The sequence below is a fragment of the Stegostoma tigrinum genome, chromosome 3 (assembly GCF_030684315.1).
Source record: "Stegostoma tigrinum isolate sSteTig4 chromosome 3, sSteTig4.hap1, whole genome shotgun sequence".
NCBI lineage: Eukaryota > Metazoa > Chordata > Chondrichthyes > Orectolobiformes > Stegostomatidae > Stegostoma > Stegostoma tigrinum.
Genome location: NC_081356.1, coordinates 73,876,552 through 74,164,909, shown reverse-complemented (window position 1 = coordinate 74,164,909; position 288,358 = coordinate 73,876,552). Strand labels below are relative to the sequence as shown.

Sequence of the window (288,358 nt, the reverse complement as noted above, 5' to 3'; positions counted from 1 at the left end):
CAAAGAGCTGTCTTTTGATCCCTTGAAGCCCACCTCCTGTGGGTTGACCCACAATGCCATTAGGGAGAGACATCTAGGATTCAGGCCCCAGCGACAGTGAAGGAACAGTGATATATTTCCAAGTCAGGACAGTGAGTGGCTTCAAGGGCAACTTTCAGGTGGTGGTATTCCCATGTATCTGTTGCCCTTTGTTTTCTAGATGGTTGTGTGTTTGGAAGGTGCTGTCTGAGGACCTTTGGTAAATTTCTGCAGCACATCTTATTAACAGTACACACTGCTGCTACTGAGCGTCAGTGGTAGAGGGGATGGATGCTTGTGGATGTAATGCCTATCAAGTTGGCTGCTTTGTACTGGATGGCGTGAAGCTTCTCAAGTGCTGTTTGAGCTGCATTCTTCCAGGCAAGTGGGGACCATTTCAAAGGGCATTTAAGAGTGACCTACTTTACTGTGCATCACATTGGACCAGACCTGGTAAAAAGACAGATTTCCATAGCAAAGGGGATTAATGAACCAAGTGGGTTATTAGACACTTGCTAATGGTTCCATCACACTCCTGACTTGTGCATTGTCGATGGTGGACAGACTTTGGGAGTCAGAAAGTGAGTTATTCAGTGCAGTCTGGAAGAACAAGAGCAGCAGAAACGTGGGAATATCACCACATTTTCCTCTAAGCCATCAGCATTCTGATATATTTCTCAATAGGTCAATATCCTGATACTCTCTAATGGGTCTGCCACACCAAATAGACTGCAGTGGTTCAAACAGGCAGCTCAGCACCACCTTCTCAAAGGGAACTAAGGGATATGCAAAGCCAGTAATGCCCACATGCAATGAATGAATTTTCGAAACATGTTAGAGGGGATGACTTTGCATGGTTGACAACTCTGGATTAGCCTTTGTGATTTCTAACACCTAGGCTGATGCCAAGTAGCCCATTCTATTTCATTTATTTAGTTTTGATTTATACTCTTTAGATACAACTAAGTAGTTTGCTAGACCATTTCAAAGGGCATTTAAGAGTGACCTACATTACTGCACATCACATTGGACCAGACCTGGTAAAAAGACAGATTTCCATAGCAAAGGGGATTAATGAACCAAGTGGGTTATTAGACACTTGCTAATGGTTTCATGGTCACAATTAAACTGACATCTTTGTTCGAGATTTTTTAAATTCAATTTCTACCATCTGCTGTGATGGGATTCAAAACCATGTCCTCTGAGCATTAGTCATTAGTCTAGTGACAATACCGCTAAGCTACTGTCTCCCTTAATTTTGTTTAGCAATCTGTTCCATGACACTTTAATTAATGTGTTTTGAAAATATCAGTACATTAATCTGTTGGTCTCCCACCTCCACATCCCATTAAGCTTTCTCACTGTATCCTCAAAAGACTCAAATTGTTATTTTTTTCTGCAAATATTTCTCTTTCATAAATCAATGTTAACTCTCCCAAATGATATTAGTTTTTAAGTATCCTGTTACCGCATCTCTCATAACAAATAGCACCATTTTCCCAATGAGTAATGGCAGGATAATTGATTCCCTGTTTTCTCTTCAAAAATCCATTCTTGAATGGTGGAATTATATCTTGTACTTTCCAATCTGTTGTGATCTTTCTAAAATCTAGGTTATCCTGGTAACTTAAAGTCAATACTCCAATATCACTGCAACCATCTCACATCATATTAGTTCCATTTATTTGGCTTCTACCTTTTTTTTAACTTTGAGGATATTAATTACTTTATGTTCATCACTCCTATTAAATCTTTGGCTTTTCACTATTTCTAGCGTTTCATTTGACTCCTACCATGAAGAAAGATGAAAAATATTTGCATAGTATCATTGTAATTTCTTATTTCCCATGAATTTTTTTTATCTTTGCCTCTAAATGATGCATGTTTATTCTTGTTAATTTCTCAATTTCTCATTTTGTTTGAGTTGTCCAAAAGTCTGCAATATTTAGTTTCCAACCTCAGCCATCCTGTTACCATATCTTAGTTTGGCTATTGGATCAAACACATTTACTTTTATTTGTGCCATTAATATGTGAATAAAGCATAATTACACAGTTTAATTCATATTACCTTACTAAAAATGTTTTGAACATTGAAATATAGTGCTGTTAATTTGAACATTTTACAATATTTTTTTGAAGAGACTTCAATTACTAAGCTAACATCAGCTTTGTTATGCATTGATCCTTGCTGGTACACTCTGCTTGATTTTACACAGAATTATTTCCTTATGGTGAAAAATTAGGTCCTATGTAACTGCAAACACTTCTAACTTGGAAAGCTGCCAAGTTTTTGCACCATAGTTTGCATGTGGCAATATGACTGACAATGACAAGTCAAAGGCTGTTTACTGGGTGACAGAAACTATCACTTTGTGACATGCTTGCTGAGCCCCTCCTGGAACCCACAAGCATGTGCATAGCACAGCTACAATGAGAATCATGCTGCCTCAAGCAGATGTAGCCAGGACAAACATTTTCAAATGTCAGAAAACCACGATATCATGCTCCCTTAACCATTCACAGTGAAACATATATTCAACAGTACAAATTACACCTCACTAGCACTACCTGAAGGGATGACCACTAACTAAGTGGTAGGTGATGAATTATTTATTCAGGCAATTGGTGCAATTCTATTTACTTTGGGGGTATTTTTGTTTTTGCCCTAATGTCAAGCACTTCACACCAGATGGTCTGGCTGCTGCTGAAGTGCAGATTGGATTCTTTAAAGGCTTGTGCTGAACAAAATTGGTCCCAAACGATGATAGTCTGGTTGGTCATCCACTTGGAATTGGGTTAGACAAGAAGAATGAAGAGATACTACACATGCAAGTAGAAGTGTCCTGAAACAGAAGGAGAAAAGGCTGGAAAAAGAGAGCTTGGTTCAGCGCTACATTTTTCCATAACCTTTATGGAAGAAGTAACATATCCCAAACTCAGTGAAACTAAATCATAAAAATCCTTTGTTTCACTGAAGAGATTGTATTCACGGAATCCCTAGTGTGGGAACAGGCCATTCAGCCCAACAAGTCCACACCGACTCTGAGGAGCATCCCACCCAGATTCACCCTATCTCTTGCAACCTTGTATCCACCTAACCTAAACATCCCTGGACATTATGGGCAATTTAGCATAGCCAATCCACCTAACCTGCACATCTTTGGTCTGTGGTAGGAAACTGGAGTACCTGGAGGAAACCCGCCAGTGGCCATCAGCATGACTATGGATGTTTTATACATCTGCTCCTCTTCAGCTACCATTGGAGATAGAATTGATATCTCGAGTTTGTAATGCATTGCCATATAAGGGAGGTCAATAAGGCTCTCTGTGCACAAAATGAATACTTAATTCCATTCCCTGTTTTGAAACAAACAGCAAGAATGAGCCAAAATGTTTGTTTTGATAATAGGCTTTTCTATAGCCCAGAGTTCAATTGGCTGCTTGTACTTTGCTTTGGAAGCAGCTTATGAGAAGCTGCCACTTTCGTAAACCAAAGCGGGTGCCACTGCCTCAATGCCTAGCTGATGCATGGCTATTTGTAATGTATCATGCAGGTCACTCTATGGTATCCTGACAGTATTCATTCTGTGATAGCCCTCATTGCCAGTTGCATTATGGCAAGTCAAAGGTTGGTTACTGGATGACAAAAACTGTTATTTGGTAATATGCTCCCTGAGCATCTTTTGGAACTCACAAACAAGTGCATAGCCCATCTACGATGAGAGTCATGCTGCCTCAACCAATATTATCAATTATTACCACTGGTGTCCTCAGGCAACCTTTCAGCTGCAAGAGGACTCCTAGAGTACTCAGCTGAGCAGATGCCAAATTTGCCAAAGTATGCTGCACACTACACAATCTGATCATGACCTGACCATCGTCTCAACCTATTAAGTGACGGCAGCTTGTCAGGAGGAAGGTAAATGATGAAAAATGAAGAGTTGGAACAGAAATTACAAGAGGAAAGGGAGAAACAGGAAGAATAAGATTTCTTGCAATATTGGCGCACCCTTCTTACCATGGCTAGATATGATCAAATAATTCATTAGTTAGATCAGTAACCTCAACCACAAGGTCCCATTCACCAATGTTCTCATGCTCCTGATCTTCTTTGGATCATTAGTCATCTTTTCAGCAACACAAAAAATAAAAGCCATCGATAAATGAACGCGCCAAAGCAAATATAGATATAAAAATAAATTGTATGCAAATACATGCAAAAATCAACAACACACACATGCATTTTCTTAGTACCTTTCTCATTACCTTTTATCTGTTCCAGTGTTCCTGTGAGATGCTTCTTTAGTAACTAATGCTTGAAAAGTGGGAAGCATCCCTAAGGATTAGCTGGAGCAGCTCCAGGTCTACAAAGCCGAACTCCAGATTACGTTATCACAGAATAGAAGCATCCATCTGGCTAGCTGGCTGAAAGGCCAAAACAAGAGTGTTGGTTGAGTCATGGTAGTGAAACTCGTAGTTTTGATTAGTAGAACTAATGTTAACCTCATCAATCAGTGATCTCTTGCTAGTGTTATCTCCTGCTTCAGCTCACGTACACTTGTGCTTTGTGTTTCAATGCAAGCAACTGAAGGAAGGTCATGCTTACATCCTCTGTACAGTCTCATTCAGTATTGCTGGGATCACTGACCTTTCCTGAGTACAATAATGTTCTAAACCTTCACTATTCAACATAAAAAAAAATAGTTTGGAAAGGGGGATGTGATCTCCTACAAGATCTGCCCAGTGGCAGGCTTAAGTTGACGATCCTTATGGGACAGGGGTCTAGGCATTAACCTATTAAAAGTAAGGAGTAAGTTATAATGGACATAGAGGAGGAAACAATTGGCCTTGCTATTCCAAGACTCAGCAACCTTCGGGATCTGTTAGACAGAGAGATTTCGGGAAGGAGACCCTCAACAGGTGTTGCCATGCCAAAAGGAAATAGCCAAATTTGGACCTAAATACCTAATAAGCTATTGGTGAAGATGATGAGGTAACAAGATTTGTGGAGAGTTTAATCACTAAGCATTTGTCAGAGGACATTGTTACTCCTGCTCAGTCCTTGACAGTTAACAGGCTATACAGCTTTCAAACCACCCTCCCTACTTACTCCCACTAGAATGGCCACTTACCCGAGACTGCCATGATCAATTTGTCCATTATCAAGTAGTCTTTGTGAAGTATCCAAACTTGGTCCCAATTTCCTTGAGGCTGCTGTACAAGGGCAAAGGCTGAAAGTCTTCCAACACTGAAACCGTGGTCAACTTGTCTTCCTGACTAACAACCATATTCTCAAGTTCTAACCATTAATCAAATCAAAATCATATAGTGTTTAACCTGGCCAGTGTGATTGCATCCAGGGACAAAATGTTCATATCCAAGGGTCAAAGAGGTCTGCTGCAGAGAAAAAGGCCTTCCAGCCCACCGCGTCTGCACTGATTAAAAACAGCCAACCAACTATTCTTATACTTTTTTTCCAGCACTTGACTCATAATCTTTCATACCATGGTATTGCAAGTGCATATCTGAATACTTCTTAAATGTTAGAAGTCACACAACACCATGTTATAGTACAATGGGTCTATTTGAAATCACAAACTTTCTGAGTGCTGCTCATTCGTCAGGTGAAGTGACTGCAAAAGCTTGTGATTTCAAATAAACTTTTTGGACTATAACCTAGTGTCATTTGACTTCTGACTTTGACCCCAGTCCAACACCTGCACCTCTGCACCAATCTTAAATGTTATAAGGGCTTCAGCCGCTCTCATCCTTACAGGCAGTGAGTTCCAGATTTCCATCACCCTCTGGGTGAAAGTTTGTTTCCTCACATCTGCTTGAAACCTACTATCCTTTAAATCTGTGCCCCCTGATTGATCACTCCATAAAAGGGTAATGTTTCTTCCTGTCTACCCTAACTGTGGCCCTCATTATCTTATACATCTGAATCATGTCCCCTCTCAATCTCCTCTGCTCTAAGGAAAACAACCCAATCTGTCTAATCTTTCTTCTTAACTGAAACTCACCATCCCAGGAAACATCATCCCCTCTAAAAGCACACCCTGCTTTAGCTCAGAGATAGTAAGAACTGCCAATGCTGGAGTCAGAGGTAGCACAATGTGGAGCTGGAGCAATACAGCAGACAAGTCAGCATCAGAGGAGCAAGAAAGCTGCCGTTTCGGGTCAGGACCCTTCACCAGAACTGGGGCCCCATTTCCGAAGAAGAGTCCTGACCTGAAACATCAGCTTTCCTGACCCTCTGATGCTGGCTGGTCTGCTGTGTCCTCCAGGTTTACACTGTGTTACCTCTGACTTTAGCTCAACAGGTCTTAGCCAAGATTCCTCAAGTTTCAGAAAATTACACCAGTTGTGATGTATGGGATTTTACAGTGTCTGCTGGTTGCTAAGGTGGCTCAATTGACATCCTAGTGGACATCCAAGCCATTGGCAGTCCTGGCACTGGTAAAACTGAGATGGTGAGGACACTTTCCCTTCGCTGCCCCCTAACCTACCTGCATCATTTTGCCAGCCTTCCTGCCTTACACTGGAAAATTTTGTCCGTACATTCTAAGTTTCAACTTCAGCCTACTTCCAATCTTCTGTTCATTTAAATTTACCAAAAAGCCTATATGTGTCTATCCTTTAAAATAGGTGTGTGCAATCTTTTTATGTGGCAGGGCAACAATTTAAATTTTTATCACTTACGGGGAACCATTTGGCAGAATCAGGAAAACTAAGGCATTAGATGTTTAACTTATTATTAATTGCAACAACAAAAAATTGTAAAATTTGTCAAAAAGCTTCAAATGAGTAGTCTAATTTTTTTTAGAATCAATCATAGAATCCCTACAGTGTGGAAACAGGCCCTATGGCCTGACTAATCCTTGGAGCATCCCATCCAGACCCATCCACATATAACCCACCTAATCTACACATCCCTGAACACTATGGAGAATTTCACATGACCAATCCACCTAACCTGCACATCGTTGGACTGTGGGTGGAAACTCGAGCCTCCGGAGGAAACCCACACCAACACAAGGAGAACATGTAAACTTCATAAAGATAGTCACCTGAAGGTGGAATCAAACCTCAGTCCCAGGCACTATACGGCAGCAGTGCTAACCACTGAGCCACTGTGCCGCCCTAGGTTACTTTCTAATTGCCATATATTGAATACAGGTTTAGTGAGATGTCTGGCAATTTGGCACAGATTATGAAAGGTTGACAGGCCAGAGAAAAACATTTAGTGTGCCAGACTGAGCTTTGGGCTCTATGTTGGACATTAGTGTGCAATACACACAGTTGTTAAAACAACCCTGCGAAAATAGAGATAGTATGATGTGCCAATGCTGGAGAATCTGAGATAACAAGATGTAGACCTGGATGAACACAGCAGGTCAAGCAGCATCAGAGGAGCAGGAAAGCTGACGTTTCCGGTCTCGACCCCTCTTCAGACCCTTTCTTCAGAAAAAGAAAGAGTGGGTGAGATTATCCCATAAGACCTCTGTACATTGTAACAATTCCTGTTTAGCAAGACAACCAATGTAGTAGCTTTTCCCAACTCTTTGCACACAGCTCAATTTCAAATCGTTATCCTAGCACGTATGTGAAAATTTGCTGAACCATTCTTCTGTTTTGCAGCACACCATCTCTAGTCAGTAGTCATCTGCCAAACTCCAGAAATATAATTCTGCAACAAACATAATCCTAGAAACTACAGATAAATGTTGACAGCCCATGGTATAATGCCTGCAAAAATAAGTCAAACAGCAGCAGATCAGGAATTTAATTAAATATATAGCAATTTGGGTTTGAGTAATGAATTTATAATTTCTAAAATATTATTGATAGTGACTTTCTTGTCATATAATGTTGGAGCTTGATTCGTGCGGATATCAACAGGGAATATAGTCTTCTCCTGTGACACATGATTGCTCAGGTTAATGAAAGGTAATTACGTATACCTTCTAAGTCATGCCTGAAGCTGCCTCTATTGGATCTCCAGAAATCCTCAGTTGGGCAACAATAAATTTTAATCCGTGGAAGCAATAAAACAAAATTAATGTGTGTGCTTTAACTTACCCTCATGTGCCCTTTTCTGATCTCTAAAATAAAAATAATCTCTCCAATAAGACTCTATTAGATATGTGCATTTCTTGTGAACTAATAAAACAGTTCAGTAAAAATTATTCACCGCAATAAATTTTCAGTCTCTAAATGTAATTCAGCATTTGCCACAAAATCGGCACGTAATGGGCATTACTTCAGTACCAAAGCCTCCTTGCATGGTTTCAATATTTTTCATATGTAAGAGAGTAAAAAAAAATACAAGTTTCTCTTCCCAAAGGCAATATTTATCATGAAATCTTTAAAACAGTTCAACTTACTATTTCTATACATTCGGACAGATTTTGCCTTCAAAAGAATAATGAGGCAAATGGCACACACTGTTAGCTATGTGGAAATGATATCAGGGGAGTTGAAAAAATGCAGCTAAGCATGAATATTTGAGTTTCTTGCGTAACTCTGCTATTAATATTTTGAAAATGGCATCTTGCTGGTTGCCTGACCATTGAAATGTATTGAATAGTGTTTGCTCTTTAGATATGAACTAATCTTGCCACAAAAAGCTACACCAAGCAATTCTAAGTCTATATATTCCTTTAACAATGTGATAAGTATTAATTACTGCCAGGCAACATCTCTGTTACTGAAGATTAATTCACTCCTTTAGATTTTGATTGTTGTTGGAAATTCCAAGAAAATGCAATATTTTAAACTTTTAAAAAATTTTTCCAATCTGTTTATTGTTTTCACTTAAACTAATCTTTAGTTTGGCTTCTTTAATTTACACCACCTCAATCTAATAACGAAGGAGATACACACTTGTCTGCCCTGTTTACAGAAGTCCCAGATTTTTACTTTCTCTTCAACTCACACTTCCAGCAATTTGGCTTTAGAAGGTTTAATCAAAATCAAAGCAAAGAACAGGTCTAACAAAAAGCATTTGCCATTGAAAGCAACAAGACAGGCTTGTGATCTACTAGTATTGTAGTATCATGTAATATCATGACATTACTTGACTCCCCTCAATTGCATTCACCCGGCCCATACTGCTATGTTGCTTATCCTTCATGCTTGCTGTGCTGCCTACTTGGGACACTTGGCCCTTACCTACACCAGCACTAACAATATGCAGGAACTTTCATTTTTCTCAAACCCTCCAACTGTCTCATTCCAGGTAAAAAATAGCCCAGAATAGTATTGAAAAAGCCAAGACAGGTGGTAAGGATTCTGAGATTTGACTTCTCATTATTTATGATCAGAAGGTCATTACCTTAGTGGGACAGGACCATGATGTGATGGTGCTGCAATCTTTGTACACAGGCGGAAGGCTATTCATTGCCCATTGCGATACTGCTCTCCAACTACTGTGTATGAATCGTTAACATTCCTGATATTATAACCCTATTTTGCAACTCATTCAAAATTTGTCTCCTGTAGTTACCAGTGTTATCTGCACAGTCTCCACCTCCAAGGAGTTAGCTCTGCAAGACATCTCCTCCACCTTCAAGAAAGAACACACAGATCACTCAGAGGATGCCTTAGGAAGACTGTCTTCTGCACTCTCCACTACATCAGACCCTCACACCTTGGTGGATTTTCTTGCTAGGTTAGAGTTGGTCACACATGATGGTAAGCACTTCACTGCCATGTTCAAGCAAGTGGGCAAGGAAGAAATCTCGAACTTCTGGATGTACGTGTTCCTTATTTATTCATATAGCAGCCCCTAGCACAAGCTGTCAAAGGATGACCACAGCTTCTGTGTTCTGAGGAAGGGTCAATGGACTCAAAACGTTTCACTTTCTCTCCACAAATGCTACCAGATTAGTAATTTCTGTTTTTGTTTCAGACCTCCACAGTTCTTTGCTATGTTTTTTCCCAGCTTCTCTGCTTTGATCCATTGGGAACAGTTCCAATGAGTCCATGTGGGCAATATCAGAAACATAGCAAATCCCTAGCAACATGACCGTTTGACCCAGATGTAGACATTAAGCACCTGCTTAGCCCCAGGTAAAAGGGGATCCCATGGAGCTGACTACTGCAAATTTCCAGGCACACAGCAGTGGGCAGATTTGATGGAAGCACTGGGCTAACTGACTCAAAGGTTGGGGCGGTCCAACAATGCTACTTGAACAGTGCTGCCTCTGGCATGCAAGGTCCGGCTGCCTCCATGGACAGGTTGGTAGTTGCCATGAAGACCCAACTCCAACACCCTCAGTGTTCTCTGGAGATATGAATTGGCCTGCACTCTATCACTCCAGCCATTGGTGATCAGAACCAAGGGTAAGGCAACAGGGGAACAGGGACCTTGAACTCAATCTAGGCACCTCTTCCTCACAGGGTGACAGGATTATGCCAATAGTGATCCGACTGGTTCCCAGCTCTCCTCTCAAGACACTCCAAAGCCTTCCATGTCTATGCTTGACTGCTACTCTCAACCCTTGGGGAGTTATCAAAGAGGTTGCATCTGTTTCTGGGGAGAATATCATCAGCGTATATGGGCCGTCCACTCACAAATGTCCCAGGGTTGCACAATTTAGGTTCCAAGACCAACTGGCTCCACTGTAAGGCAGGCTCCCTCCATCCCAGCTCTGCAGCATGGAGACTGCACCTAAATGTCATAGGAGGGAAAGAGAAGAAAATCTTCCTAGAGGAGGTAGGTGGCATGGGTAACAATGAATTGTAAATGCCTTATCACATTTTTCAAGATGTGTTCACTTTTCACATGACCAGTTCCATAAGTTAATAGCATTTTAACTGCACCTACAGGTAGTTCTGCTCGAATGCATGTTTCGTTAATGCAAATTGGCTGCAACGCGATTGGTGAATAGTGGATGCTGTTTGGATAATACAAAATTTCTACTGTATACAGTAGAGGGATTTTCTACAGCAATTTCCCTGCCATGTGATTTTCTATGGTGATTTTCTATAGCGTGAGGTCATGCAAGAACACAATTATTGTGTTGTAGAAGAAGTACCTGTACAAAATTGAAGGTTGCGAGACTAGTCATTCCTACATAATGTACTAATCCTGTCTGAGTGTTAGTCTTCCTTTCCATCGCACCTGTACTGGCATGAAACTTTGTCGTGATTAAATGAAGGGGTATCAGATGTCACGAAGGTTTCCATTGATTTGTAATTTTAAATAAAGAGCATGTATCACATAGAAAGATCAAAGAACAGAGCTGCATTTGTAGTCAGGATTATACAGGGTCCTCAGCAGCATAAAAACATTTTTAGTCAGTGAAAGATAACTTCCCACCACCTAGCTCCATTGAGCAGTGTTTACAAAGAAGTCTTTGTAAACACTGTTGCTTTGCCTAATGCTGCTGTGCTGTGGGATACTGAACGTCATGTTCCTTCTGAAAAACGCCCTTAACATCACAATGCTGCGATCCCCATCATCCATCCCATTGCCTCAAAGCAGCCTCCAGCTGTTTGGAGCAGAGATTCTGAGGATCAAATGGTGCCCTTTGTCTGAATGAAATGAGCACAAAGCCCCAGCCATCTCTTGCATTGAACCCGAATGTTAAGTTTTTCTGAGTCCCTCATTGATCCTATGAAAGAAGGTGCTGCATTGAAAATACAGTGGACAGCGCGTGTTGCTCTGACTCTACCTCAGAATGGCATTAGCGCTCCTCTCTCATCTGCACAGCATCCCATGGAAGACAAGCACCTTCATCATATCATGAGGGGACCTATGGCTGCAAGTTCCAGTTTGGCTCCACATCTGCTGGAAGTTGGTGCTACTCTTGAGCTTGTGGATATATATGTTCCTTATCCAGTCATGTAGTGGCCCTTATCATAGCAGTTATAGGAAAGACCAAAGCAGTTGTGCCTTCATCCACTGGGGGCAGTGTCAATGAGCCCATGTGGGTATTATGGGTGCATCAGAAACAAAGCAAATCCTCAGTAGCGTGGTCATTCATCAGTAATGTAATGTCTTTTCATGGACACCAGACATGTTTGTCCTCATTCCGATATCTATCTTTCAAGCCTTTGGGCGCAGTAAAGATATTGTATATATGAGAGCAGTCTTGAGGCATTTCACCCCACTCCCAACTCTCACATTACTCAAGAAAGGCAGCAAAAAGGTGGATAGTTTTATGGTCTAAGGTATGAAGGAGAAGTTACTGCACCCCTAACAGGTTATGGACCTGTTGCTACTTTGGCAACTAGACAGAACCTTTCTAGACCTCAAAGTACTGCTTGTGCCTCATGGTCATTAATAAGATTGATTGACAATATTGCAAGATGTGGTCAAAAGCATTTGAGGCCAGGAATTTTTGCTGACACAGTAGGTCAAGGCATAAGGTTCACATACAGCATTTTGTGACAGCAAATGTCCTTCAACAGTATTTTGTGGGTGTCTACTTAATGCTGTTGCCATTTGAAGGCCTGTTCATCACATGAAAATGGATTGCCCTCCCTCACAGAATGAAACACTTACTCCTTCCACTCTGGTTATGGTGGCAGCCATCTTAATCTTGACTGCGCACTTGTGATTTTAATAATGATAGAAGGTAACTGAGATCATGCTTCACAGAGTATGTGAAAACACTCAGCATCTCAGTTTAAATCTTCACGTTGCCTTCTTGGTTGCCCTCCCTGTCAATTCATCAGCTTTACTTTTCTCCACGTTGCCACCCAACACATTTATTGACCTGAGATAATGGGAACTGCAGATGCTGGAGAATTCCAAGATAATAAAATGTGAGGCTGGATGAACACAGCAGGCCAAGCAGCATCTCAGGAGCACAAAAGCTGACGTTTCGGGCCTAGACGCTTCATCAGATTGACCTGTCTATCTCCCACTTTACCCTCCAAACCCCAAGTATACCACACCATCATGCCAAACATTGTAGTGTACTGTCCTGCAATTGACTCAAGCTGGTGCTGACTGTCAAGGACTGTGCCACACCTCCCACTTCACCCCCTGCCCTCTTATTCTATAGCATCATCCTTAATTATATGTTGAAAAGTCCCAATTTTCATAATTATTATTCTTTCTTTGCAACCCAGTGTGTTGTCTCCAATTCCCACAACAGAATTCCCCGTCTTCCCTCCCACAATAGTGACAACTGGTTATATCCCTTGACTTTAAGTGGACAGACCCACAGGACTGAAGGTGGCCCATTCCCCTGACTGCCTTTGAGAGGCATCTCTGACTGATGAATGAATAGACCTCAACTGTTGTCTGTATAGCTCCCCGATTGCCTTATAATGACACCCAGATTGATGCACTGGATCCACAGAATTGGCAATGGGCCATTCCCTGGACTGTAGAGACATGGACCCCTAAACCTGACTGCTCCAAGCAGTGGACTGACAATGTACTGGCATCTGGATTGATATCAACAAACATTGCCCTTGACGTATAGTTCTGGGATTCCCTGACAAAAAGCTGTTTACCTTGACTTGACTGAACACTAGTCCCATTCGACTTGGAGACATGGCAATTTGGTCGCAACACATCTAGCTGTGCAAGCTCCTGGCACATGATGTAGCTGTGACATTGATGTATCATGATGCCACACATCTATATATCTACTGTCCTAACTGATAATGGCTAACAAACAAGACAACCTGCCTGGATTTGGCTCTGTGCTAAACAGCAAATCAAGTTAGATATACTTTGAACCTTTAAATTCTGGCTGAGGGGAGAAAGTTCAATGAAAGATCCCAGTGCACTCAAAGGTGCAGCATTGAGATGCAAGCCTGTATTGTTAGTGGGTTGCAGATATGACATGATGACATGGCGAAGTTGGTATGTGCCCAGTGTCAACCCTCATGGACAGAGGGGTGGTGAGAAGTTGTTCATTGTGGGTTTGCCCCAAGATATTGGGCACTACAGTCCAAGACGGAAGTCTGGAAGGGCAAGCAGTGAGCTGGAGTGGCCAGGCACCCTGTGACTTTCATGTCAGGAATTATCGCCTGCTGATTTCTCTCTAGCATGTGGGAGAATAGGAAAATGTACATCAACGAGGCAACCTTCTGCACTAATGAAATGTTAATATAGGCAAATGAGCCTTTCACTACTCACTCATGAGATTATCATTTATCTGTTCAAAACTTGGTTGCAACTTGGACATCTTGAAATCAAGAACCTCATTAGTGCCAACTTCATGGTACTTTCCCAGCTGGATTGCCAACGGTCACATTGTTCAATCAATTTGAAGGTTCTGTCCATTATTTTCATTTCATTCTTCACAAATCCTGAATATTTCCAACATTGCTTGCTTTATTCAGATTTCCAGCATCCATATTATTTGGCTTTTGTTTCATATTGCACATAGCTCTACTAATTTTGCTATTTTCTGGTGACAACAGCTCGTCCTATGTCAGCGCAGTATGTGGTCTTATTTGGAAAAGGTTTCCTTTGTGTGAATCTTTCTGACAGAATACTGATCTACTTTTAAACAATCACATTAATTGTTCTAGGACAAATTTTTGGTATAAATTATGCAGATTATGTGAGAATTAATACAGTCATATAGATAATTAGCATCCATTCTAATCTCTTCAAGTACAATACGTTTAAGTAAGCATTTTGTACACAGTAGTTCAGTGGGTTCATAGTCTAAGAAGTAATCTGACTAATGGATACTGCAGAATGTGCAGTAGAAAGATAAAAAAAGTTCATGAAGCAACACTTTTCTGAGTGCTGTCAATATAACTTTTGGTTTAAACATTTGCTTCGTAATAAAGTTACATTCAACTGTCAACAAATCGTTTCTGTCTTGCTTTGCATAACACTATTTCTAATTGTACGTTCTCAGTTTATGTTGTGCAGAAAGAGATGCAGTGGAGGATGTGTTGAGTCACCCACATTTGCTTCTATTTTGTGTAAGCTAAATCATAAATGAGGAAGAAAATAAAAAGTACACTTTCAGATCCTGACCAGTCACTCTGTGTAAATCAGATTGTATGTAATTTTCCTGTGGCTGAAGGAGCACTGCTGTAAATCCTTGTACAGCTAATTTGCCAGGGGCAACCAACTGTCATGTATGAATCATGTCTCCCTTTGTAACCTGTCCATTAAGAGTACAAATTTGTGTAGTGCTGTGTGTGCTAAAGACCTGTAGCATCTTAAAGGCATAACTACATTTTTAAAAAAATTCTTGTTGATATAAGTGCAGGAACCAAAAATGTCAAAGAAATTTTGATGTAGCAAGTGCAGGAAAATATTTTGATTGATGCATTTGTTACTTTAACACCTCAAACTATCAACACATTCCTGGCCCTTTTCCATTTCCTAATTTCTTTAAACTTGACATGATCAAAATCCCTGGTATATAATCCCCCTCACCTCAGTGCTCACTGATCTGCACGGATTCTAAGTTAAGCAACGTAACAGTAACCATGTCCCTGCTGGTTGCACTGTGCAAAGGATTGGAATTCAGTGTTGAAGGAAGTCAATAATTTGACAAGGATAAATAAAGACAAAAACAAAGTTGCTGGAACAGCCCAGAAGGTCTGGCAGGATCTGTGAAGGGAAAAAACAGAGTTAACGTTTCAGGAATGGTGGTCCTCCCTCAGAACTGTGTGTAAGTGAGGACAAACATGGGTGAAATGGTGGTGTAGTGGCAATGCCAATAGCCTAGTAAGCCAAAGACCCAGGTTATTGTGCTGGAGACATGGATTCAAATCCTGAAATGGCAGCTGCTGTATTTTTTAAATTAATAAAACCTAGAATGATAGGCTAGTCTCAGTAATGGTGACCATGAAACACTCATTGTTTCTGTAAAAACTCACCTGGTTCACTAATGTTCTTGAAGGATTGAGTCTGCCATTCTTATCTGGTCTGGTCTGCATGTGACTGCATTCCTCCAATGCCGTTTACTCTGAACAGCCACTCAATTCAAGGGCAATTACAAATAGGCAACAAATACATGCCTAGCTGGTGATGCCCACATGAAAAAAATTGTCAATTGCAAAATGCTGTAACTTCATTGTAATACCATTCAGGAACATTTATAGCCTGAAACATTCCTTCCTTATTAAATGTTGCCTAGTTTCAAATGGTGATCTGCCTGACAGCTCGATACATTTCCCATTGTTCCCTATAAATTTACAAATCCTTTCATGTATAGTACCTACATAATGCATGGTTCAGTCTTTTGGCCATTTATGGAGAACGGCTGAGGGCATGATTGTAATACAAACTTCTCAGTGCCTACAAAGAGGAAAAACACACAATAAGATAAAGCCCAGGAATAAAAGAAAGATCATGAAATCTGCCTCACTCTCTACCTTTGAGCAGCAGGTTCTCCATATACAGAGATAGGATTTTGAACAAGATCAGCAACCCACGTACAGCTCAACATAAGTATCCTATGGCTGGCTTGTGGAGTAGAATTGATTTGTTTGAATCTAAGCTGACTTTCCACAAAAATTACATTAACTTCACAGAATTTTGGAAACTTGCAGTAGAGAAGGATTCCTTCTAATTTTTTATGCCTGTGCAAGCCGTTGACAGAGCATTCATGTTTAGTTTCACACCACGTACCCCTGTTTCCTGTTAGTTTCTAAATTCCTCATCCTCCAGTGCCTGTTTAATTCCCCTTGCATTTTAAGGTATTAGTTTCCATTATTTTATCAAGTAGAATATTCCTCATTCCAACAACTCATTAATAAAAAATAGTCCTTCGACTAGATTTTTTCCCCAATAGTTTTATGTAGGTCGCCTCTGGTTATTTGCCCACATTTTATCTTTACCTACTCCTTCAAAATCTAAGTCATTTTGAAAACACCTATTCAATTACACCTTAATTTTTTTTCTTCCAAGGAGAGGAATCCCAGCCTTCTTGGGATTTGTAGCAATTAATTGTTCAATCAGCCAATGTTCGATCATTTGTCTGTTAATAATGAACTGTTCATGGTGTGTTATTAGTCAAACATGCTTACAAACAGAAGTGGGAACTAAATTGAAAAAGGAACCGGAAGCATAAGAGTGCAGAGAGTTTAGAAGTAATGAAAATAAAAATCCTGTTTACAGAAGTAAACTAGCATATTCTTTGCACATGTCGACACCATAATACATAACTGACATTTGTCATCTTTGACAACATCTGATAAAGCTTCTTAGTACCTTTTATAGGATCTGCACATCCTTCCTGTAGTGAGGTGTTTGGAATAGCTCACAATATTCCAATGAGGATTAGCAAATAACTAATAAAGTTAAAGCAAGGCCCTTTGTTTCTCTATCCTGTGTCTCTACTCATAAACTCAAACAACTATCTTATTACTTTACTCTGATACCTTTCAGGATTAATACAGAAGAACACAAAGTTTTCTCTTCTCATCTATTCTTTCAAAATGTATTAGTCCTCCCTAAGTGCACCATTTTGCAACATTACTGTATCAGTTGTCATTCATTTGGTAACACTTAACGCCTGATTCAAAAGCTTGTGTGAATTTATGTCCCACTCAAGGACTTGAGCACAAAACTCTATGTGAATAAAATAATGTAATGCTTCTGAGTTTCCTACATTGTCAGAAATGCTGCCTTTCATTTGAGATGCTGAATGACATGCTGTCTGCTTTCTCAGGTAAATAACCATAAGGCACTTTTTCGCTGGAGAACACTGGAGTTAGCCCTGATGATGTAACAAATATTATTCCTTAATCTCTTAAACATCGCAACAAACAGGTGCTTAGTAATTATCACAACACTGTTTGTGGTACCTTGCTGTGTGAAAATAGCCATCCTATTTCCAATAGTACAGTGGCCACATTTCAAATGATAGTATAAAGTCGGGGTGGAGATTAGATAGACCTTAGGTTTAGGGTAAAAGTTCTGCACAACACTGTGGGCCGAAAAACCTGTTCTGGGCTGTACTGTTCTATGTTCTGTGTTCTAAATGTACTTCATTAACTATAAGGTGCTTTGGGATGGTTGTTTGTCCTCAAAGATGCTATTTGAATAGTTTTTTTTATTGTTTCTCCACATTGAGCCATAAGTGTCATATTTATATCAACTCCCTTATCTGGTGATCTCTACAATTGTGTTTTTTCCTTATTCACTACATTGCTAACTTTATAACTTTGCTTATGCCACTGGTGATTCAGTTATGGTGGAAAAGTGAAAAATGTAACCAATCCAACACTGACCTATGAGAACACCATTGCAACTCATTCCCAAAGAATATTCAGGTACCGCCAGACATTGCTTCCTGTCACTAAGCTGATTCCTTATTTTTTAAACACTGGTGAGATGTGGGCATCATTGGCTGGCAAGCATTTATTGCCCATCCCTGGATGCCCTTGAGAAAGTGGTACTGAACATAGAGCATAGAACAAAGAACAGTAGAGTACAGTACAGGCCCTTTGGCACTGGATGTTGTGCCTACCTATTGTCTTGTTAAGATCAAACTACCCTGCATACCCTACATTATACTAGCATTCGTGTGCCTATCCAAGAGTCGCTGGAAGTGTCTAAACACACCCACAAGTCTCTGCGTAAAGAACCTAGCTCTGACATCTCCCTTATACCTTCTTCTAATCACCTTAAAATTAGGCCCCTCAAAACAGCCATTTTCTGCCCTTGGAAAAAGTCTTTGACTGTCCACTCTATCTGTGCCCCTCATCATCTTGTACAACTCTATCAAGTCAGGTCTCATCCGTCTTTGCTCCAATGAGAAAAGCCCTATCTCCTTCAACCTTTCCTCAAAAGACCTGCCCTCCAGTCCAGGCAGCATCCTGGTAAATCTCCTCTGCACCCTCTCTGCAGCTTCCACATAATGAGGTGACCAGAACAGATCACAATATTTCAAGTGAGGCCTAACCAGAGTTTTATAGAGCTGCAACAGAACTCTGCGTCCCTTAATCTCAATTCCTCTGCCAATGCAAGCGGTCCCAGAACAGATCCCTACGTAACACCACTGGTCACCGAGCTCCAGGCTAAATACTTCCCATCCACTACCACCCCCGTCTTCCATTGGACAGCCAGTTTTGTATCCAGACAGTCAAATTTCTTTGAATCCCATGCCTCCTTATGTTCTGAGTGAGCCTACCATGGGGAACCTTATCAAATGCCTTGCTAAAATCCATATACACCACATCCACTGCTCTGCCTTCATCAATGTGTTTTGTCACAACCTCAAATAATTCAATAAGGCTTGTGAGGCATGACCCGCCCCTCACAAAGCCATGCTGACTATTTCTAATCAAACTGTGCTTTTCCAAATAATCATAAATACTATCTCTCAGCATCCTCTCCAATAATTTGCCCACCACAGAAGTAAGACAGACCAGTTTGTAATTCCCAGGATTATCCCTGTTCCCTTTCTTGAACAAGGGAATAACATTTGCCACTCTCCAATCATCTGGTGCTACTCCAGAAAAATATAAAAGAGACTGCAATCAACCAGCTGCAGAGACAGAAACGTACATTTCAAAAACCACAATCGTATTTGAAGATCTAAATCTGAGATTCAAGTCTGCCATTACAATTAGAAATCATTCAGTAGTATTCAATTTTACATTGCAGTTTAGTATAAGTTGATTCTACCTTTATATTCATTACCATTTTAAGTTTGTTTATAAAGTACTGAAATGATGTAATCTGAAAGTGATTTGGCTGGAGTCTTATACATTACAGTCTGGTGTAGGTGTGCTTCCAGTTCAAAATAGCATGTGGCGGTGCTTCATTAACAACAAGTGCAAAACCATTCCTGTCATCTTCTAGCACTCCTGTGTACAGCATGGTACCTTTTTCCTTTGAAATCCTTGTTAATCATGCCCTGGTCAATGGCATTAACAAAATGTCCAACATTTTAATTGAATGATCAGTCATCCTGTTGATAAATGGAATATGGTAAACTGGCAACAGTTACCAAACTCAGTCTTTTTGTAAACTTTGAGTGGGCAGTTCTCTAGATAATCCGAGAACACGGCGTCTGGAGTTTCAGATTCTATATAAAGTCAAGTTTGACACTGCAGCATTTCTAGCTCTTTGCACTCTTCTTTATTCCTTCATGTAGCTATGAACCAGCAGGCTATAGTTAGCATTAAAGGTGGGACTGTAGATGATACCAGTATCTCTGATCAATAAGATCAGGTCGCTTCCTAAAAGTTCAGGTTGTACAGAAAATACCTGGATTTTTTTTTATGTGGCACGCACTTCAAAGTTAAGGGCTCATCAACGAATAAAGCATGTTCAATGGGAAATGTTTAATACTCAACAGAATTGGCAGAAACAGTCCAAAGATGTGCAGGCTAGGTGGATCGGCCATGATAAATTGCCTGTAGTGTTCAGGGGTGTGTGGGTTATAGGGGGATAGGTCTGGGTGGGATGCTTCAAGGGGCCGTGTGGACTTGTTGGGCCGAAGGGCCTGTTTCCACACTGTAGGGAATCTAATCTAATCTAACCTAATTTAACTTTAGTGCATTGAGGCTAACTGGAGGAGGTTGATTCTGGGTATGGGTAACTCTTGTGAGGGTTCTTACAGGGCTTGACAAGATAGGCATGGTAAGGTGTTGCCCATTTAAGATAGAGATGTTTTCTCTCTTACATGGTAGTGAATCGATGGAATTCTTTACTGCAGTAACCAGTAAGGCTATCAAGGGTTACAGGGAGAAAGGAGGAAAGTGGAGTTAAGGATAATCAAATCAGCCACGATTTTTATCGAATAGCACTGCAGACTCAATGCCTACTTCTGCATTGTATGGCCTAAAGTTGTCACACTGCTATTGAACCTCCCACCTGTTCCAGCACTACAGGCCCTTCATTTTGCACCTCCTAGCAGTGCTGAAACTCCTATGGTCTAGCCAGTACTACTTCTACTTCCCAAATTGCCCTGAGCTGTCTTCTTAAACCACTATAGTCCTTGCATTCTCGGTTTACCCACAATGTCCTTAGGGATAGAATTTCAGGATTTTGACCTAGGGACAGTGAAGAAATGACAATATTTTTTCCAAGGCAGATATGAACATCAACTAGCCACAAAACGACATGACCCACTATCACTCGTATCCTTACATACAGATAAGGAAGGACACCACTTTGATTGGGACAACACATCCATCCTAGGACAAGCCAAACAGAGACATGCACGAGAATTCCGAGAAGCATGGCATTCCAACCGGAACTCCATCAACAAACACATTGATTTGGAGCCAATCTACCATCCCCTGAGAAAAAGAACAGGAAATGACATCACCAACCCAAGGAAACCTAACCAGATAAATAGAAAGCGGGACATAACACCAGCGCTTCGTCGGAGGCTCACTGATGATGTTACCTAGATTAGTAGCTTGATATATTTATTCTATTGAATCAGATATCCCGAAGTTTATTTACAACTCTAAATACCTACAAAGCTGCTGTATCATAGAATTACACAAATAGCCTGGTTTCTAGGCTTATTGATGTTTCAGTACAATAAATACGCAAACCCTACTGACTATGCTGATTCTAATGTGAACAGAAAATGATTGAAAGCAGCATGGGTATCTTTCTATAGGAACATTATATATCATGATGTCAACTGACTGATTTTCTCAGGAACATTTTTCTGATAAAATGCCCAAGGATAGCTATAGATATATCTTCTCCATTTATTCAGACAGGCTTTAGTAAATGCATGGTACAATCAGTTCTGTCCCTTATATAGTTATCAATGATTTGGCCTGTAAATTCATTCTGTGGTGTGTTTTCTGTCATTGTGGATGGATGCATATCATTTGTCATAAATGTGTGTTTGTTGTCAGTCATAGAGTTGTGCAGCATGGAAACAAACTCTTCCAGAGTTGACCAGATATCCTAAAATATTCCAGTTCCATTTGCCAGCAATTCGACATTATCCTTCTAAATGCTTCCTATTCATGTACCCATCCGGTTACCTTTTAAATGTTATAATTGTACCAGCCTCCACCACTTCCCCTAGCAGCTCATTCCACATGTGCGTCGCCCTCTGTGTGAAAAAGTTGTTGCTTAGGTCTCTTTTAAATCTTTTCCCTCTCACCTTAAACCTATGCCCTCTAGTTTTGGCATACCCTAAGGACACTGATTGACTCAGCCTCCCAATGCACATCTCCCCTGTTTCTCCCTTTAAGCTAACATGAAATATTGTTGCATCCCAAGCTCAATCTGATAATTAGTTTTTAATTTTCCCCAAGGAGTCCATAGAACCCCTAAAATGTGTGGCAACAGGCCCTTCAGCCCAATAAGTCCAAACTGACCCTCAGAGCATCCCAGCTGGATGCATTCCCCAAACCCACATATCCCTGAACACTATGGGCAATTTGGCATGGCCAATCCACCGAGCCTGCACATCTTTGGACTGTAGGAGGAAACCAGAACATCCAGAGGAAACCCACGCAGACACAGGGAGAATGTACAAACTCCACACAGACCGTTGTCCAAGGGGGAAATTGAACCTGGGCCCCTGGCACTATGCGGCAGCAGTGCTAATCACTGAGCCACCAAGCCACCATGTCACCCAGTTTTCTCTGAACAGTCCAGTGAATACAGTCCATAGTATGCCTGAGTTGAGTATTTTCTGACAAATAAATGCACAAAATGCCACAGTAACATAATTTGACAATACTCACATGTAGAATGTTTTCTGAAAACTGGTAGTGGGAAAGGCAAACAGGTAATGGCAAAGTTCATTTGAGTTCAATATTTGCATTCAGCAGTTTATTCAGCTCAGAAAATATTTTAGTTAACTGCTAATTACTTTGAACAAACTTATGTTTGTAACATTTCAAAGCATTTGTTTAGTCAGGTTATTGTGTGAAATTGTGGTAAATTTTGCATGAATTTATAAGAACAGATTAAGAGTCTCTAAAAAACAGGATGCAGAGGAAACTAAATGTTTGCAATTCATAGAAAATACGAAAATTTGAGAATTGTTATGGCTATTCCTTATTTCCTCATCTTGCCAAAATAGCAAGTCTGAATTTCTGTGCACAAAACAAAGTCTTCTACAGATAATCATTACAATGAGCAACATAACTTGCAGGAGGACAACTTCAGATGTTAATACTTGGTGAGTCACAGGTTAGAAGAGAAACAAAAGTGATCACACTGGAATAGAAACCAGAATATGCTGTGAAGACAAAAGAAACCAAATATTTCCTGGCAAAGAACAAGAAAACCAAATGTATGGTAGCTCAGTGGTTAGCACTGCCACCTCACAATGCCATGGGCCTGGGTTCAATTCCACCCTTGGGGACCTATTTGTGTGGCATTTGCACATTCTCCCTGTGTCTGTGTGGGTTTCCTCCAGTACTCTGGTTTCCCCCACAGCCCAAAGATGTGTAGGTTAGGTGGATCGGCCATAGCGTTTAGGGATGTGTAGCTTAGGTAGGTTATAAGGGGATGGATCTGGGTGGGATGCTCCAAGAGTCAATGTGGACTTGTTGGGCCAAAGTGCTGTTTCCACACTGTAGGGATTCTATGATCAATGATAGTATTATCACTTCAAGTGGGCACCTCCCTGTGAGACCAGGAACATTTACAATTTTCACATTTGTTTTGCAATCTGCGATGAGATGTGCCATGAGCTGATATACAGATGGAGAAGCAGCAGAATAAAGGCCATCACATTGAATGAGTGCTCCTATGTGAAACATGATCTACAGGTTTAGGAGCTGCTATCTGTAAATGTGTGATAAAAATTGCAGAAGATGCTCAAGGGTGCTCAGAGCCATTGTAGGCCAAATGCACGAGGACTGAGTATCAATTCCTTCCCGATACTCCTAAAGATAACAGCTACCTTTGCTTCCTTTCAGAGCAGCTCATTTCCGGAGCTACAAGGAACTCTATGGTTTCGCAGTCCTTATGATGTAAATATACCCAGGATGTCCCCAATGTTCTCTGTTCTGTTCTGGAATAGCCATTTCAATAGTTGAAATGTATGCGATATTATACCTCTGCTTGATGGCGGTTGAAGATTCCTTAGAATTCCTGACAATTCATCTCTTTCCCTCTCAATATAGTGAGTCAGAAGGCAAAGAGATTGGGATTGTCATTCACTATTGGTTTCCCCAATTCAGGTTATAATCAATTACATTCACAAAGCAATCAACGTACCTTATTAGGAACCAACAGAAATGTACACCAGTCCTTTAATGTTCAAACAACTTGTGAACTCAACAAATTGTATAAGCCATTCAGAAAACTTCCATGACTTATACATCCTGGAGCACTTACTGATACCAGCCTCTTTCAAAGACTTCTACCCAGACAAGGATAATATTTGGTGCATATGGCAGGTTGTAACTGAAAGGGTCAACTGTAGTCAAACAATAAATTCTGTCCATCAGGATACAAAGGACGGTTTCTGGGATTAGTCTTTCTCATAGCATGGGGAAGTCCAAAACTAGAGGGCATAAGTTTAAGGTGAGAGGGGAAAGATTTAAAAGGGATTGAAGGGGTAATTAGGTCTTATACTAATCCCCCTCCCTTTTCCCTGTTGCCTGACACAGGGTTTCACACCCTCCCACCCCCCCACCCCGCCCCGGTCACCGGGGGAAATCTATCCTCCCGAATTTTAAAAATTACCAGTTATCTGACCTGCAGACTATAACCCTGGCCACCAGGGGACTTGAACCTCCCGGATTTCTTTACTTAGTTTATCTGACCTGCGGACTCTAACCCCGGCCTCCAGGGGACTCGAACCTCCCAGATTTCTTTACTCACCTGGGGACTCGAACCTCCAGGCGTTAGGGTTTTGCAGTGTTCAAGACCTGAGTTGTCTCGGGTTCCGTCAATACAGAGCCACGCAGGGACGAGGGGTCACACGGGTGGCAGGTTAGTGAGAGAGGCCAAGGTGAATCGTACCTTGCAGGCCCATCCGTCTCACTCCACCGACACTCGAACGATCACTTATTCAGCCCTCCACGTCAGACTGCCGTACATGTTGGAACGCTGCTTGCAGCGCCAAATGTCAAGTTCGTTTTCGGACACCCTCACGGACTTGCTGCAATAACAAGCTACTGACCTGTTTAGAAAAACACAAATCCTTTTATTACCAAGCAAGTACAAGCTGTGGAGAATCACTGTACTCAACCCAGCACAGAGTGCAGAGTCTCGCAAGTAATTCTCTCCCAGCAGCGGTCACTCCCTGCTTTTTATACTTTACAGAAGACATGGTACAGAAAACAATTTCACAATTTACAAAAGACATGATTCATGAAACAACTACTACAGCAGACAAAGACAGGATACCAAACAAGTATTGCAGCAAGAACATAAAAGACCAGGATATAGTATCGATTGCTAGTGAAGTAGCTGCTAATGGCGGGAGTCGATTTCGAGTTGTTGTCTGGGATGGATTGTGATTTCAAGTTGTCAGTGTATCTGGCTAGAACAAAGTCAGTGCCCTGGCCCCTTTGCCAGCGACAGAAGTTACATGCTTTAGAGGTTTCACACCTTTACAAATTTTCCCCACCTAACCCTATTTGAAACAATTGTAATTTTAGATTCTAATTTTAATTCAGTCAGGAAGCTTAAGACAGTGTCTGCATACCGATGTGTGAGAAGAAAAGGAGTTACAACAGCTTTACACTGAATTCCTAGCTGGGCAGGAAGCTTCAGGGCAGCGTCTGCAAGCCTATGTTAGGTAGATAAGAGTTTACTTCTAAAAATTAAAGTCTCTGTATAGGAATCAAATGCAGATAAACGACTTTACTTTATAGAAGCATAGAAATCAATGGTATGTTATCACATTAACATCTCATCGCAATACCAGTTGCCAGTGAAAAGATCAATGTGACTAACAGTAATCTGTACTTCCCCTTAAATTGAGCCTGCAGACCATCATGTAACTGAGATATAATGTAACTGAATAATAAGTATTATGTAGTAAACTATTCAGCTAACTACAATCGAGCCCATCCTCCGCCAAAGACTTAGATTGGGTATCCTCCTCACTTGCTTTCGTTAACTTAGACTAATTCCAAAAAAGAAGGATTAGTGGCAGAGAATCAGTTGAAGGCATCCCAGCTGGTTCTGGTGAACATGACCACTACATGTATAATTCTGGCTGAGGGCTGCATTTTGCCATACACACCTGTTGCTGTGCAACAAAGGATATATCTTCTGCACATGGCTGACAACTCTAAGGAATCTTCAAATTGTCATCAAGGGGAGGTATGATGCTGCATACATTTCAACTGTTCAAATGGCTATTGCAGAACAGATCAGTGGTTGCTTGAAAATGAAGCTCCTATGCCTGGACTGGTTAGGAAGTGCACTGCAGCATACCCCAGTCAACTTGCCCTGTGATTTTATTCGTACAATTTGCTGTCAGCTCTCTGCTTGCTGCATGCTATATTCCTCGAGGATTGATTTACTTTTGTATTGATTTGGCTATACAGAAAAAATGTTAACTTTTCCTTTCAGATGTGCTTCTGATGACCTTACTTCTGCAAAAACCAAAGTCCACCATTACCTGGACTAATATTGACAATAAAGCAGCAGTGAGAGTGAGCATTTCCAATATTTCATACTTGCAGATATTTGCTGAAATGACTTCATATTAGGACATAAAGTAATGAGGCTTGAGGCCATTTGGAGCCATTCCCTGCTTAATTCTGTTGAGTAGTTCCATATCCTGAAACTGCTCTTTATGATCGTTAGACCTTCACTTTCCATGCAGTGCTGTAGAATGCAATACACCTTCACTCTAACTTTGCAAAGCTTGAGGATCCTTGCTGACACTTTGAAAACACAAAAAACAGGAACAGCAGTAGGCTATTTAGCCCATTGATCCCACCCTGTCATTCAATGCGGTTATGGCTGGTCCTCTGTCTCAATGCCATACTCTCACTCTCCCTCTGTACCCATCTTTTAAACTCCATTGGGTGCAAATGCAGTCAACCCAATCTCTCCTTAAATGCCAATGCTGCCATCCTGGGAATCAGTTTCTGAACCCACTCCATACTCAAGGATAAATTTCTGGAACATGTTAGGAATGTTTTTTCCAGAAAGGTACATTAAGGATCCAACTAAAGAACAAGTTAATTTTGATCTATAATTATATAAGGAGAAAAAACTAATTAATAATCTTTTTAATTAATAAACTTTTAGGGACAAATGTCCACATTATGATAGAATTTTACATTCTGTTTGAAAATGAGGGATTTCAATCTAAAGCAAGGATATTAAATTTGAAGAAAGAGAATTATGAAGGCATGTTGCCCAGTTTGCTGAGCTGGATTGGGAAAATACATTAAAAGGCATGACTGTACATAGTACTACGTAATGAATAGTCTTTAAATAACTATTCCATGGCTTATAATAACTCATGTATTCCTCTAAGGCCCAACAACTCAAAAAAGGCCAGTCAATTGTGGTTGACAAAGAATGTTAAGAATTGTATGAAATTAAAATAAAAGGCCAAGAAAGTTGCCAGAATGAGTTGTAACTCTATGGATTGGAAAGTTGTTGGAATGCAGTAAAGAAGAACCAAGAACTTACGGACAAAGGGGTGAATAGAATGTGAATATGAATCTAGCAAAACATAAAAATAGGCTGTTACAGCTTCCATAATATTTGACAAAGATGAATGAGAGTCATTTTGAGACAGAGTCAGGAGAACTTATAATGGTGAAATTAAATGGGGAGATGATGGTATTATCACTGGGCCATTAATCCAGAGACCCAAGGAATTCAGAGACATAGGTTCCAATCCTGCCATGGCAAATGGCAGAATTTGAATAAAATAAAAGTCTGGAATTCAGAGCCTAATGATGACATTGTTGATTGTCAGGAAACACCCATCTGGTTCACTGATGCCCTTTAGGGAAAGAAACTGCCATCCTATCTTGTCTGACATACATGTGACTCCAGGCCCACAGCAATGTAAATGACTTTTAACTAGCCTCTGGGGAAATTAGAGATGGGCAATAAATGCTGGCCTGACCAGTGACATCCACATCCCAAGAATGAATTCAAAAGAATTATTATTTTGTGTCTGTTTTCACTGAAGAAAATATAAGAAATATCTTCGAACTAAGGATACAAGTGACTTAGGAGAATGAAATGTTGAAGGAAATTTGTATCAGTAATAAGATTCAACCAGAGAAAACAATGAGTGTGAAAGCTGATACCTCCCTGGGACCTAATATTCGATCTTCAACCTCAGAGTATTGTAGGAGGTGCTATAGAAATAATTAGTGCTTTGGTTATTACCTACTAAAATTCTACAGATTCTGCAATGATTCTTGTGGTATGGAAAGGAACAAATGCCAACCAATATTTAAGAAGGGAAGAACAAAATCAGGGTGCTACAGAACTGTTGGCCTTACATCTGTAGTAGGTAAAATGCTAGAATCTATTGTAAAAGATGTGACAAATGGACACTGGGACAATAATTACAGTACCTACTTGTACACAGCAAGGATCTGCAAATGGAAAATCATGTTTGACATACTTGTTGAGAGCTTTTGAAGATGTTACATTGATAAAAGATTAACACAGTATACTTATGTTGTCTGAAGGCTTTGTGGGTAGCCAAGGTCATGGGAAATGAAATATAGCTCAGAAAAATGTGAGGTTATCCACTTTGGCAACAGGAAAGCAGAGTATTTCTTAAATGGTAAGAGGTTGGAAATTGTAGATGTACAAAACCACTTCGTTGTCTTTGGCTAGGCATCACTGATGCCAAAATGTATGCGTAATTAGCTATTAGGCAGAACAACAGGACGCTAGTCTTTTTGACAAGAGGATTTGAGTATCGGAGTCATGCGTCTTGCTTTAATTGTAGAAGCCTGATTGAGCTGTACCTAGATTATCGTGTTCAGCTTTGGGCTCTTTATCTCAGCAAGGATATTATTACCATAGAGGGAGTGCAATGAAAGTTTACCAAACTACTTCCCAGGATGGTGGGTCGATCCTGAAATAGAAACAAAGCAAACTAGGCCTGCATTCTTTAGAGTTTCAAAGAATGAGAAGTAATTTTTTTGAACCTGAGAAAATATACAAAGGAACAGACTGGTGAAGCAAGCAAGATATTTCATTACTGCTTAATTAAAAGCAATGGTATTTTCAAAATACTCAAACTTTTAATATGCAACACGTCCATATAGACAAGCATGAATATTATAGCATATGAACATACGCTGATTCTAAGCAAAAGGCTCAAGCTTCAAGCATGTATTGGAAAATCACAGGCAGTACAACTCATGATTTGCTGATATGCACTGGCAGCAAATTACATTGAAAATTGTAACATTTCTTCTCTTAGGCAATCCCTCAGGATTGAAGATGACTTCTTTCCACACCATTTCCATCGGAGCTGGGATAGCTGATAAGTCCAATGCATGATCTAAGATACATTTATGTCGCTTTTTTAACATTCCAAGGAAAACAATTAAAAATATCTCAGTCATAACTGAAACTGAGCAAACACTAAATGAAAAATATGTTATGCCATGCAGAAACCTTAGTTCCACATTAACCAAGTTTTACAAATTTGCCTTGCTGGGGGTGCATATTAGATATTCAAGTGTTGAGGGCAATAGAAATTGCAAGACTTTTTGTCCCATCAAGATTAAAGATGTGAAACAAGACCTTCATGTTTAGTGGCTCATTTGATGTTTCGTAGAAGAGCTCCATTGTTTGGAAAAGCAGGCTCTGAGCTTTGCACATATTTCCACCTGGTGAGCTTAATGCCAGTCATATAATAGGGGTGTTAATCTTGAGTTGACTTCTCGTGGCATTGAGAAATTTCCTGCGTTCTGCCTGCAAGTTGTCAGTTAAAATTAATAAAATTTGTTTGTGCACAATCAGTAAAACATTAACGTTTACAATTTCAATGGGATACCACTCTGACAGGATGAAGATCCAGTCTTCATCTAAATGCTCCTCTCACATGAGTGAAACTTCTGGCTCTCTGGTATGGACATGCTTAATTAGTGACAGGATCTTCAAGTGAATTCTAATGGATAACTTATTGCAGCAGGTTATGGGGGATGAATATAGCCTCTAAAATGCCTAAATATTATATTAAGAAGAGAATTCTGCTGCTCCTCATGTGATCAGCGTCCATCCTTTTCTGAGAGTGATTTCACCGACCCCACAATAACTCTAGCCTTCACTTTGAAAGCTGGATGTTAAGGTCTAAACAAGACATCCCTGGGAGTGAGCCCCAAAACACTGCAATTGCCAAGAAAAATGGCAAAGGCTAGAGATCCAATTTTAATCTAATCTGCTGTCAGGGAATTGACAAGATGTGTCAAAAGTATTCTCATGTTTCAATTTTTTTTTTGTTTACTGCATCAATGGGTCTAGCATTATAAGATGGGAAACACAGTGAGGAAGCAAGTAAATTTTTACTCTTGCCTTCACATTCTCTGTTTCAATTCTGCCAAACATATCAATGACAACTACAAATCATAGGCTGCAATGCAGGAACTACCAATGATTGTAATGCCCAGTTTGCTGGGCCTGATTAGTCCAAAGTTCACAAGCTTCTAGCTTTTTGATGCTGGTCACATCAGAGCAAAAATCTGTATACAATCCATAATTAGAATGCATTGATCCATATTTTGCTAGCGAGCTTGCAGCTTTTTGTCTTTCATTTTGGGGCTTGAAAGAACTTCTGTCGTAGACATTGGCTGCAAGTGTAAGCTGGGAATCGAATAGTGAGAGGGACAAGCCACCTGGAACCTTGCCGAGCAAGCTTTATAAGATGGGAAACACAGTGAGGAATTTAGCAGATTTATTGGCTGAGGAAACAAACAGAAAGGAACAGGGATAATTACGATGTAATCAGATGTAAACAAAAATAAAAACAAACCGAAAGAGTGGATTACAAGAGAGCGAGAAAAAAGACATAAAGTAAAATTAAGAATTGTTAAAACAATGAAGTTTTACTTTGAAAAATCTCAGTTTATTATCTCTAAGACTGAGGCTTCACAATGATGATTCGCAGAGAAATTGAATGGCAAAGGAGCACCTTAAATCCCGGTAATTAAAAGGTACCTGCAAAACAAAGCATCAACCTTAACTTTTGGCAGTGGTCTTGATAGATATTTAACATGCAAATGCAACCATTCCTTGAAATTCTAGGGAAGGTTAAAGACATGTTGCCCTTTATCCAATGCTTATGGCCTCAGATTAAGGTTAGACTAATATATTTAGTGACCTTGTGTAAAATCTGCAGCATTAAATAATATTTGTGTATTTGACTCCTTTTGGGAGGAAAGGTACTAAATCTTTGGGTTCTAAGCCCGAAACGACAGCTTTCCTGCTCCTCTGATGCTGCTTGGCCTGTTGTGTTCTTCCAGCTCTATACTTTGTTATCTCTAATCTTTTATACCATCTGTTTCACTTGGCATGCAAAAGTGTTCAGGCCACATATCACAGACAGTCCATTTGATTTAAACATACCACCCATTATTTTGCTTCCAACCCACGGGTTTGCCTGTTTGCAGGGATTATGGAGAAAATGCTTTATTCTCGTATCTGAGCAACATGTCCACTGAAGGGAAGAGCATATTGCTAGGTCTAGGCCTGCTGATGTGAGTGAAAGCCAAAGATCAACAAGCTTTAACATAATTTCTGAAGAAGAAAACACAACATCATCAATCTTCCAAGAGAACTGTCTCTCCTCAATTTCCCATTTCCACGCTCACACACTAGGTTGATTTATATGCAATTATTTCAATACAAATTGAGTGTGCTTAGAGATAATCAGGACCAAAATTATGCAGAGAAAAATATTTGAATATTAAAACATTAAATTAGAAACAAACCTACAAGCCTCCTAGTTAGAAACAACCCTCCTATTTCTTGCTTACTTTGGATTCCAAAAATCTTTCCACCTCAACATTGACAATATTCAATGAATAAGTATTCATAGCAGAGAAATCAATCAATTCACAATCCTCTGAGTGAAGAAATTTTTCCTTGTCCAAAGATTATGCTCACTAATTGCTGGATCTCCAACCAGGGAAAACTGCCTTTCAACAGCTTCTCTGCTAAAACTTCTCAGAATTTTTTATCGTCACATTCTTCTAAAGTCTAAACTTCAGAGAAATTAGGCCATGCTAAAAGATTCTTAGAACCTTCATCACATGCCTTGTATTTTCTATTTCTTTTGACTGTTTCTTTCTTCTCTCTTCCCCAGCACCATTGTGATCCTCCACTCATATTCTTTCTCTGCATTTTCTGGCTGTTTCTTAGTTCTGTTTCTCTTTCACCCTTTCCACTTTGATTACAATAGCTCACATTTCCTGTAACAGCAAGATTATCAACATATACTGTAATTTCTAGAAAACAGAACGTAGAACAATACAAGATAATAAAATGTGAGGCTGGATGAACACAGCAGGCCAAGCAGCATCTCAGGAGCACAAAAGCTGACGTTTCGGGCCTAGACCCTTCATCAGAGAGGGGGATGGGGGGAGGGAACTGGAATAAATAGGGAGAGAGGGGGAGGCGGACCGAAGATGGAGAGCAAAGAAGATAGGTGGAGAGGGTGTAGGTGGGGAGGTAGGGAGGGGATAGGTCAGTCCAGGGAAGACGGACAGGTCAAGGAGGTGGGATGAGGTTAGTAGGTAGCTGGGGGTGCGGCTGGGGGTGGGAGGAAGGGATGGGTGAGAGGAAGAACCGGTTAGGGAGGCAGAGACAGGTTGGACTGGTTTTGGGATGCAGTGGGTGGGGGGGAAGAGCTGGGCTGGTTGTGTGGTGCAGTGGGGGGAGGGGATGAACTGGGCTGGTTTAGGGATGCAGTGGGGGAAGGGGAGATTTTGAAACTGGTGAAGTCCACATTGATACCATATGGCTGCAGGGTTCCCAGGCGGAATATGAGTTGCTGTTCCTGCAACCTTCGGGTGGCATCATTGTGGCAGTGCAGGAGGCCCATGATGGACATGTCATCAAGAGAATGGGAGGGGGAGTGGAAATGGTTTGCGACTGGGAGGTGCAGTTGTTTGTTGCGAACTGAGCGGAGGTGTTCTGCAAAGCGGTCCCCAAGCCTCCGCTTGGTTTCCCCAATGTAGAGAAAGCCGCACCGGGTACAGTGGATGCAGTATACCACATTGGCAGATGTGCAGGTGAACCTCTGCTTAATGTGGAATGTCATCTTGGGGCCTGGGATGGGGGTGAGGGAGGAGGTGTGGGGACAAGTGTAGCATTTCCTGCGGTTGCAGGGGAAGGTGCCGGGTGTGGTGGGGTTGGAGGGCAGTGTGGAGCGAACAAGGGAGTCACGGAGAGAGTGGTCTCTCCGGAAAGCAGACAGGGGTGGGGATGGAAAAATGTCTTGGGTGGTGGGGTCGGATTGTAAATGGCGGAAGTGTCGGAGGATAATGCGTTGTATCCGGAGGTTGGTAGGGTGGTGTGTGAGAACGAGGGGGATCCTCTTGGGGCGGTTGTGGCGGGGGCGGGGTGTGAGGGATGTGTCGCGGGAAATGCGGGAGACGCGGTCAAGGGCGTTCTCAATCACCGTGGGGGGGAAGTTGCGGTCCTTAAAGAACTTGGACATCTGGGATGTGCGGGAGTGGAATGTCTTATCGTGGGAGCAGATGCGGCGGAGGCGGAGGAATTGGGAATAGGGGATGGAGTTTTTGCAGGAGGGTGGGTGGGAGGAGGTGTATTCTAGGTAGCTGTGGGAGTCGGTGGGCTTGAAATGGACATCAGTTACAAGCTGGTTGCCTGAGATGGAGACTGAGAGGTCCAGGAAGGTGAGGGATGTGCTGGAGATGGCCCAGGTGAACTGAAGGTTGGGGTGGAAGGTGTTGGTGAAGTGGATGAACTGTTCGAGCTCCTCTGGGGAGCAAGAGGCGGCGCCGATACAGTCATCAATGTACCGGAGGAAGAGGTGGGGTTTGGGGCCTGTGTAGGTGCGGAAGATGGACTGTTCCACGTAACCTACAAAGAGGCAGGCATAGCTGGGGCCCATGCGGGTGCCCATGGCCACCCCCTTAGTCTGTAGGAAGTGGGAGGAGTCAAAAGAGAAGTTGTTGAGTGTGAGGACGAGTTCCGCTAGGCGGATGAGAGTGTCGGTGGAGGGGGCCTGGTCGGGCCTGCGGGACAGGAAGAAGCGGAGGGCCTTGAGGCCATCTCCATGCGGAATGCAGGTGTACAGGGACTGGACGTCCATGGTGAATATGAGGTGTTGGGGGCCAGGGAATTGGAAGTCCTGGAGGAGGTGGAGGGCGCGGGTGGTGTCACGGACATAGGTGGGGAGTTCCTGGACCAAAGGGGAGAAAATGGAGGCCAGATAGGTGGAGATGAGTTCGGTGGGGCAGGAGCAGGCTGAGACGATGGGTCGACCAGGGCAGGCAGGTTTGTGGATTTTGGGAAGGAGATAGAAACGGGCTGTGCGGGGTTGGGGAACAATGAGGTTGGAGGCTGTGGGTGGGAGGTCCCCTGAGGTGATGAGGTCATGAATGGTGTTGGAGATGATGGTTTGGTGCTCGGGTGTGGGGTCATGATCGAGGAGGCGGTAGGAGGTGGTGTCGGAGAGTTGGCGTCTGGCCTCGGCGATGTAGAGGTCAGTACGCCATACTACCACTGCGCCACCCTTGTCTGCGGGTTTGATGGTGAGGTTGGGGTTGGAGCGGAGGGAGCGGAGGGCTGCCCGTTCTGCGGGGGAGAGGTTGGAGTGGGTGAGAGGGGTGGAGAGGTTGAGGCGGTTAATGTCTCGACGGCAGTTGGAGATGAAGAGGTCGAGGGAGGGTAGGAGGCCTGGGGGTGGTGTCCAGGAGGAGGACTTGTGTTGGAAGCGGGTGAAGGGGTCAGTGGAAGGAGGGTTGGGTTCCCGGTTGAAGAAGTAGGCATGCAGGCGAAGACGGCGGAAAAACTGCTCTATGTCCGACCGTGACTGGTAAACGTCAGCTCCGCTCAGTTCGCAACAAACAACTGCACCTCCCAGTCGCAAACCATTTCCACTCCCCCTCCCATTCTCTTGATGACATGTCCATCATGGGCCTCCTGCACTGCCACAATGATGCCACCCGAAGGTTGCAGGAACAGCAACTCATATTCCGCCTGGGAACCCTGCAGCCATATGGTATCAATGTGGACTTCACCAGTTTCAAAATCTCCCCTTCCCCCACTGCATCCCTAAACCAGCCCAGTTCATCCCCTCCCCCCACTGCACCACACAACCAGCCCAGCTCTTCCCCCCCACCCACTGCATCCCAAAACCAGTCCAACCTGTCTCTGCCTCCCTAACCGGTTCTTCCTCTCACCCATCCCTTCCTCCCACCCCCAGCCGCACCCCCAGCTACCTACTAACCTCATCCCACCTCCTTGACCTGTCCGTCTTCCCTGGACTGACCTATCCCCTCCCTACCTCCCCACCTACACCCTCTCCACCTATCTTCTTTGCTCTCCATCTTCGGTCCGCCTCCCCCTCTCTCCCTATTTATTCCAGTTCCCTCCCCCCATCCCCCTCTCTGATGAAGGGTCTAGGCCCGAAACGTCAGCTTTTGTGCTCCTGAGATGCTGCTTGGCCTGCTGTGTTCATCTAGCCTCACATTTTATTATCTTGGAATCTCCAGCATCTGCAGTTCCCATTATCTCTGATACTAGTAGAACAATACAACATGCCTGTGCCCACCATTCTGGCACCATAATGCCAGACTAATCCCAGCCGTCTACACATTGTCCATTTCCATTTATCCCTTGCCTGTTTATGTGTCTATCTAAATGCCTTTTAAACATTGCAAACATATCTGCTTCAATTACCTCCCCTGCCGTGCATTCCTATTCTCCAGCTACTACCCTCTGTGTAAAAAATTAACTTGCACATTTCCTTTAAACTTTCCCCCCTCACCTAGTACTTGACATTTCCACTCTAGGAAAAAGACTCCGACTATTTACCCTACCCAAGTTTCTTACAATTTTATATACTCCTATCAGGTTGTCCGAAGCTCTAGCAAAAACAAACCAAGCTTGTCCAAGCTTTCCTTCTAGCTAATACACTCTACACCAGGCAGCACCTTGGTAAACATTTTTTGCACCTTCTCCAAAACATCCACATCCTTCCTACAGTGTAGCGACCAGACCTGCACACAATACTTCAAATGTGGTTGAACTAAAGCTTCATACCGTTGCAACATAACGTGCAAACTTTTATACTCAATGCCCTGACCAATGAAGGCAAGCATGTTGTATGCCTTCTTTAACATGTTTTTCACTTGCATTGCCACTTTCAGGGAGCTATGGACTTGCAAAAAATCCCTTTGTACGTCAATACTCCTGAAAGTGATCCATTTACTCTATACTTCCCTCTTACGTTTGACCTCCCAAACCACATTACCTCACTCTTGCCCAGATTAAACTCCATCTGTCATTTCTCTGTCCAACTTTCCAACTGAAATATGTTCTGCTATATCCTTTGACAGCCAGGGTGTTGTACGGACCGTTCAAGTAAGGAGGGAGGTTTTGGAGTAAGGGGGGTGTAGTTGAGGAGGGCCAGGTCCAGGGGAAATGGTGGGGTCTGGTGGAGGAAGGTGTTAGGGAGGAGTGATTGGTTAGGATGTATATGTGTTTTAGGCTCAGGCGTGTTCCAGTCATGGGATGTCAGGTCCAGAGGGAGATGTATCAGAGGGAGATGCGAGGCAATGATGTCAATTGTGAAGTTGGTGCTGGGTGTCTGAGGAAAGTTGGTGTTGGGAATTTGTGTGTTAGGTGGGATGTAAGGTCCAGGTCAATTGTGGATCAGTTCAGGGAGGGTGTCAGTTCCGGGGGGAGATCAGTATGTACTCAAATGTTGGGTATGTAGGGAGCTGAAATGAGGGCCATCATGGATTAGCCTCCCAAACCAGACCCAATCTGGGTACCTTATCTACCCAATAAGGTAAATCAGGAACAAATACAAAGTTGCTAGAAAAGCTCAGCAGGTCTGGTAGCATCTGTGAAGGGAAAAACAAAGTTAATGTTTCATGTCTGATGACCCGAAATGTTAACTCTATTTTTACTTTCACAGATGTTGCCAGATCTGTTGAGCTTTTCCAGCAACTTTGTATTTGTTCCTGATTTACCTTATCTGCAGTTCTTTTGGTTTTTATTAGGTGATGATTGGGTCTGGTTTGGAAGGGTTTCCAGCTGTCTTACGGGGTTGTGTCAGCCTTGAGTGGAAGTTAGCCAGGGGTTAGTGCATGCTTTAATTCCTCTGCCACTTCCTGGCCAACTATTTAAGTTAGTAATTCAGAACTATTAAATGTGTCCGATTCAAATGCAGGGCTTGGGGAGTTTCTCAGAGAGTCCCAGTCGCTGGATAATTACCCATCAGAAGTTTCAATTATCTGGACAATTCATGCATCAGGATATTCAAATTGTCCCAACATATAGCTCCTGTCTACACTGCTGCAATGACAGTCTTCCTATTGGAAGATACAGCGATTGGCTACAAAGGCAGCAGGTCCACATCAGCTACCAGGTAGGCAGAGACAAGGTTGCTCTTCACTAACAAAACTTCAATCGAAAAATTATAATATTTATTTCAATGCAACAGGCCTAAAAAGTAAAGCAGATGATCAGAGGTCATGGTTAGGAACATGAGACTGGGATATCACAGCAATTACAATGATGTGGCTCAGGGATGGACAGGACCAGCAGCTCAATATTCCAGAGTATAGATGTGATAGGAAGGGTAGGAAGGGGTGCAAGAGAGGGTGGGGAGTGGCATTTTTGATTAAAGATAACATTACTGCTGTACTTAGGATATTCCTGGGAATACTTTCAGGGAAGTTGTTTGGATGGAACTGAGGGATAAGAATGGGATGATCACCTTATTGGGATTTTACTATCGGCCCTCCAGCAGTCAGCAGGAAATTGAGAAACAAATTTGGAGGGCGTTCTCAGTTGTCTGTGAGAATAATAGGGTAGTAATGGTAGGGGATTTTCATTTTCCAAACATAGGCAGGGATTGCCATAACATTAAGGGTTTGGGCAGAGAGGAATCTGTCAAGAATGCACCAGAAAATTTTCTGACTCAGTATGCGCACGTACCCACTAGAGAAGGCGCAGAACTTGACCTACTCTTGGGAAATGAGGCAGGGCAGGTGCCTGAGATGTCAGTGGGGGAGCACTTTGGGCCAATGACCGTAATTTTACTAATTTTAAAATTGTGGTGGAAAAAGGATAGATCATATCTAAAAGTTAAAGTTCCAAATTGGAAGAAGGCCAATGTTGATAGTATTAAGTGAAAAGTTTCAAAAGTTGCTTGGAGGCAAATGTTTGCAGGTAAAGGGACAGCTAGAAAATGAGAAGCCATCAAAAAGGAGATAACAAGAGTCCAGAGACAGTATGTTTCTGTTAGGGTGAAGCACGAGGCTGGCAGATGTAGGGAATGCTGGATGACTAGAGAAATTGAAGTTTTGGTCAAGAAAGAGAAGAAAGCAAATGTCATGTACAGACTGCAGGGATTGAGTGAATCCCTAAAAGATTATGAAGGCAGTTGGGGTAAAAATTAAGAGGGAAATCAGGAGGGCTAAAAGGGGACATGAGACAGCTTTGGCAATTAGGATGAAGGAGAATCCAAAGGGATTCTACAAATACGTTGGGAAATTAGGGAGAGATTAGGGCCCCTTGAAGATCAGCAAGGCTGCCTACATGTGGAACCATGGGAAATGGGGGAGATACTGAATAAGTATTTTGCATCAGTGTTTACTGTGAAAGACATAGAACGTGGAAATATAAATAAATAGCAACATCTTGACAATTGTCCATATTATAGAGGAGGAGGCTTCAGATGCATAAAAGTGAATAGATCCCCAGGATCTGATCAGGTGTACTCTAAAACTCTGTGGGAAATGAGGAAAGAGATTGTTGGGCCCCTTGCTGAGATATTTGTATCATCGATAGCCACAGGTTAGGTGATGGAAGACTGGACATTGGCTAATATTGTGTCACTATTTTAAAAAGGTGGTAAGGAAAATCCAGGTGTGCCTGTCATCGGTGATGGGCCAACTGTTGGAGGGAATCCTGAGTGACAGGATTTACATGTATTTGGAATGGCAAGGACTGACTAGGGATAGTCAACATGGCTTTGTGTGTGGGAAATGCTGTCTCACTAACTTGATTGAGGTTTTTGAACAAGTAACAAAGAGGATTGATGAGACCAGAGTAGTGCTTGTGTTCCGTACGCATTTCAGTAAGGCATTCAACAAGGTTTCTCCTGGTAGACTGGTTGGAAAAGTTAGATCATATAGAATACAGGGAGAATTAGCCGTTTGGATACAGAACTAGCACAAAGGCAGAAGACAGACAGTGGTGGTGAAGGGTTGTTTTTGGACTAGAGGCCTGTGACCAGCGGTGTGCCATAAGGATCAGGTCTGGATGCACTGTTTTTCATCATAAATGATTTGTGTGTGAACATAGGAGGTATGGTTAGTAAGTTTGCAGGTGACACTAAAATCGGAGGTGTGGAGGACAGCAAAGAAGGTTACCTCAAAGTACAACAGCATGTTGATCAGATGGGCCAATTATCTAAGAAGTGGCAGATGGAGTTTAATTTAGAGAAATGTAGGGTGCTGAACTTTGGAAAGGCACATCACTTACACACTTAATGGTAAAGTCGTGGGGAGTGTTGCTGAACAAAGAGACCTTGGAGGGCAGGTTTATAGTTTCTTTAAAGTTGTCACAGGCTGATAGCATAGTGAAGAAGACATTTGATGCTTGCCTTTATTGGTCAATGGATTGAGTAGAAGAGTTGGGAGATCATGTTGCAGCTGTGCAGGACATTGGTTCAGCCACTTTTGGAGGACTGTACGCAATTCTGGCCTCCCTCTGATAGGAAGGATGTTGTGAAAGGGTTCAGAAAAGATTTACGAGGAAGTTGCCAAGGTTGGAGGGTTTGAGCTATAATATTGAGCTGAATAGGCTGGCGCTACCTTCCCTGGAGCATTGGAGGCCGAGAGGTGACCTTATAGAGGTTTGCAAAATTACGAGGGTCATGGATAGGGTAAATTGGCAAGTTTTATTCCCTGGGCTGAGCAAGTCCAAAACTATAGGGCATAGATTTAAGGTGAGAGGGGAAAGATTTAAAAGGGAGCTAAGGGGCAACTTTTTCACGCCATGGGTTCCATTCACATATGGAATGAGCTGCCAGAGGAAGTGATGGAGGCTGGTACAATTACAGCATCTCAAAGGCATCTGGATGGGTATGTAAATAGGAATGGTTTGGAAGGATAAGACAAATGCTGCCAAATGGAACTAGATTTATATCAGATATCTGGTCAGTATGGACGAGTTGGGCCGAAGTGTCTGTTCCCATGCTGTATATCTCTATGACTCTATGAAAGAAAGTCGCGGTGAGCAGAATCTTCCCCATCCCTGAATGATGAGAATCAGGGCGAGAAAATTCCTTGAAATATCTTCCATGATCAGAGCGAAAAGTCACATTTTCCAATCAGTTGATGAACTGCAAGATGAGATTCTCGCCAGTGAGTGGTGAGAGGCCTATTTGCATGCATTATCTCATATTAACATCTCATTATTAGTTAATCATGCCTCATTGATCTGCAGCTTAATATTTTTTCCACCTGTTAGATAGAAATAAACCTTGACAATTCCCAACTTGAAAATTCAAGAACTTACTGATGATTCCAGCTGGCCAACTGCTCACTGGCGCTCCATCCCAGACCCGAGGCACCATCATCTCAGAGCACACTCCATGGGCAATGATTACATACAGTATATGAAACAGACCTTGGAATCTGACACATACCAGCCCCATCTCATGTTCATGGCACATCCCTGATCTACTTCCAATTTGGTCTGCATGTCAACGCTTCACACTGAAGTGCAATGGTACCTTTCATTGGAATGCTGCTGCCAGGGCACATTGCACATAGGCACCCAACTCGCCATTGGGTCCTCGTGTGAGGAACCCTGATATGCACAATCTCTTAGCATGTACTGGCTTTGCAGGTACTTAGGTGCTCACAGCTTCACTGCTTTGCCTTCTCAAACATGCATGAATCATTGCATTTTACCTCAGCCAGAACATAAAGGCTGACATGGAGCAGACAGAAAGCCAGCCAGCTTGTCATGGAAATCGGCAGTAAACAGTAAAGGGATGGGCATGTTTCTGTAAATTACATGCTACGTCATTTTACACTTGTTACGTGTGCCAACTGCATCAACCAAATAGCCATTTGGCAAGGTCGAAGAGGAATATTCCGCAGTTCGGTCAAGAAAGGGACCTACAATTTGAAGTGTAGTAAGTCAAGGGCAGCCTCTGATATCAGTCCAAAGATTTGTGCACAATCAGTCTGCTGTTGGGCCATTCAGACTTTTTCAGTTTGGGGAGCAGGCAATGGTCAGCCCTGTGGCCTGGTACAACCGATTCAGGGAGTCACAGCTTGTCAGTCAGGGAACAGCAGCGAGACCTGTCAGGGTTTTGGTCAATCATCATTCAGAACTCTCTGTCTCTTTTACGAAAGGGGGATGCTCATGGTTGGTGCTAAGGTTCTGTCCATAAAAAGTCAAAGAGGAGTAAATCAGGACCTCTACTGCGAGAGGGTGGCTGAAAAACTCAACTTTGGGCAGTAGTAGCAGCGTGCTGGAATATAGGCAGGATAAAAGTTGTGAACGATGAGCCACTCAACATATAGAGCAGAGAGATGATAGGTCATCAAAAAGACAGGGGTAATGCAATAGTCTGTACCACTCTATTGGGACAGTAAACTACTACACCTGGCATATTGACTCAACATGACTTGGCTCTGGAGGTAATGTGGGGGATGAAGAGTTAGAGGTGTTGATGTCAACGTGGGCAAGTTCAAAGTCAAATGGAATGACAGGATAGGCTACCAAGAAGAGAGTATGAATATTTTGGGTCTCAACAAGGGAAAGAGGCTAAGCCTGAGACTCATTGTTTGAGAAATTACCACTTTCTCCTTTGATAATGCTGTTGGTTAAATACCTGTACAATGGACCTGGAAGAGGCTGCAATCTGACCCAGAGAGGGCGGGTCCAATGTTTTGTTGGGTGAGGAAGGGAGCTTCATATTCAAGCACCTCTACATAGGCAATAGCATCACACAGATGCCCATACAATACAGTGAAAGATACCTGTGTGCACAACATGCTGTATGTGAAACTTTGGAAATAGCCTACAGTGTGGAATCCAAATCCTGCTCCTCAAGCACTCTCTTTATTACACAATGCCACAACAGAAATCAATCTTTCTAATGGCTGTGATCAAAAATAATGTATCAAGGTCGAGTTACCAAAGTAGGAAGCACCTTTCATGTTCCCATTGCCTGCACATGGTGCAGGAGCTGCTCAACTCCCACCTCAAGGCTTTGAAGACATCCTTAAAACACTTCCATAGTCTACCTCTGAATCTCCTGTTGTGAGCAATGGACAGAGCAATGCTTCTGGAGTCTGTTGTCAGGCAGGCAATCTACATGTCCCACCTGGTGGAGATGTTTTGCATGATTAAGTCCTTGATGATGCATAAGTTGCTTTTGGAGGGTATCCAGCTTTTTGAACCAGTTCTTGTCACAGGGTTTGGAGGATCTTGCTGGTGGTCATTCTCCAGCTTGCTATGGTGGCACAAGTCTGCAAAACGTAACAGAGGATGGGGATCACTGCTGCCCAATAAACCATAACCTTGGTTGTGAGATGGAGACCTTGGTTGTTAAATCTCTTTCCTCAGTCGGCTGAAAACCAAGGTGGAACATGTCCTGTGCTGGAGTATCTTAGGAATCCTATATTCTGGAGGAGAGCCAAGTCTGATTGTGATAACTACAGAAGAGTCTTTCTCCTGTTATCAGTGTTAACATTATTCACATCCGCTTACTTAGCTTGGAGATAGTAGGGACTGCCGATGCTGGAATCTGAGAAAACAAGTGTGGATCTGAATGAACACAGCAGGCCAGGCAGCATCAGAGGAGTGGGAAAGCTGATGTTTCGGGTCTGAAGAAGGGTCCAGACCCGAAACGTCAGCTTTCTTGCTCTTCTGATGCTGCCTGGCCTGCTGTGTTCATCCAGTTCCCCAACTTGTTATCACCCACTTAGCTTTACTTTTATTCAATGTAAGGTTTTAAAAATTTACTAAATATTTAATAGTTTGAATTTACAAATTGTTTCCTGTCAATTTACTATGATAAACGATTACAATACAGTGCTCCTGTCTCAAAAGACTGATGAATAATTTTAGATCACTCTGGATCCGGGGAGTTAGTCAATTGGACACAAAATTGGCTCAAAGGTAGGAGACAGAAGAATGATGGTAGAGGGTTGATTTTTGGACTGGAGGCCTGTGATCAGCGGTGTGTCACAAGGATCAGTGTTGAGTCTTCTGCTTTTCATCACTTATATAAATGCTTTGGATGTGAATATAGGAGGGCTGGAGGGTTAGTAAGTTTGCAGATGTTTCCAAAATAGATAATGCAGTGGACAGTGAAGATAATTATTTCACAGTACCGTGGGACCTTGACCAGATGGGCCAATGGACCCAGGAGTGGTAGATAGGGTTTAATTTAAACAAATATGAGGTGCTGAACTTTGGAAAGGCAAATCTGGGCAGGACTTATACACTTAATGGTTAGGAAGGGGGAGTCTTACTGAACGAAGAGACCTTGCAATGCAGTTGCATAGTTCCTTGAAAGTGGAGTCACAGTAAACAGGGCAGAAAAGGAGGGTTTTAGCACACTTGCCTTCATTGCTCAAAACATTGTGTATTGCAGTTGAGGCTGTACAGGGCATTGGTGGGGCCACTTTTAGAATATTGCATACATTTCTGGCCACCCTTCACGAGGAAGGATGTTGTTAAAAGTGAGAGAATGCAGAAAAGATTTCCAAGGATGTTGCCAGAGCTGAAGGGTTTGAATTATAGGAAGAGGCTGAATAGCTTGGGGCTTTTTCCTCTGGAGTGTCGGAGGCTGAGGTGTGACCTTACAGAGGTTTATAAGATCATGATAGGCATGGATAGAAGTGAATTTCCAATGTCTTTTTCTGAGGGTCCGGGAGTCCAAAGATAGGTTTAATGTTTGAGGTGAAAGATTTAAAAAGGGGTAACTTTTTCATGCAAAGGGTGGTGTGTGTATGGAATAAGCTGCCAAAGAAAGTGGTGGAAGCTGATATGATTACATCATTTAAAAGGCATCTGGATGGGTATTTGAATAGGAAGGATTGAGATGGGTACGGGCCAAATGCTAGCAAATAGGATTAGGTCAGATTGAGATGTCTAGTCAATGCGGACAAGTTGGGCTGAAGGGTCTGCTTCCACGCTGTATGACTCTACAATTCCATTTGTTAAGTAAATTGAAATTTCAATGATTTTGCATTTTTGCATTGCTCACAGCTGCCCTCTGGTGGTGCATTAAAGTGGAACACAGTTATTTCAAAAAATTTCAAAGCTTATCTAAAATAAGGTGATTGCTTAATTTTTCTACCTAAAGATTTAGGATATTTATCAATAGGATCCTTACCCTTAGGATCAATTATGATCTTAAACTGCACATGGTGAGTTGAACAGATAGTTGCTGAAAGGAAGTAGTAACGATTTGTCTCAAAATATTAATATCCTTTCCAGGAACAAACTGTTTCTGAGATGAAACAAAGATACAACCAATGCAGGTGAACAAAAGGTCACTGGACTTGAAACATTAACTCTTTCTTTCTTTCCTCAGGTGCTGCCTGATCTGCTGAGTTTCTCCAGAATTTCCTGTTTTTGTAAAAGCCAATCAGATTTGTATTTTAGAAAACTATACATGGTTAAAAAATGTGTAAGAAGCCATAATGAGGTTCATTCTGCTACAAGCTTCTAGGTCTCACATTTGTTACTGAAGACAGTAGCATGAACGGTGCTTACAGGGATGCACAAATTTTACAGAAACTTCAGACACTGGCATATGGAAAATTAAGTACAGAAGTCCAAAATTATGTTGAAGTGCTGTGATTTGGAATTTGCTTATTGAAAGCAACTTCTTATCATGTGGTTGACTGTGATGTCATTGCATTTCTGCGGTAAATCTGAACTAAACTTGCCAATGAAATCTAAGTCTTATCCATTTCAGTCTACATATCATTAACGTGTGTACCATATTGTCCCAGCCCCTGCAAATTAACTGCTACAACTGTCAAGCCCCATTACTTCAGGATTTAAGTGTTGATGTAGATGTTTTAAAAAATGTAATGTTTCATAAAAAGTATTTTTTATTATTTTCCCTTATTTTCCTCTAACTTAATCCAAATGTTTTCTCACTATTTATCTTTCTGTACCTGACACACAATTCAACCACTTTAATTTACTTGTATTTTTCAGTCCTGGTGCTGTTCAGTTACTTATCCTTTACCCTGTCTAAAGAGACAGATTACTGCCTTCGAGCTATTTGAATAATCTCAGTGGGCTCCCCAACTCATGTGTTTTTCAGCCTTCTTGACTTGTTATACATGGCAAAGCAGATCCCAAGAACTAGTCAATGTCTTACACATGCTGCACTGCAAATAGCTGATACACCTCTGTCACATTAATATCATTACAATATGCCTATTACTGCATAAAAACATGCATTATGGCTCATGTGTGATTTTCAGCAGGAAATTACACAACCAGAAAGACTGGACAGACCTAAGATAACATTTCCTATCAAATGTTCTTCACCAATGACTAATTCACTGAAACTTCAGGGGAGGGAGGAATCATAGATCATAGGATCTCTAAAGGCTGAACGTTTTGGCTTATGTTTCAGTTGGACGTAATCTCATCTGAAAAGTAAGGTTGTTGCGAGAAAAGGGCTCATGCTCCTTCCTGCTTTCACCCGTCCCTCACTCCAATTCCAAGAAAACAGAAAGACTTTCATTTCAACAAGTCCTTTACAGAAAGATGATTCTACATTCTTGTGCAACATAGTAAATAAGGGATAAAAATCAAAGCACTGAAAAAGCCCAGTAAGTCAGGAAGCATCTGTGAAGAGAAAAAAGATAAACGTGTCCGGAGTTCATTCTTAACACTGTTTCTCTCTCCAAATGCTGCCTGACTTGCTAAATGCTTTCTGTTTTATCTTGTAACGCTGTCATCTGCATTTTGTACAAAGTAAATGCAGAGTTGTCTGGATGACCTATTTAACCAGTCCCAAAATTAAATGAAAACATTCATTTGTATCAAGATATAATTTTGGAAATAATAAGTTCCTTGAAAGTAGAGGTGCAGATGGACAGGATGGTGAAGAAGGTGCTTGGCACAATTGCCTTCATTGATCATAACACTGAGTGTAGAAGCTGGGACATCATGTTGCAGTTGTGCAGGACATTGGTGGGGCCACTTTTAGAATCCTGTGTACAATTCTGGTTGCCCTTCAGTAGGATGGATGTTGTTAAACTTGAGAGGGTGCAGAAAAGAATTACAAAGGTTTTGCCAAGACTGGAGGCTTTGGGTTATACTTAAGGCTGAATAGGCTGGGGCTTCGTTGGAAGCTGAAGGGTGACCTTATAGAGGTTTACAAATCATAAGGGGCATGCATAGGATGAATAGCTAAGATCCTTTTCCTACTATAGGGAAGTCCAAAACTAGAGGACATAGGTTTAAGGTGAGAGGGGCACGATGTAAAGAGGACCCAATGAGAAAATTTATCACACAGAGGGTGGTGCTGTCTCAAATGAACTGCCAGAGGAGGTGGTGAAGACTGGTACACTACAACATTTAAAAGTCATCTGGATGCGTGCATGAATATGAAAGGTATAGAGGGATATGAACTGAATACTGGCAAATGGAAATAAGTCAGATTGGGATATCTGTTTGATGTGGATGAATTTGATTGAAACATATGTTTCTGTGCTGTAAGGCTCTGTGACTCTATAACTCATTGCATCTTGCAACATTGTCCAAAATCAGATTTTATGAAACGTACCTACTTCTAGCACAATAAGAAGACTTAATTTCATGTTTTATTTTTCATTGGAATAAGAAATAAGCAATGGCCAAGGTTGTCATTAGCCTGAAATATAAATGGTCCTTTAGTATTTTATTCACTTCTAACATCTTTCAGAATTAAGATTTTGATAAAGAAAAGGACACCAACTCATGCTGAAAAATGAAAATACTGATTTTATCCATAAAATGAGTAAAGTCTACAATAACATTACGCACAGTTTACTTTTATTTGTCCTGAATGCACTGCATTTCAGTCACATACAGTGGTAAATTGGAGTTCCAGTCAAAGGCATTGATTATGTAACAAACAGCTTTTGAGCAGACACTGTGTTGGCTCCCAAATAATATGCCTAATCATAATGATGACTCAGCCCTTGATGGCAAATGCTATAATCATATTCTAAGACTAGTCTGATCTGCAGTCCACCAGGATGCCATTGATAGTTAGCAATGCAATTTGGCTTATTTGTGGGAACTGAAGAGGCAACTGGTCACTGGCAGTGGGAATTCAATTGAAACAGCTTCAGGCATATTCAGTCAACATAGAAAGCTTTAACTGGGCAGGAGGACAATTGGAATGCACAGTAGTAAGAACTTTTAAATTATTTTTGTTTATGGGGAGGTGATGACCCAGTGGTATTATCACTGGACTGGCAAACCAGAGACCCAAGTAATGTTCTGGGGACCATGGCAAGTGGTGGAATTCATTAAGAGTATGGAATTAAGATCTACTATTTACAAAGAATCCATTGTGAATTGTTGGAAAACCCAATAGGTTCATTGATGTCCTTTAGACAAGGCAACTGCCGACTTTACTGATCTGGCCTACATGTTTTCCATACCTTTAGCAGTGTGTTTGACTGTTAATGCCTGCTGGGCAATTAGCAATGGCCAATTAATGCTGGTCTATCCTTCATCTTGTCCATGAATTTAAAGACAACGCACCACTGCCGAAATGGACACACAGTACACTTAGGGAGTGGTGTATATTTCGTATGATCATGAATGGATTTCCCAGGAGCTTATTTAGATTAGACTAGGCTGGTGAGTTCCTCAATGTGACAAAATGTTCATTTGACCAAAAAAAATGCCACTGTGTTTCAGAAAGCTTTTTTTTTATGATATCAAACCTCGTAGGCAACATCAATCTGGATGCAACCGAGAGTTATCACTCAAACAGGAGAAAATGCCAGCATGGCTTGAAAGGAGCAAAGAAAATTGTAGTCTTTTAGAAGGTAGTTGTCAGGTCTAAGTCTGTCAAGACAATTAGCTTCAAGTGACTTGGTGCAAACCAATTTTCCTATTTGTTACCAATTTGATTAAAGAAGGTTAAATACACTGTCGCCTTTTAAGCAGCATTGCTGATCTAAAGTCCCACTGTTCAGATTGCAGCGCCCGTTAAGAATTTGAGACTGGCTTTACTGTCCTCCATTGCTGCAATATTATTGAGGGATGTGGCCTGAGTACTGCCCAACACTCTTGAAGGATCCACTTCACCGCCGGAGTACCCTTCAGAACTGGGTTGGTGCCCACTGCTGCGGCACTCTTTGAGGACCCAGGTTTGAGGTGTTTTTGCATTGCTGCGGCGACGTTCGGCTTCTCAATAGTCTGGCCCGTGCATCAGCATCAATGCAGTATATCTCCACGGCCCCGTGGGAGTGTAGTATCAGATACTGAACAAATGCCAGGTTTCTGGCTTCGTATCTACGTTTAACAAATCTTTGTATTGGGACGGAGCTGACAGCATGCGGCTGTTTGTTTTTGTCTATACCGTGACAGTGTCATCGCAGGGTCATACAAACAACAATTCCTGGCATTTCCTGCAACCTGGGATTACAGTGAATCGATGGGAGACTTTAAAAATCCCAGGCAAATCTTTTTACCATCTGTTAGTGATTATCACGTTCAGTTCCCTTTACTAACGCCTTTACTCGGTGAAATACGAGTAAAATATCACTTCCTGAAAACTGAACAACTCCAATTTCCAATTTTAACCTTTATAATGGGCACCCTGATCAAAATGCAGGTTCCGAATTCTCCTTCTTATGTTTGACAACCTGGTCAACAAAACGAGACCATCGTGGGTGTAAGATAATAAAATGTGAGGCTGGATGAACACAGCAGGCCAAGCAGCATCTCAGGAGCACAAAAGCTGACGTTTCGGGCCTAGACCCTTCATCAGATCTGATGAAGGGTCTAGGCCCGAAACGTCAGCTTTTGTGCTCCTGAGATGCTGCTTGGCCTGCTGTGTTCATCCAGCCTCACATTTTATTATCTTGGAATCTCCAGCATCTGCAGTTCCCATTATCTCTGATACCATCGTGGGTGTGTCTCTTTTTAAACTAACAGAATTGTCTTTTCCAGACGATCAACAATCCCAGTGTTTGTACGAATGTATTTCTTTGTTGTTCCAGATCTTGTCTGTCAACATAACGAACGCTTCAGTGTCACATTTTCTGCTCAACCAATTAGAAGCCGCGCAGCAGCCTGTCTCAAATCGTTTCGATTAACCGGCGCGGGGTTTACAATCTGAATAACCCGAACGACACAGCCTTACCTGGTTCAAAATCTCTTAAGAGCGACATCAAGTGAGCAGGGCTGTAGACTCTACAGATTTACTCCACACGAGGAATACAGTACACCAATTGGTTAGTGGATTATAAACGCACTATCTGTGTATACTCCTACAACTGGAAATGCTTGGCATTGCTGCATTAATTATAAATGAATTTACAAAGAGGTAATGGATGCAAAACAGGGGTGAGATACAGAATTAAAGGCAGGTGTTTGGGTGCGTGGGGTATGGGCTTTAAATGGGCCTGTGGGGTGTAAGGTTAGATGCAGGTGTGAGGGTTTACATGTTGAAGGGGTGGTGTAAATTGGATTATGAATGGGGTGTGGAGGTATTGCGATGCAGTGGTGGTGTTGAGTACAGCATTAGTGACAGAGGGTGTGTAGGATACAGGGTTAGTGATGTAGTGTGTGGGGTATAGTGATAGTGGTGGAGGTATGTGAGCTATAGGGCATGACATTGAGATTGAGTGTGGTGGATAGTAGGGTTGGGGGGTTTCATGTGCAGGGTATATACAGGCAGGAAAATGAATGAAATGATTTATGCAGGTGGTGTGGGATCTCTGTGGTGAATAGGTTTGAGCCAGGAGTCAATAGGTATAGAGTTGGTGAGTAGATTTAGATATGGGCCTGTGGGATTCTACAGGCCCTGCGGGGTTGTATGGAGTCGTACAAATGAGAACGGTTAAGCGTCAACCACATTACTGCGGGTCTGAAGTCACAAGTAAACCAGATCAAATAAGGATGGCAGATACTCCTGAAAGACATCAGTGAGCCAGATGAGCTTTGGCAACAATTTGACAATGGTTATATGTTTCATCAGGCTAGTTTTATTTTGAATTCCAATGTTTAATTGAATTTAACTTACCCAATCTGCCATGGTGGGATTCAAACCCATGTTGCTAGAACACAAGTCTATGAATAATACAGTAATAATCCACTGCACCCGGGGTATGAGGTTAGGGAAGGTGATAGCTGGGGTTGGGGATGTATGGGTTGCAGGGACAGTGGCTGCGTGGGGTGTAGTTAAGGGTGAATGTGTCTGGTGTATAGGATTAGGGACAGAGTTTGTAGATTTAGATGGAAGATGTGTCTGGGATGTAGGGGTAGGAGCAGGCATGAGGAGTGTTATGGTTAGATGTGTGGGTTAGAAGCTGGGTCGGAGTGCAGAGTTAGGGATATAGAGTTACTGTTGGGCAAACGGGGTTAGATGGAGGATATATCTAGGCACAGCATTGGGGTGAAGTATCGGGTTAGACGTGGGGAAGGGTGTGTGGGTGGAGGTGGCTGTGAGGTTCACTTCTTTTTTCATGGTGAGACGAACACTTTGCCTAGAGATTCAACTTTTGAACTGGGGTGGAGTTTCAAATCCCCACTCACCGTTAAAACGCCATTTGTTTCCGCACTTCGTCGACATTCGCTCACAGCATTAGCCTGTCACTGGGAGTTAACATCCACAAGATGGTGCTGCCAACAGTATAACTCAGTTTTCCTGTTGGGAACATCGCCGAAGAGTCTGCTATCTGGAACAGACTGATAACCTGGGCTAAAAATCCAGAGCATGGGCGCTGCAGTCACCTTCTGGGGCGGAACCGCTAGTAAACTATACACAGTGTGATGTTTGCTGTTTATTTGCTGTATAATTGCCTAGTCCCATAACAACAGCAACTCAGCTAAATTAAAGGCTGTTAATTCTGCAACAACTGGTCATTCATGTTTACATCACACACAGACTAGCTCCGTGATTCGTGGAGCAATCAAGGAACTCATGTTGGTACCGAACCCTCTTATTCAGTTGCCAGTAACGGACACGAATCTGTTCACACGCTCACATATCTTTCTTTACATTGGATCCTGTACACGGGCGCGATACGGGGTCATGTGAACCGCTAACTTGCTGGTCTTCAGTGAATAAATCACCCAATTCACATTCTGCTTTGTTTCCCAAGGTGGATGGGACACAATCTGTTGTGGCATACATGGGCTTGACTTGAAAATTAACAAGGAAATGTTAGTTTGTTTCTTGATGGCATTAATAGGGACCGGTTGAAAATTATACCCTACCAAATCTGAAATCATAGCCACAATCTTGGTCGAACTCTCCAACATTCATTACCCTGTTAAAAACCAAAAGAACTGCGGATGCTGTAAATCAGGAACAAAAACAAAGTCGCTGGAAAAGCTCAGCAGGTCTGGCAGCATCTGTGGAGGAGAAAACGGAGTTAACGTTTCTGCTCCGGTGACTCTTCCTCAGAACAGTTTTTTTCCCCATTAATATCTGGAGGGAGAAGTTCTCCTTAAGTCCAGAGATTTCGCCAGTTTTCAGGTTCGTAAGTGCGGATCCCTGCTGTTTCCAGCTATTTGCCCTTAAATAGCGGATGCGCTGTTTGGGAGATGGAATAGGGACGAACAGAACTGTTCAGAACTGTTCCTCAGAACTATTCTGAGGAAGGGTCACCGGACGCGAAGTGTTAACTCTGTTTTCTCCTTCACAGATGTTGCCAGGCCTGCTGAGCTTTTCCAGCAGCTTTGTTTTTGTTCCTCATTACCCCGTTCACTTCTACACTGCGCTCCGGATTTAGGGTTTTTCGCAGGATTTAGATCCCATATTCTCATCTTTAAAGTGCTGTACAAACTCAGCAGGTCTTGCAGTGGGGAGAAAACAGTTAACGATATGACTCAAGTGCTGCCGGACCTGCTGAGTTTCTCCAGCAGAGTTTGACTTTGTTTCAGGTCTCCTGCATCTGTAGTATTCTGCTTTTAGTTTTTGAATCTAATCCATCAGTCCTCAGCACAGACAAGCTTAATATGGACGTACAATGAGGCGGCAGTGAGGGTCAATCTCTGTTTCTCAATCTCTGCTCACCTCTGTCCTTATCCCTACAAGAGATCTCTATACCATTCAGGCTGAGTATGTCTGAGAAACTCCCCAGCACTTTGAAAGTTAAGCTAATCCGAATGTTATATATGAAAAAGAAAATTGCTGGAAAAAGTCAGCCGGTCTGGCAGCATCTGTGGAGAGAAAGCAGAGTTAAGGTTTCGGGGTCCAGTGACCCTCCAGAACCAGCACGAATGTTGCTGGCGACACTTTCTTTTTCATTAATATCTGGAGGGAGAAGTTCTCCTTAAGTCCGGAGATTTCGCCAGTTTTCGGGTTCGTAAGTGCGGATCCCTGCTGTTTCCAGCTATTTGCCCTTAAATAGCGGATGTGCTGTTTTTTTGGGGGGGGGGTTGGTGGTGGGGGGTGTGGAATAGGGACGAACCGAATAGCCGCCCGCGATCAGTGAAAGCACGAATCTCTCTTTCGTAAAACGCTTAAGCAGAGGCTGTTCCAAGATGCTGGAAGCGGATGGTGGAGTCGAGTGCGATTGAACGGGCGGTGAGCCGGCTTCTCTCTCTCTCTCTTTCTCACTCTGTGTCTCCAGTACTGATGGATTCGAGACTTGTCTCCAATCCTCTTTCCGTGCGCTCTTTTCAATAACTCTCTGCGTTATAAAACACGCGCGAAGTGACTCTCTCTGTGAACCTACTCCGAAGGAGAGGGCACTTTCTGAATGTAACGTGGAGAGTGAGAGGCGCCTGGTTTCCAGCACAAGAACTGTTTATCCGAAGAGGCAAGGGCGGTGTTAGCATGTGCGGGATGATTTTAATGGAAACCAGGCTGGGATAATATTTACTTACACATTTTTCTCTCTCTATATATATATGTTGTTGGTGTTTCCAATTTGCCATGCACACTGACGCAGGCGTGCTGGCGAGATTTCCGCAGTCCTTGGGAGCCCGCAGTTACACGGAGTTGATGGCAAACGGCGCGGAGACCGAGTCAGAGGCGGCCAGGAAGCAACAAGATCATGGGGAGGAGCGCCTCGGCTTTCACCTCCTGATCCTCCGCGCCCCTCTGCCCCAACTCAAATAATGTCAGCGAGTTCGAAACAGCCGGAGGGCGCAGCCTGCAAGGCAAAGGTAAAAGAGCAGATCAAGACTATAGTAGACGATTTGGAGTTAGTCCTGGGCGATTTAAAGGACGTGGCTAAAGAACTTAAAGAGGTAAGGAATGGTTCATGGGGGTGGGGGGAGTGTAAGGTGGCTGGGGGAGGAGGCCAAAAAAACCCAGCTTTCTATCGACATGCCAAAGGAACATCGAGCCATTGTCGGGGGAACACATTTTGTTAAGAGTGTGCGGAACCGGGCAAGGGAGGAACAAACTCCTGGAACATCTGCTCCCCTCGCTAGACGCTGCCCAACTGCACCAGATTCCAGACAAAAACAAAACTCCAGACATTTTACAACTCATAAAGGGCCCTTTTCTCCCCTCTTCGGGGAAACCTGACATGTCGCGCTGCAGACCATTACACAATTCCCAGCCCCTGGCATCCTTTCCTTCCCCGGGCTGGAGAACAGATAGGCGCCTGTTTCAATGACAAGTTTCCCCACCCTGTCAGACCGCCCGCGCACGCCTGGCAAAAGACACACACAAACACACACACACACACACTTCATAACAACTTGTCTTCCCAATGAGACGTTAGTGAACTGCCTTGTTAGCGCTCAAGAGTAATGGGATATTCACTTTTTGAAATGAAATATATGTCCACCAATCCCTCAATGTCACTCATTGATCTAGTAATAAATTTGTCGATTTCCACAATTTATTGCAGTGTCCACAGGGACTTAGCTGAATCGGGAATAACGATCAATTGTCAAAAATATGAATTATGTGTGATCCTATCTGTAACAGTTGTTAGTATTTAGGTCACGTAAATGCACATACAGTCTGATTTATAATTCTTTCCTTTAGAAGGCAGTATTCCAGCATAAATTAATTTCGTTTACAAATCTAAAACTCATTCTTCAGTGCGAAATACACTGGTCTTGCTGTGCTCCCAGCGTCTCGGCGCGCTCTGAAACAATCCTGATTAGTTATATAACATTCTCATTTTAAGCTGCCACAATAACGTTAGTATTCTCTTGCGGCGGGGGTGTGGGGTGTTGTGGTGGGAGCCGGGTGGGGAGGGGGGGGGTGTTATTTGCGCTTAGAAATGACAAGGTATATTCCTGTCGTCATTCCTTTATTCATTTTCACTACCAACTGAACATATATTAATTACTTGACTGCTTTTGCTTCACTTTACTACCACTCCTGTTTACAGCACAAAAGAGAATTTTTTAAAAATCCTGAAGGTAAAGTGCGTAAGTAGCAATGAATCAAAATGCTGTCCACTTGTATCTTTGGGAGATTACTATTGACAGTTATCTAAATCCTTTTGTGGTTCTTCAGATGATTCTTGTGTTAGTTCAATGCATTGTCCTTGGCGTTGGGAGCAACACATGTTGTGAATGTTAGCATATAGAATGGTTCGGAACGAAATAGTATGTGGTGTCTGGACTTAGCTTCGGGACCACGTGCAATTTCTTTATTTTAAATGAAAAGCCCGAATCGTCAACAGACCAAGATACATCTGTAGTTCGTTGCGGACCAGCTACTCTTTGGCAGGATGTACATTTGGTACGCTATTGGCCCAATTTTCTCCTGCTCTTTAAAACGGGCGTGAAAAGATGTTTACTGTGGGTCAGGGATGAACAGAACTCAAAACAATAGGCTGTGACAATTATAGCAGGAATATTGCAGCTGCTAGTCACCGCAGTGGCAATAACATGTAGTCGTTGTAAAAGGACATGCTATGAATTTAGTAAGTGCTTTGAATATTTGTGTGCATCACCATACTTTAAGCAATTGCTATGGAGTGGAATTGTGTTCCTCCTGTAAACAGTTGGTAAGCTGACAAAGCTTTGCAAATATATTTAATGCAATATAGTTAAAATTGGTATTAATTTATTGGTTAATATGAGTTACAATATCTTCTGTCATCCAGTAAATTAATTAAGGATGTTACAATTTGAGAATTTACTTTTATTAAGAGAATTTATTGATCATTGTTGTTTGCAGTGACCTTTCTACAGGCATAATAAAACAAAATAACAGTACAGTGAGAAAACATTTCTGATCACCAACTAAGATATTGCTAATGATTTGGGGGTGCTTGTTTTTGATGTATATGACTTTGCTTGAGGCCTGTGGAACTCTGAGAGATCAATGCTGTGCCAAACTCATCGTGTACGCCATGCACATGAAGTGTCCTGGGGCATTTTAGACTAAAAGATGTTCCCTCAACCTTTGTGGTTGTATATAGCCTGCTGACTTCTAAGTAAAAATATTTCCCATGGGCTTAGATTTATTTCATGATGCAGTCAAGAACTTTGAACTTCCTTTCAACATGGAGTATTTAAATTAAAATAGAAATTGTGCATAAAAATAGATGGCAAAATATCAGTATCAGGATGTCATTACAAAGTGTATGTCTTTAATTCCTTGAAACCGTTTACTTAGAATTTGCAATTTCTCCAATTTTCTGTGCTATGATTCTCAAGATTTGAAGCTATCACAGTGGAAAGGAGATAACAAGTATAACAAATTAGGCACTGGTTATTAACATGGTTATGTTCCTTCTGCCTTCTTCAATACTATTTACATTTAGTGTTGATCAATATCTGAAATCTAAAAATAAATACTAGAAGTGTTTCAGTGGCAATATATTTTACTGAGTCAAATTTTAGTTAATTGTTTCTCATAGATAATTTTAAAAATTCCTCTTTTTTTAATACTTTATTGGAACACTGGAATTTAAGCTCCAAAAGCTGTGTATTTTATGTAGCATGAAGAATCTCTGTATATTTATGACTGTTTCAATTCTAGGTGAAAACCATTGTGAATATCCATTAATCAAACTCATCTTTATGCTTCAATACATGGTAACTTAATTCTGTAATTAGAATGACAAAAATGATTCAATTTAAATATTTTCTGCTTAAAATATATCCTCGTTGACAGATATATTTAATTGCCAGTATTAACAGTCTTATTAAGAGTCATGCATTATTAAGTCATTTACCCTCAATCAAGAAAGGTTTTTCCATGGAAATAAGAAAAGACATAATATATGTCATCAATTGTAGTTTGAAATTCTTGATTTATTTTCACATTCATATTCTTTCACTACTGGGCCGAGTTTCATATAATTCCAATGCATCTCTGTTGCTGGACTATACCATTCTTCTATTTTGTCATTGGGATCTGCAGTAGTTTTGTTGAAACATTCACTATGTTCTCAACATAATATATGGTTTGAAAATCATTATTCCAGCTTCTAATGATAACATACAGTGACTAAAACATCACAGCATATATTCTTGGACAGTATGGGTCTAAGGAGTTATCAGATATGATTTAACATTTAAAGGTTCTCTCTTTTGATTTTATTTATTCACAATGCCTACAGATTTACTTATATTTATTATCGATGCAATCCAAACTCCAGGGGAAGTGATGACCTAGTGGTATTATCACAACTGTTAATCCAGAGACCCAGATAACCTTCTGGAGACCTGGGTTTGAATCCTGTCATAACAGATGGTGGAATTTGAATTCAATGAAATAACTGGGATTTAGAATGTAATGATGACCATGAATCCATTGCCAATTGTTCGAAAAACCCATCTGGTTCACGAATGTCCTTTCAGGAAGGAAACTGCCATCCTCACCTCCAGACCCACAGCAAGATGATTGATTTTGAACTGCCCTCCGGGCAATTGGAGATGGGCAATAAGTGCTGCCGAGCCAGTGACACTGTTATCCCGTTAATGGACAAAAATAGTTGCTTAGCTCCATCGCTTCACATTTGAAGTCTCTAGATTAAGCATCTTGCAGACTTTCTATTGACACCACTCTGCTTTGCATAGGTACTGTAGCAACCTGTATTGAAATTCCATTTGAGTAAATTAGAAATATAGGGCTGAATTCTATCAGAAATTGGCTAAGTGTTAATTTTGCTGAGTTTTATGGAGGGTTTCTCTCTATGAGCCTTCGTGCCATTCCACTTTGCCAATATGGCTCTGAAGTGCTTGCTGGACAGGTATGGATGTGAATGTGTTTGCTGCAAGGGAGCATGCCCTGAGATGTAGGTGACTGCTGGGGAGCTGGGGGAGGAAACAGTGAACGGGGATCATCGTGTTTCCACTCTATCTTTCATATTGTGATTTGTTGCCACTTAGTTTCGCTCTGGTGGACAGGAGTACAGGAAACTGCATATTAATGAGGTGAGATGATGTTATCATGAGGACGTTTGTGCACGCTATGTGTGCAAAATGGCCACCTGATGCTGTCTAGCAGGAATTTCACCTTGCCATTCAGCACTAGGTTGAAAAAGAGGAGATCTTTGCTTTCAATGACAAGAAGCTCTTTGCTGGCCATATCATATAATTCTCCCAACTTTCTTGCCCTTGTCCATGGTGTTCAGGGGCCAGAAAGATTCTGACTCTATCTGTAGATCTGATTAAAAGGTTGCCTTGTCAAATTGGTAGCTGAATGATTGAGGAAAATTTAGTGTTTTAAAGAAATCATGTCTCGTGGTTGGTTTGACTTCTCAACTACAGAAGATGGCTAGTAATGTTCTTTGATGGTTAAAAGAAATACAAAGGCAGAGTAACAAAAAAAAAACTCATCGTCTCAGCTTATGGACTGCTAATAGCTCATAAACCAATTCAAAAATATTTGTTCCATGAGAAAGCTATTGCTTAACTGAAACACATGAACATTAAATGAGGCAGTTCAACATGTGCTGCCAGCCCAAGGCAGAGAGAAGGCAGGAAGTTCTCACCATAGATACAAAAAAGATGACTGTTGACTTTGGAAATAAAATTGGAATGTTATTTGATGCATTCAAAATACTGAACAATGTTTGGAAGAAATTCAGTGTTAACCTCTTTTTTTAATATAAATATCATTATTAAATAATATGGAGCCAAAAATGTTTATGTTCTTTTGTTACCCTTGAGACTGATGAAATGGAAGATAAAGTTTAATCTTTTTCATTGTCAGTGTTGCATTAAATTTGATTGTGCCCACCAAAGTGCATATGACAAAACAGAATAACCCACATTTGACAGCTCCAAGGAAACCATTGATCAGGGCCTTGAAAAGTTGAAAAAAAGCTGATTTGGCTTGAGTTCCTAATAAATGACAAGATCTGAAAAGAACTTGTTACTTCAAAACCAGCTGGAAGCTTATAAAGAGAAATGATATTAGGAAAGATGAGCATGATGATGTTGTGTATTCAATATAGTTAAGTGGAATGGTTCTGAACTACCAATTATTTATTCAGCAGAAAGAAGCAATAAGTTGATTAACAGACACATCAGCGAGGTCAGGCATCTCAACAACTTTAGTATTTAAACTTTTAAGCATTGAGATACAATCCAGTCGTTCTTTTAAATCAAGGAAGCTGTAGAATATTTCTCTGCTGCCTCTGCTGCAGGGACCCGGACGACTGTCTGTGTGAAGTTTGCACATTCTCCCCATGTTCGCGTTTGTTTCTGCTGGGTGCTCTGGTTTCCTCCCACAGTCCAAAAATGTGCAAGGTGGGTGGATTGGCCATGCTAAATTACACATAGGGATGTGTGGGTTAGGTGCATCGGCCACAGGAAATGCAGGGTTACAGGGATTGGGTAGTGTGATGTGTCTGGGTGGGGTGCTCAGAGTGTTGGTGTGGACTTGTCAGGCTGAATGGCCTATTTCCAAACTGTGGGGTTTCTGTGAATCTATGATCCTCAAATTTTAAAAAAAATCACAAATATTTCAATTTTATATTGAATGTTAGCTTAAAGCTTAAAGTTAAGTCACTATTCAAGCAAGATTTACTGTCCTGTGGCATAATCCTCAGGCCCAGAACATCTGCATTTTCATCCACATGTCACGGAGATAAGTCATAACATCCCTGACCAGGTTAATTAAAAATACACTTTAAACCAAATATGGCTTTAGATGAAGCTATTTTAAGATGTACATTTCTTTTACAATGTTGAGATGTTGGCTGAAACATTAGTCAGAATTGACACACAGCTCCCTGACATAAGGAGAGTAGCATAATCATAGAGTTTGTTTTACATTTATTGATGGGGGCATCGTTGGCTGGCCCAGCTTTATTGCCTATCTCTAATTGCACTAGAAAAAGTGGTTTTGAGTTATCATCTTAAACCGCTACAAGATAGCTCTACTACTGAAAGGGCTGCTCTCTCATGAGATGGAAATGAGTAGTGGTGATCTAACTTGAGGATCCAGGACACTTTAAGCAAGGAGAGAGGCTGAGAAAGTAAGACCTTCATGGTAACCTTGGTGGCTGTGGAAATTGAATCTACACATTTGGCATTGCAAACCAACTGCCCAGCCTATTGAATTAACTAATGCTACTTATGCTTCTTAAAAATTCAGCCACCCGTTGGCAACCATTTGGCTGAGCTGCTAAGGATAATCAATGTCTGAAGAACCCTCCTCAAGAAAGAAGTTAACAAAGGTGATGGTAATGTCACTGGAATAGTTATCTAGCATCCGAGCCAATACTCTGGGGACCATGGGTTCAAATTCCACAAAAGTGGATAGAGAGGAAATCAGTATAACCATTGTCAACTGTCCATAAAGAAAATATAATTCATTAATGTCCCTTACAAAAGGATATTTGCCATCCTTATCTGGTCTGGCCAACACATGACTCTAGACCCAGACTCTTGGTTATCCTTTTGTGCAATGGGATGGGCAATAAATGCTGGTCTAGACAGCAATGCCCACATTCCATGATTCAATGGAAAAAAAAGGTCAGCAACATGAATCCAAGGTGGAGGATGGGAAAAAAAATTATCGCTGTAAAAGCAGCTCCTTTTTGACATATTTTCAGTGCTGGAGCTGATTTCCTCAAAGTCAAGGAGCTGGAATTGTTTTATAAGCAATTGCATTGTTTTTGAACTTTGGAAAGAAAGATCAAAACAACGACACTTTTAAAAAAAAGTAAGAGAGACAAAGGTAGTGACCTTCTGGAAAGTGAATAATTGCTTCACTTAAAACATATCTCACTAGGTATATTAATAGGAAGGCTTTAGAGGGATATGGGTCAAATGTTGGCAAATGGGACTAGATTTATTGCGGATATTTGGTTGGCACGGACAAGTCGGGCCGAAGGATCTGTTTCCATGCAATGCAGCTCTATGATTCTATGACTCAACGAAAGGGGTGGAGGAAAGGAAATTTGCCAGGGGAGAAAATAAATTAGACCAAGCATATGTAGCAAATGAAAGATGCACCAGACATGAAAGTGAAAATATGGTAATTGTGGATATATATCTTAGTTCATGCTGTTTGTCTGGAATATAAGAAAAAATGACTTTTTTCATTGTGGCAATTAACCTATATAAGCAAAACATGGACTCAATTTAAATGATCTTGTTGTTCCAGTCTGAAGCTGTGTAAAATTCATTTTTGATGCAGTCCCATGGTACTCTGTCACATTGACCAGTATGACGTGTTCTCTTATTATCCATTTCATTATTTCATTTGGTAATGTATCAATGAAAAATTGGGAAATATTTGATCATTCATTGAAAGAAGATCCTGTAGGAAGGTGAAAACATTTGTTTTCTGTTGGCTTCTGGCAATGCTGCTTCTATTTCTCATACCTAGTTGACCTGAAAAGAGGCAGGTGGGCCATCATGTAGAACAATTGCTTCAATTGCTGCTTCAATCCTTCTGTTGCTAGTTCTCCCACAACTGTGTCAGGTAGTGAATTCTAGAGTATTGACCCAGCCATAATAAAGAAATAAAATGTGTGTCTAGGTCTGTATGATTTGCAATTTGAGGGTAACTTAGCGTGCTCCTTAGTTTGTCTATACATATTGTTCAACCATATCCTCATCATATACCTCATCACCTCAGGGGACCTCCCACCCACAGCCTCCAACCTGATTGTTCCCCAACCCCGCACGGCCCGTTTCTATCTTCTTCCCAAAATCCACAAACCTGCCTGCCCTGGTCGACCCATCGTCTCAGCCTGTTCCTGCCCCACCAAACTCATCTCCACCTATCTGGACTCCATTTTCTCCCCTTTGGTCCAGGAACTCCCTACCGACGTCTGTGACACCACCCACGCCCTCCACCTCCTCCAGGACTTCCAATTCCCTGGCCCCCAACACCTCATTTTCACCATGGACGTCCAGTCCCTATACACCTGCATTCCGCATGCAGATGGCCTCGAGGACCTCCGCTTCTTCCTGTCCTGCAGGCCCGACCAGTCCCCCTCCACCGACACCCTCATCCGCCTAGCCGAACCTGTCCTCACCTTCAACAACTTCTCTTTCGACTCCTCCCACTTCCTACAGACTAAGGGGGTGGCCATGGGCACCCGCATGAGCCCCAGCTATGCCTGCCTCTTTGTAAGTTACATGGAACAGTCCCTCTTCCGCACGTACATAGGCCCCAAACCCCACCTCTTCCTCCGTTACATTGATGACTGTATCGGCGCCGCCTCTTGCTACCCAGAGGAGCTCGAACAGTTCATCCACTTCACCAACACCTTCCACCCCAACCTTCAGTTCACCTGGGCCATCTCCAGCACATCCCTAACCTTCCTGGATCTCTCAGTCTCCATCTCAGGCAACCAGCTTGTAACTGATGTCCATTTCAAGCCCACTGACTCCCACAGCTACCTAGAATACACCTCCTCCCACCCACCCCCCTGCAAAAATTCCATCCCCTATTCCCAATTCCTCCGCCTCCGCCGCATCTGCTCCCACGATAAGACATTCCACTCCCGCACATCCCAGATGTCCAAGTTCTTCAAGGACCACAACTTGCCCCCCACAGTGATCGAGAACGCCCTTGACTGCGTCTCCTACATTTCCCGCAACACATCCCTCACACCCTGCCCCCGCCACAACCGCCCCAAGAGGATCCCCCTCGTTCTCACACACCACCCCACCAACCTCCGGATACAACGCATCATCCTCCGACACTTCCGCCATCTACAATCCGACCCCACCACCCAAGACATTTTTCCATCCTCACCCCTGTCTGCTTTCCAGAGAGACCACTCTCTCTGTGACTCCCTTGTTCACTCCACACTGCCCTCCAACCCCACCACACCCGGCGCCTTCCCCTGCAACCGCAGGAAATGCTACACTTGCCCCCACACCTCCTCCCTCACTCCTATCCCAGGCCCCAAGATGACATTCCACATTAAGCAGAGGTTCACCTGCACATCTGCCAATGTGGTATACTGCATCCACTGTACCTGGTGTGGCATCCTCTACATTGGGGAAACCAAGCGGAGGCTTGGAGACCGCTTTGCAGAACGCCTCCGCTCAGTTCGCAACAAACTACTGCACCTCCCAGTCGCAAACCATTTCCACTCCCCCTCCCATTCTTTAGATGACATGTCCATCATGGGTCTCCTGCAGTGCCACAATGATGCCACCCGAAGGTTGCAGGAACAGCAACTCATATTTCGCTTGGGAACCCTACAGCCTAATGGTATCAATGTGGACTTCACCAGCTTCAAAATCTCCCCTTCCCCCGCCGCATCCCTAAACCAGCTGAGTTCGTCCCCTCCCCCCACTGCACCACACAACCAGCCCAGCTCTTCCCCTCCACCCACTGCACCCCAAACCAGTCCAACCTGTCTCTGCCTCCCTAACCTGTTCTTCCTCTCACCTATCCCCTCCTCCCACCTCAAGCCGCACCTCCATTTCCTACCTATTAACCTCATCCCGCCTCCTTGACCTGTCCGTCCTCCCCGGACTGACCTATCCCCTCCCCACCTCCCCACCTATACTCTCCTCTCCACCTATCTTCTCCTCTATCCATCTTCGGTCTGCCTCCCCCTGTCTCCCTATTTATTTCAGAACGCTCTCCCCATCCCCCTCTCTGATGAAGGGTCTAGGCCCGAAACGTCACCTTTTGTGCTCCTGAGATGCTGCTTGGCCTGCTGTGTTCATCCAGCTCCACACTTTGTTAACAAAATATCTATGTACCTATTTTTACTAAAGTACTTGAAAAATTTGGAAATATTGAACAAATTTGAAACTTTTAGAGGAACTTCAATTGCCTTTTCTTAGAATGGAATGTTTAAAAAATGTAGTTAACTGGTGATATAGTTCTGTTTACTCCATTGATCTCAGAGGGATAATTTATAACCCAAGCACTCATATTGGTTATTCCAAGCAAAGAATTTCAATTTTTGCTTGAATTTGGAGGGAGACTGCTATCCAATATAGTTGCCTGACCCAATATGGTTATTGTCCTTAATTAATTAAACATTGCTCATAACTTTAGATTTCTGTCAATTTCAATTTTTCTAATGGCACCCTTTATGTCATTCTTGACCATGTTGTTTTGAAATTGTTTTCCTTTCTCAGATGGAAAGAAAACTTAAATATGATGCACAAATAAAGGACTCAATCGGTTGTACTTGAAAACGAAGCTTTGGATATATTGTCCTGCTAATTGTCTGTTGGAATTCTTTTTGTCTCCTCTCACTCCTTCAATGAGCATATATCCTGATGTCATGCAGAATAAAGAAGTACATTTTCTCATGATTCCACCAGTCTGTTATAATAGTTGCTTCCATCCTGTTACTGGTAATAGCACCCACTTGTGGCTATATTATATATATAATAAATATATAAAAATAAATGTGTGTGTATACATATATATATATACACAGATAAAACTGGGTTGTTAGCTTGGTGTTAACTCTGTAGGTGCTCAACTTTATTTTAGCCTATCCTGCAAAGATATCACTTTTGAAGATGAGATGAGATTGATAATGTCCCTACCGAAACAAGTTTATGTTGGATAAAATTCTTACAAGGAGGAGGAATTGTAAATTGTTTTTGCTGTAAAAAGTTTTAAAAATCCAGTCTTCTTTAATGGTGTTTGAACATGTGTGAGGACTGTTTGTTGGAAGATGCTGCGTCAATAGGTACCATTAGGAGAGCGTAATCACAATTGAGAAAGCTCCAGAGTGTATGCAGATTGGTTTGAGATGATTTTCACTACTTGTCACATCTGGACGTTCATAGTAATCTGGCTGTTAATCAGGCAGGTTGGGGTGAAACAAAAAGAGTGATATTTTTGATTGGAACAGGCCCAGCAGAACATGAGATACTCAAGAATTTGATTATCCCTGCTAAACCGAAAGACATGCTGCTGTCAGACATTATGTTTCGGTTTCAGCAGCAGTACAGTTCCAAACCATTGGAGCTTGTTGGTAGTGATTGGTTTGAAACAAGGGATCAGTTTCCAGTGCGGATATTGGAGGATTTTTCATGGTTGTTACAACAACTATCCATCCATTGTCATTTTAAAGAATTAAACAAGAGCATTGTTGAACAGATTTGAGTATATGACATAAAAAACTGAGGAATTTGTCAGTAAATTGCTAACATTGCCAAAATTATGCTTTGACATAGCTTTCCAATCAGCATTCTCCAAGGAAATGGCAGAATGTGACTCACGAGAAGTCAGATTTAACCATCGTCAGATATCTGCTGAAATGAATAAACTGCCACTGAGTAAGAAAATGGCCCCAGTTAAGGCAGTTAGAAAGTCTTTTTCCTGATACTCAGGCCAACGTCAGGCACTGAATTTTCCATTTGGGAAGGCAGAGTGATAGAATTGCAAAAAGAAAGTATATCGGAGGAAGGTGCATGGAGATGGTTATTACTGCAAATAGCTGTCGATCAGGTCAGTGAGGGGGTCATTTGAAGATCGATGCACGTTCAAGGAAACTTCACAGGGCACAGTAGTCCAAGTAACATTGGATGGAGCTTCACTGGTTATTAAGGTTGACATGGAGACATCAGTCAACATAATTCCCGAATCGCTGCTGTGATGAGTGATGTGTGCTTTGCATATCTACTATTATCATTTTGCGAGTTTGGAGTCTTAAAATAATGGCATATGCGTGTTTGGAGCTTTTGCAAAGGGTTTTTGATCAGCCAGTCATTCTGGAACAGTGATTTAATTCAGGAAATGCCACCAAGCAGGTGTTGGCCAGGGCTGAAATGGGTTAAAGGAGCACACCAAGCCAAACAGCATCAGAGGAGTAGGAAAGTTGACATTTGGGGTCAGGACCCTTCTTCAGACTTCAGACTTCCTACTCCTCTGATGCTGCCTGGCCTGTTGCGTTCGTCCACACTGTGTTGTCTCTGACTCCAGCATCGGCAGTCCTTACTATCTCTACAAAGGGTTAAAACTTGAATGGAGAGACTGAATTGCTCAAGCCAAACGAGTGGATGTCCTAACAGTCACATACTCAATAGCAGCTACTCGGACCAATCAAAGAAAAGGGAAGCAGTACCTGATTGGAGGATTGACACGTCACAACATGAAACGGATGCTTCTGATTGAATGGAAGCCGATAAGAGATCAGGGATAAAACCTAGCATGGTCTAAGTCTCCTAGCATAACTCCTGGAGAGAAACAGCTCATGAGCAGCTCCTCACCAGGAGGTTAGATAAAAGGGAACAAAGAAACTGTGCAGCCTGACCAGCTGAGCATTCCTGGATTAACTCGGTGTTGAGCTGGAGGAACACAGCAGGCCAGGCAGCATTAGAGGAGCAGGAAAGCTGACATTTTGGGTCAGGACCCTTCTTCAGAATTTTCTGAGCATTCTTGAGTAACGAGTTTGGATTTAAGTGCAGTATTAAGTTGGCAGAAGGGTGACTAGTGTGGTTTATTTTAACAGTTTAGTTTTTATTTGGGAATATTTTGATATTTGAATATTTTTGATACTTTTGATATTTAATATTTTTGGTGAGACTTTGAGAACAAAAGAAGAGAACTGATTAAGTTAAAGAATACTCAGTGCCTTTTAAGCTAACTTTCTAAGGTTGACTGTTGTCTCAGACAGAGACAGTGAACATAGGGAACTGCTGGAGAGTTAATGGAAAATTGTATTTATTGGCATGGTTTATGACAGGTGGAGCAAACATTGAAGGCTGTTAGCTTTTCTTCAGTTTAGGATTATGAAGGATTGATGTTTGGCTTAGAAAACCCAGAGACTGAAACATGCTACAACGTTTTGGAGGAGCCTGACAGAGGTCAGAAGCGAGTAAAGTTTCTTTCCTGGGTAGGAGTGTTAATCCGAACAGTTGTGGGGACAAGAGAAGTTACATAATTTCAAACAAATAGTTTAATTTGAGCAGCTTCCAGACCATTAGTTTTTGTTGGAAATCTGTAGGTTATTCGAAGCTGAGAAAGTCCAAACTCTGTGTTTTGAAAGAAGATTCCACAGTTCACAGGACAAAAGTTGGAAAGATTCAATTAAATCAAACTTAAATATTTAATATAAGAATGCAATTTCTTTAGATTTGAACTGCTGTAAGAGATGATGATGGGAAATAGGCTGGAAATTTATTTTGATGTATGTTTTAGGATTTTTTTTCTCAATTGTCCTTTGTATCTCTGAGGTTGGATTTATATTTTGTTTTCATCAGTTGCGAAATGAATTTCTGTTTTCTTTAAAAAAAACCTGGAGCCTCATGTGACTCATCTGTAAATGTCCACTATATTTCATAAAATATAGAAAGAATCTTTCAAGCCAGATTACAATCCATTCCATGACTTGTCCAGTAGTAACATCAGTTGGGATCATAGCACACCTCTCAAATTGAGTCAGCATCAATTTAATAAAATTAAAGTTATTGAAGAAAGAAAATCATTTTACTAGGGAGGATGATAGTTTGATTTACCAATAAGGAGTAATGAGCAAAATTACCCATTATCATATTTGAAGTTCATAAACTAGGCCTTGCTTGGAAGGAACTAGTGAAAAACACTGAAGTCAAGATGGAACAAGATTTTTTTTGTATAATAACGAAACACAGCATAAAACACTGTTTTCACCAAGTATCATTGGATGTTTAGTGAACTTTATCACGGCTTCAAGTATTTAAAGCCAAGATACAGCTGAAGCATTCGCAGCAATCTTCAGCCAGGAGTGCCAAATGGATGATCCATCTCGGCCTCCTCCAGCAGTGCCCAGCATTACATATACCAGTCATCATCCAGTTTGATACCAAGAACTGTTGGAGACAACGGAAGTTGCAAATGCTATGGACCCTGACAACATTCTGGCAATAGTAGTGAGGACTTGTGTTACAGAACTTGATGCTCCCCTCGCCAAGCTATTCCAGTACATCTACAACACTGACATCTGTCCAACAATATGGAAAATTGCCTAGGTGTATACCAAAAGCAGGACAAATCTAATGCAGCCAAATTACTGCCCCGTCAGTCTATTCTCAATGATCAGTAACGTGATGGAAGGTGTCATCACTAGTGCTTCCAAGCATCACATGGTCAGCAACGACCTTCTCAGTGACGCCCAGTTTGGGTTCTGCCAAGGCCACTTGGCTCCTGACCCCATCACAACCTTGGTTCAAACATGGACAAAAGAACTGAATCCCATGGGGGAGGCAAGCGTGACAGCTGTTGACATCAAGGCTGCATTCAACCGAGTGTGGCATCAAGGAGCCTGAGCAAAACTGGAATCAATGGGTATTGGGGAGCAAACTCTCCTCTGGTTGGAGTCATGCCTGTCACATAGAAAAATAGTTGTGGAAGTTAGTCATCTCACCTCCAGGATGTGTCTGCAGGGGTTCCTTGGGGTTGTGTGTTAGGCCCAGCTATCTTCAGCTGCCTCATCAATGACCTTCCCTCCATCATCAGGTTAGAAGTGAGGTTAACAAGAACAGATATTGCTGGAAAAGCTGAGCAGGTCTGGCAACATCTGTGGAGAGAAACCAGAGTTAACATTTTGGATTAAGCGACCCTTCCTCAGAACGTGGGGATGTTCGCTGATAATTGCACAATGTTCAGCAGCACCTGCAATTCTCAGATACTGAAGCCATCCAAATGCATCATGATCTGGACAATATCCAGCTTGGGCTGATAAATGGCAAGTAACATTTACCTTGCACAAATGCCAGACTATCACCATCACCAATAAGAAACAATCCAATCATCATTCCTTGACATTTAATAGTGTTGCCATCACTAAATACCCCGCTATCAACATCCCTGAGATTACCATTGACCATAAGCTTAACTGGATTCCTCATTTAAATACAGAGGCTATAACAGCTGGTCAAAGGTTCAGAATACTACAGCAGAATACCTCCTGACTCCCCAGAGCCTGTCCACCATCAGGAAGGCACAAGTCAGGAGTGTGTTGGAATGCTCTCCAGTTGCCTATATGGGGTGCAGCTTCAACAGCATTCAAGAAGCTTGGCACCATCCAGGACAAAGCAGGCCATTTGATTAGCACGATATCTATATATGCATCCACTCCCTCCACCACCGATGCTCAGTGAATTTTTAAAAATGGATTCAGAAGAATGAGAGACTAATTTGCTGCAGACCTTGTCCAGTGACGTGTGCTATGAAGAGGAAAATAACAGTGAGCTAAAAGGGCTGGAGATGGACCACATAATCACAAAATAATTGGGCTCCAGCTGTAATACTAATAGTAGGAGTCATACCACGAAGATGAGAGGGGACGTTATGCTTCATTTATACGTGGCATTGGTGAAATTACATTTTGAATACTGTGCACAGTTTTGGTCTCCTTATTTAACGAAGAACGTAAGTAGGCTGGAGGTGGATCAGAGGAGGTTTATTAGATTGATAGCTAGAATTAGTGAGTTACCTGATGAGGACAGTTTGGACAGACTGGGCTGGTTTCCTGTGGAGTTTAGAAGAGTGAAGGGTGAGTTAATTAAGTGCATAAGATTGTTGGTGATCTTGAGAAGGTGGAAATGGATGTTTTCCTCTTATGGGTAAGTCTGGGACTAGAGTGAACTGTTTCAAGATTGGGATACCTTTTAGGACAGACATAAAAGAATTGTGTGAGTTTGGAACTCCCTGCCTCAAAAAGTGGTGGAGGTGGGGTAATTAAATACATTTTAAGACTAAAGTAGATGGATTGTTATGAGGCAAGGGAATCAAGGGTCCAGACTAGATGGAAATATGGATTTTGAAACACACTCAGCACATGAAGCTTTGTCTTTGTTTTTGCTCCAGAAAATATTACATATATATTTGTATGGCTGTAGTTTCACATTCAAAATTGATTGTACTCTAACAGCTATTTTGAATCCAACGGCTTTAGTAGCCCAGTGTGAATGCAGAGATAGTCTTAAATTTTATCTGCTTATAAGTATGACATGAAATACTGAGATTGGAGAAACTAAACACAGCTAAGTGGGACTAGAAAGCGTGGACGAGTTGAACAGAAAGATCTGTTCCCATGCTGTATGCCTGTATGTCTCTGTAAGTAAAGCTGAGGCAATATTTAGATTGCTGTCCCTGTCTGATGTACAAACCAGCAAGCAGGATGGATTTTTCTTTTCATGCGTAGATGAGTTGCCAGTCACAACAGATGATATTGGTAGAACAATTCATAAGGACCCATATCGTCAAGGCTGTATGACGGTATTTCTGAGCAGGTGATTCTATAATGGCTGCTTTTAATGTTATCTCTATGGAAGCGAGTGGGCTCTTTAATGCTTTGATGTTTATTTAATGAGTAATCAATTGAGGTGTTCTGGTGCTGCAGTTTTGGACCCTTGTTTATGTTTCATTCTTAATACTTGTTTATTATCAGGTTATCTCTGTGGGATTAATTTGTCATTTTGGGCTCGTTCATTAAAGTTAAGGGCGGTAAAGTGTTGGAACGGTCTCTTTCTTCACTTAATTACAGTGCTCAACTGTATCTCCCACCAGCATTCATTAATATGCCTGACGAATTAAACATTTCCCCCAAGGAAAGCACGAGAATAACATGCATTCAGTTAGCTTATTTGACATGGGAAATTGTAGAAAGTTGAAGGGGAATAAGTTGGAAAATAAAAGCATGCCTTTTTCGAAAGGGCAGATTGACAGATATGAAAATGTGATTTGTTAAATGCTTTTGACTATGTGGTTGTCCTTCAATTAATAAAGCTAAGATTCTATTATAACCTTTGTTGCTGTTACTGAATATTCAGCAACCTGAAACATACTTTACGTTTTTGCCAGAGAATCATATATTGTTAAAAGCAGAAAACACTGGAAATATCCAGCAGATCAAGAAGCATTTGGCAAGAGAGAATTTCAAGTCGATGAAGTTTTACCAGAATAGGGAAAAATAGATTAAAGCTGTAATGGCTCATCAGATCACACTGATACAGGGAATACAGGAGGAGAGAAATGAGCAAAAGGAATGGTCTGTGATATACTGGAGGGAAGGACAAATTAAATACAGGTAGTTCTGCTTTAACATGTGTTTCATTAATGCTAATTAGCTGTAATGAGATTGATGAACAGTGGATGGTGTTAGGATGCTGCAAACTTTGTGCGGTACCAATATAACAGTTTTTACACATCAGTTTCCCTATAACATGATTTTCTATAGCATGAGGTCACACAAGAACACAACTATTGCATTATAGGAGCGCCACCTGTAATGGAAAGGATGATGTGGTGGGGCAAAAGGCAATAACTGTGGGAAACAAAAGAGGAGTGTACCGGAGATGTAAATGAGATATCATTACCAACAGCTGCCGACTGAGCAAATGGATATGGTCTGAAACCATTGAGTTCACATGAAACCAGAAGGTTATAAAGTGCCTCATCAAAAGATAAGGTACCTTGAGCTGCTTTGAAATTGTGCAGGAGGTCAAAAACAAGCGTTTAATGATATATGACTGTCATGGTCGCAATCATGCTTGTGGATGGAACACAGGCTCTCCATGAACAGTTCACCCAATCTGCATTCAGTTCCACAATGTGGAATCTGCTTGATCAGCTGAGAGCTCTACATCTGCACCTAAGCCTGCTCCTCAATACAAAAGGGGTGGCACGGTGGCACAGTGGTTAGCACTGCTACCTCACAGCGCCAGGGACCCAGGTTCGATTCCACCCTCAGATGACTGTCTGTCTGGAGTTTGCATGTTCTCCCTGTGTCCACGTGTGTTTCGTTCCGGTGCTCCGGCTTCCTCCCACAGTCCAAAGATGTGCATGCTAAGTGGATTGGCCATGCTAAATTGCCCGCTGTGTTCAGGGAGGTGTAGATTAGGTGGGCTGTAGGGGGATGGGTCTGGGTGGGATGGTCTGAGATTCAGTGGGGACTTGTTGAGCCGAAGGGCCTGTTTCCACACTGTAGGGATTCTATGAAGGAGAGCATATCATGAATACTTGGTCAGCTGAGTGCCCTACGTCTGCTCCTACATTTTATGGTCTTACAATCAGTAAGGAATCAAGGGTTATGGGGGGAAAATCAGGGAAGTGAATTGTGGATTATTGGATCAGTCAGAATGTCATTGAATGGCGGAGCAAATTTCATGGGCTGAATGGCCTACTTCTATTCCTATGTTTTTTGGAATTTGAAATCAATGAAATAAATTACAAGAAGTACAAAAAATTAGGGTTATGCCTGGAGTCATATCTTGGTGGGGTCCTGGTATGGTATTCAGTTTGAAAGGTGGAAGTGTGGGTCCATGGCCGTGTTTTAAATCGAAATACATTTATCTTTGAAAATGGATTGAAGACAGGGCTGCCTAAGGTGAACTGGGAAGCTAGATTTGAAATGTAGGACAGCAGAGATGCAGCAACAGTCTTTTAAGAAGGTATTTAATATCATAATGAGAAAGGCAGGTTCTCTGAGAAAGGTGCATCATCCTTGGCTAATTAAGGAAGTTGGAGATAGTATTAAATTGAAGGAAATATTGCATGAATCTGTAAAGATTAGTGGCAGGTCAAAGAGTTGGACTGATGCTAATAATAACGCCAAAGAACAGCCAAAAAGATAATAAAGAAGCAGAACGCAGAGGCAAAGCTTGCTCATAGTGCATGACAATTCCAGTTTTTAATTTTATTTGAAAGGAAAAGGGTAGCTAAAGATAGTGTAATTCCTGCTGAGTGTGAGTTTGGGGAATTGGTAACAGAATGTTGAGAAACAGAAAAAGCTTTGAACAAGTAATTTGTATCTATCTTCACAGTAGAAGATTTAGAAAACTTCCCAAAGATAATTGAATATCAAAAGTTATTGGGAAGGGATGCAGTGAAAACATTCACCATTGCCAGGGAAAAAGGTATTGTGAGGACCAACACTTATACAGTTAATGTTAGGGCTGTGGGGAGTGTTGTCAAACAGAGACACCTAGGGGTGCAGGTACAGAGTTCTTTGAAAGTGGTGAGACAGGTAGACAGGATGGCAAAGAAGGCATTTGGCACACTTCCCCTCGACAGTCAGAACATTGAACACAGGAGTTGGGACATCATGTTACAGCTGTACAAGACCTTGGTAAGACCACGTTTGGAGTACTGCATACAGTTTTGGTATCCCTGCTACTGGAAGGATTTAGCAAACTGGAAAGCGTACAAAAACAATTTACAAGGGTGTTACCGAAACAAGAGGGTTTGAATTGTGAGGAGAGACTGGATAGGCTGAAGCTTGTTTTTTCTTGGATTGTCGGAGACTGAGGGCTGACCTTAGATTCTTATAAAATCACAAGGGTCATGGATAGAGTGAATAGCCAATTCTTTCCCCCAGGGTAACAAAATCCAAAATTAGAGGACATTGACTTAAGTTGAGAGAGGAAAGTTTAAAAGGAACCTGAGGGGATACGTTTTCACATAGAATTTGGGGTGTGTATAGAGCAAGGTGTCGGAGGAAATAGTAGGGGTGGGTTCAATTACAACATTTAAAAGATGTTTTGTCAGGTACATGGATAAGACCATAAGACATAGGAGTGGAAGGCAGGCCATTCGGCCCATCAAGTCCACTCCACCATTTAAATCATGGCTGATGGGCATTTCAACACCACTTCCTTGCACTCTGCCCGTAGCCCTTGATTCTTTCTGAGATCAAGAATTTGTCGATCTCTGCCTTGAAGGCATCTAACATTCCGGCCTCCACTGCACTCCGTGGAAATGAATTCCACAAGCCCACCACTCTCTGGCTGAAGAAATGTCGTCTCATTTCAGTTTTAAATTTAGCCCCTCTAATTTTAAGGCTGTGCCCACGGGTCCTAGTCTCCCCGCCTAACGGAAACAACTTCCTAGCATCCACCCCTTCTAAACCATACATTATCTTGCAAGTTTCTATTAGATCTTCCCTCAACCTTCTAAACTCTAATGAGTACAATCCCAGGATCCTTAGCCGTTCATCATACGTTAAACCTATCATTCCAGGGATCATCCGTGTGAATCTCCGCTGGATACGCTCCACCTCTCTGCTAAACTTGTTATCTTCCACCACCCTGACCTACCCAAATACTTACATCATCACTTAATTCATCCCATTGCCATTTGACACCCAGGACCCTGCTCACCTGGCACCCTGCCGTCCTGGCATACCGTTATCTTGTAATTTTACGTATTCACAGGAGCTGACAGGGTGGCTGTCTGTGATGCTGGATCTGCAAATCACAGAATGGAGCAATTGACTGCTGTGAAAAAATGGGTGTGGTCTACTTTCCCCTGGCTATGCTGCGTTATGAAGGAGCTGTCAGATTTCAGGTATGGTTCTGCATTTCTGAAGGAATGCTGATTGAAATTTCCTGTCAGAAATATGGAACGACGTGTGACATTAAATAGAAAGAGAGGAGTGGCACTCTGCCTGTGACTGCCACTGCACAGAAAATCCAAATGTGTGAATATTATTCCATAACCTCTGATTTTTTAATTCCTTTTGGACACTCCTGAACAAAGCACCAAAATATATTTGCCTATTTTACCCATTTAATCGTGCGCCCACTCAGTGTTTGGATAGTGAAGAGGAAAGGAATAGCAATCTTACTGTCCTGATCATCCAGAATATATTGTGTATAAACCATAAGATTTGGTTTTGAATCATTTTTGTGATCAAATAATCTGCTGACATTTACCATTCAGGCAGGTACAAAATGGACACGTTGCTGAGGTACTAGAGCTCAGCAAATGTTAGCATCCACCTACTTCAGCGCAACTATCAGGAAAGGCGAGCTTTCTAAAACAAAACACAACAGTTAAAATTACAGATCTGTGCTGCTTCTTCCGCCAAATCACACACTAATCGGGCAGTAGCAAGTCTACTAGCAGACCTTCCTCAATCAAGATCTCCAAGGCAGAGGTCCCATCTAATCGGAAACTGGGAGGTATTACACAACAGCAACTTCAAAGTCCCAGGTGAGCAGACGACCTGAGAAAGGTAATTGAGGTGATGAGTGTAATTTTTTCAGGATATCGGGAGACGCTGTTAGGCAGGTCAGAAACAAATGTTGGATGGGAGATGGCTGTAAGGGAACAGTCAGCTGATGATATTGAATCCATCAATCAAGGGCATATTGCCTTCGATCAAGAGAAGTATCCACCTTCTCTCCTATGATTTGCATTTATGAAAGTATGTGCACAATCTTGTGTTCAATGTTTGGTCCAAAATCTCCGTTCTAACAAGATTTCAACAGTTCATGCGGGGTCTAATGGTAGCTCCACCACTTAGGTTACAAATAGAACCATTTGACATTAGTACACTTGCCGTCTTAGAATCTGGACAGTGGGCAAGAGATGGGGATCTCTTTCTCGATCGATCGATCTATCTATCTATCTATCTATCTGTACCTCTATCTATCTATCTACATCTCTATCTCTATCTCTCTCCCTCTATCTCTATCGCTATCTCTATCTCTCTCCCTCTATCTCTATCTCTATCTCTCTTCACACCACTGAACTGGATGAAATATTACAGTTGTATTCTAAAATACGTGGCTTGGATGGGTGTATAGAGAATTCACATTGTTTGCTTCCCCTCTGTGTTTGTGGAAAATAGTGCCATTTGTTGTTTGCTTTTTAAACTTTCTCCAGCTGGATGATGAGAAAAGATTGCTATGTCACTTTGGTACATTTAGAATACATAGTGAATAATTGCTTTCTACCAAACAGGAAGAAATCTTTATCAAATTCCTGTGTACAAAAGATTCACAAGGTTTCTGCAATGTCTTTGGAAATTTTGGAATGTAGGCAGTGACAGAGAATTTGTGCGGGCTTTGTAGGTCATGGAGGTGCAAGCAGAGATGGTGTTTGCAGTGGGCAGCAGCAGTGAATGAAGACAAAATGGGTACAAATCAGATGGTATGATTGGGAATAGCCCATAATGATGGAGAGAGACTGCGTGAGGTAGAAAATGTCAGTATAGCAGCAAGGCAGAGTAAAGAACAGGCTAAGAAATGGAGAAAACCAGATGGAACTAACAAAACAAAAAAAGGCAAAAATTGTCAGTAGAACAAATTCCAATCGCAGAAGCATCTTTTTTATTATGAGGGCATATCAATTTTGTGATGTGTGGAACATTCACTTTATATGACTTTTTTTAATATGAATGCTCACACCCATAAGAAGTGCTATCAATATTATCAAATACTGAGGACTTTGGTAGTATTTAATCTGAACATTACAAGTATAGAAATTAATGGCTGGACATGCTGATTTATTTTCGGAGAAGTTGTCACTCCTACAAAGATATTCCACTCATATTGCAATATCATCCTGTCACCTAACAGCAATGAAAAACGTACATCAAAGCCATTGTTGATAGCTACTGTAAATGTAAAATGTTTTGCCAGTGCAACAAATGCTGTGATTTTAATTTATCAAGACTGGCTTAAAGAAACTCATTAAAGTTTTCTGTGAATTAGCAAGTTGAATGGTGTTACAGTAATCTGTATTTACTTTATTAGATATACATAAAATAATAAACGCAGAGCATAAGATTTTGTCACTGAGTGCAATTGGGATAAGTAATTGGACCTGCTGCAATTAGTGGAACACTTTACTGAAGAGTGTAAAATATTAATTTCTTGATCACAATGGGAAATTAAGATTGGAATCCGAAATTAACAACTTCTATTTGTTAACATAAGGTTCATTATTCCCTTGTGGGTTCGTGTTCTTAGAATACTCCATTTCAAACAATTGCAACCATTTATACTGCGGGAGAAGCAGCTGCTGATTGGTTGGCAATCTTGGCATTTAAGAATTTTGATCAGACTCTACCCCAGTCCAGTGAATTTTCTTTTTTCTTTCTTAATTTTATTTAAAAACTTCCATCGCTAACTATTCCCCATTCTGAGGAAAGGTCATTGTCCTGAACAATTGACTTCATTTTTCTCTCTCTAAACAAAATTGCGGATTACTCTCCCTAATGGCATTGTGGGTAAGCCCATAGAAAGTGGAGCGCAGCAGTTCAAGAAAGCAGCTTCTCAAGGGCTGCTAGGCATGGGCAACAAATGCTGGCCAGTCAGCAATGCCCACACCCCACAAATGAATATATTAAAAAAGAGATACTTGACCTACTGAGCTTCTAGCATTTCCTGTTCTTATTTTAGCTTTCCAGTGTTGACTGTGATCTGCTTTTTAAAAAAATTGATCCACGAGAGTTCCCAATGTGTGGGAGCTCCCCTGCATACTTCCAATTCCCATCAGCAGATGCAGTGGCTGATGGAAAGTCCATGCAGAATAGAGGCATGTCCCTTCTTTAATTTCGTTGGGATGTTAATTCTTTGCTAGAGGATAGAATCTCAAAGCTGGAGGGTAACTTTCAAGCTTTTTAGCTTAAAAGTAGCAGCAGGATTCTGTGGCTGGCCAGGGAGAGACCTCTTCAAAATAGAGTCACTTTTTCTAGCTTGATCCAACAAATAGCCTTTGCAGATGTTTCATCATTGTTTGGGGGAAGGAAGGCTATTTAGGAAGGAAATTCCTCTACAGGCTGGCCTGGAGCTGCTGATGCAAGTAAAGTGAGCTCTCTGGTTGCTTGCTGAGCTGGTTCCTCAGCTTGCCATTCATAAGATGCAGCTAAACTACCCCCAGCCACTTCCAGAAACCTGCAGGTTGGCCAGAAATTTCCTGTAAGCCTCTTTCAAGTGGTATCAAATGAGTTTTTCACCATCTCCAAATGTCTGCTAACCGCCATCATGCTTCAAAGAAAATTGGGGCTTGGGCTAGGATGGAAAATTGCTGGAAAACATCCATGCTGACTGACTCTGCTGTATCTAACATCCATTCACTTCTCTTCCTGCTCTAGGCTCAAAATCCAGCTCATGAATGTTGGTAGAGAATGTAAATTTCAGTGCCAGACACAACATCTCTGAGAAGATGAATTTTAGGTCAAGAATAATATATTTACCTAAAGAATCAATAGTTCCAGTAATATTTTATATCAATTGAATTCCAACTAATTAGATAGCAAAGAGGAATAACTAGTCGAATATGTATCTGATGTAAATTTCCACATCCCACATTTTGGAGTTATGTTTTACTCAATATGAACAATGGCAATAAAGTAAAACATTGATAAATTTTGCCATAAAAATCTGAATATGCAGTGATTGGTTTGTTTAATGGGTTAGAACATTTTCCCTTTATTAGCAGATTATGTTCAAATGAGTGGACTGAAAGCCTTCTTTCTAACAGCTATTAAGGAGCTTAAATGGAATTAGTCTGACTGATTTACACCTAATTCCCAGTGGACAATGGTTTTTCTGTTCATAACTTCCAGTAACACAATACTAATAGTACTAATCATAGGATATCACTCAGAAGCCATGGAGTCTTTTTGTTAGAAATAGAAATGTCAGGTTGATGCAATGATTTGAACTTGTGTTTAAGCAAGTTGTATCAAAACAGGCTGCTTTATAGCTTTTTTTTTATTTTTGGCACCTTCACTATGCCCTACCACAATGTAGAAAGGTATTGAAAATAACATTATCTAGACTTTTCTTGCCATGGTCCCCTCCCAAATGTGCTCATTTCTCCTCACGTAAACATCTACAGGCGCTGACATTCTCTGGTACATTAATTAGATAGGCAGGTCTCACAACTGAGCTTAGAAACAGAGACCACTCCACAGTGAGTGAATCACAGTCTTCCCTAATTCAGTCCTTGTCTGCCTCAAAATGTTTGCACTTTTCATTAAGTGTTGCTGCTAGTCGGGACTTTGGCTTTCTGTTTGGGTTACTGTAGCATGAGAATCTCTGAGTCTTAGTTTGGCTCAGAACCATAACCTTGATAACAGAATATGTCAAAAGAACAAGTTCATTAAATATAACGATAATATAACAATTATAAATGTTAATATTAATAATAATGTAATGTATATAAAGGAGTAATGATAAGAGAAGAAAATAACTGAATTGAAATGAGGTGCAGCAAGAAATACACATCAGAAATTTGTTAGCCCACTATCCAAATGGTAAAGGAACCTCAAATTAGTTAAGTTTCTAAAATGGTAAAAACTATCCTTGGCACAAACAAACCAAGGCTGTAAGTAGCTTGACACAGGGTTGGATCTCCAGCCACTCCACTGATATTCCTTTTCTTCATGGTCTTCAGTGGTTGATTATTGATCACTTGGCCACAGCAGGGAATTTTTGTAGCTCTCGGCCTTTGATCTAAATTTGGACTATTCTGCGCATGTCAAGTCTGCCATCCATTGCTTCCTAAAATGTCTGAACAAAGTCATATTGGACTGGAAACATTAACTTCATTTCTCTTCCACAGAGTCATACAGCACGGAAACAGACCCTTCAGACCAACTCGACCATGCTGACCAAGTTTCCCAAACTAAACGATACCCATTTGCCTGTGTTTGGCCAAAAGCCCTGTAAACCTTTCCTATTCATATACCTATCCAAATGTCTTTCAAATGTTGCAACTGTACATGCATGTACCATTTCATCTGGCAGTTCACTCCCCATATGAGCCGTGATGCTACCAGACATACTGAATTTTTCCATCACTATCACTTTCTGTTTTAATCTGAGTTTTTCTCTCTCAGATTTGGCAACATTTGTATACTTTGCAAAATTAAGCTTATTGATATGTCTTAAATTTCCATCAAACTCCATCTCATCCACCACCCTGTGTATGGCCATTTAGTGTCCTGGTGTGAAGTTTAAGGGTCATCGAAGAAAATACAGTGAGAACAATTCTTCCTTTTAGACAATAAGAAAACACCTTGCATGTAAAAATCCGTGGTCAAAACAATAGCCCATCAAAACACTGGGAACAGAGCAAAAATCCATGGCTTGAAAACTCTGCTGCAGATCACAAATGTTTTAATTTTCACTTAAAGCACAATAATTCTTAGGTTTAAGTCAAAGTAACAAGTCAGTTCAGGTTTCTTATAGATTGAAGGCAAGGCAGAAATGAGATATGAAAAGTAATATTTAAAAAAAAATTGGCATTTTCAGTTACAGGCCTACAATAAAATTTTGCCCTGGGAATGATATCAGAGAACCGCGTGAAGCAAAGGAACTAGTTGTGAACTGTGGACTGGATTTGCACCATCACCAGGCTCTCCCCTTCTGTCATTATGCTCACTCACTTGGAGCCTGCCCAGATGTTCATAACATCCCTGCCTTACACTGGCTTACCTTGCCTTTTTGCCCTTTGTTCTCTCGGCGAGTGATGCCAATCTCCTATTACTGCTGTCTTTGCTGCCCTGTTTCGTACAGACACAAAGGCAGGAAGCTTGCCATAGTTTTGGATTGGCCTCCATGTTCAGGGGATTCTAGAATCATAGAATCCCTAGTGTGGAAGACGCCATTCAGCCTATCAAATATGCGCTGACCCTCTGAAGAGCATCATCCAGACTCACTCACCCACCACCAGTACCTGTAACCCTCCATTTACCATGGCTAATTCATGTAGCCTGCACACCCTGGATACTAGACACAATTAGTAGGGCCAATCCACCTAACCTGCACAACTTTGGACTGTAGGAAGAAGCCAAAGGACCCAGAGGAACCCATGCAGACTTGGGGTTAATGTGCAAACTCCATGCAGACAGCCACTGAAGGCTAGCAACGAATCCCAGTCCCTAGTGTTGTGAGGCAGCAGTGCTGATCACTGTGCCACTATGCTGTCGAATTCTGGCATAATAATTCAATGGCAACCTCCAATACCAGTCGAGGCCCTGCTTAGTACATTAAGAGTCAGGACCCTCTCTTTGTAAGGGGTAAGAAGCCAAATGTTGATCAACTCGCTACTCATCTTGACTCTTTCTCCCTTATTGTGGGTTATCATCTTCATAGAATGAGAGGCAGGCTGTAATTATAGGCAATGAATGTGGATGGCACAGGGGTTCGGGAAGTGTTCCTAGCAAGTTAGTAGGGAGTACAGAGGGCATGCAAGGTTAATGGTGATAGAATTGAGGTGGGTGGAATGATGGTAGGGGTGAGGGTGAGATGTTGTACACAATAGGCAAAATGGTGGAGCATAAGCCTTGGTTGGAGGTTGGCACAAAAGCAGAGATCAAGTGAATTTTTAAAATTTACACATGGCATATGAATGCCAGCATTCATTTTCTGTCCCCAGTTGCCCTTGAGATGGTGGTCATGAACTGCTTTCTTGAATTGCTACAGTCTATGAGCTGTAGCTAAACCCACAATAGCATTAGGGAGAGAATTCCAGGATTTTGATTCAGCAAAAGTGAGGAAACAGTGACATATTTCTAAGTCAGATGGTGAGATGCTAGAAAGGTAACTTGCAGACGGTGGTATTCCCACGTATCTGCTGCACTTGTTCTTCTAAATGGCATTTAGCTTTGTGTTTGGAATCTGCTCTCTCACGATCTTTGGCAGATTTCTGCAGTGTATCTTGAAGGTACCCATTGATGATACTGAACATCGGTGGTGGAATGGCTGAGTATGGTACCAGTCAAGCCGGCTGCTTTGTCCTGAATGCTGTCAAGCTTCTTGAGTGTTGTTGGAGCTGCACCCATCCATGCAAATGGGGAGCATTCCATCTTACTCCTGACTTGTGCTTTGTGAATAGTAGACAGGCTCTGGGGAGGTGAGTTATGTGCCGCAATATTCCTGGCCTATGACATGCTCTTGTAGCCACAGTGTTTATGTGGTGAGTCCAGTTGAGATTTTGGTCAATGATAGCTCCCCCAGGATGCTGATAGTGGGGAATTCAGTGATGGTAATACCATTGAATTTCAAATGATGGTAGTTAAGTTGAATCACTGTTTGCTTTCCTTAAATAAGATAACATTTTTTCTGTTCGTTTGAAAGACGTGTTATTTGGCCAACGATGTTGAATGAAACAAGGATCTCTGAGAAGAACTAGAAGGCAATTGTGTCACTTTAATCACAACAATACATTGTACTGATTGATGCATCATGCTTATTCTTGCAAAGAACTTGAAGCAGTTTGGTAAGCATTCCACATGAAGACCCTTCTCCTTTAACCTTTATGAAACATGTATTCCATCAATATCAAAACAGAGTTACAGATAAAGGACAATAGCAACACTGAGAAAGGGTTAAAACTGTATAAACTAAATTTTTAATGCCTAAAAAATCCCACTGAATCAGTGAGCTGTTAAAACTTGCAAAATCTCAAGTGTGGTACGGAACTGTTCATTTCCAGTTTTAACTAGGGACAATAATGGAGTAACGGCCATCCCTATTCCAGGAAGTAGATTGACCAATTAACATCAAGAAAACAAAGAATAGTAGCAGAAGTAGATATTGCAGTCTTTGAGCCTGGTCAGCATTCCAGACAATCCTTGTTGACCTTCGGCTTCATCTCCACTTTCCTACCTCTTCCCCCACAGCCGCCCCCACCCTCCCTCCCCATCACACCAGCCATATCCCATGATTCAGCGCATTAGAGATTAAAATCTTACATTCCAGCCTCAGAAGCATTCAGCAGTGGGGTACTCATAAAATTCTGGATGGAGAAATCCAAAAATTTACCGTCCTTTGGAATAATTAATTTCTCCTCATCCTATTCCTAAATGACAATCCCCAATCATGAAACTGTGCCTCTCTGTTTTAGATTCCCTGATCTATGGAAGCAATTGTTGCGTCTACCCTCATAAGTTCCTTCAGAACCCTGTACGTGCCAGTGAGATTGCCTCTCATTTTTATAAATACTGAAGAATTGAGAATCATTTTGCACATCCTGTCATCATAGAACTCCTGCTTCAGTCCAGCGACCAATTCAGTATAAACCTTCTCCGACTTCTTAGCTGTCCTTTGATTTGAGGGTGCCACTGATTCAGGGGTCACAGATTTCTACCATTGGACTTTGTGTGGCTGATTGATGACCCTCTAACATTTTAGATTAGATTAGATTCCCTACAGTGTGGAAACAGGCTGTTCGGCCCAACAAGTCCACACCGCCCATTGAAACATCCCACCCAGACCCATCCCCCTATAACCCACACTCCCCTGAACACTACAGTCAATTTAGCATGGCCGATCCACCTAGCCTGCACATCTTTGGACAGTGGGAGGAATCCGGAGCACCCAGAAGAAATCCACACAAACACGAGGAGAATGTGCAAACTCCACACACAGTCGCCCAAGGCAGGAATTGAACCCGGGTCCCTGGCGCTGAGGCTGCAGTGCTAACCACTGAGCCACTGTGCCGCCCTTTGTTAAGACATTCTACGAGGTAATGGGATCTGGAACCCAAACTTGGCTTCATTTTCTTTTCTTTGTCACCAATCTACCTCATTCTTAAAAATATTTAACATGAAGCATGATGCAGCTCAATGGGACAAGTTGTCTTCATATCGAATGATTTATTGCAAGTTCTCCCCAGTCATTAACATCAGTACTTCCAAGCTTCAACAAGAGCTTCCAAATGTCATTGAAGCATTTTCTCTATCCTCTGCTGGAATGTTAACCATTTGAGAGTTGAGAAAATTGGATCTGCGTGGGGAGTTGGTGATTGTTTTGGGTTATCCATGCAGAAAGTCAGTCCACTCTAGTTGATTTTTCAGTTTTTATTGCATGCTCATGTAGCATTAAGAAGATCACACATAGTTGTTTGACAAACCTTCCACCAAATCCTGAAGACGTGGCAGAAGCATTGCTGCTGGAATTTTTCTAGTGATCTTCTGTGTTCCTGATATTTAGTCCAGGTCATAGCTAGTAGAAGAGATGGGAGAGAACCAGTGGAAGTGGTATATTTAGATTGTTAGGAGGCTTTTTATAAAGTTACACGCAAAAGGTTAGTGTGCAAAATCAAAGCACAGAGGATTGGAGTAAAATACTGGCATTAATTGAGAATTGGTTATCAGGCAGGAAATAAATGGTGTTTATGTATAAATGGCTCTTTTTCAGATCCGGAATCAGTGACAAGTATGGCACCACAGAGATCAGTGCTTAGACTCCAGCTATTCCCAATATCAAGCATAGTATTTCCAAGCTTTCTGATGACATAAGATGGGGTGGAATTGTAAGTGGTGAGAAGGATGTCCAGATCATTCAAGACAAGTTGGATACTGGCTGAGTGGACAAATACATGGCTGATACAGAACAATGTGGAAAAGGGTGAAATTGTCTACTTCTGTAGAGTAAATAAGATAAAACATGGCTATCTGAAAATATTAGTCAGTAACTTTACATTTAATGATCTTGGACTTCACCGTACAAACAGTTCACTCTGTGAGACTGAGAGATAATGGGAACTGCAGATGCTGGAGAATCCAAGATAATAAAATGTGAGGCTGGATGAACACAGCAGGCCAAGCAGCATCTCAGGAGCACAAAAGCTGACGTTTCGGGCCTAGACCCTTCATCAGAGAGGGGGATGGGGTGAGGGTTCTGGAATAAATAGGGAGAGAGGGGGAGGCGGACCGAAGATGGAGAGAAAAGAAGATAGGTGGAGAGAGTATAGGTGGGGAGGTAAGGAGGGGATAGGTCAGTCCAGGGAAGACGGACAGGTCAAGGAGGTGGGATGAGGTTAGTAGGTAGGAGATGGGGGTACGGCATGGGGTGGGAGGAAGGGATGGGTGAGAGGAAGAACAGGTTAGGGAGGCAGAGACAGGTTGGACTGGTTTTGGGATGCAGTGGGTGGAGGGGAAGAGCTGGGCTGGTTGTGTGGTGCAGTGGGGGGAAGGGAAGAACTCGGCTGGTTTAGGGATGCGGTGGGGGAAGGGGAGATTTTGAAGCTGGTGAAGTCCACATTGATACCACTAGTCTGTAGGGTTCCCAAGTGGAATATGAGTTGCTGTTCCTGCAACCTTCGGGTGGCATCATTGTGGCACTGCAGGAGGCCCATGATGGACATGTCATCTAAAGAATGGGAGGGGGAGTGGAAATGGTTTGCGACTGGGAGGTGCAGTTGTTTGTTGCGAACTGAGTGGAGGTGTTCTGCAAAGCGGTCCCCAAGCCTCTGCTTGGTTTCCCCAATTTAGAGGAAGCCACACCGGGTACAATGGATGCAGTATACCACATTGGCAGATGTGCAGGTGAACCTCTGGTTAATATGGAAAGTCACCTTGGGGCCTGGGATAGGGGTGAGGGAGGAGGTGTGGGAGCAAGTGTAGCATTTCCTGCGGTTGCAGGGGAAGGTGCCATCCTTTCCTGCCACCCCAAGCCGCACCTCCATCTCCTACCTACTAACCTCATCCCACCTCCTTGACCTGTCCGTCTTCCCTGGACTGACCTATCCCCTCCCTACCTCCCCACCTATACTCTCTCCACCTATCTTCTTTACTCTCCATCTTCGGTCTGCCTCCCCCTCTCTCCCTATTTATTCCAGAACCCTCACCCCATCCCCCTCTCTGATGAAGGGTCTAGGCCTGAAACGTCAGCTTTTGTGCTCCTGAGATGCTGCTTGGCCTGCTGTGTTCATCCAGCCTCACATTTTATTACACTCTGTGAGACTGTTAGGTTGAGAATAGTGCAGAAATGAGGTGCTACACATGTCCTGGAACTTTGGACTAGTGTACTGCTGTCTATGGTCAGACACAATTTACTGAAGAACACGAAATGTACTGAATATGGTTGTTAATTTGTCAACATTTGTTGCACCAATTGTATCTTTTATTTGCATCAAAAAAGGGAATTTGTTGAAAGAGTTAGTCACCAGAGTGAATGAATTTGATATGAACAACAGCTCACCAGCTTTGAAGACTCAGCTGGAACACTTTTCAGGCTACAGGCTTAGTTGTTTTTCATCTGTTTGATTGCTTGTTGCACGTTGGGGTGAGCATCAGCTGTCACTGTAGAGTGACAGTCCAGCAGTGATAGATTGGGTTGTCAGCTTTAAGAAGAAAAAACACCATCCTGTGAGCAAAGGGATTTTGTCCATTTGCTCTTAGTCTGTAGATAGACATGGCCCTTGTGATTTCAATGGAGCTTTGCATGCAATTACGATTCTTAGAGCTTTCTCTTCCCATCCACTTGTCGTTTATTTTTCAAATCTGCTCCTGGTTGTCAGGTCTGAGCTGTTAGAATACTGCCTCCTTGACTTGTGACCTTGCGTTGTGCTATTTTCTATCTAGCTTTGTATGGTCATCGAACTTCAATGCATTACATTCCAACTCTTCTTCAAAATTTCACATAGATTGTAAAGAACCGAGGCCCCAGTTCTGATCCATGTGGCATATTATTAGTCACTGCCTTTCAACTTGGAAATTTCATTTTTATGCACACTTTTTTTGTCTCCTCTACATTAACCAATCCTCTATCCATGCTAATATATTCCTCCAAATTCATGAACCTGTTGTCTCTTCCATTAATCTTTGGTATGGCCCCTTAGTGAGTGCCTGTTGGGAATCCAGATGTACTTCTGACATTTTTTGCTGGATTAACATTCTAAAGCTCACTTTCCAACAGCTTTGCAGGAATATCTACACCACACAGGCTTTAGTGAGGACAGAATATCCTTGACCACTGCTGCAAACCATTAAAGATACCTACTGCTCCATTCCCTGCCCGCACTTTGAAAAATCAGATCACAGTGCTTCCTGCTCCTCTGCTGCTGTTTGGCCTGCTGTGTTCATCCAGCTCTACACCTTGTTATCACAGCACTGTGTTCCTTCTCCCAGCTTACAGGCAGAAGCTGAAAGAGGAGAACACAAAAGGAAGTACAATGTTGGTCCAAGGCTGTGAAAAACAATCTCTGGGACTACTTGGAATTGGTGGACTGGACTGTGTTCAAGTACTCAGCAGAAAACCTGGAAGAGTACGCCAACACCATCGGGACTTCATTAGAAATTACACAAAAAACTGTGTACCAAAGAAGTCAATCTGAGTGTTCCCCAACTGTAAACCTTGGATGAAGCAGGAAATCCACACCCTACTGTAAGCCAGATGTGCAGCATTCAGGTTGGATGACCCAGACCAATACAGGAAATCCAGATGTGACCTCCATAAAGCCATATGGGATGTCAACAGGAAGTACCTGACCTCCTTAGAGGCCCAAAACTACCAAACAGACTGCCGCTGCTTATAGCAAGACCAACATTACAGGGTACAATATCAAACAAAGCAAGATAGCCGACAAAGACACAAGTTTGCTGATATTACCATTGTAGTAGGACAAATATCTAATGACAACAAGTCAAAATACAGAAGGGAGCTAGATGGCTTGTTGACGTGGGGCAATGAGAACAAGTTCTCTTTCAATGTTGACAAAACAAAAAAAACTGATCACTGATTTTGGAAATTAAGAAGAACACCCCCCCACCCCCGCCACCCCCAACCCACCATCTACATTAACGAACTGAGGTTGAGAGGGTGGAGTGTGTTAAGTGTCTTGGAATTATGCTAACTGGCAACCTGTGTGGACTTCCCACAAAGATACAACAGTCAATAAGGCACAACATCCCCTCTTCCTCAGGCGACTGAAGAAACCACTCCAGATGCACAATTGAAAGCATGCTGTGCAGGTGCATCACCGTCTGGTATGGCAACTGCTTTGCCCAAGACTGTAAAAAAAATTACAGAAGGTGGCATGCACAGCCCAAACCATCATGGCAGCCAACCTTCCATCCAGGGACTTCATTTACATGGCTTGCTACTGTCGAAAGACTGCCAACATCATTAAAGATTCATTGTATCCTGGTGATGATATCCTACAACCCCTACCGTCAGGCACAAGATACAGAAGCCAGAAAATTCATGACACCAGGTTCAAGAATAGTTTCTCCCTAGTTGTCATTGGACTGATTAGTGCACTGTCTATCCTCAATTAATGCTGATCTCACTGATGTTGATCTCACGTAGTGCATGCCCTGTGCAATGTAACCTGTATGCCTCTATCTAAGTCTTTCTGCTCTGTGCATCCTTGCTTACTGTGATCTGCCTGTACTGCTTGTAAACAAAGCTTTTCCCTTGACTTCAGTACACATGACAATGAATCAAATAATCAATCAATCAAGAAGGCAGCTCACCAGAACATACTCGAGAGAACTTGGCAATGAACAATAAGTGCTGGCCCAGCTAGCAATGCTCACATCATAGGAAAGGACAAATATTTAGAAGAAAAATTGGCTTTTCTTTTTCTTTTTCTAGAACCTCAAAAAGCTCTACTAAATTTGTCAAACGTGATTTCCCTTTTGTAAAACTATGTTGACTTATTTTATCTCCGTGAAGTTGAGCAATCTATGGTTTAACCCGCTTACAGCCAATACATCCTGTCCTCAACATGCAGTCCTGGAACAAGGCACAGATCTCATGCACATTGCCACGTGGCAATCAGGTAGGTAGAAATATAGAGGTGAGGTCACAGTTTGGTCAACCATGATATTATTAAATGGTGAAGCAGGCTCAAGGGGTCAACTAACCTACTCTTTCATCATAAAGTTTTATAATATGGGGATAAAAAGGCTCTTCAGCCCATCACATTCATGCTAGCCAGCAAGCATCCATCTATTCCCATTTTCCAGCACTTGGCCTGTAGCCTTCTAAACTATGGGCTAGTTCAAGTATTCATCTGAATACTTCTTTAAAAGGTAATATTGATGATTCTTGTCTCTACCCTCAGGTGGTGAGTTCCAGTTACCTCCGAGTGAAAAGCCTTTTCCTATAATCACCTCTGAACAGTTTGCTCCTTACTTTCAATCTGTGCCCCCTGGTTATTGACCCTTCCATTAAGTAAAATGTTTCTTCTCAATCTACCCTGTCAATGCCCCTTAGAAATTTCTACACTTCAGTCAGACTACCCCATCATCCTTCTCTGCTCGAAAGAAAACAGTGACAGTCTGACCAGTCTCCCTTCATAACTGAATTGCTCTGATGCAGGTACTATCCTGGTGAATCCGAGATAACAAAGTAAGGAGCTGGATGAACGCAGCAGGACAAGGTTCTGATGAAGGGTCTAGGCCTGAAACGTCAGCTTTTGTGCTCCTAAAATGCTGCTTGGCTTGCTGTATTCATCCAGCTCCACACTTTGTTATCTTGGATTCTCCAGCATCTGCAGTTCCCATTATCTCCGATGCACTAACCTGGTGAATCTATTTTGCACCCTATTTAGTGCAATCATGTCCTTCCTGTAGTATGGTGATCAGAGCAGCACACAATACGACATCTGTGGCCTAACTAAATTTATGTACAGCACCATCATGACCTCCTTACTTTTGTACTCAATGCCTTGACTAATATGCCCTCATAATCACCTTGTGTACTTGTCCTGCTGTCTTCAGGGAAGACATATATGCCAAAGCCCCTCGAAAGTTCCTCCAGTCCTGCCGGTCCATGGTTACTCCATTGCCTTGTTTATCCTCTCACAATACATCATGTCACATCTTTCAGGATTAAATTCCAGATGTGAGTTTGCTCGCTGAGCTGGAAGGTTAGTTTTCAGACGTTTCGTCACCATTCTTGGTAACATCATCAGTGAGCCTCCGATGAAGCGCTGGTGTTATGTCCCGCTTTCTATTTATTTGTTTAGGTTATTCAAATTATACTGCATCTGCCATTGATTTGCCCACTCACCCAACCTGCCAAAATCATGCTAAAGGATCTCTGTATCCTCGTCACAGTTTACCTTCCCAACCAACTTGCTATCATCTGCAAACTTTGAGATGTTACATTTTGTTCCCTCATCCAAATCGTGAATATATATTGAAAATAGCTGGGATCTCAGCTAACACTTTATTAATCATTCTAATGTGGCATTCAATCCCTGTGGCACTCTACTAGTTACTTCCTGCCAATTTGAAAAGGACGTATGAATTCCTACTCTTTGTTTCCTCACTGCCAACCAGTTTTCTATACCTCTCAATACACTTCCCTTAATCCCATGCGTTTTAATCTTGCACAATAATTAGATTAGATTAGATTCCCTACAATGTGGAAACAGACCCTTTGGCCCAACAAGTCCACACCGCCCTTTGAAGCATCCCATCCAGGCCCATCCCCCCATAACCCTGAACACTACGGGCAATTTAGGATGTCCGATCCACCTAGCCTGCACATCTTTGGACTGTGGGAGGAAACCGGAGCACCCGGAGGAAACCCACGCAGACACGGGGAGAATGTGCAAACTCCACACAGACAGTCGCCTGAGGCGGGAATTGAACCCGCGTCCTTGGCACTGTGAGGCTGCAGTGCTAACCACTAATCTCTTTACTTGTACCATGTTGAGGCTATTCAGCTTGAAGAGATGTCATTACTGCATCATCAAGTCTTGTAATGAATTCATATATCTGTAAATAATGAACTTGAAGTGAAATGTTTAAAAATTGGCGTGGGAGCAAATATTGTGAGTTCAATTTGCAACCTATGATTTCTCAAGATGGATTTGCTATGAATAACATGTATCATTGGCAGCGTAGAATCACGTACCAACCATTTTAATAAACAATTTCACATGAATGCATGTCTTTTAGCAGAAAGAAGATGGTGATTTGTCTTTACTTAGTACTATTTGGAGTACAACATTACAATTAAATAATGATGACAATGGTGAGGTCAGGGTCATATAGCCTTGTACATTTGTATAATCTTTGGAACTGAGTAATAATTTGTCTCGAGGGCTTTTAATTTGGCAATTTTTATTTTACAAACCATGTTACTGCTGTCACATAATGGTGTTTTTGGCACAGTGGGAGTGCCCCTGCATCTGAACCAAGAGACCCAGGTTTAAGTCTCATTTATCCCAGCAGTGTGTTGTAATGTCCTTGAGCAGGTTGATTAAAAATAAATATAGCTAACACTTTATTAATCATTCTAATGTCAATCTCTTACAATATCTGCACCATTTTCTAACTGAAAGAACATGAATCCACGAGCTGCAGTCAGACTTATTTCTGGTCTCTGGATGGCAGGACTGTGTGCAGTGGGAGAAAGCAGGAGCTCGGAAAATAGCAGAGAATCAAATGATGTTTCCTTGGAATGGGCGGGAGTACAAATCTGCTATGAGGCAGCAGCAGCTGGTCTGCATACTTAAAGGCCTCCTAAGGATGATTCAGCAGCCTAACCAGCATTTTGCCAGTAGCAAAGTGATCTTCTGTGACATGGAGAAGCTACTATCTCAATTAAGGTAGCTTCCCTGCAACATTCTAGGAAATTGGGAAGGGGTAAGGGAATGGTGGTGGCTTGCACATTGAAGCTGGAGTAGATTCCTCTGATGAAGGGCTGTTGGAAAGGGAGATTGCGCTTGTGGTTCAACTCTGACACTTCAGTCATGTTATCATTTGCACCCTACCAATAATACCTCCATTTTGAGATAGCCTCAGGTTCTCAGAACTGCCTCACCACCTCTCAGATCTGATAAGGGTGGCAAGTTATGAGATATCCAATCAGGACAACAAATGGGAAAATAGTCAACCCAGTCTACCTTCTGGTAAACGTGGGCTCTTTCCCCTCCATTTTGTCCTGAATAGCATTTGTGTGACAACCTGTGCTTAACTTCCATTTTACATATCTGAAAATCTCAGGCGGCAATTCAGATATTCCTTGCCTTTTAGTGAAGATGCAACAACTTAAGATCGTTTTCTTCGTGTTTTATTGGTTGCCTTTTAAAAATGTTAAGAAAGCTTAAATGACTACCTGGGTGGTGGAGAGCCCAGCCTGAATCCCATTATAATGTCTCAGTTATGCAGAAAGAGGGCATCACATAAGATTACATGAAAATGCTGAATTCACTTATTTATTTTGCCATTGCCATTCGTTTAGATGTGTTGTATCCTTTCTTTAGTTGAACTATTGTGGAGTCTGTTGTTGTAAACATGAACAGGAGGCACAGTTCTTTCTAGGATGATTTATTCTTGAGTAGTTTATTTTCAACACACTAATTTTTCAATAAAATAATAGAAAATGCTGAAATTACTCAACATGTCAGGCGCTATCCATGGAGAAAGTTCTCTGGTTTTGACCCGTCATCAAATTTTGATATGTAATTTTGAATTTTGCTTTTGAACTGTATAACTTTTAGTAGTTAATTCTGCAATTTCGTTTGAATGTTTTTCCAAAACCATTGGCATCCCCCATCAGTCACCCCAAATAATTTTGTACGTCACCATTGTCTAAAAGTAAAGTCAATGCCAGAAATCATTCAGAGAAAGGGATAGGATGAGTGTTGAGCTGTGACCTTAGCTTTTGTTTTGAAGTTGTCATAAAAATATTTGATTATTAAAAGAAAATGTCTTGATCAGATGTGTTTTCGGTGATAGTGTGACATGTTATAGTCTACACAATACACATTGCTGTACGCAATATGAGTGATTACATCTTCATTACTGCCCATGCCCTTTATGATGAAGCGTTGTTTGCATTATCAACATTTCATTATAGAAACAATTTCACTTTATCTGGATGCATTGGGAACAGTTTTTAATTATAACCAAAAGCACCATGACAGATTTCAGTGTAGAGAACAGTTCTCACACTCACATCCTAATGCACATACCGTACAGTCAATATAGATCTCTTCATAATTACTTTGAGCATGAACAATAAAAATGCAACTTAAACTTTTTTCATTAGGCAGACTATTTTAGATAGCTCAAGCAGCAGTGTCATTAAATCCTGAATCCAATATGAACCCAAACAGGTGACACTAATCGCTTATTGAAAAGCAGCTTCTTCTTGTTCAATGAACTGTAACTGACCGACAAATAAGAATTCTTGAAAGATAATTACGACTGAAACAGGAGATTATTGGAAATATGACTACTCAGGTTACTGTTTGCTCCAGTTTCTGATTGTCCCTGTGAGTCTTGTTTCAGCTTAAATAGTTTTGGGGCTCTAATACCAACAAAGCTGTCGGATTCATTAGTGTACTCAATGTTGGAATAAATTGTTAGTGAAAAAGCTAGGATAAACAATGATATTTACACTCGAGCATCAAAATTGTAAAATGATCCAATGAATTTTCTATTCATTATGAATGGCTGGCAATTGCTTTGAGATGAACTTGCCTGTGGTGTGTAACAGCACATGTATTATTAAATGGTATGCATGTAGAAAAATAGATTTAACATCAATTCTAATGGTCAAGATCTTTTCATCCCTTCAATGTTGTCACGATACTATGGCTTTAAGAGTTGTATTTTATCCTTTCATTAATGAAGAAAGGTTGAGACTGAGGTACTGAGGAGTCTTCTTCAAAGCCAATACGGTAAACAGCTTGTGAGATCTTGAGGCTTTTTCTTAAAAGTTGGAACAATAGCAGCAGTCTGAATGGGTGGGGTCAAGCATTCGCAGATTTGGGATTTTTAGTTTTAGCTTTCTGCAGTTGCTGGGATCTTGAAGCTTGTTGTGAAAGGTCTTATTCCTCTTTCTGTTAAGGGTAAAAGCTGGGGTACCCCCTGTTGCTAGAATTGCATGTGAAACAAATCTATTTACTGAATTTGCCTTTGCCAAGGATATATTTATAGCTAATTCGTAGTAGTTTTATATCATATATATATATATATATATATAAATAATTATTTTGTTATGCATTTATATAGATTACAGTTAATCCAATTTGTTTATTTTTACTTTGTCTTACTTTAACTATGATATAAAAATAAAATGTGTTTTGCTTAACATCAAGTAGTTTGACCAAACAAATTGCATCTGGAATGCAACATTACACTTACCTTTTAAAATAAGAAAACATTTGAGTCTAGACTACCTTCTTAATATAATTTGAGGGGTTTGATCTGGTCCATAACAATATGACAGATGGTAAATGTCATTTGGAATCAATTTATGTGAATCCTAATTCATTCAGAAAAGATGAACAATCTACTTGAGGACCTCATGAAAAAAAATTGTCATGGTATAGAAGAGAGGGGACTTTCACCAACCTCTTGATGGGATGAAAGGTAGGAAGGTTGGCAGAACGGCACTGAAAGGATTAGGTGCTGTGCACATTTTAACTTGCCATTTTGACAGTCGAGGGAAACCTGACGCAGCAGGAGTCTAATTGAACTACTAAAGTGTCCAATTAATTGCCTCGTATTGCCTTCACAAACATTTTACTGGTAGCAGGGAGATCCTTTTCTGAGTGTGAAGACTGTTCAGTGAAGCATTCTAGTCTCTAGCAGGAATAAGCCTTTTGAGTTCTACTTGACCTGTAGAGGACCACTTTGGCAGTCTTTGGTTTCCCCTGTGCCAACATCCCTCAGCTCCACCTCAATTGCCAGGGTTTCCCTGCTTGGCCCTTACATCCCCAGACTCTGCTTAGTTGTTACGAAGGTGCACATCCTTCAACATGCCCTCATTTGTCAAACTCAAGTTCAGCAAGGGATACTTCTAGTTGTGGCATTGCTGAGGTGCTGATCCCTCTGATTTGTTTGGAAAACAATTGGGGTGGAGAGAGCGGGTACTATTCTCAACTTGGGCGTAATTTGGTGGTCCTATTTCAATTGGGATGAGGATTCCTGTGTCTCAACCTCCCACTTTCATGTCCTGTCATAGGGACTAAACCTTTATCATAAAATTTAGCCTTTGGCATCAGTTTGATGCACAAGAGGTGAAATTCAGTTTCCATCCTTAATGTCTTTTATCAGCTAATAATTCTCAAACTCAAAGTTCATTGAAAGAAAGTGGCTCAAATTCATTAATGTCAATTTTTTCCCCTTCCCCAGTCAAAAATAGAAAAATAAATCTTTGTATTTTGCTTAATAGTTTCCAAGTAACTCAGTACCTTTTAAAAATCAAAGAATTAAATCTAGTCCAAGTAATTACAAACAAGTAGGCGAAACTTCTACAGTTAGAAAAATATTGGAGCCCTTAAAATAAGGCTAAAATTGAAACATTCAATATTTAAAAAAGAAACATCCAACAAAGGTTTCAAAAGGGATGATTTTGCGCTTGATAAATCTCACAAAATTCTTTGAGGGTGTACCAGACATGTCATGGGAGAAATGCTTTGCGGTTGAAATGTACATGGATTTTAAAAAAGCCTTTGTAAAAAAAAACTATATGGGAGATTACAAGAGAATATTAAAAGGAATTACGATTGAGGAGCCAGATAGAAAACATAACAAAAAATTGGTTAGAAAGGAAAAAAGAGGGAGTAGGGGTAATAGATATTTTAACCAGAATGGCTGGAGCTGAGCAGTGTTATCTCCGATGTTTCAGTGCCAATATACTTGTACTTCAATAATCTTACGTAGGTTTAGAGAGAGTGGTGTTAAAATTTTAAGCATGTAAGACTATTTAGGCAGAAACGGCTGAAAATACTTTTTGAAAAGGCAACATCTGTAGGAAAGAAAATAGAAATATCTGAATTGGAGTAGGCCATTCAGCTCATTGAGCCTGCTCCAGCATTTAATACAATCATAGATGGTTAATAACCTCAATGCCTTTCAGTCACCAATCCCAAAATCCTGTATACCATTGGTAATCAGAAATATATTAACTCGTATATCTTAAAACATAGTTAAAGACTGAGCTTCCATAGCTCTGAGTGGTAGAGCTTTCAAAGGGTACACAACCCTCAAAGTAAAGTATTTTTTCCTTTATCTCACAGCTAAGAGGCATTCCTCATATTTTAATATTGTACTCCATGGTTCTCGACTCCCCTGACACGGGAAGAATCTAACCTTCATCTAACCCTGTCTACCTCTTTACTTATTTTCTAAGTTTCAACTAGATAACCTCTCTTTCTTTGAAATGCTTTAAAATAAAAGTCTAGCTTACCCAATCTCTCTCCAAGGAACAGTCCTGCCACGCTGGGAACAAGTCTCATGAATCTTCATTGCACTGCCACTATGGCAGTAATACCTTTCCTGAGGTAAGGACACCAAAACTGCACGTGACATTGCAGGGACCTGTTGTTGCTGGAGTCTGAGACAACAAGGTGTGGAGCTGGATGAACACAACAGGCCAGGAAGCATCAGGGGAGGAGGAAAGCTGATGTTTTGGGTCTGGAGCCTTTTTCAGAAATGGGAGAGGGAAAGGGGGCTCTGAAATAAATAAAGAGATGGGGAAGCGATGATAGAAGATGGATAGAGGAGCAGATAGGTGGAGAGAAGATGGACAGGCCAAGGAGGCAGGGATGAAGCCAGTAAAGGTGAGTGTAGGTAGGGAGTTTGTAATGAGGGTTGTTCAGTGAGGAGGGAGGGACGGACAGGTGGGAGGGGAGACGGACACGTTCAAGGAGGTGGAAATGAAGCTAGTAGGTAGGAAGTGGGGGTGGGAGGAACAGATAGGTGGGAGAACAGACGGACAGGTAAAGGAGGAAGGGATGAGAGGGGCTAGTATTGGGATGAGGTTGGGGGTATGAGATTTTGAAGCTTGAAGTCCACATCGAGACCATTGGATTGTAGGGTTCCCAGGCAGAATATGAGGTGCTGTTCCTCCAGCCTTCGAGTGGCATCATTGTGACACTGGGCGAGGCCCAGGGTGGACAGTGGGGAACCTGTGAACATGGTGTATCTGGATTTCCAGACGGCATTTGACAAGGTGCCACGCCAAAGGTTGCTACATAAGATAAAGTTGCACGATATTACAGTTAATGTATTGGCATTGGTAAAGGATTGGTTGACCAATAGAAAGCAAAGAGTAGGGGTAAATGGGTGTTTTTCTGGTTGACGGTCAGTGGCTAGTGGTATGCCTCAGGGATCAATGTTGGGACCGCAATTGTTTACAATTTACATAGATGATTTGGAGTTGGGGACTAAGTGTGGTGTGTCAAAATTTGCAGATGACACTAGGGTGAGTGGTAGAACAAAGTGTGCAGAAGACATTGAAAGTCTGCAGAGAGATATAGATAGTCTAAGTGAGTGGGCAAAGGTCTGGCAGATGGAGTACAATGTTGATAAGTGTGAGGTCATCCATTTTGGTAGGAATAACAGCCAGTGGACTATGTTTTAAATGGTAAAATATTGCAGCACGCTGCTGTGCAGAGGGACTTTGGTATCTTTGTGCATGAATCGCTGAAGGTGGGATTGAAGGTGCAGCAGGTGATTAAGAAGGCAAATGGAATTTTGTCCGCCATTGCTAGCGGGATAAAGTTTAAAAACAGGGAGGCTATGCTGCAGCTGTATAGGATCCTGGTGAGGACACACCTGGAGTACTGTGTCCAGTTGTGTCTCCTTACTTGAGAAGAGATATATTAGCACTGGAGGGTGTGCAGAGGAGATTCACTCGGTTGATTCCAGAGTTGAGAGGGTTGGATTATGGGAGAGACTGAGTAGACTGGCATTATACTCATTGGAATTCAGAAGAATGAGGGGAGATCTTATAGAAACATATAAGATTATGAAGGGAATAGATATGGTGGAGACAGGGAGGTTGTTTCCACTTGCAAGTGAAACTAGGACTAGAGGGCATCACCTCAAAATAAAGGGAAGCAGGTGTAGGACTGAGGTCAGGAGGAACTTCTTCATCCAAAGGGTTGTGAATCTGTGAAATTCCCTGCCCAGTGAAGTGGTTGAAGCTACCTCGCTGAATGTTTTTAAGGCTAAGCGAGATAAATTTTTGAACTGTGAAGGAATTAAGGGTCATGGTGAGTGGGCGGATAAGTGGAGCTGAGTCGCAAAGAACAGCCATGATCTTATCAATTGGCGGAGCAGGCTCGAGGGGCCAGGTGGCCTACCCCTGCTCCTAGTCCTTATGTTGTCTAAGGAGTGGGAGGGGGAGTTGAAATGGTTCACGACTGGGAGGTGCAGTTGTTTGTCACAAACTGAGCATAGATGCTCTACAAAGCGGTCTCCAAGCCTCTGCTTGGTTTCCCTGATGTAGAGGAGGCCACATCGGGAATGACAGATACAGCATTGGAAAAGGTGCAGAGGAGATTTACCAGGATGCTGCCTGGTCTGGAGCAAAAGCCCTATGGAGAAAGGCTGAGGGACTTGGGTCTGTTCTCATCGGAGAGAAGAAGGCTAAGAGGGGATTTAATAGAGACAAACAAGCTGATCAGAGGATTAGATAAGATGTACAGTGAGAGTCTTATTCCTAGGATGATGACGTCAGCTTTTAAGAGGGGGCATAGCTACAAATTGAGGGGTGATAGATTTAAGACAGATGTCAGAGGCAGGTTCTTTACTCAGAGAGTGGTAAGGGCATGGAACGCCCTGCCTGCCAATGTAGTTAACTCAGCCACATTAGGGGCATTTAAACAATCCTTGGATAAGCATATGGATAATGGTGGGATAGTGTAGGGCGAGGGGCTTAGATTAGTTCACAGGTTGGTGCAACACTGAGGGCCAAAGGGCCTGTTCTGCCTGTATTGTTCTATGTTCTATGTAATATACCACATTAATGGATGTGCAGGTGAACATCTGTTTAATGAGCAAGGTTTTCTTGGGGCCTGGGATGGGGCTGTGGGGGGAGGCGTAGGGGCAGGTGTAGCACTTCCTGCGGGTGTAGGGACAAGTGCTAGGTGTGGTGGGGTTAGTGGGGTGTGTGGAGCGGATGAAGGAGTCGTGAAGAGAGCGGTCCCTCTGGAAGGCAGATAAGGGTGGGGAGGGAAATATATCCTTGGTAGTGGGATCAGATTGCAGGTAGCGGAAGTGGTAGAGAATGATACGTTGAATTCTAACCAAGCTCCTATATAATTGAAGCAAGGCTCACTACTCCTGTACTCAAATTCTCTTCCAATAAAGTTGAATATTCCATTGGCCTTCCTATTAGCTTACTGCATCTGATGCTATCCTTCAGTAACTCATCAATGAGAGTTCCCTTGTTCTTCTATGCTTTCTAACTGCTTATTTTTAATAAATGCTTTGCACATCTCTTCCTGGTACCAAAGTGGATACCAACACATAAAGTTTCTATATTATGTTCTGCCTGCCATGTTCGTGACCACCTCCTAAGCCTTCTGACAATCCAAGTCCACTACATCAATTTATTCCCTTTTATCAATATTAGTAACATCTTTTAAAAATCTCCTATTAGGTTTGTCAAACACAATTTGCCATTTTCAAATCCATGTTGACTGTGTCCAATCAGATAATTATTGCCGGATTGACCACTTATCGCATTCTTTCGAATAGTTTCTAACATTTTCCTGACTTCCGATATAAGGTTAACATTCTGCACTGCCTTACTTTCTGTCTCACTCCTTTTTTAAATAGTGAGGTGGTATTTGCTATCTCGCAATCCCCAGGAGTCATTCCAGAAAACATTAAATCTTGGAAGGTAATCACTGTTAGACTACTTCGATAGTCATTTCCTTCAAACTCTGATATACAGGTCCTGAAGATTTATCAGATTTCAGCTTCAGCAATTTCTCAACTTTAGTCTTCACAATAATACTAATTTTCTCAAATCCTCATTCTCCCAAGCCACTAGTTCTAGTTCTGGGAAATTTTGGATCATCGTCAGTGAAAACAGACACAAAGTAATCATTGAGCTTATCTGCCATTTCTTAGTTCCTCATTATAAATTCTCCTGATTCTGCCTGTATTAAAGCCACGTTCATTCTGGATAAGCATTTCTTTTCTAATGTACCAATCAAAGCTTTTACAGTCTGTTTTAATGCTTTTTGCTAGATTGTATTCGCATTCTACTCTCCCTTTTCTTCTCAGTTTCTTGGCCCTTCCTTGCTGTATTCATAATCCCTCAATCATCTGAATTACTGCTAATTGTTTCAGTATTATAGGCCTTTTCTTTTAATCTTATAAATTCTGAACTTCCTTTGCAGCCTTGTTTTACTGAAATCTTTTGAGTTTTTGCACTTTGAAGGAAAGTATTATTGCTCTCAGTTATGTATTAGTTCTTTAAAGACTACCCACTGCCTATGTACAGTCATGCCTTTTAATGTATTGCCCTGCTCCACCTGTACAAATTTGTACCTCATGCCTTCATAATTTCCCTTATTCAAATGTAATACCTTGCTTCACAATGAGCAACGTTACTTTTAAAGGTAATGTAACATTATATTAGATTGTGGTCACTTGTTGTATCCGAACCTTTAGGAACAAGAATGTTAATTAATTATTTTTTCATTGCATGATACTAGGTTTAAAGTAACATTTCCTCTGGTTGGCTCCTCAGCATAATGAACCAGAAAACCATCCCTAACACATTCCAGAAACTCTTCCTCTAAGCTTTTATGCTCAACTGATTACTCAGCTTCTATATAAATTGAAGTCACCCATGACAACCTTGCTGTTCATGCTTCATGCTTCTCCTACTCGATCACTATTACTTAGTCGCTAACAAGTAACTCCAGTCAATGTCTGCTCTCCCGTGCTGTTTCAGGGACCCACCTAAACAAAATCCACACATTGTTTTACCAACTTGAGATTATCCAATAATGTATGTATGTGAAAAGATGTACAATAATGCACATACCCTGAACTGCCACGGAAGTTAACAAAAGACATTTCTCCTCCCCTATCATTTGATGTTATGAACTACTCAGCTCATATTTCAAAATAAAATGTAATTGTTTATATCTTGTACATAATTAGAGATTTATAACGACTTGGCCCGAATGCTGTAGCTATGATCAGAAATGTGGCATTTAAACTATGGTCAGCAATTTATGGAAGGGTTCAGTGGACTACTCCGACTCTGGATATAAAGTCAATAGCCAGCCCACACTCTCAGCAGGAGCCATCCCCACAGCCATTAAGCCCCTCAATGCAAGGAAATCCCACTTTCTGGGATCATATTATGGTAGGCAGGTTGGATAATATAAGGTGAACTGAGCTTTTAACAAGAGTTGGGGAATTTCCTGACTCTGTGCACACTTTGCATAAGAAACAGCCTTGAATGGGCGGATTTGTTTGGTGGTAGTGAGGAGGGAACCGATGGAGATATAGATGCTAACCAGTATTAGGTCCACGTCCCCTTGAAATAGCACCACAAGGGGCTTATTCCTCACATCTCTTCAACACCAGACACCCTCCAATCATTCCCAAGCCAGGCCACGTCCTCACCTATTCACAGATGGTCCCTTTGTCCTCATTGCCAACCCATGTACTTATGCATACTCCCAGCTCCTGCCATAAACTTCATTCTATTGTATGCCCTTCTACCCATCCTCCATGGCACCTTTATAACCTTTATGCTGACTTAGTGTCAACTTGTGCCATTGCGTGTCCCAACTCTTTGCCCTTGCACCGTCCATGCTAGTTCACCCAGTGCCCACCAGGAATAGACTTCAGGAGCTGTTTATATATTCAGGGAATAAATAAAAATAAAGTTTGGTATCACTCACAGACTTCGCTACATAAACTGTACACTTATTCATGAAATCTAATTCACTACACTTAAACTCCATCAAATATCAATTCCTTCTAAAACACAAACATTTGTATTTGTAGCTTATTACCATTTGAGCCTGTCATTTAAACTGTGAACCAGCACCCAATTCTATGATCATAGATTGTGAAAGCAGTCAAGCAGGATTAATACAGTAATGATAGCCATCAGACTGATATCAACAACAACCATTGAAATTGGAAGCACTGAACTTCTTTCAACTGAGACAACAGCAGGCATTTTTTCCAAATTTAAATAAGGGGATTTAAATAAATTGATAGCTGGATGGCTCTTATCCTCCTTTTATGCGTATTCATGTGTACACAGAACAATCCAAAAAGGGTAGCAGTTCTGTCCAACAGGGTACCTGAACTTTTCAAAGAAAGGTCGAGTAGAGAATGGCAAATGTTGGAGATCTGAGGAAAAAAAAATAGAAAGTGCTGAGAAACTCCAGCAGGTGTCGAGAGAAGGTATGCTAGTAGATTGAGAACTTTCCTTTAAGCTCTTAAAGCTCACACTTCATGTTGCAGAAACCTGGGCAGCAAAAAATGCCATTAAGTGAAAGCAGCTGCGCTTTTAAATGTTCTGCTGTCTCCTTGAACCACATTTGTGCAAATATACCCCCACCTTTACTGGGTGCCAGATATAGGACCGGGTCTTCTAGAATCAGGATGCTGGAAACAATTTGGATAAGGAATGGAGCTATTCTGCATCTCTGACAATTAATGTCTAATAGCGGGGAAGAGTGAGTTTTCATCAGCTCAATGATTTTTGGATCGATTGTATTCAGGAGGCATTTCAAACCTTGTAGAAGTGTAGAATCACTATTAGGAAATTCCACATTCTCACATTTACCAGTGCTATCATTTTCACAAATGATAATGGCACACACTGATAGTATCATTGCTATTGTTATTGTTAAAAAAAATTGGCTAAAATCACCTTTGTACTAGGGCTCAAATTTGGTTCGGATAATGCCAGTCTGTAGTGTCTTAGGGAAATTTTGCTACAATGTAGGAACTATATTAATTAGAAGAAGGTCAATTAGAGTCAGAGACATAAAGATCTATATTATTGAAAAAGACTCTTCGGTCCGTTTTGGAGCTGTACATGATTCTCTAGCTGTGGCCTAGCCAATGTTTTATGCTGTTAGCCAAAAGAACCACTTTGCTTTTTCAGTGTTGAACATTTGTATGTGCTAATTTATTCTACTCATTCACAATTTATTATTGTGTCAAAATAATTTAATCACAAATTGGTTTCATCCTCTATTTCCCTACTACTTTTATTTCTGTCCATTATAATGGCTTGCGTAATAATTTACCTGGCCCATTGTGTGTAGCAGTGGTATTGGTAAGATGTAGGGGACTCTGAAGTTAGAATTTCCCATCATTTCACCTCTACTGCATATGTGAGATGTCATCAACCAGTTACCCTACCAAAAGCCAACTGGATTGACAGACTTGACTTCAAGGCCAACAGGGAACATGTTGTTGAAAGCCTCAGGCCAAGGTATCTCTGAACTTGATTCACAAGGGGGATGAGAGGGAGGGGGTCTTGCAGTGGGTGATCACTCCTGAGAGAACGGGTGTTGGGAAAGGATTGGTCAACCTGGGAGAGGAGGGCAAAAGATCAATTTGCAGGTGTTTTAATTGAGATGACAAAACAGTTATCCATCGTGTCCTGGTAACGTTTACTGTTCAGTTATAAACATAAGGAAAAAGAAACAAAGTCCAAGTCATTACCATGTAATTGTTGGTTAGTAATTTCTGCCTCCAAGTTAGTTGCTACATTTCCTACATTACGACAGTGATGACACTTTAAAAGTACTGAATTGTCTGTAAAGCACACTGTGATATCCACTGATCATGAAGAATTCATATGTAAATGTAAATTGTTCTCTTTATGCATGGTGCCAAAGCACCTCTTCGGTATGCGTTAGCCTAGTACCCACTTTTCCACTTTACTTAAAGCTGGAAGTGGTTGTATCAGGAGCAGGTCTGGGTCAGGATACAGATATATTGTTTTTGACACACCAACCTCAACCTGCGGGGTTAATTGGAGGATTGGTTAAAGTTTGTCTCAACATGTTTTATTTCACTGACTTTGCTCAGCAACCTTGCTGCACATAACACCAGAAACTCATTGTACCAATGAAGACTAATTTCTGACCTTCTGCTCATTAGCCTTCTGTTACCCAAATTTGCATACTTCATTTTAATTACTGAAATGCTAATGGAATTACAAGTGGCTATTTCTTAGCACTTTTGACAGAGCAACTCTGCTTCGTCTGATTTTCAGAAACAAGTCTATTCTGAATCAATGCTATGGTTTTGCTGCCAAATTATTTCTGAAATTTTGCAAATTCAGATTCCACTGTAAATGCAAGTCGTTGTGACTTGTTAAAATCCTGACCTCCACAAAAGTGATCTATGATAGCTTTTTTTTATGTGAAAGGAAAGTATATTTCACTGAACGATTACAGAATCCCTCAATATTGTAACAGGAAATAACAGTGCATCTAGTTTTCAGTTGTACAAGTGATGTATTGACCTGATGGCTAGAACTTGATCGAGGTACAGAAATTTAATAAAGAACTCCCTTGTTCTAAACTTCTGAATTGCTGGGGATAACATACAGCATGAGAGAATAATTCTTACCTCAATCCCAAATTCCAATTTGAGTTACTAATTGGTTGGTTTAGAAGAATACAGAAAAATTGTGATTCAAAAATCAGAATGTTTCCTTTGCTTCAGAATAGTACATTCATCAAAAAATCCCTTGTAAAGTGAATTTTAAATGAAAATAACATTGTTATTAAGGTAGCATTTCAGTATTCCGTCCTGTAATTTAAAAAAATGTTCATGGGATAAGAGGGTCGCTGGCTAGAACAACATTTATCACACATCCTTAATTAGCCTGGAGAAGGTGGTGGCGAGCTGCTGCAGTCCTTGGAGTATAGGGACATGAACAGCGTTATGAAAGAAAGTCTAGGATTTTAATCCTGCAGCAGTAAAGGAACGGCAATATAGTTCTGAGTTGGATCACATGCAGTATGTGAATGAAGTCAGGTATCCTGTCTGTCTATCTGGTCTGGATGCATCAGCAGGTAAAAAAATGAAATCTCCTATTGGGGTTAAAACTGGAAGAAGGAAACGTAATAAGCCAGAGTCGTTGATTGTGATGATGAGGTCAGAAGGTAGTAGAGTGATGATTGGAAAGATAAGGTGTTGTTCCTCAAAATTGCATTGAAGCCATGCACAGAAAAATCAGCCTAGAGCTGAAGTGGTAATTCAAAAGACAAGTATCTCAAAGCTCAGGTTGAAATTGCTGAAAAAGTGGATGCATTATATAAAGCAGTCACCCAATCTGCATTTTGTCACTCCATGGTACAGAAGACCACATAATGAGCAGCTAATACAGAAATTAAATTGAAAGAAGTACAAACAAATTACTATTTCACTTTGAAGGAACATTTAGGACTTTCAACACTGAGAATGATGAAATGAAAAGGCAAAAGTGTTGCATTTCCTGCCCATGCACATTGTAGAGAAAGGATCAAGCATTAGATTTAATGAAAGAGTGGACTACTGTATTACAGAGGGAACAATACCTTCAGAATACTGAATGTGGATGGGTGGGGATGTATGGTTTGGTCTGTTTGGTCGTTGCATCATGCTGGAGCCGGTGGAAATGGTGGGGGATGATTTGTTAAATATGAAGGCTGTTGGGAAATACAGAAGATGCAGAAAAGGGACAGTGGTATTAGGACGGAGGGAAAGGGCTGCGAACAAGAGTATGAGAAATGGCTTGAACCCTTTGGACAGCCCTGTCACCCACAGTGAGTGAGAGTCATCAGTTAAGGGGAAGTGGAGACATGCCAAATCATGTGGAAGATTGCACACGCAGGAGACAGAGTTAGTAAGAGAATTTAATAGACCGTTTTCTTGTTTTCCTTTGGCTGGCAGCTTCAGGTGGGCAAGAATCTGGATCCCCAGAGTTTTGAAGATAACAAAGTGTGTAGCTGGATGAACACAGCAGGCCAAGCAGCATCTCAGGAGCACAAAAGCTGACGTTTCAGGCCAAGACCCTTCATCAGAGAGAGGCCCGAAACGTCAGCTTTTGTGCTCATGAGATGCTGCTTGGCCTGCTGTGTTCATCCAGCCTCACACTTTGTTATCTTGGATTCTCCAGCATGTGCAGTTCCCATTATCTCTCCCCAGAGTTTTGATTCAGTGTTGACCTTGGTACTGCCTGTTTGGTATGTGGTTTAATGTGCCTTCCTGCAAGTGTGGCTTTCTTGCCTGGCTCTTCAGCTGGCTGACAAGAACGCTGACATCTCAACATGCTCTGCCCATTAACTTTGTTTCTCTCCACAGGATGCTGCCTGATCTGCTGAATTTTTTCAGTAGTTTTGTGCTGTTGTCAAACAACTAGCAGCCACAGTATTTTCCCTTTGCCCCTTTGAAGTGCTTACTTTTGCTTTTCCCCTCTTCTGCTGAGCAATGACTTTCTGCAACCAAATCATTAATATGTAATAGGAATTCTAGACATTTCAGCACTATGCCTTGGGCACCCCAGGTCAGTATTGCCTCCCATTGCAGTATCACTCATCTATAAGTTATCTAATGCCTCCTGGAGGAAATCTTCAACAATACCCAGGTTTCACTTTGAATTACTACTGCTTTTAGCATCAAATGTAGCTAGGATCAACGGCTTCATGCATGGAACTATGTATCTATGGCCACTCAGGGGTATAAAGTATAAACATTTTAATCAAGCAATTAAAAAAAATATAGCTTGATGGTTCCATAAAGAGGGACTGGATGGATAAAATTTAATGTATGTTGTTAAATGAGTATCACTATAGGCTTAGCTAGCCCAAAATACCAAGGCAAAAATAAGACTGAATCACTTGCAACCAATTCAGCCAGAAGTGCCAACCACACATCCACTTGATCTCTTCCCAAGGTCGGACAATAGATCAGCTCCCTGTCTTCCAATTGTTCGATTCCTCCCAAGTGAAACAGCTGAAAGCACAGAAGGCTATGGGCCCTCACAACTTTCCTGCTGTAATATGGAAGACTTGTACTTCAGAACAGCCATACCCCTATACACGCTGTTTCAATCCATCAAAACCACTGGCACATTTCTATTGATGTTGAAAATTGCCCAGGCAAACATTGTCCACAAAAAGGAGGACAAACCCAATCTGGCTAATTGCCACCACAATCAACCTTCTCAAAATTAAAGATGGGTAACAAATACTGGCCCACTGATGATGCTCACAATTCATGAAAAAGTTAAGAAAAATTCCAATGGTTAGTCAGAGATTTCAAATTAATATCACAAATCCTACTAGGCTGAGTTACCTCTTGTTAGCATTTCAACACTTTACAGGAAAAAAATAGCAATAATAACCGTATCAGTGTACCATATCTACAGATTGTTAAGTGAATTTGGTCAGATTTTCCAACGAGTGGTAATCACATGCAGATTGCCTCTTCATTTATTCTTATTTTTTAAGTTAGAAAAGATCTTTGCATTTCCAACAGGAGATTCCATTCAGAGATGCGACAGAAATGCAGAGTCGTTCTTGCATTCTGACAGGTCCCTTGCAGGAGGGGACAGCAAGAATTGCAAATGCTGGAGCCAGAGTCAACACAGTGTGGAGCTAGAGGAATACAACAGGTCAGGCAGCGTCAGAGGAGCAGGAAAGTTAATGTTTCGGGTTGGGACCCATCATCAGAACTCAGGAGGGTTGGGTGCCAGTAGAGCACCAGATGGGTAAAGGGTAGGCTACCAGTGAGTTAGGTGGCAGAATAGGTGACACCCTTAAGGTCATAAGGTGGCAAGGGAGCTGTGTAAGTGATGGAGTGTGCGGGATTGCTTAGGGTTTGTGGGAGATAATACAGCCTGACAGAGAGCTGGTGTTCGTTGCTGGGGTTGGAGGGGGTGAGGAAGGAAAAAGAGTTGGTAGTGGCAATGGGGGTGGACGGGGTTGAGAGGGGTCAAGAATTTGGTCCTGGCAGTGAGATAATTGTAATGTTCACAGTAGCCAGGGTGTCAATTCTGGTAGCAGGTGTAAGGGTGTCAGATCTTGTGGAAGAAGACAGAGAGTTTGAGTCGCAAGAGTGTGGCAGGATGGGGGATGGGGGGCCGGGTTGTCCAGTGCAGGTTGGGGAGATGTTGGATTCGAAAGGTAAGGTTGTGTTGAGTCAGAGTCTGGGATTGTAAGGGGTCTGTGGAAGGCCTAATTGATGAAGGTAAATTGGGATGTCAATTAAACAGTTCCTCAGGATTTGGACTTTTTCTGACTTTTCCTGAATAATTATTTATTTTACTGCAGACCTCTCCAAGGTCTAATTTAAATGGATAGTTTCAGAGGGTTCCAGACACAGGAACTAGTCATCGAAATCTTCAATTTCCAGGCAATTCCACTCGAGTCTGCTATGATGGGAATTCTGCAGGTTTCCAATGTGCAACTCTCATCTGTGCTGCAGAAATACTTATCTGCCATTAGAAAGTCTGAGTGATGGTTACTCGAGTGAACATTGTCAAGACTAACATATTAACGGGTTTAATCATTCCTGGATATTAATAGAGATCTTGAACATCCAAGAAAATTAAGATAGAAATAGTTAATATTATTAGTGGAAACAACAGAAGAGAAAATCCAACAAGACTCAGACTTGTGGGCTTGAAAGATTGTTGCTTGCTAGAATATTAGAACAATGAAAGATTTAAGAAAGAAAAGACTCTCAGTTTTGAGCCTCTCAGAAAAATCAAAGATTGTTGGTAATTAGGAGCTGAAACTTGATTTGCTTTTAGGCAAGATTCTGAGGCACATAATGTCATTGACCTTTGAGGTTCTAACTGGGGGACACATTCAGTAAGCACTTCCAATACTTGAGAACAGGGTAAAAGGGCTTTCTACTTTTATAAAATAAAATGAAATAAAACCATGATAGAGAGGGGGCAGATGATGATGGTGACGAGCTAGTTTGGACAAAACATTACTTATTCATCTGCTCATCTGGGGCAGCATGATGGTTCAGTAGTTAGCACTGCTGCCTCACAACACCAGAGACCCAGGTTTGGTTCCAGCCTCGGGCGACTGTCTGTGTGGAGTTTGCACATTCTCCCTGTGTCTGCGTGGATTTCCTTCGGGTGCTCCAGTTTCCTCCCACTGTCCAAAGATGTGCAAGCTAGGTGAATTGGCTATACTAAATTTCCCATAGTGCCCACGGATGTTTAGTTTAGTTGGGTTAGACATGGGAAATGCAGGGGTAGGGGGAGGGGATGCTCTTCGGAGGGGTGGTGTTGACCTTTTGGGCTGAATGACCTGTTTCCACATTGTAGGGGCTCTATATCCCTTTAATAATCTTATTGCTTTAGATTCTACAGATTGTTTGTTTTTTCATCATTCTTACTCTCATTTAAATTAATTATTTGTACTTCTTCGACCTTCTGCTTGTGTCTTCTACTTAGTTATGAGTTACTCAACATAATCCTAAGCATATTTTACTCAGTATATGATCAAGCAATATTTCTGAAATAATTCATTTAACTTCAGTCCTTATTTCACTTTGAAGAGCTTTTAAAGTCATGACATACACATAACAGTGAGAAAAACAAAATAACTCTCTATTCTTCACTGAATAGCGCCTTTTAGAATCTTTTGCATCTACCAGAGCAGATGAGAGGCATTTTGGATTAAATACTTCATCCAAAAGGTAACATTTTTGACAATGCAGCAGCCCTCCAGCACCAATGTATCATCGAAAGAATATCATGGTTGTCAAGTAATAAGAAATTTGAGATTTCGGGAATGCAGTGGTGTAATGATTGCTGGATCAATAATGCAGACACTGAGGGTAAAAAGTTCTGAAGAAAGGTCCTGACCCAAAACATCAACTTTCCTAATCCTGTGATGCTGCCTGACCTACTATGTTCCTGCAGCTTCACACAGTGTTGTGTCTGAACTCCAGCATCTGCAGTTTGCTATCTCCAAAATGCTATGTTAATTTGGGTTGGAATCGCACCACAGCAGAAGGTGAAATTTAAATCCAGTTATTAAATCTACAGTTAAAAGGCTAGCCCAATGATGACCACAAAATCATTGTAAATTGTCATAAATTTATTTGCAATAATTGAAGTCATACCTGGTACAAATGAAGAGATAACAAGGTGTAGATCTGGATAAACACAGCAGACCAAGCAGCATCAGAGGAGCAGGAAGGCTGACATTTCGGGCCTAGACCCTTCTTCAGAAATATGGTAGGGGAAGGGGGTTCTGAAATAAAAATCAAATGAAGATGGTTGGAGGTCATTCACCTCAGCTCCAAGACATCTCTGCAGGAGTTCATCATGAGATGTCATAGGCCCGACCATCTTCAGCTGCTTCATCATAAGGTCAGAAGTGAGGATATCTGCTCATGATTGCACAATGTGCAGCACCATTAGGGGAGATTCAGTGGTATTATCACTAGACTGTTAACCCGGAGACCCAGATAACATTTTGGGAACATATATTTGAAAATTGCCATGGCAGATGATGGAATCTGGAATTTTAATAAATGTTTGAAATTAAACATCTCAAGATGACCATGTTGACTGCCAGAAAATTCCACACGGTTCACAAAGTTCTTCAAGGAAGGGAATCTGCCATTCTACATGTCTACATGTTCCTCCAGACCCACTTCAATGTAACTGACTCTTAACGGTCTTCTGGGCAATTAGGATGGGCAATACATGCTGCCCTGGCAAAGGACATCCAGATCCCATGAATGAATGTTTAAAAATCACAAATCCTGAAATACTGAAGTAGTCCATGTCCATATTCAGGTATGGGCTGACAAGTGGCAAGCAACATGTGTACCAGGCCATGACTATTGTCAACAAAACTATGCATTGATGTTTAAAAAAAAATGTCCATACACTCATAGTGTTAGTACGGCAGTCACAACTGCGACCCTCGTGTTTTTAATTTCTGAACCGTTGGCACTAACAGAATTTAACAAATCAATGATAGTTTCTTCTCAAATGCTCAGGGGAGACTGAGTCTAACATCTGCTCAGTAGGTGATAAAACGTCAAATTTACAGACATTGCAGAAAAAAAAAGCTTTCACTTACCAGAATGAATAATGCCATTCCAGAGTAAACACCAGTACAAAATATTCAAGTTAGCAATTAGAAAAGAGCTGTTTGATCCCAGGAGAGCTTCCTGCCTTGTGAATTTCATTCATGTACACGTAGTTATTTGGATTCTCCATTCACTCCAATTATTTACATTTCTGTCACAAATATTGCAGCTTTTCAGAACTTGCAGGAAAATGTAATTTGCTTTCTAGTGCTGTAAAGTTTCATTCCATTAATCATTACCTTGACACTGCAGAAACCATTGATCATTTTGTTTTAAGTTACTTCCTTATGCATATATTTAAAACATATAGCACGGTGAACAGTGAACCAAGGCTTTGTCTGTTGTGTTGTGTTCAGCCAAAATGTGCCAAAATATGCCATGACATTATTCAATGTGAACAGGGGAGTTCTGGCTGTCACTGGACAGGGCCAGTGTTTATTCCTGAATCAAAAACACTAAAACAGATTGTGGTTTAAATTTTATAGCCTTTAAAATTGGACATGGCAGCACAATGCATGAATAATTTGATAGTTAGCTAAAAGCCCGTCATGCCCTAAGATAAACAATCATCATTGAACAATTTAATGCAGAAGTCCTGAATTAGGCACATATACAAGCAGCCCAATGCATGTTTGAGATATGGGCAGCTAGGCATCCACCTGTGCCAATAGTGGTACCTGTATACCAGATGGTGATAGGGTGCAACAGTCATGATCCAAAATTTGCCCTTAATACATATTCTTGAAGTCATAAACCAAACACTGTGAAGTCTAGTTTAGTCTCTCTGGTTGTTCTTAGAACTGGGCTATTCAATATGTTATCCAGGTGTCAAAATTAATAAGCCCCAACCAGAATGGAATACATATTCCATTCATTTGCTACTATCATGCTGGTTAATGCTGAATTCACTTTTATGCCTAGTGGAAATAGCCAACTTCCTCAAATGATCCTGCTGTACTTGAAAAAAAGGAAACAAATTCCGAATAAATTTGGTAGCTCACTGAGATGCTCAAATTTTCCTTCTCATGCTTGTGTCTATATTTCATCACTGAGCAGAATTACATTAATACCTGCATTTTGTTCGTTGCTGAAGACTCTGCAAAGCACAGAAGGTATTTATTGCTCAGACCATTGAATATAGGAGTCGGGATGTCATTTTGAGGTTGTACAGAATGTTGGTAAGGCCACTTTTGGAGTACTATGTACAGTTCTAATTGCCCTGCCGTAGGAAGGATATTATTACATTGAAGAGGGTTCAAAAAAAAGATTTGCCAGGATATTGCTGCAAATCATGAGAAAAGGCTAGTTACGTTGGGACATTTTTCAGTGTGGCGTAGGAGGTTGAAGGGTCACCTTTATAGATGTTTATCAAATCATGAGGAGTATAGGTAAGGGTAAGAGCAAAAATCTTTTCCCCAGTGTAGGGGCCATAACTACAGGGCATATTTTTTAAGATGAGAGGGGAAAGATTTAAAATGGACCTGAGGGGCAACTTTTTTACACAGTGAATGGTTCATATGTGGAATAAACTACCAAAGGGAAGTGGTAGACACAGGGACGGTTGCAACATTTTAAGAGATGTTTGGACAGGTATATAAATAGGAAAGCCTTAAATGGAGAGAGATAATGGGAATTGCAGATGCTGGAGAATTAATGATGGATGAAGGGTCTAGGCCCGAAACGTCAGCTTTTGTGCTCCTGAAATGCTGCTTGGCCTGCTGTGTTCATCCAGCCTCACATTTTATTATCTTGGAAGCCTTAAATGGATACGGGCTAAATGCAGGCAGTGGGCTTAGTTTTGGAAAATTAGTTTGCATGGGATGAGTTAGACTAAAGGATCTATTTCTGTGCTGTACTACTATATGACTCGATGATTCTAGATGCCATAAATGATGCGACAAGTAACTCTAATGACAGCTCTCCTCCCACAACCACACAACACTTCAACCCCTCTCAGGAAGGCACAAGCCAGCATTTGGATGGAACACTCTCTGCTTACTTGAATGAGCATAGCTCCATCAATCAAGAAGCTCAACATATCAAGCACAAAACAGTCTGTTTGATTTGTGAAGCCATCCACCAGTTTAAACATTCTCTCACTTCTGTTTAGGCCATCATTATTTTTCTGATTTTGGGTTTGGAACTGACAATTGAAGTTGAGAATTGAACTTTGAACTGCAATTTGTTTATTAAAAAAGTGGGAACAAAGACAGTTGCTAAATGTAGGGAACTGACTTGAAAAGATAACGTAGGTTAATTACTGCTATGAGAATGCCAGACATTTTGGCATAAGTTATTGCTATGATTAGGGATTGGTCAGGTTGAATACTGAATTGGTCAATCAAGTGAGGACCCATGCTGGCCAGCCATCAACAGAGAATGTTGAAGAAAAAAAGAGAATAAAGAGTGAACCAGTTCTGACTGGGTTTTGAGGAGCACACAGTTTTATATTTTGAAACTTCCCAAATGGCGCTGCTTTTGCTTTGTTTCTGGTCTCACTCCAGTTACTGACTTGTTGATTGTCCTGAGAAGAGAATCACAGTATGCAAGAAGTGGGTGAATAATTCTAGAAGTTTATTGTGAGTGCATTGACTGGTGACCTTGGAATTCAAGTAGGATGTACAGTTCTGTATGTCTGTAATATAACCCATTGTCCGAGGATCTCGTAAAGGCCTTTATTTTTCTTTCTTTTAATTTATCCTATTATGTCTGTCTGGCAGTGCATTGGTGATGGTTTATCATCAAAGAATTATAGACTTCTTAGATATTAAATAGATTGCTTGTTGTTTATCAGTGGTCTGCTAAAGATACATTATTAATAACAAATTGTTAACTTTTATTTAGGTTATAGACCTGGTGCACAAGGTTGGTTACACATAAAGTCTGATTAGGAACAATTGAGAAAATTTGACAGTCATTGAATATTTTAATTTCACTATGATATGAATTAAGTGATAGTGAGGCTGATTTGATTTGGCTTGCTATCGATGTGTTGTGACATTCCACTCTGGCACATCATGGCTGCGCTGTTTACCATCTAGAAGATGCACTGAAGCAACTTGCTGGGTCTTTTCTAACAGCACCTCACCACTCACAATCATTGTCACCTCGAAGATCAAAGCTGTAAATTGGTGAGAACACCAACACCTGCAGACTCATCTCCAAGTAAGATATCATTCTGTCTCAGAAATGTATCACTGTTTCTTCATTGATCCTGGTCAAAATCTTCATGTCACTGCCTAACAGCACTGTGAAGGGATCTACTAAACAAGGGCTGGGGTAGATCGAGAGAGCAGAGTAGCATCACTTCCTTGAGGAAAAATTGGATGTGCATTGAACGAGCCTGGCCCAGGACATTCGAATTCCATGAACAAACAAAAATATCAGAATTTATTATTGTTTCCACACTTAAAAACTATTGTAAGTACAGGATTGTAGTTCAGATTGTTGGTGATAATATTTTCTTTTTGTGTAATTATAAACCTTACAAATAAATGTAACCTACAGTTTTAGCCTGAATTATATGGCCAGAAAACATTGTTTTTTCCATCTGTCAGAGTGTACAGAAGAATATACAGGACAAAGTATGTGGTCTGATAAACCCCACAACATGGAAAGGTTATTCTGTTGCATACTATTTGCTACTTATTGGACATAAAATTGTAAGCTTTAAGTCATGGGTGAATCTATTTATGAACAACTGTTTTAGTTGTGAACATGAATAGAGAGCTAGGATATGTTGCAAATTGTAATAATAGATTAGTAGCACCACAGATGAGTTTCCTCAATGTCATTAGTCTTGTTCATGTATCACCCAGTTGTTTAAATGTGAATAGGAGAGTCAATGCTGACTGTATGAATAATGGTGAAAATAATCACTAAACCCTTGTAAATGCTTTTAGAAATTAGTTCTGAGCTCTTCAAATTGTATTCTACATTTGCTCCAAAGTTTTTAATTTATTTCCAAAGCTTTCATATCTTAAGCACCAAACACCTTCTCATTTTGTCTAACTGAGTAGACTTGGACAGTCTATTTTTTAGCTTAGGCCTAATTGCGTTGAGTTTGTTGGAGGGGTTTCCCTGTGAGGACTGATAGGTTTTCTAATGTATCTTACCAAAATCACCTCATTCATTATCTAAACTGCCCCTAAACTGCATCCAGAACATCGAATTCTGGTCCCATCTTGCTCCACTTCATTCCCAGAACAACTCGCCAATTGGCAGAATTTAGCAGAATCCCAGAGTTCATTTGCATCATTCACGCCTTTATCACCTTCAAAGGCCCATTATTTACCCAGACAAGTTGTGTCAGTCTGGAGTTGTCCTGCATGGTTCCTGACATTTACTCTGCAAAGCAGGGAGATGGAATTTGGCAGGATCCTGGAGGTCCTGTTGGGTGACTGGTGCACAGCTGTGACTCCCTCATCCCTCAGGACAAACAGTAGAAGTCAAACCAGATCATGCCAGTCTGGTCCAGGGAAAATGCAATCTCAGCTGTGTGGTGGAATGCACAGCACTGGAGGAAGAAGGTCAATATCTTCTCCACTCTGCCAGTGCAAGTGCCAACGTGGTGTCTTCGATACCCCACTATCATTGTTACAATGCTCTCACTTCCACAAAGCATAAGTTATACCAATAACAAGATATTTAACAGGCAATAATTCCCTTTCATTGGAAACTCATCACTGCCTAATGAGGAACTCACATAGCCACATGTGAAAAGCTAATGAGATGGAGTGAGACATTCTCAATGTTGAGATCAACTTCACTGGGCTTCGCATTTGGTTCTGCCACAAATTTCACTTATAGCTCAAACTGTTCAGAGCCCGATAAGATTCTACCATTGTACTTAACTGTTAATGAGACACTTCATAGAATCCCTACAGTGTGGAAACAGACCCAACAAGTCCACGCCGACCCTCAGAGTATCCCACCCAGACCCATCCTCTAATCTACACATCCCTGAACACTGCAAGCAATTTAGCATAGCCAATCCACATCTTTGGACTGTGGGAGGAAACTGGAGCACGCAGAGGAAATCCACGCAGACGCAAGGAGAATGTGCAAACTCCACACAAACAGTCCCCTGAGACTGGAATTGAACCCAGGCCCCTGGCGCTGTGAGACAGCAGTGTTAACCACTGAGCCACCAAAACCACAACCAGCCATCTTATGCAAGAATTATACGGGTTTTCCACTGTAAATTATCTTAATCGTAGAAGTGGTCCCAATTACCTTGCATGATCTTTTTCGCGCTCTCTTGCTTGCCCATGAAATTCAATGGAGTTGATAGTTGTGACTGTTGATTTGCTGACCTAGTATGTGGGAAGCTAACATTTATTATTACTTCATATTTCCTAGATCTAATACTTACGGTCATTCCATGTATTTCTCTAATATACCACAAGTTTTCTTCAAGCACCATCATTTTTATCAACTGGTTCTGACTGCAGTATTTTGTAACCCGGCCAACAGTTCGAAACCCTGTCAGTTTTGAAGAATAGTTAGCTAGAGCCTTGCAAATCAAGGTAAGACATTGGAATTCAACTGTCTGATGGTTGAGATTTCTTGAAGACCTGACTTATGCATTTTGAGAGGATTCTGAGGATCAGCCAGCCAGACGACAAATCCTTCTGTCAGTTACAGTTACATTTAAATTGCTGGTTGCTGAAGTGCAGCCTTCATATTTGCCTGACGGTGTGTAAAGGATTTCTATGTAATAGTCATTTGACATTATCCAAGAACTGCAAGTAAATGACAAGAGGCTGTATGTTTTATTAATTGACCTTCCGATGGCTGAATTTTGCCCTCCAGCTGACCAAACTAACATTTGGAAGCTCAAAGTGGTGATGAATGAGGGTGTAATTTCAAACTTACCAGTCCTTTCCCACAGAAGCTGATGTTCCTGAGGTAGGACATGTGCCAGGTCACAACCTGGTGCTTATGTAAAGAGGCATCAGAGCCAGCAGTCCCAAAAGGTCATGACAAATGTAATTTTCATCTCTTGTCAACACTTCTGTCAAGGTGGATGCAATGGTAGCATTGTCTTCTCCAGGGAGGCTGAGTTGACAAGTTACCAGATTGATGCAGACTTGGAAACTAAAAGTGCAAGTGGCTTTGCCTCCATAGCTGGTTACCTCAAATGCAGTGTGCTGTTGACTGCGCATGTTGCCATTAGGGCATCAATGAGGAGCCTGGAAGTGTTTTTCAACAGAAAGAGGTTGACAGTTTATCCAGATGTTAGTGGGAACACGCCAGTGTACAGCCGGTGTGGTAATGAGTAATGCACAGTGATGGGTTCACCGTGCACAAACTTTCTGGCCTCAGGATTGCTGAACAAGTAAGAAAAGTAGCAAGAGCTGGAATGGTACTATAAGGGGGCTCAGGGCGTTTGGGGACACACATGCCTTGGTTTGAGGTAATGCTGGGTGTAAACATGGCCATGGCCAGTGCTGAGGTTGCAGGCTGTTGGGAGGTGTTGAGGGGGGAGGTGGCAGTAGGGTCAGTTGTGATGGGCAGTGATTAACATCTGAGAGAGTGAGAGGTATCAGAGGCGAGTAAGGTTGCTGCAGCCATTTGAACCATGGTATGTTGATTGTAGAAGACAGCAACAAAAGACTGCTCCTGGAGAGAGCCCAGAGGTACCTGTAATAAAAGGCACCTTACGAGTACAACTATAGACTCTGCATGGCGGCACGGTGGCTCAGCGATTAGCATTGCAGCCTCACAGCACCAGGGACCCGGGTTTGATTCCAGCCACGGGTGACTGTCTGTGTGGAGTTTGCACATTCTCCCCATGTCTTCGTGGGTTTCCTCCAGGTGCTCCGGTTTCCTCCCACAGTCCAAAGATGTGCAGGCCAGGTGGATCGGCCATGCTAAATTGCCCGTAGTGTTCAGGGGTGAGTGGGTTATAAGGGAATGGGTCTGGGTAGGATGCTTCAAAGGGCGGTGTGGACTTGTTGGGCCGAAGGGCCTGTTTCCACACAGTAGGGAATCTAAGATAATCTAAAAAAAACTCAGATTTTCACTGCGGCTGAGCTCTAGACCTCAACATTTCACATTTTCATGGAGTGAGATCAGGGTAGACTGTAGATCATAAGTGGACCTTACAAGGAAGCCAATGGCCATTAAATGATCAGCTACTTCCTTTGCAAATCTGATTTTGGTGTTCCTGCTATCTGTAACCCAGAGTAAGGAGGTTATACCAGGTAAGAGCTGGTCTGTTCTCAGGGCATTTCTTGTGTATTACCCTTTGGAGAGCTCAGCTACCTCTGTAGACATTGTCCCAGCACAGCTCTGGGTGTGTTCAGGCTTCTTTTGGGAAATCAAGGAAAGTCAAGTTGCCTTTGTTAATTCTGCGAAGGATTGTATGGAGAAGTTGCACAAACTACTTGGAACTGACTAACTTGTGAAGAACTGTTGCTTTAAGGTAAGTGTCAAAACAGGTCAAGGAGTGTCACAAACTGTCAACATCTGTCAAAATGTTTTTATGAATGGAAGTTTATTTCCCTCAATAAAGTGTGTTCGGAAATGGGAAGTTAAACAATAAAGATTTTTCTCATCAAGGTTACTTGCGAAGATTGTGAGTTGGCATGGTAGGTGAACGGGAAAGGGAGATGAGTGCAAGTAAGCACTAAGTAAGTCTATTGGGTGAGGGGCTGTTAGTCATGGATAGATGGGGGCATTTGGATAGCATAAGAGTTATGAGGGCCCATGGCAGGTGGATAAAATGTAGCAGATGGCATGGCTGGCATGACTAGGACAGGTGGTGAGGGTGAGCAAGGTGTAAGGGCTAGACTGATGTTTTATATTTTATTCTTTTATATTGATTTTGGGATGTCGTGCTGGAGCTGCGAGGAAGGCTTTTCACTTAGTCCACCTTGGGAACTGGCAATGATCTCAGCTCTCTCTGGTTTGCCAGGCCCAGCTTCGAGTTCTGGAAGTTCTAAAACCTGGCTGTTTACTTCCTCCCTCCTCAATATCCAAGGACCCAAACACGCCTTTCAGGTGAAGCAGTGCTGTATCTGCACTTCATTCAATCTAGTCTACTGTATCCACTGCTCGCAATATGGTCACGTCCCCATTGGGGAAATGTAATGTAGACTGGGTGATCACTTCATGGAACACTTACACTCTGCCCGCAAAAACGATCCTGAGTTTCCAGTTGCCTACGACTTTAACACATCACCCTGTTCCCTGGCCAACATCTCTGTCTCACGATTGCTGCAGTGCTCAAGCAAAGCTCAACGCAAGATGGCAGAACAGCATTTCATTCTCTGCTTGGGAACTCTACAGCCTTCAAGACTCAAAATCAACAATTTTAGGGCATGAAGCACTCCCTCCAATGTCCTTATCCCAAAGCTCACACACCAGCCCTTGTTATTACATGGTCTGCTAGCAGAGAGATAGTAGGAACTGCCGATGTTGGAGTCTGAGATAACATGATGTGGAGCTGGATGAAGACAGCAGGCCAAGCAGCATCAGAGGAGCTGGAAAGCTGATGTTTTGGGCCTGGACCCTTCTTCAGAAATGGGGGAGAGGAAGGGGACTCTGAAATAAATAGACAATAGACAATAGACAATAGGTGCTGGAGCAGGCTATTCGGCCCTTTGAGCCAGCACCACTATTCATTATGATCATGGCTGATCATCCACAATCCGTATCCTGTTCCTGCCTTATCCCCATAACCCTTGATTCCACTATCTTTAATAGCTCTATCTATCTCTTTCTTGAAAGTATCCAGAGAGTTGGCCTCCACTGCCTTCTGGGGCAGAGCATTCCATATATCCACCACTCTCTGAGTGAAAATTAGAGAGGGGGGAGGCGATGATAGATGGTGGAGAGTGGAGCAGATAGGTGGAGAGAAGATGGACAGGACCAGGAGGCAGGGTTGAAGTCAGTAAAGGTGAGTGTACGTAGGGTGTTGGAATGGGGTTTGGTCAGTGAGGAGCGAAGGGCAGGTAGGCGGGAGGGAAGACGGGCAGGTCAAGGAGGCAGGGATTAAGTTAGTAGGTGAGTATAGGTAGGAAGTGGGGATGGAGGTTGGTCAGTGAGCTGGGAGGAGCGGACAGGTGGGAAAGAAGATGGATAGGTCAAGGAGGCAGGGACAAGAGAGGGGTGGTCTTGTGATGAGATCGGGGGTGGAGAGATTTTGAAGCTGGTAAAATCCACATTGAGACCATTGGGTTGTGGGGTTCCAAGGCCAAATATGAAGTGCTGTTCCTCCAGTTTTCGGGTGACATCGTTGTGACACTGGAGGAGGCCCAGGATGGTCATGTCGTCCAAGGAGTGGGAGGGGTAGTTGAAGTGGCTCGCGACTAGGAGATGTTGTCGTTTGTCGTGAATTGAGCGTAGGTGCTCGACAAAGTAATCTCCGAGCTTCCGCTTAGTTCCCCTGATGCAGGGGAGGCAACAGTGGGAACAGCGAGCACAATAGACCACATTAGAGGATGTGCAGGTGAACATGTGTTTAATGAGGAAGGTTTTCTTGGGGCCTGGGATGGGGGTGAGGGAGGAGGTGTAGGGCAGGTGTAGCACTTCCTGCGGTTGCAGGGGAAGATGATATGAGTGGTGGGGCGAGTGGGGAGTGTGGGGCGGACAAGGGAGTCATGGAGAGCGTAGTCCCTTTGGAAGGCCGTTAAGGGTGGGGAGGGAACCATATACTTCGTAGTGCGGTCAGATCGCAGGTGGCGGAAGTGGCGGAGAATGATGCATTGAATCGGGATGTTAATGGGGTGATAAGTGAGGACAAAGGGAATTCGGTCTTTGTTTTTATTGTGGGCAGGAGGTGTGAGGGCTAAGGTGCGGGAAATGCAAGAGATGGGGCCGAGGGCGTTTGTGACCACTGCCAAGGGGAAATTGCGGTCCTTGAAAAACGAGGACTCCTGGGATGTCTGGAAGTGGAATGCCTCATCTTGGGAGCAGATGTAGCGGAGGCAGAGGAATTAAGAATAGGCTATCACATCCTTGCAGGAAGGTGGGTGAGAAGCGGTGTAGTCTAAGTAGCTGTGGGAGTCATTGGGTTTGAAATAGATATCAGTTTCAAGATGGTTACCAGAGATGGAGTCAGAGAGGTTCAGGAAGGAGACAGAGGTATCAGAGATGATCCAGGTAAATTTGAAGTTAGAGTGATAGGTATTAGTAAAGTGGATGAACTGTTTGAGCTGCCTTGTGCTCACATCTGTCTATTTCCAGAACCGAAATGTCAGCTTTCCTACTCCTCTGATGTTGCCTGGCCTGCTGTGTTCATCTAGCTCCACGCTGTGTTATCTCAGACATAATCCAATGTTGGCCACAAATAGTCCCCATTAGCAGCTATTCATTCTCCTAGGCTGTTCATTATCTGCTCCTTTGTCTGTCTAATTGACCTTCTCTCTCTTAGGCCCCTATCTTTACCTATCATTTACTCCTTACTCCCTCCCCCATCCTTTCTACTGCATAAAAACATGACAACAAAGTCTGAACCTAAAATCCAAAAATCCGAAATCTGAAAAAAAAACTTTTTTCCTAGCTACTATCAGTTCTGAAGAAGTGCCACTGGACCAAAGCATTAACTCTGATTTCTCCCTGTGGATGCTGCCAGACCTGCTGACTTTTTCCAGCAATTTCTGTTTTTGATTTTTTTTTTCTAGCTCGGTCAGTTCAACCCAACCCAAAATTGGGAAGTATGTTTGGCCATTTTTATAGAACAGATCTGTGGAGCCAAGAATCCTCCATTCCTGCGTACCTTACCTGGTGAAGAAATGCTGGTCCTAATGGCGTGCTGTTTAGCACCAACTTTCCAATGTAGCAATGTTTCAGCCATTAGTTACCTGCTGACACCTGTTGCCCGCCAAAGTTCAATCTTCTGGTCCATTATTCTGTGAAACTACAAGTTTCAGAGTGGTTATCAAGCAGGGCAAGTTTGGGCCTGTTATTGGGCTTAGAGCACCTGCACTCATTTGTGGTTCAGACTCCACGCTCCCTCTGTTGACTAGGCAAATTAAAATTACACTAAATTGCCCCACAATGTCTGAAGAAGTGCCGGTTAGGTGAATTAGCCATGTTTAAAAAGAAATCGTGACTACGGGGATATGGTGAGAGCTTGTTCTGGGTGGGAGGCTGTTCGTGGGGTCATTGCTGGCTTGATGGGCCGAATGGCTGATTTCTACACTGGAAGAATTTTTGATTCTCCATAAATAGGCTGATTTTCAGATGTAGGGAGTTTGACATCAGAAAGTGGCTCGACTCATGGTCTGACTGAAATCTAGCCCTAACATCTGATTCCGGACGTTGAGACTATCTGCAGAATGTAAGTGTTTAGATGCTTTTTTGATGATTCTAACCAACTTGATTGAGTGAGGTTGAGTGGCCTTCTGTCAAGCAGAAATACTAAAACATAATCTGATTTTTTTCATTCTAAACTTGGGCAAAGACTAGGGCTTCTTTGCTCAGATTGTATCAGGAATTGTGAGTGAAAAATCATTGCTATACTCCTTTATGTATTAGAGTTTCAGTGTGCTTTCTTGTGCTGCCAATCTCTGTACCTTTTCAATTTACTGCAAATAATAAAAGACACATCTTAATTAAGAGAATGCTTTCAAATTACTACCTAGAAACTGTTGAGCAAAACACAACTGTACTAAGTGTATAACCGTATTGACTTTTAATGATCAGCCCAAGATATCTAATTATGAATAAGGTGATTTCCTGCAGATACTCTCTGATGAAGGGTCTAGGCCCGAAACGTCAGCTTTTGTGCTCCTGAGATGCTGCTTGGCCTGCTGTGTTCATCCAGCCTCACATTTTATTATCTTGGAATCTCCAGCATCTGCAGTCCCCATTATCTCATGTATTAAGTGATTGCAGCTTGGTATATTTCTCAGAACCACTAATCTTCCTCTGTTGGATATGTGTTCAATTTAAAATATTGAGCAGTATTTCCTCTAGTCTATTGTTAAGCTCAATACAAATGAGAACATAAATCAAAAAATGATTACACACTGCAAATCACAAAAATCTGAATTACAGATATTCAATTCTTGAAAAGAGTCTCTTAACAGACCTTTAAGAGGGAATATTAAATATTTCAGACAAACTGGAAAAAAACAACAGGGAAGAATTCTTCAATCAGCTAGGATTCAGTAAATTAACTTACTGAAGTTCATTTTGAAGTTGATTGCTAGATGACTCATTGATTAGAACATAGTGCGGAATTTTATTTAGGGCTTGCAAAAGTTCATTCACCTCACATTTATCATCGTTGTTTGAACTAATGTCCACTGCCTTTTGTGAAGATGTGTTCTGTTCATCTACCGCCCTGTGCCTGAAGAGGAGTATCATATTTTCTCTCTTGAGTCGTCTGGCTCTCACTTAAAATAAAACAAAGAACAGCAAACGCACTAAATCTGAAACAAAGACAGAAATTGCTGAAGAAATTCAGCATGAGAAACTTCTCATGCTCATTTAAAACCGAACTCAGAACTTTTAGCTGAAAAATTTCTATCCACTCTGAAGAGCCACCATGAAAGGTCTTCACACCTTAATGTTTTACATTTCATTAGCTTTTTTTGATTATGACCATTGCAAAAACTGAAGTGTGTACTTGAATCCTTGATCCCTTTGAACCTCCACTGTTCTTACATTTTCACTATTGAAATATGCTGGTATTATTTTTTTATGTTCAGTGAATGACTTTGGTCTTAGCTACACTGAAGTCAAACTGCCCCAAGTTTCACCCATTTACTTGTGATGTTGAATATTGGAGTATGGTCATGAGATAAAGAGAGAAGTGCAGTAAAATACAAGAAAAATACTGGAATGTTTAGCGTTACACAATTCTAAGAGGTGGGATTTGGTTTTACATTAGTGAGATAGAGACAGTACATCATTCAACAATTTGTTATGTGGATTTCAGCAGTTCAAGGAGGCAGCTCACTGTGACCTACTCAAGAGTAACTAGGAGTGGGCAATAAATGTTGACCCAGCCAGTGACACCCACATCCCATAAATGATTACCAACAATTGAAGATAATTTGTGACTTATTCCTGTTTACAGAAGTTTTACCTATTGCGTTTATAACAATGGCACATGTTGTTCTTGATAATATAATCAATTGCTCAGAAAAATATCAGGCAATTGGCATATCCTCTATCATGACATAGAACTAACAGGCCTGCTTTCAAGTAGAACTGACGTAGGCAGGATCTACTCCCAAACAGGGATAGCAGTCACACTCTGCTCCCAGCGTGATATTAATGTGTGGTAGTGAGGTTTCACATAGATGCATTGACAACCAACTTTTTAGTAAAGGAGATGGGAATATGATTTATGAAAAATCCAGCCCCAGGTTATAGAAGGAAATATTCAGAATGATGACAAAAAGCCTGGTCAAAATGGAAAATTTTAGAAGTGTATTAATGGAGAGAGGACAGGTTAACACGGGGAAACTGGTTGTAGATGATCAGCCATGATCATAATGAATGGTGGTGCTGGCTCGAAGGGCTGAATGGCCTACTCCAGCACCTATTGTCTACTGTCTATTGTCTATGTTGTCTAAAGGCTCATGATAAATAAGGTGCTTTTGTTTAGAGTGATCATATCCAAAATTTTAATCTATTTCTTCTTTCTTCAGGTCCAAAAAGATGTGATATATTCCCAGCCTTTCTGTTTATACCTTGCTCTAATACAGTAAAAATGCTTCATGCTTGTTTTGTTATAAGGAGGATTAGACTGAGGATTTTTTTATGAAGTTGAAACTGTATTAGTGTGCAGTCCTCCAAAGACTTGACAACGAGAGTATTACGTGGTCACTTGTGTAAACACAATGTGTAATTTCAATTCAGAATTTCATTACATTCTGGTTCCACTAGGTAAGATATCTTTCTATTTTATAGAAACTGGGACACCAGTTAAGCACATTTTAAACAAATTCTCTTGAGTAGTCAGGCTAGAACAGTTTAAAACAAAATGCCAAGAAAACAAAGAACATTAAAACATTGATGAATAGTAACTCTCAACACTTGTCACATCCTTTTATAAAATAATATGAAAAATAGTCTAAAATATTTTCCAAATTTGTATTACACCAGGTTTGATTGAACTTATGCCAACTAAGTAACAGCTGTTGCAAGATCATACCAAGGTTGTATAAAGAGAGAGAGAGAGAGAGGGAACCAAGCTTGACCTCAAACAACAACTTTTAATGAAATATTTATGTTATATATATACGAACTAGGAGCAGGAGTAAGCAATTCAGTCCCTTGAGCCGATTCCATCATTCAATATGATTATGGCTGATCGCATCTCAGCCTCAACTCCACTTCGCTGGCCACTCTCCATAATCCTCCTTAAATTTACTCAATATCATAACATTCACTATACTCTAGAGTAGTGAATCACAAGATTCAAGGCCCTTTGAGAGAAGTGATTTCTCCTTATCTTTGTTTTAAACTGCTACCCTTTATCCTAAAACTATGACCTCTCATTATAGATTGCCCCACAAGAGGAAACATTCTCTGTACATATACTTTGTCAATCCTCTTTAGCATCTTATATACCTCAATCAGACCTCCTCTCATTCTTCTAAACTCGAGAGAGCTTAGTCCTAAACTGACAATCTCTCTTAATTTGACAAATCCATCACCTCTGAAACTAATCTCCTCTAAACTACCTCCAAAGCAAATACATCCTTGAAGTTAGGGCAACAAAACTATATGCAACACTCCAGGGGCAGTCTCTCTAATGCCTTGTACAGTTGCAGCAACACTTCCCTACTTTTATATACTGTTCTTTTAGCAATAAATACCAAAATTCAATTTGCTTTCCTTATTACCTGCTGTACCTGCAGACTAGTTTCTTTTTTGCTATACACACGTTCGGACACCCAGATCCTTCTGCACTGAAGCACTCTGGATTTTCTTTCTGTTTATGTAATATGTTACCTTCCTATTCTTCTGACCAAAATGGATAATGTCACATTTATACATCTTAAACTCCATCTTTCACATTTTGCCCCATTCACGACACCTATCCATGTAAATTTCTTACTGGTTCATTGGAATTTACTTTCCCACCTGTTTTAGTGTCATCTGCAAAGTTGGCAACAGTACCATCCTTCCCTGCAACCAAGTTATTAATATAGTTGTAATTAGCTGTGGAATGACGTATGAACCCTGTGTTACTCTGCTAGTTACAATTTGATGTCAAGAAAAAGATCCAATTATCTCAAATTTCTGCTTCTTTCATTAGCCAATCCTCTGTCCAACATAAGAAGTTACACCTAGCCCCATGAGATTGTGTTCTGTGTGTTAACTCGTTATACAATACTTTAGTAAATACTTTCTGGAAGTTCAAGTGTCCTATGCCCACAGGATGTCTATTATCCACTTTGCTTATTACGTCATCAAAGAACTCGAGCAAATTAGTGAAACATAACTTACCCTTCCATAAAACCAAGCTGACTTTGATGGACTGCATTTTGACTCTCCAAATATCTGGTTACTACTTCTTTAATAATGGATTTGAACAATTTCCCAATGAAAGATTTTGAACTAACCAGTCTATAGTTTCCTATTTCCCGCCTCCCTCACTTTTTGAAGAGGACTTATCTTTTAGCATTTTCCCAACCCACTAGCATATTTCTCATGTCCAGGGAAGTTTAGAATAGTATAACTAACAGTCACTTCTTTTAAGACCCTATGATGTAGGTCATCAGACTTTGGGGAATTATCTTCTTTCAATCATAATAGTTTGCTTAATGCTATTCCTGTAGTGATTATTTTTGTTCCAAGTTTCACTTTTCTATAATCTCTGCATTACCTGTTACTCTATAGATGGTACTGGTGTCCTTAGCTGTGAAAACGGAGAAAAAATATTGATTTAGTGTTAATGTTATTTCTGTGTTCCCCATTATTAATTCCCGACCTCATCCTCAAATGGGCCAACATTCACTTTAGCAACTGTCTTCAGTTTTATATACGTATAGAAACTTGAGCTATCTATCTCTTTTTCTGTTTTATGCTTGTTTGCTTCCATAATTTATCTTTTTATGATTACTTTTTTAGTATCCTCTTGTTGACCTTAAAAAGTTTTCTGATCTCCTAGCCTGTCACTGTCCTTAGCATTATAGTATGCCTTACTTTTCATCTTTACGTTACCTTTAACTTCTTCACTTAACCATGGATGGTTTCTCCTCTTTACAATCTTTCTTCCTCACTGGCACCTATTTTAGTTGCAAGGAATTGGATATCTTCATTGACAATTGCCACTGATCATCAAATATCTTACCATTTAGCTTTCTTGCCCATTCCACTTGGGCCAAATCTGTCCTCATGCTAATGTAATTACCTTTGTTTTACTCCAGAATGCTAGTGTGGGACTCCAGTTTCTTGCCCTCAAACTGAATTTGAAATTCTAGCATGTTGTTGATCACTCTTCTGTCAAGGATCCTTTACTTAGAAATCATTAATTAATCCCACTTCATTACACAATACCAAATCCAGACTAGCCTGCACCCCAATATATTGCTCCAAGAAACAATCTTGAATACAGTCAGTGAACTCCTTTTGAGGATACCCTTGCCAGTTTGATTGATCCAGTCTATATGTGTATTAAAATCACTCATTATTATTGTCATACCTTTTTTACAAGTTTGTGGTATTTCCTGATTTATTACTGTGCCGCACTGTAGAACTACTGTTTGGGGACTGATAGATTACTCCCACTAAGGACTTTTTTCCCTTGCTATTGCTTTGTTCTACCCAGATTGAATCTCTGACTTGATCTTCAGGTCTGGCATCAATTCTCAGATCAGTACTGATCTTTTCTTTTATTAATAAAGCTACACCACGTCATTTTCTTTCCTGCCTGAAAAGTGGGCAGGAGAAAGCATTCTTAGAAGCTTGCATCCTTGGTTCTCATTCTGAGCATGTTCCGGGATGTCAGGAGGCATCACAGATGATGTGTGTTAATCAATAACATATTAGAACTTCTCTGTAACCCTACAACAGGTAAAATACCATTGTAGTCAAATGGAACTTCTCTGACAGGCACTGGAACATGGGCACGATCAACATATTGATAGCTGTGTCAACAATGTTTTCAATTTACTAAGATCTAACAGGATTGAATGGATACGATCCAAATATATACACCATGACTTGAGTAAACTTATTGACAGAGTGCAAAAATGTAAATATATTACAGGAAATTAAAATTTGATACTCCACTGAAAGGCAAATTGATAGCCTAATACTTTAGTTGAATTGCTAACAGTTACTTTTAGATTTTGCATTTGTGCATTTAATCTGCAGCTGTTAGATGATATTTTCACTCAAGTGCTAGCAGCATCTCATGAGTATTGCATAAATTTGCCTATTCAGTGTTATGCAGCTCATTTTTCCATCTTATTTTTACTGATTAGAATACGTTACTTAGAATTCCTCTATGCCTTTTTACTCAATCCCACCTGAGTAAGGATTTTTTTTATCTGCCAGATAGTCATTCAGGTTTCTGCTATTATACTTGATAAAGATCATGTGATTTAGTAATGGCATTCTTCCAATTTTGATATTATTGTTCAATTTTTCTGCACCCATTTTCTCGAAGCCAAGCTTTTTGCTACATCCGTCTCATAAAAAAGTAAATTTAAATTGGATTAATATCCTAGTCCTGCTTTTGGGACAGTTCCAGATCAGGTACATGCCTCAGATAATTCCTCTTAAATATGAGAATGACAAACTTTACAGGAGCTTGAATGTGTCTGAAGAACTGATGTAAGTTGCTCTGAAGAAAAGGAACCATCTGAAAATATTACCATCCTCCTGATCAACTTTCAAACACGTTTTAATCAGGTTATTACAGTTTGGAATATTATAAGGATCTGGGTAACTCTTCTCAATGTTGTACTTCTTCACAGATGTGTGCATGAAGATGGATTCATGCATTTGGATACAGAAGACTGTGTAAAACAGTACATTATATCAAAGCTCATTAAAAAACTGAACATGCATTGCACATTTGATACAAAGTAAATTGTAACATTGATAGTTCTAGGATAAAAAAGAATAATCTTATTTCTAATAGAGAATCTACATTTACTTAATGTTACGGAGGGTTATTTAAAAGATATCCATCATCAAAGTAGCATTACCTTAAATCTTTGTGTAGAAAACTACATAGCTTAGTGAGATAATTCTATCCCAATTAAGGGGAGAAGTATCATAGATATATCACAGTAGCAATCATTTATCATGAGAGATATTGGAGTAATCCAATGAATCTGAAAATCCCCTGTGAGATTCCAATAGTTATACCTTTATAACAGCCTAATCAATAGGAAATGCATGAACACACGTGCTGGTCAACATTCTTTGTAATAATCAACATCCATTTTACGAATCAACATTATGCAGGATGCCATTGGTAAATTTTCCTCTATAAGCAGACACATCATGAACCCACTAATCATAGACATTCAATTAATCATCTAGATCTCCTGATCACCCCTCATTACTTCACAAGTATGATCCTGGGTGTGGACCCATGAGTGCAATCAACTTATGCCTAAAGCAAGAGGCCTCAGGCTTGATGGAAACTGTTTCTGGGCCTCATTGACGTACTTGGTGTGGATTTTTGGTTGTGCCTGAATTGATTAAAAGCATCAAAGACAACTCCACTTGCATTCTCAGCAGCTCTCCTTATTCCAGGAAGGTGTTTGGGTTTGGCTACACAGTACAGAAAAGACCCTATCTTGTAAAGCAGTAATTAATCTTTTTTTAACAAAAGGAGTTGTTAAACAAGGGGGTTAATAGTTCTCAAGGTGGATTCGGGTCATAATCAGATCAGTCATGAGTTGTTGGGACTGTCCTATGAAGAGAGGTCAGGCAAACTGGTCTCATATCTTTCGGAATTTTGAAAAATCAGAGGTGACATAATTGAAACCTACAATATACTTAAAAGGATAAACAGGGCAGATGGACATAAGTTGATTCCCATGATCAGGGAATCTAGATCCATGGGCACAATTTTAAAAAGAAGGGGATGCCAATTAGGTTTGAGGTGAGAAAAAAAATTAACTCAATTTTTCTACCGCAGAGCAGTGTGGAAGCTTAGTCTTTTGACACTGCTTATGTTAGCAACCTATAGATTGCTGAATACTAAAGGTGTAAAAGATTATGGGATTGTGTGCATAAAAGGTATTAAAGTGTTCAATCAACCATGATCCTATTAAATAGTCATGCTCAACAGGTTGTATGATCTACTCCAATGCCTATGTTATTAAAAGATTTGATATTAAATTCTCAAGTTGCTTTTTTTAAATGTAAACCAGTGTAGATTGATTTGTGTTGTAAAGAAAACTCAACACTAGCTTCTTTTATTGCTACGCTGATTACATGCAGTTACACTTAGTCCTACAGTTTGTATATGGCTATCAACGGAGATTCAGAGTCGATCGTGAAAGATCCTTGATGTGCACGCACTCCATTCTCCATTTGATTTTCTTCCAGACTAGTTTGAAAATTAAAGTTAGTTATCATTCTCAGAAGGAAAATAATTGGATCCCAAGGTTTTAAATTAGTTATTTTGTTTATCAGAGAGTGAACACTGTTACAGTTATGAAGTTTATGAAATGTTATGTTGTGAGCCACATTTGGGGTACATTTTGGGGTAATACAGGAAAGAGTTGGCATTGTAGTAAAACTGGTAATATCTTTCACTGTTAATATAGGACTGCAGGCTAAACCTTTGGGGTTATGGATCCAAATCCAATCATCGTAGATGGTAAAACTTGAGCACAATTAAAAAAAATTGCAGTTCACAGACAAATTGGGATTTCTTGCAGGTGGCAGAGTTGTTTCAGGCAACCTTAAAGGAAATCGCAAAAGCCTATCTCCTCCCTACATCCTCGCCTATACTCTCCTCTCTACCTATCTTCTTTTCTCTCCATCTTCGGTCCGCCTCCCCCTCTCTCCCTATTTATTCCAGTTCCCTCTCCCCATCCCCCTCTCTGATGAAGGGTCTAGGCCCGAAGCGTCAGCTTTTGTGCTCCTAAGATGCTGCTTGGCCTGCTGTGTTCATCCAGCTCCACACTTTGTTACCGCAAAATCAAAGGTTGGTTGACTTGACAAGTAAAATAGAGATCAGATTGTTTGATAGAGCTAAAAAGAGAGAAAGAGAGAGATAATTAATATTACTAGGGTGGGACTTGTGTTTAAGGAAATACAAAAGACATTGACTACTTAAGGTAGTGGCATGTCGGAATGGGTGATACTCGGTTACAGTTAAAGCAGCTTGAGTATGAAGAGAAACTGAAAAAAAATCTGGAGATGAAATCCCAAAAGAAAGAAATGATTTTTTTTAGTAAAAGGAGCCGATATGTAAATAAAAAGGCAAGAAATAGATATGATAAAGCTGGAATTAGAAGCACAAGAGAACATGCTTAGAATGATGCAGTGACACCAGACACTGATGCTTGTTCAAGTGGAGAAAATCTGAGTCTTGATGTAAAATTCATTAAAGAAATGTTTGGAATAGTAGGTACCCTACCACAATTTGAAGAAAAGGGGTGGGGAGGTTTCTTCATTCAGTTGAGTGAATGATGAGGCAAATAAATTGGACAAAAGAGGACTGGACATTGCTCAAGCAGAACATGTTGACAGGTAAAGCACTGAAATTTTATGCTTCACTGTCAGAGGAGGTTTCTCAAGACTATTATGCAGTGAAGAAAACTACATTGACTGCATACAAATTAGTGTCTGAAGCATAGAGGCAGATATTCCAGAATTTGAGGAAACAACCTGGGAAAACTTATGTTGAACTCAAAAGGGCTAAACAAAGTCATTTTGAAATATGGATTTGAGCATAAGTAGGTGAAACCACATATGAGGTTATCCTCTTAGAGAAATTTAAAATTCACTACATTCTGTAATAAGAACCCCTGTTGAGCATGAAAGGGTTGCAAATGCTAGACAGGCAGCAATTATGGCTGACAAGAATAAGTTAGTCCATGAAACTAGACCTGTTTTTCTGTCACCCTCATAAATTCAAAAGTGACAGAAAATGAGAGAGTGAAAAGAAAGCTAGTAGCAGACATAAGGACTGGATAGCTGGGAATGCCCTACAGTCTCCTCCTGAAGTCTGAAGGAAATAATGGAAAAACTAGGAGTAAGGGTCAACAATTCAGCCCCTTGAGCCTACTCCACCACTTGAAATTATCATAGCTGATCTTATTTTGCCCTCGACTTCATTTTCCTGCCTACTCTCCATAACCTACAATCCATATCTCATTAAAATTCTGACTGTCTCCTCCTTAAGTTTAAATAATGTCCTCCACACTCTCGGGTAATGAATTCCATAGATTCGTGACCATTTGAGAGAAGTACTTTCCACTCACCTCTTAATCCTAAAACTAGACCTCATGCTCTCGATTGGCTGACTGGAGGAAACAGCCTTTATCCATCTACTCCGTCAAGCTTCTTTAGCCACTTATCTACTTCAATTACATCAGCTCTCATTCATCTAAACTCCAAAGAATATGGGCCTAAAATGTCCAATCTCTGAGTGCTAAGGGTGGAGGTGAAAATCTGAAGCCAAGGTGTTTCCATTGTAACAAGGCGAGGTAAATTTGTTCAGAATACTGGAAGTTGAAAGGGAAAGCCATGGGACATGTTGGAGTCTGTAAGAATGAGTCTGAAAAGAGAACTCAGAAGTAAAAGGTCCCAGATCAAATTGTAGCTTCAATAACAGCTAAGAGACCAAGGGAGACACTGTTGTGAATGCAAAAGTACATTGGGCAGTTGAGAGATATGAAGAGCATTTATCAAAAGGGAAGATGACCCATTTTTCTTCAAAGTAAGAATCTAAGCCCATAAATAATCCAAGGAACATAGAGGCTACTTAAACTTTTTTTTTGCTGGAAAAGGATTTAGTTTTCCTTATAGAGAATTCATTGAAAGATAAAGAGTTGGTGAATGGGATAGGCGGAGAATATATGCCAGTTCCATTGTGCAGAGTCCCATTGTAGCATGACTTGTTATCACAGCCGATAAAGTAATATCCTTATCAGTTGATCCCAGAAAAAAACGAGCTCAGGTGGAAGCAGAGAATCAAATGTGTGAGAGAACCACTTTCTTGAACCTAGTCAAAGCAGCTGGAGTTCACCAATAATATTGATCCCTATACCAGATGAATTAATTAACATTGAAACAGATAAAGAAAGGTGATTGTGTTCATGAAAAATGATTTGTATCCAACTCCATGGTTGGAAGACTGCATTGATCGAAAAGGAGGAAGCACTGCCAACTTAATAAAAACCAAAGGAACTGTGTATGCTGTAAATCAGGAACAAAAACAAAGTTGCTGGAAAAGCTCAGGAGTTCTAGCAGCACCTGTGAAGGAGAAAACAGAGTTAATGTTTCGGTCGGGTGACCGTTCCCAGAAGGGTGTGAGGAAGTTCTGAGGAAGGGTCACTGGACCCGAAACATTAACTCCGTTTTCTCCTTCACAGGTGCTGCCAGATCTGCTGAGCTTTTCCAGCAACTTTGTTTTTGTTAGTGCCAACTTTAAAATGGATCTATTGAAGGGATACTGGCAAGTGCCACTAACATTGAGGGGTAAGGTAATTTCCACTTCCATTACACCAAATGGATTATATCAATGTTGGGTGAGCCATTCAGCCAAAGAATGCGCCAGTTACATTCCAGAGGCTTATGAATCATGTCATAACTGGAATTTCTAACTGTGTAGTGTATTTAATGATATTGAAGTTTATAAAGCACTTGGGAAGAGCAAATAAAACATGTTGAAGGCCTTTTTAAGCAATTACAGTTTAACTTAGTAATACGGGCAATAGTGATTACTTTGGACATATGGTTGGACAAGAAAGAGGAAGCAGTTGATGCTAGTATTTGGGATGTGTGCTGTCTTATTGAACGATTTTGAGTCAGCAATAGAGACGACAGTGGGGTACATCTCTAAGAAGCTAACATGGCATCAGAAGATGCTCTCAACTGTGAAAATGAAATTTTAAAGTTGTTGTTAGCTCTTCAGCACTTTAAAGTTTATTTCTGACATGGGAACAGCTATGCATTAATTTATACTGATCATAATCCACTCGCCTTCTTTGACAAATGTAAATAACAGAATGCGAGATGATTCAGATGGAGCCTTTTTTTGCAACATTTTAATGCAAAAATTGTTCATATTAATGGAAAATATAATGTAATTATGGATGCATTATCCCAAATGTAAAGTATAAGAATAAGGTAAAATTTAAGAATATCTAGATTGCGCAAGTTTCTCTAAAGCAGGTAAGAATAATGAATTGCTATTACATCTTGTTTTATTTTTGTGTCTTACACTTCACTTGCAGCAATTCACATAAAAGTGTGTCTGGTCCACTGATATACTTTTGTTAGGAAAATCTGGTGTCCTTACATAATCTGGCCCTTGTGTGACTCTAGGCCCACAACAATATGATTACCTCTTAACTGCTGTCTGAAATGGGTTAGCAAAAGACTCAGTTACATCAAAATGAAAGCGGACGCACCAACTGGCATTGACATGGATAGAATATGACAACGACAAATCTAGCCCTGTTTCGTTTACAAAATCCTTCTACGAATGTATGGAGGCTTGTGCTAACATTAGTTATCCTGCAGATTAGTCCACCACCAGCCTGACAGTCATTCTTACAGAATTTCATCTCATGATACTTATAGAATTGTATTTCATGACAATATCCCAAATAATATTCCTGCCTGTACCCAGTCCCATGAGAAATACAGATCCAGTATAAGACCAACACCATGGTATACAGTTGGGAGGAAGTTTCCATGGAAGTCCTCAACATTGACTCTGAACATTTTGAATGTCATGCCATCAGATCAAACATAGGTAAGTAAACCTCCTGATGATTATCATCTCATTCTCCCCTCAGCTGATGAATCAGTCACATTGCACACTACTTAGGGAATGTCTTTCTTGTCTAATTAACTAATTTTTAGGTATAGATTTTTCTAGACTGATGATTATACTGCTGTTATGCAATTGAAGCTCAGGAAGCAAGATATAAATACCACTGTTCCATTGCAAGAACTCCAAAATCACCAAGTATAAATGCATACTTAGTTGTAAATGAAGACTTGATCTCAGCATTCAAGTCTGAGGACAAAGTAGACCTGCAGAGTTCTTAGGTCTCCAGGCCATGGGACATGTGTCTGAAAAAGGCTATCAGTCATCCTTCAGGCCTATCCCAGTAAGAGAAAATCAAATAAACAGACAGGAATAACACTGATATGATCATGCTTCGGTATTTAATCATCTGGGACATTAAAATAATCACTTTCTGTGCATTTAGATGAATATCTTGGTAGCTAAATCATGAAAAATTGTAATATTGTAAATTATGGAATAATGTCAAGTTAAATGAACATCATAAAACTGATTCAATTAATCTACACAATAATATGTTCTATTATATATTTAATGCAAATGTAACATATGCTGTCATATAATGCATGTTATATCACAAAAAAGGGTAAAGGAAAATTCATAAATTATTCAGTGGTTTTCAGCTGCAATTATTTATGTGATTAGTGTATGCAATGCCTTTAATAACAGTAGGATCCTTCATTCTTTAGATAAATGCAGCTTTGTCAGAATCAATTTTGGGATAAGCATGATGTAAATAAAATTAACAAAATCATGGGAGAGGCTTGATTCTATTCACAACTCATTGTAAAGATAATATAATTAGGAGACTTTGGAGAAATGGTAGTATAGGAGTGTTGGGAGTTAATGTGACTCCTGAGCTGTCCACAATGGGTGAATTTTCTTTTCTTTAGAGAAAAATGAACATACCAAGAGTTGGGGATTGAAATAGCTGTTGAAACATTTGAGCAAGTAGGCCCAATGCAATCAAAACAAATCAATTTATTCCTCAAAAGTCATGCTTACCTCCATTTGACGCCTGGTTTACAGCAAATAAATTTTATGCTCTTAGTACAAGTGATACAATGCTGAACTTTTATATTCTCAACATAATAATAACTGAGTATGTAGAAAAAAGTTATGATACAGAGTGAATTAACAAGAGGGAGGGTATAAACTTTTCATATAAAGTTATCAATGAATAATACTTAGATGGAGAAAGACTGCAGAAAGCTATAAAACAGAGGGATTTAGGAGTCATCATCCATAAATCACAAAAAAACTGGCATCGAAGATCTGCAAACAATAGAGAAGGCAAATGGAATGTTAGCCTTTTATTTCAAAAGGAATAGAGTATATTGTTAGAGAGGTTTTGCTAAAACTGTATAAGACACTGGTCAGACCATAGCTGAAATATTGTCTTGAGCCTTACACTTTAAGGAAAGATATATTAGCATTAGAGACAGTTAAGTGAAAGCTTAATGGGTTGATACCAGGTATAGAGGACAAGTCCTGTGAGGAGAGAATGATGTTATGGACCAGCCAAAACACCCCTCAAGTCTATCAAGGAGATAGCCTAGACACTAACTATTATCTTATTTAAGGAAAGTGTATGGTGCTGTGATCTGGATATAATTTGATTGGCCACACAACTTTAAGCAAAAATACGCTTTATTTTTTACATCCAGTTAAGTACAAGCAAAAGAAAGAAAAATTGGCCTAGCTTTAACTCTATTGGAAAATATAACAGAATAATAGATTATTTAATGATCAAACAACTACTGCACCAATATAGTAAGTCCCATAAACAAACCCTTGGCAAAGGTAAATTCAGTAAATTGGATTGTATCACAAGCAATGTTTCTCCAGTGCAGGAGAAAAGATGACCAAGAGAAAATTTTGGCACAGAGAGGGAGAAGTCCATCGTTTTACTGAAGCAGAGAGATGTATCACTGCTTCCACAGCCAACTTCAAAACCCCAACAACTGAAAACTAATTTAAAACCCTGGTTCTGTGAGAGCCTGACTCTAGACATTCATGCTGTTTCTATTGTTCTAACTTAAAATTAAAACACAGGGTCTCTCATGCTGGTTATTGGCTTGGAAGACACAACTTGGAACCTCTAGTTTAGAACCTCTCTTCAAATAAAAACCCTAGCCAAAATATACCTCTTTAAAGTCCTAGTGTCATCACAATGAATAGTTGGGCCTTACTCATTGGAATTTAGTAGAATGAGAGACATCCTAATTGAAACATAAAGGATTCTTAGAGGATTTGACAGTGTAGCTGGAGAAAGGTTGTTTCCCTTTGTTGGAGAGTCAACCACCAGAGTACATAATCTCAGAATAGGGGGTGGCACATTTAAGAAAGAGATGAGGAGTTTTTTTTTCTGAGGATCTGTAAAATTCTCCATTGCCAAGGGCTGTGGAGACTGGATCATGAAGTAGATTCAAGGCAGATTTTTAACTAGTAAGGGAATCAAAGATTATGGGGAAGGGAAAGAAAATGGAGTGGAGGGTTGTCAGATCTCATTGAAGGCGAAGCAGACGCGATGGAGTGAATGGCATCCTTCTGCTCTTATGTCTTATGTTCTTATATCTACCACAGCATAAAAGCTCACTTTCTATTTTGTCGACTCATTTAACTTTGCTGGAAAAAAGTGATCAATTACTAAGCTTTGAACTCACCCACGCTGAATGTAGTGCACATACTATTGTTAATCTGTTACAGCCACTATTTTTTGAAAGCATATTATAAAATAGAAGAGTAATTTGGGATATAAATGCAAATTATGCTGTAAGCTAGTAAGTACAATTGTTACAATCTGGAGTTGTTATTTGCAAGGTCAGAAGTGTTGCCTAGATACAAGATGTATTTTGACTTGACTTTATTATGTCAGATGTTTCAACAGCACTATTTCCATCTGGATATTTGCAGCCAATCATCCCGAAGCTCTGAATTATCTGTTTTCTAAATATTAAAACAAAATAGGACCCAGATACCTTGTATTCTTTCCTAAACAAACAAAAACAAAGGAATTGCGGATACCGGAAATCGGAAACAAAAATCAGAAATCACTAGAAAATGCCAGCAGGCCTCGCGTTTTCTGTGGAGGGAAATCAGACTTAACATTTCAGGCCCAGTGAATATTCTTCAGAACTAGAGAGCTAGAGAGGTTGATATTTATACAGAAGATGGAATGGGGAAATGGGGTTAAGAGTAAACGACAGATGGAGATAGCGCTCCAAGAGTGCATGGTTTGCAGGAATGAATAGCTTGTGATGGGGGCTATTAGTGGCTGACAATGGATTGCATGTGGTGGCAGCCCATGTGATGACAAGGCCTGTGTGTGGGAGTTTGGGGAAGGACATGGCATCAAGTCCTACTTACAGGCCCCATTAGCTGCAAATTTGTGAAACTTGTTATGGGGATGTGATGTGGACGGAAGTTGAGCTTGGGGAGTGCGGGGGTGTATTAAGTATGAGCTACCATTTTCACAAAGTTAATGGCAGACTGGCAAACCCTGTCTGCTATCTTATCTGTGATTAACATTTCACGAGGTACTCCTTGTTGCAATTTGCACATTATCTGCCATTTGTTATACATTTTTTCAGCAAATTCTAGCCCTTTGTGACTACAGTGTTACTTGATTGGAATGTCTCAAAAAAAATCAACATGAAATTAATCTACACTTTGGAAGTTGGAACAGGAGTGTTAACAACATCATAACAAAGCAAAAACTGAATGAACTGCAGATGCTGTAACAAAAACAAAGTTGCTGGAGAGGCTCAGCAGGTCTGGCAGCATCTGTGAAAGGAAAAACAGAATTAACGTTTCGGGTCCAGTGATCCTTTCTCAGAAGGGTCCTCAGGGTTCTGAGGAAGGATCACCGGATCCAAAACGTTAACTCTGCTTTTTCCTTCGCAGATGCTGCCAGACCCGCTGAGCCTCTCCAGCAACTTTGTCTTTGTTAATAACATAGCAAGGTTGTTGGTGTTCTGAATTTGTTATCCCAGCAGGGCACTTCACAGAGGAATTGGAAGTTCAGGCATGCAGCACTTGTGATTTTCTAGGCATGGGGTTTGGTTAGCTCAGTTGACTGGACAGTTGGTTTGTGATGCAGAGTGATACTGGCAGCATGGATTCAATTCCTGTACCAGCTGATGTTCTAATTAAGGGCACTCCTTCTCATTCTGTCCCCTCACCTGCGGTCTGGTGACTCTCAGTTACCCCACCACTAGCTGTCTCTCTCTAGTAGAGAGCAGCACAGTGCTGCTTTACCTTACTTTACTAATGGCTGGAAAATCACATGCTGAGCTAACTTGTATAACTGTTACTACGATCACTCGAGATTCCCAGAAGTACCAATGAGTTAACATCAGATGTTTAATACATCGAGCAGCATGGAAGGTAAGAAAATGTGTGTAATTTTAAAATTACCTCTCTTAAACTTAAAAATTCCTCTGTACTATTGAACATGTTAGTTTGTCTTCCAGCTGATACAATCATACAATCATACCACACAGGAACAGACCCTTCGATCCAACCAGTCCATGCCAAACAAAATCCCAGACCAAGCTAGTCTCACCTGTCTGCTCCTGGCCCACATCCTTCCAAATCTTTCCTATTCATGTACTTATCTAAGTATCTTTTAAACTTTGTAATCATGCCCACGTCCAACACTTTCTTGGGAAGTTCATTCCAGACACGAACACCCTCTGTGTAAAAGATTTGCCCCTCATGTCTTTCCTAAATTTCTCTCATGACACCTTCAAAATATGCCCCCGGTCTTGAAATCCCCCATCCTAAGACAGCTACCATTAACCCTATCTCTACCCCTCATAATTTTATAAACGTCTTTCATGTCAACTCTTAACCTCCTAACCTTTAGTGAAACAGCATCAGCCTATCCAATTTTTCTTTATAACTGAAACGCTCCATACCTGGCAACAACCTGGTAAAACTCTCCTGAACACTCTCTGGTTTAATAATATTCTTCCTATAACAGGCCGACCAGAACAGGACACAGTACTTCAGAAGAGGCCTCACCAATGTCTTATAGAGCCTCAACATGACTTCCCATCTCCTACACTCAAAGGACTGAGCAAAGAAGTCAAGTGTGCTAAGCGCATTTTTAGCCAGTCTGTCTATATGTGATGCAAATTTCAAAGAATTATATACCCGAACCCCTTGGTTCCTCTGTTCTACAACACTACCTAAGGCCCTATCAAGAATTAAAAAAGTCCGTCTTCTAGCTATGTGTTGGGAATATTAAAAACCATTGGGAGAAATTTTAACTGCGCTGTGCTGTTCCTGCCAGTGGAACAAAATGTGAGTGCCACTTCCTGCAATGTAGATTTTTTAAAAAATTGAACACCAGAGCGAACTGAAGAATTCAAAATGTTTGTCACAGCTCTGCAGGCATTAGTGGTGGAGGTGGACAGGGAACGAGAAAAAGTGGTTGTCTTAGTGGCCAGAAAATCCTTGAGGACTGTTCAGAGAAGAGAGTGAGAGTAGGTGATCAGAGTTAGGGTAGCACGGTGGCTCAGTGGTTAGCACTGCTGCCTCACATGCCAGGGATCTGGGTTAAATTCCACCCTCGGGTGACTATCTGTGTGGAGTTTGCGCATTCCCCCCGTGTCTGGGTGGGTTTCCTCCCACAATCCAAACATGTGTAGGTTAGGTGGATTACCCATGGGGAATGCAAAGTTACAGGTATAGCGTAGGGGCAGTTGGTCGGTGTGGGGTACTGTTTGGAAGGTCAGTGTGGTTCCGATGGGCCAAATGGCCTGATTACACTGTGGGTATTGTATAATTCTAAGAAGGTCATCTCCTTGGGACAGGAATTCAGAGCCTAGTATCTGTGCCAGAAGAAATCATAATTACATCACACCAGGTGTTCAATGTCTGTGCATGGATTTTTCTGTGACATCTCCAATGCACTGTAATGGCAGCTTCTCATGCTGCTCAATGTATCAGATATCTGACACTCACGCATTAGCATTTCGAGGCACTCTGCACTCACACTTATGTTAGATAAGAAAGCTCCATGCTCATACATTTACCAGTGCAGCTAGTCTTATATCCACCTCCCACTGTCTGCACACATTTCAAGTTGTTTCGCTATGGTAGATGCACTTCTCAAACACAGTGCACTACAATTACTGCTATTGTGCTTTCATAGTTGCAGGATAAGGTGGCACACAATATAAGGGTACCAGCAGACAATAACACCTGCATTTACTAAACCCTATGAAGCGGATTGTTCTCTGTATCACAATGCCATCTGCAACAGGACCCATGAACATCCATGGTCACTTGGGATGGCAAAAACATTCAGGATGACGATTTATTCCTGCTTTATTCCTCTCTCAAATCCCAGCACACATTCACCTTGGTATGTGGCATGAACAACACTGATGGTGTAACAATAGACCCCTTGATTTTCATCCCACCCACTTTCCTCAGACCAATGTTCCATTTCTGATGTATGTTTTCAGATCGACAAGAACCACCTGCTCCTCACTCTCAAGAGCTCCAACTGTGGAAAAGAGAACATGAACAAAAGCTTCATTATAATATATATTTCTATATGTTGTAGATTTGACTGCAAGTTGGCAGAGGGTGTGGAACAGTTTTCAGTGTCTATTCCATTTCTGTATTATCCAGTAGACATAGAGGCACTGCTTCAACTCCCCCATATTTGTTGCAGCCTGTATGTGGACAGGTCACGTGCTCTTCTGCTCACTGTTCTACCCCAGTCATGAGGATTCATTAACTAATGCAACATTTCTCTAAAACATCTCTCCAAACGCTCATGAATACAATTCATGCAATTTTCAACAGAAAGTTTTCAGACATATGACTCATGCAATCACAGTTGCTTGTCCCTTTAAATAGTGCCACTATTTCTTGCTGCTTTACACTTCTCTATTTATGAGTAGCTGTTGTAGGTGTTCGACAAATTTGAAATCTTGGCAGGCTATCAACCTATTGGAGTGTGCATTTTCAGGATAGTGCCAATTAGTGTTTAGTGACTATTGTTTTCTGATGTGTGAAGAGTTGTGCTTTTGTGTGACCATATCTTCTGGGAATACAATGCAAGGAATGGCTAGCAAGGCAACCTGTCTCTGTGAAACCTAGAGAGGCCTTTATATTTTAAGTGGAAATTTGCAAGTGCCATATGTTAATTGGTTATTTTGTTGAAATGCCTGGCAATTATTTTGGAAAATAAGTTTTGTGGCAAACCAACACAAGCTTTCCAAAGTAACTTCAACTGAACCGATAGCAGTGCACATGTGTGCTATTGCATAAGCATACAGCACAATTGGTCAATGGCTCACCGAGGTGTGACAATACAGGAGCAAGTCCTCTTTGTGATCAGAAATGATGGGAACTGCAGATGCTGGAGAATCCAAGATAACAAATGTGTGGAGCTGGATGAACACAGCAGGCCAAGCAGCATCTCAGGAGCACAAAAGCTGACTTTTCGGGCTGAGACCTTTCATCAGAAACGGGGGATGGGGAGAGGATTCTGAATTAAATAAGGAGAGAGGGGGAGGCAGACCGAAGATGGATAGAGGAGAAGATAGGTGGAGAGGAGAATATGGGTGGGGAGGTAGGGAGGTGATAGGTCAGTCCGGGGAGGACGGACAGGGCAAGGGGGTGGGATGAGGTTAGTAGGTAGGAAATGGAGGTGCAGCCTGAGATGGGAGGAGGGGATAGGTTAGAGGAAGAACAGGTTAGGGAGGTGGGGACGAGCTGGGCTGGTTTTGGGATGCAGTGGGGGGAGGAGAGATTTTGAAGCTGGTGAAATCCACATTGATACCATTGGGTTACAGGGTTCCCAAGCGGAATAGGAGTTGCTGTTCCTGCAACCTACAGGTGGCATCATTGTGGCACTGCAGGAGGCCCAGGATGGACATGTCGTGTAAAGAATGGGAGTGGGAGTTGAAATGGTTCACTGACTGGGAGGTGCAGTTGTTAATTGCGAATTGAGCATAGGTGTTCTGCAAAGTGGTACAGCGGATGCAGTATAACGCATTGGCAGATGTGCAGGTGAACATCTGTTGATGTGGACAGTCATCTTGGTGCCTGGGATGGGGGTGAAGGAGGAGGTGTGGGGGCAGGTGTAGCACTTCCTGCGGTTGCAGGGGAAGGTGTCAGGTGTGGTGGGGTTGGAGGGGAGTGTGGAGCAGACAAGGGAGTCACGGAGAAAGTGGTCTCTCCAAAAGGCAGACAAGGGTATGGTTGGAAAAATGTCTTTGGTGGTGGGGTTGAATTGTAGATGGCGGAAGTGTTGGAGGATGATGCGTTGTATCTGGAGGTTGGTGGGGGTAGTATGTGAGGACGAGGGGGATTCTCTTTTGGCGGTTATTTCAGGGGCTGGGTGTGAGGGATGAGGTGCGGGAAATGCGGGAGACACGGTCGAGGGCATTCTCGACCACTGCGGGGGGGAGGTTGCAGTCTTTGAAGAATGAGGACATCTGGGATGTACAGGAGTGCAATGCGTCATACTGGGAGCAGATGCAGTGGAGGTGAAGGAGTTGGGAATAGGGGGCGGAATATTTGCAGGAAGGTGGGTGGGAGGAGGTGTATTCCAGGTAGCTGTGGGAGTCGGTGGGCTTGAAATGGATATCGGTTTCTAGGTAGTTGCCTGAGATGGAGACAGAGAGGTCCAGGAAGGTAAGGGATGTGTAGGAGATGGTCCAGGCAAACTTGGGAACCCTGCAGCACAACGGTATCAATGTGGATTTCACCAGCTTCAAAATCTCCCCTCCCCTCACTGCATCCCAAAACCAGCCCAGCTTGTCCCCGCCTCCCTAACCTGTTCTTCCTCTCACCCATCCCCTCCTCCCACCTCAAGCCGCACCTCCATTTTCTACCTACTAACCTCATCCCGCCTCCTTCACCTGTCCGTCCTCCCTGCACTGACCTATCCCCTCCCCACCTCCCCACCTGTACTCTCGTCTCCACCTATCTTCTCTTCTGTCCATCTTTGGTCCACCTCCCCCTCTCTCCCTATTTATTTCAGAATCCTCTCCCCATCTCCCTTTTCTGATGAAGGGCCTAGGCCCGAAACATCAGCCTTTGTGCTCCTAAGATGCTGCTTGGCCTGCTCTGTTCATCCAGCTCCACACTTTGTTATCTAGCAAGTTTTCTTTGGCTTTTTTTTAAGTCTGTCAGGTAAATTAACTGTCTGGTGCAACGTTCCTGTCTGTTTAAAGGAACAGAGCTTTCCTCCAAGGTGTGTCAGCCAATCAGACTGACATCTGACTCAGAAAAATGTGATGTATGTGGTAGTGAAATTGCAAGAAGTGGAATTAGCAGTTTCCAGGCCAGGCAGGCAGATTTGCTGGGCCACTATGATGAATGTTTTCAAAAGCCACAAGTTCTGTGGTCAGGAGGCTGCTTCCCCAGATGATCTATTTCTGCTTTATTCTTCAGAGATACCTCCACGTTAGCCTTAGTAATCTCCTTACCTGGTAAAGGACCCACCTGCCTGGATTAAAATACCACAGTGACCGGAAGAGGCTTAGCTGGCTACCCAAGAGTCTCGATTGCCCCTTTTCAGGAGAGCCAGTCTACCACCTTTCCTTGTTGCCATTATAATGCCACCTGTGCCAGGAAGGTGACAAACAGGTGAACTGACAGTCCAGCGTCACGCTGATTTGTTCACATTCATCTCCATCTCCCAACATGCTTCCTGAAGCCTTGTAAAATCCTGACCATTGTATCTAACATCATTGGATTATTTATGTGACATGACATAAATCAGCTTTTAATCTGACATGATTCCTGAATATTTCATGGACAAGCCTGTCGTGGTTTCTTTGGAAATGACAACTCAATCTGTGTCAGGAAATATCATTGTGTCTCAGAAATATGACTTTTGTTAATCATGTGCATTTTAAGGTTTATTTAAAAGCTCACATGGCTGCATCACAGAATCAGTTTACAAAGGTATTGCTTCATGTGTCATTGATCTTGGATCATGAAGGTTTGAAATTTAGTGGTTGTAAGGGCGTCACAAGTGGTCTTAATTTCTGCACGGAAAGAAAATCAACCAACCTGTTGTCCCTGATTTTCTGATTGCGCTCCAGTATTACCTGTGGATGTTTGGTGAGAACATGATTCTGAAATGTGGTGAAGGAAAATATATTGTACACTAAGTATGAATGTTTTTACACCGAATGTCAGATTATCAGAGCTACTTTAAAGGGATACATGGGCATACCAAGATGTAGTAATACACTACACCAATACATTTAACATTTTTTTACATTGATAAAATCTATAAAGTTGAATGTAATAAATCATAAAATTTTGAATTCTATGCACAGATTGTAGCCAGTGGATCCGAATAATTTTCATTTGATCCAACAAAGTATAAAACACTTTTAATTTTCTGGAAAGTTCAATCCTCATTGTTCCCTTGCCAGATCTTGTCTGCATTTTAGCTCAACCACTTTTGCAATTCTGCATTCTCTTATATAAAACTTACTTATTCCACTTGGCATCTTTATCAGACCAAATAAGCCTTCCTACCTCTAGCTATACTCTTAACAGCTGTAAATACATTTTAGGAACTGCTAAACCAAAATTTATTTAAAGAAGCATCAGCTGCTGTCATCTTGTTCTTCCAGCAATTGCTACCACTGATCTCTTGCCAAAACTGTCTTCAATGTGTTTGAGGAAATCCTTTTCTCCACTCTCTAATGTCCTTATAGCCAGGGTTTTTTTTCTTCTCTGAAAGAGATGACCATTTTCCTTCCCTGTTCTCCAATCATTCATGGCAAAGAATGGCATAGATAATCTGATGGTCAGATAGGTGTTGCGGCAGTGTAGACTGGAGTTGTATGTCAGGACCATGCAGAAAAACCCATGTATTTGTCTAAGGGAATTGTTAGGAAATTGGATGTTCCATTGGAAATTGCCTGTGTGTCTGGATTCCTCCACAGAAGCCCATTAATGTTGGAGACTTTGACAGGTTCTTACTCACATAAGACCTTTAGCACAGGATGACAGTAAGATGTAGACTCAAATTGAGCTATTCGGCCCATCAAGTCTGTTCCACCATTCAATAAAATCTTGGCTGATCTGGTAATCCTGAACACCATTTTTCTGCCTTACCTCATTACCTTTGATTCCATTACTGGTTAAAAATCTATCTACTTCTGCCTTAAATATGCTTAATGGCTTCGTCTCAACAGCCCTCTGTGATTCGCACCCATTCACTATCCTCTGCGACAACAAGCTCCTCCTTGTCTCTGTCTTGAGTTTGTGACTCCTTACTCTGAGATTATACCCTTAGGTTTTAATCTTAATTGTTTCCAGCAAAGTTTAGGGAATGGAAAGCTTGCTCTAAATTTGCTTCAACATTGACACCTCCTGCACCCCCAACCACAAACTCCTGACCTTTCAGTCTCAACAACCTTACCTGTTTCAACTACTAGATCTGTTTCAACCTTACCCAATGTGAATTTCCCTTAGCAGGAGCCAAACCAACACCCCATCCATTTTCAGGGACCTAAAACAACACTGAGCTGCGCGACTTGACTCAACACAATCTCTTCCATGCCTAGCATGTAATCCAATATCTGCCCTACCCCCATGCCCAGCTGCTGACCCATCACCCTACACCACTCACTCATTTGGCACCTTACCTTCCTCACCCACCTGGCATCCCTCACTCACCTAGCACTTGCTGTCCTCCTGGTTCACACGGGCTTGTATGTTTATGCTTCACAGGAGCTGTTAACTTCTCAGGCTGCCCTATTGGATGTTTAAATCACAGATCATAGCATGCGTCTTGCAAAAGATTTCAACTGTGATCCTTTGCCATTGCTGGCTGTGAGAATTCCTGGGTGGCACTCCATTGCTTTCTTACAGGAGGCTCCTGGAGAGAATCTGCCAACATAAAAGCCATCTAAATGTAACAGTGTTCTTTTGTAAGATCAGGGACAGAATTACAGTTTCTCACCCTGATCAGAATTTTAGACAATTAATGTGTTTTATTAAGTGATAAGACTTGGTAGCCACATTAATGGTATAACTGGACTGCAGTATAAGTCCTGATGACAATTCATAATCATTTTCAAAGGCTGTTGCTTCAAACCTGTCATCTCATTTCTTTTATTCTATCTCTCTTGAACATTTAGTTATATTCATTCAAACCATAGGAAGATACATTTCTTGTACTTTACAGTGAAAGCCTCAGCTAAGATTCCATTTGGAAGCCATTGGTAATTGATCCCAGCAACTGGGAACTATAATAAGTTGTTGTAGAGGGGATTGGGGAACTTTGTAGGCTTTTCAGATAGAGGAGTTAACGGCATTGGAGCAACGACTGCGAAGCAGCAGAGACTGACAGACATCAAGGTTTCTGCGCTTGGGAGCCAAGTTGCTCTTTAGGATGGAAATGAGACCAGGAATCAGTGTGGTCTATTCTCACACAAATTAAGTAAATCCTTCTTAAACTTGGGTTACATTTCACATTTTGACATGTAAAGTGCAGCACTGAAGCCACGAATATACATAATTAGTCAAACACATCAACATGTTTAATGATGAATCTCATACTTTGAAAGTATTTCTTTTGATGTTTCGTTTGGTCTTGTTCAGAATTGTGGTAAGGTATTGATAAACTTTGTTTATGTGGGTCAAATGGCTAAAACATCTAACAGCTGCAATTCCCAGCACTAATTCAAATCTTGCTACTTTGTGTCAGTAGGACCAGCACAGGAGTTATTCCTCTAACATGGATACTAGGTTGCAAAGGACATCATAGAAGTTATTTCTGACTGCATATCAAGATATACAATGCTTTGTAGCTTATTTCAGGATAAAATACCAGTACGACGTTGGACTAGGAAAAGATTGCAACTACAGATTTACTATATTCCATCCTTATGAAGAGGAAGATAATGCAGAGATGAAAAATACTGGAGTGAGACTTTTCAGAACAGTTTTGTTCGCTAAATATCATGGTAAAGTTGCTGTAGTCCTACCAGGTCATAAGGAGAGAGAGGGCTGCTGGTGGTTTAACCTGAGTTCACCACGCCTCAGGCAAGGGGAGAGATTGAAAAGGGTTCTTTTCTGGTAACCTCATCTGCTGCAGGAATTGAAATCATGCTATTGTCGTCACACTGCATTGCTATCTAGCTGTCCAGGCAGCTGAGCTAACTGACTCTAGTGTATCTGTTCATGTAAGGTTTCTCAATTAGACTTCTCTGACTGAGAATGCTCAAGAAACCTATACTAAACTCACACCCTCATAAAACCCCTATCAACATCTCCAAAGAGACAGTGTGGGAGGTATTCCAATTGCTGCCCAAGGATGTATCTCATTAGGTCAACGTTTTCATCTGGACCAATCAAAGTCACCACAGGCCATGACTGTCTTGACTTTTCTTTCTGATAGTTTTGTTCTTAAACGCCACCTAAAGAACCATGCCACATTACTCAGCTTAAACGTTCGCCATTGTATAAGGAGCTGATGATGATCTCGTCCCTTTGTGCTGCACGGTTCATTTCCTACCCAGTAAAAACAAACAGAGGGCTTACTTTCCTATAACTATTAGCACTGAAGCTGTTTAGAAGCTTAGTTTACCGACGGAGCTAATCTCTACATGTCAGTACTGGTCAATAAATCGACTAATGTCCTGTTACGCAGTCACATTATAGTCTATCTGAGAAATGTAAGAATATTTTGATTTATCTTTGAGAATATGCTCGGCATTAGAGCATTTCCATTAGATATCCAAAGGCATATTGTTGATTATTGTTCTTCTGCTTCATCCTAGTTCTATCATATACAGATGTTCGTAATTTCATTCTTAATGTCAACATTCCTGAGAGGAATAATGATAGAAGAATGTTGCTGTCCCAATTCCATCTGAAGAAAGTGCGGTTCAAACATACAAACTGAGAACTCTCTCAACTCTCTCTCAGGGTGTGTGAAACCAAAGTTGGTGAAGTGTTTAGTATAATTGCCTTCTATCAGTAGTTAGGAGGTGGAACAATGCAGCTGTCTGTCTCTAAACATCTGGAAGTGTGTTTATAACTGTCTCAGGATGCTGAGTTTGTAGAATTTGTGGATGTCACTTTTCTTAACATCTGCTCTATATCTAAAGTAGTGAATGAACTAAAAAACGTCAGTTTCTATTGCATTATATTTGTGGGGTCATTTGAAGTTAAATGCAATAATCAGAAACTAAATGCATCAATTCACAACATGTACTATCATGGGGTTGCTGCCAACACTTCTCTTCAAAGTTGTTGATTCGATTTTGACAGGCTACCCTGTGATAGAAAGGAAGATCAACTGCAATCACTTCAAGCTATGACCTACTGAAGTGGTTGATAGACTAGAGAGGTGAATAGTCTCACTCCTTATTTTCCAACGTAGCTACAACTGAGCTCTGAAAAAATAGTCATTTTTTAATTTGAGATTTCCTGTTCTATATTAAATAAATTATGATGTATTTTTATACAGTAACTCTCAGTCATCTGTTCAACTGTTTTGTTGACAAACTGGTGTTCCAAATCTTTACCAAGTCAGGTGAGGTGTGTTCGAACTGAATGGAATTGCCTTTACATCTAGGCAGCATTTGCTCATATAAAAATGTAGTCATTGGGAATAAAGGGGTAAACTCTCCACCAGCTTGAATAATACCTAGGTGAGTGGCTGTGGTTGTTGGAGGCCAATAGCCTCAGCAAAGATTCCACAGGCTCACAATCTAACCTATGGGCCTCTTGTGATATGCATTAAGCTCCATGCCATGTGACATCTCATTCAACTTTGTTGAATGTAACTTTGTCGAGGTTTTTACAATGGAAGTAAGTCTACAAACAGGAATTTTAATCAGCCCAATGATTTCCAGTTTGGAGGATCTTCAAACACTTCATCCTGTGAAGGGATGTCTGATCTCAGACTGCAACCTCTGGCAATTAACTGTTGATATACAGAATCTAGAAGTTACTGCCAGTTTCAGAGAAGTAGTGATAGCAAACGATAACACTTTTGCTGTAATTACGATTACAAAATCCAGGTCAATGTGCTTTGTACTTAGGTTACATTCTGCTAAACAAGCCAAGATACCACAAAATAATTGTATTTCATGTGAAGATATAGCACAGAATCGGGAAAGTAGAGAGGATTATTTTAACTTGCTTTTTTTTAAATGGTTACAGTTGTTTGCACAGTTATATGAGGAAACAGATTCAGGATTTTGTGTATGTATTTATGTAACTTGATGAATGATATCTTCACCTCATGAGTTGCCAAGCTATTATGTTTATTAGATCCTCACTTTATTTTTCCTGTCCTGTGCAGGTAGTTGACCAAATAGACCATCTTACCTGTGACTTACAGCTGGAGGAGGAAATGACTGACAGCTCCAAGACGGATACTATAAACAGCACCTCAAGTAGTACAACTGCTTCCAGTCTGGATAAGGTCAAAGTGCACTCAGTTAGATCAATTTGCAAGACAACGGTGACTTCATCAGCTATCCTGACAGTGCTAAAGAAGGCCAACCCCCCACCTCCACCTCCACGATTCACCCCTGTCCGATGTGAGGATCCCCATCGACAATCTTATTGTGCTAACCCTTTGAAGACCAATGGGGCCTTGCTTTGCAATTGTGCATTCTTGTGTAAGACAGATAAAGTGCCAAATGGAGATGTGTGTTGTCTCTCCAGTAACAATCCAGAAAAAATGCGAAAGCAGCCACTGGTGCCCAGAGTGGATAAAGACAAATGTCCACAGGTAACACGGGAAAGAGTTCGATTTAATGAGGAAGTTCAGTACCATGGCTACTGTCCAGATTGTGACGTTCAATATGACATGAGAAACAGAGATGTGCATTTGCATGGTGAATTGAGCAATGCTAAAGGAAAACCATCTCACCAGTGTGCTCCCCTTGAAAATGGAGGATCGGGCAGTAACTTTAGCCATAATTTTCCAATCATGAAAGGCAAAATCACGCCTCCACAGACTGCTCCAAAGCCTCAAAAAACTATTCTGAGGAAGTCTACAACCACCACAGTTTGAGTAAGGATGTTTAAAACTATTTTGTACCCTAATGAATTGAGCACTTTCTACTCAAGCAATAAAGAGCCAAAATGCATTATACCCAGTGTTCTCCAGTGATGTGACACAGAAGAAATCATGGTAAGTGCATCGATTTCCTCTTTCAAATTTACCCATTGCTTGTGCCAGTAGAGTGGTAGTTGAATTGTTATTCTACATGGTGTACCATATTGGTTGTTTGACAAATATGAATAATAGTGTTTTGAAGTGTAGCATTCCTCTCTGTTGAGCCCTACAGATCATTAAAGAACCACCATCTCTCCACAGATGCTGAATTTCTCTGGCAATTTCTGGTATTGTTACAGTCAACGTTTATTTCTACTTCGAGAATGGATTTGATTGCAAATTATCTATAAATTGTGCCAACAACAGGTTACACCGGTCAAAACCTGGTGAATTGCCACTCAGCACTATGTCCCAGGAAGAGCTTTTCTGATTTATCAACTTGCAGCTTTTGCTGTAAGTCAATTGTGAGCTCATTTTCATCATCTGTATTTGATAAATCCTCATCTACATTAACAACATCACACCCAAGGAATTTAATTTAGTAACAACTGGAAGTTAATCCAATCTGTTGGTGGTACTTGAGTTTCTAGTCATTGACTATGATGGTGAATCTGACTCATCCCTTACATAGTCCTCATCCATTAGTCCAGAGGCCTCTTCAGAAAATTTCAATGATTTGTGATACATTTGGTTTGTTTTGTACAACTATAATTAAGTAATCAACTGCCTCTGAAAACCTGATATTTTGGTCGCAGTCAAAGTGCATTCCCATAAGATAATAAGAATAAATATAGAGCTTCCTTGATGACTAAAGACATGTAGATGGTAAGGTGAAATATTTAAAAGTATGCATATGATAGATGTTAAGAGAGATTACAATTGAGAATCAGGTTCAATGTAGAAAATTGAGACTATTTTTAAATCAGCAGAGCAAATTGAGATTATGAGAAGAGATTGGCAGTTTGTTATAGACCAAAAATGGGATGTGTGGATGGAGGTCGGGATGTTGGGGAGTACTTGATCAAGGAGAAAAATGCTGTCTTAGTCAGAGTGAGAGAGGAGGTTGTTGAAACACTTGATGGATTTAAAATGATAAAAAGCAGGAGGTGTTAGGCAGGTTGTCCTTGATGTTTATAAGGCATTCGATCTAGACTAGATACATCCAATGATATAGAGAAAGTAAAGGTAGACATTGTGGAAACTTTGTCCAAAGTTTTTCAATTGATCTTTGAATTAGGACCAGACCATTCAGGAGAGATGTGAGCGAACACTTCTACACACATAGAGGGGTAGAGTTTGAAATTCTGTTCCACAGTGGCAGTAGATGCTGGATTAGCTGTTAGTTTTAGGTCTGAAATAGGTAAATTGTTGTGAAGCAAAATATTAAAGATAAGAGCCAAAAGCAGGTAAATGGAGTTTGACCACAGATCAGCTGCACTCTCATTGAATGGTGGTAAAGGCTTGTGGGGCTGAATGGCTTAATCTTGTTCCTCTGTTCCTATATTCCAAGATACAAGGGAGAATTGCACCCACATTCAAAAAATTGTGTAAAGACAAGTCCAGCAACCACAGTCCAGTTAGTTTAAATATAGTGGTGGAGAAGATTTTAGAACTTCTGTTCGGGACAAATTGAATAGTCACATGGGCAAATGAGGGTTAATTAAGTGAAGCCAGAATAGAATAGTCAAACAGCAGATTGTGTTTAACTTTATGAACCTTCCGCAGGAAACAATTTTCAGAAGAACTTTTGCAAACCTGGTATCTGAAGTCAGTGTAGTGATCTAGATGCCACCATCAACCAATTTGCTTTAAAAGGGTCAGTGTCTCATCATGAGACTTGCTGAGGTGAATGAGTAAATTGTTAAACATTGGCACTTTATAACATTCTTCATAACTTACCTTGATTTTGGTTTATGAGGCAACAGAAAGAGTAGATGAGGATAATATAACTGAAATAGTCGAAGATATCAATTCAAATGTTCACCCAACAGAAAACAGATAATTAGAATAATAAAAGTTTTTGCTTATTTGAACTTATTTCTCAACAATACAATTCCACTTATGAAGATATAGGACACAAATGGTTTAGGAAAGCCATCGATATCATGAATGGAACAGAGTTCATTAACTGTACTTTGCACTCATTAATAGGAATACTATTGGGGCAACACAGTGGCTCAGTGGTTTGCACTGCTTCCTCACAGCACCAGAGGCCTGTGTTCAATTCCACCCTTGGGTGACTGTCTGTGTGAAGCTTGCACATTCTCCCCGTGTCTGCTTGGGTTTCCTTCAGGTGCTCTGGTTTCCTCCCACAGTCCAAGGATGTGCAGGCTAGGTGGATTGGCCAAGCTAAATTGCCAATAGTGTTCAGGGATGTGTAGATTAGATGGGTCAGGGAGGGATTGGTGTGGACTTGATGGGCCAAAGGGCCTGTTTCCACACTGTAGGGATTCTATGAAAATTCTATTCTATGAATTAGCTTTCTGTTTATTGCTGCCATTCTTTTATAATAAGGGTTTTTGTAAGATATCTTTCCAGGCAGAATTTTTAACTGGAGGGTTGTTTTCACAACATAATCATCACCATAAAGCATTTTTACATCATAGAATGTGCATTAAGTAATAGGTATTGCAACATCGAAAGTCAATGAAGAGAGAAGACTCATCCTTTCAATAGACTGGATTTGGAGTGAAAAATTGAAGGAGTAAAGTTTGTTTGTTGAAATATCCTTGAATTGCTGATACAGCTCTGCATATGATCGTTGTTCTCTGACATTCAATTAATATTCATAAGTTGACAAATTCATAACAGGTTTCAATGATCACATTACCCAACAGTAATGAATAAAAAAACTGAACTGCCCCACCCCAGGAAAAAGACCCTGTCTATTTACCCAATCCATGCCCCTCATGATTTTATAAACCTCTATAATGTCAACTCTAACGCTTCAAAGCTCCAGGGAAAATAGCCTTAGTCTGTTCAGCCTCTCCTGTAGCTCAAACCCTCCAACCCTGGAAACATTCTTCTAAATCTTTTCTGAACCCTGTCAAGTTGAACACCATCTTTCCTACAGCAGGGAGACCAGAATTGAACATAGTATTCCAAAAGTGGCCTCATCAGTATCCTGTAAAGCTGCAACGTGACCTCCCAACTCCTATGCCCAATGCATTGACCAATAAAGGCAAGCATACCAGACACATTTTTCACTATTCTGTCTACCTGGAACTCCACTTTCAAGGAACTATTAACCTGCACTCCGAGGTCTCTTTGTTTGACAACACTCCCCAGGACCTTACCATTAAGTGTCTAAGTCCTGACCTGATTGCCTTTCCACAATGCAGCACTTCACATTTATCTAAATTAAAACTTCATCTGTCGTTGCTCAACCCATTGGACCATCTGATCCAGGTCCCATTGTACTCTGAGGAAAGCTTTGCTGTCCACTGCATGACCAATTTTGGTGTCATCTGCAAACTTACTAACCGTACCTCCTATGTTCACATCCAAATCATTTATATAAATGACAAAAAGAAGTGGACTCAGCACCAATCCTTGCGGCGCACTGCTGGTCACAGACCTCCAGTCTGAAAAGCAACCCTCGCCCACCACCCTCTGCCTCCCACTTTCGATCCAGTTATGTACTCAAAGGCTAGTTCTTCCTGTATTCCATGTCATCTAATCTTGTTAACCAGTCTACCATCAGGAACTTTGTCAAACACCTTACTGAAATCTATATAGACAGTGTCCACTGTTCTGCCATTATCATTCCTGTTTGTTACTTCTTCAAAAAACTCAATCAAGTCAGTGAGACACCATTTCCCATGTACAAAGCCATGTTGACTATCCCTAATCAGTCCTTGCCTTTCCAAATATGTATAAATCCTGTCCCTCAGAATCACAATCAACAACTTGCCAACCATTGATGTCAGGCTCAGCAGTCTATAGTACCCTGTATTTTCCTCACCACCTTTCTTAAATAGTGGCACCATACTAGCCAACCACCAGTCTTCTAGCACCTCACTTGTGGCTATCAGTGATACAGATATTTCAGCTAGGGGGCCATAAATCACTTCCCTAGCTTCCCACAAAGTTTTAGGGTATACCTGATTAGGTCCTGGTGATTTATCCACCTTTATGCATTTTAAGATATCCAGCTGTGATATCAGTTGCGAAGAATGACACAATAGAAGATAAAATAAAGGTTGAAGAATCATTGGAGGTAGTAAGAACTGCCGATGCTGGAGTCAGAGATAACACAGCGTGGAGCTGGAGGAATGCAGCCTAGGCAGTATCAGAGGAGCAGGAAAGTTGACGTTTTATGTCGGGACCCTTCTTCAGAAATGTTGTGATGGAAATGAAAAAGAACTTAGTATTATTTTCTAATAATGGAACTATCAAGGAAAGGTATGTTTCCTAAATCAAATGTCAAATTAAATAATAAAAGAGCTGAACGGGCAGAGAGAACGAACAAATATGGGAAGAAATTTTACCACGAAATATAAGTAAGTGGGAAATGAAAGTAACAGGAAAACTGTTGATGATGAAACCTTAAAGTTAAGAAAAACATCATAGAAGAATATTCCTCACTACACAAGAAGTTGAGTCGTTCAGAGGCAGAACAAAAATTGCTGTAGGCACTGAAATTCAAAGAAAAATCAAAACTGGGAATGAGAAATTTCAAAAAGTAAAAACTAAAAACATTTCAGTGAGAATCTGAAGAAAATACAGACAGGAGTGCTTTATATTAACTTAAAGCCAAACTCTATAAACTGCACTTGACATTTTTCATTTTTATGGTAAAATTCATGGCCAAAATGCCCAATATCCTGATTTACATATAATTGACACTTGTTAAAAATGCAAATTTCCTCCATCCTTCGCACTGCTTCCTAGTTATGACGGATATAATGCCACTTGAGCCATAAACTTTCCTCCAACCCCATGCGCAAGGTGTGAAAGAATCTAAATTATGCTCAGTGCAACAATTACCAACCTCACTATTTCTGACATTTAGTAGCATTTTTTTAAAAAATCTGCACACTGCACTGTATTTTTTTATGGCTTTATAAGCTTCAAGCTTTAATTTTATAACGTCTAACAGATAAAGAATGATATAAAGAAGGAAGATAATCCGATTCCTCTGACAAACTTTCACCTTGATTAAGAGGTAACACCGTGTAGAGCTTGATGAACACAGCAGGCCAAGCAGCATCAGAGGAGCAGGAAAGCTGACGTTTTGGGCCTAGACCCTTCTTCAGAAAATTTTCGACAATAGAATAGGGTGCATTTTCTAAGTGTCTATGTTTTTCTAATTGCCATCATTCTATGAAAACTTGTATCAGCAAAAGTCTTTTGGTTTCTTCCTGCATTGTTAGCCCAAATGGCTTCTGGAGAGATCTTCCCGCTGTTTGAAATGTTTAGCTGTACCTCGAGCATGCGATTTCAGTTGAAGTTGGTGCTTATCCAGGAGGCATCATAAATTCCAGAGAATTGGAGGGGGTATAGAATGAGCTATCAAACCATTTGGAAATGGTTTCCTTTCATGTTGTCTAAACAGCTGAAATTTCAACATTATAAGATGATAAAACAGATTTACTCAGAGAATCCAGTTTTCCAATCAAATTGTTGGTTAACTTCTTTAAGCTACACAATCTTGCAGAAATGAACCAATTAACTTCATTTTAGAATTTCATTCTCATTATTGTGAAAGGAATTAGAGCCATCTAATTAGAGAATTCAGACAATGATTCAGCCAATTTAGGAATCTGAATATTCAGAAGCAATACTGAATAGTCAAATTAGGTGTCTACATATTCACATCAGGCACTGAATAAATGCTGTCTTCTATCCTGTACAGAATTTAGATGAATAATTAGTATAAATTGTGGTGGTTTTTTAATGATATTTTGCAAAAATTGTGTAGTACATTTTTACTCGCATGGGTAAGAAAATCTGCTGTTTTGGTTTGAGGGCTCTGTGTTCCCTATTTTTGGTGAAACGATTGTCAGTGAATTTCTGCAATATATGGTGTTTGCTTGATCAGCTTGTATGAAATTGGTAAGGATTCATTAATCAAAATGAAGGTCTTCTTTGCTTGCAAGCTTTGAACAAAACATTTTAGTGGCAACATTCCTGGGCATAATATGCCCAATGTCCTGATTTACACAACTGGTTAAATGGCAGTGAGTGGCACATGGCTCTGATCTTCCAGAGGCATCAGCAGTTTGCTTCATCACAGCTAACTGTCAGCAGAAATTATTTACCAAGTGTAAACGGCACTTAAACTAGAATTCAACAGTGGGGTAGCCTGCAGCTGATTTATCGATCTCACTCTCTAGCAGGTGCGGCCTTTTCTTTTCAAGATAGATGACTAACGCAGGATATAAAAATAATGATGAAAGCAGGCATGAGATGCCCTGATTATGCAAATTAATAGAATCATTGGGGAAAAAAGTTATCTGCTGATGCGCTGAGTGTACTTTGTCAGAGAGGAAATCTGAGTTTATCTCCATACTGTGGAGTTTTTAACTTCATCGTGTGTGGCTTCTGAGTCTGACAGATTCGCTTCTAGGATGTCAAATTAACATCAAACTGAAAACGTCAGAGTCTCAGAAAACTTCTGAATCAAACCACAGGGATGGTAGGCCCAAACCCTGATCCCCAGAGTTGTGGAAAATAATCTCCAATGTCCAGGCCCTTCCTGGGAAGGGGTCAAAGCCTCACTAAGGTGCTGTGTCCTGATGACCAGGGTTGTGGGCGGGGGGGGGGGGTGGTGGTTGTGGGGCGCGTAGATGGCTGATCCCTGATTTCTGTGGGGTGGGGATGTTTGCCTGGGAGCAGAGATGCTTTAGCACTGAGTAGAAGTAATGGCAGTCACCGTGGCCCCTGATGGCTTAGCCGAATGTTATCATCCAGAATGACAGAATTAACACTGAGAGCTAATGGAATTGAAAAGAATTGAATTTAAAAGTAAGGAGGTTCTATTTCAGTAATAGAGCACACTGGTGAGATCACATCTGGGAGTACTGTATATAGTACCGGTCACCTCATTTAAGGACATTTGTAAATGTATTTAGGGCAGTTCAGGAAAGGAAGGCTAATACCTGGAATGGGCAGGTTATGTCATGTGGAAGGAAGAGTTGGACAGGCTAGGCTTATATCTGCTGGAGTTTAGAAGTGTATGAGGGGACCAGATTGAAACGTAAGATCCCAAGAGGTTTTGACAGGATGGGTGTGGAGAGGGTGTTTTGTCTTATGGGACAAACAAGAAACAGGACCTTTTAAAAATATGGCGTCACACATGTATGTCAGAGATGACGTAAAACATTTTATCTGAGAGGGTTTTGAGTCTTTGGAACGCTCTTCCTGAAAGACTGGTGGCTTTCTAATGCTCAGAATTTATATCTCATATGTGATGACACTTACCTACTGCTTAAGCCTGCTCTTGGCTTCCCACTGCTGTTATGTTTCCCGGGTTTGGAAAATAGAGCTAGTAAAATAGGGTAGATATGACCCCACCACCAAAGACATTTTGCCATGCCCACCCTTGTCTGCTTTGTGGAGGGGCCACTCTCTCCATGACTCTCTTGTCCACTCCAACCCCACCACACCTGGCACTTATCCCCTGCAACCACAGAAAGTGACACACCTCCTCCCTCGCCCACATCCCAGGCCCCAAGAAGACTTTCCACATCAAGCAGATGTTCATCTGCCAATGTGGTATACTGCATCCGCTGTACCCGTTGTAGCCTCCTCTACATCGGGGAAACCAAGCGGAGGCTTGGGGACTGCTTTGCAGAACACCTACGCTCGGTTTGCAATAAACAACTGCACCTCCCAGTCGCGAACCCTTTCAACGCCCCTCCCATTCCTTAGACGACATGTCCATCCTGGGCCTCCTGCAGTGCTACAATGATGCCACCCGAAGGTTGCAGGAACAGCAACTCATATTCCACTTGGGAACCCTGTAGCCCAATGGTATCAATGTGGATTTCACCAGCTTCCAAATCTCCTCTTCCCCCACTGCATCCCAAAACCAGCCCAGCTTGTCCCTGCCTCCCTAACCAGTTCTTCTTCTCACCTATCTCCTCCTCCCACCTCAAGCCGCACCTCATTTCCTGCCTACTAACCTCATCCCACCTCTTGACTTGTCCGTCCTCCCCGGACTGACCTATACCCTCCCTACCTCCCCACCTGCACTCACCTTTACTGGTTCCATTCCCACCCCTTTAACTTGTCTGTCTCCTCTCCACCTATCCTCTCCTCTACCCATCTTTGATCTGCACCCACTCCCCACTATTTATTTCAGAACCCTCTCCCCCTCCCCCTTTTCTGATGAAGGGTCTAGGCCCGAAACATCAGCTTTTGTGCTCTGAAGATGCTGCTTGGCCTGCTGTGTTCATCCAGCTCCACACTTTGTTATCTTGGATTCTCCAGTATCTGCAGTTCCTACTATCCCTGAGCAAAGGTCAGTTGCCTAACCTGTCTCCATCCTCAGTTGAGAAAAAGATTTCAATATCATTGCCTTTTTAAATTTCTGACTGCATGCATTTTCCCACCTGCTTACCCACATTATAATTCCCAATCTATTACCTTAAACAATGCCAAATGAACCAATTGTAAGGGAGGTGATGGCCTAGTGGTATTATTGCTGGATTGTTAACCCACAGACCCAGACCATGCTCTGGAACTCGGTTTTGATTCTCTTCAAGGCAGACAGTGGAATTAGAATTCAATATTTGTATTTTTAAAAATCTGGAATTAAGTGTCTAATGATGACCATGAATTGTCAGGAAGTACCCATCTGGTTCACTAATGCCCTTAAAGAATTGAATTTGCTTCCATCACCCTGTCTGACAGGATGTTTCATAACACAGTAGCTTCGTCTGAAAGAATCTTTCTCTTCCTGTCTCTGGACATTTTGTCCACTAGTTTCAACCTTGTGTGCTCTGTTACTAGTTAAACAGTTTCTCCTTAACAACACTATTGAAATCTTCCGTAATTTTGATCATGTCTATTCAACTTTTCCTGATCTTCTCTGCTCTGAGGCTGACAATCCAGTATCTGTAGTCTCTACACATAACTGGTGGCATCCTTGGTATGGTTCCTGTAAATTTTCCCTTGCACCCATGAACTCTTCCTAAATTTTAGGAACTCAAGATTTTCCAGAACACCCAAGCTGCTAATTTACAGCAAAAACTCAGTACCATAACAACAGGAGTACCTCACAAACCACAATATCCATTTTCCCTGATAAAATATGTGCGGTAATTATTGTAAATAATGATATTATTTCTGTGATATTATTTAAGTCCATTTGAATAAGCATTTGCTGACCAATTTACTTCTGATCCCACCTTCGATATTTAGCTGAAGAAATATTGTTTGAAAGTGAAATGTTGAATAGATTCAATTACTGGGGAGATGCAGTTACGGTTGATGTTGAATACCATTCTGCTCAGAATGAGTTAAGGTTCAAAAGTTTGATATGTACGGTATATATACTTTGCTCCTTATATTTTTGTTATATTCCTTTCTGTCAACAGGTAGTTGAATCTGTAACCTTCCTAATCTGGAGGAATAATTTTCTTAATGATCAGGGAACCTTGTGCCTCATTTATTTGCTCATTGAGAAGATATTGTGAGATTCAAGCAGCAATAAGAGTGTTATTCTTTTGGAAAATTAAACTCATTACTGACTAGCATTTTTTGTTTATTGATATCAATGGTTTCCAGTGCATGACAGATGACATTAATATTACAGCATAAGTATTTGGCGTAAGTTCCTTTATTTTGTTTTCTAAGCCTCTAAACATGAAGCCAAAGATCCAGAATTTTTTAACAGCCTCATTAACTTGCGTTGTTACCTTCAAAGAAATATATACGTACACACCCAAGTATCACTATTCCTGTACTCCTATTACATCCGCGTCAGTTAGATCTTACTGATTCTCCTCATTGTTTCTTCCAAAATGCATCACTTCACTTCTCTCAGCATTTACTTTTAATACCCAAGTCACGAGTTTAATTCTCCTGAAATCCACTACTATGGTCGTCACTGCATACTGTTTACAAGATTATTTTATTGTCTGAAAACTTTGAAATAACAAACCGCATCCAATCCCAAGTAGTTAATATTTACAAAAAAACCATTGTTTCTAGTATGAACCATTCTGCACTAGTGCCCAGACTGAAAAACAATATCCATCAATAATCCTAGATTTTGTCCTTTAGCCTATTATAATCCATGTTGCCATTGTCCCTTAAATTTACAGGTCAAAAGTCAATTATATGATTTTTTTTAAACAAGTCCTTTGTATTTCCATATAGCCTGTATCAATAACACTGCCAAACCATTTCCTTTACTTCATCATAGAACCGTAATTTACCTCTAATGCACTATGCTCACTTTAATTTATCAAGTCATATTTTTCTGTAGGACTATTCATTTTGTCTTCATTTATCCTCCGTAACATTTTCTCTAGCGACATTAGGCTGATTGGCCTGTAGCTATTGGGTATATCTTCCTCCTTTTCCATACTGTATTAATCACAATCCACCAGATTTCTGGCACTACTTCAATATCTAAAGAGGATGGAAGAAGAAAAAACTATGTCTTGCAAAAGGAGAAATTTATTTTGGCCCTCTGGCACATCTCCCTATTATTTTTACAACAACCAACACCACAAGTTACGTATATATTTAGTTATTCGTGCAAACAAATTGGCCTAATGTGGACAATTTGAGCTTTGGAAACTGCAAAGAATATTTACTTTTCCAAAAAAGATTAAATTCATCTAAATTTGTTCTCATTATTTGTAATGTGCTTGTAAGCTACAATACTTACCGTTGTGCTTTTACTCAGAATTGTGTTTAAATGATATACTATTTTTGGGACACTGCTTTTCACTGAAGCAGATGCAATTACCATAATTACAGAGTGAATAATTGTAGGTTATTTTGTTTGTGTATAGAATTAACCCTTTGAAGGGACTACACAGTGCAACTGCACCATATTTTCTCAGTAAACACAGTGAAAAATCTGAAAATGAAAAGCCAACACATCAGCTTATTTAGTGATCTTTTCATAAGATGGCATTTTCATCATGAACATTTAATGTGTTCAGCAAAGATTTGACTTCTTGAAACATCCTGTCTTCCAACATAAGCTGCTTTTATGTTGAAACTTTGATAGCTCTCCAAATTTTACAACAACGTTTTAGCAGTTGAACATGTAGCTTAATGAATCCTAGCTCTGTCGCTTAAGTTTGGGCTGATTCATTTGTTTTTCTTCCACTAAACTATGGTCTGCTTCTAAATCCTTTCTGCTTAAGAGTGGATGACTCATCTACGAACATATGGACATTGAAAATTAGAACATAAGTACACCATTGGCCACTGCTATTAAAAAATAGATCTTGGCTCACCTTTATAAGGTCTTAACTCCACTTTCCTGCCCTGCCTGCCTCTCCAGAATCCTTAATCCTTTGTAAATCAGAAATTTGTTTAACTCTTCCGAGGGTTTTAAATATTCTTTCATTGTAAGTAGACACTAGTGGCAAAGCCAACATTTGTAGCTCATTCTTAATTGGCTTGGACTGAGTAGCTTGAGGGCAATTAAGAGTCAATTCCATTGCAGTGGGTCTGAAGCCACTTGTACGCCAGACCAGGTGAGGATGGTAAATTTTCTTCCCTAAAGGAGGTGGGAGATGATTAAATAATGGGATCCACTCAAAAGACTGTGCAGAAGCAAAGAGACCTGGGTATATTTGTGCAAAGTTATGAAAGGTGTCAGAAGAAGTGAAGACAGTGGTTAATAAAGCATCCAGTGTCTTATTATTTATTAATAATGACAGAAATTACAAGAGCAGCGAAAATCTGCTAGACCTGTGTAAGTTAGACCTCAGTTGGAATATTGAATATGCCTCCACCAGACCTTCACACAGTGCATTCTAGACCATAACCTCTCACTGCATGAAACTATTTACTCTTGCATCACATTTAGTTCTTTTACAAATCATTTTAAACCTGTGTCCTTTTGTTCATCTTTTAGTTCCAAACAGAAGCAATTTCTCCCTATCTATCTGTCCAGACCTCTTATGATTTTGAAAACTTCAGCCAAGCCTCCTCTTACCCTTCAATTCTCCAAGGTTGACTATCCCAGCTTCACCTATTCACCTTCATAACTGAACATTTCATTCTTAGAGTTATCCTTGCAAATGTCTTCTGCACTTTCTCCACTATTTTCACATTCTCCTTACAGGCAGAACTGTGCACAATACTGCAGCTGAGGTTTAACTTACGCAGGTTCAGCATATCTTCCCTACTGTTGTAATTTCTGTCATTATTAATAAATCCTAAAATATAGTATGTTTCATTAACCACTGTTTCATTTCTTCTGATACCTTTAATTACTTGGCATAAATATACCCAGATCTGCCTGCTTTTGCATACCCTTTTGAGTCGTATTCTTTATAGTTCCCATGTTCTTTCTACCAAAATCTATCGCCACATTTTTCTCCACAGTGAACTTCATATATCATCTAACTCTCCACTCCACCAGCTTATCGATGTCTTTTGAAGTTCTGTACTGCCCTCTTCACAGTCTGTAGTGCTTCAAAGACTTTTGTCTGCAAACTTTGAAATGATCCCCTGCTCTCAGAAATGTAGAGCAAAGGTTCTAATACCAAGCCCCGAGGAACCTCTCTACAAATCTTCTCCTAGCCCAAAAATATCTATTAACTATTCTTCTTTGTTCCCTATCAGTCAGCAATGTTTGCATCCACATTGCAATGGTCCCCTCTCGTATGAGCTGAAATTTCATTCACAACTCTGTCGTGAAGCACTGTGTTGAATGCCTTTAGAAGTACATGCACATTAAATCAGCAGCATTAATCTCCATCAACCCTCACTGTTATGACTTCAAAGATGTCTAGCAAATGAGTCAAACATGACTTTCCCTTAACAAATCCATGCTCATTCATACTTTTTTCAGCACACTGTTAATTTGGTCTTGATTTATTGTTCTAGAAGCTTCCTCAATACCAGTGTTAAACTGACTGGATTGCAATTGTTGGGCTTTTCCTTGCATCCTTTCTTGAACAAGACACAATTCTGCAGTCCTCTGGCACCAGCCTGTGCCCACAGAAGACTAGCTATTTAAATGTCAATCACTCCTTCTCAGCTGTTTTACATTTAACATGTTTTTCCCAGTCCATGGTAGCCAGGTTTGTTTTCATACCGACATAATTGCCTTATTTTAGTCTCAAACATAAGTGTAAACCTGTGTTTCTGACTCTCAAAATGAGTGTGAAATTCTGTCATTAGATCTCCTTATGAAGTTTGTTAATTCTACCTCATTTACACATACCAAGCCTAAAATAACCTGACCACTGTTTGGTTCCAGAATTAAAATTTAACAAACTCCAGGTGCTGGAAATCTGGTTCCAGAATGAATTGTTCTAAGAATCTGTCCTGAGTACCTTCATCAGCTCACCCTCAAGGCTAACTTCATAAATTTTCTTTGATCAATTGATTTAAAGATTAAAAACACCCATGATTTTTGCAGAATTATCTTTTATAAGCAACCATTATTTCTTGATGTATATTTTATCCTTTGGTGCAGCTACTATTGTGAGATCTAAAAATATTCCCAAATCAATCCAATTGATTCATTATCTTGATCTTCTACAATTATCTTCTGCCACTGCACTAATCTCATTTTATTTTTTATGTACAGTTTCCCCACCTCCTTTTCCATGCTTCTTATCAGTGTTAAATTTCAAATACTCAGACATATTTAGTTCCCAGACTTGGTCCCTTTTTACCCAAAGGCAGAATCTCACAGCCACTGAATTGGTGAACAAATTGGACAAATTGTATTATGGACCAGACTAGATCAGACCTCCTCAAAATATGTTAAGAAGGTAGCCTAGACTTTAACTTTTTTTTTATTTCAAAGGTAAATGTGAGGTGCTGTGTTTCAGATACAATTCAATTGGTAAACTACTCAATGTTAAGCAAAACACAATTTATTCAAATACTATAGTTAAGATACAACCAAAGAAGGATGAACTTGGAATAACTTGACTCTACTGGAAGACTTAATAGAATAATCAATTATTTTACTCTTGACCAGTAACTGTTTCAATTCAGCACCATTATATAAACACACAAAAGGCAAATCCAGAAAATAAGTTGTCTCACATGCGGTTCTCTAATCTAGGAGGAAAGAACATCAAAAGACAATTTTGAGAAAGAGTGCAGCAGCCGGGTAAGATTCACTACCTTCCAACCCTGCTGAGACCCCAGCAACGACTGATGAAAGCTAAACTAAAAATCTCTGGTTCTGTGGGTGGGAGTTTGACCACAAACATTCAGGCTACTTCTTTTGTTCCAGCTTTAAAAAATAAACACCCAAGGCTTCCCAAGTGGTTTATCTTCTCATAGACTGCTCATTACCCATCTCCCACACTGTCATAAAGAGCAAAAACAGGCCAAAATAACATCTTAAAGCCACAGCATCACCACAATTGCATGGGATGGGCAGTAAAGGAATTCTTGACATCAAGAGCAAAAAAGTCCTATTTTCTAACTAAATGTTGAATGACAAACTGAGATTCTCACTATTTAGCAGCAAGTGGCTTATTTGCATACGTCAACATATATTTTCACCCTCAACATTAGGTCATCTCATTTTTGATGTGTGGTTCCCATTATCCCAATCACTGAACAGAAATATTATCTTTCGTGTGCTTCTGATCACAGTTACCTAATGTAGGTGGTTGACAATTTATAGGAAATGTAGTAATTGAGAAGCAGCAATTTAGATACTTAATTACTTAGATTAAGGGAGAAAATATCTGAACAGTGACGGATGACAATGCATCACTATTCCTGAATCCATTCTGTAAAATAGAGTAGAGGCAATGCACTCTCATGCCTCAGATATCTTGCAGTCTTTTGTGGTAATCTTGGGTGATGGTTCTCTTTGTTCTTCCCTTGAGCTGACCTGGGGGAACTTCTGGTATTCTCTCAAGCAGATGGTGCCAACCGCCCCCCCCCCCCCCCCCCCCCCCCCCCCACTGCCACACTTGCTCTTCTTCCTTGATCTTCTTGCTCGTATCTATCACTTCCCACTTAATCCTGTTGATCTACACTGTGTTAGGGGCTGGCTTTCTCTTTTGTCAATCACCTGTGTAAATCTTCTTGGACAATGACCATGGGCAGCTACTCATGATGCTACTAAGACTGTTGTCCATTTGCTCACATCCATTTGAAGGTTAGTTTTCATTCCTTCTAAGAACAAACTATTCTTATTTCTGAAAATATTACTCATAATCGGGTAGCTCGTGCCCAATAGATCTTTTGTTTATGCTTATGGAAGGTTAGTTCCTAATGTGACAGTTAAATGCGGTTTCATGCTATAAAAGAAATATCAAATATGAAATACTGAGTAAACGGACATTTAAGGAGGACCCCAATTTCTAAAAGAACTCAGGCGGTGACAATGCTCAAAATGAATTCTCAAAGAGGTAATGTGAGCATTCGAGCTTGCCACCTGCTCCTGTGGATCTGCGCCTTGGACACTACTCAACATCTCAAGGCACTCTGTATGGATAGCACCCACATGCATCTTCATCCACCAAGACCTCCAGCTCCATCAGTAAAGCAGGATTTTAATTTTCCTATGCCAGCACGACTGGGATAATTGGCAGTAGACATATAAGCAATTGACTAGGTGCCTGGTTGGGTTTTTAAAAAGACAATGGCACCAGCTTTCCTGAGAGATCCCAACAGTGATGGATACTTCTGCTTATGACAACGAGAAAAATATGGCAAGTGGGGTGTCATGGGGCTGTGGTACGTCGGTGATGACGTGAGTTTGGGAGGATAACATGAGAAAGCTGATTAGGGCTCGCTGGGAGAAAACCTTCAAAAAACTGACACTGAGCCAAAATCTTATAAAATTTAACCCAGACTCTCCCGAATGGCTTTCATTTAATATCAATTTCTTTCTATTTCATTATTTTCCTTCAACTGAGATAGAGTTCCTGGATTGAGTTTTCCCAGAACTGTAATATTGACTTAGAGGTGGTTGCTATGTGTTCTCTATTTGTCTGAAATTTTCTCAATATGTTAATACTGACACCACCCACTATGATGATGTCTTATGGACTTGAGGGCAGAAAAGCTTAGGACCTCAAAGGAAAGACCACTAAAATCTTAAAACTGCTGCAACAGTGTAAATAGCATCAATTTAACTTTTAGCTACATGCTAACATTGAGTAAACTGCATTGTGTTAAATGCAAGATTAGTTCAATTTTACTCATGAGCCTTTGATACCTGTTCACTCACCATTGAACTCCACCTCAGGATTGCTTCCACATACCATTGCCTTGTGACACACTTTTATCATTTTGAAGTTATTAATTCTCCTACTTTAGGGAATTGCTAACTCTCCTAAATGTTGAGAGGATGTTTCCCCTCACGAGACAGTCTAGGACCAGAGGGCATAGTTTCAGGTTAAAGGCATGTCAATTCAAGGCTGAGGAATTTCTTCTTTCATAGGTTTGAGAGCCTTTGGATCTCCTTGCAAATGAGAACTGCGAGAGCATTGTCCATGTATACATTTAAAGCTGAAATAGATAGTTTTGTTCAGCAGGAATTCAAGAGGAACATCTATCAGCTATGATTCTATTGAATGGCAGAGCAGGCTCAAAGGGTCAAACTGCCCTATTTCTTACAGTCTTAGGGTCCTGTTTAGCTCCTCACTTACCAGGATTGAAATGCAATTACCAATCACTGTAATATTCTTTCTTGTTGACTATTGGGGCAGCACAGTGTCTCAGTGGTTAGCACAGCGCCAGAGACCCGGGTTCTATTCCAGCCTCAGGTGACTGTCTGTGTGGAGTTTGCACATTCTCCCCGTGTCTGCGTGGGTTTCCTCCGGGTGCTCTGGTTTCCTCCCACAGTCCAAAGATGTGCAGGCTTGGTGGATCGGCCATGGTAAATTGCTCGTAGTGTTCAGGGGTATGTGGTGTATAGGGGGATGGGTCTGGGTGGGATTCTTCAAGGGGCAGTGTGGACTTGTTGGGCCGAAGGGCCTGTTTCCACACTGTAGATAATCTAATCTAATCTAATCTATTGTCATGAGGATTTCTTCTGACTGGTTTTTATATCGTCAGTCCCTCTCCCAATCCTGCCTGTGCTATATGAGCAGGTCTGCATCTGAAGATCTCTTACTGATGCCCACCATGTGTTGTATGAGCAGTCGAATCAAATCTGCACTGCAGTTTTCCAAGTAGGTCGGCCATGAAAATTCATTACACAGCTATACAGCTGTTGCTCATGATGAAGATTGCTGTTGCTGTCCTCTTTAACTATAGGAAATGACAGGGTCACCCTGGCCCAGTATGGTGGTGGAAAAGCACTTCCTGGAGGGTTTAACTTTAAATGAGTCTACAAAACCTCAGACTCACAGAAAGACAATCAACAGTCCTTCACCCAGCAAAATATCAGTCTTCAGCATCAAAAAACAAAGTTGCTGGAAAAGCCCAGCAAGTCTGGCAGAGTTAACGTTTCAGATCCTCTGAGCCGGTCCAGTGACCCTTCCTCTGAGCCGGAACTGAAATGTTAACTCTCTTTTTTTTACCGTCTCAGATCCTGCTAGACCTGGTGAGCTTTTCCAACAACTTTGTTTTTGAACCTGATTTACAGCATCTGCAGTTTGCTCGGTTTTTATAAGCTGTCAGTATTGCAGTCTGAAGAGAACATATTCCAGAAAAGAAGTGAAGTCTTCATATCTCCAGAATTTGTAAAGTCAATTTTTGCAGGAGATGGGATAATTGTAAATGTAATGTAAACTAATGTATAATGTAAATGATGAAAATAAATGTTTGTGAGGGTTGTTGTATTTGGGGCTGAAATATGTTATACTCAGGGGTACCCAGGTGATGGGAAATGAACTTTGTAAGCAAAACATTTTATGATCTCAAAGGAGTGGGGCTTAACATCTGGTCCTCCTCAAAGTCTCTTTAACGATGCCTGTTGTATTAATGTACTCTGCAACTAGTTGTGTTCATGCAATAAACTAGACTTTGTTAACTACGCGAGAATGTTCTAGTTAGATGAGGCAAGCAGGTCCTATACATCGCAGCAGCTTGTACAGTGTGCTAAGTAGGTGTACTCAGAAAACAGATACAAGCGTGTCCAAAATTGAAGGGGGAGCAGTTGGCAGTAAAGGTCACACTCACAGGCTAAAGGATGCACGCAGAGGAGGTTCTTATCCACTACAAGGAGTATGATTGTTTTTCCCATGAACAATTTTAACATAAAACATATCTCGTCCAACGGTACCTCTGTTCAGATGCCTTTGCATGATCCAAACTGCTTCACCGTTGTCTGTCAATCCTGGAGAGGTTGTCAAGGCCGCAAAGTTTCCAGCCTTCTGTTTGGAGCAACTGAGAGCTTACTGTTTGTACTTATTAGGAAGGCAGGTATGGAGGCAGCCAGTTAGGAAACTACCTGCAGGAAGATTATGCTGTTGGCTGTGTCATCAATAACTATCAACGGCATCTTATACGGTCCTGGGCGACGTGGTCTATGGGGAGATTTGAAGCAGAATGGGGTGAGAAGCCCAATGAGGGATCCCAGGGACATCTCGCTGCATCTTTGTTGCATTTGCTGAATGAGTGAGGCTGGAGTCTCACGAGGCAGCAGTGAGTTGCCAAATTAAGGAGGACAGTTGCTTGGTGAGTGCTTTATTAATGGTACAGCTTCACAAAGGATTCAGAGCGGGCACCTGGCAACTTTAGCTGACAGCTTGTTCTGAAAGACCTCCGTGTTTAATGCAGGGAACCAATATCTGAGGCCACACTTCCTGGAAATCAGCCACATGCAATCCTTGTCCAAGATGTTAGCGTTGGATAAGTGCCAGCTTTTAGGAATCCTCAAAGTACATTTTTAATCCACAGGATACCGCTGCCCTTCAACACTGTATCTTGGGCTGCACTGTCAGCTATCATTGTAATGCAACATCAGGACATTATACACCCAAGGAAATGCACCTAGCTCTGAGAAAGGACCACCCATATACCTGGACTGTATGTTTACTGTCATAGCACTCACTCACTCTGAGCTTACCTGGATTCTCATAGCATCCCTATTCGCTTACCTAGTATTTTTGTGCTTTGCCCCCTCAGCCAGAGATGTCAGACCCATATTACTTCAGCATTGCCTTTGTGTTTAGTACAGACACAAAGGAAAGAAGCTTGTGATGGTTTTCAGCAGGCCTCAGTCAAGCCAAGAGAGACAGCCTTCGCTTGCTGGCACAGAAAATCAAGAGCAGCCCCAGATACGAGCCCAGGGGCACTGAGGCATCAATCAGCCAACGGGGGTAACCTATGTCAGGATGCTCTCCACAGTGAGGAATTTAATATCAGACACCCTGCTATGATCTCAATTCTTTCTGCACCACTGTGGGTTGCTTTCCTCCTGGGATGAGAGAGAATCAGATATTAAGGGATATCAGAGTGGTTAGTCCAGCTGTTACCATTAGTGGAGGAGGGGAGGCTTCCAGTGTGAGTGAGTAAGCAGCTCAGAGGGCATACAGGGCATCAGGAGTTAGGCGGTTCGTCAACAAGGGAGGGTGGGTATTGCATGAAATGGAAAGAGTAGTACAGTGCGAGCCTTTTGTGGAATGTGGGTATGCTAGCAGAGATGGAGTGACTGCAAGGCACTGGAGAGCAGATGTGTCAATCACCCCTGGGAGAGTGCAGAAGATCATTGATCTTTCTCTTACAAAGCTGTTCATGCCTCCAGATTGCTGAGACTGCAATGGCCAGGGTGCCAGCCTTGGACCAGGCTGGCGTTTTCTAGTGTCATGCCTCCACTGCTGGTCGTGGAGAAACAGGACCTTCCTCTGTTGCAGCATTCTATCCTACAAGAACTCCAGGTCTCCATCCACAAAGCGTGGTGCCAACTTATCCTTAGCTACTATATCTGGAGCGACTGTCAGGAACCCTGTAAGGCAGCACTGAATGGACGGTGCTTGCCCTGGTGTGCAGGGAGCTTTTAAAAATGACGTAGTCTTTTGGTGGAAATCACGAAGTAGCGAGTTGTTCTGGGAACGGCATATGAGGCAAGATTCGGCAAAGATTGGACATGAGGGATGCTGTGAGGCAGGGCGGATAGTTAATAAGGTGAGTTTGCTAAGATAGAGTGAGAAATTTCACTAGGCCTCACAGTGAGAGATCTTTCAAAAAAAGTGCTACACTAATCACACTTTGCCAAAAAAAATGGTAAAAATCACCTATGAAATCAGGGCCTCCATTTTTTTCTGACATTATCCCAAAGCTTATTGGAAAATCCAGCCCCTGCCTTCAAAATTGTACCAGGAATGAACAACCTTCGCATGTGCTCGATCTTACAAAAAGCTTGAGTTCAAAATCTAGACATTACTACCTGTGCTTATTATCAAAGAGTTTGATGTTTCCTTGAGCGATCTTCAGTTTTGCTTTAAGGGCTGCTGCTTTTACTGTTTTGCAGTCGGCGTGAATCAGTGGATGATACAGATACGTGACCCAGATCTGCAGATTTAAACATCTTGCCCAATGGGATCAGACAGACGTGGGAATAGAATCGGATCTGGATTCGAAGCATTAACTCAGTTTCTCTCTCCACAGATGCTACCAAACCTCCTGCTCCAGCATTCTGTGTTTGTTTCAGACTTGCACACCTATGACTTCCACAATAATTTGCTTTTATACATGTGCTGCTTGATCTCCTGCAGACCTTTGACATCAATGGGGTGGCATAGTCAATCCCAACCACCCTTCAACCGAACTATTGGCTGAGATAAAAAAATATCCGGCAGTTTTAAATCATCCCATCCCATCTAAGTTTGCAAATTGTCCTTTTGCCCTTTTCAAATATCTGAAACCTGCTCTGGCACCATTCTCAATTCTACTCAATAACATATGTTCAACAACAACAACAAAATATGTTGTTCCTACCTCTCCTCCCTTTAGCCCACCTTTGGAGGTTGTAACCATTACAACTCCATACTCTGAAGTTCTATTCTGCACCATCTCTCCTTGAATTTTTGTCCCCCTTAATCTGGATCACATTCAAAATGAGGCACAGCCCAAGTGAGTAGCTAGTTTGTACACTTTAGAGGCATCATGAGAGTTGGACTGGCAAATCTCCCTTGTCTTTCTCCATTTTAAAAGTTTAAAATGTGATGTAGTTAAAAAGGTTAATAAGGAAATTGACTCAGCTGACTAAGGGACAGTTATCAGTCAATAACCTGAAGCCTGAATAGTGTGTTGATTATGATTGAAGTTTAACTAGTGCCAGTCATCTCAGATAATTTCAGGTTTAGTTAAGAGAAGGCCTGTAGAAAGCATCAGTAAACTTTGCACAGTCAGGAAGGAAAGATCACACTGGGAGTGAGCCACAGTCAGTGAAAGTATGTAGTTTGGAGTTAACGTTGGAATTTGGTGCAGAAGGGAAGAAGTGCCCTTTGCTTGGTTTTTTTTTGCATTTTAGTTCATAAGGAATTTTCTTGGAGAGAGCCCAGCACAAAACTGAATGATATCACAGAAAACTGGAAGTTCAGTAGTTCGTAGTAGCTGCTAATTTGATGATCTGTCATGGGTTTCTTTAAGATTGAAGAGAAATAGAAATATTTATAGTTTACAAATCAATTAATTTCATGCAGGATTTTTTTTAAGATTAAGAACTAAGTAAATAAACTAGAAATGCTGGATCAGGCAATGTGTTGTATTGACATGAAATGATGGGCCCCATTGTCGCTCATGGTGGGCACATCTGTAACAAGTGTTGGCTGCTTAAGGAACTCTGGCTCAGAGTTGACAAATTGGACTCTGAGCTTCAAACACTGTGACACATCAGGAAGCAGGAGAGCTACCTGGATGCTATGTTTCAGAAGGCAGTCACACCTCTTAAATTCGGTCAGTGGTCGGGGTCAAGAGAATGTGACTATGCTGAGGCTGGGAGAGGAATCCAGCAGGTGGTATGGAAGGAACCTGAGGCCTTGAGCTTATCCAACTGGTTTGACTTTCTTGCTCCTTTTGTGGATAAGAACAGGGGCTGTAGAGAGGATGAGCAAACTGACTTTTGGCACTATGGCACAGTGAGCCATTTTTGAGGGGAACAAAAGAGAAATGCATTTGTAATCAGGGATAGTATAGTCAAGGGAAGAGGATTGAGAGCCTCAAAGATTATATAGCCTGCCTAGTAGCTGGGTTCAGGAAATTTCATCTGCGCTGCAGAGGAACTTGGAGTGGGAAGGGAAAGATCCAGTTTTTGTGGTCCATGTAGGTAGAAAGAGGCAAGAGGTTCTGCTGAGGGAATAAAAGTAGTTAGGGGCTAAATTAAAATGCAGAACCAAAAAGGTAATAATCTTTGGCTGACAACCTGAGCCACAAGCTAATTGGCACAGGGTCAGCAAGATTAAAGAGGTGTGCTCAAAGATTAGTTGGGAGAAACTAGCTCAAATTCATGGGACATTAGCATCAGCACTGGGAAGGAGGGAGCTGTTCCAATGTAATAGGCTCCCCCACCTGAAACATGCTGGGACCAAAGTCCTGGTGAATCACATAACTGGGGCCATGAATAAGTCTTTAAGCTAAAGAACGGGGCTAGGTGGAGTGGGTTCAGTTGCATGGAAAATTACGGAGAAAGGTAAAGGGAAGGAAGTCTCAGCAGAGGTTATTAAAGTTTCTAGAAGAAGTAATATGACAGTAATATGAAGCTAACTTCAGGCACAGTTGATTAGGTGTCAACTATAAGAAGTGGGGGCAGTCAATGCAGGACTGAGGGTGTTGTACATAAATGCTCACAGTATACGAAACAACGTAGCACAGATTAAAATTGATGGGTACATTTTTGTGGACATTACAGAGATGTCACTGCAAGGCGATCAGGTCTGAAACTAAATATCCAAGGATGCATGTCCCATCGAAAGGCCAGGCAGATGGGCAGACAGAGGAGTGTTGCCTTGTTAGTAAAAAACTGAGATTAAATCAAGAGTAAATAAATGATATAGTGTCAGAAGGTATAGAATATGCATGGGTAGAGTTGAGGAGGCACATAGGAAAAAAGACCCTGATGGAATTTGGGTACAGACCTCTTAAGAGTAATCAGGATGTGGAGCAGAAAGTAATTCAGGAGATTTTAACGGCAAGTAAGAAAGGTACAATTACAATAATCGTGAGCGACTGTAATATGCAGGTGGACTGGGAAAATCAAGTTTGTAATTCAAGTAAAGGAATTGTGGAATGCCTATGAGGTGGTTTCTTTGGAGCAGCTTGTGGTAAAGCCCATTAAGCAACAGGCAAGTCTATATAGGTAATGTGAAAGAAGACAGTCTTGACTGGAAGCTTAAGGTAAAGAAGCCCATGGGGACAATGATCAAAATATGATAGAATTCACCAAACAGTTTGAGAAGGAGAAACTGAAATCAGGTGTGACAGTATTACAACTGAGTAAAGGGAACAATAAAGATGTGAGGGAGAGGAGCCTATTAGGCATGATGGTAGTGGGCCAATGACAAGAGTTTCTAGGGGGGATTCAGAAAACACAGGAGACATTCATCTCAAGGAAGAAGAAGCAACCAAAGAGAGGATGAGGTAACCCCCATGGCTGACAAGAGAAGTTAGGGACAGTGTGAAAGCAAAAGAAGATTAGTAGGAAGCCAAAAGATTGGGAAACCTTTAAAAAACTGCAATAGGTAACTAAAAAAGCAATAAGAGAGGGGAAGATGAAAAGCTAGGATAATCTGATTAGTAATATAACAGATCATGACAAGAGACTTTTTTATTAGATATCCAAAAGGTGTGAGAGAGGCGAGAGTAGACATTGGACCACTGGAAAATGAGTCTTGAGAAGAAGTACTGGTTGATGAAGAAATGGCGAAGGAACTGAATGGGTACTTTGCATTAACCTTTCACAGTGGAAGGCACCAGCAGCATACCAGAACTTCAAAAGAGTCAGCGGCCATATGTGAATATGGTGACCATTACTAAAGAGAAGGTGCTGGGGAAGCTGAAAGGTCAGAAGATATATAAACAATCCAGACCAGATAGACTACAGAGTTCTGAAGGACATAGCTGAGGAGTATTTGAGGACTCTGTCCGTACTCACATCAGTTTAGAATGTTTGGGGTGGGGTGTGGAAATCTCGTTGAAATTTACAGAATACCAAGAGGCCTAGATAAAATAGGTGTAGGGAAGGTGTTTACTTTATTAGGTCTTACCAAGACTTGAGTGCACAGCCTCAGAGTGAAGAGACAAATCTTTAGAATTGAGGAATTTCTTTCACCAGAGGGTGGTGAATCTGTGGAATTCATTGCTGCAGAAGGCTGCGGAGACCAAATCATTGTGAGTCTTACAGACAGAGATAGATAGGTCCTTGATTTTTTAAGAGAAAAATTGTTTTAGAGAGAAGGTAGGACAATGGGTTGCAAAACCTTTCAGCCATGACTGAATAGCAGAGCAGACACGATTAGCCTAATTCTGCTCCTATACATTATTGTCTTATAGTCCACCTCTCTGTGACATATAACATGATATTTTTCTAGATTTGGGATAGTGTAAGCTCAAATTTTATCTCAGGTGGTGACTGTGATAGCACTGAACATCAAAACCTGTTTAATTGGTGGATTATCCAATATCATCAACTTGGCTCCACTTCCCCATATGGAATTTTAGCCTGAATAACTGTGAGTTTATGTGAAATATAATCTTAAACACAAAATGGAGAAATTATTCTAAATAATTACCATAATGGAGTTGTGGCATCAAAAATCTATGAATCCAAATAACCCCTTTCTCAGAAAACTAGTGATATATGACATACTCCTGCAATGATTATTTTCATTGTACTTACGAATTATCAACAAGATTTTAATATGGCCTTCGACTGAAATTGTACTTTTAGTTTCGTTTCCAAAGGTAAAAATACAGTATTTTTGGAATCTGATGAATCTTTGACTGGCAATGCATTTGGAGAATAGAAGCTGTTGTTTTCTGATTTCATGTTCCCCTCATCAAACTTCACCACAAGGAAATACGTCGGGAAATTAAACTACCCCCAAATTCCCAACCTTCACGTCCAATAGTGATCACGTCTCCAAATCCAAAGTACTACGTACAATTAATCATAGTGACTGAGATGGTCAAATTTTTCACAGGACCCGATGGCCTGAGTAATACTAGAATCAATGAGGGACCTTTATCTCTGGAGTTTAGGGGCAGAACAGCAAAGAAATGAGCCTGCAGGAATATTTTTCTGACATACTTATTCAGAATTTTTCCTCTTGACATTACCTGAAACGTGGAAAGAGAGACTTAGATGATCTAAATTGTTACTTGGCTCTTCTGTTCGTTATTTATTAAAGAATATCTACTCAAACTTAGTTTCATAATTTAAAATGTTTTAATTGTTATTTATCACAATTCACAATTAACTAATTAATTGGAATAAAAGTGTAAAATGCTTCTGTTCATAATCTTCCTGCTTCAACTTACCAAATGTTGAATTTAGTCATGAGATTATCATCTAGTAGAACAATGCTTTACTATGCTCTTCCATAAGAAACTTACTGCCAGCTGTTTCTGGTAATTACTGGAGGGTCTGGAAATTCTCAACAAAATTCAAACACTGTCTATAAAACAATACTGGCGCTTTATAAGGAGTTGTTTAAAGAAACCCAGAATAAATAAAAAGCACATTTAACAATGACAACGTCAAGCAGCAATTGATTTCCTTTGGACTCAGATTGCCAGAAAAACGTGCATCCAAATTAGTATTTTTTTATTTTAAAATGTTTTTCCTGTGTTATAAAATATTCTATTACAACAAGACATGATTTTCCATGTTTTTTTTGTGTTTTTATCAGAACAAGCTTAGAAACACAGATAGAAATAACCAAAAAAGCTCAGCAGGCCTGTTAGTATCTGTGGAGAGCTTTAGAGTTAACATCTTGGGTCGAGTGAAGAGGGGACACTCAACCTGAAATGTTAGTTCTGATTCACTTCACAGGTGCTGCCAGACCAGCTGAGCTTTTCCAGCTATTTCTATTTGTGTCTCAGATTTGTAACATCTGCAGATCTTTCGGTTGATTAATTAGGACTGAGAAGAGGAACTGTTCGTTCATTCAAGGGGCTGTGAAACATGGAATTTTGTGCCCTATAGCTTTGTAGGCACTGAGTCATTGGTAGATTCAAGGCAAACCTCTATCTTTCTGTGGAAATTAAGGGATGTGGTGATGGTATAGGAAGTTGAAGTTGAGGTAAGAGATCAACCAATGACCTCATGGAAATGAAGAACCTGTTTCATACTTGCCATTGATAGCCAAGTTAAAGTTTGAGAGCAAGGAGTTGATGTTGGAACTGTAAGTAACATTGATCAGGCCACAACTGGAGCATAATGCTAGTATTCACATTATAGATGGTTGTGATCCACGAGGAGGGGTGCAGATGAGATTTACCAAGATGTTGCCTGGACTGGAGAGTTCCAGTTATGAAGAAAGATTAAAGAGACTAGAATTGTTTTCCTTAGAGCAGATGAGATTGAGAGGACATGAGATATATAAAATTATAAGAGGCATAGGCAGGGTAGATAGGAAGAAATTTTTCCCCTTGTTGGAGGGATTATAGATTTAAGGTCAGGGGCAGAAAGTTTAGAGGAGATATGAGGAAAACCATTCCACCCAGAGGAGGTTGGGAACCTGGAGCTCACTGTCAGTGGTAGAGGCAGAAACCACCCTAACATTTAAGAAGTAGTTAGATGTGCATTTGTAATACAGAGGCATACAAAGACCAAATCCTGGAAGTTGTGATTAGAATAGTAAGGTGTTTGTTCTTGACTGACATGGATGTGATTGGCTGAAGAGCCTTTTTCCAATCTCTGGATTTCTTTATGTCTATGACTCTATGCTAGTAATAGTCAAGAGTACCAATAGGTGAAGAGTGGATGTTAGTAACTGAGAATAGGTCAGCTCTCCTGTGAGCTAACCAATACAAAAAGACAGTGAAGAGCCAGGTGAATGGGGCAGTCAAAATAGAGAACAATGTTTATGGCCTGAAGTCTTTGAATTCAATATCGAGTCCTGAAGGCTGTAAACTGCCTCAGCAGAAAGTGAGGTGTTGTTCTTCACTTGGGCTTTACCGAAACACTGCAGCAGATTTTGGCCAGAAGTGTTTGCACAAGAACAAGACGATGTATGGCTAATAACCAGTTGATCTTTCTTGTGAAAGGAATCATAAGTATCTGGTCACCAATTTGCATTTGATCTTGTCAATCTTGAAGATAGTGCATTGTGAGCTTACAGATGTTGAGGTAACTATTGCCAGACTTGCAAAACCATCCAACTTCCAAGTCAATTGTACCTCTTTCAAACAAGTCAACTATATTCACTGCTCACAATGCATTAACTCTGTTTCTCTCTCCACAGATACTGCGAGACATGCTGAGGTTCTCCAACACTTTGTGTTTTCATCCATATATATCCAGCTGTTGCCTATTGTCCAACCATGTGTTGTCTCTGAAAATGTAACTTCTCATTGCATAAGCCAATGAATGTAAAAAAATATAAGTAAGCAGCTTCCTCTAGAAATAGGAAACAGTCGATTTTTCCATTTACAGGCCCCACAGGAAATTATATCAGATGGGAATTTGGCATCAATGAGAGCTCTGAGGTGCCTCCTAAATTTTAACTGCCAGTTGTTCTGATGTTTAAGGGAGACAGAAGCAGATAGCAGTCGAAAATTGCACACCTCTTATGATGTTGAATATGTCTGTTTGTGCCCAGCATCTGGAAAACATTCATGTGGACCCAGAGATTACAAAAGACTGTGATCTTCTCCTGGATAATTTGCTGCTGTAGGATTCTCCTCTCTTCAAAGAGGACGCTGATCATTCAATCTATCATCTGGAGGATCAGACTCTAAACCAACGGATACTTGTAGTTAAATGGAGCATATAAATGAACAGTCTTCAGGATAAAACAGTGAATTAAGTACTTCATTAGTCTCCTTGATGCATAAAGTAATGAAGACAGGACACTCTTCATGTCTACATATGAAATTTAAAATTAAAGATCACAATTTACATAATATAACATGTCACCAATCAAGCTGGACAAGAATCCCTGCTGGCCAGTGCAAATTTAGAATATAGAAGTATTCCACTTGCTGGAAAACTTAGTAAATTAAAATTCATTAAAACTTGTGTCCCATAATGAAATGGGCAGCACGGTGCCTCAGTGATTAGCACTACTGCCTCCGAGCACAGGGTTCAAATCTACCCTCGGGCGACTGTCCGTGTGGAGTTTGCACATTCTCCCCGTGTCCGCAAGAGTTTCTTCCAGGTGCTCTGGTTTCCTCCCACAGTCCAAAGGTGTGTAAGTTAGGTGGATTGGCCATGCTGAATTGCCCATAGTGTTGAGGATATGCAGGCCAGGTGGGTTAGCCATGGGAAATGCAGGGTTACAGGGATGGGTAAATCTGGGTGGAGTGCTCTGTGGAAGGTTGGTATGGGTGCAATGAGCCAAATGGCCCACTTCCACGTTGTATGGATTCTATGATAAAAAAACTACAGTCACATTGAAGCAAAAAGTTGTTTTCCTCACCAACTTTATCCATAAAGCCAAAAGTGTAATTGAATATGATGTTTTCTGTATGAAGTCTGTGTCTATACAACACCTTTTGGGATCTTTAGACATTCCATCAGGCTTTCATTAGAAATTAATATATGTAAAAGTGATTCTAGACTCGCTATGTGAACTTCCAACTTGTTATTTAATGTCAGATATGGGATTTTAGCCCTCATATGTTTTCCAACTATAAAGAATCCCACTGAAGGACTTATTAGAATAGATGTGGAGGTGCCGGTGATGTACTGGGGTAGACAAAGTCGGAAACCACACGACACTAGGTTATAGTCCAACAGGCTAATTTGAAAGCACAAGCTTTTGGAGCCTCGGTCCTTTTTCAAGTGTTAGTGTGAGAAATGGTACCATACACAGAAATTATAAGTGAAAAATGAATGGTTCACACCATTGATGAGGATGTCCTGAATAAACCTAAGATGTTGTTAAATTTTTAATCAGTTAGAAGGTTATAATTGATTAATATGTATATGTAAATCCCCAAATTGCTTTCAAGTCACTGCCCTGAAAGAACTGTTGTCTTTGTCAATGTAAAGAAGAGGTGACATTTTAGATCAGACGATGCATGTTAGGTTTGAGACCTTGTTTAAAATCTGCTTTGATTTGGAGTCAGACTGATTTTATTTCTAAAGTAGAAATTTTCAAAACACAATATTGACTGACTGTCTATACATTGTGTGCTTTTTGAATAAAATACAGTGTATTTGCAAATATTAATTTATCCCACAGACTTGTGTGTGTATGTGTGTTTGTGTGTGTGAGAGAGAGACAGTAGGTGTTTATATATGCATGTGTGAAAGTGATTCGTGTAGTGTGGTCACCTATAGTGCAACATTAACCCAGGATCCTGGTTGAGGCCGTCCTCATGCGTACCGAACATGGCTATCAGCCTCTACTCAGTGACTCTGCGTTGTAGCCTGAAATCCACCTTGGAGGGTGTTTACACAAAGATCCAAGGCTGAATGACCTTGATCGCTAAAGTGTTCCCCAACCGGGAGGGAACATTGACAAAGCCATGCAGAAGCTATGACAACGGATGAATGGACAACACACAATAATTACCAGACAGGGATGTTCCCTCCTGGTTGGGGGACACTTCAGCAGTCAAGGACATTCAGCCTCGGATCTCCTGGTAAACACCCTCCAAGGTGGATTTCGGGATGCACAACAACGCAGAGTCACTGAGCAGAGGCTGATAGCCACGTTTGGTACACATGTGGAGGGCCTCAACTGGAATCTTGGGTACATGTCACACTCCAGGTGACCCCACCACACCATACACTCTCTCACACACGTGCACACACACACAACAGTCTCTAACCCCTTCCCCCCCACACACACATAATTCGTCTCTCCCACAGGCACATACACTCTCTCCCCTGCACATATACACACTCTGACTCTCTGACTCCCACATGCAGACACACACTGTTTCCCCCCCATGCAAGCGCGCGCACACACACGCACTCTCACACACACACACACACACACACACACACACACACACACACAGACACACACTTCCACCTCCTCACATGCACACACTTTCCACACCCACTTGCACACATGCACAGACACACACACTTTCCACTCCTCATGCACAAACATACTCTCGCCCCTCATGCACACATGTGCGTACGCACACACTTGAATCTATGGGGTGAATTTATATTTGCACTTACATTTATTTTGTTCAAAAAGCGCACAACATATAGACAGTCAGTCAATATGGTGTTTTATGAATTCCTACTTTAGAAATAAAACCAGTCTGACTCCAAACAAAAACACAGATTCTAAACAAGGCCTCACACCTAACATGCATTGTCTCACCTAAAATGTCACCTCTTCCTCACATTAGTAAAGCCTTTAGTTCTCTCAGGACTGTGACTTGAAAGGAATTTGTGAATTAGCATATACATATTAATCAATTATAACCTTCTAACTGATTAAAGATTTAACAGCATCTTAGGCTTGTTTAGTACACACTCATTAGTGTTGTGATCGTTTGATCTTTTACTTATAAATTCTGCATCTGGCACTACCCCTCTCACTAACAACTGAAGAAGGACTGAGGCTCTGAAAGCTTGTACTTTCAAATTAATCTGTTTGACTATAACCTGGTATTGTGTGATATCAGACTGAATAGAATAGAATAGCCATCATTGTCACATGCAGTTTAATGAGGGCAGTGAAAAATCTTTCATGTTGCCGCTTGGCATCACCTTATGCACAAGGAGCTAGGTAGAGATACTTTAAATGGTGTTGCATGATTGAAATAGTGGACAAAAATAGAACCACGTGGGAATGTAGCATTTAAAAAGTCCCGGGCGATAATAAAATAATTTTTAAAGTACTCAAATTATAGTCCTGTTCCATTGAGACTGTGCTCGCTGGGCTTTGGAACATGAAGCTTTGCTGCCTCCATGTGCTGAGCTCTGTCATGGTCTTGTCTGTAGCACCTGCACCCCTGGCCAGCCAGCTCTGGCTCTGCTCCCACTCCGGGCTCTGGCCTCCGGACTCCCAGCATCACATGTAGTCATTTGCTTGTAGAAAACTTCAGGGTCACTGAAGAAAGAGACATGCCATTGAACCTTTTCATGTTTTGCTCATCAGGGCAGAACCACAAGACTACCAGGTCTCAGAGGCTCAAGTTATACTGCTAATTGGTTGGCAATTAGACACTGATTGATAGAAGCATTGTCATGGACAATACACCAGAAAGTTTTTAATTACCATTTTAAATTCTGTATAAATTCAGACCAAACAAGTTGATTCAGTGGTCAAGGCATTACTTAGAGAATGGCTATCTCCCAGCTTTTATTTAGCTCAAAAAATTACAATGCATGGACATGCTTGCAAAGCACAGTGAATATAGTTTCATTTTTTCTGATCTTCAACAAGTTCTTAGATTCAATAATGATCCCTGTGAATTGGAAATTAGCAAATGTAATCTGGCTATTCATGATATGAGGGAAGAGAGAAACAACAGAATTATATATTAGACATAGTAGAAGGGGAATGCTGGAACATATCACAGGATTGTGGTAATAGGACACTTTTGAAATTGTAACGTAATTGACAGCTCTATTAGTGTTCTTTTGAGCATGCACTAAGAAAGAAAAATAAGGGGTACAAGTGCATGCGGTATGGTTAAATTTTCAATAATGTTCAGTTAGATTCTAGACAAGAATTATCTCAAAAATGAGGGATGACATAGGACATACTAGAAAGGAATAAGGATTCAGTAATGGACAGAAAGCAGAGTAGTAACAAAAGAATAATCTTTTGGGTTGAACGGCTATATCTAGTGACATACTACAATGATCCATAGTTAAGCCTCAGCTATTTACATTCATATCGATGATTTGGATGAAGAATCAAAGTGTAATGTATCCATCTTTTTCTGACAGTATGAAGTTTGATCAGAAGGTAACACAAGTGAACATAAATAAATGATTAAATACATGATGGATATATTACATGAGAGAATATGATCTGGAAAAAGATGAAGTTATCAAATTTGGCAGTAAAAATTGAAAAACAAAAGTGTTTTCCAGATTGTGAGAGAATTGAAAATGTTGATATTCAAAGAAGTCTGGTGCGACGGTACACAAATTACAGAAAGTGAACATACATGGATCGCAAGAAGTTAGGTAAACAAATGTAACATTCATTTTTATTGCAAATGATTTTAGAGTATGAGTGTAAGAAGTTCCATGCCTTTGTGAGACCTCATCAAATGAAATGATCCTTGTAATAAAATAATGAGAGAGGGAGCACAATATAGGATCGCTGGACATATTCTTTGAATATGGGGACCTTGCTCTGAGGAAAGATTGAGTGAACTAGACTCGTACTCTCATTCGTAAATTCATGCACTGTGGAATTTAGATGAATGAGAGGTCACCACATTAAATGATATTCCTAAGGAATTTGACTGGGTAAACTCTGAAATGATGTTTGCTCTGGTTTGGGAATCTAGAATGTAGGGATCACAATCTCGGTATAATGGATTAGACTTAGGACTGACATGAGGGAAATTTCTTCATTCAAATCATTGTGAATCTTCAAAATTGTATGAGCAGTGAGCTGTAGGCGCTCAGTCACTAAGATTATTCAAGTTAGAAATAAATAGATTTCTGGATACTGAGGCCTATGTTTTGAATCACAACATAGGAGTGAAGAGTTGGGAAATTTTCTGGCTCACTGCACCCTTGGGAGAAAGTGCCCCAAATGTGAGGTGTTTGTCGCAGCAGAGAGTGTCTGGGCTGGTCCATCATCTCTGCAAACATGTCAGAGGAGGACACCAAGGCTGCTGGGTATATAGTGAACTGGTTAAAAGACCCACTTGTGGGTTTCGTGACTTTGTCCTAGCTATTGTTGTCAATATTAGTCCTTCTAGTCCTTCATCCTTGCATCTGCTTATCCTTGCACAAGATCTGTATTTTTTTCCTGATTGTGACCAGTACTATGTGTAGTAATTCAATACAATTCAAATGCCCTAGCAAAACCTCTGTGTTCTTGCATTCAGTTCGTCTCACATTAAGCCATAACATTCTATTGTCTTTCCTCAGTACTTGCTTTACCTACACACTTACTTCTGGTACATCATGCGCTAAGACACTCAGATTTCTCTGCATCTCGGAGCACTGCAACCTATCATCATTTAGATAATATGCTTATTTTCTTAATTCTTTCTGCCAAAATGGATACTTCCACATTTTCCCACATTATACATCATTTGCCAGATCTTTGCCCACTCACTTAGCCTATCTGACAAGGGAGATTGATTGAGAAGGTTAAAGCACATGGAATTGGGGGAAACCTGGTACTTGGATCAGAAAGTGGCTTAGTAATAGGACACTAAGGGTAGTGGTAGAAGGCTGTTTGAGTGACTGGAGGCTGGTGTCCAGTAGTGTACCACAAGGATCAGTAATAGGACCCTTTCTCCTTTTCTATATCATTTATGTAATCAACAAAAACATGGGAGGGGGAATGTTAAGAAAATTTGTAGATGATGCCAAGACTTGTTAAAATGGTTAATAGCAAAGAAGATGTTTATAGTTGACAGTAAGGTATAGATGGGCTGGTCAGATGGGCAGACCAGTAGAAGATGATAATTAACACTGAGCCCCAGAAGAGCGTGGGCTACGAGCCTGGAACACCACAAGTTGCGTGTGCTAGAGCAGTATGTGGGCAGCGAGAGCAACATGGGGAAGTAGCCCTGGACCATCCCATAGAGACAGCAAGTTCCAGACTGAGCGTGGTGTGGGGAGGCAGTCCTGGCACTTACCTTGGAGCAGCTAAATGGCAGTACAAAGCGGTCTGAGGCTTGGAGCGGAGCAGGGACAGCTGTTGGACTGGGATGTCAGGCTACGTGCGGAGGCCCTACACTGAGCTGTTACACTATAGTGTCTATTTGACATTTTCTACCTTGCTGTTATGTCAACCCTTTAACGACATTCTATTTTCAACTTATTTTTCAACACTGTTAGTAATGCAGCTACTTTTATTCCCCTGCTGTTTCCAAAAATTGTACCTAGGCACTTGTACCTAAGATGTTACCACAAGAGGCAGAAACTATAAAAACTTTTCACTGAACTCCTCCAATGGACTAAACATGACAATAAAAGGATTTTATGTTGAAGACTGATATTGTATTATACGTGTGAGGTGATGCACTTTGGAAGAAGAAACAAGATGAGGGAGTATTTATTGAATGGCACTACACTGGGTAGCTTAGATGAACACTATTCACATATGCCTGAAGGTAGCACAGCGCATGAATAATTTAATTTAGAAGGAATAGGGACACTTGCTTTCATTCGTTGTGGTACAGAATGTAAGAACAAGGAGGTAATATTGGAGTTGTACAGAGCATTGGTCAGGCCACAATCAGAGCACTGTGTGCAGTTCTGGTCACCTCACTATGGGAAGGATATGGTAGCACTGGAGCAGGCACAGGGGAGGTTCACCAGGATATTAAAAAACAAAACAGAAATTGCTGGAAGAGCTCAGCGAGTCTGGCAGCATTTGTGAAGGAAAAAACAGTTAATATTTCAGGTCCAGTGAACCTTCCTCAGAATATTTTTTTACACTAGAATATTGCCAGGGATGGAGAAATTGAGCTATATGGAGAGACTAGATAGGCTTTGATTGTTTTCTTCAGTGCAGAGAAGACTGGAGGGGTTGGGGCAATGATTGAGGTGTATAAGATCATGAGGAGTACGGACAGAGTGAATAGAGAGCAGCTATTCCCCATTGTTGAGAGGTCAATCATGAGAGACCATAGTTTTAGGGTAAGGGACAGGAGATTCACAGAAGGTTTGGGGAGAAACAATTACCTCTTTACTCAGTAGATGGTGGGAATCTAGAATGCACTGCCTGGGAAGTTAGTGAAGGCCAGAAAACTTACAACTCTTTAAAAAATATTTGGATGCGCACTTCAAATGTCATAATATTCAAGGATATGGGATAAGTGTGGAAAATTGGGATTAGTCAATTTTAGTGGTAATTATATTGGGGCAGACTCATGGGCTGAAGGCCCTTTTCTATGCTGTGTGATTATATGAATCTATATCCCTTTCTAAGCTGCTAGATTCACTACCCTGCCTATTTTTACATCATCTGGAAATTTAGCTCCCAGATCTTCAAGCAGTTTACCTGAATTGTTTATACAAGTAGTAAAGAGATGAGGTCACAGCACTAACACCAATGGCACGCCACTCATGACGTTAATGTAATTTGTTTTTAATTTCCTTCTAATATGGATTAGCCACAATATTAGGAATGTGCAATTAATGTGGCCTCACCAATAGATGTGAGGAAGAATAAAAGAAACTACCTTGTTCACATTTCAAGTGGTGAAGGCTCATGAGACTCATAACGTTATCTCTTGTTTTCTCTTCATGGTGGCTGCCAGAGTTTCTCAAGCAATTTCTGTTTTTGTTTGCTTCAGATCTCCAGCATCCACAGTTCTTTGTTTTGTCAAACAACCCTGAATTCGTACATCCCAACTAAAATCTCACGCCACCCCTGAAACTCAACAAATTAATTTCAGCCGAGGATTATGTGGTGCAAGTGTGCTCATTTCACTTTATTTTGTTGCCATCTAATTCATGTTGCTTTCACTCTAGTCCAATGTATGTTCTTATCTGTATGGTAATACAATAGTTAAAAATCCTGAGCTTTGTTCAGCTGCCCACTGGCAACTCTACCTTTTAATTCCCTGTGGATTTGTCCAATGATCTGAATTAAGAAATCAAATAACAGGGCAAGGCGGAAAACTTATACTCCAGAATTCGGTGACATTTCTAAAGAGTGTATATCATATTTTGCACTTTGATTTCATCTTCACAGCTCTACATATCTGCACTGGCCCATCAGTAAGATCAAAATCGTAATAAATAAAATGAATATTTTAAACAGGAATTTTAGTTATATTTTGGGAAGGTTCATCAGAGCAAAATTAATTGGTAACATATGGGCTGTTAGAGCTTTCTGTCTCCAGTCTGCTCCTGTACATATATTTACTTTTATCAAGTAATATCAAGGCCAGGAATTTGAATCATAAGGGAATAACAATTTGCTACAAAAAGCATAAAAAACTGGCTTGTAAATGAGCATAATTCAAAGCAGGGGAATACAATCAGAGGTACATTTAATCTAACAGTTTTTTTCAAAAAATTAGTAATATGCATCAAATATACAACATATGGATTGAAATGGTGAATAAATTTCAATCAAAAGACTCAAAATGTAAAACTGCATGATAATTTATTGAGACAAGATTACCCCCAGAAGTATTTATGGACAAATTTAAATCTTGAACTGTTGTATTTTTTTTAGGTACCATTCAGAATTAGTGAAATACTGAGGGTGATTATATGAAGTTAAGACAATATGCAGATAATGTTCACTGGAAGTTAAGTATAGTACAACTAAATTTATCACAGCTGCTTCAAACCATTCCGCACTTCATGAGGCGAATATGTTGTGTCTATCTGAAGTGTATAGTGACTGACAGTAGCATACGCTACACATAACAGTACCACCTTTCTTCTAGCCACAGATTTGCCCTTAGAGAATCAATCCATTTTGATGCTAGCCGAAAAAATTGTGTCTGAATGTAATTTACCAAATATACATAAATTTACTTTGAAACGTATTTGCTTATCCTTCCAATTTATAACAATGGTGATTTTTGAAATTTCCTGTAGGTTTTCAGAATGCTAGTTCTGGATGCTCTGTTTGTGTTGTGTCTTAGATCATGTTCTAGTCATAGTGGAATTATTAAGTGTTTCTTGTTGTGATACTGTTTTGATTTACCATCTGTTTTATCGCACCTTCATGCTGTCTCATATTAATACTTGACACCATCTTCATTCTAGATTGCGTTCATGATTTCTGCTGGATTCCAAGTGCCATCAGTTCAATGTTAAATGTGAGCTTTCTGTCTAATGTTCAGGTTGATAGTTCATTATTTGCATGCCAGTCATGGGCACTGTTCATATTCCCCTGTTTTTCAAGTAATACACTACATACCATTAGAAATATTGACAAGTGATGATCAGGGAATTTGGCTTGTCTGCTGAATTGCAGTTCAACTTTGCTCCCAAAGTATGAAGTTTGCAAGTTCAGAAAGTTCAGTTCAAATTGTGTCATATAGCCTGCAGACTGATAATCCATATTGCAGTGTTAGTTGATCTTCTCCCAATGTAAGCACAAGGTTTCAAATAATTTTCTTTGTAATCTGTGTCTTTGCCATTGATTCTACTATGGATGGTTGATGAACAAGATCCTCGCACAACATTAGGCCTGCAATCATTGGACTATGGTGTCCATACAATAGAATATCTTGGGTGACTAGCATGAGTTTTGTATTGACATGTTGAACACAATGGATCCAGGCATTTCTGAATCTGTACATGGTGTATTGGCAGTGCTTGGTCAAATTGTCATTTTGTGGTGCATGTGTTTCAATATGTAGCGTGGAAGGATATTTGGCCCTGCACAACTATCCAGTTTAAAGTATAGATTATGCTGATCCTTCATCTGCAGACACATAATCTGGATGATCAAAAAGACTTCCATTGGCACCATTATGCCACTATGTTCTGTGATCTTTATTGTACTGAACATACTTTGTGTGTTGATTTGCTGTGACCCTCCTCATCTGACTCTATAGATTGACTAGTCACTTTGTGAATTTTGTTTTGATGTTTGTTTTCTGGTATGCAAAATTGGTCATTCACAATGCTGTGCCTGTCTGAGTTATGCTTGTGTCTTCCAATGACATCAAATGACTCATTGTGATCTTTGTTTTCTGAACTGGCACTTCCAGTATCATCAGGAGCCACGTGCCTTGCAGACAGCATTGTAAACTAGATAAACCCTTGGTTCATTTATCCATTGCTTACTAGGTTTGCCTTAATTGGTATCATCCAAAATTTGTTGCACCCCTTTGGGGTAGTGCACCGGAAATCAAATTCAACAATGTCCAGAATCATTACAAAAAGGTAAAGATTTTATAAAAGTATGCAAAATTCCCTAATGTTTCTGTCTTTTACACTCAGGTCGATGGAAATTATTATTAGATTTCTGTACTTAAGAATAAATATGATTTATTACAGATAAATGGACATTAGCCACAGATAAACAGTTGAAATATGTAAAGTTTGGTATATGTCGACATGGTTAAAACTCTAACCCCTTTGTACATACATACATGTACACACACACACGTACATACAAATGCAAGCACAAAAAATGAATATCATTGATGGATGGAAATACTGTGAAGGCAGTTCAATGGTCACTGTCCACAGAAATTGCTAATGATGTCTTTTTTAGTCTATTGGGATCTTCTGCTTCTTAATCACCTTTTTCCAGGTATTTTTGCCTGCTTACAGGCTGTCCAATTTACACTTCGAAGGTTGTTGACTTACTGATTTAAGGCTTCTGACTTATTGGTTGAGAACCACACCTTGTTACAATTGCAATCGATGAGGGAAAATAGACTGGTTTTCTCCAGGCTTGAGATGTTTTCTTTTACTGTTGAGAAAAAGAGTAGTTTTTCATCATGGAGATCAGATGGCTTCTAACTAATCATTCTTTCCCACAAGCTGTTTATCTACCTGGGTGCCAGTCAAGAAGGTGTTGATAGGAAGAAGGTCTTTGTTATTGACAACTGGTCACTATTCCCCAGACCAATTAGCTACTTGTTGCCAGCCAAATCTCCATTCATACCTGCCTCTATGTAGGTTACGTGGAACAGTCCCTCTTCCGCACCTACACAGGCCCCAAACCCCACCTCTTCCTCTGTTACATTGATGACTGTATCGGCGCCGCCTCTTGCTCCCCAGAGGAACTTGAACAGTTCATCCACTTCACCAACACCTTCCACCCCAACCTTCAGTTCACCTGGGCCATCTCCAGCACATCCCTCACCTTCCTGGACCTCTCAGTCTCCATCTCAGGCAACCAGCTTGTAACTGATGTCCATTTCAAGCCCACCAACTCCCACAGCTACCCAGAATATGCCTCCTCCCACCCACCCTCCTGCAAAAATTCCATCCCCTATTCCCAATTCCTCCGCCTCCGCCGCATCTGCTCCCACGATAAGACATTCCACTCCCGCACATCCCAGATGTCCAAGTTCTTCAAGGACTGCAAATTTCCCCCCACAGTGATCGAGAACGCCCTTGACCGCGTCTCCCGTATCTCCCGCAACACATTCCTCACACCCCGCCCCTGCCACAACCGCCCCAAGAGACCACTCTCTCCGTGACTCCCTTGTTCCTCCACACTGCCCTCCAACCCCACCTCATCCGGCACCTTCCCCTGCAACCACAGGAAATGCTACACTTGCCCCCACACCTCGTCCCTCACCCCTATCCCAGGTCCCAAGATGACATTCCACACTAAGCAGAGGTTCACCTGCACATCTGCCAATGTGGTATACTGCATCCACTGTACCCGGTGTGGCTTCCTCTACATTGGGGAAACCAAGCGGAGGCTTGGGGACCCGCTTTGCAGAACACCTCCGCTCAGTTTGCAAAAAACAACTGCACCTCCCAGTCGCAAACCATTTCCACTCCCCCTCCCATTCTTTAGATGACATGTCCATCATGGGCCTCCTGCACAGCCACAATGATGCCACCCGAAGGTTGCAGGAACAGCAACTCATATTCCGCTTGGGAACCCTGCAGCCTAATGGTATCAATGTAGACTTCACCAGCATCAAAATCTCCCCTTCCCCCACCACAACCCGAAACCAGCCCAGTTCGTCCCCTCCCCCCACTGCACCACACAACCAGCCCAGCTCTTCCCCTCCACCCACTGCATCCCAAAACCAGTCCAACCTGTCTCTGCCTCCCTAACCTGCTCTTCCTCTCACCCATCCCTTCCTCCCACCCCAAGCCGCACCCCCATCTCCTACCTACTAACCTCATCCCACCTCCTTGACCTGTCCGTCTTCCCTGGACTGACCTATCCCCTCCCTACCTCCCCACCTAAACTTTCTCCACCTATCTTCTTTTCTCTCCATCTTCGGTCTGCCTCCCCCTCTCTCCCTATTTATTCCAGAACCTCACCCCGTCCCCCTCTCTTATGAAGGGTCTAGGCCCGAAACGTCAGCTTTTGTGCTCCTGGGATGCTGCTTGGCCTGCTGTGTTCATCCAGCCTCACATTTTGTTGTCTCCATTCATACATACTGTTTGGCTCCAGCTTTTCTGCAGCTAAACTTTCCCAATTTCTTGAACAAATAACTGTGGAAACAGCCCTTACAATGAGTGTCACATAACTTGATAATTTTTTAGAAAAGTGCAGCAATACTTTTCACTTCTAACTTTTTTTCTCATTTGCAGTGGACAATCAAAATGCAGAAAAAGTGAAAAGATACAGTCTGTCCAAATTACACATAGCCTGCAGACTTCGCCTAGACATAAGTGTGGTTTTGAACTTAAATCTGCTTAGTAGTAACGTGTTCATTTGACATGTCTCTCTGGAATGTTTCTAATAGGGTAGATGCTATTACAGGCTTGATTATTCACTTAGCTATCTCAGCTGTGATGAAGTCAGAAAAAAATGCTCCTTGTCTCTGCATTTGCTTATGAATTGGTAAATGGTCTCCATCAGTTGTTCGAAAGAAATGATTTACAGAAAGGGCAATATGTCATTAAGCTACAAGTCTAATTGATCTTTGAGTACTGCCCATATTATTTTCTGGATTAAATAAATGATTGTTGATCAGACTTGATGTGTTCAGTCTGTGGAGGTATTCATTTACTCTGGAGTTTTAATTTGAGAGGCTTGTGAATTTGTTTTAGAGTCATCAAGGTCCAGGAAACCGGGTTTGGTGCATTGTCAGAACAAAATAATTCAATTAAGAGATTTGTTGCTTTCCAGTTGGGTGTTTTTTTATTCATTCACGGGATGAGGGCATCACTGGCTAGGCAGAATTTATTGGACATCCCCAATTGCCTAGAGGGCAGTTAAAAATCAACCACATTGCTGTGGGTCTGGAACCACATGTCGGCCAGACCGGGTAAGGACGACAGATTTCCTTCCCTAAAATACATTAGACAACTGTAGATATAGGAAGCTTTATAGTAATTTTGCGACTCTTTGCAGTATTTCTAATGCTGAGTTACAGTTCCAAAGTGACCTCTTCCTTTACTGGATAAATGTTATTGCTTGACTGCTGTGATTACATTGTTTGTATCTTTCTTATTTCTTAAGATTTACCCACAAAATAGTATTTTTGATGTAAAAATTGAGTTGTGTGTTTCAAGCAGTAAATGAGTAATGTAAGAAGCTTTTTGTTTATGCGATTCTTTCAGCTGCCAGGCCAGTATGCATTACCTGGTTTCAGTCGTTAATTCCATTACATGTGAGAGTGCATGAATTCTGTTGTTTAAATTTTATTCCTGCTTAAGCTTTTCAGCAGTTGACTTTATTATCTTTGAACTCTCCCAAATTTGAATAATCAAGCTGAAATCGAATTTCTGGAACCGGGAGCAAGGTGTAATCCCAAAGCAAAAATGTAGAATTGAAGAATGCTTACACACATGGCGAGATATTTTGATAGTTGTTTCTCTTTTGCACCAATTATTGGTTTCAGTTATTTCAGGCCTTCTAAGCCTGTGCTGACACACTTAGCCCTTTCACATTAAAACTGCCTTCAATTACAGGATCCGTATCCCTCTACTCCTTTCCTATTCATGTATTCGTCCAGGTGTTTCTTGAATTCTGCTATTGTGTCTGCTTTCACCACCTCTTCTAGCAGCACGTTCCGAGCACTCACCACCCTTTGTGTGAAAAACGTGCTTCGCATATCTCTTTTAAACATAGCCCGCCTAACACCTTAAAACTGTGTTCCCTAGCAATTGACCCCCTGTATCAGGTTGCCCCTCAACCTACTGCATTCCAGTGAAAACAAACCCAGTTTACCCAACTTCATTGCAAAAATTCCCCATATCAAGCAACATCTGTAAACCTTTTCTGTACTCTCTCCAAAGCAGCCCCATCCTCCTGGTAGTGTGGTGACCAGAACTGTACACAATATTCCAAGTGTGGCCTAACCAAAGGTCTATAAAGCTGCAGCATTACTTGTTTATCCTTACACTCAATGCCCCTTCCAATGAAGGCAAGCATGCAATAGGCCTTTTTTACTGCCTTATCTACATGTGCTATCACCTTCAGTGATCTGTGGACCAGCACACCTAGAACCCTCTGCATATCAATACTCCTAAGGATTATGCCTTTCACTGTAATGCTTCCATCTGTACTTGACCTTCCAAAATGCATCACCTTACATTTGTCCAGATTAAACTCCATCTGCCATTTTTCTCCCCATGCTTCCAACTGATCTATTTCCTTCTATTTTGTTCTGTGACAATCCTCCTCACTATCTCCGACTCCATTCTTTGTATTGTCTGCAAACTTGCTAATTAGACCAGCTACATTTTCCTCCAAATCATTTATGTAGATAATGAACAGCAGAGGTCCCAGCACTGATCCCTGTGGAACACCACTAGTCACAACTCTCCATTCCAAAAAGCATCTTTCCACTGCTACTTTCTGTCTCCTATGACTAAGCCAGTTCAGTATACATCTTGGGCCATCTCCAGCACATCCCTCACCTTCCTGGACCTCTCAGACTCCATCTCAGGCAACCAGCTTGTAACTGATGTCCATTTCAAGCCCACCGACTCCCACAGCTACCTAGAATACACCTCCTCCCACCCACCCTCCTGCAAAAATTCCATCCCCTATTCCCAATTCCTCCGCCTCCGCCGCATCTGCTCCCATGATGAGGCATTCCACTCCCGCACATCCCAGATGTCCAAGTTCTTCAAGGACCGCAACTTTCCCCCCACAGTGGTCGAGCACGCCCTTGACCACGTCTCCCACATTTCCCGCAACACATCCCTCACACCCCGCCCCCGCCACAACCGCCCAAAGAGGATCCCCCTCGTTCTCACACACCACCCCACCAACCTTCAGATACAACGCATCAGCCTCTGACACTTCCGCCATCTACAATCCGACCCCACCACCAAAGACATTTTTCCATCCCCACCCCTGTCTGCTTTCCGGAGAGACCACTCTCTCCGTGACTCCCTTGTTCGCTCCACACTGCCCTCCAACCCCACCACACCCGGCACCTTCCCCTGCAACCGCAGGAAACGCTACACTTGCCCCCACACCACCTCCGTCACCCCTATTGCAGGCCCCAAGATGACTTTCCACATTAAGCAGAGGTTCACCTCCACATCTGCCAATGTGGAATACTGCATCCACTGTACCCGGGGTGGCTAGCTCTACATTGGGGAAACCAAGCGGAGGCTTGGGAACCGCTTTGCAGAACACCTCCGCTCAGTTCGCAATAAACAACTGCACCGCCCAGTCGCAAACCATTTCCACTCCCCCTCCCATTCTTTAGATGACATGTCCATCATGGGCCTCCTGCACTGCCACAATGATGCCTCCTGAAGGTTGCAGGAACAACAACTCATCTTCTGCTTGGGAACCCTGCAGCCCAATGGTATCAATGTGGACTTCACCAACTTCAAAATCTCCCCTTCCACCAACGCATCCCAAAACCAGCCCAGTTCATCCCCTCCCCCCACTGCACCACACAACCAGCCCAGCTCTTCCCCTCCACCCACTGCATCCCAAAACCAGTCCAACCTGTCTCTGCCTCCCTAACCTGTTCTTCCTCTCACCCATCCCTTCCTCCCACCCCAAGCCGCACCTCCATCTCCTACCTACTAACCTCATCCCACCTCCTTGACCTGTCCGTCTTCCCTGGACTGACCTATCCGCTCCCTACCTCCCCACCTATACTCTCCTCACCACCTATCTTCTTTTCTCTCCATCTTTGGTCCGCCTCCCCCTCTCTCCCTATTTATTCCAGAACCCTCACCCCATCCCCCTCTCTGATGAAGGGTCTAGGCCCAAAACGTCAGCTTTTGTGCTCCTGAGATGCTGCTGGGCCTGCTATGTTCATCCAGCCTCACATTTCATTATCTCAGTATACATCTTGCCAGCTCACCCCGATACCTTTCATACAAATCTGCTATGAGGGACCTTGTCAAAGTCTTTACTAAAGCCCATGTAGACAACAGCAATGACTTTTCTCTCGTCAATCTTCTTTGTCACCTCAAAAAACTCAACGAAGTTACTGAGGCATGGCCTCCCCCACACAAAACCATGTTGTCTATTGATAAAAGGCCCATTTGCTTCTAAATGTGTTATAGATCTTGTCCCAGCGAATCTTTTCCAGTAATTTTCTACCGCCAACTTGAGACTTACAGGTCTATAATTACCAAGATTAACCCTGTTACCCTTAAACAATTGGACAAAATTGACTATTCTCCAGCCCTCTGGGTCCTCACCTGTGGCCAATGAGGATACGAAGATGTTCCAATGCTCCAAAAATTTGTTTTCTTGCCTTCCTTTACACTTTACTCGACTGGGTGGCTCATAACATCTTCTGTGAGATAAGGTTTTCCAAGATTGCTCACTATAACATATCCAGTTTCTAATTATGAACATCCTTGTTTGTACCAGACAGATTCTGAGCTCAGTATCATTGTGATTTTCTGTCTGAGAGGTAATGTTGATTTGACATTAAAGCAAGCTGTAATCAATTCCAGAAGTTCATATCTAGCCCAAATTGCCTTCTACACTGAATACTGACATCTGGCATGTGCAGAAATACAGGACAATTACACATTTTACATTTGCAATAAAATATTGACAAACTGCAATGCTTTGATATGGAAAAAACAGACATTTTCATTACATTTATAATCAAATAATAAGCAAACCTATTTACTTTTTAATCTTCAAAGACAATTTATTGACATTTTCTGAAAAAAAAAAGTTAGCTTGTTAACAAATGTAAAAGTACATGTCATAAATTGCTAATTAATTATTTGGGACCTATTTATCAATCTTGTCTGGAAGAAAAGCGAGAAATGTGAAACAAAATCAGACAATAATGGAAATAAATGCCAAATCTTTCAGTATTTGAAAAAAAGTGGAAAATAAATATTGTTTTGGGTTTTTACATAGAACCTTTTCTATATTGTTTATCAATTTAAATATTAGTCTTGTTTTTGATGCCTCTTTAAGCATATTATATGCAGGAAAAGACAAAGAATTTACATAGAAAGGACTGTTCGGTGTAAAAAATGGTCTATTTCTCGTGTGAATGCACCACTTCTTGTAACCAATTTCCTTTTAATCTACAAGTAATGTTCACAACCATTACTTCATAGAACATCTTGAGATTTTGCAGGTTATTAAATACAAATATTCTGGCTTATAATGAACAACTGTTTTAAAGTAAATTTTGAGGGACAGCATAACAGAAGGAAGAAAGTGTAATTCAATTGTTCATATCCTTGGAACATAAAAACTGAGATATGTTTATCTCATTACCATTGATATTTCCAAACAGCTTCTTGAATCAGACATATGGACTTATGAAGGGTTGGTGGACAAACTGCCAGAAGGTTATTACATGGAACTGCTTTTCAAATTCTCCAGTTTGGTTTTAGGGATGGTGTGGTGGCTCAATGGTTAGCACTGCTGCCTTACAGCACCAGGGACCTGGGCTCAATTCCAGCCATGGGCAACAGTCTGTGGGGAGTCTGCATGTTCTCTATGCGGGTTTTCTCTGGGTGCTCCAGTTTCCTCCACAGTCCAAAGATGTGCAGACTAGATGGATTGTCCATGTTAAATTTTCCCATTGTTTCTGGGATGTGTAGATTAGGTGGGTTATGGGGGATAGGTATGGGTGAGATGTTCTGAGTGTTGGTGTAGACTTGTTGGGCCACAGGGCCTGTTTCTACACTGTAGGTATCCCATGAATAAAAAAAAATCTATGTATAAAGCTCTAACTCTACCTGAAAGTAAGCAACGTAATAAGGAAAGGGTAATATCTCATGACACAAGAAAGCTACTGCAAAATTAGTTCTGAATATTGGGAGAAAATATAGTTCCACAATAAGTAACAAAAATAACTTTGTTTTTGTGGGTTCTTGCAATGAGTCATTTAGGGAATAAACAGGAACCAATGCCTGTTGATGATCTCATGCAGTCATATTGAATGAATTATTCTATGAGCAAAACAGACCTTTTCATGTAGTTTTTTCAAAACTCAGGATTTACAAGTAATGTTATTTTAATTGGGTAGATTATTTTCCATCAGTCTGTCTGTGACTTCATTTTCAGTAAATCTGTTGACATCCTGGACATGATTCGAACATGACTCACTGACAATGATTGCTTGCACTCATCCAAGCTACTTTATATCCCCTCCCAAACTGTCATGTAGTGGCAGTCAGCCTTTCACCTCTAGGTCCCATATGAGCAGTAGATTGTGCATTTGTTTAAACACTGGGTTTAAATTCATCGTGGACGATTGTGTTGAAATTTTCTCACACAGCGGTCCCATGTAAAACTAACTTTGCAGAAATTAACATAGCGGTGTGCCCATTTCAACCTAAATGTCAGCATGTTAGCAATTTCACTCAAGTAGAGCGCACAGTCCTATTTGTGTGTAATAAGGGTATACTCCCGATCTTGAGGCAGAGTTAGATTGTCCAGGCTGCATTCAGACACTTAAGGGCAGAAATAAATCCTTCAGTCTTTCAAAGTTGTCAGCCATTCAGGCAGTTCTGAGTTCTGGGAAAGGGTCAAAGGACCCGAAATGTTAACTCTGTTTTTTCCTTCACAGATGCTGCCAGACCTGCTGAGTTTTTCCAGCAACTTTGTTTTTGTAGCCACTGCGACAGTCTTGGCTGCTCTATATCTCAACACTATTTACCCAGTTTTGTTACCATTATTTAAAAAAATCTAGAAATCTTAGCCTTGAAAATTTAAATTCATGCAACATCCAAAGCCTTTGTTTGGGGTGGTTGGGGAAAATCGTTTAATTTCCTCTGCCCTTTGAATGAAAAGTTACTTACTGATCTCTGTCCTCTGCTCTATTTTTAAGTTTTCTCTTTTATTCTGTATGACAGAAGTACCTTCTCCATATCTGCTCCATTGAATGCTTTTATAATCTTATGCAGCTCAATTAGAACACCATTCAACTTTCTAAACTGAAGAAAACACAAGCCACATTTATGTAACCTTCCTTCCTAGTGTGAATATCTCCAACGCAAGTACATTTTTCCTGAAGTTTTCAGCCCAAATATAAACACAGTGGTGTTGATAAGATCTGACTGATGCCTAATGTGGCATTCCCTGAATTTTGAATTTGACCCTTTTATGTTAAATGTCATGCAATCCATAAGTCTTGATTTTATTTTTTTTTCCACCTGTGGGCAAGCTCTTAATAATTCCTGTAACTGAACTTTTAAAACACTTTCCTCTTCTGTAGCTCCTAATATTTCACAATTAAGAAAATATTTAAATACATCATTCATGTATTTTTAGTGGATTATGTCACATTTTCCCTCATAACTATGTCAATTCATTTATATTGTATGTAATTTTGTCCTTCCCTCTACATAATTTCTCCCATCATAGAGTTATTTGCAAACTTGAATGTTTATACCTTTATTAAATACACTATTTATGTTGAAAAGCTGACATCCCAGGAGAGAACGCCAATGTAGAAACTTAGGTAATCAGAGCAGGATTAGCCACTCAGCCCTTCAAACCTACTCCACCATTCATTATGTTCACAGCTGATCATCCGACTCCACACATGATGTTAATTTCTTCCTCTGGTCCCTTTTTGACCTAAAAGCTAAATCTGACTCCTTGAAAACATTCAACTGCTTTCTGTGACAGAGAACGTCACAGGTTCACCACTCTCTGGTTGAAGAAAAATTCTCCTCATCTCAGTCCTAAATGGCCTACCTTGTATCCTTGAACTGTCACCCTGGTTCTGGACCCCCTGGTTATGGGTAACATCTTTCCAGCATTTTCCTGCCTAGACCTGTTAGAATTTTATAGTTTCTATGAGAATCACTCTCTCTCTCTCTCTCTGTCTCTCTGCACCAACTCCCCCCACCCCTCCATCCCATTCTTCTAACTCCAATCAATATAGACATAACTGATCCAGTTTCTGTTCATTCATCAGTTCTGCCATCCCAGAAATCATTCTGACAAGCCTTTATTCCACTCCCGCCATCACTATAAGGTCCTTCTTCAGCAGAGAAGAGTAACAGTGCACACAATTTGCCCAAGTGTGGCCTCAGCAAGCCTCTATACAATTGCAACAAGACATCCTAGCTCCTATATTGAAATCCCATTGCTATAAAGGCCAACATGCCATTTGTCACCTTCATCACATTCTGCATCTGCATGTTCACTTTTAGTGACAAGTGTACAAGGGCATCGAGATCTCAATGCAACTTTTCTTTTCCCAATTTATCACCAGTTAGGTAATAACCTGCCTTACAGTTTTTATTACCAAAGTAGATATCCTCACATCTTAAAGCATTATACTTCATTTGCCATACATTTGCCCACTGATTCTACCTGTCCAAATTCACACTGACACATCTGTACATCCTTCTCACTTCCCACTTAGCACTGTGTTGTGAGCAAACTTGGAGATATTACTTTTAGTTTCTTCATCTAAATTATTAAATATGTTGTGAATACCGCACAAGCATTAATCCCTGTGGTACCCCACTAGTCACAGCCTGCTATTTGAAAAAAAGACACATTTATTCCTGGCCCTTGTTTCTTGTCTGCCAACCAATTCTCAATCTGTGTCAGTACACTGCTCCCAACCCCATGTGCTTTGGGTTTACAGGCTAATTTTTAGATGGACCTTATTAAAAGCCATCTGAAAGTTCAAGGAAACCACATCCATTGCTTCTGCCTTATGAACTCTAGAAGACTCCACAATACATATTTTTGATTCTATACCCTTTATTTCTACTTACTTTGCACAAATTTCAGATCTATCCTTTTTTTAATGGAACCAGTTGTTGCACTGAGAGATTGACAGTGATGTCCAAAACTCACATGCGCATTTCTGATGGGAGACATGCTGGACTGCAAATATCAGCACCTGCCAGAAGAATGCAGAATAGATGTCAGTCAACCTCTCTAGGTGAGTTGTACATCAGCTGCCATTTTCAAACATAATGCTCCAACTAATATCGTCTCCTGTCATTCACTGTTAGACTATTTGGTGAATGATTTTAACTGTCTGTAATTTTCATTGTATAAGTGTTTGTGCCTTCCAGCATTCTTTGAAGTTATTAATGGCTGAAGGGAAGGGTCTGTCAGGAACCAGAGGATTTTGCCTTGCCTTTAAGGCATCTGTGAAAAATGTTGTTCCCAGCTGTTGATGCATTAGAAATGCCAATGCATTCCTCTTTAGAACATGGCATAATTTGTAGAATAAATAAGTTGTAAGCAGAGCTAGAAAAGCTGCTTAAAAAAGGAGAGGGGGTGATGGGATCTCAGTGGGATAGCATATCTGCCCAAAGGAGCAATTCTTTTATCTGAACCTCAGTCAGGAACAGCAAGTGACCTTTTGCACTTCTGTAACCATGTCCTCACTGAAATATGCCAGCTGATGCAGCCAGAATTAAACCTCACAACAGGGAAAGGATTGCATTGTCAGTAGCTGTGAAGGTGACTACAGTGAACTGATTGTGAATATTTATGAATTCTGGCCCTTCTAGGCTGAAATTGGAAATATTTACAAATCTCACAATTTGCTATTCACCATTGTGTAAGCCAGGAGACCGAGGTTCTTTATTCAAAAAATGACTGATAACATTTTATTCCAACTTGCCAGAAAGCATGTATTTTTCTGGGATTACAGGTTATGCTGTAGTGCAGGTTGACTGCTATTATGAAGCAGAGGTCGACACCCACCTCCCTAATAACTAAAACCAAAACACCCAGAGAGGCTGGCCTGGCCTTAAAATCTGTTAAAAGAAGAGTGAAAAGTGGTATAACCTGCCTCTCACCACCCCAATCTGTTGTAAAGGAGTGGTTAAATGAATGGAAATCCTTTCCCTCCCTCTGTAATCAACAAGTAACAATTTATTTATCTATCTCTAACAGTGAACAAATGAACAGAATTACTAACAAATCGAACAATTCCCCTTGAACTACTAACTAATCCCAAAAAAAACAAAATTCTAATGTTATGCTGTTCCAGGAAACACAAGTGGCACTTATATAAACCAAAATGGTAATGCAATAAATTAAAACTTAATCTCTCGAAATTACTGCCAGGACATGTCTGCCAGAATGCTCCACGTCCTTTCTAATGATCTTCAGTTAGGAACACCTTTCTCTGTCCATCGAATTCTTGTTCAAGAATATTATCTCAAAGTGCCACTGTACCTTTAGTTCGATGATGAGTACTCTGAGAACTTAGAGAATTGTGTGAGAGCCAGTGATTTTCTTTTTAGAGTTGCAAGTTGTTAGTTCTAACAAATGGCAGTTGCTCTTATGTTGATTTTCAAATAACCTCTTCTTTTATACTCCTGATGACCGATCGGTTTCTTATGATAGGATTAGTACCAGGTTGTCAAAACCATCTGAGTTAAATTTAATTAGATTTTAGTCTCTAAGCGTCTGGTTTAAATTGTTTCGTTGACATTCAAACTGGTTGCCATGTTAACCAAAACAAGACTGCTGCTTGGGTTTCTAACCATCAGCCTTTTGATACAATGTCTCAATTTCAGCAACTCTCTGTACCCCTGTGCATTTCTAAAATCTCCAAGAAAGAACACATCATCTTTTAAAGGAACCACACACTATTTTCACTCCACCCATATCATTTTACAAATATCAAATCCGAGTGTCCTGCCTTCCAATCCACAAGTACTATCCTAACTTTGCAACACTGCACATTTGTGAGTTGCAGGCTTCACTTGTCAATTCTAAGATATAGCCAGACAAAAAGGATTTCCACTCCCTTCAGCTGGCTTTTGACCATACACAGAATACCCCACATCAATACCTGGCATTCTGACAGTAGTTATTGTACCTTTCCTTTGTCTCAATTTGCTGTGCCACCTGCACTTGACAAACCAAAGAGTGCCTACTGGATGGTGAGGGTGACTTTGTTTATTTGGCAGTAGGATGTTCGCATTGTTGGCAAAGTTGGTGTTTGTCTCTAATTGTATTAGAGATGGTAATGGCAAGCTTTCTTTTTGAACTGCTGCAATCCATCTGGTGTATATACACACAAAGTGCAGTTAAGAAGACGTCAATGGCATGGTTAATAACTCTAATGTACAGTTCACACTCACCTGGGCAGCATTACATACAGTGAAAGCAGTGTTATTGAGAAGGCATGCTTCCATTGTTTGGACCAGAGTACTTGGCAGAACAGTTATCAAGATTCATGTTTCAGAGATAATAGGAACTGCAGATGCTGAAGAATCTGAGATCGCAAGGTGTAGAGCTGGATGAACACAGCAGGCCAAGCAGCATCAGAGGAGCAGGAAGGCTGACGTTTGGCCTGCTGTGTTCATCCAGCTCTACACCTTGTTATCTCAAGATTCATGTTTGTTTGCTTGAATAGTGCAAAACCTTGCCATCATGAGGACACATTTTCAAGTTACTGATGAGCAGGAGATAGAAAAAACAATAGATCAAGAACCTCTTCGTTGCTAGCTATTTGTGACAACAAAGCATTAGGCTGAGTTAACAGTATCTGTAGCTCCAATTCCTTATTCATAAACAGCCCTAACCTTACCTTCCCTCTGCTACTGTTCATCACAGCGTCTACTTGGCCACACTGCAAACTTCCAAGCCAACGCAAAATAAAAATTCAAACTCAAATTTATAATTCTAACCAGGCCATTTTGCGTACAAATGTAAACTAATTACTGTTGCACAAAATTATTGTATCCACTTTCCATGAATTTTTGCTATCCTACTACTCCTGTTTTGTGCTACCCCAGTACTTGTAATGAGTCCTTTGAGGAATATCTTGAGCAGTTCTGGGCCTACTTTGTCTCCAGACTGCCTTATTGCATCACAGACAGCAGTAGTCTGGCTTAGCTTACTGACCGGCAACAAAGATTGACCTGGTGGAAGTTAAAGGAGGACAAATGATTCATTCGTGAGAAAAGATAGCAACCTTGTGCTCCATGCAATTATCACCAAACCTAAAGACCAGTACCTACACAATCATAGCAACTACTGGGTGTCAAATTCTTCAATAGCAGTGATCACCTGCAAGACTTGGGGCAACTTGTGCTCTAATAGACATTGACCAATATCAGATGCTGCATATCCCATTTGGGGCTAGAAGTGCACTAATGGAGTTGGCCACCACATCTAGGCCAAGAAGGGTGGACTCTTAGCTTTACATGGATCTGTGCTCAAAGCCAATGACAGACTATTTATTGCTCTTTTATATTGTTTACAGACTTGCTGGCAGGCCTTTTAATGGCAGAAGAATTCGGTTGTTCATGCCCGTCAGCTTTTCAGTGTAAGGTGTAGAGCTGGATGAACGCAGCAGGCCAAGCAGCATCAGAGGAGCAGGAAAGCTGATGTTTCGGGCCTAGGCCCATCTTCAGAAAAAAAAGTGTTTATCAGCTTAGCCTGGCCTATTGAATCACTCATCTGAGCCCTCCACAAGGTTCACCTCTTCAATGTAATAAAATGTGAGGCTGGATGAACACAGCAGGCCAAGCAGCATCTCAGGAGCACAAAAGCTGACGTTTCGGGCCTAGACCCTTCATCAGAGAGGGGGATGGGGGGAGGGAACTGGAATAAATAGGGAGAGAGGGGGAGGCGGACCGAAGATGGAGAGTAAAGAAGATAGGTGGAGAGAGTATAGGTGGGGAGGTAGGGAGGGGATAGGTCAGTCCAGGGAAGACGGACAGGTCAAGGAGGTGGGATGAGGTTAGTAGGTAGCGGGGGGTGCGGCTTGGGGTGGGAGGAAGGGATGGGTGAGAGGAAGAACCGGTTAGGGAGGCAGAGACAGGTTGGACTGGTTTTGGGATGCAGTGGGTGGGGGGGAAGAGCTGGGCTGGTTGTGTGGTGCAGTGGGGGGAGGGGATGAACTGGGCTGGTTTAGGGATGCAGTAGGGGAAGGGGAGATTTTGAAACTGGTGAAGTCCACATTGATACCATATGGCTGCAGGGTTCCCAGGCGGAATATGAGTTGCAACTCATATTCCGTCTGGGAACCCTGCAGCCATATGGTATCAATGTGGACTTCACCAGTTTCAAAATCTCCCCTTCCCCTACTGCATCCCTCAACCAGCCCAGTTCATCCCCTCCCCCCACTGCACCACACAACCAGCCCAGCTCTTCCCCCCGACCCACTGCATCCCAAAACCAGTCCAACCTGTCTCTGCCTCCCTAACCGGTTCTTCCTCTCACCCATCCCTTCCTCCCACCCCAAGCCGCACCCCCCGCTACCTACTAACCTCATCCCACCTCCTTGACCTGTCCGTCTTCCCTGGACTGACCTATGCCCTCCCCACCTCCCCACCTACACTCTCTCCACCTATCTTCTTTACTCTCCATCTTCGGTCCGCCTCCCCCTCTCTCCCTATTTATTCCAGTTCCCTCCCCCCATCCCCCTCTCTGATGAAGGGTCTAGGCCCGAAACGTCAGCTTTTGTGCTCCTGAGATGCTGCTTGGCCTGCTGTGTTCATCCAGCCTCACATTTTATTATCTTGGAATCTCCAGCATCTGCAGTTCCCATTATCTCTCACCTCTTCAATGTGACTCCTTCATTACCAGTTTTTCCTTACATGCCTATCCTTTAATTTAGATGCAGTGTTAATATCTGAGATGATGGTCGCAGATGTGACTGTAAGTAGAAAGACATCTTGGCCATGATTTGTGTGCTGCTGTTCCACTTTTTGCTCTTACCTGACTACCTAGCCAGTTGGGTAACTAAAAAGAAACATGTAAGGAGGATAAAGTGAGGAAAGGAGAAAGTAAAAATTACACCTATATCATCTGCACCTTTTAAATCAGTAGAGATTAAGGGATGAGAAGCAAATGGAATATATAAAGGTTATGTATGAGGGTAGTATCAAGCTGAATGGTTCAAACACTTTCTAATCATGGCTTCAACAATGGCCTCTATTTGATAGTGTTCATCAGCTTCTCCATGCCAACAATGATATACAAGCATGCAACTATCCTCCTTCTGCTACTCGGGTTATATTACCTTCTCCTGTTAGAGAGAGAAATGTGTCAACAGTGTTGTCCAATCTGTTTGGGTGATGGGACTGCCGTGATTGATTGGCTGTCAAGCTCTGAGCTGTGTGTGGTAGCCTTTCCACACCCTCCCATTAATGTCTCCAAAGCATGGCCCAGGAAATTTTGAGGTTGCTCCCTCTATATTGTAACTTTTTTTTCAGTCATTTTCCACAGCACAGAGAATTGTACAAGAAATTCCACCACCAGCTCAAGCTAGGGTGCTCTTCTCCTTTATTGGGTGCAGGCTAACTAATACTTTTGCTTACTTTACAAAATATTTGGTTTGAAGTAAAAAGTTCAGGAATTCAATACTACAGTTGGTGCGAGCTACATGTAGTAACAAGCAGGCAGCAGTAAGTTGTCTAATATCCTGCATCACGTTATATAGGTTGTCCGTGATGAGATTTATGCTTGTTTTCTGGTTTTCACATCCTAAGGCTGCATTCAATTCAGTGTTCTCATTTTTCCCTACAACTGCTTTGCAGAGCTATATCAATCATAATATCTTAAACTGTAGAATCAGAAATAGGTTGCTTGCTCCATTATTTCTATTCCAACATTCAATGAGATCATAGCCGTGACCTAAATTCCACTGCCGTACATGCCCTTCTAACCCTTAACTACCTGTCAATCAAAACTCTGTTTAATTCAGCCTTAAATAAACTCAATGAGTCAATCTACTCGGGCACAAGATTCCAAACTCAAACAACTCTCTATAAGGGAAGAAATGTCCTTCTCCCTGCTCTCTTAAATAGCTGACCATTTATCTTCAAATGGCATTTCCGACTTTAATATTGGAAAGAAATATTCTCACAGCATCTACTGTCAAGCTCCCTCAGAATCTTTGATGTTTTAATAAGATGCCCTCTCATTCTTCTGAAATCCAATGATTGTAGATTCAACTCGATTAACCAATCATCATTAGAAAAACCTCTCACCCAGGAATCAGCCCAGAGACCTACTCTGAACAGCTTCCAGTATAAATATGTCTCTCCTTTAGCGTTTCAACGAAACTGTACACAGTACTCCAGGTGTAGCTCCTGAAATGTTCTATACTTGCCTACTTTTATACACTAACCCCTGGCAAAAAAGCCCACCATTCCATTTGCTTGTTTAACTAATTGCTGTGCCTGCATGTTGACATTTGGTGATTCATGCTATGATGAAGATTTATAATATGGTATAATTATTTGGCGACTTTGTTCTAACATAGAGGTAAATTGGTTTTTCATTTTAATCCTGAAGGTGACTTGTTTTTTGAGAAGTAATTCTGAACAGTGACAGTATTTCTAATGAAGCATATGACTGAAGTTAACAGAGTACATATATTACCTGGTGAGATAATTGCTGAAAAGTTTACAAAGTTGAGCTTGTATGACCTACAAGCGAGGTCAGGGCCACAAGCAAGTTCAATTCAGAAAAGAATAATCGATCCACACAATGGAAGGCCAGTTTTATTTTTGGTAATCTCCAAGATATCAAATCTAGAAGATAGTTTTAAGTTGCTTTAACAGCTGATTACACAACTCTGGAAAAAATCTCTTCTTACATTTCAGAAAAGTCAATGAGTCATGTTGTGTCTGTACATCTCTTTGAGAGATGGGGAGAATTACATTGTTAGGGAGGCAAAAAGCTGATAACTATAGGTCGATTAGCCTAACATCTATTTTGGAAAAGTATTGGAGTCAATTATTAAGGAAGTATTGCGAACTCATAATCGATTCAAGCAGATTCAGCATAGCTTCTTGAAAGGGAAATTCTGTCTGAGTTTTATAATTGTTATTCTTATTACAGTTCATCAAGGAAGTCTCAACCAGAGTGGATAGAGTTGATTTGAGATAATGGGAACTGCGGATGCTGGAGAATCCGAGATAACAAAGTGTGGAGCTGAATAGAGTTGATTTGGTGTGTTTGGACATTCAGAAGGCATTTTACAAGGTACCTCACAAAAGGTTAAGTCATCAGATAACAGCCCGTGGTGTTGGAGGTAGTATATAGCATGGGTAAAGAATTGACTCATGGGTAGGAAACAGAGAGTGGGGATAAGGGATTCTTTTTAAGGTTGGCAACCTGTGACCTGTGGAGTTCCACAGGGTTCACTGCTGGGATTCAACTGTTTACAATATATATGAATGACTTGAAGAAAGGGTACAAATGTACTCTGCTCAAATTTGCAGATGACACAAAAATAGGTGGAAAAGCAGGTTGTGAAAGGGATACAAAAAGTTTGCAGATAAATATTAATAGGTTCAGTAAGTGACAAAAGGTTCGCAAGTGTGTAATGTAGGAAAGTGTGCAGCTGTTCATTTTGGAAGGAGAACAATCAAACAGGGTATGATTCAAATGAAGAAGAACTGCAGAAAGCTGCAAAACAAAGGGGTTTGTGGTTAGTTGTGCATGAAACACAGAAAGCCAGCAGACAGGTTCAGCGGGTAATCAGGAAGGTTAACAGAATGTTGCTCTGAATTTCAAGGAGATTGGAGTATAAGAGTGGGGAAGATATACTGCAAGAGTGCAAGATGCTGGTGAGACGACATCTGGAGCACTGTGAGCAGTTTTGGTCCCTTCACCTAGGGAAAAGTCACTTTGTTAGCGGGAGTTCAGAGAATGTTCATCGGGATTATCCCTGGTATGGAGGCATTGTCTTATGAGCAAAGGCAAAACAGGTTTGAGACACCAATCATTGGAGTTTAGAAGAATGAGAGGTGATTTAATTGAGACATAAGGGTTTCTTACAGCATTTGACTGATTAAATACTGAAAGATTGTTTTCCCTCCTGATAAAAAGTGCAGGATCAGAGAACATAGTCTCAGAATAAAGGGGTTCTAGTTTAAGACTGAGATGAGGAAGAATTTCTTCTCTCAGAGGGTGGTGAGTCTTGGGAACTCCTTGCCAGAGATAGCTGTGAAGGCAGAGTTCCATGGGAGGCCCATGATGGACATGTCATCTGGAGAATGGGAGGGGGAGTGGAAATGGAAACGTCTCCCGTATTTCCCGCAACACATCCCTCACACCCCGCCCCCGCCACAACCGCCCTAAGAGGATCCCCCTCGTTCTCACACACCACCCTACCAACCTCCGGATACAACGCATCACCTCCGACACTTCCGCCATTTACAATCCGACCCCACCACCCAAGACATTTTTCCATCCCCTCCCCTGTCTGCTTTCCGGAGAGACCACTCTCTCCGTGACTCCCTTATTCACTCCACACTGCCCTCCAACCCCACCACACCCGGCACCTTACCCTGCAACCGCAGGAAATGCTACACTTGTCCCCACATCTCCTCCCTCACCCCTATCCCAGGCCCAAGATGACACTCCACATTAAGCAGAGGTTCACCTGCACATCTGCCAATGTGGTATACTGCATCCACTGTACCCGGTGCGGCTTCCTCTACATTGGGGAAACCAAGCGGAGGCTTGGCGACCGCTTTGCAGAACACCTCCGCTCAGTTCGCAACAAACAACTGCACCTCCCAGTCGCAAACCATTTCCACTCCCCCTCCCATTCTCCAGATGACATGTCCATCATGGGCCTCCTGCACTGCCACAATGATGCCACCCGAAGGTTGCAGGAACAGCAACTCATATTCCGCCTGCGAACCCTGCAGCCATATGGTATCAATGTGGACTTCACCAGTTTCAAAATCTCCCCTTCCCCTACTGCATCCCTAAACCAGCCTAGTTCGTCCCCTCCCCCGACTGCACCACACAACCAGCCCAGCTCTTCCCCCCCACCCACTGCATCCCAAAACCAGTCCAACCTGTCTCTGCCTCCCTAACCGGTTCTTCCTCTCACCCATCCCTTCCTCCCACCCCAAGCCGCACCCCCAGCTACCTACTAACCTCATCCCATCTCCTTGACCTGTCCGTCTTCCCTGGACTGACCTATCCCCTCCCTACCTCCCCACCTATACTCTCTCCACCTATCTTCTTTACTCTCCATCTTCGGTCCGCCTCCCCCTCTCTCCCTATTTATTCCAGTTCCCTCTCCCCATCCCCCTCTCTGATGAAGGGTCTAGGCCTGAAACGCCAGCTTTTGTGCTCCTGAGATGCTGCTTGGCCTGCTGTGTTCATCCAGCCTCACATTTTATTATCATACAAATTACTCATCAGTTAAGAAATGTTAAAGTGAAGATAGAAGTGATACATAGCTGGGGTTGACTGTAAATAATATTTCTTTGTGCTGTCATGATAAAATCCAGTGAGTAGTATCCCAAACCTGTTTTGCCATCCATTGCTCATAAGACAATCTCTCTATACCAAGGATAATCCTGGTGAGCCTTCTCTAAACTCCCTCTGATGAAGTAATATTTTTCCCTCAATAAAAGGACCAAAACTGCTCACAGTACTCCAGATGTAGTCCCAGCAGTATCTCATACACTTGCAGTGAGACTTTCCCACTCTGATGCTCGAGCAACATTCCATTAGCCCTCCTGATTTTTTTCTTTTGTGTAATAAATTTATGATCTTACATTGACAATTTTGTGTAAATATGTTCAGTGACAGGCTACATGGTAACCAAACTGCAAAACTAAACATTGTGGTCAATCAAACCATGCCTCAGTATTAAGTCTAAATTGGCTGGGTTTGCCATCAACTGAGATCAATATAAGGTACAGAGGTATCTAGATTCTTATATACAACAACGTTCCACAGCCTCTCTGTTTAAATAATATTTTGCTTTCCCATGCTCCTGCCAAAGTATAAAACCCATCACTTTCCAGCATTCCACTCTATCATCCAAATATCTGCCTCCTCACTAACCTACCTTTCAGTCTTTATAGACTCCTTGTTTTCTCCTCACAACTTATTTTCCCATCTAACTTTATGTCATCAGCAAATTTGGCTATAATACAGTCACAATATGTTCACAAAGTCATCTTAACCCTGTCAGATTGTGTTTACTAAATGTCTACTAAACTATTCCTCATTTAATAATGAACTCCAACATTTTCCCAATGATAAATGTTATTCTTACTGGTCTATAGTTTTCTGCTTTTTGACTCCCTCTCTTCTTGAACAGGAGTGTTACGTGGACAATTTTCCAATTCACTGATACCAGTCCAGAATCCAGTGAGCTCTGAAATATTTCAGCCCCACAAACCTCAACCCTCTTTGATGCCACTTGCTTTAAAACCTTTAAATCACAAGACATGGGAACACAATTAGACTATTCAGCCTGTCATGTCTGTTCCATTACTCAATCATGGTTGATATGTTTCCCAATTCCAGTCTCCTGTCTTCTTCCCAAAACCCTTCTTCCCATCACCACAAAAACACCTGACTTTCTCTGTCTTAAAGGCACTCAATGACTTGGCCTCCACAACCCTCTGTGGCAATGATTTCCACAGACTCACTACCCTCTGACTGAAGAAATTCCCCTTCATTACAGTTCTAAAGTGTTGCCCCTTCTCTCTGTGGATGTGCCCTCCGGTCCTAGTCTCTCCAGTTGTGAAAACAACTTCTCCACGTCCACTCTATCCAGGCCTCTCCAGTATTCTGTAACTTTCAATGAGATCTCCCCTCGTTCTTCTAAACTCCACCGAGTATAGAGACAGAGTCATCAACTTCTCCTCCTATGACAAGCCTCGCATCCTTAATATCATTATTGTGAATCTCCTCACATCCAGTCCAAGGCCAGCATATCCTTCCTTAGATATCAGGCCCAAAACTGGTCACAATATTCCAGATGTGCTTTGACCAGAGCTTTTAAAGCTTCCACAGTACGTCCCTGCTGTTGTATTCTAGGCCTCTCGATATGAGTGCAAACATTGCATTTATCTTCCCGACTGCCATCTGAACTTGCATGTTACCCTTAAGAGAATCCTGAATTAGGTCTCTTAAGTCCCATTATGATTTATATTTCTGAAGCCTTTTCTCATGTAGAAATTATTCTACATCTCTATTCTTCCTATGAAAATGCATAACCTCACACTTCCACACTTTGTATTCCATCTGCCACTTCTTTGTGAACACTTTTATTTCTTTATTTATTCATGGGATGAGGCTGTGACTGGCTAGGCAGCATTTATTGCCCACCCCTAATTGCCCAGAGGGCAGTTAAGAGTCAACCACATTGCTGTGGGTCTGGAGCCACATGTTGGCCAGACCAGGTAAGGATGGCAGTTTCCTTCCCTGCAGGACATTAGTGAACCAGATGAGTTTTTCCAACAGTTGGCAATGGATTCATAGTCATCATTAGATTCTTAATTCCAGATATTTATTGAATGCTAATTCAATCATCTGCCATGGTGGGATTTGAACTTGGGTCCCCAGAACATTATCTGAGTCTTTAGATTAACAGTCCAGCAATATTCAATTTCAGTCAAACCTGCCCAAAGTCCTTTTGCAGCCTCCCTACTTAATACTACCTGTTCCTCCAGCTATCTTTATGTTCTCTGCAAATTTAGCAACATTGCCCTCAGTTCCTTCATTCGGACAATAAAATATAATATGAATAGTTGTGGTTCCAACACTGACCCCTACAGAACTTCACTCATCACTGACTGCCATCCTGAAAATCACCACTTTAACCCCACTGTCTGCTTTCTGTCAGTCAGACAAACATTTAACCATGCTAGTACTTGCCCCTAACATCCTCAGGCTCATATCTTATTTAGTAGTCTCCTGTGCCGCACCTTATCAAGGGCTTTATTGAAATCCAAATAGGTCACATCAGTCTTTCTTTTGACTAACTTGCTCATTACCTCCTCAAAGAATTTTTACAAATTTGTCAGGCATGGCCTCCCCTTGACAAAACAGTGCTGACGCAGGCCTATTTTACCATGCACTTCCAAATACTCTGTCGTCTCATCCTTAATAATCCATTTTTAAATTTTACGAACCACCAAGGTGAGGCTAGTTAATGTGTTTTGTGTCTTCTGCCTCCTTTCCTTTTTAAACAGGGGTGTTACATTAGCCATTTTCCACTCCTTTGGGACTTTCTTTGACTGTGGTGATTCCAGGAAGATCATTAACAACGCCTTCACCATCACTGCAGCCATTTCCTTCAGAACCTTGATGCACAGACCACCGGTTTAGGTGATTTACTCTCCCTCAAACCTTTCAGATGCCCCAGCACCTTTTCCTTATTGATAGCTAGTACACTCACTTCTGCCCTCTGACTCTCTTGAAGTTCTGGTTTGCTACTTGCCTCTTCTACAATGAAGACTGATATAATGCATTTTCTGTTCCTCTGACATTGACTTTCCCCATTACTACTTCTCCAACCTCATTTTCCAGTAATTCAATGCCGGCTCTTGCCTCCCTCTTAGCTTTACAAAAATCTGAAAAAAATATTCTTGCAATTTTCTTTTATATAACAAGCTAGCTCACCCTCATATTTCATCTTCTCCCCCTTTATTGCTTTTTTAGTTATCCTCTGCTGTTTTTTTTTAAGGCTTCACAATCACCTTCACCACCCATGGACGTAATCCATCAGGTCCTGGCAACTTGTCTGTGTTCAGCCCTATTCATTTGTCAAATAATTTATCCCTCATAATAGAAACTATTACAATACCATTCCTGCTAACAGCACCTTACTTATCTAATGGGATGTTTATATTGCATTCCACCCTGGAGACCAATGCAAACTATTAGTTTAAATTCTTGATTGCCACATGAACATATTACCCAAACTCCTGTCTTCAGTTTTAACCTTCATGTGGCATATTAAAAAGTACCCTTCAGAAATTCAAATGCATTATATCTACATGTTCTATTTTGTCCACTTTTTTGTTGTTATATTCTCAAAGAGCACGAATGAATTTATCAAACAAGACTTCTCTTTGACTAAATCATGTTTACTTTGCCTGCTTTTATTAGGATTTTCTAAATGTCTTATATAAACTTATATTAATTGCTTTTAGCATTTTCACAATGAAAGACATTAAGGTAATTGCCCCACAGGTTCATGCTTTCTGTCTCCTGACTATGTCGAACAGAGGTGTTCCATTTGTAGCTTCCCAACCCATTGAAACATTTCAGAATCTGGTGTATTCACTATGTCTGCAATCACTAATTTTAAGACCTTAGGATGAAGGCCATGCAGGGGATCAGTCAGTGTCAGGTTTAATTAGTTTTCCTATTCATGTTTCTCGTGCTTGCGATTGTTTCATGTTCCGCCCTGTTTGCCTCATAGTTTTCCATTCTTCTTGGGATGATTTGCTTGTGAACTGGGATGTTTGTGTGCTCTGTTCCTTCCTGTCATACTCTAGGTCTTTTTTTTTCCCTGCCTGATTACATTGTATTTGTTTTTTAACTTCCCAAATCTCCCCTCATGTGAAACATCCTTCTCTGAACTTCTTGAACTATTTCACTGAAAGCCTGGAATAGTGCTGTCTAATTTCAGGGTTGAGTTTCCATGCGCTGCACACTGCTTAGTCAGGACTGTGTAAATACCTAAACAAACAAATTTGGTCTGAATAAGCTTTTTTTGTTAATTCAGGGTGTGTGGACTTTGTTGGCTGGGCAGACATTTCTTGCCCATCCCTAGTTGTCCTTGAGAAAGGGGTGGCGAGCGCTCTTTGTGAACTGCTGCATTCCATTGGGCCTACAAAACTGTTCGAAGGGAACTCCAGGATTTCAGCCATTCCTTTGTGTCACTGGAAACAAATCCTGCAATCCATTAGGGAGTTCTGAGGTTTAATTTTGCTGAAAAATTGTTCTAGAAGGCCATTTTTTTCCTTTTGTTGAAAGACTGCTCACATGGGAAGATTGATCTTTGCACTTGCTGAATCAACGAGTGTGATTTAAAAACTGGGAAAGTGTAGCTACGACGGAGAGTTTTTCAGTGTGCAGCTAGAGTGGCTCGAAATGTTTTCTATTGTCAATAGTATCCTGTATGATTATGTTAATCCAGATGTTAACCGGGTTTTGGAAGAAAGGACGAGTGAAATTCCTGAGTGAAGCAGGGCCTGCAATATATGAAGCAATCAAGAATTTGCTCACCCCTGCTAAACTAAAAGATGTCACATTTTGTGAAAACTCAAGCAGCACTATATCCACAAACCATTGGAGATTGCTGAAAGCTAGCAATGGAATAGAGAAAGCTAAGAAATAACAATGGAATAAGAAAGCAAACAGAGCAAGAGCTAAAAAGACTGGCAGAGAACATAATTAGAAGAGTTGAACAGAGTAATTGAGCTCCTCCAACATGGTATGACCAAAGCCAAATATCAGTAGGAGAATATATGGGGACTGAAAGTAACTGTAAATTATGCACCAGAATACAAGCTACCCAATAATTTGCCAAATGTTGAGAGGCTGATTTTTTTAAAAAATTAGATCTGACAAGTGTCCATCTGAAAATAGAATTAGATGATGAGTCAAATCATATTTGACTACTAATACCCACATGTGTTTATTTTGGTTTCATAGGCTGTTGGTGTTTCTTTGGCCTCCCGAATTTTGCAACAAATTCAGGGAGTAGGGTATAATTTGGATGAATAGGCAGGGCCATGATGACTGGCTGAAGAAGGTGCTCCAACATTTGGAAAAAATCCCGAATTCAGGTGAAGGTTGTCAAAAGTTAGTTGTTTTACAATTCTTTACAGTATTTGTGTACAGGGTCAATAAAGGTGAATTACATTATATTCAGAGTAGTGTCAAGCATTTAGAAAGAGATCACCGCTATGGAATATTTCTGAGCTTGTTTTGGGCCCAGTATATTGTTATGAAAAAATCATTGCAAATTGGCAAATCTTTTATATCCACTGAATGAACTTTTGTGGAAGCGTGTTCCTTGGTTTTGGGTAACAAATATGGCCAAGCTTTCAAGTTGTGTCAAAGTAAATTAGAACATTTCCCAAAAAATTAAGCTGGCATGCAATTCTCTCCACATAGAGTAGGTGCTGTGATCTCTCATGTGTTAGTTAATGGTGAGAAGAGACAAATTGTATTTACTTCATGCACCTTTCCGTGCCACTGAGCGAAATTATGCTTAGAAAGTGATCAGCATATTCTTTGATGTTTGGTGTAAGTGGATTTCCTAAGTATTTGTATCGTTGTAGTTTCATAATTGAGATAGATCAAAGCTACTAATGGCAATTTGGATTTTTTTCATATGATTTGATTTATTTATTCTCCTGTATACCTAGGCACAGTGAAAAGCTTTGCTCATGAGCATACAGGCAGATCATAGTTAGCAAGGGCATGCTGATCAAAGGGTGAAAAAAAACTCGGACAGAGGCAGACAGGTTGGCTCACACAGGGTATGTGCTGGGCAAGATCACCATTAGCAAGATCAGCATTATTGGAAGTTAGAGAGTCCATTTATCAGTTTCATGATGGCTGGGAAGAAGCTGTTCCCAGACTTGCTGGTGAATGTGTTCAAGCTTCTGTATCTTCTTCCTGAAGAAGCTAAAAGCTCCATTGTGCCCTTTAGCTGAAGCCTGAGTGCAGACATCTTTGTCTTCCAGTTATGAGATTATGTACGGGTGATCAGAAGATCATTTCAATATCAATATGATCACCACTTGATATGGAACCCAAAACAGTGCATGTAATTTTCCTTTTCAAATGTAGGTGAGGGAACAGTTACAACAGCGTAGAGCATGGCAAGCTGTAGATAAGAAGCCACCATTGTTTCCTTTACTACCATGGAAATAACCAGTTGGTGTGGCAGAGGCTACACATTGACTTTGCATAGCTTGAAGGATAACATTGTGATGGATAGCCATATGAAGGTATTTGAGGCATTGCCAATTAATCAAGCAACATCTAGCAAAATTTTTGAGACTTTTTCACAGTTTGATTTCTGCTTATGTGTTTCCAGAGAAAGCAATGTCTGATTTGGGATTTCCATTTTACTCAGAAGGATTTTCAATTTGTTTTTTTTTTGAGAATGCACAGCATACAAGACATTAACATTGTCAAGATGTTTGGTAGTGGAATGGTTAGGTTTGTGCATATAGATCGTGCTTTACTTTCTGTGGTTCATGAAAAGAAGCAAGTTGGGAAGAATGAAATGAGTCTGATGAATTGGATAGTTGGGATGTGAGTAGAGTACTAATTTAGTTGAAGGTCAAGCACAAAATCAATGCTTATCAAATAAATATTCCCAGTAGTCTTAGATCGAGATTGGTCAAGGTTCATCCCCCAGTTCTGAAGGATTAAGGCAAAAGAAAAGGTGTGTGCACTTAGGAATCAGAAACCAATGGTTAGGTTTGGTTTGGAATATGAGTGATATACATAAATTGGATGGAATTCTGAATATCGTGCATCATTTTCATTCAGCAGGCAGTCTCTTGGGCGTTTATTTACGAGTATATATCAGAATAAACCAGTTTTGTTTAGATTGGCTTTCTATGTGCCACACACTGTTTAGTCTGTTCTACAAAGATATCACTAAGCCCTCATTGTAGCCTTAGTTATATGATTCTTCAGTGCTTTGGCCCTATTCCCCCTCACTTGAATAGTACTCTGTAATATGGTGCTATGCTCAATTTACGGATTCTCCATGAAGCTTCTATTCTCGTCTATGCATACCACCAGAGCCACAGACCATTTGAACAAATATAGGGGCTGAGTTTCCTTCACTACTTCCCTTTTGGATGCCAGACCTACCTCAATTGCAGCCACACAGTCCTTTCTCTAACCCACGGACAATATTCAAAAAACCTCTTCAAGAAACTTAACTAGATTAGTCAGATATAAGCCACCCCCCAAAAATGTATGCCATCTGTCTTTTATTATTTCAACCTTATTCCAGTCCTCTGTCCCAGAAGGTAGATTCATGCAACACTTCCGCACATGGCATTCAACTGATAGGTCTACAATTTCATGGTTTCTGTAGCATGATCATATCTACTTTCTACACCATGTGAACTGATGCTAATTATGAAAGTTGCCACCATCATCCAGTTAAAGTATAGTAAGCTACAGAGCCTGCTTGGTCTAGTGTGGCAGAGGAAAAGCAGTTTCTTGTCAAACTAGAAGAATCTTTCATAGCAAACAAACTATAGTTTATTATATTTTAGCAACTAGTTATGGGCTGCGTTGATATGATAGACTATGTTCAGAGACTTTGAGGAGGACCAGCTGTTAGGTTCCACTTCGCATTGTTTTTCCTACAAGTACAGATGACATCATCATAGCGTGGTACAAATGACACCTCACAGTATTAACCCTTTCAGACCCAATAGTTTCCATTTCCTTTAATACTAATTCTTCCAATCCGATGTCACAAGTTCTGAATTGATTTGAGACATCTTTGGAAAGTTGGAATATTTTCCCTTGTAACTATGTTACATCTCCCTTCAATCTTGACATTAAATGCCAAAATGGACTGTGTTCAATTATTCGAGATAATGGGAACTGCAGATGCTGGTGAATTCCAAGATAATAGAATGTGAGGCTGGATATGTGCTCCTGAGATGCTGCTTGGCCTGCTGTGTTCATCCAGCCTCACATTCTATTATCTTGTGTTCAATTATTGCTTTGACTTGCATCCAGGGAGCAAGGATGAAAGATCAGAACTACAATGTTGCAGTTAGTTTCAACCATGCAGTGATGACAGATTTGCCCCATAGTGTGATATAGTTATGAAACATATAAACAAAATCAAATATAGTTTTCTTTCAAAGGTCATTCCATGTCGTCTGATATTTGCTCCCTTTTATCAACTATTTAAATATCATGCCATAGCAGTAAGTGAATAATATTGGCTCAGAGAATCTATAGAATAAGGTACCCTGGCTTAAGCACTTGATATGCTCACTCTCTCTATTTGCTCCTTATTCTGCTGAAGATTATTGTGATGGGAACAAAGATTTGTAAGCAGCAGCTATTTGGAGGTTTAGATTCATATTTAGGGAGTATCCATACCTAAGAAGCCAAGACGTTGTTTAAATTTATAGGATATAAAGTTACTTTCTCAAAAAAAAAATTGGCAGCTTCAAATCCTGGCTTTGTCACTTGGGTGGACCCAATTAGCTCCTGTTGGCTAGGTGGAAAGTCTAATGGCAGTTGAGGCACAGAAGCTCTCAATTAGGCACAAGGCATCAGTATTGTGGCTCCAGCATGTCCAGGCTTTTGACTCATTTTTGCAGCTGTCCTGACATACCTGCTGCTGTTATAGTGGGAGACCAGTGGAATAGCCATGGACCCAATTCTCTAGATCATATTTTCACATCTGTGAGGTAGACTACAATGGGGGAGTTTTGGTGACCTGATGGTTTAATGTACGTTCCTGTCTGGAAAATTGAACCTATATTCAATATTAATAAATTTGAAGTCTAAAAGAGGAGGGCCACTAGACCAGAAATGTTAACTCTGACTTTTATTGTCTTCACAGATGCTACTGATCTTTTCCAGCAACTTGTGTTTTAGTTCTTGATTTACAGTATGCATGGTTCTTTCATTATTTTTTATAAAAAAAATCTGCAGTAGCACTCCATAACTTGCATGATGCCACAGCAAAGGGAGAATTCTCAGCACTATGAAGTTGTGTGGATATAAAATTGGTTAGTAGAGCTGTGGAAAAGAAATCAGCAGTCATATTCAGTCATGACATCAGAATCCTATTCTGGCAGTGAACTATTTCAACTCATTCACTTCATTTTGAGGCCAAAATGAGGCATGTAGACAGAATATATTTGAAGCTGTTGGACAAATATAGCTACATTGTTAAAAAGAAAACATTCATACCGATGTCTGTTATGCACATAAGGGCTATTTTATTGGTTTTAACTTGGTCGTCAATAATTATGAAAACTTATCTTTCATATTCTACCACTTAGAAAGTTACAAGTTAGCATCTTGAAGTATTCTATATATGAGAATCAAGTATATCTGAATTAGCTTGTAAAACATTTGTGAAAGACTTTTTTTTAAAAGAAAACATACACACTGGAGAGCCAAATAAAATTAAAGGTATATTCATCAAGTCAGCAGTCTACCTGTTTCACTCCTGATGTGCTCAAGCCAACAAAACTCAGGCATTAGTAATCACATCAGCATTAGCCAGCAGGGATTAATTAGTAATGCTGCATAATGCCAATGAAGTCCCACATCGGTTCTCTTTCCGAAGATTGAAAATTAGAAAATCAATTACAGCTTAGACAATGATAAGCTAAATTCATTTTTGCCATTAAACACTACTTTATTAGCAGTTGGTTAAAAGACTCTTTGAAGCTGCCCTGCCATCTAGTTCTCTTTTAAAGAGGAGGAGCAATAGTAGTTCCTACTGATCTTAAATCTTGTGTGGGTCTGCTTCTTTCAAATTCCTTGCTGTTGCTTTGACCATTCTGCTTTATTTGAAAGCGTGATGCCCTGCAGCTTCTGGGGAAGCAGGAAATCTCTGCCCTTGTAATTATAGAGAAATGAATCACAGATGCTTTGCCTACAGTCTGAAACAGAGATTTCATTGAGCTTAGAAAAATAAAACTCTGCACCAGTCCAAATTACATCTTAGCATGACTTATGAATCATTTTACTTAGATCTAAATATAGATTTGTGGCAAAGATAGAATAAGGAAAATGAGTGGGAATGCATGTATGAATGGTAAACAGAATGATAATTGTTCCATCTTGTACTTTTCTTTGTTTGAAAACAATAAACGTTACGTTTCAACTACAAATGCAAGAACATACATTTATATAGCATCTTTCAACATGATCAAATATTTCAAGGTGCTAGCTACCCAATGTGATATTTCAATGTGAGGATCTAATTAGCAATATTAAAGCAAAGTTTCCTTCTTGCTGGCTTTGTTGTAGAAGATCAGCCAGCTGTCCACAACAGCCAGAGTACATCATAATAAAGTCTGGCAATTTTTCCATTTTGCTAAATTGATGAGTGAAAAATGAGACAGGCTGCCTTGTGGTCCTCAATCCTCCTATTCACGAATTCCTTTCCTATTTACATCAAAAACAATTGATCTGAAGTTTAGATAATTACTGCTTTCTGTGTTGCCAGTATTCTTCTTTATTCTCATACTGTCTACTGTATTTATCTGCCAAATCATTTGAAAACATGGAAATAATTGTCTGTGAAGGGACTGTTTACTTTGTTTTCTGTCGTTGGTATAAAATAGCAAATTCTTGCTTTGTGTTCTTGTTGCTATTAGCACAATACAGGCAGAAAACCACTGCATTGTTTTCTTTGCAATACAAAGTCTATTGTATAATATGACCACATGACACAGTACATCAATGGAGACCATAATGATCCTTTTCACTTAACAAATTTTAGTTTATTTGTCTCAGTCTCCAGGTGAGTATAAAGTGACAACTTGCAATTGTACCTGGCACAAAATATACATACTCACTAATGCATTCCATATTACTCCCTATGATCTACTCGGAACTACTGAAGCTACCATTCAGGTGACACATTCACTTATGATTCACTTCAGCCAAACTTATATTTTTAAATCTATTTACCAACGTGAGTCCACTGGCTCAAAGCAAATTAGTGCTGCAGTTCATTAATATTGTGTTGATTGTAATTGATCGAAATAGGTTCGGTGTAAATTCACATGTTGTACAATTTAAGGGATTGTCTTGAAACACAAATCCCATTACTATATATACATTGTAATGTTATGTTTACACCAGTATTGATCTAAATCTACCAGAGAACTGATAACAAAACAAAACATGAAAGTCCCTTGGAATTGTTGATATAATAGGTGTCATATTCTGCTTTCTCCGATAATAAAGCTTAAAGGTGGGAAGGGTATTTAATTAGATGGGATGTGGCATACCTAAACAGTGCGCCTTCCCAACTCCCTTTCAAAATTCACTCTGAGTGGAAAATCCATTGGTCAGCCTTCCCACCTTGGTGCCAACTAAGGCCTGTAATTGCCAAATATATACCTACTTTTGGACATTATAGCCCTCACCTGAAGCTGAGCCTGCCACGATGTGGTGCGCACAGCAACTAAAAACTGTGCGGCCATAGCAAAATTATTCAGTGCCTTATCAAGGGGCTGGTCATCTTGAAGGGAGGGGTGCAGACCGAAACTGTTGTAATAGGAAACCAAGCAGCCAATTTGCAGAAAAACTCACACAAGCACCAATATAAAAATGTGATGTTTACTGAGGAATAAAAATTACTAAGTGAACCCAGAATAATTTCTTTTTTTGCCATGAGATCTTGTATGCCCACTGAGATGGCACACAGGGAATTGGTTTCGAATCTTAACAAAATGATGGCTGTTTTGAAAGTGCAGTCGTCCCTCAGAACTGCACTGGAGTATCAGCCTTAGTTTATGAACTCATTTCCTGATGTAGGACAACTTTCTGCCTCACGTATGATGAAACAAATGTGTTTTTTTTTAAGAGTTTGCATTTTAAAATAGTGATATATGGTTCTTTGTTATTTTTGTGAAGATTTTTACTTAAAAAGAAGGTAGGTTCGTCTTTCCAGAATGATCTAATCCACTATACATCAGAAAGGTGATTACAAACCCAGAGCATTCATGGAAGATCTGGTTGGAGTCAGACTCAAGTATTGTTTAACTATCAGAGTGATGTTTATTCAGAACTCGTAAAGGAGAGTTAGCTAATAGAAATGTTTAATTTATGCAGCTTTGGACGTACAATAATTTGCTTCTTTTCGTGGGTACTCAATTTGGTTTTCTGACCCTTAGCTGCTAAAGAGCTTTTACTGATCTCAGTGCTTTTGTTAGGAAAAGCAATTGTCTCCCTTCTTACTGACTGTAACAAGCTTAAGAATTAGTGTTCTGATGGTTTAAATTCTTCTTCAGATGATCTCAGCTCTGTTTTTTCATCTCCATTGCTGCCACAGTTTTCTAGACAGTGGATCCTATAGCGACCACGATTTTTTTACTGTGTGGTTTGACACCACACCCTGAGTTTGGATTCAAACCGGTGGAAGAGGAAACAAAAACAGGAATTGCCAGAAAAACTCAATAGGTCTCACAGTATCTGTGGAGAAAAAGCAGGATTAGTGTTTTGTGTCCAGTGACCCGTCTTTAGACTGTCAGTTGAGTTTTTCCAGCAATTTCTGTCTTTGTTTCTGATTTCTAGCATCCGCAGTTCTGAAGTTTAATTTTGGTAGGAGACGAGGCAAATTAAGGAAGTGGCTTCGGTGCTAAGCTTCAAAGTAACACTATTATGCACTAATGCCAAATACTGCTCTGCATGACAATCATAGATACACCAGAACCTGATCTTATCGTTACAATACAGAAGGACTAATCTACCTTCTTTGTGTGTTCAAACTCATGGGCTCATGTGAGTCTATCACAAATCTACTCAAATGTAATCTGGTCCAGTTGGGTGCAGCCATTCTAATTAGATTAGATTAGATTCCCTACAGTGTGGAAACACCCCTTCGGTCCAGCAAGTCCACACCGCCCCTTGAAGCATCCCACCCAGACCCATCGTCCTATAACCCACACACCCCTGAACACTATGGGCAATTTAGCATGGCTGATCCACCTAGCCTGCACATCTTTGGACTGTGGGAGGAAACCGGAGCACCCGGAGGAAACCCACGCAGACACGGGGAGAATGTGCAAACTCTGCACAGACAGTTACCTGAGGCTGGAATTGAACCCGGGTCCCTGGCACTGTGAGGCTGCAGTGCTAACCATTGAACTGCCGTGCTGCCCAAATTCTGTCCATACAGTGCTATTTATATTCATTGATTCATGGGGAGGTGATGGCCTAGTGGTATTATCGCTGGACTGTTAATCCAGAGACCCAGATAATGCTCTGGGGACCTGGGTTCGAATGCTGCCATGGCAGATGGTGGAATTTGCATTCAATAAATATCTGGAATTAACAGTCTAATGATGACTGTGAATCCATTGTTGATTGTCAGGAAAAACCCATCTGGTTCACTACTGTCCTTTAGGGAAGCAAACTGCCATCCTTACTTGGCCTGGTCTACATGTGACTCCAGACCCACAGCAATGTGGTTGACTCTGAATTGTTCTCTGGGCAAGTTGCGGTGGGCAATAAATGCTGCCGAGCCAGCAATGCCCTCATCTCGTGAATGAATAAAGGATAAAAAAATAACAGCTCCATGATGTTACTGTAATAGAACATAGAACAGTATAGCACAGTACAGGCCCTTCAGCCCACCATGTTGTACCGAATGTTTACCCTAATCCTAAAGTCTATCTAACATCCACTCCCACCTTATACTATCATCCATATGCCTATCTAATATCTGGTTAAATGCCCCAAATGAGGCTGACTCCACTACCCTCTCTGGCAATGCATTCCATGCCCCTACTACTCTCTGAGTAAGGAACCTACCTCTGATGTCTCCCCTATATCTACCTCCACTCACTTTAAAACTATGTCTCCTCGTAATAGCTACCTCCACCCTAGGAAAAAGTCTCTGGCTGTCTACTCTTTCTATACCTCTGATCATTTTGTACACCTCTATCAAGTCACCTCTCATCCTTCATCATTCTAAAGAGAAAATTCCTAGCTCTCTCAACCTTTCCTTGGAAGACCTACCCTCCATTCCAGGCAACATCCTGATAAATCTCCTCTGCACCTTTACCAATGCCTCCACATCTTTCCTGTAATGAGGCAACCAGAACTGGACACAATACACCAGATGTGGCCGAACCTTGCTTTTGTATAGCTGGAGCATAACTTCACGGCGCTTAGCTCAATCACTATATTAATGAAAGCTAACACACCATATGCCTTCTTATCAACTCTATCCACCTGGGTACCAGCTTTCAGTGAATATGAACCCCAAGATCCCTCTGCTCCTCCACACGACCAAGGATTTTTTCATTAACCCTGTATTCTGCTTTCAAGTTTGTCCTTCCAAAATGAATCACCTCACACTTTTCAGGGTTAAACTCCATCTGCCACTTCTCAGTCCAGCTCTGCATCCTATCAATGTCCCTTTGTAACCTAGAACAGCCCTCTGCACTGTCCACAATGTGACTCACCTTTGTATCTTCTGCGAACTTGCTAATCCACCCTTCCACTCCTTCATCCAAATCATTTACAAAAACCACAAATAGAAGAGGACCCAGGACAGATCCCTGTGGTACACCACTTGCAACTGAGCACCGTGTTGAATATTTTCCAGCCACTACCACTCTTTGTCTTCTAAGGGTCAGCCAATTCTGAATCCAATCTGGAAAGTCTTCAACTTCCTCAAAATTCCTAGCACATCTTCCTTACTAACATCGACCTCCTGTAGCCGACCAGCCTATTTCACGCTGCCTTCCTTGACAACTAGGTCCCTCTGAGTTGTGAACACCGAAGAAAAGTATTCATTAAGGACCTCTCCTATCTCTTTAGGCTCCGTACACAAATGTAGCTCCAAGGTCCTAAAGCCCTTGGACAACAATTGCCACAATTAGTTCATTATAGCCTTGATGTTAGGGGCAGCTACTTTCATCTCAGCTCTGGAATTCAGTTTCTTTGCCTGTGTTTGGAGCAAGGTTGTCATGAGGCTTGGAGCTGAGTAGCTGTCATGGAAACCAAACTAAGCTTTGGTGAGCAGTGAGTAAGTGCCACTTGATAGCACTGTCTTCACATTTTCAATCACTTTGGTCATTGAGCATAATGGTGGTAGTTGGCTGGCTTGGATCTTTACTGCTTTAGTGTGCGAGACAGACCTGGCAATTTTTTTCATCTTGTTGGGTAGGTGTGTCTGTACCACTGTGCTGGAATTGAAAGAAAGAAAAGACAAAATAAAAGAGAGCAAAAGCAAGGAGAGTAAAATAAAGAGAAAACGACTTGAATATTTACATGCTTTTACATAGTCAACCAAAAATCCCTGCAACTAATGAAATACTTTTGATGTCTTATAATGATGGAAACACAGCTACACTGTTCTCAGACATTACTTATGCTTCCCACCGACACACTCATTAGCTCACTTATGCATGCCACACACACATACACTACACACACATAACATATGCATGTACCACACACATGAACACCACACACACGTGCACACCACACACACAGCAGCAGAGTGTACATGCACAAACGCTTAAAATGATTGGGTGGGGGTAAACAAAGAATTTGAGCAGTCTTCCATCGCTGCCTCAAGGGATCCATGACATATGGCATCTCAGAAAACCTGGGATTGTTGGTTACCTGCAGTAGTTGTCTCTCGCAGAATGTAAGCAGCCGTTAAATTGTCCAGTAAACAATCCCAATTATAGCCTAATCTTACATACACACACACACACACAAATACACACACACACACACACACACACACACACACACACACACACACACACACACACACACACACACACACACACACACACACACACACCTCAATGTAAATGAGCCTCTTCTGTTCTCCCCTCTTGATGCCACCACCTTTTCTCTGCCATTTCCCTGATGTTTAACCGTACGGTTTTCAAGATTTCTTTCCTGGCTACATGAACCAATATTTACTATTATTAAAGAAAATTACAACTGATTCCTCTACAATAGACACACTTAAAGGTCTTTCTTTGAATGCTTTTTAAAATGTATTTTAAGAATGGTGTGTAGACTCAATGGTTGGCATTGCTGCCTCACAGCAACAGGGACTCAGGTACAGTTCCAGCCTGTTGGTATGGAGCTTACACATCCTCCTTATGTCTGTGTGGGTTACTATCGGGTAGCTTGTTTCCTTCCACAGTCCTAAGATGTGCAGATTATCCATGGGAAATATGGTTTAGAAGGATAGGGTAGGGTCCGGGTGGCTTGCTCTTCTGAGGATTGGTGTGGGCTTGATGGGCCAAATGGCTTCTTTCCACATGGTAGGGATTCTTTGATTCAACTGACCTTTTAAAAGAACACTTGCCTTGCTATTCAAACACAACAGTAACTGGAGATTATCACACAGTAATGTGAGGATAATCAATTTTTATGATATTGATAGAGGGCTGAATATTGATCTGGATACCAGGAATATCTTCTCTGCTCTTCTTTGAATAGAGCCACAGATTTTTTTTTACATTCACCCAAGCAGGAAGATGGGGCCTGGCTAGTTCTGGGGCAAAAAATTGAATGCTGCAGCTGGAATGTCGTGACTTTCAACTGGCTTCAACATATCTAGTACCTTCAACTATTTCTTGATTTGAAGTGGACAGATACAAATTGGCTGAAGACTAGCATTTGTGATACTGGGGACCTCGGAGAGGCTGTGAGTCTACTCAGCATGCGTGACTGAAGACAGTTCTAATTGCTCCTTCTTCTCTTTTGCACAAATGTGCTGAGATCCCTAATAATAGAGAATGAAGATGCTTGCAGTCTTGTCTTCCAGTTTTTAAATGACCACAACCATTCAGAACTCAAAAATCGCAGGACTGCAGATGGGCCCACATTTCACTAGCCATTCTCTCACTCTTAAAAACATTCATTAGTAGTTTTTTATATTGTTTGCAAGACTTTTTTTGTATTCCACTTTGGAACTCTTAAAATTTTCTTTGTAGCTTCATGTATTTGCTCAAAACTGCTGGATTACCACTTTACTTGGCATTTGTACAAGTAATTTTCAATAATTTTGTAATACACTTTACCTTGCATGTTACTCAATTGACTACATAAAGAAGAAGCACAAATCCTGTGGTGATAAATTAGTATAGCATCAGGACCTAATACAAGATAGCCATTGTGCCAACTAGCATGCACGTTCAAAGATGTCAGCTCAAGGCTCACTGGACAATAGGACTTTCAGCCTCACCTTGTTAAAAGTGATACACTACAGTTGCCAATCCGAATGCAATTCATTAGTTGGAGAAACATCCTAGGTTCACCTTTGGTACTGAAGGGGTTATTATTTGTTACAATCCACTTCATAATCATTGCGCCTGCTTTTCCCTCTTGTGCTGAATAGATTTCTACAAATCTTAATGAGGCACCATTAAAAATTGTACCTAACTCAAAAGATTTGATGGAAACTTACCAAATAAAAAGTGAAGTCTTTTGCACTCCACTCCTTCAGTGTCCATTGGTCATGGATGACCTCAGATTCCTATTGCATGCTATCTCTCAGCTACAGTTGACACAACTTAAACATGGAGTATTGGCCTGCAATCAGGTTGAATGACCTCCTTCAGAAGCAGACAACAAAATGCTTGCCCAGCCAACAATGTCCATATCCCAGAAACGAATGAAGTAAAACTTCTGCTCCCTGGACCTGTTGACATGTTTCTGATCTTATCAATATCCTGTATACCGTGGTGGAAGTTTGCACGTGCAGAATGAGAACAGGATCGGATTGGGTGTGTTAAATAGCATTAGTCAATTTATGATGAAGAGAGTCTGCTGCCCATGAAGTAAAAAAAGCCCACACCTTCAGAGAGGAAATGGGAGAAGATTGGCGAAAACAAAGTCAGTGATTTAAGGAAAGTGATGATTCCATAGCAGTATGCACTCACAGTGGGAATGCTATGCTTGAAAGAAGTGTGCATTGCAATAGGGGCCAGTTGCAATGATGTTGTCCAGATTATTTGACCTGCACACCATCAAATGCAGCTACCTCCTGCACAGAAACACTTGCATTTCACTGCTGTTGGGGTACAAATAGAGATATAGAGCAATAGCTGACAGTTGGAAAGAGAGAACGAGATGGTGGATTTAAGACAGAAAACACATTGGAAGGATAAACATGGGAATGGATGGGTTACGTGATGAGCCAGAATTACATACAACCAATACAATAGTACAGATCTTTCCAATAACTACCCTACCTTGCGTGAACAGAATTAGAAAATTGGGAAGAGTCCTGTGGGAATGTTTTCTTTGATTCATTGAAAGAAGTACATGCTTTTACTTAGAGTCTGTATACAGATTGGTGCAGTGAGCTGTCAGCTGCATTTTCCAATGCTTTTTGCAAGGATTCTGCAGATAATAATGCATCCCCATATGGAATAGGCATCAAAGAGAAAGTACATTCTGACCTTTTGAAGGTTGAATTCTTAAAGGTATTTCATACCATTTTTTTGTTACTGCTTTCTATGTCTCTTTTCTGTCAAATCACTTTTTCTATCCCTTTTAATCCCTTTTAGTTTGGTATGATTTGATTTCTGCTCAGCCAGGTTTCCCACTACTGAATTGTTTTCAGTTGCAATTGAAGTTCTAGCAACTGAGGCTGGATTTAATGAACCTTTGGAGGCAGACCTGAAAGCAAGCAGATGCAGAACACCCAGCGCGCATAACCCACCACAACCTGCATGAAATTTTACACTTGAGCAGAGGATGGCGTTAAGTGGCCTGTCCACCCTCTACTCTCCTCTCGTGAGTGTCACCATTTTAATGGCCATTCCTAGTTGCCCCGGGAAGCTGGAGGTGAGCTGTCTTCCAATCTTCGGGATATAATGGCAGTGCGGTTAGGGAAGACTTGTTGAGGTCCTTAACTTGTTACTTCATGGCTGCTTTCGAGTTTCAGGTTTACAACTGACATTAGTACTTTACCTCTGGTGACAGGAGGCCCACACCATCCCCAAAACAAGGGATTTAGTTGCGCAGAGTGATGTTGGGCAAGCCCCCATTTGCAGGCCCAGTGGGCCCATCTGAGGCAAACACCACTCCCCAACCAAACGAAAAGGTCTTGCTGCCTTTAATCCTCCAACACAGCTGCCTGTCCCTTTACTACCACCTTCAGTTGGACCCCAGACTCACCTCAGCTCCTTGATACAAGGGGATTGTGTGTGGTCCTAGCAGTGTTGACTGCTTCCGCATGTTGGTTCTGCAACTGCAGGACAGGTGGCTGGTTGTAAAGTGGGAATTTCTCCTGGGAAAGGAATAGAAGCCTTACCTTAATGGTACTCCCCACATTTAATTTCTGCAAGGCAGCTGTCAAAATTGTGGGCAGGCTCACACCACTCTGGTCTAGGACCTTTTAGTTGGGGAGTACCCAACAAAAAAAAAGCCACTACTAGAGGAGAAACAGGAGTCCTATGAACTCTAGAGATGTTCCAGTGCAGCCTTTCCCCAGGATCTGTGTTCACTGAGATAACAAAGTGTAGAGCTAGATGAACACAGCAGGCCAAGCAACATCAGCGGGGCAGGAAAGCTAACCCGAAACGTCAGCTTTCCTGTTCCTCTGATACTGCTTGGCCTGCTGCGTTCATCCAGTTCTACACCTTGTTGTCTCAGATTCTCCAGTATCTGCAGTTCCTACTACTGCTGTGTTCACCGATCGAGGTGGAGCCAGTTAGTTGATCGGCATGATCTGACGTCTCACCAAAAGGAAGTTAGTCCGACACCATTTGTCACTGACTCTGAAAATGACCACAGGGGCTTGGGTGTAGTCAGTTGGGCTAAATTGGTCAGTTAGGCTTGGAGTATCATATCTCTACAGTCACAGAGTGGGCCATAATCAGTCTGTGTGTGCAATACACCCAGCCTAGGGAGTCACAGTAAGTCAGTTAGGGAGCTGCATGGATATCAGCCAAGGGTCTGGCTAGTCATCAGCCAAGGCTCGCCATCCAGGCTGTGGGGAGTTGTTGAAGACTACAGTCAGCCACAGGGTTCCACCCACTAAAAGGCAATGGCCACGATGGTCATTGGGGGACTCAGTTATGGAGATTGGATGCAGCATGTTGGATGCAGAGGGATTAGGAATTGTGAAGGAGGAGAACTCAACATATCAGTGGGGGGATGACAGAGCATGGAAGGTAAAAGGGTAATATGCGACAGTAGGGAACTCAATGACAATCAACAACAACCTGGCTTTAGTCAGCGAGAATGTGCTTCTACGGCTAGAATTGTGACTCAATACGGCTGAGACTGAGGAGATAAATTGGGCAATGAATAATTAGAAAGATGAGTTGAGTGGGAAAGTTGGAAAGTGTATTGCGAATGGGCTTGACGAGTGAACTACCAAGAAAGGAAAGCATACATTTGGGGGGTCACTGAGGGAAAGAGGCTGAGCTTGGGGCTCACTGCACTGCATGTGAACACTCTTTCCTTCCATAGTGAGGAACAGAAACAGGTACATGAAGGAGCTGGAGTGGGTGCAATAAGGGTTTTGTTCTGTGGGGGCAGGGCTTCTCTTTTGAGCAACGTGAGATCCTTTAAAAGTCAACAGCACAGCACAGATACCCATCCAGTATAGGTTAGGTATTTGGGATCGCTATATGCTGGATGTGAACTTTGGCCCCAAGTGCTCTTGACCACATCATACAGAGCCAGGAATCACACTAGTAATGAGTGTATTGCAAAAGCGATGTAGTTTGACCTGGAAAGTGAACATCGATCTCCAAATATCTGAATATATTTACAACACATTTACAATGAAGTGTCACTTATACCACATGTGTGTCCTCAGAAAGCCTTCCTTCGCTTCTCACTTTCTCTAAGTGCACTCCTGGGATCTGCAGCTGGGGTTTAGGAAGCCTAACTTACAATAGAGCCTGTTGACCATATAGTTTTGTTGCACCATCCCGGGGGCCATTATGGATGGAGGACCCAGAGGGTGCCAAGTATATCCTGCAATCTTCCGACAATTCCATATTTATCCAGCTTTCACTGCATCTGGCACATATTTGTACACTCACTCAAATGGTCTAAACTGGCCAAAATCCTTTTTATATCCTCCTCAATATTCACAATTCCACCTAATTTTGTACCATAAACAAAGCTGGAAATATTACATTTGATTCTCTCTAATTGTTTGATTCTGTCTAATCTGCGATATATATTGTGAATGACTGGGGCTCCGCTCTTGATCAGTACAGCATTCTTACTTGTCACTGACTTCCACTCCATAAATGATCCATTTATTCCTATTCTGTTTCCTGTCTGCTAATCAATTCTTAATCCATCCAGTATATCACCACCAATCTCATGGGCTTTGATCATGTACACTAATCTCTTATGTGGGATTTTATCAAAAGCCTTCTGAACATCTAAATACATAACATCCACTGGCTCTCTTTGATCTTTTACACTTGTTACATCATCAAAAAACTCCTTTAGGTTTGGGAAGAAGAATTCCTTTTCAAAAAAACCATGTTGACTTTGTGTAATCCTGTTGGTATTATTTATGCTTCCTGCTATCACATTTATAATAGACTTCAGCATTTCCTTTCTACTGATATTAAATCAAGGAATCTGTAATTCCCAGTTTTCTCCCTGCCTGTTTTTTATTTTGTAAATAGTGGGTTATGTTGGTTACCATCCAATTTGCTGGGAATGTTCCAGAAGAGAAAGAATTTCAAAAAGTGACGGCCATTGAGAAATTGAACAATAAAAAGAGTTAGGGTTAATCTGTCATTGGGTTAGGGTTTATGAAGTGTTGCTCTCAGCAATGTCCATAGCCTGTTTCCTTTTTACCACTTGCAAGTTGTCCCACATCTAAAACATGGCTGTACTTTGGCTAGGTTTGACTGAATGAAATGATCTTACATTTCCCTGACAGGCAACAATTTCATTTGTGTCTATGCCAACTGTGTCCCTGTATTGGCATGATGGTTAGGACTGCTACCTACAACACCAGGAACCTGGGTTCAATTCCACCTTTGGACAACTGCCTGTGTGGAATTTGCACGTGTTCCCTATGTCTGTGTGGCTTTCCTCTGGCTAGTCTGGTTTCCTTCCACTGTCCTGAGATGTGAAGGTTAGGTGGGCTGGCTATATTAAATCGCCCACAGTTTCCAAGGATGTGCAGGCTGAGTGGGTTAGCCATAGGAAATACACAGGGGAGGGCATGGGTGGGATGCTTTTCGGAGGGCCAGTGTGACTCATGGGCTGAATGGCCTGTTTCCACACTGTGGGGATTCAATTCTACTTTATCTGGGACCTTCAACAATATTTGCTCGGATCTGCAGTCTTCAGAGGAAAACTGCCTTTTTTCATTTTACTTTTGACACCCTTGTCTCCGGATGGTGAACATCAACTGTGTTCCTCTCATCACTAGAAATGTGAGTGCAAGTTGCAAAGAGATAGAATCAAACCAAACATGATGGCCAATAATGGATAAATAATCTCCCGACCATCGACTGTTAAAGCTCACATAAAAAGAACGATCACCTAGCTAAGCTACAAGTGTGAGGTGATGCACTTTGGTAGGAGTAACCAGAAGGCAAAGTACAGGGCTAATGGTAAGATTCTTAGTAGTATAGATGAGCAGAGAGATCTTGGTGTCCATGTACACAGATCCTTGAAAGTTGCCACCCAGGTTCACAGGGCTGTTAAGAAGGTATACAGTTTTTTTATTAATAGAGGGATCGAGTTCCGGAACCAAGAGGTTATGGTGAAGCTGTACAGAACTCTGGTGCAGCCGCACTTGGAGTATTATGTACAGTCCTGGTCACCGCATTATAAGAAGGATGTGGAAGCTTTGGAAAGGGTGCAGAGGAGATTTACTAGGATGTTGCCTGGTATGGAGGGAAGGCCTTACGAGGAAAGGCTGAGGGACTTGAGGCTATTTTCATTAGAGAGAAGAAGGTTGAGAGGTGACTTAATTGAAACATATAAAATAATCAGAGGGTTAGATAGGGTGAATCGGGAAAGCCTTTTTCCTCGGATGGTGACAGCGAGCATGAGGGGGCATAGCTTTAAATTGAGGGGTGAAAGACATAGGACAGATGTCAGAGGTAGTTTCTTTACTCAGAGAGTAGTAAGGGAATGGAACGCTTTGCCTGCAATGGTAGTAGATTCGCCAACCTTAGGTACATTTAAGTTGTCATTGGATAAGCATATGGACGTATATGGAATAGTGTAGGTTAGATGGGCTTGAGATCGGTATGACAGGTCGGCACAACATCGAGGGCCGAAGGGCCTGTACTGTGCTGTAATGTTCTGGCTCAAATGTGACACATGGAAATGCAACTCCACTTCAACAAAGAATCAATTACTTCAGAGCAAGGAGAAATTTGGACAATGCAATAAAATACAGAAGTATGAAGCAAAATGTGCCTACAAGTTCCCTGCTCACTCTTACATTGAATAGTTTGTGATTCTACTCAATTTTACAAAAAATGTGAGCATTGCAGCTCCCACGTATGAAATTTTGAACTTTGCAGTCAAAATGCTGAGAAAATAAAGGCAAAGAGAATCAAAAGTAATTCAGTAACAATGACCACCATATTTATAGAATCTTTAATGCAACAAATTTTCCAAGGCACTTTACAAAGGTGATAATTAGACATTGATCATTGATTGATTAAAAACTCATATTAAATATGTGGGACTTGAAGATATCTTCAATAAGACACTGGAATGAAAGTCTGGAGAGATTTTGGAAGGGTATTAAAATATGGGATGGAGAATCCTAGAGAAGCCTGATAGCAAGGCTGAAAAGGGATATCAAAATATGGTCTCCAATGAGAGTATATGCTGACATGGTGGTCATGGTGTGGAGGTGCTGGTGTTGGACTGGGGTGAACAAGGTCAAAAGTCACATGACACCATGTTATAGTCCAACAGGTTTATTTGAGATCTCAAGCTTTTGGAGCACTGCTCCTTTGTCAGGTGTTGGGTGACTTCTGACCTCAGTCAGAGGTGGAGTAAACCAAAGTCCTAGAACGTTGGTTATTGGCTGTGGTTCAGTGATAAGCTGCTTGTCTTCAAGTCAGGAAATGCTAAAGATGTGAACACAATCTTGGATAACTTTTAAGTGCTGTATTATTTAAATATAAAGCTGTGGTGACTCAGAATATCTCCTTTGAATGAATGAAAAACAGACAGAATGGAGAAAGATAACAAAGTGTGGGGCTGGATGAACACAGCAGGCCAAGCAGCATCTTAGGAGCACAAAAGCTGACGTTTCGGGCCGAGACCCTTTATCAGAAAAGGGGGATGGGGAGAGGGTTCTGAAATAAATAGGGAGAGAGGGGGAGATGGACCGAAGATGGATAGAGGAGAAGATAGATGGAGAGGAGAGTATAGGTGGGGCGGTAGGGAGGGGATAGGTCAGTCCGGGGAGGACGGACAGGTAAAGGGGGATGGAATGAGGTTAATAGGTAGGAAATGGAGGTGCGGCTTGAGGTGGGAGGAGGGGATAGGTGAGAGGAAGAATAGGTTAGGCAGGTGGGGACAAGCTGGGCTGGTTTTGGGATGCAGTGGGGGGAGGGGAGATTTTGAAGCTGGTGAAATCCACATTGATATCATTGGGCTGCAGCGTTCCCAAGCAGAATATGAGTTACTGTTCCTGCAACTTACAAGTGGCATCATTATGGCACTGCAGGAGGCCCAGGATGGACATGTCATTTAAGGAACGGGAGGTGGAGTTGAAATGGTTCGCGACTGGGAGGTGCAGTTGTTTACTACGAACCGAGCGTAGGTATTCTGCAAAGCAGTCCCCAAGCCTCCGCTTGGTTTCCCCAATATAGAGGAAGCCACATCGTGTACAGCGGATGCAGTATACCACATTGGCTGATGTGCAGGTTAACATCTGCTTGATGTGGAAAGTCATCTTGGGGCCTGGGATGGGGGTGAGGGAGGTGGTGTGGGGACAAGTGTAGCACTTCCTGCGGTTGCAGGGGAAGGTGCCGGGTGTGGTGGGGTTGGAGGGGAGTGTGGAGTGGACAAGGGAGTCGTGGAGAGAGTGGTTTCTCCAAAAGGGAGACAAGGGTGGTTTGGGAAAAATGTCTTCGGTGGTGGGGTCGGATTGTCGATGGCGGAAGTGTCGGAGGATGATGCGTTGTATCTGGAGGTTGGTGGGGTGGTATGTGAGGACTAGGGGGATTCTCTTTTGGTGATTTTGCGAGTACAGGATGTGAGGGATGAATTGCAGGAAATGTGGGAGACACAGTCGAGGGCATTCTCGACCACTGCGGGGGGAAGTTGCGGCCCTTGAAGAACAAGGACATCTGGGATGTGCGAGAGTGAAATGCTCATCCTGGGAGCAGATGCGGCGGAGGCGAAGGAATTGGGAATAGGGGATGGAATTTTTGCAGGAAGGTGCGTGGGAGGAGGTATATTCCAGGTAGCTATGGGGGTCTGTGGGCTTGAAATGGGCATCGGTTTGTAGGTGGTTGCTTGAGATGGAGACAGAATGGTCCAGGAAAGTGAGGGATGTGTTGGAGATGGTCGAGGTGAACTTGAAGTTGGGGTGGAAGGTGTTGGTGAAATGGATGAACTATTTGAGCTCATCTTGGGAGCATGAGGCGGCGCTGATACAGTCATCAATGTAACGGAGGAAGAGGTGGGGTTTTGGACCAGTGTAGGTGCGGAAGAGGGACTGTTCCACATAACCTACAAAGAGGCAGGCATAGCTTGGGCCCATGCGGGTACCCATGGCCACCCCCTTTGTCTGTAGGAAGCGGGAGGAATCGAAAGAGAAGTTGTTGAGGGTGAGGACGAGTTCGGCTAGGCCGATGAGGGTGTCGGTGGAGGGGGACTGGTCAGGTCTGCGGGACAGGAAGCAGCAGAGGGCCTTAAGGCCATCTGCATGGGCAGTGCAGGTGTATAGTGACTGGACGTCCATGGTGAAAATGAAATGTTGGGGACCGGGGAATTGGAAGTTCTGGAGGAGGTGGAGGGTGTGAGTGTTGTCATGGACGTAGGTCGTGAGTTCTTGGGCCAAGGGGGAGAAAACAATTATTTTTTGGATAAAGGAGGAAAAAGTCATGGTCATTTGCTGTTGGAATTTCTTTTGCATTTCTTTTGCATAAATGAGCTAGATTTAGAAACCCAGTTCAAACTGGTCAAGTTTACAGATCCAAACTAGGAGGGGCTGAGGAATAAGAACACATGTCATTGGAAATTACCAATCAAATTGGACAGGATAGGAACGTTTTTAGGTTAAAAGTATAAGAAATGTAATAAACTTCAAGTAGGAAGGAAGAATGAGTGACACATTCAGGCCACAGGATCAGCTCAAACATGGGCATGGAAATATCCTGCAGATTATCACCAACTACTGATGATGAACCCACATATTGAACTTTGCTTGGAAGAAGTTGAAAGCAGCAAGAATGTACTCCGGATGGGAGCCTCAATGTCCATCACCAAGTGTGGCTAAGAACCAGTACTGATCAAGCTAGACAACACCTGAATGGCATATCTGCCAGGCTGGGCTATAGAAGGTGAGGAGAGAGTCTGCAAGAGGGAAATACTTGATGCATTTATACCTATCCTCGACAGGAATGGTCGGATTGACTATAGCAAAGTCCCTGAAGTCCCAACTTCACACTGAGACCAAACTTCATCATATGTCAATATCACTATATTGAATGAAATTGATTAAGAACATGGCCTGGTGGATCAGTGGTTGGCACCGCTACCTCACAGCGCCAGGGGCCTGACTTCAATTCCAACCTCGGGCAACTGTCTGTGTGGAGTTTTCACGGTCTCCTCGTGTCTACGTGGATTTCCTCCGGGTACCCTGGTTTCCTTCCACAGTTCAAAGAAATGCAGGTTAGTTGGATTGGCCATGCTAAATTGTCCAAAGTGTTCAGGGATGTGTAGGTTACACGTGTTAGCTATGGGAAATGGTGAGATGGGTCTGGGTAGGATGCCCTTCAGATGGTCTTGTTGGACCAAATGGCCTGTTTCTACACTGTAGGCAAGCTATTCTATGAACAAAACTAAGAGCTCAGAATTGGTTATCAGCAACAACAAAATTGCTACTCCACCACAAACAGAACCCAAACACTCCAAATCTATCATTACCATCCATCTGGGAGCTCTCCACTGATTCTATGAAGAGTGGATGAGAGCATGCCAAGAGCAGCTTCAAACATAGCAAATAAGATGCCAATCTTCCGAAGATACAATACACGGCTTTATATCTGCTAAGACACAGAACACAATGACTCCACAATTCATAGATCAGTTTAAAGATTCACAGTCCTGCAGCATCTGGTCTGAAATGATGGTGGATAATTGAAAACAATTAATGAGAATAAACAGCTTCTTGAGTATCTCTGTTCTGATTTGGAATTGTATTGCTGTCCTTTCAGAGTCAAAATGGTTAGATCAGTGGTTCAAGAATGTGGCTTAACCTCGTCCCATCTCTCAACTTTCTTGGAGGCAGATAGAAGAGCTAAATAAATGCTGGTCTTGCCACTAGTCATCACATTCCATGGACAGATGATAAATAAACAAAAACATAAAAGACCAGGAGGTGTGCAGGAAAGAACCATATGGCTGATTTTGAGGGTGATAAATCATTATTCTAAGAAATGTTTTTCTCAGCTGTGAAAATAGGTGCCAGAGAGAAAATTTAAAGAAACTTTTTTTTAAGATTATAAACAGAAAGTAGTAAACTTGGACTATTGCTTCAAATTAAATTGTAGGAGTAGAACGAGATGACACAGATTCAAATTACACGAAAGGTAGTTTTATGGTCAATATTAGGATATTTACCCTTTTAAAGAATTATCAACATGTTGAATAGACTTCTGGAAACCCTTTAACAAGAGACCCCCTCTAACCATGAAAAGCACTTCCAATGTCACCAAACCTAAAAAAGGGAGCCATCCAAGCTAATGTTTGAGGCACCTAAAGAAATTAATTGGTCTATGCCTCAGGCCTAGGCTAACCCAATACTCAATATGGAAACGTGATGTGAGAGTTTTGGAATAGTAATTATTTTAAATTTTGATGTGTATAAGAATGGCTCTGAGCAGCCATTCTGGACAGAACTCACTCAAGGAAAAACTTTGAGAAACACCGTCATAGAGATGGATCTCAACTGAGAGATAGCAGAAGGCCATCCAGCTAAAAGACTGCAGTATGAAACCAGACTACCAACGGCCATGACCTATAGCACCATAACAGCAAAGCAAATGACCCTTTACTCTTTTCCAGAACCTGTTCTGTTCAATCTGCCTGTCGGAGTCATATTCAACTTTTGAATTACAGAAGCCATCACAGCTGCTGAATTTAACTTCAGGTTTGCAACCTTTTTCCTTAAAAAAGGGAATTTTCAAGCAAGCAACAGAGTTGTACCTTTTACCTCTATAATGATATTTTAGCCTTAATGATTTTTCATATTTACTTTTTCCTTTGCTAATATCCTTGTCACTTCTACTTCAATAAATGTAGCAGTAGTTTTGTAAATAAACTCAACATTATATGCGTAAGATGGAAGTTTTGCTGTTGGTCCTCCTTTAAATCGAAACACCTGAAAACTAAAAAGGAGTTAAAGAAGTTTCCAAATGTGCAGTTGGCAGACCAATCTGAGGACATTTTCGGTATGGCCATGACACATGCTTCCTCTGGAAAGTTTGTGATATTTCTTCATCGGTGCTGTCAGATTAGCTAAATGGTGTCATTTATCTGTAATTGTCTTAAAATTTGAGAAGACAAGGACTTTAAATTTGGTGTGTTTGAGAATTATAAGATAATAAGCCTAGGGAATTTGGCAAAAATGTAATTATAGGCAAACAGAAATTCATGAGAAATAGGATGTCAACAGTAGAGCTTCAAAGGATTTCCAATTGCATGGTGAGGAAGGTATCAAAAAGGGGTCTGATGACAGTGTGGGTGAAATAGGTGTGTGATCAGGTGATATTAGGGATGTAAAAACAAGTGGGCATTATATTGGCACCAGATCTGCCTATGTAAAATCGGATGCCACTTCCTGCGGGTGCACTGCCCAAAAGATCAGGGTAACATTGAAACATGGCAGGAAGGTAGCAGAATTGGAGGTTGTAAGTTGCTGTGCTCATTTTATCTGCCACTCATTCAGTTTTCACTAGGTAAGGAAAATTACGTTCAGGCTTAATGTCTGTTCCCAAGCTTTGGGGAACCACAAGCTTTAAAAAACAAAGTAAAGACTGGTGATGTATAGACACCAGTCGGGAGACAGAAATCTTCCTTTGTAACATTAATGGAAATTTGATCTATTATTTTTCTTTTTTCAATAAATAAATTGACCTTCCAATGGGTAACATCAAATATTAGGTTCATATTCAATTAGTTTCTCTCTGATGATCTACAGTAAAGAAAGGATTATGATTTATATGTATAGAATAATATTATTTCCATAGCTACCGGGACAACTGGCACACCAATGTCAGACCTGTCATTATGTTTGAATTAAATCATGCATCAGATGAATAATTTGGGGTGTAATTCCATTCAGAATTAAGTTCAGGCAAATCGCTGGAGTGAGTCATATATTCAGGGAATTATGACAATGGAAGAGAAGCCGCATTGAATGACATGAAGGAATAAAGTTTGAGGTTTGCAACAAAACAGATAGAATATAGTGAGTGAGGTTTTTTTTGAACAGGGAATAGAAAAAAACCCTCAACAATGATTTTTTCTCTCAATCTTTCTGTTTCCTTTCGCCATTGGCTGACCAGTTCTTTCTATGAATCCACAAAGTGGTTAACTCTTGCAGTTTTCACTGCTGTTACTATTTTTGTGGTGCTCAGGTGAGGGGTGCTTTGTATTAAATGTCATGTGGCGTTAGCTTTATGATGACATTCATTTTTAAGAGGCTACAATTCAAGACTTCAAATGGTGTCCCTACCTGCCACTTTTCATTCCTTTGTTTGGTAGCTGTGCTAGCAACTAGTGTGATGTTGTGTATTTTTTCAATTATCTTCTGAAACCTTTCAGGAACTTCAGCGCTGTTTGCTGTAAGGATTCACTCGCTTCCTTGTACTGCCCTGACTGTTTTGATATATGTAATTTAAATCACAAAAATGCTCATGTTTAATTCTGATCTCATTTCAAGCTGGCCGTCTTCATTCCAGCCAGGAGCTTCCTAAAATAAAATTGACATGTTTCATTGATATTGGTATTAAAATGAAAATGCAAAGGATTGCATGCATATAATGCAAAAGTACAAAATTGCTTCTAAATGTTTGACACACATTAATTTTTCAGTGCTCAGTCAGCCCCCACATCCATGGGCATGAATGTAACTTTTCTGAGGATTTTAGGCAATTTACAAGTTCATTAATCATGCAAATTATACTTAATGACCACTCAGCCTTTAACATCACTTACAGTATAGGTAATCAAAGCCATGCTTATTTTTGTGAGCCTTGAAAAAGACTCACTGCTGTTTTTTTTTACCTAAGCAGGCTGTTTGCATGTTGTTTTTACTGTTATAATGTAAGATCGATTCCATAATGTGTAACTGATTGATTTGTACATTCAAATCAAAGTTCATGCTGACATTACACTAATTTCTTACTTTGTTTAACACTTATTGAAAATGGAATAATATTTTAAGGAGTTATGTTTGATTGTATGAGTTGCCGGTAAATGGTATGCATTATCACAGGAAGAGATTCAATGCCATATAATCTTCCTCTTTCTTACTGCCTCACAGCAAGATGAAACCATAATGTAACGTTTTCCTTGTCTCAGCAAATTCTTTATATATTCTTGAGCAATGTAACAAGACCAAAAATATTGTAGGAAAATCTGGCTGAAACAACTCATTGCAGCAAAATGCAGTTATGTTTTTCAGCTGGTAAGGCGATATGAAACAAAGCTAATCTGCAAACAAAAACACTCCATTTCCTGACTCCATTGAACCATTGGGTGAAATTTTCCCCGCCCCTAAATGATGTGGCAACAGCGAGCTACTCAACATTGAGATTAAAAGGTCCAATTTTCCACACATAGTTTGAATGTTGAGATAAGAATCTCACTGGGGTGCAGCGAGAGGTCTGTTTGCATGCATAAACATCTCATTATTGCCTAATTTCACTTCATTTATGTGCAGTTTATTATTTTCCCAGGCAGAGGAGATGAACTAGATGCTGATAATTTCTGATCTCATGGCTGCAACCTACTGGCCTCTTCTCTAGGTATCCATTTTCGTCAGCATGTCCCAACATTTCAGGGCATGCTTAATGGACAACAGTGGCCTAGACCCTCCCGTTACAGAAGTTGGAATATTTAAGGATGGATGTAAGTGATTGGAAGTAGTTTAGAGAAGTATATGAGAGTAATGTCTAGAATGTGGGGTTGTCTTGTGAAGAAAGTATGGACAGGGTGGACTTGAATTCTTTAGAGTTTAGAAGAGGATGAGGCAACTTTGTTTGAAATACATAAAATCCTGAGGAGTTTTAGTGGTATAGATGTGACGAGGATGTTTTCTATTATGGATCATAAAACAAAAATCAGGTTTTTTTTAGAACATTATGTGTCTTTGAAACTCTCTTTCTCAAAATGTAGTGGATAGATTATTTGTAAGGAAGGAGGTGAAAATATACCAGGGGTATGTGGAGATGTGGATTTGAGGTGAAAGCCAGATCAGCCATTATCTTAGAAAATGATGGACAGGCCTTGGAGGGCTACATTTTTATGATCAAGTTGAATTGTAGAAAGGGTTCAGGGGCTGAATGGCCTACTCCTGCTCCTAATCCCTGTTTCCTATCCTGGTTGGAGAGGGATCAACTATTCTGGGTTTCCTATATACCTCAGAAAAATATTGACAATGACCTGGAGCTCAGTTTCTGAGTGAGCGCACACGCCAGCATTACCTACATCCTGAAGCTAAAGCTCATTGTGTGATCCTGTATCATCTAAGATAGAATTGTGCTGCATCCATTGGCAAGGATCACAGCTTCGATGTCATTCTAGAGTAGGCAAAGCCATATAAATGTTGTTTCCACCACTTTCTATTTAGAGCCTCTTAAGTCTCCTTTTCACTTGTGATGAATAGTAGGACAAGAACTGACATCAAACAATGGGCTGAAAGATGATGAAAAGGAGTGTTTTGTTGTTTCCAGGTCACCGCAGTGTTGTGGGGGGTAGTGGGAGAGTGAGGTTTGGGGAACTGCTCCTTGCAAATGTTGTCAAGTGGATCGATTGTTGTATCCGCAGTGTGATTGAAGATAATGAGGCATTTTTGGCTGCAATGTGCAGTTTAGCTCATGCTTTGGCCAATCACTTTGATGTCAGAATTGTCCAAAGAGGATTGATGCTCTATCCTTATTCTTCCTGCATGCCCAAACTTTGCTGCTGCACAATCCTATGCGGAAAAGGATGCATCACACCCTTTCTGGAGACCTTGGTTCTGTGTACCTCCAGATCTCCCCTGGCGTCCGAAGCATCCCAATGCTCTGCTCTGGAAGCATTTGTATATCCAACATGGTACAAAGTAACATTTATGGCCCTCATTGATTAGTTTCCTCATTGGTCTCATGAAGCATGCTTTAATTGGGTGCCTCTAGTATCCAAGCAGCCAGCTGATTAGTCTGTTTTGTATTATGAAAAATATTATGAAGCATTGTCACAGGGTGCCCTGGTGTGTGGTATTGGCTTCGTGTTATAGCTGCTGGCACGCGACGCTTCTGGCAAGTTGGCTAAAGCAAAAAAGCTGAGTGCATGCTTACTTTGACTGGCATCATCAGTGGCACAGTTGCCTACACTGTCAAACAAACTATTGGTCATCTATTTTACCCAGTTATATGTTACTGACTGCAACATCTCGCAGTTGTCTGTGGCAGACCCTTGGCAGATACTAGAGGAATAGAAGTTGACAGTGGAGGTAACATTGGCCACCAAGTCCAATAGGAACAGGTCTTATTCCAACAGGCTGTAAATATCCATCACCAGCTGCTGAGAGACCCTGGGCCTCCCAAGACACTTGTACTGCAGCATCTCCAGGATGTGTATCATCTACCCATACTTCCAGAGTTGTGAACATACCCTCCTGTGAGTTGCTCCTCTCTCCTCATGAGGGATCGGTCTATAAAGACCAGGTTGTTATTGATCCGTTGGTGTCACACCTATTGTTGCTGCACCTGTTGTTGTTGCCATCACTGCTGCTGGCCATCTTGGTCCACATCAGAGGTCCAAAGCCAAATAAGATTAGCACTGGGTGGCATGGTGGTTAGCACTACTGTCTCACAGCGCTAGGAACTTGGGTTAAATTCCACCCTTGGGGGACTGTCTGTGTGGAGTTTGCACATTCTCCCCATGTCTGCGTAGGTTTCCTCCGGGTGCTCCAATTTCCTCCCACTATCCATGGATGTGCAGTCTAGGTGGATTAGCCAAGGGAAATGCAGGAGAGAGTAGGGGGTAGGTCTGGATGAGATGGTCTTCAGAGGGGTAGGGTAGATGTGATGGACAGAATGGCCTACTTCCACAGTCTTTGAATTCAATTATTATTATGCTGATTTGATAGATCATGGGTCAAGTATGGAAATCTAACATACAACTTAGAAAATTCTTAAAGTAGCCTTGAAGCACCGAAATATTATAGCACAGAAAAAGGTAATTCAGTCTATTGGATCTATACCTACTTCGTAAAGTAACCACCTTTTTTGATCCTATATTCCAGGACCTTGTCTGTTGCCTTGCAGTTTACGGTTCTCAGGAGCAGATCCAGATATTTTGTAAAAGAATTGAGGTTTACTGCTTCCATCACCAAACAAATTCCCATCACCCACCATTCATTTGGTGAAAGGGTTTTCTCTGTGATCCTCTGAGAACAAATCCTATCACGTCAGCAAGACATAGATTTTGATATTTTGGTACTTAAAGGCATTGGCACCTCTTCCTGAGAATGGAAAATTGTTTCTTTGTCTCATTTCTTTCATGTGACAAGTTCCCAGAGACCTGGGAAATCTGTATAGTCCACAGTTAAATTCCAAAACCTGCACTAACAGCATTAAGACGAAGCAATTAACACATCAAATTGACCATCTTGCTATCTAGACATAATTGCTCACATGCGGCCCAATACACTTCTGTCAATTCTGAAATTTCACAAGTTTGAGTTGACCCCCTGGTGAACTGTCAATTTCCCTTTTAACTTCCTTTCTATTCACAAACCCACACACTCCTGCAAACTTTGACAATCTGTAATTGGCTTTTGTCCTCCTTTTGATTAATACCAACCATTTGTCTGTTGCTTCTTGAAATCATAGAATCCCAACAGTGTGAAAGCAGGCCATTCAGTCCATTGAATCTGCACTGACCCTCTAAAGAGCATCCCAAACAGACCCATCTCCCCAGCCTTATGCTCTGTAACCCTGCATTCCCCTTTACAAATCCACTTACACATCTCTGCACACTATTTAGAACATAGAACATTACAGCACAGTGCAGGCCCTTCAGCCCTCGATGTTGTGCTGACCTGCCATACCAATCTGAAGCCCATCTAACCTAGCCTATTCTATGTATGTCCATATGCTTGTCCAATGACGACTTAAATGTACCTAAAGTTGGCGAATCTACTATCATTGCAGGCAAAGCGTTCCATTCCCTTACTACTCTCTGAGTAAAGAAACTACCTCTGACATCTGTCCTATATCTTTCACCCCTCAAAGCTATTCACCCTCGTGCTCGCCGTCACCATCCTAGGAAAAAGGCTCTCCCTATCCACCCTGCCTAACCCTCTGATTATCTTATATGTCTCAATTAAGCCACCTCTCAACCTTCTTCTCTCTAATGAAAACAGCCTCAAGTCCCTCAGCTTTTCCTCGTAAGACCTTCCCTCCATACCAGGCAACATCCTCGTAAATCTCCTTTGCACCCTTTCCAAAGCTTCCACATCCTACTTATAACGCGGTGACCAGAACTGCACGCAATACTCCAAGTGCGGCTGCACCAGAGTTTTGTACAGCTGCAGCATAACCTCATGGTTCCGGAACTCGATCCCTCTATTAATAAAAGCTAAAACACTGTATGCCTTCTTAACAACCCTGTCAACCTGGGTGGCAACTTTCAAGGATCTGTGTACATGGACACCGAGATCTCTCCGCTCATCTACACTACCAAGAACCTTATCATTAGCCCAGTACTTTGCCATCCGGTTACTCCTACCAAAGTGCATCACCTCACACTTGTCCGCATTAAACTCCATTTGCCACCTGTCAGCCGAGCTCTGCAGCTTATCTATGTCTTTCTGTAACCTACAAAGTCCTTCGTCAATATCCACAACTCCACCAACCTTAGTGTCGTCTGCAAATTTACTAACCCACCCTTCTACGCCCGCAAACAGGTTGTTTATAAAAATGACGAATAGCAGTGGACCCAACACCAACCCTTGCGGTACACCACTAGTAACTGGTCTTCAGGATGAACATTTCCCATCAACCACCACCCTCTGTCTTCTTTCAGCAAGCCAATTTCTGATCCAATCTGCTATATCTCCCACAATTCCATTCCTCCGCATTTTGTACAATGGCCTACTGTGGGGAACCTTATCGAAAGCCTTGCTGAAATCCATATACACCACATCAACCGGTTTACTCTCATCTACCTGTTTGGTCACATTCTCAAAGAACTCAATAAGGTTTGTGAGGCACAACCTACCCTTCACAAAACCATGCTGACTATCCCGAATCAATTTATTCTTTTCTGGATGATTATAAATCCTATCTCTTATAACCTTTTCCAATACTTTACCAACAACTGAAGTAAAGCTCATTGGTCTATAATTACCAGGGTTGTCTCTACTCCTCTTCTTGAACAGGGGAACCACATTTGCTATCCTCCAGTCTTCTGGCACTATTCCTGTAGAACATGAAGAGTTAAAGATCAATGCCAAAGGCTCAGCAATCTCCTCCCTGGCTTCCCAGAGGATACTAGGATAAATCCCATCTGGCCCAGGGGACTTATCTATTTTCACACTCTGTAGGATTTCTAATACCTCTTCCTTGTGAGCCTCAATCCCACCTAGTCTAGTAGCCTGTATCTCAGTATTCTCCTCGGCAACATTGTTGTTTACTAGAGTGGATACTGTTGAAAAATATTCATTTAGTGCTTCCCCTATCTCCTCTGACTCCGCACACAACTTCCCACTACTATTCTTGTTTGGCCCAGTCTTACTCTCGTCATTCTTTTATTCCTTAAATACCTATAGAAAGCCTGAGCGTTTATCCTCCTGGCTCTTCTGAGCTCTCTCTTTAGGTCTTTCCTGGCTACCTTGTAACCCTCAAGTGTCCTAATTGAGCCTTCACATCTCATCCTAACATAAACCTTCTTCTTCCTCTTGATCAGAGATTCCACTTCCTTCGTAAACCATGTCTCCTGTGCTCTACAGCGTCCTCCCTGCCTGACAGGTACATACTTATCTAGGACACACAGGAGCTTTTCCTTGAATAAGCTCCACATTTCTAATGTGCCCATCCCCTACAGTTTCCTTCCCCATCCTATGCTCCCTAAATCTTGCCTAATCTCATCGTAATTGCCTTTCCCCCAGCTATAACTCTTGCCCAGTAGTGTACACCTATATTTGCTATATAGTATGGCCAATCCACCTCGCCTGCACATCTTTGGATTGTGGGAAGAAACCGAAGCACCCAGAGAAAACCCACGCAGACACAGAGAAAATGTGCAATCTCCATACACAGTCACCCGAGGCTGGAATTGAACCCAGGTCCCTGGCGCTGTGAGACAGCGGTACCTACCACTGAGCCACTGCACTACCCTCAATGTGCAAGTATCTTTATTACTCATTTCAAAATTGTTCATGTCGTTATATTCAAGTAATCATGAATACGTAAGCCTGATCTTTGTTCCAGGGTTGGGTGCACAGATTTAGGAAAAAAAATCTAGGCTCCACTAACTTGGCATTTAAAGATGGCTGCCCGCACTGATGATTTTCATTTGGGTGTTGGGGGTGTTTGGTTCAGAAGTCAGATTGGGCCAAACCAGAAAGTGTGGGGCAGGCTGCCAGTTCGAAGGACAGACTGGGCAGAAATCCTGCCTTGGGGGTCCTTGCTCCAGCATTGTGATTAAAGTTTAAAACTAAAGATAAATTCATAAAATATTCTTCCTTCTCCCTCAATCTCACTCCCATACATTCCCTATGGTCCTCATACATCCTGTGTCATGCTCTGCCCTTCTACCCTACGCTAAGTTTGTGCTGCTTATACCCATGCTTTCCCATTTTATCTACCATGCCAACTTATGATGAAAGGGTCCTTGTAGATACTCACAGGGAAAAAAAAATACATAGTTCTATTACTTAAAGTTCCAAATTGCAGACCACACCACTATTATTCATTAAAAAAAAACACATTTATATTGCTGGCTGGGCCAGCATTCGTTGTTAGAACACAGAACATTACAGCACGTACAGGCCCTTCGGCCCTCGATGTTGTGCCAACCTGTGAAGAAGGTGCCAATGACCTGCCATCTTGAACCACCTTGAAGCTGTGTCCATTCAGGCAAATGGGAAATAAACATTGTACTTCTATCTTGTGCTTTCAATAATAGAATCATACAATCTCTACAGAGTGGAAACAGGCCATTCGGCCCAACAAGTCCACACCAGCTCTCCGAAGACCATCCCTCCCGCACTCACCCCCCTATTCTATCCTTGTAGCCCTGCATTCCCCATGGCTAATCCATCTAACCTACACACCCTTGAACACTACTGGCAGCAATGTATGACTTCGTTAACACGAACATGTCAGATTGTTTTGTCGGAACATGTCAGAAAAGGAGCGGGTATTCTGCCCATTGATCCTGTTCTGCCATTTGATGACAATAACCGATCAAACATTTCAATAGCCTTTTACCTACAGATCCCCATAACACTTTATGCATTGATAATCAAAAATGTGTTAACCATTGTTTTAAATATACTCAAAAACTGAGCTTTCACAGCCCTCTGGGATAAAGAATTCCAAAGATTCACTCCAAGAACAAATTTTTTCCCCTCAGTCCTAAATGGCACCCCCCCTTATTTTTAAATTATGTTATCTGGTTCTAGAATTCCTGACTTAAGGAAACATCTTAGCTACATCTATCCTGTCTATACCTTTAAGTATTTTGTAGGTTTTAATGAGTTCACCTCTAAGTCTTTGAAACTCTCGAGGCTCAGTTTGCCCAATCTCTCTTAGTAGAATAGTCCTGCCATCTTCCGAACAGTCTGTTAAGATTTTGTGCGCACTTAGCAGTAGCATCTTTCCTAAGATATGGAGACCAAAACTGCGCACAGTAGGTGCAGTCTTTTCAATCTTCTTTGCAATTGAAGCAAGACCACAATACTCCTTTACTCAAATCCTCATGTGACGAAGACTAACATTTCATTCACCTTCCTAATATCTTAATGCAATTGTTTGTTATGGTTCAGTCAAGGACACCCACATCCTGTTGGATATCTACACTTTCTAACTTCTCATCATTTAAGAAATAACCTGCACATCTGTTTCTCCTACCAAAATGGATAACCTCACAGTTTTCCATATTATATTCTATTTGTTATGTACTTACCCAATAACTAAGCCTGTCTAAATCCTCCTGAAAATGTTTTACATCTTCCTCACAACACATGTTCTTGTTTAACTTAGTATCATCTGCAAATTCAGGAATACTACATTTGGTCGCTATGTCGAAATTGGAGCTCAAGTACTGATTCTTGTGGTACCCCACTAGTCACAGCCATCAATGTGAAAATAACTTGTTTATTCCTAATCTCTTTGTTTCTGTTTGTTAACCGCTCCTTAGTTCATGCACGTGCATTAGCTCAAATATCATGTGCTTTAATTTTGTTAATCAACACCTAAAAACCTTCTGAAATTACAATTATACAGCCTGCATGTAAACCAGAACCTTAGGGCATTAGGACAGGTGGATAAAATGGTTAAGAAGGCATACTTGCCTTTCGTAGCCAAAGCACAGAGTTTAAGAGCAAGGAGGTCAAGCTGGAACTTCGAAACATTGGTTAAGCCACAGTTGGAACATTGTGTGCAGTTTTGGAATCCACATAATAGGAGGGATGTGATAGCATTGGAGAGGATGCAGAGGAGATTAACCATGGTGTGGCTGTAGAGTTTCCGTTATGAAGAGGAGATTGGATAGACTGGGATTGTTTTCCTTATAACAGAGGAGATTGAGAGGTGACATGATTGTGATATATAAAATTATGAGGGTCATAGGCAGCGTTGACAGGAAGAAACTTTTCTCCTTATTGGAGGGATAAGTGGCCAGGATATAGATTTAGCATAGAAGGTTTAGTGGAGATGTCAGGAGAAACTTTTATTACCCAGAGGGTGGTAGGAATCTGGAACTCACTGCCTGAATGGTGTTATGGGCAGTAATCCTCATATTATTGAAGAGGTGTTTTAGTGTGCACTTGCAATACCAAGGCAGACAAGGAGATAGCAAGAACTGCAGATGCTGGAGTCCGAGTTGATACAGTGTGGAGCTGGAGGAACATAGTAGGACAGGCAGCATCAGAGGAGTAGTAGAGTCAATGTTCAGGCCTAGACCCTTCATCAGGACTATGCGCCAAGTAATGGATAATAGGATTAGACTAGTTAGGTGGTTATTTTTGACAAGCACAAACTTAAAGGGCCTTTTTCTGTGATGTAGATCTCCATAATTTTGTTGCTATATCCATCAACTTCACAATATCAATTTTGTTTGTGACAACATCAAAAAAACTCCATCAAATTTTTAATTTGCAAAACCACAAAGATAACTTTTTTAAAAATCCACATGTAAATTTACCTCATCCTTCATGATAGCTCCTAACATTTTACCTTTAACCGATATAAGACTAACATGTCTATAGTTCACTGTTTATTCTCTTGCTCCTCTCTCAAATGGTAGGTGGCATTTGCTAACTTCCAATCCACATGGATCGCTCTAGACCTGTGGAATTTCGGAAAATGATCACTGTTGTATCAATTACCTCTATCGTCACTTCCTTCAACACTCTGAGATATGGGTCTCAGGGACTTATCAATTTCAAGCCCAATTAATTTTTCCAGTAAAATATTCTCACTAACACTAATTTTCTACAACTCCTCATTCTCCCTAGTCACTTAGATCTCTAACTCTGGTAGATCTCTTGTGAGTTCCTCATTTAGTTTCTCTGCTATTTCTCTATTCCCCATTATTCCCAACCCTGCCTGTAATAGACCTATGTTCATCTTTAGCTCAGTGTTTCCTCAATTTTGGTATCTGTAAAGGCTTTTACATTTCATTTTATACTTCTTCCCAGATTGCACTCATATTCTATTCTTCCTCAGTTAGTTTCCTGATCTTCTTTTGCTTTATTGTAAACACTTCACAACCCTCAATCTAATTGTCATTACGTCAACATTCCTTTCTTCTACTTTATAAGCCATACCTTTTTTTTAATTTTAAGCTATTTAGAATCACTCCTTAACAACAACTTCTCACCACCAAATATACTATATATTTCCTCTGATGACACTGATTTTTTTTCACATTCAGCTTTTCTTGCTGATGTGTTTAGAATGAAGCCGTTCTTACTCTCAGCGCTCCTTTTAAACTTACTGTCTCCTCCCTTTTGTGGATGGTGGACAGACTTTGAACAGTCAGAGGCAGGTTACTCGCTACAGTATTCCTAGCCCCTGACCTGCTCTTCTAGTCACAGTTTATGTGGCTTGCCCAGTTCAATTTCTAGTCAGTAGTAACCCCAGCATGTTGACAGTGAGAGATTATGTAATATCAAATGTCAAGTGGCAGTGATTAGATTCTTTCTTGTTGGAGCTTGTCACAACCTAGCACTTTTGTGGTGTGAACGTTACTTGCCACTTGTCAGTCCAAGCCTGGGTATTGTTTAGGTCCTGCCCATTTAAAGATAGAAATTTTAATGGTTCAGTATCTGAGCGGTTACAAATGGTTCTGAACATTGTGTAATCACCACTGAACATCCCCACTTCTGGCCTTATGATTGGGGGCTAAGCTCACTAATGAATCAACTGAAGATATTTGGGCCTAGGTCTCTACCCTGAGGAACTCCTGCAGACATGTCTTGCAGCTGGGATAACTGAGATGATCTTGACAAGTTGACACTATGTGATACTTATGGATAAATTTCATGACAAGTTTTAAGATTTGTTGACACTCAGGGCCACATCTTGACGGGGTAATGTACGTTGACACTTCTAGACATCTATTGACAAGTTTTGACAAATTGAACATTTCCACGTGTTTTATACTCCTTTTATACTCAATCTTCTCTGCAGCTAACAGTATCAAAGGGCACTTGATCCTCTACCCCTACAGAGGATCCCGATCCTCATGATGGCCTGCAGCCATAACCATAGTCATGCCTCAACTCTTCACAGGAGTATTATGGTTATTCAAAAGGAATGCTCTGTGAACAGATCTGCTATTACCTGGTCCAATTTCCACACTTTCTGTTCCAGATCCTAGAGATTCCAGAATTAAATGCTAATAGAGGCAACTGGACATTTCAATGGCCAGCTGCATCAAGGAACTGTGCGTGTGTGAACTGTACAGTGGTTAGCACTGCAGCCTCACAGCCCAGCGACCCGGGTTCAATTGCAGCCTCTGGCGACTGTCTGTGTGGAGCTTGCACATTCTCCCTGTGACTGCGTGGGTTTCCTCCAGGTGCTCCAGTTTCCTCCCACAATCCAAAGATGTGCGGGTTAGCTAGATTGACTGTGCTAAATTACCAATAGTGCCCATGAATGTGCAGACTAGGTGGATTAACCATAGGAAAAGCAGATTTACAGGGAGATGGTAATGTGATGGGTCTGGTTGGGATGCTCTTCTGAGGGTCAGTGTGGATTTAATGAGCTGAATGTCCTGTTTCAGTGCTGTAGGGAGTCTTTGAATTCCACCCCCATGAAAATAAGAAACGCCAGGAGTTCAAAGGTGGGAATTCAGAATCTGAACCTTTCCTGAAATTTTGTTGAAACAGGGAGGCACACTATTGGGGCATATATTGCACACAGTAATCAACTGGAAACAGTTCTTGATTTTTCATTTTTGGCCATGTGTTTGAGTACTTGAAAAGTTCAGCTTGTACAATAAAGCTGAGCCTGTGATTTTCAAGTTAAAGGTCTATGCTGGATGTGACGGACATGCAAGAAGCAGGAAATTACAATGTGATGGGGACTGAGCAACCTTTTGCAGAAGTATGGTTGTGTTAGACAGAGAAGCAAGATCAGAAAATGAAAAACCTTCTTTTACCACTGATGTGTGAAAAATTGGATTGCCATTGACAAGAATACCATCCTGCTTGTTATCAGCAAAAAAAAACACCCAGTATGATATTTGTGAAGATGATAAGTAAAAGGGAGAGCCTTATTTCATGATGGTGTTAAAAATAGGCTATCAATTTTCATCTTCTATTCTCCAAATGCAATTAAATAGTTCGAAGTTTAACAATGCTAGGTTCTGCAACGAAGCTGTGGGATGAAAGAAATGACCCACCACTCTATCTCCTCATGATTTCAGACTCACTGCTACAATGGAAACTGGAATGTGGATGAGTTGTCTCTGGCCAATCTTAGCTGCTGTTCCATTAATCACTTAAAGTAGCATTGGTGGCCATCAGAAACAAGGTCATCCAACAGCTACCTCTTTGTAGGGAATGAATGTCTGTCAGAGGTTCCAATGGCAGGAATTAAACACATCTTAAATTTTCTCACTTGTAGTTTTAAGACCAAAGGAAATGAGAGGTGAACAGCCAACCAACTCACAAAATGCAGGCTCAACTTTTGGAAACAGGCTTCCTACCCTAAAGTCCTCCAACCTTTCATCAGGTTGCCTGTTGCATATAATATTTCCATAATGGACCGCTAGTAGGCCGTTTGACAATCCCATTCTTTCTGGTTTTCATATCCTATGATAGCTCCAGGCACTACCCCACCATCTAAATCATTAGTGCAAAGAACTTACTTAAAATCTTGATGTACTTGGTTTACAACTAACACTTATCTAGACCTGTTACAGAGATAGTGGGAACTGCCAATGCTGGAGAATCTGAGATTGCAAGGTGTAGAGCTGAATGAACAAAGCAGGCCAAGCAGCATCGGAGGAGCAGGAAAGCTGACATGTCTTGGCCAGAAACATCAGCCTTCGTGCTCCTCTGATGCTGCTTGGCCTGCTGTGTTCATCCAGCTCTACACCTTGTTATCTCACTTATCTAGGCCAGATATCTTACCTTTGATACCATTTATGAAGCATCCTCAGAAATGATGTCTTTCTGACCTTTGATCTTCATTTCCTGAGCTTGGCAAAGACACAGTGTCGGCCATTGCTGTTTCTGATCAATTTGATGCTCCTTGACACTATTACTGAAAGGCTTTTTTTCATCTGTACACTATGATGCCTAGCTTTAGTTCTCCATCACCTCTCTATTGACTGCTCTATGACTTCCAAGATGTCTGACATTTTTTTGATTAGTCTAATAATCTCTAGAAAGAATTGAGAGGATTAACACCATTAGCTTTGCTCCCGATTGAAAACTCCAATTTCTTACACTTGACATTCCCTTCCTTATTGACCATTGTTCAGCTTGACCTAGTTTACCACTTTAGTATCCTATTTACCCTGAGTTGAGCTTCCTATCTCATAACAGCTCTGTCACTAAGATTGTACATTCCACTGTTAATCAGCCACTACCTCTGTACCTACCACAACCTGTGTGCAATTGAATTTTCACCTAATCTTTTGATTTTATTACGCCAATGTTTTCAGATTATCTAAATTTCTGCTGCCGGTCTTTTCCTACAGAATAAGTCATGCTGACCTATCACACCTACACTCACTGGCCTACATCGAAGATAGTACATCTCCCTACTCTAGCCTGCTCTCCCTCACCTTTGATGGGTTGCATTGGCCTGAACAGGCTTTGCACATAAATTACTTAATTGGAGAACATGGGTGATTTACAAGTTGGTGGGTAACAGATTAAAAAAAACACACTAATGGTGATTTGGTGACAAGGGAAAAGCATTCAGTTGCGTGTAAGACCACTTCTGGATCTGAAAGAAATACATCTTGTTTATCGGAGGCTCCTGTGGCACACTTACAGTGTCTCTTCCACTGAGCCAGGAGGCCTGGCTTCAAGTCCTATCCGATCCAGAGGTGTGTAATAACATCTCTGAACATGGTGATTTAAAAAGAATCTAGATCTAGGTTAGTGATGATGGGAACTGCAGATGCTGGAGAACCCAAGATAATAAAGTGTGAAGCTGGATGAACACAGCAGGCCCAGCAGCATCTCAGGAGCAGGTGCTCCTGAGGTGCTGCTTGGCCTGCTGTGTTCATCCAGCTTCACACTTTATAGATCTAGGTTATATTGCGACTCACTGTTCACTGGTTAGGGTAAGTATCGTTACTTATTTATGTTGACTATAAGCTGATCTGAAGCAATAATCGTTAGGGAACTTTTAAATTTTTGCTTTGTACCAGATGCATTTATCTGGCACAAAGCATGGCAATGGTTGCTCTGATAACACACTAATGTATTTCCTGTTTATTTTGCTAACTGTTGCACTATGGCATAAATTCTTGACCAGACAGGCCTGTACCTTTAAGACAGCTGCAAGACATCATAACATTCAATAATCTGAGATAAAGATATCTGCTTCACCTTCAATCACTATGTGTGTGTGTGTGTCTGTCTGTCTGTTTTGGAGTCAGAATGGCACATATATACAGTCAATTATGTACAGTTTACTGTGAACTCAGACTGTGAGAGATCATATTGTCAGTAGTTGGTGTGGGAATGGACTTTAAGACATCTATCTCATTAAGAGATAACAAAGTGTGGAACTGGATGAACACAACAGGCCAAGCAGCATCTTAGGAGCACAAAAGCTGACATTTTGGGCCAAGACCCTTCATCAGAAAAGGGGGATGGGGAGAGGATTCTGAAATAAATAGGGAGAGAGGGGGAGGCAGACTGAAGATGGAGAGAAAAGAAGATAGGTGGAGAGGAGAGTATAGTTGGGGAGGTAGGGAGGGGATAGGTCAGTCCGGGGAGGATGGACAGGTCAAGGGGGCGGGATGAGGTTCGTAGGTAGGAAGTGGAGTGCGGCTTGAGGTGGGAGGAGGGGATAGGTGAGAGGATGAACAGGTTAGGGAGGCGGGGACGAGCTGGGCTGGTTTTGAGATGCAGTGGGGGAAGGGGAGATTTTGAAGTTTGTGAAACCCACATTGATACCATTGGGCTGCAAGTTTCCCAAGCGGAATATGAGTTGCTGTTCCTGCAACCTACAGGTGGCATCATTATGGCACTACAGGAGGCCCAGGATGGACATGTCATCTAAGGAATGGGAAGGGGAGTTAAAATGGTTCACGACTGGGAGGTGCGGTTGTTTATTGCAAACCGAGCGTCGGTGTTCTGCAAAGTGGTCCCCAAGACTCTGCTTGGTTTCCCCAATGTAGAGGAAGCCACAATGGGTACAGCGGATGCAATATACTATATTGGCAGATGAGCAGGTGAACATTGGCTTGATGTGGAAAGTCATCTTGGGGCCTGGGATGCGGGTGAGGGAGGAGGTGTGGGCACAAGTTTTAGTATTTCCTGCGGTTGCAAGGAAAATTACCGGGTATGGTGGGGTTGGAGGGGAGTGTAGAGTGGACAAGGGAGTCGCGGAGAGAGTGGTCTCTCCAGAAGGCAGACAAAGGTGGGAATGGAAAAATGTCTTTAGTGGTGGCGTCGGATTGTAGATGACAGAAGTGTCGGAAGACTATGCGTTGTATCTGGAGGTTGGTGGGGTGGTATGTGAGGACGAGGGGCATTCTCATTTCGCGGTTATTGTGAGGGGTGGGTTGTGACGGATGAGTTGCGCGATATGCGGGATACTCGGTCGAGGGCGTTCTCGGCCACCGCGGGGGTGATGTTGCGGTCCTTGAAGAACGAGGACATCTGGGATGTACGGGAGTGGAATGCCTCATCCTGGGAGCAGATGTGGCGGAGGCGAAGGAATTGGGAATAGGGGATGGAATTTTTGCAAGAGGGTCGGCGGGAGGAGGTGTATTCTCGGAAGCTGTGGGAGTCGGTGGGCTTGAAATGGACATCGGTTTCTAGATAGTTGCCAGAGATAGAGATGGAGAGGTCCAGGAAGGTGAGGGATGTGTTGGAGATGGTCCAGGTGAACTTGAGGTTGGGTGGAAGGTGTTAGTGAAGTGGATGAACTGTTCGAGCACCTCTTGGGGGCACGAGGTGGTGCCGATACTGTCATCAATGTAACGGAGGAAGAGGTGGGGTTTGGGGCCTGTGTAGGTGCGGAGGAGGGACTGTTCCATGTAACCTACAAAGTGGCAGGCATAGCTTGTGCCCATGCGGGTGCCCATGGCCACTCCCTTTGTCTGTAGCAAGTGGGAGGAATTAAAGGAGAAGTTGTTGAGGCTGAGGACAAGTTTGGATAAGTGGATGAGGGTATCAGTGGAGGGGAACTGGTCGGGACTGCGGGACAGGAAGAAGCTGAGGGATTTTAAGCCATCTGCATGGGGGAATGCAGATGTATTGGGACTGGACGTCCAGAGTAAAAATGAGGTGTTGGGGATCAGGGAATTGGAAGTTCTGAAGGAGGTGGAAGGCATGGGTGGTGTCACGGACATAGCTAAGGAGTTCCTGGACCAAAGGGAGAAAATGGAGTCCAGATAGGTGGAGGTGAGTTCGGTGGGGCAGGAGCAGGCGGAGACAATGGATCGACCAGGGCAGGCAAGTTTGTGGAATTTGGGAAGGAGGTAGAGGTGGGCAGTGCAGGGTTGGGGAATGATGAGGTTGGAGGCTGTGGGTGGGAGGTCACCTGAGGTGATGAGGTTGTGAATGGTTTGGGAGATGATGGTTTGGTGCTCAGGGGTGAGGTCATGATTCAGGGCTGGTAGGAGGAGGTGTCAGCGAGTTGGGCGATGTGCACCATACTACAACTGCGCCTCCCTTGTCTGCGACTTTGATGGTGTGGTTGGGATTGGAGCGGAGGACTGCACGTTCTGCACGGGAGAGGTTGGAGTGGGTGAGAGGGGTGGAGAGGTTGAGGAGATTAATATCTCCATGGCAGTTGGAGTTGAAGAGGTCGAGGGAGGGTAGGAGCCCTTGTGGTGGTGTCCAGGAGGAGGACTTGTGGATCTCTGCGGTATATGTTGTGTAGGCTAACTTATGGAAACATAAAGAATCTTTACTAACTTATCCCAAATAAAAGTTTTAATGTCTGTTTTAGAATAGTACATAAAATCCCTTCATATAGGTAGATTCATCAATGCAATTCCAGAGAATATCAAACATTTCCCTAACACTTAAAGTCTGTTCCTGTTAGTGATTTAAAATTTGGACATGTCTTCTCCCCTGACTTATACATGTCAATAGTTTTCTTGAAAAATAAGTTTAATAAAGTGGTTTCGATGTCAAAATCTAATTTCTCCCCCATGTCCTATTGTTCTTTTGTTCTATTCCTCCACACATTCCTGCTCCCTCACCATACCTTTTCATAGCATAACCTCCAGATCCTTTAACTCTACTCCTTAAAATCTGTGCTAATCCCCATCCTCCAACATGTTCTTTCACCTCCCTACTTACATTGTCACCTTTAAAATACTTTGTCAAACACATCACTTAGGCCCATACATGAATCATGCCTCACTCAAAGCTACAATGACCAATTTTTTTTCTCCCACAAAGAAGTATCTTCAGTCATTTTTTTTTCTTGCAGAAATCAAACACAGAATGCAAGCCATTAAATTACCTCAATTGATAAATTATCTTTCTGAAGGTAGGATGCATAACTGCAGATGATAGGGATGATTGCATCTTTTTGGTACCTGGAGGATCATGAAAATGAAATATTTATAACAATTTCTATCTCTTACATAAAGGAAACGCTTCACCCACTTTTCCTGACCACCACTATTCAAATTTATGCTCCATTCCTTGTGACAGGCAAACATTTGTGTAGTTTCTTTTGTTTGAAAATTCATATTCTTTCAGTCCATATTGAAATCCCAATATTCGCTTTCTAGCCATTTGGGGGAAAGCACTTGATTAAGTCCCTACTGGACACGGTGTAAACTTGTCACAAAATAAGACCTCCCTCATCTTCTCTGGGTATAGTAAGTCATGGAAAGCAAAGTAGACAGGTTTACTCTTAGCACATAGTTAACAGTGCACAGATGGTGTGCGTTCTCACTTTAGGCTCACCTTGGGCTCCATATCAATTGAGTGAGTTGTCTCCTGAATCTAACCAATTCAAAAGGATGGTTGGGCTGTTTGCTACAGCAGTGCCATCGTCCAGTAAACTCTGTGGAGGCGAAGGAGAGTGATGGATAGCAAATCTCAATCAATTAGCTTCATAAAACATTTATTTGCATTTTCATTGAAGGCTGCCACTTTAGCCTCAATAACTGCTGAAGATTTCTGCAAGTACAAGCCTGATGGACAGTTTAACAGAGGGGCACAAAACAAAGTGGTTGTTTGCTTACTGATGGAGGTAAGAGCCTTGGTGCCTCTTTTCTTTCATTCTGTGAAAGTTCTCAATAATCATCTGATCCAATACGTGGCCATCAGCTTTTGGCATAATCTTTTTAAATGGGACAGCACTGCTAGAAATGATATTTTTGATCTCTGTTGCATGACCATTCAAGGTGCAGGGAGTATCAATTTTTGATTTCCAGTGCCTTATCTGTTTGATGGATATTTTGTGCAACGAGTGAGTGCCACAGAACAGTTCCACATATGTTGGTTTAAATTCCCTTGATAGGATTTTTGTTCTTTTATTTACTGCCGTAAAAATCAATATGAGTGGGGCAATCACCCTGAATGATTTGAGTAGCACTTGCTTAATCCAAATGGAGTTAACAATCAACCTATGTTGTTTCAGTTTCAACCTTATTATCCCTCTCTCTTCCTTGAAGATGTTGTTTAGAATTTGCCCTTTTACCCATGTATCTGGCAAATTTACATTAAGATCACTGATACAGCTTGATACTGGAAATCACTGACAGTGTAGAACTATATGGCAAGTGATCGCTAGGCAGAATTGTTCTGCCTGCTAGCCTTCATTTCAGGCTACAATAAATATTTAGGTGGTTCTACAACACTAAATGCAATGCCTGCTGGCTGACAGGATAGTCTCTGCTATCATAAGTATTTTGATTTCATGTGATTTTATCAATTGCTTTTAACTCTGATGTTTTCATTACTTTGTACATTTGTTTTGTTTCATGTTTTGTATGGGTGGGCCCCCCTTGCCTGAACTTTCAGTGATGCGTACCCTAAGAAGGCTGAGATCTATCTGTAAAGGAATGAGCATCACAAAAATAGAACTCGTTGATTTTATGTGCAGTGCAGAATGCATAACCATACATTTCTGTATGTCAGATTCCTTAAGTTACCTAGAAATGGATTGGTAAATGGATTTAAATAGGTCAAAATGAGAGAATGCTGACATTTTTAATTCTTATGTTTTTTTTTCTGTTTCTATTGCAACAACATTGCTTTTAAAGGAAAATGATAATTAGAAAAAGAAATTGTCTTTGCAGAGAATATCTTGATATTCTATGTGGCAACCACAGTTATAAAAAAAGTGCAACAAGCTACAGATTCTAAAGATCTCTTGAATTCACTTGAAGATGGTGCTGTTCCTTCTCTCACTTATGAGTAAATTATATGAATTTAGCACAGATGAATCAAATCTAAAGATATGGTAAAAATGGAAATCCACGTGCAGTTTGTGTGGCATGGAATATTTTCTGTCAATACCATGCATGCAACAGGAGTATTTATTCATTTCAAGTTCGCTTTTGCAATATAAAATCTCAAAACAAGGGTGAAACTTGAAACAAGCCTAATTATGGGTGTTCACCAAATTGCTTCCAGCATAGCATGTGGTATAAGTAGTTGTAAATCATAGGCTTTTCTGTGCTTCAGCCAACCATTTTTTTCCAGCTGTATGCAGTTCTAGTCAATCTACAATAAGAAAACAATATGCTGTACATTCTCAGTAGGTCAGGCAGGGACGACATAATACTATGGAGTCTATAAGAAGGGAACACGATTAGACAGGAGCTGAAATTTTGGTCTCCTGCTGTTGCATTGAGTTAAGATAAAGTTAGTGGAGCAGGCATTGTGCTGCTCTGTGGTGGGAATCCAGTTATCATTCATTTGTATACTTCAAATGCTTACTAAGTTGGAACTTTACCAAATTAAGTAAAATCCAGATTTTCAGGATTAAATCAGCAGCATGCAGGAATCTCATGCCTCTAGTTCCCCAATGGTTTAAAATTGGCGTGCAGCAGGTGAAGTTGATCGTATTTTGCAATGAAAGTGAGACTTTTCTTTTCTCTAACTAGCAGCACAAGGGGCAGCACGATGGCTCGGTGGTTCGCCCTGCTGCCTCACAACACCAGAGACCCAGGTTGATTCCGCCTTCAGGTAACTGTCTGCGTGGAGTTTGCACATTCTCCCTGTATCTGTGTGGGTTTCCACCGGGTGATCCGGTTTCCTCCCACAGTCCAAAGATGTGCAGGATAGGTGGAATGGCCGTGCTAAATTGCTCATAGTGTTCAGGGATGTGCAGGCTAGGTAGATTAGCCATGGGGAATGCAGGGTTGCTGGGATAGGATGGGTGTCATGTCTGGGTGGATGGCCTTCAGAAGGTTTGTGTGGACTCAGTTGAAGCGGGTGATGCAGCCCACCTTATCAGGATTCTGTGATGAGATGGTTTGGTACCAGCAAGGAAAAGGGAAGTGCAGGGTAGAGGGTGGTCTTGTTCTTGGTATCAAATAGCAGAGTGCTGGTCTGATAAGAGGTGGTGATGACTGGAGTATCAAACAGCAAATCACCCCTGTAGAATGGGGTCAGCCATTTGTGGAGATGGCACCAGTGCATCATCCTCACAGTACCTGTTACTTGTCTCACAAAGTTAGCTAGTAATGAGGAAACAGAATGTCCACGACTTGCTACAATTGTACATGGCATTGGTAAGACCGTACTTACAATATTGTGTATAATCTTGATCTCCTTTCATGAAGAAAGTTATTCTTGTATTGTAAACAGCTCAGAAAAGGTTGACTTGACTCTTTCCTGAGAAAAGAGAGAAACTGAAGAGAGAAATGTGAGTAGGTAGGGCCTATATGCTCTGAAGGGAAAAGGTTTAAAAGGCTAAATGTTGAGACAATAGTTTCTTCTTTGGAAAACTCCGGATCTAGGGAGTAAAGTATAAAAATCAGAGATCCTTCATTTAAGACAGAGATGGAGAGGATTTTTTTTTTCTCCCAGTGTGTTGCATGTCTTTGGAATTCGCTACCACAAGGAGGATTGGTGGCTCCTTCATTCAATATTTTAAGAGCTGAGAGGACAGATTTTTGATTGGTGAAGGAGTCAAGCAGTATGGGGGAACAAGGTGGAAATTGAAGGCAAGGTTATACCAAGGGCAGCCTTGATCTGATTGAATGGTGTTACAGGCTTGATGGAATGAATGATCTACTCCTGCTCGTATTCATGATGACCTAAAAATCTGATGAGCATTACAATGTAGCTCGTGGATTCATAATGGTAATCGTGGAGCAGATCATGAACTTGCCTTGAATGATCTGACAGGGCATGTAAAGTATTCCCCAGTGAGCGTCCAGGAAACTTGTGGTCTGCTGCAGGTTGCACAATGTGGCATTGCAAAGGGTAAAGGAATGCCTGCTCTCCTCCACAGATAAGGACAATGGGGAGGACTATCAGGCAGATGCTCAATATTTTGTAGCACTTTCCAAGATGCCAGGTTCGTGGAAAGATCTGCCAGCACTGTTAAAGACAGTCTTATCTTCAGTTGGTTTGTACCACCCAGAAGGCCAGCAGAGTAATTTTCTTAGTGAAATTAATCATGAGTCAGTTCACTCATGAGAGCTTTGTCCTCTGCTTCTTGCCTCCAGTGATAGGCCCATCAATGCACAAACAGTTCATCACTCCCTATGCTGGTCAGAGACCTCAGCAGTTTCCTTGGCATGTCATATATGGGAGGTCCTAGAGAATGTACATTTTGCCATGTCACATAGCCTTGAGAATGCAAAGTAAGTGCACGTATTACCATATAGAAAAGACTGAATTCAAACACGTGGTGACATTCTTGCCTATTCTATCAGGATGTCCCCCTACAGCTTTAATTCCTAGCTAACCATGCACCGAAACAAGCAAATATGCCCCCAAATGATGACGTAGTGAAAATGCTCATGATCCATACAATGATCAAATTAAAAGTGGCACATACACATTTGTATACATTTACACTGTCTCAACACCATTGCTAACATTCTGCCCTCAAAATGTCTTATGTTTTCTCTTATGCATTTGATAACTTGCTGCAACCCTGAAATTTATAGCTCAGGCAATTGCTGAGACCAGTACACAACTGCAATAACATTTGCATCCATTCTCTGGTAGTCCAAGGGCTTCAGCTATCGAAGATTTCCTACATGGGTTCATTGACACTATCCTCCTACTGGGTCACGGTTAGAGCAAACAAGGATGGACTGATGACCTCTGAGGTGTTACTAGACAACACTTCCAAGGCTGCTGGCTGGAGTGCAATGACACTTCGTTGTATCTCTGAGAGGAAGATGCGCGAGGAGGGAGGTCACTACAACACCACCTCAAGATTTTCCCCTGTCTTTTCTGATCTCTGTTAGGATATTTTCCTGAAGCCAGAGGCCCATCATCAGCCTGGGCATCAGCAACAAAGAAATCCGCATCAAAAATCTCAATGCCACCAAACCCCGCTAATACAGCCTTCATCAACTACTGACCGGCCTTTGGTTCTATATGTTAAAATACTGTAGAGTTGCCAAATAATCTTGAATGTGGGTTGGGAAGAGACTGGACAGGGGAGAAAAAAATTCGAGTCAACATTTGAAAAAATAAATTCCATGGGGAAGGAAGATGCTGCAATGATGAGTCAGCCAAGGCAGTTCTGTTTGTGGATTTTCTGAAGAAGATCAAAGTAGAATGTGTGGGCTTGTGGGACTAGGAGATGAGAATCTATGGAGCAAAGATTAGGTTAATGACAGGCCTGGAAAGAATGATGTAATGTTTAATGATGTAATAGTGGTACAGTCCTAATCCAGGAGGAGAAAGAAGGAATTATTTGAAAATAGAAGCTCAGCCTCTTCAATATAGAGGCTGGCGCATCGGATGTCAATAGCATCACCCTGGTCAACAAATTTGGTGGCAAAGTCTGGATTAAATCTGGGTTAATGGAGTGCAGCAAGTTCAGAGGAAGACAGGTTAGAGTGGGTGAGGGTTGTAGATATCTGATGTCATATCATGTGTTGAAATTGAATGAGACAAGTCAGGTTTGATATAACCTACTCAGTGACACCCAGTTGAGGTTCCAATAATACCACTCATCTCTTGACTTCATTACAGCCTTGGTGCAAACATGGACAAAAGAACTGAATTCCAGAGGTGAGGTGAAAGTTACTGTCCTTGAAATCAAGTCCCCATTTGAACAAGTGCGGTTTCAAGGAGCTGTGGCAAAACTTGAATGGAAATTGGGGAAATCTCTTCATTGGCTGGACTTATACCTGGCACATTGGAAGATGGTTGTAATTATTGAATGTTAATTTTCTCAGCTTCAGGACATCCCTGCAGAGGCTCCTCAGTGTTGTATCCTAGGCGCAATCATCTTTAGCTGTTTAATTAATGACTTCCCTCCCATATAAGTTAGAAGTGGGAACAATCACTGATGATTACACAATTCGCGATTCCTCAGGTACTGAAATAGTCCATGTGCAAATGCAACAAGATCTAGACAATATTCAGACTTGGGCTGACAAGCACAAGGTAACCCTTGTACCACACAAATGCCAGGCAATGACAGTCTGCAACAAAAGAGAATCTAATGATCGTCCCTTGACATTCAATGACATCGTTATCACAGCAACTCTCACCATCAACCTCCTGGAGTTTACTATTGACCAGATACTCAACTGGATTAACATTTAATTACTGCTGCTACAACAGAAGGTCAAAATCTAGGAATGTTGCAGTGAGTCACTCACTTCCTGACTACTCAAAGCCTGTCCACCATTTACATGGCACAACACAGGAGTGTGATAGATCACTCCCCACTTTCCCAGATACATGCAGCTCTAACAACACTCAAGAAACTTGACCATCCAAGACAAAACAGCTCACTCGACTGGCACCACATCCACAAGCATTCACCCCCTCCACCATCAATGCTCAATAGCAGCAATGTCTTCCATCAATAAAATGTGCTGCCTGAATTTAGCAAGGCTTCTTAGACAGCACCTTCAAAATCCATGACCACCACATCTAGAAGGACAAGTTCAATAGATAAGTGGGACACCAAGTTCCCCTCCAAGGCACACGCCATCCAGCCTCGGAAATCGATGACGGTTCCTTTAGTGTTTCAAGATTCTGTAATTTCCTTCGGATGGGCATTAAGGCTGTGCCTACCACCCATGGCCTGTAATGGTTCAAGAAGACAGCTCACAATCACCTTCTCAAGGGTGACAAAGGATGAGCAATAAATGCTGGCCCAGGCAGCAACACCCACATCCTGTGAATAAATAAAGTTGAAAGGTGACAGCAGAGGCAGACACTTCTGCCCACCGTAACCCTGTGATCATACATGATTCACGTACCCCTACCACTTGCTTCCATTTTGTGTTGTAATTGCATGCGTTGAGCTGCCATTGTTTGCACACTGCCGGTCCTGTTTTTGGGAGCTGTGCTTGTCTAATTAAACTTTGTCCTCTATGTGGAGAAAGGCTGGAAATGAATTGTGTCAAATTTGCGGGAAGGTATTTTGCATATTGCCCCCACCCGCTACGTGTAAAGTCAGTCTTGAGCCTGCCAATTTCAAAAAGAGGATTTCCCAGCCGTGAAAGTACAGCAGAGCAGTCTTTACAAAATGAATGTGGGTCGGATGTTCTAAGGGAAAGGATGTCCTGCCCTTCATTGCTGCCTGCCAATCTAATTGACCAGTAGCCGAGGAATCTTGGCAATATCAGAACACACAGCCATGGTCATCTCTGGGACTACAAAACCAAAAGGAAAATATAACACAGAATACAAAACTTTCAGATATAATCCAGGCTCTTGATCAGGGAGTAATCAGAGATCCTAGCAAGGAGAAGCTACAGGCAGGGAGTTCATGTTCGAGAGACTAGCATGAAGGCACTAAGTTGGGGCAGAGTGGATGGAAAAAAAGAGGCCCCAGTAGGTGGAGAGCACCTTCCCCACTTCCTACCTGCATTTCACTCAGGGTAAGAAATGTTTCAAACCACTCACGTCTCTTCCACTGACTCCCATCCATTGTATTGTTGGCGGTGGAGATGGAACAAGGCCCTGAAGCGGCCTTTAATTGTCAACCCCAGGTATTTCAGTATAGCTAAGGGCGGATGGGCTTGGTGTCAGCCTAACGTAAGACGGGGGACAGCTTAGGAGTTGGCAGGAAGGCACTGAGATTGCTACCCTTTTTTATTTCATGCACCCAACCACTTTCAAACATACCAATAGGGAGCTGCAAAAATCCCTCCACTAAGCTTATTATGAATATTGCTGGACCAACTGAGCATGTCCAGTACGTTTTTTTTTCCATTTCAGATATTTGCCATCCACATTATTTCGCTTCCAAGGCCACCCACTTGTGACTACAGATGCAGTTAATTAAATATATGTGTATCGCTGAGTGGAGCTGGCAATTAATGAAAATGAAAACCGCTTCACTGATATTAGGACAAGCAAACACTTCATGCAGATTACACAGTGTATCAAAGCACATACCACGTATGGAGAGAAGTCTAATTATAAGTGCCACTTTGCAACTGAAATTTACAAATGGATTTGTGTTCTGATTATAGTGAAAAATGGAGACTGCAATAAACTTAAATTCCGGTGTCTGCTTACTCTTGACCTAACTAAAGATATCATTCTCAGTCAGCACTAGCATCAACATGATAAATGTGAGCCATAACGCTTACTGTTATGTAAAAATATCGGGGGCAGGCATCATTGACCTTTTGCAAAGTCCAAGAAATACCATACTAAGATTTCTTCTGCCTTTTAAAAAAAGTGTCCACTGCCAACAATACCTAATTCTCCGATCTGTTTAATACTCAAGAGCAGTCTTTACAAAATGAATGTGGGTCGGATGTTCTAAGGGAAAGGATGTCCTGCCCTTCATTGCTGCCTGCCAATCTAGCATGCTGTGGGTGATTGTAGCTTAGAGTGATACAGTTAATGGGTTATACCAAATCAGCCACATACTTAATACACCTCTCATGAATTTCTTTTCCATTATCACCCAAACTCAAAATCAGTAGAATTGCTTAGTTTGGTCTTTAGCAAAAAGAGCTTGCCATTTGAAGACCCATTTCTTAAACATTAGAACATCAAGACTACTCAGTTCGGTTCAATGTTCTGCTTGAGATATTAGTACAAAAATATAGTAAATCTAAATTGCATTGATAATATGACCACTTCACATTTGGATTTCATTAATCTAGAAAATGTCAAATCCCATGATAATAAAGATTGGTATACATATAGCATAGGCTGCTAACTGAATGGCACAATTTTGTACCATTGTATAAAGTCAAAATGATCCCCGTTCGAGTTTAGATGGTTTAATAGCTTTCTGCTACATATCATTATAGTGTCGTTATAAATAAAATACTTGTGACACTGCTAGGCCTCTCAAAAACAATACTGTATCATAGTGAGTTTTGAGTTTCCACTGTATCATTTTCATTGCTAAAATGTTTTGTGCAATCCCTCAAAACCTCTCTGCTCCAGTGTAATATCGTCTGAAAAAATTTCAGTTCTTGCTAAGTGTTGGATCTTAACTGCTAAAGAAATTAATTATGGACCATTACAGTCTAACTTATATAATTTAGTCTGACGTTTTAATACTAAAGGAAAAATATCATCTTTTGAAAGAAAATCATAGTAAGTGTTTTTTTTTCCTCTCGACTTGTCTATCATGATGTTGCTGTGGTAACAAAAAGGAACTTCTTTTCCCCTCTTCAGCTGTTGTTTTTCACAGCAGGAACACACTGATCACGTTCTTAAACAAATTTTGAATGGACTGGAAATGTTAATTCAAGGAGGAAGCTTTATATCTTCATTTCATGAATAAAAGGTGATCGCCTACAAATTGTTCTCAACGTTTGTTTTCTGGACACAGGATTATTCGCATGCTAAAACATAGTCTGAAGCTCAACTGAAATTGGAATCTTTCTTCTTGGCTCCACGGAAAAGATCAGTGCAAAGACAAATTAGTACCTCCCCAACTGACCCACCCCCCACCACCATCCCCACCCCAATCAAACTGAAACCAACTGAGAAAGTGGATTCAAATTCTATCTCACTGTTTACTTCAGATTTCTAAGAATAGTAGCACATTGATTAAATGTTCCAGCTTTACTGCATTGTAGAGCCAATAAATCTCTAAAGATTTACTGCATTATAACAAAACTTAGTCTCACACCATTGATGTTGTGGTCATTGAAACTGGCAGTTAAAGATAACTTAATTTGCAGCTGACAAACTCCTGTGACTTTGCAGTAAGGTTTCTGACAGATATTTTGTAACTTGCCCTGACAAGTGTGATTTTCATGAAGCATATTTTCAAATTTAAAAAATGAAGGGACAAATTTCAAGCAGATGAATAGACAGACTTGGAAAAAGACTTTTATATCTAATGTGGCTGCCCCAGCCATTTCAAGTTTATTTGCGTATGCCTGTACCCACAGGTTACATTCTTCGTCAGGGACTTGAGCAAGTAATGCAGACTGGCTCTTCAGTGGCCTGCTGAGAATGCATTGCCATTTTCAGCTGAAACATTAAATCACTAAACCATTTGCATGCTTGGACGGGTGTCCAAATCCCATGGCATGAAGAGTTCTTGCCAGCATTTGAACTGATGTATATTGTTCAAACAGCACTCATAAAAAGTGTTGTCTGCTTAAAATGTAATTGTTTCTTATGGAATCTTGCAATGAGGAAATTGGTGTCACAGGAGCATTAAAGAAGACATTTTTGCTATTGTTTTGTGTCCTTTGTTTGAACACCAGCTGGTGAAATAAGTTGACTTTCTTTTTACTCATAGTCTTCATTTCTGCCTGTTCTTCATGTTCTTCCATTCCCAAATCTGTTCCTCAAGTAGCTCAAATGGATCAATGTTTGAGTTTCTGCCAAGTATCATCAGGCACTACTGCAGAGTCCTTTGTCTCCAAGTAGCTAACTACTGACCCAGTGGTTTGCATGGAAGGGAAGAAGAATCATGGACTCGTGCATTAGAAAAAAAAATCAGCAGGGTATCTTTTAAAGCCTGTTTTATGATGTGTAACCTTTCACACACCAGCCACATATTCAATGAATGACAATCCTTTCTGTTCATGTACTGTGTACTCCACGATTTTATAATTCTAAGTTATGTGTGTGCAGTTAACGATGTTCTTTAACTGGGGGCAGCCTGCAATTTGGGTAAATCTCAGATATCTACCTCTCCTGCATTGTAATCTCTCCAGAGAAAGAAAATAAGATGTTTTACTTTGGAAAAGAGCACATCTGTCAGACGCATAATGCAGGCATGGGCAGCGATAGTCAACCAATATGCTAATGTCATCTGTTGCAACCTGAATTAGCTGTGAGGCATGAAATTTCTGGCCCACAATTACCTTTGATCCCTGCTGTAGACATGAAGCAATCTGGTTCTGGTTGCAGTTGATGCCTCACCAGACATTTAGGCCTATGAAAGTCCAGAATTTGTGGAAACACTCCCCCTCGCTGAACTGAAGATATGATGTTGTGGGCCTGAAAATGCCTCCTTCTCTTCCTCTAACCAAACGCATAATACCAACTAAAAGATTACCAGAAGATCCATCTCAAAAATCCACTGTGCATTCAGGCAGGTAACATATTAAAAAGCTCAGTGTCACTCATTGCCAATTACATTAGCGAAAGCAGCAGAAAGAGTACTTAAATACCTATTTAAATAAGACAGAAAATAACCTCATCCTGACCACTACTGACCATCACTTGTGAGCCTGTGGTAGAATAGGCAAACATCCTGAAATGTTCAAAGAGGATGTGCACCTCCATTTACACATTTGAAGTCGATACCTGGCAACTTAAAGGGAGGCAGTGGTGTTGCAGTAATGTCACTGCACAAAGAACTCAGACTCCTGTTCTAATGATGTAGGCTTAAATCCCACTACGGCAAATGGTGAACTTTGATTTCAATAAAAATCTGGAATTAAAAAGCTTGCCTCATAGCATCCATGGGCTGAATCTTAGGTTTTCTTGGCTAAGTACAAGCTGCATTGAGTTTTTCAAGGGAAACCGTATCTTACCAAATGCATCACATTTATCACCCTGCCCCATGGTGTTTCTCAAGTCCAATCCTAGCCCCGACGTAACCATACCATTTTCAGAAAAAAAACTCACCATGCGTCCAATTTCTACGAAAAGCCTGTATCCCTTACAGCTATGCCATCTTTAAAATTCTGCTCTGAATTTGCGTAAGTACGAGCAATCCTAGGTTCCCACTCACAAGCAATGCAACGTAATACAGCAGCCATGAAGCAATGCTGCTCATGGAACATAAGTCACATAGCTAATACTCCCTCACAAAAAGAGCTCTATTCCTTCACCCTAGTCACTGATAGCCACTGCACCACAAAGTTTAGCTCTCCTCAGCTGCATCCTGTCATAACATTGCATGTAAATCACCGTTACTCTATCCCAGTTCTCACTGGACACCCACACTTTGTTGTTCTCTGGTAGGGCAACAGCACATATAGGAAAAACATAAAACACATGAGCTTTTAATGGCAGCCACCAAAGTGAACACAAACAAAACAAGTTAAGGCTACAGTTTGCCCCACAATGCAAACCAAAAACTGGTATCATGATTACCAACTATTCTACAAACCTCAGTGATCTGCTGAACTCAGCTGTCCTCTACTGGAACTGGGTATCAACCAGTGCTGTCTGGATTACAGCGCTTGATACAATTAAGTTTTGTCATTTATAAGGAGAGCTTCCTCTAGCTCAAATTCTTCATCCTTCTCAGATGGCTGCTCCTGTTCCCATCTCAAACCCACAACAATCGTTCAAATTATCACTGAATTCATTCAGTTTATCATCGTAGTTACACAAAATGGGTGGCCCAGTGGCTCAGTGGTTAGCACTGCAGCCTCACAGCGCCAGGGACCCAGGTTTGATTCCACCCTCAGGCGACTGTCTGTGTGGAGTTTGTACATTCTCCCCATGCCTCCATGGTTTCCTCCAGGTGCTCCGGTTTCCTCCTACAGTCCAAAGATGTCACACGTTAACTGGATTGGCCATGTTAAATTGCCCATAATGTCCAATGAAGTGTTGGCTGGGTGCATTCGCCTTCGGGGAACGCAGGATTACAGGGATAGGATAGGAAGGTGGATCTGAATGGGATGTTCTTCGAAGGGTCGATGTGGACTCGGTGGGATGAATGGCCTGCTTCCACACTGTGGAGACTCTATGATCCGATGAAATATAATGTTTCCCTGATCCCAAATAAAATTTGGAAGTTCCACAAATGATAGGACAGTTTTGGCCAGTGTTAACCTCTTTTAAAGTCATTGCTGCCAACATCTGCCATCACCAAGATGGCAATGCCAGGTTTTCAAGCACCAACAGTATGGTGCAATCAACCTTTGATTGACATTTGATACCTAAGCATGTTCTCTCTGAATGTATTGCCTGTGAACAAAGATTTGATTACAAATGAAAGATAGCCGATGTTTGAAAATGCCTGATTTGTGTATCTGCCCTACAATATCCCAACATTCAGCAAGATGTGGAGGCTGCACTTTTCCTCAACAAACTGACACTGACCCCATTGTCCCAATCATTTTTGAGTTGCATTTCACACCTCAAGAACACCAAGTGATGGCAGAAAATGCAGCTCACTGTGGAAACTGCCACTTTTACCTCGATGTTTCCTGACAGCCCAGTCCATCCATTTAACATTTAATTGCCAACTCACCACGGCCTAGTGAGAAACCCACCTCACTGCTTAACAACTTTGCTACTAATATCAAAATAGGCTTCCCTGGACTTTTCATCCCATTCTGCTACAAATCTCACCATAGCATACATCATAGTGACACCATAAGATTCTGCTGCACATAACCATTGTCAATTGTTGTAAAATTTTGTTTGCTAACTTTTTTAAAGGATGTAAATCTGCCATTCTCATATGGTGTGGCCTATATGTGACTCCAGACCTATAGGACCGTGCTAGACTCTTAACTACCCTCTGGGCAATTACGATAACAAATGCTGCTGTATCTATTGACAGGCACATCCTATGAATGAAATAAAATTCTGACAGACCCCCTGGGTGCCTGAAAGTAAGAGAAATAAGCTATTCAATTGCATAACTTTAAACTGCCACTCAATGAGCTCATGATTAGTTGTTTTTCTAAAGTCATTCTTCCTCTGTACCTTCATTTCTCTATGCCATTGGTGAGACAAAATCTTTTAGTCTCAGCTTTAAAATGATTAATTAAGGTAACATGATTACTTTTAATTGTGAGAGAGTTCCTCATTTAAACCGTCCTTTGCTTTTAATTTCACTTCTATTAGAAAGGGCTCTGATTTTAAGATTATGCCACCTAGTCCCAGACACAACAGCAGAATATAATTTTCCTATAATACATTTAAAATCTCACAAACTGCACCTAAATGATCCCCCTTGATTTTCTATATTCAACAATATAAAACTAGTTTTAGTGAACTCTCCTCGTAATCAAACCTTTTGTTTCTGGAAGTACACTATTGAATCTGCACAACTTCCCTTCAAAAACCAAGGTCAGAAATCACATGACACCAGGTTATTGCCCAACAGGTTTATTTGAAAACACTGCCTTTCATAACCTTGCTCCTTATTCAGGTGTTAGTGAAAGAGGGGGTATCAGATGCAGAATTTATAAGCAAAAGATCAAAGGGTCACACAACTGATGAGGCTGCTTATAAACAAACCTAAGATGCTGTTCAAATGTTTAATCAGTTAGAATGTATTAATTGATTAAAATGTATGCGTAAAATCTGAATTTATTTCAAGCTAGTGAACTGAGAGAACTAAAGATTGTATCAGTGTAGAGAAGAGGTGACATTTTAGGTCAGACAATGCATGTTAAGTGTGAGGCCCTGTTTCAAATCTGTCTGTGTGTTTTACTTTGGAGTTTGGAGTCAGACTGGTTTTATTTCTAAAATAGGAATTTAGACAATAGACAATAGACAATAGGTGCTGGAGTAGGCCATTCAGCCCTTTGAGCCAACACCACCATTCATTATGATCATGGCTGATTATCCACAATCAGTATCCTGTTCCTGCCTTATCCCCATAACCCTTGATTCCACCATCTTTAAGAGCTCTATCTATCTCTTTCTTGAAAGTATCCAGAGAGTTGGCCTCCACTGCCTTCTGGGGCAGACCATTCCATATATCCACCACTCTCTGGGTGAAGAAGTTTTTCCTCAACTCTGTTCTAAATGGCCTACCCCTTATTTTTAAACTGTGTTCTCTGGTTCTGGACTCACCCATTAGCGGAAACATGCTTCCTGCCTCCAGAGTGTCCAATCTCTTAATAATCTTATACGTCTCAATCAGATCCCCTGCCATCCTTCTAAACTCAAGAGTATACAAGCCCAGTCGCTCCAATCTTTCAACATATGATAGCCCCGCCATTCCAGGAATTGACCTCGTGAACCTACGCTGCACTCCCTCAATAGCAAGAATGTCCTTCCTCAAATTTGGAGACCAAAACTGCGCACAATACTCCAGGTGCGGTCTCACCAGGGCCCAGTACAGCTGCAGAAGGACCTCTTTGCTCCTATACTCAATTCCTCTTTTGATGAAGGCCAGCATGCTATTAGCTTTCTTCACTGCCTGCTGTATCTGCATGCTTGCTTTCATTGACTGCTGTACAAGAACACCTAGATCTCGTTGTGCTTCCCCTTTACCTAACTTGACTCCATTGAGATAGTAATCTGCCTTCCTGTTCTTGCCACCAAAGTGTATAACTGCACATTTATCCACATTAAACTGCATCTGTCATGCATCCGTCCACTCACCTAGCCTGTCCAAGTCACCCTGTATTCTCATTACATCCTCCTCACATTTCACACTGCCACCCAATTTTGTGTCATCAGCAAATTTGCTAATATTATTTTTAATGCCTTCGTCTATGTCATTAATATATATCATAAACAGCTGTGGTCCCAGCACCGAACCTTGTGGTACCCCACTGGTCACTGCCTGCCATTCCGAAAGGGACCCGTTTATCATTACTCTTTGCTTCCTGTCAGCCAGCCAATTTCCAATCCAACTCAGTATTTTGCCCCCAATACCATGTGCCCTAATTTTGTTCACCAATCTCCTATGCGAGACTTTATCAAAGGCTTTCTGAAAGTCCAGGTACACTACATCCACTGGTTCTCCCTTATCCAGCTTCATAGATACATTCTCAAAAAATTACAGAAGATTAGTCAAGCATGATTTCCCCTTCATAAATCCATGCTGTCTCTGACCTATTCTGTTACTGCTATCCAAATGCCACATTGACTGACTGTCTATGAATTGTGTACATTTTGAACAAAATGGAATATATCTGGAAATACAAATTCATCCCATAGATTCACGTGTGTGTGTGTGTGTGTGTGTGTGTGTGTGTGTGTGTGTGTGTGTGTGTGTGTGTGCATGTGTGTGTGTGTGTGTGTGTGTGTGTGTGTGTGTGAGAGAGAGAGAGAGAGAGAGAGAGAGGGGGGGTGGGGCGGTGTGGGGGAGTGAAAGAGAGAGACAGAGAGTGTGTGTATGTATACGTGTGTAGGAGAGAGAGAGAGAGAGAGAGAGAGAGAGACTATGTGCATGTGTGTTTGCATGCACGTGTGTGTTTGTGTCTGTGTGGTTGAAATAAGCTCAGTCTGATTCCAAACTAAAACACAAACAGATTCTGGACAAGGCCTCACCCAACATGCATTGTCTGACCTAAATTGTCACCTTTTCTTCAAACTTTTGTTCTCTCAGGACTGTGACTTGAAAGGAATTTGGGGATTTACATATATATATTAATCAATTCAAACCTTCTAACTGATTAAAGATTTAACAGCATCTTAGGCTTGTTTAGTACATCCTCTTCAATGTTGTGAACCTTTGATCTTTTACTTATAAATTTTGTGTCTGATACTACCCGTCTCGCCAACAACTGAAGAAGCAGTGAGGCTTTGAAAGCTGGTGTCTCCAAATAAACCTGTTAGACTATGACCTGGTGTTGCGTGATTTCTGACCTTGTCCACCCTAGTAGAACATCAGCATCTCCACTTCAAAAACCAATATATTTTCCTTAGACATGTCACTCAAAAATGTATCTCATACTCCAGGTGTAGTCTAGGTAGTACTGCAATAAATCTTTCTCCTCTTTCTCTCCTTGCCTGCATTCCCCTGCCTCCTAATTTAGTTACTACCTTTAAAGAAAACATCAGGTAGGCTCATTATGCATGACCTACTATTTACAAATCTTCCTATGCTCTCTTAATCAGCTCAAATTTCTTAAATGTACAGTTACTTTGCCTTTAATTATAGTTTCTAATAACATTTCTACGACAAATGTTAATAAATTACCAGTGAAGCAGGAAGGCAACAGTCAGAGCACCCATGTGGTTGTATATCCTCTTTCCTGCCTTCTCACTGGTTCACAGTAGATGTGGAGAAGGCTGGGTAAAAATCTAGCCTATGAAGCTCACGTACCATAACTCCTAACTGAGCTGCTAACTTTGTCTGGCATTTTTTTGGTCTTTCCTCTTTTTTAAAAAAAATATCATTTTCTGCTCTCGACAATTTCTTTATGTATTAGTTACTTACATATTAGTTAGTTCTTTTGTGCCTTTTTTTTGTAATTTTGTTTTCTTGCAGGTCTTTCTAACTTTAGTGAATTGAATCCTTGATTTGTCGTTAGTTTCATAAGCATGTCAAGTTCATTGCCACAGAGTGCAGTGGAGGCCGGGACGTTGGATGCTTTCAAGGCAGAGATCGACAAATTCTTGATCTCAAAAGGAATCAAGGGCTATGGGGATAGTACAGGGAAGTGGTGTTGAAATGCCCATCAGCCATGATTTAAATGGCGGAGTGGACTTGATGGGCCAAATGGCCTTACTTCCACTCCTATGTCTTATGGTCTTATATCATCCCCTTTTTCTATCCTCCACACTGACGTAGAGCATTTATTCAGCAAATCTTTACTTTTACTTAGATTCTTAAAATGTTTGCATTAACTTTTATTGTTCTTCTCATGTTTACATGGAGGGTTTTGTGTTATATTGTAATGTCCTTTTAATCTCAGCAAGTACACTGGCAGAGAAAAGAGTTGGAGGGGTGAGGAAGAACAAAAGAAAATATGTGACAGGTCAGAAGGAAGGAGAGGTTAACTAATAAAAGGAATGACGGTCCAAGGCAAAACATGGAAGACCTAATGGTATTGATGAACAAACCTGTTGAATCTCAAAGGTTGTAAAGTGCCTTACCAAAAGCTAATTTGCTGACCACCGAGAATCTGACAAACTTTAAGTCCTCTCTCATTACCCCTCCATTCTAATATTAGATTCTCTACTAACTGCATTCCCTCCCAAAGTATCCATTGATTCAGAGAATTTGGAGGGTTCTGTTGCAGTGAAGTAAGTAATTCCTTAGGAAAAGCTGATCAATTAAAAACCAGTGGAGTTGTTGCCAAACGAATGTGACTCCTGAGTGAATATTAAACTGACCCCCAACTTTCACCACAAACAAACACACGCCAGCTAGATTACCCCCCGGCCCTGCCATGTCAGACACTTCCTTCTGGGACTCAACAGCCCCTTCTCCACCATTGGGCTGCAACCCCTGTTGTCTCTCTTCAGAAAATCCAACCCAGTATAGACTGCAATATTTAAAATCTAATATATTAATATATACTGGGTATGGACAACTGGGATCAAGAGAATCTCTTGAACAGTATGAAGGATCTAGGGGCATTCTTAAGAGGAAAATCCGGAGGTCAGTAGAGGATATGAGATAGCCTTGGCAGATAAGTTAAAGGATAATTCAAAGAGATTCCACAAGTACATGAAGATCAAAGTAGCAACTAGAGAGCGAATAGGGCCCTGAAATATTAGCAAGGATTCTTATGTGTGGAGCCACAAAAGAAGGGAGAGATACTTAATGCATATTTTGTGTCAGTTTTTAAAGTGGAGTAAAAAATGAACACTAGGGAACTTAGGGAAATAAATATTGATGTCTTGAAAACAGTCCACATTGCAGAAGTGAAAATGCAGAAAGTCTCAAAAACATAAAAGTGGATAAATCTCCAGAACCTGATCAAGTGAATCCCAGGGCAATGTGGCAAGCTAAGGAAGAAATTGTAGGGCCCCTAGCAGAGATAGTTGTTTCATCTGCAACTACAGGTGAGGTGCCGGAAGACTGGGGAGGTGACTAACATTATGCCTTTTATTTTAATCAAATCTGTAAGGAAAGCCCTGTGAGTCTGACACCAATTGTGAGTAAGTCGTTGAAGGGATTCTGGGAGATAAGATCCATGCAATTGGAGAACTGATGAGGAATATTCAGCATGTGAAATCATGTCTCACAAACCTGACTGAGTTTTTTTGAGGATGCAAGAAAATTGACTACAAAGTATTCGGTATTGTTTACATAGACTTTAGTAAAGCCTTTGACAAGGTTTCACATGGTAGACTAAATGGTAAGGTTGAACCACATGGGATTCAGGGAGAGCTTGCTAATGGGAGACAAAATTGACTTGATGTTAGGAGACAATGGGTGGTGGTGGAGGATGATTTTTTTTGGACTGAAGGCCTCTGACAAGTGGCATTCCGAAGGGATTGGTGCTGGGTCCAACTCTGTTTGTCACTTTTTCAACTATGCATGAGAATTTAGGATGGAATGGTTCATAAGTTTGCAGATGACACCAAAATTTGGTGGTATTTTCAAAAGTGAAGAAGATTAGCTAAGATCACAAAGGCATCTTGATCAATTGGGCCAATGGGCTAAGGAGTGGCAAGTGGAATTTAATTTGGATAAATTGCATTTTGGCAAATCAAACAAGAGCAGGACTTACACAGTTATTGGGAGAGCCCTGCGTAATGCTGTTGAACAGAGAGACCTAGGAGTTGATGTACATAGTTCTACAGTGTAGAAACAGCCATTTGGCTCAACAAGCCCACACCAACCTTTTGAAGAGTATCCCATCCAGATCCATCCCCTTACCCTATCCCCATAATGCTGCATTTCCCATGGCTAAAACACCTAACCACATCCCTGAACCCCATGAGCAATTTAGTTTATTGAAATTTGCATCACAGGTAGACAGGTTGGAAAGAAGGTTTTTAGCACACTTGCCCTCATTGCTGAAGCCATTGAGTATAGAGGTTGGAACGTCATGTTGAGGCTGTACTGAACGTTGGTGAGGCCACTTTTGGGAGTACTGCATACAGTTCTGCTCACCCTGTTATAGGAATTATAATGTTAAATTGCAGAGGGTTCGGAAAACATTTACCAAAATGTTGCCAAGAGTTTGAGTTATAAGGATCGGCTTGGACATCTTTCACTGGAGTACAGGAGTTTACGGGATAACATAATAGAGGTTTATAAAATCCAAATGGGCATAGATGAAGTAAAAAGCAAAAGCCTTTTCCCTAGGGTGGGTGAATTCAAAACTAGGGTTCATATTTTTAAGCTGAGAAAAGAAAGTTTTAAAATGGACCTGAGGGACAATGTTTTTTTTTACATGGATCGTGGTTCATATGTGGAATGACCTGCCAGATGAAGTGGTAGATTCAGTTACAGTTACATTGCTTAGAAGACATTTGTGTAGAGACATGAATTGGAAAGGTTTAGAGGATATGGGCCAAGTACAAGCAAGTGGGATTGGTTTAGTTTGGCATTATGGTCAGCATTGACTGATTGGACCAGAGAGTCTGTTTTAATGCTGTATGACTCTATGACTCCATTTCAAGTCTAATAAGGCTCCTTTTGTTTCTCTCTCCATAGAAGCTGCCAGACCTGCTGAATTTTTCCAACATTCTATGTGTGCATTTCAGGTTTCTAGCATTCACATATTCTGCTTTCAATGGAATGTTTATCTTCCAGTTATGACTGGCTTACAGCCTTTTTTTTACCTGTAATGACCATGGTGCCTTATCCTTTTTACCCTTTCAATTTGTCAATTTACTTCTTATAGCCCAAAAATTATATGGGACCATTATTTAGGCCAGAAATGGTAACCTGTCCGTTTGTACTGATGTTGCCTTTCACAGGCAAATTAACTTGAATGGTTTTGCTTGTGTGGGATCTGTTGTCGTAACTTGCATTATTTTAGCTCTAAAATTAGAAAAGAAGGTGGGATGATCAGCAATTGAAGCAACATCCACAAAGAGAGAAACATAACTGATGGGTTGAATTTTAGTGTGAGCTTTGGAATCGTGACATCGGGGTGAAATTGAAAGATGTCAGGTACCCACTTGCACTGGCGGCCTGGTAACTGTGCAACCCCTGACTCTGCCAGTCCGATCTGAGGATTGCTAGCTCTGAAACGTCAACATCTCCACTGGTAAAAGTAGGTCCTGCTGAGGCAGACCAGAAATATCGGCAGATACTTAACCAGTAGAATTACAGAGAACAAGGCTGCGAGGGCCCCATGGGAAAAGGGAGAAACCCTTTAGCTTCAAAGTGGTTCTGCAGTTAAGCTATATCCGAGAAGCTGCCAGCATTGCAGTGCAGCAGTGGCTGCTCTGTTGACAACACAGTGCCAGCAGCCCTACTGGAAAAGACTCTTTAATAGGCCGTTTTCTTGTACATCAAAGCTGCCCATCACCATGGAGGAGGCAACTGCTCTGCCGCATTGCCAATGCCCACCTGTCTGTTGCTAGAAAAGTTCATCAGCAGTAGGACAGCAACAAGGAGACTCTATACAGACAACAAGCAAAACAAACGTCATCTACAAAATACTTTGCAAGAACTGTGACAAACACTACATTGGACAAACAGGCAGAAAGCTAGCCACCAGGATACATGAACATCAACTAGCCACAAAACAACATGACCCACTATCACTAGTATCCTTACATACAGATGAGGAAGGACACCACTTTGATTGGGACAACATGTCCATCCTAGGACAAGCCAAACAGAGACACGCACGAGAATTCCTAGAAGCATGGCATTCCAACCGGAACTCCATCAACAAACACATTGATTTGGAGCCCATCTACCACCCTCTGAGAAAAAGAACAGGAAATGACACCAACACATGACATGACATCACCAACCCAAGGAAACCTAACCAGATAAATAGAAAGCGGGACATAACACCAGCGCTTCATCGGAGGCTCACTGATGATGTTACCTAGAATGGTGCCAAAACGTCTGAAAATGAACCTTCCAGCTCAGCGAGCAAACTTACATCCAGAAGGAGACAGTGCAATGTAGCTCGCTGCTGTCTTACTGTCCCCTACCCATCAATGCCTCTATGCAAATACTTCTAAAATTCAGCCTATTTCTTGAGGTCAGTGAACTTGCATTGACCTGGAAAGTTAACTTTGTCTGTCTCTCTACACAAGTTGACTGGCAAGTCAAGCATTTGCAACATTTTCTGTCTTTGCTTCAAATTGGCAGAATCTACTGTAAATGAAATCTAATGAGATTCTGAGCGACATGAGTTGTTGTGAGATTTGTGGCAGAAAAGGATGAGAAGTCTGGCAAAGCTTACCTTAATTTTGGAAATATCTTGCTGCATCTTTTATGCTTTTAAAAAGCAGCCTGGGGAGTTTTTCTCGAGGTAGCAAACAAATTACCAGTTTGCTTGTCAAATGCCATGTTAATGGCCCAACTCAGCTTATTTAGCTTCCTATGTTACCAAATGCACCAAACAAGCTGGTAGTTGAGAAAATTCGACTTGGAAATCAGAGCAGATATCTGGTGAGTTGTTTCCAAAGACCTTGATATTGGACACCAGGCATCAACATTTCAGCACATACTCCAAGGGAGCCAGCCACAAACACCCCATGTCCATAGACATAAGCATTCAATATGTTCCAGCCTCCAAGAACTCACATAAACCATCTCTTGCAGGGGCACTTCAATACTGCAACTTGGGTTGCACCAGCAACTATCAATGTAATACTGCGCAAGGCCATGCTCAAGAACACACCCTGAGCCTACTTGGATGCTCAGAGCATCTCTACATTACATTGCCTTGTCTTTTTGTGCTTAGTGCCCTCAGTCAGAGATTCCAGCCCTTTGTTATTACTGTATTGCATGCTGTTTTATGCAGACACAAAGCTGGGAAGGTTGTCACAGCTGTCAGTGCACCTCAGTCAAGTTAAAGGTGGTAGTGTGGAGCTGGATGAACACAGCAGGCCAAGCAGCATCTTAAGAGCACAAAAGCTGACATTTCGGGCCTAGACCCCTCATCAGAAGGGTCTAGGCCCAAAACGTCAGCTTTCATGCCCCTAAGATGCTGCTTGCCTGCTGTGTTCAGCCAGCTCCACACTTTGTAATCTCAGATTTTCCAGCATCTGCAGTTCCCATTATCTCTCTCAAAGGGGATAGCGTGTGGTTAATGGAACCTTGCATAGTAAGTCAAGAGCAGTGACTGACATCATTCCAGGGGCATAGGCACAGTCAGACAGCAACTCAAGATGGTCATAGTCAGGATTCTCTCCATAATAAAAGGTAAGGAGCTGAGCGTCAGGAAGACCACAACCCATCGGATGCCTTATTTTCTTCTGAGAAGTAGAGAGAGGCAGATATTAAGTGAGATGAAAGTGAGATTTTTGGTACACGAGAGTGAGGCTTTCTGAACAATTGACTAGGCAGCACAGAGGACATGCTGGTTAGTTTCATCAAGGGATGACAGTGAGTGAGTGAAAGGAGAAGTTGCTGCCAATAGTCAGAGTGATCCTTGGTGCAAGGTGGGCCCAGTTGCAGAGAGAATGTGAGTTGTTGCAGAGAGTTAGTAGCACTACGCTGGCTGAGAAGAGAATGTCATTGACCCTCTTCCTACAGAGCTGTCCAAACCTCTAGATGGCTCTAGAGAACATTTTAGCCTGTGTTGCAATCTCAGATCAGACTCACAGCATCTAGCATTGTGGACTCTGCTGCCAGACAGGGGGGTAGGAAAAGTTTCACCTGTGCGCCATTTCATAAAGCAGGACCTCCAGGTCCTTGCCTGCAAAACAAGGCATTGATTTTCCCCTGTCTGGCATGCCCTGGCCAGAAGTGAGGCTCTAAGCATAGCAGCTCTGGACTAATAGTTCTATTTGGATGCACAGCAAGCTAGTAAAGGTGTGCCAGAGCAAGGGATGCCAGTAAATTCCAGGATATCCAATAACTGACAACTCATTCTGGGAATGACACATGGTAAGATGGAGCTGGAATCAGATGTGAGCAATGCCCTAAGGACAGGCTTGGCAGTTAATGAGGAAAGTTGGCTAGAATATGACAAGAAAATTCATTAGGCCTTGTGGCAGAAACTGCTTTAAAAAAAAACCTGATGTTTATCAGCCCATTCAGTTCATCGATTCAGACTGTGATCCTAGCCTTGTTCACGTATAGCCCCTGGCAGTCAGGCAGATGGACTGGATCCAGAATCTCACTGTGTGGTGCAGCCACCAAAACACCAGACAGAAGGACTCCAACCCCAAGACCCTAATGCTCCCCAGTTGCTGTTTCTCAAGCCACTGGGACCTCTCCAGAATCCAGGATATTTTGGAACATTGCAAGCAGAACATCCAGATTCTCTGCAGCCACTTTTAAGAACATAGTATCCAGGCTATCGGTCCGAGGGGCTTGTCATCCTTAAGTCCCATTAGTATTATCATTAGGTTTTCTCTACTGACAGTTTTAAGTGATGCCTATTGATTTTGTTTGCTAATCATGAGATAGGTTTTGTGTCTTTTACTGCTGTGAAAATGGATACAAAACACTTATTCAAGCTTCTGTCATTTCCTCATTTCCCATTTAAATTCACCTTCATACTTTAAGGGACAATGTTCATTTCAGCTACATTTTGAACTATTAATATTCTTATGGAACCCCTGAGAATTTGGCTTGAGATTTGAGATTTGAGATTTTAGATTTCGATTTATTGTCACATAGAACATAGGACATAGAACATAGAACAATACAGCACAGAACAGGCCCTTCGGCCCTTGATGTTGCGCCGACCTGTGAACTAATCTAAGCCCCTCCCCCTACACTATCCCATCATTATCCAAATGCCTATCCAAGGAGTAAAAATGTGTGTAAAAATACAGTGCAAAGTGTTTTTTCATGTGCAAAACGCAAAATGTCACCATTAATCAGTGCCATCTTAAAACACTGAATATAATGCAAGATTTTACTTCAAGTGAGCTCATCTTTCCCTCTTTTTCTTTTTACCCTCCACTAATCCTTAATTCACTGTATTTCTTGCTAGGTTTCTTTCATACATCAAATTGTCCACCTTCATAACTTTTTAATTAACCTTTGCTAGTTTTGAACATATTCTTAATCTTCTGCCTTACCACTAACGTTAATCACATAGTATAACTCTTTGAGTTTGATATCACCAGCAGTGTTCTTAGTTAGGCGTGGATGATGCACCCTCCTGGTGGAATCTTGCTTCCTCAGTGGAGTATAATTTTGATAGCAGTTATGAAATAGCTCCTCAAATCTCTGCTGTTTCTTCTCTATCATCTTCACTTGTATGTATTTGTCCAGTCTGCTTTAACTAACTCGGTCTTCATGTCCTTGCAAATGGCTTTATTTAAGCCTAATACGGTAGTTATGGATCCCCAGTTTTCATACTCAATCAGAGTGTAAAATCCCATGACCCTTTACTGTGAGTTCTTTAACCATGAATAACTACACATTACCTGGTCTGAAATAACTGACCGTTGAGGGGGGTGGGTGGTGGTTCTGGAACAAGAATTTTCCTAAGAAACTGTTTCATACATTTTCTATGAACTGATCCTCCTGACTACTTTTGCTAATTTGATGTGTCTAATTAATGTGAAGATTAAAGTTATCCATAATTGTTGCAGTGCCTCATTTGCAAGTGCTGAATTTATGGACTAACTCTGGACTGGTGAGGTCAGGCCTCCAGGCCATGCTACTCTATCCACAAGAGATTTGAAATTTCTGGGTTTACTGCTACATGAGCATGGGCCAAGGATTGTCTGCGTCCCGAAGCTCCTTAGCAATGACTGCCTGAACATTGGTTGCAACTTCCATCAAAAGACCTGTACCCCAATCGTTATTCCAGAGTATAAGATGAATATAATTTTTTCAGTGTAAAATAATTTTTCTGAGAGGTGCAAACTGCCCAAGATAGGAAATAGAATTGCCAAAATTCAAGTAAGTTCAAATTAGCTTTGGATTGAATACATACACTTGTTGTGTAATAAAGTCTCTAATTCTTTCAATTGCATAAACTAATTTAGCCTAAATTAGATTGGAGTTGGCATTAACGTGAAATCTGCTGTTTAGATTCTGTAGTTGCTATCTTTCAGCAGGCTTCATTTAAAGCATTCAATTAAAAGTGCAGCCTAAATAAAAACCAGGTGAAACTGGATTCTCATTAACTGTCTCAGATAAGCTATTTGAGTTGAGAGCATAAAAAAATAGCCAATTCAGTGCAGCTTATCAGTTGAGTGCAACTTACAAATGTGCTGGTGTCGTATGTCTGAAGGGTCTCGGTCTCGGTCTCGGTCTCGGTCTCATGTAGGATTTTTTGTATACAGATTTTTTTTTCTTTTCTTAAACATAACATTGTAAATATAATGGTGATACTGGTGTTTTGAAAAGTGCAATAAAGTGTAAAATGTGGAGATCTTACAGGCGCAAAGAACAGGGATGCCAGCATTACTAATGATTTAAATAAAAGATGCCAACGTGGGTGATGTGTTGTAGCTGCAGCATGTGGGAGTTGCTCAATACAAAGGGATCCAGAGTGAACTGATCTGTTTGAAGAATTTGCAGCTTCAGCAACTCTAGATCCAAGCTGAGGAGCTGGAATGTGAGTTGCAAACATTGTTCCAAATCAAGATGAGTGGACGTTACCTGAACTGTTCTGTCCAGGAGGCACTCACATCCTTAGATTAGGTCATTGTCCTTGATCAAAGATTAAGTTACAGGAAGGTGAGACTGCAGGTGAGTGAGGTCAGTGAACACAAGTGCTGGCTCTTGAGGAGCCTGAGCCCCTACAACTCTCCATTGGTTATAAAGTTCTTGCAAGTTGTCTGAATGAGAATACAGATTGCAGCTAGGATTAGCAAACTGACCATGTTGAATGGGGCAGGAAGGCTGTAGGGGACAATATCATTAAAAGCATTGATACTGTTGTCTACAGTTGTGACCATGAGACCTGAAGGCTGTATGGCCTGCCTTGTGCCTCAGGACTGGGAAGTAACTTGAGGATGGGGAAGGATGTAGTTCTCGTCATACACATTGGTACCAACAACACTGTTAGGACCAGAAAGGGGGTTCTAAAATTAATATGTTGGCAACTAAATTAAACAACAGAACTTCCAAGGTAGTAATCTCCAGATTACTCCTTGAGACATAGCAGACTGACATCGAGTAAATCAAATCAATAAGTTAAATGCATGACTGAAAGATTGGTGTTGGGGAATAAGTTTCATTTCACGGGGTACTGGTATCAGTATTGGGGCAGATTTATTCTGGGATTTGTTCTGGTGGGCCAGCTTCACTTAAAACATATTGGGACTAGTGTCCTAGGGAATCAAATAATCAGGGCTATTGAGAGAGCTTTAAACAAAATAGTGAAGGCGTGTGTTCAGGACAAGAGAAATTTAGGTTTCCAAGGCAAAAGTATATTGCAGGGTAACAAATTAGATAACAATACCCAGATTGGGACAGGAAGGCACAAAGTGCGCAGTTATTGTAAAAAAGCAGTAAGTTGAATCAAAGGGGGAAAATAAGAGGGAAAAAAGCAAAATGATTTAATTGGAAAGAGACTATAGAAAGTTGCAGTACAAAAAGATTTGGGAGGGCATGTACATGAATCACAACAAGCTAACATCCCATGTTCAGCAGGTAATGGGGAAGGCAAATGGAATGTTGGTTTCATACCAAAAGGATTTGAGTATAAAAATAAAGAAGTCCTGTTAAAACTAAACAAGACGCCACTTAGACTGGAATACTGTGAACTGTTTTAGTCTCCTTACCAAAGGAAATATGTGCTAATATTGGAGACAGCTCAGCAATGGATCAGCAATAATTTTGGGTATGGAGGGGTTTTCTTATGAAGAGAGGTTTAGGAAGATGGGCCTGTACTCATTGGAGGTGATCCTATAGAAACATAAAAAAATTCTTGGTGGGGAGCTTAACAGCGTAGGTGTGGAGAAGTTGTTCCTCTGGTGGCGAGTTAGGATCAGTGGGCATAATCTCAGAGTAAGTGGTTATAAATTTAAGACGAGGATATAAAGGAATTTGTTCCCTGAAAGCAGAATCTGTGGAATGCTTTATTGCTGATGGCTGTTGTGCTAGTTTGTAAAGTATATTAAAGACTGAGGTGGACAATTTTTATTTCGATCAGAACGGGAAACCCCTATGGTGGGGGAAAGGCAGGAAATTGGAGTTGAGGATTATTGGAGCAGCCACGATGGCGTTGAATAGTGAAGCAGACTTGATTAGCCAAATAGCTTTCATCTACTTTCTCATCTTACTACTTACTCCTACATCTATTATGAGATAAGCAATAATGCCTGCTCTTTTTAGAAAGCAAACGGAATAGTGGAGCGTATCCTTGCGGTTAACCTTTTTTATCAAAGGATGAAAATTTGATGCTGACTCCATGCTGTGATTCAAAAAAGAAATCTCACTCAGAGATAATATCCAGCATCTTGATAAATGTAAAAATGTTGCTGAAGAATAGGCTTTTCCTTTCTAAAATGTTGTTGGTGGCAAAATTATACAAAAAGTTGAAAAGTGAATTCATAAGCATTTTTGTTCAGTTAAAGTAAATCTTGTCACTCTTTTAATGTAGTAAATAATTCAACATCTGAGCAAAATTTCACTTTATTTATTTTCGCCCTGCAGCTCCTTAAGACTGGAAGGAAAAATTCACATTTCGAAGATACATCAGCTATTTTTGGATTGGTCAGTGCTGCACTGTGACTTCAGCAAATAAGACTCCCAAACTACAACAAGCAAAACAAAGGAGTTGACCCTATGGATTCACAGCATCATTAATGTCAGTGAGACCTGGACCGGATCTTTTCCAGCAGTCTCTATAACAGGCAAAAATTTAACTAGAGCAATTATTCCAGTCGGCAGTTCAATTTGCTTCTAAATTGCAGTGAAAACCTGAAGTAAATCTCCAACTTTTGTTTACTCCCTGCTTTTCTTCACTCCTGAAATATTTACGTGAAGCAATGCTTAAAGAGATCAGCCTTCATATAATTAGTCGTGAGAGCTTTAATCTTGCAATTTGTCATAAAACAAATCCAGCGTTCTCTTCCCTACATAAAAGAAAAGTAAAATAAAATCACTAACACGTGTGAGAAATTAAATGAAGTCCTATGAGGGGAAGATGATAATTTTTTTTGTGCCACATGGAACCAAGGATATGTTTACATGTCAGTGAAATGAATTCTACATGTTGAGAACCTTTGGGAAGTGACAGAAGCTTTTACTGTTCACATGGAAAGGTAGTATCTCCTGTTCTGTGCTCATTCTTTAAGCCATAGCAAATGAAAGCATCAAATGCTGATGGCGATTATGGCATTCCTTCCCTTGTCATCATATCAGGTGATAATTCCAGGACACAAAGCTATTGCCGATGCTCAGAAGCTGCATTTCAGTGCTGTTCTAATATTTGCACTGTCACTTTCATTCAGGGTAATGATGTGTGGAGTTACTTGCACAGATGGCCTCTTGAGATCTGCAACAAGCACGCAGAATCTGGCTGGGCTTTACCAACTAAAGAATATGATTTGCACTTCTCTTCAATTCCAGTGGGTGGAATCTATATAGAAAATTAAATTGTCTTTCATCTCCTTTCCAACATTATGAAATGAAGCCTCAAAGCTGCACAGTGGACAACAGAACGAATGTTATTTTCCCTCACATTATAAATCAGATTTTATATAATACACGAAACATTGGACAATAAAGGAGAACAATTCATACAGGACTTGACAGACATTGACAATGCTGTGGATTTAAAAACAATGCATTAATTTGTCACGACAATATGAAATACATTTGTTATTTTAAATGGGATCTGCAGGATTTATAAATTTAATGGAACTTGGATTCAGAAAGAATGCACAGATATTGACAAGTAAAGCACTTTAGTTACATTTTTAAGTTTTGTATTTTTATAAATCACCATTATCAACCCTTGTTTGGTTGCCATTTGAAGAATTTAATGCTACTCATCATGCTTATGTTTGTATGTTATTATTTGCAAGCAGGTGAATGCTTTTGTTTTACTTTTAAACAAATAAAACCTAAGAAAGTAATGTATAGATTTTAAATAGAAGGCTTCAAGATATATTTCTTCTACTCATGAAAAATGCAAACAATGTATTTTGTAATTTTAGAGTTTTAAAATTGAAAGAGGTTATTTTATTATTAAAGGCCTGGTATATGATATTAGTTAGACAGCAAGCAACAGAAAGAAAACTTTTCATATTCTTACCTAAATCAAAACTGCTTGTCATAAAAAAGCAACAGGGAACAAAAAAGTTGAAAAAAATCAATTCTTCGTGTAACTGTTCAGATTCACAGTTCTCGCTAGGTTGCTGCATACACATTTTTCTGTGTTAATCAAAAAATAATCCCACATTAAATAGTTTTCAACAAACTGGTCTCAAGTGAATGTTTGTGAATTTACTCCTTTTAGAGATATAAAATATTTTGCATGTTGTGAGATTTTTTTCTGCACTTCAATTCAAGCCATGAAATACTTCTGTATTTGCTATTACGGAATCACTACACCATAATAACAAATTGCATGACAGAATTTAAAAGAAAAGGTTTGACCTGGTAACATTTATTTTATAAATGTAGCAGTGGGAAATTTTGCACCTTTCATCTTCTGGGCTCATAGAGTCTTCGAGACCTAAAGAGCATAAAAAGGCCCTTCATCCCATTGAGTCTATGCCAGTTAAAAACAGCCAATTAATTATTCTAATCCCACTTTCACCATTTGACCCATATCCCTGTGTGCCTGAGCATCACAAATGTAAATCTAAATACTTCTTAAATATTAAGACAGTTTCTGCCTCTATCATTCTTACAAGCTGCAAGTTCCAGATTGCCATCACCTTCTGGGTGAAAGAACCTTTTTCCCCTTGCAGCCCTTCTAAGCCATCTGACCTTTAACTTAAATTGATGCCCCAGGTCACTGATCTCTCCATCCAGGGGAAAGATTCCTTGCCATCCACCTGTCTATGGCTCTCATAATTTTATCCATTACAACTATGTCGCCCCTCGGTCTGCTCTACTGCAATTGAAACAACACTGGTGTATCTAATCTCTCTTCATAGCTAAAGCTTTCCTGTCTAGACAAAGTCCTGGTAAATCTCTACACCCTCTCCATTATATTCTCATCTCTCCTATAATGTGGATTCCAGAACTGCACACAATACCCTTCCTGTGGCCGAATCAACATTTTATACAGTTCCAGCATCACTTCCCCACTCTTAAACACTGTGCCCATTATTTTACTTTTACTCAATATTGCACCAGGCCAGTTTTTCAGGTATGTTTGTCAGTTGTCTAAAACTGGTATTGGACTCCATCTGTATGAGAACAATGGCCTAACATCTGTTTTAGAACCTTTCCAGGAAATTTGACAGCACAGAGTGGAAAAAAAATCAAATCTGTGCTGTTCTGAATTCTTGAGGTCATTACAACAAATGAAATAACCACCTCCAAAAAGAGAGGTGTTATTTTGCACAATTCTGCAGTATTTGCAAGTATAGGCAATTCTCCCACCTCCTTCTGCACCACCAAACTCCCATTGTCACTCTCTCCTCTGTCTGGACGTAACTAAAAGATGCGATTGGTGAGGTAAGCAACTCAAAATTCAACCATGTGAAATGAATGTGTTGTTTGTGAAGGTGTGATGTGTTGACATTTCATTCGAATAATACATTGAACCCAAGACCAATTTTGAACCATCCACAAGCCTCCCATTTATTTAACACATTGTCATTAGTAAATTGTCCCAAAATGGCTCAGAATTATTCTTAATAGAAAAATGGGATAAAGGTCGTGCACCCATGTGTAAGATTTCTACTGTGTATGATTTGTGTAACAAAATCATAAATTTGTTTATCAAGATTACATCTAAGATTTTATTGCACAAATTGCATAAATAGATTTTACCCCAGATACAGATTATTATTTTGTAAATATTTTAATTTGACTGAATCACTAAGAAATGAAAGTGCCCATCCATTAGGATAAAATTACATTGCTCATTCTATATAACTGATAAAAATTTCCATGGCATTATCACAAAA

At 41.2% G+C, this 288,358-nt stretch overlaps 1 protein-coding gene across 2 annotated transcripts; it reads left to right on the top strand.

The window, feature by feature from the left end:
• Window positions 1-52,748: 52,748 nt before the first annotated feature.
• On the top strand, window positions 52,749-286,666 carry prr16 (proline rich 16). 2 transcript variants are annotated; one of them, XM_059645037.1, is made up of 4 exons: window positions 52,749-52,831; window positions 53,199-53,415; window positions 149,150-149,989; window positions 284,922-286,666. In XM_059645037.1, exons 2-3 carry the CDS (start codon window positions 53,368-53,370, stop codon window positions 149,867-149,869), a joined length of 768 nt encoding a protein of 255 aa, XP_059501020.1. In that variant the 5' UTR covers window positions 52,749-52,831; window positions 53,199-53,367; the 3' UTR covers window positions 149,870-149,989; window positions 284,922-286,666. The 2 variants fall into 2 exon arrangements, with proteins under 2 accessions (XP_059501020.1, XP_048383755.2); XM_048527798.2 differs by having other exon boundaries at window positions 53,199-53,499.
• The last annotated feature ends 1,692 nt before the right edge of the window (window positions 286,667-288,358 follow it).

What these genes read in the sequence shown, in the direction of transcription:
- prr16 (XM_048527798.2), top strand. Translation starts at nt 53,368, where the DNA reads ATGTCAGCGAGTTCGAAACAGCCGGAGGGCGCAGCCTGCAAGGCAAAG. An exon ending in TGGCTAAAGAACTTAAAGAG is followed by an intron (nt 53,500 to 149,149) that starts GTAAGGAATGGT and finishes TGTCCTGTGCAG; the next exon opens with GTAGTTGACCAAATAGACCA.